At 46.1% G+C, this 280,927-nt stretch overlaps 6 protein-coding genes across 8 annotated transcripts; 1 reads left to right on the forward strand and 5 right to left on the reverse strand.

The window, feature by feature from the left end:
• Positions 1–717: 717 nt before the first annotated feature.
• On the forward strand, positions 718–128,681 carry LOC119401359 (uncharacterized). The gene is made up of 7 exons (XM_037668085.2): positions 718–859; positions 56,051–56,135; positions 110,293–110,372; positions 113,260–113,417; positions 119,790–119,863; positions 124,907–124,990; positions 128,436–128,681. Exons 4-7 carry the CDS (start codon positions 113,290–113,292, stop codon positions 128,561–128,563), a joined length of 414 nt encoding a protein of 137 aa, XP_037524013.1. The 5' UTR covers positions 718–859; positions 56,051–56,135; positions 110,293–110,372; positions 113,260–113,289; the 3' UTR covers positions 128,564–128,681.
• On the reverse strand, positions 5,100–60,130 carry LOC119401358 (uncharacterized). Its single transcript, XM_037668084.1, has 15 exons — positions 60,016–60,130; positions 52,062–52,255; positions 36,230–36,325; positions 36,013–36,145; positions 34,597–34,632; positions 34,435–34,470; positions 32,686–32,813; positions 31,085–31,156; positions 30,896–31,026; positions 20,582–20,631; positions 19,462–19,570; positions 10,663–10,803; positions 10,169–10,319; positions 8,350–8,475; positions 5,100–5,279 (listed from the first exon to the last, which is right to left on the reverse strand). The coding sequence occupies exons 1-15, from the start codon at positions 60,065–60,067 to the stop codon at positions 5,253–5,255; spliced, it is 1,482 nt and encodes a 493-aa protein (XP_037524012.1). The 5' UTR covers positions 60,068–60,130; the 3' UTR covers positions 5,100–5,252.
• Positions 64,770–92,469, reverse strand: LOC119401357 (venom metalloproteinase antarease-like TtrivMP_A). Of its 2 annotated transcripts, XM_037668082.1 has the most exons (14): positions 92,353–92,469; positions 83,212–83,396; positions 82,349–82,444; positions 81,708–81,840; positions 81,509–81,547; positions 81,319–81,443; positions 80,100–80,168; positions 79,761–79,891; positions 79,365–79,417; positions 78,316–78,427; positions 76,135–76,275; positions 73,178–73,334; positions 72,630–72,758; positions 64,770–64,882 (listed from the first exon to the last, which is right to left on the reverse strand). In XM_037668082.1, the coding sequence occupies exons 1-14, from the start codon at positions 92,456–92,458 to the stop codon at positions 64,850–64,852; spliced, it is 1,509 nt and encodes a 502-aa protein (XP_037524010.1). In that variant the 5' UTR covers positions 92,459–92,469; the 3' UTR covers positions 64,770–64,849. The 2 variants fall into 2 exon arrangements, with proteins under 2 accessions (XP_037524010.1, XP_037524011.1); XM_037668083.1 differs by lacking the exons at positions 64,770–64,882; positions 73,178–73,334 and having other exon boundaries at positions 72,641–72,758.
• On the reverse strand, positions 93,105–97,105 carry LOC119402543 (uncharacterized). The gene is made up of 2 exons (XM_037669692.2): positions 96,447–97,105; positions 93,105–93,250 (listed from the first exon to the last, which is right to left on the reverse strand). The coding sequence occupies exons 1-2, from the start codon at positions 97,087–97,089 to the stop codon at positions 93,105–93,107; spliced, it is 789 nt and encodes a 262-aa protein (XP_037525620.1). The 5' UTR covers positions 97,090–97,105.
• Positions 128,682–236,732: 108,051 nt separating the features above from the next.
• Positions 236,733–247,993, reverse strand: LOC119401361 (uncharacterized). Its single transcript, XM_037668088.1, has 6 exons — positions 247,831–247,993; positions 243,976–244,055; positions 243,706–243,863; positions 239,461–239,534; positions 238,865–238,948; positions 236,733–237,898 (listed from the first exon to the last, which is right to left on the reverse strand). The coding sequence occupies exons 3-6, from the start codon at positions 243,831–243,833 to the stop codon at positions 237,762–237,764; spliced, it is 423 nt and encodes a 140-aa protein (XP_037524016.1). The 5' UTR covers positions 243,834–243,863; positions 243,976–244,055; positions 247,831–247,993; the 3' UTR covers positions 236,733–237,761.
• A 1,210-nt stretch (positions 247,994–249,203) lies between these two features.
• Positions 249,204–261,410, reverse strand: LOC119401362 (uncharacterized). 2 transcript variants are annotated; one of them, XM_037668089.2, is made up of 5 exons: positions 261,241–261,410; positions 259,989–260,158; positions 252,844–252,917; positions 251,896–251,976; positions 249,204–249,502 (listed from the first exon to the last, which is right to left on the reverse strand). In XM_037668089.2, the coding sequence occupies exons 1-5, from the start codon at positions 261,370–261,372 to the stop codon at positions 249,327–249,329; spliced, it is 633 nt and encodes a 210-aa protein (XP_037524017.1). In that variant the 5' UTR covers positions 261,373–261,410; the 3' UTR covers positions 249,204–249,326. The 2 variants fall into 2 exon arrangements, with proteins under 2 accessions (XP_037524017.1, XP_037524018.1); XM_037668090.2 differs by lacking the exon at positions 259,989–260,158.
• Positions 261,411–280,927: the final 19,517 nt, after the last annotated feature.

Here is a 280,927-nt window from a genome sequence, read left to right on the forward strand (position 1 = left end):
TGATGAAGCTTAGTTTTCGGGTTGAGCAGACATATTACGCCCGGCTTAAACAACTACGCTGTTAAATAAAAAGCGAAGAAAAAAAAGCGCGGGCAATCACTCGGCTCGGCGCCCGATTCAAGCACTGCTGCAAGTTTATTCTCGGTTAGTGGTGTCATCCCGGCAGTCCGTCGCACATATATCGCGCGTTTTCTTTCTTCCTTTCTGCTTCGCTGCTCCACCCACAGCACATCTGACGGCCAAAAAGGTTGAAGCCGCGGCGATAAACGGAGAAGATGCAAGGCAAGCGCGTCATTGGACCCGTACATGCTCAAATGTGGGCCGTCTCAAACCACGTGTCATCTGTTGTGTCGTCCGTGCACTCCAGAGCGTGGCGCTCCGGCTTCCTAAAACGTATTGAGCTCTGTACCTACACAGGGGACGTCAGCGCCAATGGCGTAGCCAGGGAGTGGCACACCGGGCACGTGCCCATCCCGAAATTTCTTTCTGCAATGGGACACAGAGCACGAAACGACACTCGATCACACTTGCCTATGCGGTACGTCCCCTATTCGGATTAAAGACGTGCCCCCACCGAAATAAATTTCTGCCTACGCCTGGTCAGCGCTAAAAGGTATCTTTATCTTATCTCGCACGCAGCCGACCGACACAGCGTCCCGTGGGCAACGCCGCGCGCATGCGCTGTTCCACAACAGGAACTCGCTTCGCACGCGTCGAGCACGGGCTGCTGCAGTTAGGCGACACCGCTCTCGTTGCAAGTTTCCGTAGCAGACATTTGACGATCTGCAAAACAAATAGCTGGACGAAGACACAAGCTTGGACGGCTTCAGGAAAGTCGGCGCTACTCCATGGTGACGCGGTAAGCAATGCTGCTCTACCCTCTAGAGCCTCGCAGTGAACGCCCTTCTCCCCCACTGTTGAGCCTACGGTGAGCCTTTCAGCGAACAAGGGCTAGCTGTCCTTTAGCTTAGCAGAGACCGCGCAGATTTATTAGTGAATGTGAACTCTGGTACACGAAAGAACGCCACTGAAAAACTGGCTATGCAGTGGTGAAGAGATAACATTAGGAATATTCCAGAAGTGTGGTTCGTCGGGCTAGTTGGTCAAACATTTGTAAATGGGGAAAACAGTGCGAAGGAGAATTAACACAAGCGAATGAACACGCAGGACGAGCGTTGACGAACATATGAAGGAAATTTTGTTGCTTGAGCGCAATATAAAGGAATATAGGCGCGAAAAAACGGCACGTGAAACTTCAAGCCTTCGTCACGACACAATGGGCAGAAGCTACCATTCGAAAAGATTACAGTTGTGTGATTCCAACACGCGAATGCATTAGGCACATGCGGGATAATTTAATTCTTCTTTGCTAATTAGCGTTAAGAATATGGTTCGCTTACGCAGGAGTCGCCCCTTGTTTGATAGCAAAAGCCTCTGCTATCACATGACTGTACACGCTGGTGTATCTGTGACCTTGCATTTTCTGAACTGAGGTGTGCACCCGCGCATGCTGCAGTGGATTGCCAAGCTGCTGCCTTGTTTTAGACGATGATCGTTGTGATGTTCGCCTATATAGTCGCAGATTCGTTCAAACAAACGACCCGTTTGTCCAACGTATGTCTTCTTGCAAGAGAGTGGAACCTCATAAACGACGTTGGCCGTGCATTCTACAAACGGTCCTGCGTGTTTAGTTGTACACAGCGGCTTCTTGGGCCCTTCCCCGTTGACGCGCCTACAAAGTCTTCCCAGGTTATTAGGGGCGCTCAAAAGTACTTCCACTCCAGATTTCTGGGCAATTTTCTTGATTTTGTACGAGATACCGTGAATGTACAGGGTCAACCACATCTAAGCTGAACACCTCATTAATATTCAAACCGGTAAAACTAGAACGTTTCTTATACTTCACGAGTGCAATGCCCGTTATAGAACGTCTAATCATGGTGTCGACAAACACAGTAATGATTTTCCGAATTATGTATTAAACAACAGCTTCAATGAGGTCTTGAATACTAATGAGGTGTTCAGCTTAAATGTGGACGACTCTGTATAGTATGACGCTCTTTCTGGAAGTTGCTTTCTGAGCGATTATTGTTCCTGGTCTCTCCGTGTAGCTGTGAGAGCAGCTTGTACCCCAGGCCATGCAGTAATTCCTCAGGGTAACCAGCTTTACGCAGTGTGGTCACTTGTTCCATGAAGTTGAAGTGCACCTTGCAGTGGCATGACCGGTTGAGGGCGTTCTTCAGAGCTGCGGTGGCAACAGCACGCTTGGCGAGTTTTGAGTGGCCTGATGTGAAAGTCTTTCCTGTGCGGGGTGAATAGCTCCAACAAACGTGGTCGTCAATGAGTGATAGGTTAATGATAAGTGGAGATCGCTGAGTGCTGGTGCCAAGCACGACACCTTTCTTTTACAGGAAAGATTTTTCCTCGAAGGTGACGAACGTTGACTGAAGATAACACATCAGTAGATCAATGAAATTATCGACACTGATGCCAATGGTGCTCTGGAAGGAAATGCTTCCCCTTGCGTCAGCAGCTTCCCTGACGACACCGCAGAACTGTTGGGGGGAAGAGAGTAGCTAGTACAGGTCTTTAAGATCGATTGACAATCTAACAAGGTGTTTCTCGACCTCGTCCTGGGGGAAGACGGACACCTCATTAGGCTTGCGAAGCAAGCAAGGATCATCGACAGTGAGCGTGTTTAGCGCCCTTTTTAGGAAAAGGTTGAGGGAGAGTTGCCAAATACACCCATTCGGAGATACCCTTAGAGGGCAACCTTCCTTGTGTGTTTTCGCGCTGAGTTCGGAAAATGCAAGGTCATAGGAAGATACACCGGCTGGTACAGTCGTCTGATAGCCGAGGCTCTTGTTATCAAACGAAGAGGCGACGCTAATTAGCAAAGAATATTTTAATTATCTCGCATGTGCGTAATGCATTCATGCGTTGGAATCGCACAACCGTAATCTTTTCGAATGATAGCTTCTGCCCATTGTGTCGTGACGAAGGCTTGAAGTTCCCGCCATGGTTGTCTAGTGGTTATGGCGCTCGACTGCTGACCCGAAGGTCGCGGGATCCAATCCCGGCCGCGGCGGCTGCATTTTCGATGGAGGCGAAAATGTTTGAGGCCCGTTTACCTAGATTTAGGTGCAAGTTAAAGAACGCTAGGTAGCCGAAATTTCCGGAGCCCTCGACTACGGCGTCTCTCATAATCATATCGTGGTTTTAGGACGTTAAACCCTAGTTTCACGTGCTGTTGTTTTCCCGCCAATTTTCCTTTATGTTGCGTTGAAGCAATAAGATCCCTCATTTGTTAGTCAGCGCTCGTCCTGTGTGCTCCTTCGCTTGTGTTACGTCTCCTTCGGGCTGTTTTCCTCACTTACAAACGTTAGGAAGTTCACAGGGGCACCTGCACTGAATGCATGGGCATTGGAAGACAAAAAAAATTTTTTTGTTCTTATAACGCTCAATATTTAAAACAAGTACCAGAACTGGGCAAGCTGGTGCGCTGTCTTTTTGCAAACAGCACATGAAATCTCGTGTTCCGTATTCAAACCTAAACAAAGAAGTTCAGGGGAAGATGGACGCTCAGGGAATATCGCTTGGAGCCAACGTTTCGACAAGTGGACTTGTCTACGTCATGGCCTTGACTGCCTGGACGGCAAGGTAGCAATTTCTACACTTGTCAAATCGCGGTGGTCTAGTGGTTATGGCGCTCGACTGCTGACCCGAAGGTCGCGGGATCGAATCCCGGCCGCGGCGGCTGCATTTTCGACGGAGGCGAAAATGTTTGAGGCCCGTGTACTTAGATTTAGGTGCACGTTAAAGAACCCCAAGTGGTCGAAATTTCCGGAGCCCTCCACTACGGCGTCTCTCATAATCATATGGTGGCTTTGGGACGTTAAACCCCAGATATTATTTATTATTACACTTGTCAAAACGTTTTAGATGCGAAGCGGCTTCTGGCGGAGTTCAATCCGGTGGTGTGCGGCGTGACCACCTTTACTGCGCATGCGCAAACACTCTCCCCGCACCTCCTCTCCATTCCCCCTCCTCGTTTAGATAAAATGCTCGCGTTAGGTGGTACACACGCTCAGTCACTGCGCCGGTGTCATGAGCTCCAACGTCAACGTCGGCGCCAGTTGCAGTAATACCAGAGGACACCTATGGTATTACCTTAACGCCTGCCGAGATCGTGGAGCAGCGGAAGGCTCGGCGCGCCGAAGGGCAACGTAAACGTCGGCAAGCGGGCTCCGGGCTATAGGGAAGCCCAGCGCAAACGGCAACGTCGGCGGGAAACTGCTACGGATGAAACGCAAGCTCGACATGCCGAAACGCTGCTTCGAATCGCCTCATGGTCCCCTTTAGCGGGAGATGATGTAATTTTTTTTCTCCATTGATATTTTCCTGTTAAACAATTTTTCATCCCTTTCAAACCTTTCATCTTGCAAAATAAATGCCATCTGCATTCACATGACACCATCGATGCAGTACCTATAGGTACCATCGTGAACGTCAATTCGTGAACACATCGGAATCGGATGTATTATAACTAAAGCTATAGAATACATATATAAACTCTGCCTTAAGTCATTTATATTTCACAAATAGTGACACTAAACTACAGCGTAAATTTCAGTAGGCGATATGTATCAGTCGAATGTGCTGAAAGGGTTCGAATGACTCGGGAAAGAAATATTTGCAGGTATTTCTGCGAAGGGGCGCTCTTTCTGCAGAGTCGAAATGTCTATTCGGAATACCGTACGCGCTGTCTGAATTTTGGCATAGCCGCGGGCATCTTGTCTTCTTGCCTTGCTGTAAACGCGCCCTGCATATATCTGCAGCTACGAAAATCGAGCGAACACTTTCATATGGGTCCATTAAAGAGGAACGGACATGTGCTGAACATTTGGACAATTTCTGGCTGGTACCCTGGAGGCTTAGCGCGCTTTAGCAGTTGACATGTTGATTGAAAACTACGGCACCATTCGACTTTGTGAATGCGGACGACCAGCGATGCTGTCACGCAGCCAGATAAATGCATCGTATTAAAAAAAAAAGCACGTATCCAGAAAGATTAAACACACTTCACTAGCTACTTAAACAAAGAAGCATTTATTGAACATTTTGGAGGTGTCTCGAAGTACGTACATCGCAATATGCTGATTCATAAATGCGGCAGGGTATCGGCGTGCGAAGTAAACGGAAAAGTGCTTCAGCTTGAAGCGCTCGTTCTCCAAGTAAAATCGACCTTGCGGTCATACGCAGATGGTATTTTTGCAGACCTGGTACAAGATAAACAAATATCGTTAAGTTGCTCACGCTTTCTTTCGGGACCAAATAAGCACTGTACATGCAAAAGCAACGTTCACATCATTGTATTTATAGTTTCAGCATGAAGATCACAAATGGCGAATCAGGAATAAATAAAATTCTAAGAGGTCTCATTCAGTATCGTTAAAAAGACTTGAAGGCGAAACCCTCAGCGCCGATCCATCCAAGATTGACAGTACACACATTTCACTTTGTATTTTATTTATGTCTCGTCTTTTGCTCTATACGCATTGCTACACTTTCCATTATCCCGTCACACCATAGGGCCGTCTGCATACGCCGGCGCCACCGCCTCTGGGAATGTTTTCCATGGCGCACACCGCGCCGCTGACTGAGTGTGCCGTGACGACGGACGTCGGATTTTCTGCCTTATGAGCCATAGAAGGCCCAGACGCACAGAGCTCTTCAGAGAGCACGAAATGTCGTTGTACAGCCGGTAATGTCTGGCTCACCAAGCGAAGTATATAGACTATTGCGAATATGCCAGAGTGCTAATTATACTATGCCTATACTTTGCCCACAGGGATGAAATTATTGCACTTACAGAAAGCTTGTGTTTATTTGGTACAGATTGATTTATTGAAATGTTTGTAACTTATTCAAAAATATTCGTATTAACTAAATGCAGCTGTTCCATTCGAAGGCCGAGTAGCCGAATCAAAACGAAACAAATGAATGAATGAGAATGGGAGACTATTCGATTCCATATTAGAATTTTTCGGATATTCACACTCCTCTGCTGAATGGTACGACACGATCCCTCTTTCTTCAAGGCCACAAGTGTACGCCCCGAATTTCATTATTTAAGCTACTAAATTACAAGTAAGCATTGGCAGCGCTGAGAAGCGCTGTGTTACACGGCCGCTGGATGGAAACGCACACTTCCATCCAGTGGGCGTATGCGAAAATGAGCGAGTATGTTCTCGCTGCACTGAAACCCATTCTGCGGACACTTGTATAGTCAATGTTCTCAAGTGTTTGAATTGTAATGGACCTCACGAAGCTTCCTCAAAACAGTGCCCAAAAATGAAAAGAGAAATCGATGTATTGAAACAAATGGCAAGGAACCATACATCGCATCGCGAGGCTGCCGAAACAGTCAGAAAGCGGCGAAATCGGCGCCGACGTGCATCCAAGAAAACCAATGCTTGTGCATCTGCAGCGCCCCTTGAACGCCCTGCTTCACCAACTCCCTTGTCATCCGGACCCTTCGCGGCCGGCACGAAACGAACTGCAGTAAAACGCGCAGTTCCTGGAGATTCCACTTGGCCTCCATTGCCGAAGCCACAGTCACAGAGATCGTCGACGGCCGGTGCAAAGCAGAACAGCAAGGAAGGCATGGACACAACTGATGCAGCTTGGCCTACGTTGCCGAAGTCGCAGCGACATGCAGATTCACACTGCACATCGGCAACAGTGCGCACTGATTCTCCGACTGACCAGTTGCCTGAAGAAGACAAACCAACCATCATCGTGCTTCATTGTTGGACACACTTCGCGTGTTCGTCGGCAAGCTGAAATCCCCCTACGCTCAGACCGTACAACAAGTACTGGATGTTCTGTGTCCAGTACTTGCAAGCCTTCAGTAGGCACCATGACACGACTGTCTAAATCGGAACGTATATGCCTGAGATCCTGAGTCCAGTACCATGGAACGCAGCTGTGTTCTTTAAGCTCGCGTAGATAGTTTTTTTTTTTTGTATGCTCCCTTCTTTCTCTCCCTTAATCCCCTTCCCCCAGCGTAGGATAGCAAACCGGACGCGCGTCTGGTTAATCTTCCTGCCTTTCCTTCCTCTTTCTTCTCCTTCTCTCCATCCAGTGGCCGTGGTTATACTGCGACTCCTTCAAAAAATCTACGCGCCTTAGAAGTAATGGTGGGTAGCTCGCTAAAACAACGGTTATATTTTAGTTCACTTAGCAGCACGTTTGCTTCCGTCACACCATATATTGTTTCATAAATACGTACACGGAACAAGGTCATTACCAATAACGTTGCAAGTCTCTGCATCCACGTCAAAAAGATTACACAATCATCTTTCCTTCACGCGCATCTACGGCAAAACAGACATCTTCAACCCGTCTGCCCTATACCGCGCGTCATCCGCATGTGGAACGACTTTCCCGACAACATGGTAGCTGAACGCAATAGAGAGAAATGTCGACACGACCTCAACACGCATTTCCAGAATTTGTTTGCTTTATTCACATCTAATTTGGTTTTTATGCAACATGTTTCATTTTACTAGTGATTTTTAATACGTCTGAATACTAACTTGCACTTCATTTTCAATGCATAATCTTAAGCAATGTTTTCGGTTTTCATGACTTGTATAACTCTGTGCCTTTTTGATGAAAGAATCCGTAAACAGGGGGCGGGTGCTCGAGCCGACGTTTCGACGAGTGGACTTGTCTTCTTCAAGGCTGGAACTATGCCTTTTTAGAATTTGTATGTACTTTTTGTAGCCTCTTGTTGTGTAGTCATTATCTCGCATGTTTCGTCTTCTGTATTTAGTTTCCATCGTATTTTCGTTATCGTTGTAACTGACCTACATTGTATAATTATCGAGAATTTTTCCTTATTTTATTATTGCTCGTGTAAATTTAATCGTGTATAAGCCATGTGCATAATGTTGCAATGCTATCCTTACGCAAAGCCCTGTTGGGCCTGTATGGTACTTTAAATAAATAAATAAATAAATAAATAAATAAATAAATAAATAAATAAATAAATAAATAAATAAATAAATAAATAAATAAATAAATAAATAAATAAATAAATAAATAAATAAATAAATAAATAAATAAACCTGCACGCACATGGAATGTAGCACTGATAAACCTGGCATGTTTCCATCAATAAGTAGGAAGAATATAATTTTCGCTGCTTGAGTGATAATGATCGTTTCGATACAAGAAACACGAGATGTTCTTTGGGAACTTGTTTCGTGTCACGCAGGGCATTTGATATGAACGACAAGAACGACGGTTTCATATTGAAGAGAAAGTGAAGCGATGTTTTACCTTGCGTCGATCGTGCTGGTCGCAGCGCGTGCCGTCTGGTGCTAGCGTCGTCAGAAACCTCAGCTTATTGGTTTTTTTCTCCACTACCAGACAAGGAATTTTGCACTTCTTGAGGAATGCAAAAAACTGCGGAGAAAAAAAGTCGAAACGAATAAAGATAGAGCCTAGAGGACCTTTTTGCCAATTCTGGAGAGAAACAAAGCTCACGCGGCCCTTCACTCGAAAGGCGAAAACCGTTATCACCATCGTTATAAGCATCAGAAAGGTCACGTCAGTTTTTGTAGCGCACGCCGCGTTTTCAAGGCCAGTGTGCCAGTGTCTTCGTCGCTGTCACTGCTACTGCTGATGAATTACAGTTCAGCTGTTCGTAATGGGTTCAGCTTTCAAACACCCACTCGTTGCACAGTTCACATGGTTTAACGCCTGGTGAAATTCTACGCTCCTGCCACACAATAGAGAGTTTTAGTGCCGGGGCCCCAAAGCGGCATGCGTACGTAAGCCCTTGCGTTCTTTTGTATTCTCCGTGGATGCGGCTGGGAGTGCAAAGGAACGCAAGAGCGTGCGTACGCAGGTGGCTTGGGGTCCCCGGCACAAAACTCTCTATTATTACATCTGTTAACGTATCTCCTTGCCCGGCATGATGGCTGTATCTAGCAAGGGTCTCAAACGCGCGGCCCGCACATGGCTGCCTTCGTCCCATATTTTTCGTGAGTCACCCTATGCAGTCATCACGAGTCGACACACATCCCTGGAACAAGTATTCTATCCTTCGGGATCGGTGTTTAGATTTCAGCCATTCTGGAGATCGCTACCAATGTTTTCTCGAGTCCTGATGCCCAATGCCCATCAGAAATGACCAATAAATGAAATTGGAAATGACCGTCTTATACGACTCCTGGTATATAGGATCTGTTTCCAAAGTGGGTTTCGAGCATTGGCGTGGCTCTTTTGTATACCACTTGACTGCCACGCTGAATACCAGAGCTCGATTCCGATTCGAATCGTGACTTTCGTCTGATTTTCATTAAGGTCACGTGGTTTTTGTTTGTACCGCACGCCAAATTTTCCAAGGCCAATTTCTGTTGAGGCACTTAGGGCTATCGTATTAAAAAGATTAGGCACGACAAATGACATACCTTGAAGTACCCTAAGGAGAGTATATAGGGCTGCAAAAAACGTTTGCCTTCATGGAACTTTTAACTGGCTTGGTGAAAAGCCTGATTGCAATAAAAATAATGACGAATGGTCGAACGCGCAGTAGAAGTGTTGAAGGGAAGGTTTTCTTGCGTTTTGTCGGAACCGTGTTTCTGTTCAGAGACAAACGCAAATCAAACGGCTAAGTTGGACAAGTTTGGGAAAAACCTTCTCGGCGTAAACAATTAAGTCGGGCTCGAAATCATCGTAAGCATCGTGCTCGTAGAAACAAGACTTGAGCCCGCTTACACGCGCTCGTCTGCTTGCACGTTGTTTCCATCGTGAAAACCAGCTCGTTTTGCGCATTTTATATAATTTATCTCGTTTAGTTTATCTGGCTTTCTGAGCTACGTTTCTGCATTATTGAAGAAACTAAGAACGCACGGAAAACACGGACGACAAGAAGACACACATATGCACACACGTAGGCGCTACTTCCAACAAAATTTATTCTTGTGATCCACTGCTACTTATAGCACACAATCAGCCCATATCGATGCATGTGTGTGTCTTTTTATCGTCCGTGTTTTCCGTGTGCTCTTAGTTTTTTCAAGATGGAATACCAACGTGCCCAAACTGCCGCATTTATGCATTACAGTGGAGAGAGGGACATAAGTTTTCTCACCTCAAGAAAGTAAGCAGCTGCAAATCCTGAGTAGAACATTTTGCAATACGCATCGCCGCTCATCGCGTGCCCTGGAAGTTTTAATGCCTTGTTGGGGAAGGACACGATCTGACAGTTCTGTTTGCTTTTCAAGCAGGCAGATGTATTTAATCTGTTGAAACAAGGAAAGACGATGGGAAATTAACCGAGTAAGAACAGAGAGAGTAAGGTTTAGTGATTGAGTAATACCATATATAGGCCTCGGAATCAATGAATATTCTTTTTTTTGCGAGAAATAATGCAGTGTTATTTTGCAGTCATAGATATATCAACTTTGTCAGTACACAAAGATAAACACATCAGCGCTATTGTTTTTCTCTACGTCAGTTGTCTTACGTTCTTAATTTATATAGGCAATGAAGTGCCGACAAGCCCAGGCAGGAGCTTTCGTCAGTACTTTGCCGGTGCAGATGTTTTTGAAGAATGCCATATCTTAATTATGTCAAAGGGCTTACTTCAAGAAATGAGCGATGGCGTTCTTGCTGCAATCTGAAAAAGTAAAGGCACGCTTTCCACGTGCGTATTTGCTCATCAGATATCCCTCCTCCGTTTTGCATTGACCCCAAACGCCTGGGCTGTCGTCAGGGGAACCTAATCTGCAAGAGAAGACACCTCGAGTCAGCTTTTGTCTTCGTAACTATTATAACTGCCCAAAAGACACTCTTTCAATACTTAGTGTATGCTACTGTGCGCTTACGAATTGCAATCATCGTAATTGACATTTTCTTGATGACTCCTGCAAGACATCCACATGTCAAATGTTGACAAATTCTCTCTGTTTCAATGTTAATGCAGTAAATCCGGGGGCTGTCATGTGGGCATCGCCTTCAATAATGGCAGGTAAAACAGAAAGTTAAAGAAAGCTATCTTGTATACGGACAGTATTATACACATTTCAACACGGCGTTTTTCACTTCTGTAGATGGCAGCATATATATATTCTTAAAATCATATTTTCGTGTATCTTATATCTGTGCTCGCCTACAATATAGCCTGCGCTATTCATCCTTCTTGGCATTCAAAATACTCAGTCCGATTCACGTGTTTTCTAAATTATGCGCCAGTAACTGTCACCTTTTATTACGTGCGAAAAACTTGTGACAGAATTTCAACTCTTAAAATATGCGTGAGTACTCCCTTAAGTTGGTCATCTGCATAGATCGGCAAAAAGAATTGGAGCTCACTCAGACTCACTCAAGAAATATATTTTGCTCTGAGGGCTCACTCGGACTCAAACACACCAACATACGTACTGCTCAGCTGGGCTCACTCGGACTCAGGCTCGCTACACTTTTCAACTGGACTCACTCGGACTCAAACACACCAACATACTGCTCAGCCGGACTCACTCAGACTCATCCCTTGAACTGAGTCTGGGTGAGCCTGAGTGAGTCGACTCGTGAGTCCGTTAGCGTAAAATTAGCTCTTTCGATCATGGTGTCAATGCTCTTTGACGCCAATATCTCACATAATCAGGGCTCTACAATACGTTTTTTCATCTTGTACCTTCAAGTACGAGTTATCAGTGCTTTCAATCCAGTGAGAACATTTTTATTGAAAGAGGTGCCTCACACAAGATAGTATTATCAAGAACTTCCCGTGAAAGAGTTTGCGGGGGGAGGTCATGGAACCGCTGCCCCTAACTGACGCATCTGATCAATATATATATTGAGGTGGCGCATGAACGCTAGTGCGTTGGGATATGTGTGAATAGACTTGAGTATAAACGTAAGCCAATATAAGGCTGATAGTAATGTTGAACATGAGTAAATAGGACCATAGGTCGGCAACATAGGGTGAAGCTCATTCAGACTTACTCAAGAAACATATTTGCCGTTCAGGGCTCACTCGGACTCAGACTCACCAATATTTTCCCAATCGGGCTCACTCGGACTCAGAGTCACTAAAATTTTACAGCGAAAGCTGTTATGAGATCATTTCAACGGCCGTTTTTGGTGCCGTAGTTGTCCGCCGCCGCCGCCGCCGCCGCCGGTGTCCGTAACCACTATCGCTCGAAATAAGAAAAAAAAAAACGAAATAAGAAAAAATTTCCAGAATGGAACGGGGTTCGAACCTGGGCCCTCTGCGTGGGAGCCCAGTGTTGCAAAAAAAAAAAAAAAAACACCTCTGAGCCATGCCGGTGCTTGGAAATGCCTTGCAAAAAGACGCTATACAGGCTTCATGTCCAGAAGGAACCACATTAACATATGTAATTTAGTGTGGTAGAAGATTGAAATAACAACCACGCACCACACAACGCGAATTCTGTAACCAGGCGTCACACAATGCGAATTGCGCAACGAGTGGGCTGTTGGATGCCTCCAACCCACTACAAGGGGCTCTGCAATAATTCTTCATTGTCATCAGGCACAACACCAACAAAGTTCGCATAATGCTTTACATGTTTTTAGCGGGTACCATGGACGGCTCTTCGTTGAATGACGAAAAATGGCATAGTGGCTGCTTCCCTACTTCAGAGAAATTATGATTTGTAGCATAGTGGGTTCCTCGCAAGTGCACTTGCATTGGTTGCCAAGGAAGCCCATGAGCCCATCATCCATATCCTCAGGGTCTCAATAAAGTTTTTCCCCCTCTGTCTGTCTCTCTTTCTCAATGTATGTTACATTGCATGGTGGGAGCGACCGGGCGTCACACAATGCGAATTACGTAACTGGTGAGCCGTTTAAAGCTTCCAACCCATTATAAAGGGCTGAGCCACAATTCTTCGTCGTCATCAGTCGTCACGTAAACAAAGTGCACATAATGCCTTACATGTGTGTAGCTGGAACCTCGCTTCTGCGCACAATGACGAATAATGGCGTTGTAGGTGCTTCCCAATTTCACAAATATTGTGATTTATGGCGTAGTGGGTACATTGCTAGTGTGCTTGTATTAGTAGCCCCAAGAGAGTTTACAAAGGGCTCTAGAAATGCCGCTCTTCCGGCTTTCGCTGTGACTGTGCTGCGCTTTCCGCGCAGGCCTGGCATTTTTTTCTTTTTTCTCCGCCGATCTCACTCGGACTCAAACTCACAAAAATTTACTACCCGGAGTCGCTAAGACTCAGACTCACGGCGCGATCTGAGTCTGAGTGAACCTGAGTGACTCAACTCATGAGTGAGTTTCCCCGCCACGGTGGTTTACTGGTTATGGCACTAGACTGCTGACTCGAAGGTCGCGCGATCGAATCCCGGCCGCGGCGGCGGCGGCATTTTCGATCGTGGCGAAAATGTTTGAGGCCCGTGTACTTATATTTAGGTGCACGTTAAAGAACACCAGGTGGTCGAAATTTCCAGAGCCCTCCACTACGGCGTCCCTCATAATCATATCGTGGTTTTGGGACGAACCCCCAGATATTTATTTATTTATTTATTTATTTATTTATTTAAATACTCTCAATGCCATTTGCGGCGTTACAGAAAGGAGTGGTTACAAGTTAGAGATGGCAGTCTTGAATGATGCATGATCAGGGTTGCTGGCGATGGAGGCAGGAAGGTGGTTCCATTCGGATGAAGTCTTCGGCACGTAGGAGTGGAAGTATATGTTGGTATGGCAGAATGGCACATGGACTTTGAAGTTATGGTCGATGCGAGATGAAACGTAAGAAGGTGGCGAGAACAATGTGCGTTTTATTTCAGGATTCATGAAAAAAGTTTTGTGGAAGAGACATAGGCGGGCCTGCTTCCTCCTGTTAGAAAGGGTAGGAAGGTCTAGAGAAGTTTTAATTGATGAGATGCTAGCAGTACGGGAGTAATTAGCGACAATGAAGCGAGCTGAGCGATTTTGGATGGCTTCTAGTGCATTGACAAGTAAACAAGAATGAGGATACCAGATTGATGAGGCGTACTCGAGTTTAGATCTGACTAGTGTTTTGTAAAGGAGAAGTTTTAATGAAACAGGTGCTAATGAAAAGTTAAGGCGCAAGAAGCCGAGAGTGCGGTTAGCATTGTTAATCACATAACTGATATGATTATTCCATGTTAAATTGTTATCTATGTGAACACCTAGATGTTTGTAAGTATTGACAGATGACAACTGAAAATTAGAAATTGAATAAACAGGGCTAGTGCAGTCAGTACTTCCTCGAGAGATCCTCATTATTTTACATTTGTTAATATTGAGTTTCATTGACCAGAGGGAGCACCAAGATGTAATAATAATAATAATAATAATAATAATAATAATAATAATAATAATAATAATAATAATAATAATAATAATAATAATAATAATAATAATAATAATAATAATAATAATAATAATAATAATAATAATAATCAATCAATCAATCATTTATTTAACGTGCCCAGGAACAACCGTGAGGTCTTTGTGCAGGCGCACGCAAAAATAAAATCAATAAAAATAAACAATACAATACAGACAGTCTTCAGAAATAAAAAGAGCAAAAACACGTAGACAAAGAGAAATGAACACTAAAGGCGAGGAGTAAAATAAGACAATATGAGAAATATTGAAGGGGAATAAAAAATTAGATTGCACACATACAACTATGCGGAAAGACGGAGAAGGGAAGACTTTGTACACTGTGCCATACTATGTCAAAACAGTGCAAAGCTCGGATAAAAACAGTGATTGTGGACTATGAAAAACGTCAAGATCAAGAAAATTAATATTATAAAGACTTTGTATTCTGTGAACGGTAGAGTGTTGGAAGAAGCAGGCGGGTACATGAAACGGTCTGTTCTCTCTGGTTAACTTACGCGGAATTCGAAAATTAACACAATTGAGAAGTACAGGGCAGGATATGAAACCGTGGACTAGCTTGTAGAGAAATAAGAGATCAGAACGATTTCGTCGGCAGTGAAGTGATGGCAGTGATAATGACTCAGCAGTATTTGAACGAGATCCAGAGTCATTTTTAGCAAAGCGATGGTTATATATGCTGAGGAATTTTTTCTGGACTCGTTCAATGGTGTTACCGCTGGATTGAGCAATGCCATTCCATATCACGGACGCATACTCAAGTTGCGGAAGACATATTGCCGTGTACAATTTGTGTAGGGCCATGGGAGACCTGAATTCTCGAGATATTCTACAAACACATCCGAGAGAACGAAGGCCCCGCATAGCAGCACGCTTAACGTGAGAAGAAAAGTTTAACGCGCTGTCAACAACAACACCAAGATCACTGATTTCATAAACCTTGCATAACGGCACAGAATTGACAAAGTATTGAAATGACACGCTAGATGTTTTGCGAGTGATAGACATGAATTTTGTCTTTGCGGTATTTAGAGAAAGGTTATTGCCGTTGCACCATTCGGAAAAAGAACACAAATCTGACTGCAACAAGCGACAGTCGTTAACTGAATGAATTTCCTTAAATATCTTGATGTCATCGGCATACAAGAGGAAAGAAGAATTACGAATGGCAAAAGAAACATCATTAACGTAAATTAAAAATAGGAGTGGGCCTAATACCGACCCTTGAGGGACCCCACTAGTCACTTTATACAAAGAAGAGGTTTGGCCATTTACGGCAACATAACAAGATCTATTGAGCAGATAGCTGTGCAAGAGATTCACAATCGACAAGTCAACGTCAAAGTTCGCCAGTTTAACCATAATCAGTGTGTGGCTGACTACGTCAAAAGCCTTGCTCAGGTCACAGTAGATTACGTCAACCTGTCCTCTCTGAGAAATAGGTGTGGAGATCTGCGTCATGAAACTAGCAAGATTTGTGGTAGTTGAGCGGCCAGCAGAAAACCATGTTGATTTGGAATCAGTGAGTTTTTCACACTAAAAGACAATATTTTGTGAAGAGCCAGTTCGAAGATCTTTGATGTGGCACATAGTAGAGAAATCGGGCGATAATTAGAAACATCTGTCTTAGAGCCCGACTTAAATACTGGGAAAACACGAGCAGTTTTCCACATGCTAGGAAATGTGGAAGTGTCCAGGCAGTTATTAAATATCGTAGTCAGTACTGGGACAAATATAGTACCATATGCTTTTAGTATGGCGGAGGGGATGCCATCTGGGCCACATGATAAGGATGGTTTTAAGCGCTTAATGCATTCGCTGATAAGATTTTCATCCAGCGACAAAGCACTGGATGAGCTAACTGCCTTGGGCTGTTGTCTAATATCAGTGCTGGAGTCTGAGGCCTTATAAACGGATGAGAAATGTGTGGCAAAACAGTCAGCGACGGCATGCACTTCTACCCCATTTGAGTCTAGTAGTCTGAAGGACTCTCCGCTTTTGCTAGACCGTTTACGCACATACTTCCAAAACTCAGCCGGCCTGTCAGAGGCGCTTTTTTCTAAGAATTGAATGTACGAACTATGATCCCGTTTATATAGGCGTTTAGAGAGAGTTCGAAAAAAGCTGAACACTTCCTTCCACTCGCTGGATGGAGAACATTTAGATTTCCTGTGTGCGTGATCTTTATGCTTCAGTGCACTGATAAGTTCAGATGAGAACCAGTGGGGATATTTACGTTGTTTAGGTGTATACTGGGGAATAAAATTAAGCATGCTGCTCAGTACAAGCTCCGTAAACCGATCAACCTGGTCATCAACATTAGGTTTGTCAGTAACCTGTGACCACTCAACGGTGGACAAGTGATGATAGAGGCCCGTGTAATCACCTCGCTTGAACGCAAATCTTGGAGATTTGTTTACGTAACTGCTGTAGCTCGTTGTTTCGGCTGATGCAGATAATCTTACGTTAAGTGGTGGGTGGAATTTGTCCGGACGTACAAGAGAGATGTTGGAGCAGGAAACTTCAAGGGGTTGATCGTTTGACACACACAGGTCTAAGACGTTGCCACTGGAATTGACGGCTGAATTATGTTGCACTAGGGAATTAAACGCCAGAAAGTCCAAGAGCAGGCTGCACTTTTTCTCTGTGAAATGATTGTAATGAGAAAAGGTAAGCGTGCTCCAGTCAATTCCAGGTGCATTGAAATCCCCAAGAACAATAATTCTGTGCCCACTATGAGAAGATATCACAAGTTCAATAGAAGACATGACATCGTGAAACGAGGCAGAGGAAATGCTGGGCGGTAAATAGAAGCATCCAATCAACAATTTTTCACGGCGCTCAAGGTTGATTTCTAGCCAGATCGATTCTTCGATAGTTTCTAGGTCTTTCTGTCTAACGGATATCAGTGAATTGTCAATGGCAATCAGCACGCCACCGCCTTTCTGTTTGGTTTCACTGAAATCTCGGTCACGGCGGAAGGTGGTGTAAGTCGGGGGAAAAAAGTCCGATGAGAGAATTTCAGTGCCGAGCCAGGTTTCAGAAATAGCGATAATAGGAAAACAAGACGAAAGAACATTAGAGAAAAACTCCAGTGTCTTGGTACGCAGACCCCGAGCATTTTGGTAGAATATGTCTACGTTACACGGCACTTTCGTTTCCAGTCACTTGCTCAGAGGGATGAAGCATGTCATCCCTCTGTCATATTATTATTATTTTGATTATTACTACTATTATTGTCATGAGTGAGTTTGCTAACCTATGGTCATCTGACGCTGCATCAAATTCGAAGAGGATTGCTTCGCACCCCAGCGTGGCCTCCGCTATTGGCTCCGGCAACGTGCCGCAGCTGATCGCGGGGGTCACGACCCGGCATGCGCTTGTGCACTGGCGTGTGTCTGCTGCACATAACCCGACGAAGTGACAACAGATATGCCACATCTGTCGAGGCATCAATGCATTGAGGCTCGCGAATCGAAAACTTGATAATTTGAGACAAGCTAGCGAGTTTGAGATGATTTGCACAGTGTGTGCAAGATTTAGGGATTCTTGAAGGGTCGGCATAAACACTCCATCCCCAGGATTTGGGGAAATCTGCACGTGGCGCCATCTCTCGGCGGCAGGAAGGGCGTCCTGCCGTAACTGAATGGGAAATAGGCGAAAAAAATCATATCTCTTCAAAAAAGCTAGTTATCAAAAACGACTCGGGATTCTATACAGCAGATACCTACTGGAACATTATGGTAAAATAGCAGTATCGCATTACAAAGCGTGTGGCTTCCCAGGACAATTGAACACCGCCCAAGAAACACATGGGGCCCCATTGTAAAAATTTAAACACTCTGGGAAGTCACGCGGTTTGTAGTGCCACACTGTAATTTTAACAGAATGTTCAAATAAGTCTCTGCTGTATAGAACCGGGTGTCGTTTTTGATAACTAGCTTTTTTCGACAGATATGATTTTTTTAGCCTACTTCCCATTCAGTTGCGGTAGGCCACCGCTCTCGCCGACTAGAGCTGGCGCTACGTGCATGTGTCCCCAACACCTGGTCACGATCACGTTTCATACAGCTTTCCCGAAGCTGGACAATATAGGCGTACGCAGGGGGTGGCGGCGTACCTTACTCAGTCTTTCACGTCATCTTTTAATGCGCAGGGTTATGGCTACGCATGTTATTTTTTTACGATAATGGCGACCTAGGAGCCCTGATATATTGCGTTCAGAAGAACTGTTTACTTCCCACCTTTACCTCCGGGGACCAATGACAGGCTGCTGTGAAAAATACGTCATCGCTTTATTTAGATTTTCGTTTTTGCATCCATTGCGGATCTCGTTTTTTTCTCTGGACTCTCGACCAATGGGGGTCGTGGTTGTGGGGGGGGGGGGGGGAGTTGCGGCAAAACTTGCCCCAGCGTGGCAAGTTTCCTTAATGTTTCCTTTCCTTAATGGAGAACCCTGCGCACGCCTATGCTGAACAATGTTTAAAATATGTTACTTATTTGTACGAACATGTGGAAGAGCATTAAGATATTCTATTTAGTAAAAGTGTTACTGAACAATACTAAGGGTGATATGTAGTAACAATGGCGAGAAGCGCGACCGCGGGGCAAGTGTCGACGATCAAGCACGTTTGTTACGCACACACACATAAGGGTTACTAAGCAGAGCGCTTTTAGCAAATACGCACCACTTCCTGGAGCTTGCTTGAAACTAGATTAAACGTGCAGTGCATTATATTATAGCTGGTCGTTTTGTGCGACTATTAGTCATCTAACGCTGCGATAGTTGTTCCACTTGTACTCTGCATGTGAGCTGAATTGGAGACATGCCGCCACTGACTGTTAGGCGAGCATATCTTTTAGCAGTGGAACAACTACCGCGAAATACAGAAACCCGCAAGTTGCAGCGCAAGCATAAATACAGAGTCTATGGGGCGTTACTCTGAGCTGTTGTCTTGAGAGACATCTTTTTTTTTTCATAAAGGAAACTGGAAAATTTTGACCCTGTCATATAGACCCTTGAGCGCACTCACAGGTGTCCAATTTCGTGAGCGGCAGTGTTCACTCCCGAAAACTTGCCAGGCTTGTCCTCGCCAACTGCTGCCTTGTTATCGGTACACGCTTTAGCGCTGCCTGCCGTTCCTGCAAACAAATCTTCACGTCAACCTCCGCATTTTTTTTTTGCACTCACGAAGCGTCAGATTTAAAAAAAAAAAGGACACAACGATGCGAGTGCCACAGCTGATCAATCTTATTCAGCTGCCGCGTGCTATCACTGTGCCATCTAATATGCTCATATAACCATGATTACAAGGGTTCACCCCAGTGGAGTCATGAAATTCGCTTATAACTCCGTTTTATTGCGAGGGAATCTTCATTAGCGCTTCTATAATCTTACTTACTTTAAAATTCTGCAAAGTATAAGACAAGCGCAATAGAATGTAAAGACTTCCCTAATGGAATAAGACAAGGACAAGTTCACATTTTAAAAAGCCGATTCCAGCGACATACCTTAATCGGCATTTCATCAGTTCGTAATGCAATATTAATCTGATGCTAATAACGTTATCGCATAGCTAGATTCCCTGTCAAGGTTCCCCTAAATCACACTTACGCTAGTTTCACGGGACAAAGAAACCAGAAAAAAAGCGCTTGCTGTAAAATCATCGGATATAATTCATAATAATAAATATAAGTTCCGTAAAATAACAATAAACAGCGAACCAATAAACTTAATTCGTTGATTCGCCAATTTTCTTCGATCTCTAGTGCAAGCAATATCCGTCGGCTTGACCAATCGAGTCCAAGGATTACTACACAGGTAAATAGAAATCTATATTGTATGAAAAAATCAAAGCACCCCGTTTATTGAAAATCGGAATGCCATATGTAGAAAGAAACCCTCATAACTCACATTGCGTGCCGTGAAATAATTAGTTATCAGCCTATTTCGTTAATTAGCAGGTTACTATTTCGATTTCTAGTGCAAATAATATCCGCCGCCTTTAGCAATAGAGTCCAAGGATTGCTAATATGCTATCTCTCACAGGCAAATAAAAATTCTATATTGTCTGGAGAACTAGAAGCCCCCCCCCCCCATATTAAAAATCAAAATCGCCAGATATATATATATAAAACTTGAACTATTCATACCCAGTATGTATGAGCTCTTGCCTCCGGTAATGAGGGTAATCATTTCTCGCCTGAAAGTAATGAGCAAAATTATTGGAACCCGTGAACTTCGAGAAAGTCACATACTCGTATCAATAAATTGAAAAACACGAGAAAGCTATGATGAGCGACGCGTGAAGAAGAGAACCCATACATACGTACACTGCGTGGGCTCCCTTGTGGTGCCCTTTATGAAACAAACCTTAGAGTCTGTTCTTGTGAACATAATTAAATACAGGAATCTGTATTTTTTATAACTAGATAGATAAGGTTTCTACATGGGCAGGTTTTAAAGGGCCGTTTAATTTATTAAACAAGAAGGCGTGCTATAAAGTCGGATGTCCAAAGCAAGCGTGTTGAAGGCTTCACGTAGAAAACAGCGCTACGAGACGGGACAAAGAAAGGGCACAAACACGGCGCTTTGTCCCGTCTCGTAGCGCTGTTTTCTACGTGAAGTCATGCACCAACCAGCCCAAATCCGTACCCTACTGCAGTGTTGAAGGCCTTGACTATTTGAGGAAAGCACATATTTTTCAATAATTATTTTTTGTAAAAATCGCTGTGTGTAAATTATGCGACTTCCAAAAAACTATTTCATTAATAGACTTATATTGTTAGTTTTAGGACGAATTTTCCTAATAGTATATTTTTATACGGACGATATCGAAAGAAAAGGGGGGGGGGGGGGAGGGCGGACCTCTAGTCTCCCCCATAGAGTTTCCCAATATTAGCTAGAGAAAACTATGGCGCTGCGATCGTTCAGCCACCATGGGAATGATGAGTAGTACACGGATTTGCCTAGTCTTCGTACTTGCGGGCTTCGAACGCACTTGTGGCTCTGTTTATTGCTGTGCTTTGGTTTTGTTTCGGGTAAAGTAATGGATCGTTGTGAACTTCGTGACCAGATTTCTTTCTTTCTTTCTTTCTTTATTTGTTTCTTTCTGTGCAAGTACAGAAAATGGAGCGAAGGCAAAAGGCTTAAAAGCCTGACAAAGGGCCTTTGCTCCAGGTGCAGTGAGGCACGCAGGCCGTCATAAGCACTTTGCAGGATACAAATAATAGGAATGAAAGAAAAAATAAAAAAGGTACATGTGCAAAATAATGTAACAAATACAGCAATAATAAAGCATTATTTCTAGTATGGAAATGTATACACTACAATCGTAATGTTCAACATACCAATTTGACATTAGTTGCGAGTGCTCATCGCAATTACATAAAGCATACAGAAACGACAAATAATAAAAAATACGCAGGGATGCTCGGGGAAAAAGTACACAAATATACGATTAGGAATTGTCGTACGGTGTAGTATTTGTACCAGAAAAAAAAACATAAAAACATGAGGTACAATATGGGCAAACAGGAAACAAAAACAGTAGTCAAGAAAATTCAATGTTGTTTTCAATCAGTACTATCCTGATCATTTGCTTAGAAACTGTGCAATTTATATCTAGAAGGCTGTCGATTTTGTTTAAAAAGGTAGGTACCTCGAAAGATGTGTGTTGCCGTCCGTAGATCGTTCGAGTCTTTGGAGTCCTTCTAGCATAAGTACGAAAATCATACAGAGAACCACGAGGATCCTGCGAATGATAGTCTATTGCGTTTTATGTACTGAAATAACTTAAAATAGAAAATCTGGCTGGCTTTGAGCATACTACATTTCGAAAATAGCGGTTCTGTCCGCAAGTCACGTATAGGGCCACGAAAATCCTCAAAGATTCTCAGGACCCTCTTTTGCAAAATAACCAATTTAGAATAGTTCGTTAGTGTTGTAGTCCCCCACACAAGCGCGCAATCAGAAAGTCGTGAGTAGAAGAGAGTGTAATAAAGTGAATTTTTTAGCCACAGTGGTATGAGAGAACTTAACCTGTACTTTTACTAAGTTCTGACATTAACTTCGCTATATGCTCATTCCAAGATAAGTCCTCTTGAAACCAGACACCTAGGAACTTCTGACTCTTAACTTGTTCTAATATATGGCCCTGGTATCTAATAGTCATATTAAAATTTCTTGGCTTATTCACGGGGGCAAACAGCATGTACTTGGTCTTATTTGCGTTTAAGCACAACTTATTGAGTTTCAACCATGACGAGAGCTGGTTCAAAAAAAGGTTCACGTTCCCTTCTAGGTCGACAAGTGAAGAACCCTCAAAAAAGATGTTGGTATCGTCCGCATACATTACTAGTTTGGGGCAATCTGGAATGTGGCAGAGATCATTAATATAAATTATAAATAGGAGGGGACCCAGAATGGATCCCTGCGGCACTCCTTTCTTCACCACGACGTATTCTGATGGCTCGTTATTTATGCTCACAAATTGGTATCGATTTGTTAAATAGCTTTTCAATAGGTCATGTGCAATTCCTCGTATACCACATGAGCTTAATTTATGTAAGAGGACGTCATGACATACGGTATCGAACGCTTTACGCAGATCTATGAATAGCCCAACTGTGTATAACTTTTTCTCGAAATTATCTATTATGTGATCTTTTATTTGAATTAATGCAAGCTCTGCAGACTTGTTTTTTTGGAAGCCAAATTGTGCATCATTTATTTATCAAAGAAATCCTGGAGCCGCTTGTTCATTGCACCTTCATATACTTTCGACAAAACAGGTAGCACTGATATGGGACGATAGTTGGTCATGTGTTTCGGATTGCCGCCTTTAAAGATAGGACATACGCGAGCAATTTTCAGCTTGTCTGGGAAAATGCCCGTGGTAAAAGAAAGGTTGACAATATACGCTAGGGGAGCGGATAACACATCGGCTACGTATTTTATCGGCACAGGTTTTATTTCGTCGTACCCTGCTGCACATTTATTTTTATTTTCCTAATACTTTTTTCAATTTCGGTGCATGTGACAGGGGTTAACAGAATTGTATTGGGAATGTTGCAATTGTTTAACAACAGATGTAGATCCTCACCATCTGTGTCATCTTGGGTGTCACAGCTAGTTATGAAATACTTGTTGAATGCCGTTGCTGCATCAACATTATTAAGGACTCCCGCTTCTGTCTCTATGATGGTTATATTGCTATGAGCTTTGTGGCCCAGCAGGTCTCTGACCTCATCCCAAATTTTCCTTGGGTCATTGCTTATTCTGCTGAAAACATCTGCGTAATAGTTCATTTTGGCGTGTTTCAATTCATAATTAAGTTGATTTCTGTATTTCTTGTATTCCTTTAGCGTATTCATGTCGCGGGACTCGACAAATGCATGGAACATGCGGTGTTTCTTCTTTATTTTTTTATGCAAGGCATTGGAAATCCATGGTTTTCTTATTTTTTTGCTCTGGTGTTTTTTCATAACCTTCGGAAACGCAATATCGTAGCATTTTTTCAGTTTTCCAAATAATATCTCATACGCAACGTTTGGGTCTGCTTCCTGAAGCACACGCTCCCAGTCTTCTTCTATAATTCGTTGACGAAATAACTCCAACGTATGATCGTTGATTTTACGAAATACTGCATTTTCAGTCTTATTAGCTTGATACTGATCACGTGATATAGGAAAGGCTAAAAAAATTGGCAGATGGTCGCTTATTTCTAAAGAAAGTGTTCCAGCGACACACGATAATGTGCATACGTTCGTGATACAGACGTCAAGCAGAGTTGCCGTTTCAGCCGTCAGTCGCGTGGCTTTTGTGATGACGTTTTCACAAGCAAAAGAATTCATAACCTCTGTTAGCTGTCTAGCTGAGGCATCCAATGAAAGCATATCGACGTTGACGTCACCCATAACCGCAAAAGCTAAACCAGAATGACAGGAATAATTCAGTATATTTTCAATCGACTCCAGAAATGCTGGCTTGCTACCTGAGGGTGGCCTGTAGACCACGGTTATAAGCGCCCTAGGCAGGCGTATCATTAGGCATTCAATATTTTCGTTTACACTGGAAAATTGAGGAATAAGTTCATGGTTAAATATTTCCTTGACGTAAATGGCCACACCACCTCCTCGTTCTTCAGTACGCACTACGCCATTATAAGTGTAACCTTGAAAATAAGGAGGATCTTCGCCAGTCGTTAGCCAGGTTTCCGAAAACATAAGTACATCAAAAGCAAAGGAAAGCCGAGAGAAATAGTCAACCAGCTGTTCTTTTTTATTCCGTATGCTGCGTACGTTCACATGAAACAATGTTAATCGCCTATGTGCGTCATGCAGCAGTGAATTGAAAGAGTCAAGCTCATAATAGCACGCTTTTGCCATTTTGGTAGTGTTCCGACAATGTAATAACCACCAATACAACTGTCACTGATCTAGTCAGCCTCTGCGGTCATTTTACTTAGATCACTAGTAGTGGCTATCCTGAGCACCGGCGAACTTTCGTTTCGACGAGCGAATACCTTCCCATTTGCTGTCCAAACGAACTTCCACTGCATCTCCCTTTTGCGTTGTATTGCGGCCCCAAGCAGTTGTTTGCCATTCCTTGTCAAGTGTTCATTAACGTACACTGGGGATGACACTCGACTGCCCAGTACCCCACTGTCAATTTTAGCTTTCTTTGCTTTGCTTAGCAAGGCATTCCGTTTAGTTCTTCGTACAAAGCGAACAACTATGTTGCTTACATCATGCCGAGCAGTGGGCACTCTATGGCATGTGTCAACATCATCCTCAGAAATTTCTTCATGCAGAATGGCTCCAATTTTCTTGACAGCCTCAAATGGTTCTATATCAGTAGGAACGCCCTTGATTTCCAAGTTATTGGAACGCTGGTACTGCTCGACCTCCTCGACCCTGCTCCGCAATTTGGCATTTTCAGCTTTTAGCTCCTCGTTTTCTTTCAGTATTTGACTAAGGCCCTCTTTGAGGTCCTTCACTTCATTCAAACTGTCCTTAATCTCTCGGAGCTCTTTTCTTAGTTCGCGACGCAGGTCATCGATGGCCTTAGCAGTGTCACGCGAGTCCTTCGTCATTATCGGGTGGGAACAAGATACATGCAATGCACTCAGACAGAGCTATAATCAGTAAAAACAAAACAAAGAACTATGTCCGGCAGCAATGCACAAATGTAAGGAAAATAGCGGCCTCAATATTGCCGAGAACGTTTATCTCACCTGCAAAAAGGTGTATCTTTTAGTGTGTGGTTCCAACGTGCACTGCTGCCGGACTGCAGAAGAAGCGATGTTTCCGCAGGCTTTATATATCAGCGGGACACGTTGCCCTCTGGTGACGACAATCTTGCAATCTTGATCACGCAGTGGGCGATAGTTGTCCACCGGGTCGTCGATTTCCTTGCTTGCTGCGATGTCACAGAATAGCGCAGATGCTCGCAAGAAGTGTCTGCAAAAAGGTGTATCTTTTAGTGTGTGGTTCCAACGTGCACTGCTGCCGGACTGCAGAAGAAGCGATGTTTCCGCAGGCTTTATATATCAGCGGGACACGTTGCCCTCTGGTGACGACAATCTTGCAATCTTGATCACGCAGTGGGCGATAGTTGTCCATCGGGTCGTCGATTTCCTTGCTTGCTGCGATGTCACAGAATAGCGCAGATGCTCGCAAGAAGTGTCTGCAAAAAGGTGTATTTTTTAGTGTGTGGTTCCAACGTGCACTGCTGCCGGACTGCATTGGTGAGTTGGTGAGCCTGAAAAGGTGAAAGTGGTGAAGTTGAACTGCTGACTTTTGCTGAATTTCGTCTTGCGATAAAGCGGATGCAGGCGACGCGGAGCCAGACGGAGCCGAAAGAACGAAGTTTAGACAAATCCGTGTACTACCCATCATTCCCATGCTGACTGAAGCGCCATGCGTTGCAGCTCCCATAGACACTAACGCCAAAGTTCCCTCTAGTAAAGTAGAATAACGGAAAGGTGGGCGAGTTGGTTAGGGTTCATAGTGTAATGTATGGGGCAGCGCTAGAACGAATACAAGGACGAGAAAAGACAGGACAGCGCATGTCCTGTCTTTTCTCGTCCTTGTATTCGTTCTAGCGCTGCCCCATACATTACACTATGTTCCCTCTAGTAAATATTGTAGGAAACTCTATGGTCTCCCCCCACTTCCCCACCCCCTGGCTACAAGCCTGTGTGTGGACTCACACACGGGCTTGTCACACAGGCAGGACTTGTCACACACAGGCTTGTCACACAGGCAGGACTCACACACACACAGACTCACAAAATACATATATTTTGACAAAAGACTTCCGTATTTGTATTTAATGATAGAACCTATAGTGTGTAAAGAAAGTTCAGGCGTAAATAAACATGCACAAAAGAAAAACTTTCCAAATCATTCAAACCTCTTTCAGCGCATTCGAAGACCCGCAAGTGGCGTCGGGACCCGAAACCAACGGATAAATGATTTGATTTTAACGTGAACGAAGGAAGCGGAATAGGCCTAGGTTCTAGTTTTTTTGTGTGCATTTATAATGATTTATTTCAGCATAGTCCCAAGTTTAATCAAAGCATGATTGTTGGTTGAAGTGCGCACGCGTAGTTTTCACCTTTTTTCAGAAGGGAGGGAGGGGGGTCCGACTATACTTTACGCATGCTCGTGAATGTGTTTGTGTGTGTGCGTATATATATGCACATGCAAAATTAAAATTCGCGAAGATTCGGGAAGACCCCCCCTCCCTGCCTTCACCTCCCCCGGCTGCGCCAATCATGCACTCAAGAAATATATCTTGTGCTCAGCGCTCGCTCTGACTCATACTCATCAAAAGTTTCCTCAAGCGGACTCACTCGGACTCAGACTCACTCAAAGGTCAGCAAAAAATTGGAGCTCACTCACTCACCCAAAAATATTTCGTTCTTAGGGCTCACTCAGACTCACTCACCAAAGTTTTTCTCATCCGGACTCACTCGGACTTAGACTCACCAAACTTTTTTCTCCACAGGACTCACTCAAACTCATGGCCCGATCTGGCTATGAGTAGTAAAAGCAGCGCAAAAAGACGACGACAGGAGAAGAACGCCCCACCACAGTGGTCTAGTGGTTATGGCACTCGACTGCTGACCCGAAGGTCGCGGGATCGAATCCCGGCCGCGGTGGCTGCATTTTCGATGGAGGCGAAAATGTTTGAGGCCCGTTTACTTAGATTTCGGTGCACGTTAAAGAACCCCAGGTGGTCGAAAATTCCGGATCCCTCCACTACGGCGTCTCTCGTAATCATATCGTGGTTTTGGGACGTTAAACCCCAGATTTTATTATTATTACTGGAAGAAGAACGGCACAAGAAAGGTGCTGAACTAACAACCTGTCGAGTTTATTAAAAAGACGAGAATAAATACACGGAGTACGACTGCGCGCGCACCATCACATTACAGATATCTGTCAGATTTTCTCTAGTAGGCTGAATTCGCAATCGTGAAGATAGATGGATGGGACGGAAATGCAAAGATCATGGTTGTTCTTCATGTGAAACGCTTCCATAATTCCACGTGATCCTTGATCAACGTGCTTAAAGATGACATGCGTGCTATGAAACAAAGGCTTAAAACCACAAGGGCGAGATGACAAATTTTAACTAGGTGGACCCTTTTAATGTGTTGTGCTGGCGTAGTCTCTCGTTAAGGCAGGCACCAGTCTGTCTCCAATATATCTTTTGCCACAATTTAGCGGGATGTTATACATTACACCCCATACACGTGTTACAAAACGAGTGCGATGATTGACAGAGCACACATTTTTTAGTGACTGGTCTCATGGGTTCGAAACAGCGCGTAATGTACGAGGACACAGAAAGAAACAGACAGGATCAGTACTCGTACTTTACGCGCTGTTTCGAACCCATGAAGCCTTACCAACAAGCTCAAGCCCATACCCTTTTATAGTGACGGGTCATTCTTCTTCCTATCCATCGCGGCACACGCTCTTCCAACTTTAGCACGAGCAGGAAAAAACATTTAGGTCACAGCCTTTTGCAATCTTCTTGCGCCCATGTGAAAGCACATGAGGGACAACTGCAACATTCTTAGGTTTGATGGTGGCGTTGGTGCGCTGCCCCGGCCGAGAAGCAGGTGGTTTTAATGATTTACGCCACCTGAGCGAAATGGACGATGAAGTTGACACAGGAAAGCCCGCATTCTTTAGCCGACCTAACTGCTCCCGAAAGCTGACCTCGATCTTATGGTGGCAAGACTTAGTCAGGGCAGAATTTAGGGAATTGTAGTCAATGCCGTTTTTAACTATCGTGGAATGCCCGGAACAATAGCTCAGGGGTGATTTTCTCGAGCGTGGCGAAAAGCACCAGCATAGATGCTCCGGCTCAGCATACAAACACAGATACAAAAACCGAATGTCACCATTGTTAGGCAATTCAGACGTAAACCATAAACCAAGGGCATTATCTTTGAAGATATGCATTACGTCACAAAGTCGGGAAGTGCCAGTGGTACTCTAGGATGATTAGAAAATCATCAACGTAACGAAAAATCTTAGTTACTAATCCCTGCACCTCGTTCTCTGTAGCACGATCAACAGCAGACAAAAAAAAAAAAAAATATTGCTGAGAATAGGTGTCACTTTAGAAGCAATGCATATGCCCAATTTTTGAACATGCGGAACACCTTCCCATGTAACAAAAGTAGCTTTGAGATAGAAGCTAAGAAATTCCAAGAAGGCCTCCGCCGACACACCACACTTGTTTCTAAACGCAAGTTCATCGTTATGTACGGTTATGCAATGTTTTACAGATGGTTGTCGTGAGGCGTAGAGTAAAATAGGTCCTCTACATCAAAACTTGCTACAGAGCAGGGGGCAGGGTTTTGATAGAACAGGTCACATGTTTAGAACTATAGGGATAAGGAAGGGATCTTCTATTCGTCGTGAAAGAAGATGCCTCTGGAGTTAAGTGGAAACAGCTTGTTGCCAGGAATGGCGTTCGGTAACAGTAGAGCAGAAAGGAATGGTTAATTTGTGCGTTCTAGCGCACAATTAAGTTACTGAACGCCATTCCTGCCATTGTGATGTGGTGGCGCACGCAGTGACGCACGCAGTCGGACTACGTGTATTTATTCAACGCAGAAATTTGGGCTAGTTGGTGGGTGTAGAACTTGTGCATCTTGGCAAGCGCAACAGAACAAACGCAGAAGAAAGTTAACCTGTCGTTTGTTCTGCTGCGCTTGCTAAGGTGAACGAGTTCTACGTATATTTATTTTCTTCTTTTTAATAAACTGGACAGTTGTTAGTTCAACGCCTGTCCTGTGTCGTTCTTATTCCCGTGTCGTCGTCTTTTTGCGCTGCTTTTACCGTGAAGATCAACCAACTAGCCCAGTTTTGCACGCTATTGACTATGAGTGAGTCTGAGTGAGTCTCACTCGTGAGGGCGTTAGCGCAAAATTAGCTTTTTAGATCATGGTGTCAATGCTCTCTAACGCCAATATCTCGCATAATCGATGCTGTACGTGGCGCCTTTTGGTATCGTACCTTCGAATACGCGTTATCAGCGGTTGCAATCAAGTAAGGACATTTTTTATGAAAGACGCAGCTCACACCATAGGCGTGCGCAGGGTTCTTCAGGGGGGCGAAGGTTCATCGCCCTCACTCCCCCCCCCTCCCCATTAAGTCAATGTATGGGGCAGACTATGCACCCCTCCCCTCTTCTTAGGTGACTAAGGGGGTGGCTGACCCCCCCCCCCCCCCCCCCCCCCCCCGCGCACGCCTATGACTCACACGATATATTTTTATCAAGACCTTCCCGCGAAAGAGTTGGCGGGGGGAGGTCAAGGCACCACCCTGCTTACTCACGCATCAATAAATATTGAAGTGGCGTACGAACTATAGTGCGTTGAAATGTGTTCGAAGGCGTGAGTATAAACGTGAGTCGAGATTAGGCTGATAGTAATGCTGAAGATGAGTAGGTAGGACCATAGGTCGGCAAAAGAAGTAGTGGAGCTCACTGAGGCTCACTCAAGAAATATATTTTGCGCTTAGGGCTCCCTCGGACTCAGACTCAATATTTTCCTCATCGGGACTTACTTGGACTCAGGCTCAACATTTTTCTCGGCCGGACTCACTCAGACTCACCACAATATTACTCACATGGACTCACCAGACTCACGGCCCGATCTGATTGTGAGTGAGTCGACGCATGCGTGAGTTTGCCGACCCACTAAAATTTTTCTCAACCGGACTTCCTCGGACTGAAACTCACTAAAATTCTGCTCACCTGGGCTCACCCAGACTCGCACTCACGGCTCGATCTGTGCCTCAGTGAGTCTGAGTATGTTGACTCATGAGTAAGTTTGTCGACCTATGCCACGCACCGTTATTTCAGATCAGTAGCTACTCTCGTATACCTAGCTTTTGCGTGATCGCGGATTACAGTGAAGCACTGGCTTTACTTACCCTGTTGCCATGTATACCGCGTCTGCATGCTGGTAGGCTTCGTCATCCCGCACTTCATTGTTCAGTTTCAGAAGCGTCTCGTTGCTGATCAGGTCACCGTTATGCCACAGCCCAACATAGCTTTCGTTAGCCTGCGAAGCCTATCTTGTAACTTGTGACAGAACTAGAATATTTCGATTACAGGCTTACCGTTGACGACATTTGAATGTTTGTTATACCGATGGGAACAGGAGGATTGAGCTGGTCCAAGCGAAGACTGACCTGAGCAATAGGAGATGCGAGACAAACATCGCTTTGTCAATTTGCATGTGCTAAACATTTCCGAAATGGTTGTAAAGAGGAGCAAATGATTACGGTGGATATGCGCATAGGTAAATAACACTAACTTCGGCGTATTCTAGGTGAGAACAAGGGCGAGAGTGAATAACACCGAACGAAGCTAAGAACGCCAGCAAAATGTTTGCTTGAGCTCGTTAGTTGCGCATAGTGAGAAGGATTTCGGGCATAATGATCTGCCGACGACAGAAGGAAGACGCACCGCTAAGCTAGCATATGTATGTGTAATGTTAGTTTTCGCACACTTTATAGCGCCATATAGGAAAGCCATGCAGTGCTCACTTATCATCCGACCATCGGCTATCTGGTGCTATAAAAATGTGTGCAAACATTAAACATAGAGTTGCTTGCGTAACGGCGTGTCGTCAGTCGTCGTCATTGTCAGCGCCTTCTGCTTAAAGACTAAAACTCGTCCACGAAAGCAGTGATCTAAACATTGTCCACAGAGTTGTCAGAAATGAAGCCTGTATTTCCAAGTGCGCTTGTTTTTTTTTTTGTTATGTGATGGGACTTCACCCACAAAAATTGTTACACGCACAGGCCGCGCCGGAACGTGTGGAAAATTTCGCGGTTATTTTATACTGTTCTGATCAAATTTCGCGCATGACGCGAGTTGTTGAGTGTATTCTGCAGTTCCCCCAAGCACCAGCGATAACGCTGAAATTTTCGATTATACATGCATGTAACAGACTACGTCTTTCACCGACGATCAGGTTATCGCCTACCGATTACTGTTACCGACGCTATCGTTGAACTTTGAGTGTTACTTCTTTTTCCGGGCACACTTCGCCCAATAAAGAGTTTCGTCTTTAACTGCTTAGTTTCGCGTTCTTCACCGTCGGTCTGAACAGCTTGAACAGCAATGCAGTCCGTCCGAAGGTTAAACGCGACTGTCGGGAATATTCGCAGTTTTTATTATATTTTCCAACACAGGATGCTTGCTGACAACGAGGCGGGCTCACATATTTCTTGAGGAGGTACATGTTTTCTGCTAAGATTTCCAAAGTCACAACTGATAAAAATGATGGTAGGAGATAAAATCGTCGGTAAAAATCTAATAGACGCATTAATTTGCTGCTACTTTAGTCTAACTTCAAGTACTTCCAAACACACCAATTCCTGTAAAATGTTCACCTTGGAAATCGCGTGCACTACCATTTATAGTGGTAAAAGAGCGCATTCACCATAAATGTCAATACACGGGTTACAGTGTTTGCGTAGATGAACCGCTTGTAGCACGTAACATTTATACGCTACGAGCGGTGCAGTTTAAAATGCCTAGATATGTATAACGCACGCCGTTTTTCAGAGTTGGACTCAATGTAGTCAGTTCATAATAAACTCGCGTTGCGAAATCGTTTTTCGCACGAACTCGGGACAAGTAAGATTTCGTTAAGCTTGTAATTCTTGGCACGTAAAGACGCGCCAAATTGTTCAATGCCGTCGTTGCTCACCGAATGCGCGAACAGCGTCACGTAGTAGACATGAGCTTCCTTTTTCCCATTGAAGTACATGGTGTGGTTGTAGTCACTGATGAAGTGCAACTCGAGACCAAACGGTTGTGGAATGGCGCCTCTCATTTCTGAAAAAAAAAAAAAAAAAAAAAACAAGAAAACGAAATCACGTCAACACGGAAATAAAGGAAATGCTGTAAGTCACACCGGGCTGCATTTAATCGCACTACACTGTGTTCAATGGCTTATTACAGGAAAATCAAAATGAGAAGCTTTAATTTATATTTGTTTGCAGAAACGCTTCGAAGAGGGTTATATGACATGACTGTGGGATGATTCGCAGCTAACGTACAGCGCACAGGGCGACACCGACACATAAACAGGAGCGGGTGACGGACTTCGTGCGCTTGCAATTATTTATTAATTCATTTGTGGCTGGTCACAAATACAGCCACGACCCCGACACACTTGCTAGCAGCTCTGTGTCATGACATGTTAGGAATTTGGTTACTAGCCGAAGAAAGCAACGTCGAGGTGTCAGGAGAATGTCATAGAGATCTGTAGCGTCGACCAAAAGTCTTGCGTGGTTTTGTCCGTGACAAACTCGTGGAGGTGAGGGGTATTCACGACTGAAATCAGTCGGTAATATCTGGGCGCTCCTTGAAGAAAGCTACGCAAACCTATCGAGCATGCCAGACTGACAGATTACCCTCGGCGATGCCGAGGCGGGGAGGGTCATCATCGGTTTCCACAGTGATTGACGTGGTGCTCTGTGGTGGTAATGTAGTGCAGTCACCCGAAACGCGTAACACTGCCGACTGTGGGTGACCGCCGTCCGAATGGCGTTATACATTTTGCACATAGTAAAAGAATACATGCACTACAAAAGCACAGCTCTATGAAAGATGTGTTGGCAGCACAATCCGTACGAAACCAGAAATAAAAAAATTAGGTGACATAAATAGCACGTGCTATCAGATCATGGATCAAGTTATCATCCGGTGTCAAACTATTAAATTAAGAACTTTGGTTTCTTCATCTAAAGCACCAAAGGCCTCTCGCGCATATGTAACGTAACTTCTTGGTCACGAAAAATGAATCTTCTATGAATCTTCAGTTGATAGGGCCATCGCCTGCTGTGCGTTGGTAAACTTGGTAACAGATGGCATCCTTACAGGGTGTCCAGAGTTTCGGCGTGATTACGTTAATTTGGGCAGCACCTTTTCTTTTACCACTGTAGAAAAACTGCGGTGTTAGGAACCTACTGACACCAGGGATTGTTGCTTAGGCAAGCCCAATATAGCTAATATATCTCTCGCAAAAGCTGTATTCGTAAAATAGAAGCCGGAATCCGGTGACCTTTGTAAGTATTTCTTGCTCAAATACGAGACGACGTTGATGAAAAAAATCCGTAAACAGGGGGTGGGTGCTATAGCCGACGTTTCGACAAGTGGACTTGTCTTCTTCAAGGCTGGAACCGTCGACGACGTCAATGGGACTCGACTTCGTCAATCTACGACGTCGAGTAATTTACGACTTGGCAGTGTCTTTGTGGGTGCTGCGGTCTGAAATTGAAGGCATAAAATTTCAGGCCTGGTATTTCTCCAATCTTATGCTGTCACTCTTGCGCGGATAAATTACAAGGCAATTCAAACAGATATGTCAGTGAAGCTGAACTGAGTTTGTTTTTCTGTGCTGTCTCCTGGAAATACGCGAAATATTAAAGAATGAAAGTGGCTCAACACGTACCAACTTCTGGAAGCGATACTCCTCGAGAATCACTTCCTGTGAAAAAAAAAATATCCCGGCAGACGACGTAAATATACAAGTAGCCATTCCAATATTGCGTTTTTTTCGAGTCAGCGTGCAAAACACGTAATTACAAATTTAGTCAGCACATACAGCGCTTACCCATCCTGCCTTCATCCACTTCGTAAAATTGATTATCTGGAATAATGCATGCGAATTTACTGCTGCTGTTGCGCTTGACAGTTCTGCATCATTAATCGACATTTTCATGTGCAGCAGTGACCACCAGGCAGTAAAAATAAGTGGGGAATGACTTAAATTAAGCGGTTTTTTTATGGTAAAGTCGATTGAAGCGCTTATCAAGGAAAGTTAGTTAGGGAAGATTGCTTTTAAAGTGAGGCCTCAAGTGCCTCATTAGATGCTGACCTTGAAAACGCGGCGTGTTGTACAGAAACCCGCGTGACCTCAATAAAAATCAGATAAAAAATTCATGAGCCATTCCACTTGGTGAAGGGGGTTGACCAGCGAAGCTGTGTAGCACACGGATTTTTATTTATTCATTTATCTGTTTATATATTTATTTGTAATTTTTTAATTTACCGTAAGCCCCTTTTAAAGCAACTTCACCTCGATTTTCATGGGCCAGAAGTGCAGCGCGCGGGTTCTTTATTTATGTATTTACTTATTTATTTGTTCATTAATTAATTTATTTCATTTATTCAATTTTATTTTATACGTGTATTTATACATTAATTTATTTACTTTTTGTTTATATTTAGTGGACCAGTGGTGAGTAGCGGTGTTTGCCCAATTTATGTGGCACATACCTGCTAGCGGTTTTCTGATGCGTAACTGTTCGCGGAGTTACGATATGTTCGTAATATTATTACTCTCAGGGCCGCAGTTACGTCAATCTATTCGTCAAATTCGCCAACTGCCGTTTGAACGGAGTCTGGGCGGCCATGGTCGTTTTTTTTTTAATTCGAAGGTAAAGACCATTCATGATGATGATAGTTTTGGGCTCAGTAGGTAATTGTTCGTGGAGTTAAGAATGGCCTAGTTATATACGAATTCGCTGTAAGACAGTTCGAGCCGGAATCGAAACCAGGCATTTTGCGTGGCAGTCAAGCCTTCTACCACAGAACCATGATAGTGCTTCAAGCTGCCTTGGAAAAAAAAAAAAAAAAAACCCACCCTATACCAGCCTCACGTCGGGCGAGGCGTGACTAAACCATGGACTAAACAGACGTAATATTGAGTGGCAGAAGCGTAGAATCCCACCGGGCTTCACACCATGTGAATTGCGTAAAGATTGAGTAGGGTAATTAGCTTCCCACTCACTACAAAGGGCTCAGTAATAATTCGTCATCGTCGTCATCATAGGCGTGCGCAAGGGGTGTCTCACGAACACCGCACTGATAAAATGAACTCACAGCTCGCGCGCCTCGAGCCATGCACGAAATGTCACGTGATATTTTTTGTACCGAATCGTCCTCACGCCGCGACTTTGTTCAAGACGACCTTAGCATGAGACAAGTCTTTCGCGTTAATAAAAATAAATGGAAGTAGAATACTTGCCAATTACTTGGTCATTCTCACACGATCCTCGTATGTTGTGAATTTCCACTATCTTGTGCGCTGCTCTTCTGGTTGAGGACCTTTCACGTAGCTTTGCCGGCTCAATGCGGTGGGTGAAGTTTACAAGGCCTGTCTGTACGATATACAGTGCGTGACAGCATATCACACACACACACGCATCGGGACATTTATGTTTGTATGTAAAAACAACACTTACAATGAAGTAATCGCCGTGTTCTCTAGGCTTCAACAGCAAGGAGGCTTTCTTGTTCGTATCTTCGTACAGGTGTCTTTCGTAGTGAGCGCCGTCAACCTAGGTGAGCTCGGAAGGGGAAGGGTTATGTTCGAGCTTTATTGCAATATACTTCACCTGGCCGCTATTTTTCTTCAGTGTCCAATGTTTTCTTGCGTAGTGGCAATCGTGTCGTAATCATTTCAGAAACTAAACGCGAAATATACTTCGGTATAGAAGGAGGTAATGCACACACTAACACGCATGCAATGCCTCTCTCTCTCTCGCTCTCTCTCTCTCTCTCTCTCTCTCTCTCTCTATATATATATATATATATATATATATATATATATATATATATATATATATATACATGCATATGTTTTCTAAATAAAAAATAACACTTTCTACGGAAGCCAAGAAATTGCTGACAGAAAAAGACGCAAATTGGCACAACAGTTCTCTAAAAAGCTAGACGAAATTACATGATCAACACTTCTTGCGCAAAATTTTCTTAGGCAACGGACGAAGCACACGGACGGGCGCAAACTTCCAACTGAATTTATTATCAACATATGATATATATATATATATATATATATATATATATATATATATATATATATATATATATATATATATCAGGGGCGTAGCCAGAAATTTTTTTCGGGGGGGGGGTTCAACCATACTTTATGTGTGTTCGTGCGTGCGTTTGTATGTGTACATGCCTATATACGCAAGCAAAACTGAAAAATTTCGGGGGGGGTTTGAACCCCCCCAACCCCCCCCTTGGCTACGCCCCTGATATATAGGCAGGCATGGTGGTGGAGTGGCCGTAGCGTTGCAAGTAGTCAAGTAGATCCTCCGTGAGAAGTCACAACGTTGTTTATTTCGACGTTTCAGCCAGAGTCTGGCCTTCATCAGGAATGAGGGTACAGTTCGTTTGTGCTCAGCTTTATACAATTGTATAAAGATTGTATAAAGCTGAGCACCAACGAACTGTACCCTCATTCCTGATGAAGGCCAGACTCTGGCTGAAACGTCGAAATAAACAACGTTGTGACTGCTCACGGAGGATCTACTTGACTACTTGCAACGCTACGGCCACTCCACCACCATGCCTGCCTACTCAAGACCGGCCACAGGCGCACCTCCAGTTGAGCAGCTCTCACGAAAGTTTCCTAAACATCCACCCACCACAGCCATCATCGGAAACTCACAAACAAGGTATTTGCACCGGCATTTCAACCCGCATGACAGAGCAACACCTGCGATCATTACAATCCGCGGAGCCTCCACATTCGACATCGAGAAAGAGCTGGCCGGTATACCACGATCTGTGACCACGCTCGTTTTCCACGTCGGTACCAGCGAGCTGGCGTCGTACGGACTAGACGAATCGCTACGCCGCCTTCGTCGCCTGGTAAACAACACGCTACGAACACGCCAGGAACTTGAAAGACTCGTCGTTTCATGCGTGCTGCCACGTTATACCAACCAACGCCTGGAAAGATCGAACGAACAATTCGTGCACCGCTTCAACCGGGAGGCTCGTCAATTCAACGAGACAGTCAAGGCCTACTGCCGAAGACCCAGCAAGGTGTCATACGTCGACTATCAATTCGAGCAGTTACCACCAAGACGTTTTCTTGCTGCGGATGGGCTTCATCCGAGTTTTATGGGTGTCGCGTTGATTGCCGAAACCCTGAAGAGCGCACTCGGTCGCGGAGACCTCGAAGCTACCACGGGGTGGTCGACTCAACCTGCCGCTCCCGTCAATATCCGTTCATCACAACAAAACACCCATGACACGAACCCTACATATCAACATGTTCCTGGAGCCCCGCACCCACCCAACATCATAGCCGAGTTCCCAACGATCGGCGAAACTATGACACCCGCACGCCCCAAGCACCCCCTCACCATCATCAACAGCGCACCACTACTAGGGGGGAGGTCTGCTGGACAGCCAAGACGCGTCCCTCTATTGCGGACGGCGAGATCAGAAGAACTACACGACAGCACCACTACACCACTCCTCAAAGGGAAACCTGCCGAACTACGAAGCCGCGTCCCTCTATTGCGGACCCCGGGACCGGAACTCCCAACGAACACAAACATCCTGCACTCAACGCTCGCCGGGAGCCCAACGCCGGAATCCTCCCTACAACGACGAAGGCCTGCCGGACATAACTACAATCTGCGGACTTCATCAGTGCCATCCCCGCACCCAAAAGAAGACTGACCTCCAAAATGTAAGTCCAGCTCATCACTTCTCAGTTGCAGTGCCACCTTCCTTAAAGTACGAAAACTCGCTGACAAACGAATCAGGCATGAACTGCATAAATCAACACTGCAAGTGTACCTTGGTGCTAGAATAGCCCCCAAGGGTATGACACTCTCCCTCACACCAGCCGCTACAAACCTCGATGAACACGACCAAATAACATGGAAAAACGTCCTCCTTGAGGCATCTCTTAAATTAACACAAATCGCTCTCAATCACAGTGATAAGCAGATAAAGAAACTGGTCGCTATGACCAACACCATTCTCCGCCATAATAACACTTTATCGAACGATGAAATCACCCTGTTAACAGAATTCGAACAGAATAAATACCAAGCCATCATGACCACTAAAATTCATAAACTCAAAAGAGACCACGTCCCCAACCCCGCGTTTCCTGAGATAATCCCATACCACTACAACACCACCACCCAGGAAACCAATAACGGTACAAACGAGCACCCATCTATGAACACACCCTGTGACACTGTGATTGTAAACCTATCGGATACGAATTTGTCACCTGACGAAGAAAAACTGCTATCCAAAGGACTAAGCTTCTGCCCAACCACGAAACTTTTTGACGAATTTCACTTGCTCCGAGACCTCGACAACTTCGCTAGAAGCTTGAGGTTGCGCGAATATTTCTTGGACAGGCCTTCTAACCACGAAAACATTCACCGTCGTAGAACAAATGATTGGACACCGAACAGTAACCGAGACAGGTGTCTGGACCTTTATATCACCGCAGTACGGAAAGATATAGTACATGAATACCACAGACAGAAAGGAAAGCGAGAAAACTTGACAAAATCTGAAAAAATGAGTATGAGAAATCTGGCATCTAGGACAGACATAACAATAAAACCCGCTGACAAAGGAGGAGCAGTTGTAGTCCTTAATACAACCGACTACTTACAAGAAGCATACCGCCAACTAGACGACTCAAAATTTCACGAACGCCTCCCAGGGGATCCGACAGACGAATACAAACGTATCGTATCAACAGAACTAAAGAAACTGTTGGACGCAGAAAGGATAACCAACACTGACCACAAACTAATGCGAGCGTCATACCCTCGTCCAGGTCGCTTCTACATCCTCCCAAAAATTCATAAGCCCGGTAACCCCGGTCGACCAATCATATCAGGCATAGGTACAATAACTGAACCCATATCTGGGTACGTGGACAAATTAATAAGCCACATTCCATGCACTCTCGCGTCGTACGTAAAGGACACCACACATTTTCTTCGAGACATTGCAGGTCTGTGTGTGCCGAAAAACTCGTACTTGGTTACTCTTGATGTGTCCTCATTGTATACAAACATTCCTCACGATGACGGCATAGCTGCATTACAAAACATGTACACAGACCATAGACAGCCTGACACCCCAGATTTCTCTGCCATCGCAACTTTGACGAGGATGGTCCTAGAATTAAATTCATTTGAATTTAACCAAGAGTATTTTCGACAAATTAGCGGGACCGCTATGGGCACCAAAATGGCACCCAATTATGCCAACATATTTATGGGAAAGCTAGAATCCGAATTTCTTGCACAAAGTTCCTTGAAACCACTCTTATACAGAAGATACATAGACGACATCTTTCTCATTTGGACCCACAGCAAAGATGAACTTCTCAACTTTATCGACACTTACAACGCTGTACATCCAAACGTACACTTCACACACACCTATTCGCAAGCAACCGTAAATTTTCTTGACGTTACCGTAACGATATAAGAAGACAAACTTTCTACAACCCTATACCGCAAACCAACGGATCGACAACAATACCTCCATTACCAAAGCGATCACCCGCGCCACTGTAAAAACAGTATTCCATACAGCCAGGCTCACCGGTTTAAGCGAATCTGCTCAAAAGACGCTGATTTTGACACGAGCTCAATGAGGCTAAAACTTATGCTCGATAAACAAAAATACCCCCCGCATGTAATTGATGACGCCGTTCAAAAAGCTAGAAAACTGAAGCGTGACGACTTACTTATGAAGCGGCCACCGCAACAAGACCCGCAACGGACAAACCTCTGCTTAACTTACAGCACGAACTTCCCCAATGTAAACAAAATCCTTAAACGACATTACAACATTCTGGAACAAAGTGAACGTCTGAAACGCGCATTTCCATCCGCCCCTGGCGTCGTCTACCGACGACCACGCAACCTCAAAGACACACTTGTGCACTCCCAGATCAATACTTCACCCCCTAATAATTCATGCCGACCTTGCTTAAAGTCACGATGTCTTGTATGTAAAGCGATGCGAGAAACAGACAAGGCAACCAGCACACACTCCAAGTTTTCGATTAACATACGAGGAAACCTAACATGTGATTCCTCGAATGCAACGTGTGCAGTATGCAGTACATCGGACAAACAGAAACACCATTTAGGATTCGTTTCAATAATCACAGAGCCCATGCGAAATCAGCCCCAAGTCTACCTCTATCAAAACATCTCAACCTTCCCGACCATGCATTTGACAAACTATCAGTAACACTCTTAGAAACGGGATTTACATCAAACTTAGAACGTGAACAACGAGAGTCATACCTCATCCACCGATTTAACACCCTCGAAAGAGGAATAAATGAGAATCCGGGTACACTTGCAGCAATTAAAGCATTAGAAAACAATAACGGCAATAATGACAATAATAACTGAAGAGTTCACGGCACTGCAGCTGCGACGATCACTGGACAACTGAAAATACTTCCAAGTGTAACTACTCTTTCTAAGTACAGCTGTCGTCTGTTTCGGTTTCTACCTTACTAACCAATCAATTGTGCCAAGCATGATATGTCCCACAGCACCCTTGTGCACAATCAGGAGCCCCCGACTGCGGAATCCAGGAGCGGGCCAAAATTGACATTGCGCCTGCTTGCTAGCCTTTGTGGCAATACACGGTGCCCCCCCTCTCGGGGACGAGACGTCCACGTGGCACTGAGTAGTTAAAGACTTAACTTCTTAAAAAAGCTCCATTTTTCCCCACACCGCACCGGATGGATGGATGCTATGAGCGTCCACTTTGTAACGGGGCGGTGACATATCTGCCACCAGGCTCGAAGAAAAAAAAGAACTTCCTTGTTTTATGTTGGCCTAATACCTTATCTACATTGATTAAATCTATGTTATTATACCAAAAAAATATAAATTCACGGTCTATCTCTCTGCCTCTTAAGGCAGAATGACCTTATTTTTCCCCCATTATTTATTTTTGTTCTTTATCTCTACTTTTCTGCCACCAATACTCTAACCGTCTCTTACTTATTTCTATCGCGGACGTGTTCAGCTTTCCATTGTTGTCCTTAAAACCCAAGGCTTCATGTAGACTCGTGCCCACACGTATACCTGGGTGAATATCGTCACATTCAATCAGTACATGTTCCATCGTTTCCTTAGTTCCCCCGCAGCATGTGCATTGTTCTTCTTCGTTACTGAATCTCGCTTTATAACTACGCGTTCTAAGGCAGCCCGACCTTGCTTCAAACAGTAAAGCGCTTCCCCTTGAATTATCATAAAACCTTTCCCTCCTTATTTCGTTTTTCCCTTTCGGTAGTTACTCAGAGCCGGCTTCTTTTCCATCGCTGCCATCCAATAAGTCCTCTCCGCCTCTCTCACCTTCCGCTTAATGCTCCTTGTTGCCATATCGCCCGCACTGCTAGCCGTATATTTACTGGTGAGCCTCCTAATTCTTTTTCTCCACTGCGTGTCAACGCTTTTTCTATACAAATACCTGAAAACCTTCTCTGCCCATCTACTCTTCTTCATTTTCCTCAGCCTCTCTTCGAATCTCATTTTGCTCTGAGCTTCCCTCACTTCAAAGCCTGTCCATCCCATATCACCCTTTACAGCCTCATTTGTCGTCTTCCCATGAGCGCCCGACGCGAGGCGGCCCACCGTCCTTTGATTTACATCCATTCCTGATTGTACCTCTGACTTCATGCACACCACTGAGTTCCCAAATGTAAGCCCCGGGACCATCACACCCTTCCACAGCCCTCGAAGCACCTCGTACCTATTGTACCCCCATAAAGCTCTGTGCTTCATAATTGCAGCATTCCTCTTTCCCTTTGCTACCGATGCTTTCTCTTGTACCTCCATATATCTATCCCCCTCATTTACCCATACTCCGAGGTACTTGTACTCGCTTACCCTCGGTATTTTTTGGCCCTGTATAAAGACCGCATGGTCTTCGTGGTCATTGAATACCATCAATCCACATTTTGTTGCACTAAATACTAGTCCTAGAGCCTCACATTCCCTTCCGCATATATCTGCCAGTCGCTGTATACCATCTTGACTGTCCGCAAATAAAACAATATCATCAGCATAAAATAGACCTGGAAGCTTCTGCTCAACCATCGTGCCGACCTGTTTGTGTGACAAATTAAATCCAATGTTGCTACCTTCTAGCGCTTTTTCCATCCTCGCCATGTACAGCATGAATAACAGCGGGGACAAAGGACATCCCTGTCTCAGCCCCTTGCTAATTTCAACGCTGTCCTTGCTACTTATTCCTTCCCATTCTATACAAACTGTATTTTCTCGGTATATTTCCCTCAAAAGCTGTGTACAGTCGTCACCTATGCCCACTTCTTTCAGTATATCCCACAAAATTTCCTGATTAACGTTGTCATACGCCCCGGTAATATCTAGATAAGCTACGTATAAGGGCCTGTTTTCTATTTTCGATATTTCTATACACTGGGTAAGAACAAACAGATTATCGTCTAACCGCCTGTCGATTCGATATCCATTCTGAAGTTCTCCCAAAATATCATTTTGTTCTACCCACGCTTCTATTTTTAGTTTTACTGCCTGCATCGCCAACCTGTATAGCACCGATGTAATGGTTAGCGGTCTATACGAGCGAATGTTATCCTTTTATCCCCTGCCTTTATAGATTAAGCTCATTCTACTTTTTCGCCAACTGTCTGGTATTTCCCTCTCCTGTAAGCACTTTTCTACGGCTTTCAGCAGTGCTTCTTTAGTGTTATGTCCGAGTTCGTTAATGAGGCTGACGGGAACCCCATCTAAGCCCGGTGTAGTGCGCTTAGGAATTTTTCCTTCGGCTTTCTTCTAATTGAAATTCTCTAGTACTACATCTTCGTCGGTTGCACTCCTTTGCGTACTTTTACTCACCGGGGGAATCCCCTGGGCGACCTTTTTAAACGAATCGGCTGTTATCTTTCGGATGTAACCTAGCGCTTCATACCTTTCCAATTGATTTCCTCCTTCATCTACTATATGTTGTTGCATTGTGACAGACTTCCTACCCAGCGCTTTTAGGTGGCTCCAAAATATCCTAGGCGCGGCCTTCTTCTTTTCGCGAATCTCTGTCATCCAGCGTTCATTTTCACCTTTAATTTTTGCCTCGACTAATTTCTGCACAATGGATTTTTGCTCTAAATATATTTCCCATATTTGGTTGACTTCGTCCTGTGGCCGCTTCTCCTTTTTTGCTTGTCTGTGCTCCCGTGATGCCTCACGTCGCTTCTCGATCGCCTCCCGGATTTCTTTGTTCCACCAACTTTTTGGCTTTCTCTTTCCTTTCCAACAAATAGTTTTCTTCTCTTTTTCCATTTCTTTTGTGATTATATGTAGCAGCTCACTATACTTCCAGTCTTTACCTGGTAGTTCGTCTACTTTTTCCTCGACTCTTGCGGCTATCTTTGTTATTTGTTTGTCATTTAGATGCAAGCTGCCAAACTTTGATTCTATGTTCTTATTATCAGTTTTATATCCAATTTGTAATATTATGCGTTTATGATCACTACCCAAGCTGCTAATGCCTTCCTCGTCTATTCTCATCTCTCTAAGTTTGTCATATATTCCTTCTCTCATGAGACAATAATCAATGCTCGATTGCCGGTTTCCGACTTCCCACGTGATCTGCCCCTCACACTTAGGCCCCACGTTAACTATCTCAAGACTATGTTGCTCGCAGAGATCTAGCAATAACTTGCCATTGGTGTCTGAATATCCGTCAAGGTCATGAATGTGAGCGTTCATGTCCCCTAGAAGGATTATTTCGGCATCATGACCAAATTCTTTAATATCGGTGCTTATGCATTTCACTATCTCCAGATTCTTTTCTCTGCAGTTATTCCCCGTCCACAAGTAAGCTACACCTAGCCACGTTTTCTTTCCACCTACTGTGCCCGAAACCCACATGTGCTCCGAACACGTTTGTTTCACTCTATCCAATTTTGTTCTGCTATGGATTAGCATTCCAACACCCCCACCTCTCCTTTCTGATGTGATCCTGTTACATCCTTCCCAAATATAATTGTCAATATGTGGTGGCTCTTCCAAGTCTCTAAGGTGTGTTTCTGTAACCGCATAAACACCTATCTGTTCCTTGCTTAACTGTTCCTCAATCTCTCACCATTTTGCCTTTTTTCTGCCACCCTGCATGTTTATGTAACTAATTGCAACCCGCGCCTTCTCCCTTCTTTTACCTTTTCTCTGGTTTTTCGCTATACTGCCTGTCAAAGAGTCCTCCTGGTTGTTTTCCTCATTACAAGCTACCCTGGGCACCGAAGGGCCCGCGTGCCCCCCAAAAAAGCTACTGTGCGTCCTGCCAGTCGCCAGCCCACCTCATGACCAAGCCTCTTATCGAAGTGAATTCTGTCTCTTTGGAAACCGCCCCACCTGTGCACCTCCCTGTTTATATCGACTACCTCGAAGCCCTTCTCTCGACTAATTCTCCATATCTCTTTGTTTGCGTCGACAACCGCTCTTTGCAAGTTGATATTCCTCACTGGCACTTCCGGTATTGTGCATACCACTATCTGCGCCTGAGGGGAGATGGCGCGCATGTCATCGACCCCTTTCGCCAATGTGGTCGCTAGTTCGCCTGATTCTTCATTCAAGACGTCGTTTAGACCTCCCGCGATTATCACGAGGTTACGTCCATTAGCCTTAGTTGCGAGTTTTGCGCTAGCTTGTCTCATCACTGATCCCAGCCTATGTCCCGGGAACTTCCCTATTAAAACTCGTTTGTCGCCTCTCACCCTTTCCTTGACTGCTTCTTCGCATCTAACTAAATTCGAGTCTCCGGCGATTATCACGTGCTCCGACTCTTCTGCTGGACCGTCCCGCACCTGGCCACTTCTTAAGTGGTTCAGAGGAAAGGAAAAAGGCGCCTAATTTCTGCAGCCCAATAGGGAGCACGGCGCAGTGCCTATAGGGGAGGGGGGATGAGGGAAAAACAGAAAAAGAAAAGAGAAAAGAGAAGGGATAGAGTTAGATGTAGCACACACTTTTTTTTGCGCTGAACATGGCGAGTAGCACACACCCGCACGACACGTAAGCGATGCAGTGAAGCCGCAGCAGTCCGATGCTGCAGGCAATGTTTGCGAGAGTTCCAGGCGGGCGTCTCGAAGTAAGGGGGCAGGTAGCCCCTGCTGCACGTCACTTAATCCTTCTTGGGGGCACCGGGCTGCACGCCAGCTGCTTGGAGGCAGACAGCACGCATGGGGTGGCCTTCGGGGAGGTAGTTTCCCACCTCCCGAAGCGCGGCAAGAAGGCTAGTGATGAGGGCATCCCGGGGGTCCTCGGAGGGCTCAGCGGGTGGTGCGGCAGGTGGGCTCGAGATCGGGGAGCTCGCCGGTAGCAGGAGGGATCGGCGCGGCGCAGGAATAGGGCGCTGCAGGCCGGGATCCGTGGTGTCGCTCTCGGGAAGGTTGGTTTTCACCGCAGCAGCATAGGAGCGCACCTCACGGGACTCCTCGCGTACTGCGGCTTTGACCGCCCGTCTCGAGAGCGGCGTAGGAGCGGCGGCCATCAGCGTGGCCACTCTCCTTTCCTCCTGCCAGCGAGGGCAGGTGGGGTTGTCGGCTGCGTGTCTCCCTCTGCAGTTGACGCAGCGAGGACGGCAGACGGCGGTGGCCTGATGATGTTGGCCGCATGTGAGGCAGTTGCCGACACGCTCGCATGCCTCGGTGACGTGCCCGAGGCGCCCGCATTGTCGGCACTGGATGGGACGCGGTCTGGCATGCCGTACTCGAAGCCAGATCCCGCAGAGGGAGACGCGCTCGGGTGGTTGGCTGCCGGCAAACTGCAGCCGCACCGTGCTGCCCTGCCTGGTCGCCGCAACCACCGGGACCGTCGATGTGATGCCCTCGAGCAGCTGCTTGTCCGAGGGCTCGCCGTCAACGCCGTGCACGAAGCCGACGCTCGTGCGCCGATCCGCAGGCACCCTGGCGGTGACGGGAATGCCGTTGAGCTCCTTGATGGTCAGGAGCTCTGACAAACACGGCTGCGTCGATGCGTCTGCAGCCACGATGTTGCGGCGGTGGTTGATGCGCACCGCCACGACATCAGGCCGCATAGCAAGCGCCGCCGCGAGAGTCAGGCGTGGCGATCCCTTGAAGGTACCGCCAGGGGCTGAGGGACGGTACAAAACAGTCCCCGCGACTGCCGGATCAGTCGCAATGGCAGCGGCCGCCAGCGCCTTCGCCCTCCGTTGTGCTGTCTTGGAGACGACCGTCACGAAGTCTTCCTCGGCAGGCGGTGGGTGCGGCGCGGTGACCGTGGTGTTTGCGGGCCTCGGAGCTGCCGGGGCCACTGTTGTTGATGGCTCGAACACGCGCTGCTTCCGCCGGCGCTTGGAGCGTGTTTTCCGCTGTCCTCGGCGCCTTTTCCCGCCGACGATCCTGATGGGGGCCGCAGGGGTAGCAGCCACACTATCGCCGGTGGTCTCAGACGGGAGGGGAGCAGTGGGGGGTGCAGCAACGCACGCCGAGTCGTCCCGCGTCGAGGGGGAACCGTCGGGTGTGTCTCCTGCAGTTGCGTCTTTGGTTGGCTGCTTGCGCGGGCATTCCAAAGGGTCGTCGTCGCGTCCCCGCTTTCGTGAGGCCGCTGTAGTGTCCATCTCCCCAGCTTCCGCAGTCGAGGAGTCGACCGTGCTGGCCGTGGTTGTAGCGGCCGGCTCGGGAAGGTCAGGGGAGGCTGGAGGTGCATCTAGCAGCTGCTGCTGCCGTTGTTGTTGTTCTGCTAGCTGCTGCTGTTGTTGTTGCGCTTGCAGCTGTACTTGGCGCGCTTTCAGCGCGCTCTCGCGCTCCCAATTTAGTCGGGCCTTTGCGCGCTGGTATTCCGACAAGCCTGAGAAGTCGGGTGCGGATTCACCCATCGCAGATTAGCGTAGTGGGTTCTGCGGTAAGCTGAACGGCCGGGTGGCTGTTCACGAGAGTCAGGAGCTCTCGTTCGGGGCGGCCAAGCGGTGGGACATGTCGTGCGCACGTCTGTTCGCCACGGCTGCCCAAACGGAACTCCGTACCCCACCTGGCCACTGCCTCGATTATTAGCGCGTGCCACTGCTGCTTTGTCCCCTCCCATTCCCAAAACTACTTCGCGGAAGCTGGGTCCTGTGACCCTTGCACCTGTCTTTTCCAAACCTGTTTCCCCCTTCGCGTCTACCACTGTGGGGGTCGATGCCCCGCTGTTCCCGCTGTAGCTTGCTTCCTTGTTCACCATGACTACCTTTGCTAACCCCTCCTCGGCTGACTTAAGCCTTTCCCCCATAGCCATCGTTTTTTCCCGCTCTGTCGCCAACGCGTTCTCCAGCTCGGCGATTCTTACCATGAGCTCATTCTGGGCAGCCATCATTATTTCCATTTTCGCCTCTAACTCGCATTGCTTACACTTGGCGTCAGCTCCCTCTGTCTTCTCATCCGTACAAACCTCTATTTTCCATCCCATTCCGCACCCTGAACACTTTACGGTCTTTTTGACCATGGCTAGATCGTTCACACGGCGGATTAGATACACTTAAAGTCAAATGGTATCACAAAACTCCGCTAGTATGCTATACTTCAAAGCATATGTGTGCCTTTCAGACACGTGGTGACCGAACGAAAAAAAAAAAAAAAAAAACCCAGGTGACTGTCACACAGGAAACAGTACAAAATTATAAGCCCTATTATGCTTCAAAGCTTCAATCTAGTGGCTTATGTACTCATATAACTAAAAAAACAAGCTCGAATCATGCAAAAAAAAAAAAAACACTTATCTGACGCTGTCATTCCGGAGCCCACGAAAAACACGTCCGTCCTCTAGCAGAACCGTCGGGATAGAACCGCCGGAGCCACGCGGTGCCGCCTGGTGTTTCGGTGTCTACCTTACTAACCAATCAATTGTGCCAAGCATCACATGTCCCACAGCACCCTTGTGCGCAATCAGGAGCCCCCGACTGCGGAATCCAGGAGCGGACCAAAATTGACATTGCGCCCGCTTGCTAGCCTTTGCGGCAATGCACGGTGCCCCCCCTCTCGGGAACGAGACGTCCACGTGGCACTGAGTAGTTAAAGGCTTATCTTCTTAAAAAAGCTCCTTTTTTCCCCACACCGCACCGCCGGAGCCACGCGGCGCCGCCTGGTCGGGAACAATACGTTAATGGAGGGAAGGATATGCAGGCCGCGGACAGTGGGCGGCCGGAGAAAGGGGGGGGGAGTCTACCTCATGTTTTTTTTTTTCGCGTATCCTCCTTTCTTCAAGATTGTATAAAGCTGAGCACCAACGAACTGTACCCTCATTCCTGATGAAGGCCAGACTCTGGCTGAAACGTCGAAATAAACAATGTTGTGACTTCTCACGGAGGATCTACTTGACTATATATATATATATATATATATATATATATATATATATATATATATATATATATATATATATATATGGTGCTTGATTTTTTTGAACTTTCACTTCCGAGTCCTATGTTAGCACTCCATTGTTTTATATATATATATATATATATATATATATATATATATATATATATATACACACACACACACACACACACACACAGAATTATGTCTACGCCTTCCCAGCATTAGAGATTTGTATCATTGAACTAAATTTCGTTAATCTCTAAAAGCTGCTCATTAATAATTGATTTTTAATATAGGTAGCAATGGCTGCAGCCTATATTTTTTGTAATAAGTACTACACTTTCTTGCACATATTTAGGTTTGCTTATATTGCGTATATTTGGCTTGTTTGTTCCTAGTCGAAATAGTTTTTCTAACGCGTGCTTATTATTACTATTACTATTATATTACTATTATTCTTAAATTGTCAACCGCAAGTATTTTTTAAAAAAATTAAGAATTTGTGGTATTAGAGGAGTAGTGCATTGTTTATACCCACTGTATTTGTATTTGCAACATTGCGCGGAGGGGCCTCTGACATCTCCTAGTAAATACACCAAGGCAAACGATGTAACCAGAAATTTTCTTTGAAAAAAGAAAAATCTAGGTGACCCCGCACTGTTTCCTTCCGCATTCGGCGTTAGCTGTTTATGATTCGTCGAAATTTTCTGCGTCACGCACACAGCAACAGCTGCCTGTAAGGCGATGCAACAAATGGCGCGAAAAGGATCCATCGCGTAATGTTCGCTTATGCACGAGTATGTCAAAAATGAGAGAATAAAAAAAAATTCAGTACGGCATGTTGCTGGTCGTTGCTTCTTAGGCATTCGTCAAAAATGTTCGGTGTGCCATAAGATCGCCTTCTTGTTACGCGACGTTACAAATCTGTGAAACCTCGTGACGCATTCACATACTGAACAATAGCTAAACTTATTATGGAATAGCCGGACAGTGTCTACCTCTGAACGCAATTCGAGAAGGCTGCCCGCCGATCACAATGGCAGCGGCTACTTATGGCAGGTGGCGTGATGGATTCATATGTGTATCAGAAATGTTTTCACTTGTAGTATAACGATGTTGAGCTGTTTGTGCGCGTATGCAAGTCTTTGGACTCATCCTTGCTGAGAAAGAAGGAGAGAGAGAGAAATAAGCAGCGATTAGCTTCCTTATTTGCGGCCCGGGTTTATGTTGCGCTGTAACAGTCAATTCAAGATGAACAGAGAGCAACTATATAGCGCGGCTGTTAATTCAGTCTTCATAGTCCAGAAAACCGTGACCTTTGACCACTTCCCTGGTCCGGTAGATCAAGTTGCGGTGCAAGTTTGAAAGCTGGGCTTCCCAGTGTGCTCGAGCCCACTGCCGTTATAGTCGCCTTGTTGCAAGCCGCCGCGATTGCTGCAAGCTACCATATGATAAACAAGGCTAAGCAGGGTGATGAGAGACTAAAGCTGAAACCTTTTTAGCGCTTCCTGGTCGGTCAAACTAAAACGCTCAACGTTTCTGCACACTCATTGACTCACGGCTGCTTGGACATAGAGCAGCGGTGATGCTATTCCTTTACGCTGAAGGAAAATGAATTTCCTGAAACTAGAGGAGGTTTGATCGCTCCTTAAAACGTTTACTGGTTTCCGTTCGTATTTGCGTCGTCGATTACTTATATTTCAGACCAGACAGAGCAGAATAAAAGCATGATAGAGTTATCTAACGTTATAGAGCCTCTGCGCTGTGGTAGCCTGCTCTGCAGTGCTGGATAAGTATTGCACAGCAGCTTATCCAGCTGCGCAACGCGCGAAAGTGTCGCACAAGCGACCTGCACCGCAGAGAGCCTACAGTGCGGGCTCGTGAGACTAGGACAATCTTCACAGCAGAAGCGTAGGATAAATTTTATTGTATAACTACGTGATTGCTGTGTTGAGCGAAAACTTCACCTCAGTTGTTGCTTTCCCAGCGTACAGACGACAGTCACCACTGTCGAAATTGGGGGGGGGGGGGGGGGGGGGGGGCTCCGCCCCATAAGTTTTCTCAGTGGGGGGTTCTGGCGCCCCCCTTGCACCCCCCCCCCCCGGTGGATACGCCTATGTCTAAATATGCAAGGTACAAGAAAAGTCAGAGATATTACCGAGAACATTGTTTGGTTGACCGCTCTATGGATGCACGGGGAGTGGAAGAAAAGGAAGGGAAAGGAGATGTATAAATCTGTAAAGAAGATGTAGAACATATAGGCGATGAATGTGGGAACGTGCGCAGACAGCGCAATGCAATCAAAGGTGCTCGCAGAAACCGTTTTTTTTTTGAAAAAATAATATATAATCACATGGTGTTTCGCTGTCTGAACAGTTCGTGAGGGAGTGAATGAGAGAGAGAGAGAGAGAGAGAGAGAGAGAGAGAGAGAGAGAGAGAGAGAGAGAGAGAGAGAGAGAGAGAGAGAGAGAGAGAGAGAGAGAGAGAGAGAGGGTGGAGAGGTTAAGAGAAAGAATGAGAGGTTATTCAGGACTGAATCTGGCTGGCTGCCCTCCGCTGGGGAAGGGGCAATGCGATGAAATCATTTAAAGACAAATGCCAATCTTGATGTCGCCGCTGTAGTGACGCTTCTTTGCTCTATACTTCGCCGATGCTGAGTTAATTCCGTATGTAGTCTTTAGAGCAAGAAGAGGTGACGAAGAGACGCTGTTACCTCGACCTCACCTCCTACTCCTCCCGTGAAGTCTATATCGCAGCAGCGATGTTATGGCCTTCTGTAGCTACGTTGTGCGAGACCATGATCCCGAGATCGCTTGGTCTCTGACATCACGTACTACATGCTTTAGCGCCTCTAAAATGTCATTTCAACGTGCACCTTTACTCACATATTGCTCGATGATGCCATCGTTTGTTACATCTCGCAGTAGAAGACGCCTTGCGAGTATGGATGCCTTCTTCAAGTGAAGGCTGTAGCCTTCGTGAACGATGAGCACTTTTTCCGAGCCGTCTTCTCGAGATTCCAGCACTCGAGGGTAAACCGTGATGCTCTTTTCTGTAAGCTCGTTATGGTCGTGAGTAACTGCAAGGAAGAGAGAGTTCGGTTTTGGTCATACGAGGAATGCCGCAATGTACAGAGAAAGCGATTTTTGTGAGTAGTGTCCTATAGATACCGCTAGAACATAGAATAAACGTAGAGGAAAATCTCCTAAAGCGACTGAATGGCTGCTGCCTTCAGTTTCATAGTAAATTGTATCACAGAGGCTTCGAATTCTGGTTGTGACGGAGGAAAGGAATTTGTCGGCAACAACTTGATGACACCACTACGATTATTAGAGAAGTCAAGGATGGAAGGAAGGAAGGGGAGAGAGGAAATGCAGGGATGTTAACCAGTCTAGGGAAACGGGTGTGCTACCCTGCACTGGGGAAGAGGAAGTTTGAAAGTTAGAGGTAGAGCGGAAGAGAAAAACATAGACGTAGAGGGGGAGCGCACATGCACACGCACACGCAAACACACTCCTCACATTCACAATATCGCTATTGGTCTATAACCGCCGATGCAAGTCTGTCTTCAAGAATTTGAGCGAAGCCTTCATCGCCTTTATCCGCGATGACTTCTCAGGACGACATTTCAAAATCGTTATTGCTGTCATTGGTCTGTGGTCAAGTCGAGCATGAGAAAAGCCAGCGTTTACAGATGAAACATAAGTCCACCGGCCGTTATAAAGTATTTGATAGCCCAACTCTGATTGACTTTGACACGTCCAGAGCAACCAATAAAACATTCCGCAAATAAATGAAGTTTGTTCAAATCCATCGGTTCGTCTTCCAGAGCAAGCAGAATGGACGTTTACGTGGCTTTGAGATAGGCACTTAAAATTAGGTAAAAATAACCTCAGCTGCTCGAAATCAAACCGGAGTCCCCCACTACGGTGGGCCTCATGATCATGTCGTGGTTTCACGTGAAACGGCAGCACTTATTGTGCTTTGAGGTAGAACCTGTCGGAAAAATATTTCGTTGAATAGGGCAGTCTAAATTGTTGCATCGACCCAGCGCTCCACAGCTGAGCCTTTAATAAAGCACCATATGACACAGAGAGAGACAGTACAGCTTTACTAGAGTCCAGTGCAGACGCTGAGGTTGCCCCGCGCCACCCGGCTACTCCCACGCTGGGCCCGGCAGGTCCCCATGTGGGAGTAGCCGGGTGGAGTAACCCATTAGGGAGAGTAACCATAATGGCCCTGACAGAAGGCAGTTACAATTTTTAGTATTAGGGGCAAGCATTATTTGTTAGATGATGATACTGAAATAACGAAATGAAAGAATGTCCCCTGAGGAAATGAAATAATGCCGCCTTTACTTTCCTTGGCTCATGGTTTAGTTGGTAAGAAACGTAGATTTACTTCGTTATATTAACGCGATAGCGTTAAAGAGCTCGTTTCGCAGAAATTCCGGGGTCGGCGTCGTCGGTTGTGAGCGAAAAACTAGCGTTGTCCGCGACCGAAAAATCGAGAAAGATGCCAATAAAATAAATAAGAATCTGCGGTTATAGTGAGAATCGAACCCAGGCCTCCTGCGTGGCAAGCAGGTGTTCTACGACTGAGCCACACCATTGCTTGGAACTGCTTGGTAAAAAAAAAAAAAAAAAAAAAAACAAACACTGCCATGTAGTGGGAGGAGTCTCCTTAACGCATGTAATATTGCATGGCGGAACCGAATAATCGCGCCAGGCGTCAAAACATGCGAACTGCGCAACTGGTGGGTGTTTTGAAGGCCCACCCATTAGAAAGCGCACAGACATATTTAATTATCATCATCAGCAAAATCATCAACAAAGTGAGCAGCTGCGTTACGGAGCCGTAGTGGGCCCTTCGCTGATTCGCAAAAGGAAGAATTATGGTGTAGTGGGCACTTCGCAACTGTATACTTGTAGTAGGCATTACAGGGTAGTTTGAAACGGCCGATGTTGCACGCACAGAGGTTCGTTTCATTTGCGGCACGATTGATGCATCCAGCGAGAACCGAAGCGAGGCTAGCTGTTGAGAAGGGGATGCACACGGCAGGGTTGCCAGGTTTGGCTACATTGCGCCAATTTGGCTACTTTTTGGTCCAGTGGCGGCAGAAAAATCGTCGTGGCTTTTTGGCTTCTTTTTGGTTACTTTCTTGTCCCCTCAATTTGAGCAAAATTATCGATATCTGATGGTGCCGCAGCCGCTGGTGTTCGGGTATATGGTGCCAAAACACGGCATGTCACAGCGTGCTTCCAACTTCGAACATTGAATTTGTCAATTTGATTACGTATTTAATGAACTTTAATGAAAGGACGGCGCAGCGGCCGAAGCAGGCGTAAGGGTCAATCGTGGCGATCCTAACATAAATATAAAAAAAACTACACGTTTAAAACCTTTCAGTCAAGCAGACCTCGCGCCCACAAAAACAAGATGCTTTTCGATACCTGGCTGGAACTCAGCGGGAACTGTTACATGGGGCCTCATTTTGCAGATCAGCCACTGCTGAACGCGGCTTTAAACGACAATCGGAAGTGAACAGGAATCGAAAGCGCTCCGCATCCATTGTGCTCTGCACTCATCGACATTAGAGATCGAGTATCCGACATTTCTAGTGAGCACTGAAAAACCTGTACACAAGAAGCAAAAGAGGCAACACAAGCGCTCACTAACAAGAATTGTTAGTGAGCGTTTTTGTTGCCGCCTTTCCTTTTTTGTCCTAGTTTTTTAGTACAGTCTTTAGAATGCCTTACCGACTCGCCCACCAGTCAATCATTCTAGGATATCTGCCGAACTGCTTGTATCACTTCTTAGGCGTAGGTACGGACTGCAAGCTCAGATTTGATATCACGGAACAAGTTGTTCTTAAACTGGCTACAATTTATGCTTCAGTGCCAGTAACTGTGATTTTGAGCGCACTCATCATGCCGTAGACTCATTTTTATTGTCGCAACTTCAAGTCATTTCAAGAAAATTCATGCAAGACGCGTGAAGTGATTGCATTTTTTTGAACAGCGCAAGCACTGCGTCCTCATGCATGAAATGATTGCTAAAGTGAGCGATTTATGCTGGAACCTCAGGAATTATGATTTTGAAGTGTTCGTGCTGCACATGTTTACATTTTCACCGAAAGCATTTTGCACCCAGCCGTTTAAATAAAAATGTGGAAACGGTTTTCACACATGCGTGGCTACTTTCGGCTACCATTGGCTCAAGTTGGCTACTTTTGGCTAGCTACTTTTTGGCTTTTCGACCTGGAAACCCTGGGCCACACGGGGCCCGAATACGCTATCACGTTATACTCTTGAATGCGCATCTCAAGCGTCCGCCAACTTTTTAAACATTTTATTTTATCCACGTTCATTCGATGGTGCTACTAGGTATACTTCGGATGAATTACCCAGAAAGCTCGTTATATTTGCTGTAAGAAGTGTTTGAGAACCACGTGCTCTGAGTGGTACTCGAAGCTTCGGGAACGTGCACAGAGTGGCAAGCCAGGTGATCAACCAGCTGGTAAATATCAGCGCTGAAAGACAGGCGGACGGCAGATGACAGCTGAGTTCTCGTTTCTTAAGCCTCTTTGTATTTGGGCGCTGCAATTTACCCGTGTGTTGTGCCAACAAAGCCACATTACTGATTAACCAGACTGGCACCCTCAGCATATTATAAGAATTTGCATGTCCCCCTCCCTCTCTCTCTGTCTGAGCATCTGCGGTGAACTGCGGTTAACTGCAATTCAGTGGCACGGCCACTCGTAATCATCGTTAGAAGTTTGCTTAACACCCGAACATATATGCAATAAAACTGACAAAGGGCATAAGACGGAAGTAGCGGTGATGACTGACATGTTTTATGTACTTTTATCTAGAAACAACCATAACAGCCATGTCCCGATGCAACAACCACTGCTTCATGTGGACACGTCAGCGCTTGAAGACAAAAGCGCTCTCGTCGTAAGTAACGGCCCGGCCTTTTCCTTCGTTAAAAAGCAGTCTCGTGATCACAGGACCCATTTGTAAGGCCTATCATTGTGTGTTATGAAACGAAGTTTTCTGTCATGTCAAGAATTAGAGAAAAGGTTCTTTCCGGGGTAAATTGGTTACCTTTTGGACAGTCGGCAGATAAAAGCGGTGACAGAATAAAATAATAGACACGGTACGCTCACTGACAAGCCACATCTGACTTTTGCCTACTGAGGACGTTTTCTTCAATGGAAACTTCGCTAACCCGGAAATATGATTGTGAAAACGTGGTTTTAGCAGCTAGCTTATAGGAATTTCACGTTCGCTCTTTCCTATTTGCAGCTGCGCAAACTTGGACTCTTAGTGCAAACTTGCAAAGCTTTCCTTTATCAATCCTAACCCCCCCCCCCCCCCCGAAATTTTCTGAGCGTCCAAATATGCGTACGATAAGCACTGTAACCTGTAAACGTGTAAAATCTTAGTTGCACATCGAAGAAACATTTTCCAACCGCTGCTTCGGCATTGAAGCATTAACCGAATGAATAAGTGTGGTGACATTCCAGGAAGCAGGAAGCGAAACGCAAATGGCAGCGAACTTCAGCAAGGCGAAATGTCGTCTAATACGATTAATGCGAATCATTGATTTCGCTAGAACACCGCTAAATTAATTAATGTCTAAGTGAATTAACATGAACGGAAAATAAAATTAATTATGTTGGCCATTCCTCAGACTGGCTCGGTCTAGATATACTGCTCTACGCTATAAGTGCGAGGAGGTTGGGACTTTGGTAGTTTTTCCCGCTCGGAACAACAAGACTGGGCGGATTGCTCAAAATAAGGAAATACCAAGCTTACAGAAAAGTCAGATTGCCATTAGGCTTTATAAATGTACAGGGTCGACCACATTTAAGGTGAACATATTATTAGTATTCAAGCCGGCAAAACTAGAACATTTATTCTACTTCACGAGGGAAATGTCTGTTTTATGACGTCTAAACGTAGCGTCGATAAACACAGTAATGTTTTTTCCGAATTATGTAATAAACGTCAACTTCTATGAGGGCTTGAATACAAATGAGGTGTTCATCTTATACGTGGTCGACCGTGTGCATCGATTTGTCTCCTTAGTTTAACCTTTATGTCACATTCCTCGCAATTTCACTGCCGCCAGCACGTGGAAATGAAACTTGAAAGAAAGCGGCATATCCGACAGTGATCAACGAACAAAAACGGCCCTCTGCGTGACAGCCGAGCATTCTACCACAGCGCCACGCTGGTTTTTTATTTCTTTATTGCCTATATTGTTTTTTCTTGACTGCTGGGATGCGGTCTTTTTTTTTTGGGGGGGGGGGGACGTTCTTCAACGGACTTTAAAAAAGGATTTGCCCCTTGACGCCTACGGCATCAGATTTCTCCCAGTTGAAAATGAAGAAGTACCGTTCGATCTAGTTATGTTGCTGGGCCTGCACAGTGTGTGGCAGTCTGGAATGGCGGTATGCCATGCTGATATTGATGCGCGTCCTGTTCGACACTACTTCTTTGAATCTATATGTTCATTTGTGGAAACATAAAAGGTCCAACAAGATGTACCTCAATGGCTTCATCAAGTAGAAATCAAGGGCTTATTCGTTCCTTGGGGAGACCATTGTTTACTCTGTAGGAAGTCGGAGACAGAGCCACGCCTTGAAACTCCTTCTCAAAAGGACCTTCTATATTCTTCATGTGGGGGAGGAATCGCGTTAATCTATGTAATATATAACGTGGTAGAAGAGTAAGATAACCAGACGTCACACAATGCGAGTTGCGCAACGAGTGACCGGGTCGTTCATTGCTTCCAACCAATTGCAAAAGTCTCAGCCACAGTTCGTCATCGTCGTCAGTCATCGCATCAACAAAGTGCACATAATGCCTTACAGATGTGTAGTGGGTACCTCGCTTCTCTACAGAATAACGATCGAATAAGGGCGTAGTGGGTACCTTGCAAGTGTACTTGTAGTAGTTGCCCCAAGAGAGTTTACGAAAGGCTCTAGAAAGGCCGCTCTCCGACTGCTACGGATTCCCCCTAAAAGGGGGCGTTACAACGCAGTTCCTCAGGACCTGAATAAAGTTCTCTGTCTGTCTGTCTGTTCCAGTGTTCGCTGGGACTGTGCTGCGTGTTCCGCGCAGGCCTGGCGTTTTTTTCACTCTTTCTCCCCTTTATTTCTATCTATTTCTCTCTTTCTCTGTACTCCTTCTCCCCTCCTCCTCACCTTCACATCTGTCCTTCTCACCCTCACTTCCCTTTCCCACCCTCTTGCTTAATATACTATACAAGGCTATACTAGTGTGCCTGGATTGCCGAATGGTTACGTTGCTCACCTTCAGATCCTGGGGACGCGGGTTCGAGTCTCGCCTCAGCAAGAATTTTGTTTCGTCAAGAATTTCGGCCTTTATCTATCTATCTTTCTCTCTCTTTCTTTCTTTCTTTCTTTCTTTCTTTCTTTCTTTCTTTCTTTCTTTCTTTCTTTCTTTCTTTCTTTCTTTCTTTCTTTCTTTCTTTCTTTCTTTCTTTCTTTCTCTCTCTCTCTCTCTCTCTCTGTACTCGTTTTCTCGCCCATTGGAATTACTGCATCCCACGCCGGACAAATCGGCGCATGGGTTCTGGGCGCAACGAAGAAGAGGAAGGCGATGAAGAAGAGGGCGAAGAGAACGCGTGCCGGTTCATGATGATGATGGTATCATATCTACGACAGACGGCAAACATCGACCATAACAACTCTGCTGTAAAACTACTACGGCGCGTATGTGTCACAGAAATTAGGCATATCCGAATACTCGCCCCACTGGTCCACTAAAAATGAACGAGGGAACACACGGGCGGCAAACACCGATTAAGATTTCTGTACAGACGTAACCAGTAATTGCGGGCGACTTAAACTAACCGTCGGGGTTAAACCAAGACATAAACACCCGATCCACCCGTTTCAACTTCTCTTGTTAACCAGCTGCACAGAGTGCTTGGGCGGTTCATAGTGATGGTAATTGTCTGTCTACGACACACGGCAAACCTGGACCGTAACAGCTAAGCTGTAAAAAATGTTTCTAAAAAAACGCAGATTTCTGTCGGATGGAGCTAGTCATGAGAACGTAGTTGCGTATCACTGAAAGAGTCCGTCATCCTACATCGGACATAAACACACTCATAAAAAGTTCAGGAGCCTCTATCGGGATCAATAAAGTTTTTCCATTGCTCTATCAGGAAAATGTGGGTGAGCGAAGCGTTGTGTGTGCGCATCTACGTATTACTTTTCCTTCTTTCTTTTATTCTTTCGGATTGCGTAATGCTCCCTCCTAACTATATTTCCTTCCTCCATGATGGGAATGTGAGCTTCATCCACGTGGTTATCAGCGCAACACTTCAATTGCTACAGGCAACAACGACGGCCGTTAGTTCATATGCAGGCAACAATGAAATGTGGCAACGTGAAATGACAGGTCAGCTCGATAAAAGATCAGACTGCCATATCAGAAACGGCTGGTCGCCGGCACGCCCCCCCACGGTCGTCAGAGGGAGCACCAATTATGCAAAAACGGCGCGTACGAATACGCGTGTGTGCAGCGCACCCTCGAGGGCCGCACTTCTGCGCAATTGCCGGCAGCGGGTTCTTCTCGTACGACGCCACCACCGAAATCTGTAAATTATAAAAGCTTCGCTTCAAAAAATGCTCCTAAAAGACCGCAGACTACTGTAGGATCGAGTTGTCTATTGACAACGTTATTGTATATCGCTGAAGAGAATCCTGCAGACAACATAAACGTATCGATAAATCTTAACGGTAGCTGTCGTCGCATTTCCGCCTTTGTAGCGTGCAAGAAAGCCTGAATAGCTCACCTGTAGAAGCTGCGACCACCTGGAAGGACAGATATAACGTCAAGGAAGCCATTTTAGAGATCGAATTTTCTGCGAACCAAGTTCCTCGTTTATCTTATTAAAGCTAGCTTCTCCTGTGAAGCGGCATAGGCGGAGTGTTCTTCGTGCGCCCGTGGCACGCCTTCTTGTTTCCGTGTAGCGTACGCGGCCCGGAAATGGATCAAATGCATTAACTGTCACTGCACTTGTCCGTGTACCTTCCGCGAGTGACATTCAGCGGCGATGTCTAGCCAAACAGACCGGCCTGCGCTTCCTGTGGGCACCTCGAATTTCCATTAGGCTGATGACTTCATTGAATGTTGGCATCGAGATGGAGCCTAGCTGTGAATCCGGAGCATTAAAATTCGGCGACGATGTTGTAGACGGGCCGATTATTATAAGCTAATGTACGTATATCCCGAGACCCGAAACAGCAGCGGAATACAGTTTCCGTCTGGTTCTAGAATGTTTCTTAGTTATTTTTTTCTTCTGCCATATTTGTTTCTTGCCAACATATTTTAAGACGAAAGCTGTAGACGTCTCATCAAATGCAAAAATTGACCGTCGCCGTCAACACGAGTGATGCAAGAAATCATCACGTGATGACGTCACCATATGACGTCAACGTGACTTCGCAAATCGCCAATCATGACGTCACATGAAGCGTCATCACACGACATCGTCGCGGTGTCAAAGGTGGGTCAATTACGGAGGCAGTACAAGAACAGGTGAGGTGCGGAAAGCTTGCAATGCCTCCGATCCTGGAGGCAGTGCAAGACCATGTTAGGTGCAGAAGGCTTTCGGAGGGGTAGGATCAATACGTCGACTGATAACAAAAAGAAGGACATGGCTTTCGCCTTCGAGTCGTCTTAGGCGAATGTACGAGGGACCCTTTGAGTTTTTTTCTACTCTCATATTTGTTCTTTATCATTATATTACCTTAATCACTACGATCCGTTGTGTTATTTTTTCCTCTCTCGTTTTCCGTTTTCCTATCGTCTTTTTCTGTGTTTGTACTAATTGTTTCTTCCTGAAAAGTAAGCGGGTGTAATGCGCCTACAACACCGATTCCGAGTAAGAGTTGGCATCGGTACGCACGAGAATATATTAATGAGCGAGAACACGTTAATAGGATGCACCGTTGCGGGATAAACAAATTTAGATTTTAGCTAGATAGTCTTTTTAACCGTTGTATAGAGTGCTTCCAAATGAGCGAAAAACTTGTTTACAAAGAACAGATTCCTTTTTCGTATTTGGTCGCTCCGAGGCGTATTGAACTATGCCACCGAGGGCATTAGCGGACGCCGCTCTTTCAGGTTTATGTTTTATTCAAAGTCCAGCTACAGGCGGTCAGCGAACTACATCATCGCCCCGCTTAGGTCTGTGACCTTCGATAAAGTGTGCGGATTTGCACTGACCTGCTGAGGACAGAGTCGCGGGTTCAATACCCCTCGGGACTGAACGGTGAAACTCCGGCGTGAGAGACGGTATTGACTTTGGTATGATAAGTAGTGCCACTGAACGCGATGTTTATACTTCTAGAAAAATTGAGACTTTATGCGTGGAATGTCGTTGGGGGCGATATTTATACAAGGAGATTTGTTGATGGGAATGAACGTAAGACTACGAAAGGGGCCATGGCACGGTCACCCAACAATTAGCGGTTTTCAGCGAAAAATAGAAGTAGAGGGTCTACTGTGCCTATACATATACGAAAAATGGACCGTAAAATAAGACTTCAGCGAAAAATAAGCCCTAAAGTCGTCAGTTATAAACCCCGCCCACCGACGGCGACCGCCATTTTGCCATGGCGTGTGACGTCATGTGCTGCATGGAGCGGAACCGTCATCTCCTGCCAAAGTTTCAGCCGCTGCAAAACAGCTCGACTCCAGGCGCAGCTGACCACGGAAAGAAATCGTTCGCCGGAATACAGATGCTCGCACAACAAGCAGCTTGTTACGTCACGGCTCCCGTGTGCGCCAGTGTTGCCCGACTCTAAGGCCGTTCGCATGTTTATAAAAACATTCGATTATAGATGAGTGCTCAGCCAAATGCGCTAAAATATCGACGGCTTGTTTGTGAACGCAGAAGGATTAATTCACATAACACTGATTACAATAGGAAATATGGTGTCATGGCCCCTTTAGCGTACTAAGTTAAAGCTCGATATAACGAACTTCAGTGTAACAAAATGTCGATTCACTTTTTACAACTTCCTCTCCATGGAACAGTTATGTATTTTGAGCCTCAATATAACGAAGCGTCTTAACCTTGATTTCAATGTAACGATGTTTTAATGTTGCCCCAGAGGAAGACCGAGGCGATAAATTGAAACAGTGGAGTACGGCTGGCGTCTGCATGTTTTCGGTACCATGAATCTTGTAGTGTACCCATGTTGGGCTCCATGGTGGATGGCCGCCATCGCTGCCGAATCGAATGCCAATGCATCGAGCATTATCTTTAATGGGACCGACAACTGATTTTTCTCGACCCATTCTTTTACGGCGCGACAGAAAGCTCACCCTTCGCACTGTTTGTAGCTGCAGTAGTTAATCCCAAAAGCACGTAGTTATTTTACAAGCAGTATTTTTCTGTCTGAAAGGCTCTAAATACGGACGTACCTTTCCTCCAGCAACGCTGAGAATTGATAGCGATGCCGCCAGCCCTTCTCGAGATTTGTGAAAGCTATCGCTGTTCTGCTTTCGCAGGAGTTGCTGTAACTATGTTTAACCACATTTATTTAGAGCTTCTCCACTATTTTTAAAATAACAACCTGTTACAATGAAGGAGAGAAGATGACTTTTAAGGATGGATCTTTGGCCTTGTTGGTGCGACATATGTATAACGTTAAGCGCAGTACTGAATTGACGAGGACGGGACAGGGAGTGACACACACGCAAGCGCTAACTTTCAACAATCTTTAACGTTATACATATGACTTTTAAGGGTTCGTTTTTCTTTGTTAGACACAATATTAATGAGAACTAACAGACAATTAATAATGCCATTCGTTGGAATTGTTGACTGTTAGTTCTCATTAATAAGCTGTTAAAATGAGATGATGTGGCATTATACACCTTCCCTGCATTTGTACAGCATTGTGTGCGCATGCGTTCAAGGTTGCCTGCGCATGTGTCATGGGTGGCTTGTCCCGGCGTCGTTACTCCCTCGATGCACGAGCCAAGCCAAGCCATCGAAAATGTAACGGTGCATATGCACGGCCGCACCGAGTAGCAGCGCATGTCATTTCTGAGACGAAGTGTAGGTAGCAAAACTATGTCGCTCCAAAATCTTAGCGACCTGGAAACTACGTGCGCGGTTGCATGAGCACGCTGAAAAGTTGTTCAAGACGCGCCAACGAGCATGGCATCATTACATCACGCGAAGGCAGCGTCACTTTAATGCATACTACTAACGCAGGCTTATGTGTACATTTTTATGGAGTAATAATTTTTAATATAAAGAAACGAACAATGTTTACTAACAAACAAATCGTCGACCGCGTACAGCAATCAACGGTCACGTGGCCGGATTCATCGGATCGTTCATGTTTTTGCCGCCAGAGGCGCCGCAGGTCATTTTTCGCGACTTTCGATTAAGAAATAAAAATATCAGTCCACCTCTCACGAAAAAAACAAGGTTGGTTTGAGTCAATGCGACGGACAATACTTCCATCAGTGGAGTCATCTCATTTCGTGTTCTGGGCAGTTGTCGGTCTCTTTATTAAGTGATCGCGCCGCTTCAAAGCGCGTACGCACCGAAGAGCTGACCTTCCTGAGCCGACCAAGAGAAGCATTCCCCCACTGTCATGTTGTACACAGTGAGAAGAGCGACAAACTATATATAGCTAGGACCGTGTCTCCATTTGTAGTTGCCAGATCACTAACAGAGGCCTTATGTGCTGGCTATAAAGTGACTAAAATGGCTAGTAATGTCGTAATAGCGTAATGTCGTCAAACACGCCGCGAGGTGGCGGCTTTAGCCCAAGCCTCGAAAGCCTCGCTCATAGCATCCATCCTTATCGAAATATAGCTCTCGGACGCTCGCCTGGCTGTCGCACCGCGTTCCCAGCTCGCCCTGTGAGAATTAACGACCAGGCTAGAGGGAAGACACGAAGCTCGTAGCGTTTCTCTTCGTGCTTCATGACGCTGTGAAGGAGTGCATATCGAGTATCAGTGTTTACTATGTGCTTGTTGATGCCATCTTTGCACTGGATTCACCATATGCGCTGTCCAGGTATGTCTTCACAACTTCAGCTACCGCAAGGGTTAAATCATGATCATGGGTGTTAGTCGTCGGTACGGAGATGTGCCACTAGGCGTCAACATGAGTGCGTCCACATCTACCTGTGCTACATCTGCCAAACAACAGTAGACATTGCACGAGCTCTCATATACCAAAGAACTATAAAGAATCAACTACTTCTGTGACGACACATTTCACTTTCGTGTTATACCGATTACCATGACGGAGGGATCAGCCATCTTTTTTTTTCTTATTTCGCGCGAGTATTGGTTACCGACACCGGCAGCGGTGGCGGCGGACAAATACGGCGCCAAAAACGGCCCTTGTGACCTCATGACAGCTTTCGCTGTAAAAATTGCCGGTCGCTTTCCGCATTCAGATATACAACTATGGTATATGCATGGCACCAAGATGAGATATGATAGATGAAAGCCATTTACGATGTCGTGTTATACGTCAATAAGCATCATAATCAAATGGGTTACATTTATTAAAAAGTATACCCTTTTTCAGGAACAACCCTCTTCGGTTGGGTATATACATATTGTTCATGTTGGCCAGAATGTTTTTGCTAAGGGTCCACGCAGAGCATGTTCTTGCATATCTGAGACAGAACAGATAAACAAGAAGTTTATTGATTTCCACAGTTAGGAAGCATTCGCTGTAGTTCTGAACCTTAGTTATATAGAACCGTAGGCGTGCGCACGGGGGGGGGGGGGGGGGGCAGAGGGTCGGCGCCCCCCCTATTCACCTAAGAGGGTGGGCGCAATGTCAGCCCCACACATTCACATAATAAGGAGGGGGGGGGCGCTACGACGAACCTCCCCCCCCCCCCCCCGCACAGAAGGGGAACCCTGCGCACGCCTATGCATAGAACCATCATACAGCCAGTGATAACGTCACTGTAGCACGGACGTAGAAGAATAATTATATTGCACTCACAATATCTCATGCCTTCTGCAACTGACCTATTTCACTTCCGCGCCTTGTGATTCATCGCGTCTTATGACGTCTAGCTCACTTCTAGAATATGCTCTTTTGCTGCAGTAATTTATTGTTTAGCACGGCGTGAATGTTCTTTTTATAGGAAGGTAATTTAGGGTGTTGTGTTTGTGGCTGGTTTGTGTTTCACTGCACTCTGCGAACAATCGCAAATGAAGTACACATTACTATTCTAGAATGTGGCGCAGGACGCCACACAATGAGCGAGCGAAATACGACGAAGGCAGTCTGTCCTTCCCCCTGCCCTTGTGTTGTGTCCTGCACTACGCGCTTAAATGGAATACCAACATATACCAATATATTCGAACTTATGTTATTTCAAATTCAATTATTGTTTCAATGTAACAAGAACACGCTGCCAAACGATAAGTGGTTCGATTTTATTTCCTAAACTTGTAAAGGTACTCGCCGTAACGAAGTAGCTACGTCTTAGTGCTCTGTAAGCCAAATTTCAATTACCCACTGGGGAAACGCGGCGAAGGAAAGTTCGTACTTCGTTTTCATTGGCGACGCCGAAAAAAATTTCTTTGTCATTTGCAAGACAGATGTTCATATATTTATATGCCGAGTAAGAACAAGACATCTCTGCACTTTTCCTCTAACGACGTTGCGGTTTCGTTAGCCCCATATGTTGGGGGTGGGTAGTGGAGCGGTACATCAGTTCTGGTTGACGTTGGGTGCAAATTAACCGACATAAAATGTACGCATTCGCAAAACAAAGACGGGAAGGATAAAATTTAATAATGGGAGGTATCGAGAATCTACAGACAAGAGCAGCTCCTGTCCCACGAACGAATGGTATGGCAAGAGAATACATTAGATAGATAAAATATTTTTAATGATGACCCTGGAGATGTTAGCCTGGTTTGTTGCCTGCAACGGCTTGCTGCTGCAGATGTTGGGCGATGACTGTTGTATAAACAGTACCTCCCTCCCCCCCCCCCCCCCCCCACCCCACACACACACGCACGCACGCACACACGCACACACATACACATTGCTACGCGTACTTCTTTTCATCGGGACCGTGTGTCAGTACCTAAAACTGAGAGCTGTCGCTCCGCGCAGGCCAATCCAAATTGTATGGGAGTTTTCAAGAGTCACGACTGTTTTATGTTCTGGCAAGATTGCGCCTCCGATGCGAGTAGTTGAGATTATTCTGAATTTAATGTAGGCCCGAGCGGTAATTCTTCAATCTTCGATCATGCCTGTATAAAAACCGATGCGTTTCACCAACGACCAGATTATCGACGACCGTGCTCGTCGCTCTCATTGTACTGCGAGTGACACTTGTAATGTGAGTGTCGTTTTTGCTGGGCACAAGTTCACCTGATAAATAACCCGATATTTACCAGTTTGACTACTTTATTCTTCACCGGCGCAACCACGTGAAAATATTTGCACAAAGGTGTAATTCATAATGTTTCGTTCAGACGTGTTGTAATTCTTCAATCTTCGATCATGCCTGTATAAAAACCGATGCGTTTCACCAACGACCAGATTATCGACGACCGTGCTCGTCGCTCTCATTGTACTGCGAGTGACGCTTGTAATGTGTGTCGTTTTTGCTGGGCACAAGTTCACCTGATAAATAACCCGATATTTACCAGTTTGACTACTTTATTCTTCACCGGCGCCACCACGTGAAAATATTTGCACAAAGGTGTAATTCATAATGTTTCGTTCAGGCGTGTTGTCCTTAAGGACACAATCAGAGCTTCGGTTTGGCATATCGTATCGCACAGGCGGTACTTTGCGGCATGTGATGAGGCATTAAAACGTATGAGTGTAGCGGAATGGTAACTATGCTGTTGGCATCCAGTTAAGAACGCATGCCAAATACGTTCTTACGTTCTTGCATTCAATGTTAAGTTCACTGTTAGGCCCCTTGTAGGAAGTACATGCATGAGAGCGCTCCAGGTACAGTACGAGAAAGTATGCGTGCACACAAAATGATGAATATGATATCTACGCGCTTGAATCGCCCCTTATCTTGAGGAGCAACAAAACGCCGGTGCCGAGTTCAGTTACCGCTGCCCGCTGGCCTTTGTCCTGGATATGGCCACAGATAGTGTTTGAATTCAGTTACTCAATATTCAGACCACCACTGCCTTCACTGCGCGAACCATGTTCAACCATAATTTCTCCGGTAATTATAACTGTACACATTAAGCGTAGAAGCAAGATGTCACCAAGTGAAGTGCTTTACGAAATTCTCCGCACATACGCAGAGCCGAGAGACGCGTGCGCGCGTGAGCGCTGCAAACCACGTCCTCTTTCGCATTAGGTACATTGCGCCACACTGGTACACTGACCGGTATGGCGTCAAGTGGAAACACGAAAAAGAATGTGCCTTTCGCCGCGATGTCGAAGCAATGAATACGATAGCAAGAAATTGAAAAGTTAGACGAACTAGTAGCTAACCCCTTTAGCATCCGACGTGGCGTAGCTCAACAAAACGCATGGTGTAAGGAAACGCGGCCGCTGCAGCGAACGAAGCGACCTTCGTGCTGCCTATGGCTTCAGCGCACTGAGTAATCAGAACACAGCACGTGCAAAGATATGAGCCGTCTGCTGATCCCTGTCTAGGCGCGTGTAACTGCACCGGCCGCTCAAAATACGCAGTTCCTGCCAGAGACACGCAGCAACCCCCCGCCCCCTCCTCCCCTATTTCTTCTGGGGGCCCCGTGGTCCTTTCTCGCGGCAGAGGACAGCCTGCGCGTTTCCGCTCCGCTTGAGCCGCGATCGCCAGCTACCGCCAGCACGCTTTCATTCGCGCATAGAACATACAAAACGGGGGGCGATGACATCGCCCTTGGACTTCACGACAAGGGATCTCCCGACGGCGGCAACGGCAAAATGCGTCTGGAGTGTACATATAACTGCTATCGCAATTAAAAACAAAATCCCCTTCATAATGAAGAATATCATGCAATATTGAAAAAAAAACAAACACACACACGGTATTGAGTCAAAGTAATGCAGCTGGTCGCAGAAAATCAGTAAGCAGGAACGACTGGCAGATTATCTTGCACTTAGTGCTATAGCAAAAATATATTTCATTTGCGGTGGATCGTAACTTATTTTAGCGCACACTGACACACGGACACAGAAAAGAAGGGTACACCACAAGCGCTACTATCAACTGAAGGTTTTATTCAGAAAAGGAACATATATATATATATCAAAGTAGTCAGCCTCTGCCCATGCGCACCGTCGTAGTTTCAAATCCATGTCATCGTACCGTATCTCATGTGTTCATTATCCGCTTTAGCAGTGACACTTCTTTTTTGAAAATTGTCACTGACGGGTGGCTGATACAGGATGATTGCCTAATGTTGATGTGAAATGCCTCCGCAATCTCTCGTGCTGTGCGATCATGGTGCTTAAACAAAATGATTGTATTTGAAAAGCGCGCCTCGCAACCACACTTTGCACAGTGTAAGGCCAAGTGCGTTAGCGGCCTGCCCTTTAAAGATGACTGGTGCTCCCTTAGGCGAATATTTATGCAGCGACGAGTCTGCCCCACGTACACTCGTCCGCATGTGAGAGGAATACAGTAAACAAGGTTAAATGCACATGGAACAAAACAGACCTTGTGCTTAATCTTGCAAGTTTGTGCGCCTCCTCGTCCAACACCTTCCAGCTTCTTCTTAACCATGGGGCACAGCTTGGCTAGTTTATTCTTGGCCGTGAAAACAACATTTAGCCCATACCTATGGGCGGTCTTTTTAATTCGGTGTGACAGCGCATGCACGTAGGGTATCACCGCTACTCTGCCCCGTTCCTGTTCCTGCTGTTGATCTTGGCTGCCTTTTATGTGCTTAATAAGGCGCCTGCAACTTTCCTGCAAAACAGACTCGGGAAAGCCGGCGTGTTTTAGCCTAATAACTTGCTCCCTGAAACTCTCCTGTGCCAAATGTTGACACGACTTGGTAACAGCGGATTTTAGACAGGATGTGGCCACTCCGTTTTTTATTACCTTGGAATGGAAGGAGTGGTAGCTCAGATGGGGTTTTTGTGATCGGGGAGTGTACTTAAAGCATGTATGGTCGGCTGAAAAATATAGCATAAGGTCTAAAAACTGCAAGGTGTTTTGAACAGGTACCTCGTAGGTGAATTTCAGCCCTCCTCCTTTTGCCTCAAAGGCTACCAGAACATCCTGCACAAACGTATCTAATGGCACATTGCTGCCCAGTACCCAGTAATCATCTACGAAGCGGAATACCGTATTGGCAACCCCCTGTAGAACTGGCAGTAAATCACGGTCCATTCTACTAAAAAAAAAATGTAACTCAGTACGGGTGCAACTTTTGATCAGATACAGACTCCAGATTTTTGAATAAACAGCTTATCCTTGAAGTCAACGAAGGTGTGGTTCAAGTAAAAACTGAGCAGCTCTAGAAAGCTTTCCACTGTAATACCACAGTTGTTCCTAAAAACAATTTCATCGTTATCCTTTACAATGCAGTCTCCAACCGGCGCCATCAAAAGATCATGCGGGAGAGAGTAAAACAAGTCTTCTATATCTATACTTATTCCGTAGCAATTGGTGCAATCAGAATTCGAAAAGTAATCAGTTACTGCAGCTGAGTTACGTACGGAAAACGGGTCAGGGATCTTCAAAGATCCAAGGTGTACCTCGCTCCGAAACAATCGAGCGAAAGGGTATCCCTGGCTTGTGAGTCTTGACGGCAAAAAACAGATTCAATGTGGATCGGGTTTCTTTCCTGACGGAGGCAGTTAGACCTGCCAAATTCCACCGATTGCACATTTCGAGAATGCGTGATTTTGCCTTGGTTGCATTATCACGTACTTCCCTGAAGTTCTTGCGGACGGCTGTTAACGCCTTTTCCGCAAACATGGACTGGTCAAGAACCACAAAGTGGCCTTCCTTGTCCGATTCAAGGAGATGTGCACCTTTTTTTGCCAACGCGGCAGATAACCGTCCCAAAGAGGCTCTTCCTTTCTCTAGCGGACCCGCCCTGATAACGGCATCAACACCCTCGGAAACAAAACGATCCCTGTCCGTATCCGCTACATACCTCGCTGCATTTCGCGTCATGGCCAAACATTCCACGGTACCCATATAAGAGTCTAAACAGAACTTAGGTCCAAGTTTCAGCACATCTCGTTCACGTTCACTAAAGGGTACGTCCCCTAACACCACCGTCTCCTGTATCAGCCGTCTCCTGTATCAGCCACCCGTCAGTGACAATTTTCGAAAAAGAAGTGTCACTGCTAAAGCGGATAATGAACACATCAGATACGGTACGATGACATGGATTTGAAACTACGACGGTGCGCATGGGCAGAGGCTGACTACTTTGATATATATATGTTCCTTTTCTGAATAAAACCTTCAGTTGATAGTAGCGCCAGGGGGATGAAACTTCGCGGTTTTTCTGTCCCGTGACCGCAGCCATCCTAACGTTTGGGGGCTGTACTATACCTACGAGCATAAATCAACGTTCTTGTTCCATTTTATATTTATTATTAGTTTACCTATTAACTCCGGTATTTTTAATACTCAAGTGAACCTAAAGGTTGCAGTTCGGGATTGCGAAAATACGAGCGCCACCTGGAGTGGAAAACGGGAATGGCGCCGTCCTATATCTCACGGCGAAAAAGGGGCGTTTCTTGCCACGCGCCCGTGTATGCTGCGGCCTACGGTGTCCCAAAGGCCGCTTTTACCACCGTAAAGGTTGTTTCAGTGAAAGTGACAAACCCTTGCAAGCTTCAGCGAAAGAGACGCATGAATATATTCGCGCCGTTGTCCCAAACCGTGCTGTGCTGAGATGGTGTCGAAATTTTTCACTCCGCACCGGCATAAAATTCTTTCGGATCCGCGACGGACGAAAGGTACGATCTGCATGCTGCTTGTTTTGTTTTTCTACGCTTGCACGGCATATCAGGATACGGTTGCAGCAGTAGCTGTGTAATTTAATTGAGCATACACGTGCATGATTTATTTATTACATTCTGATGGTCTGCTTTTGTTTTTGTGTTGTGTTTTTACTTTATGAATGGTTCGCTTAGGCAATAAAAGATTCAAACAAGCTATGCTCTTTATTCCTGTCTAATGTATGCGTTCACGCATACAAAACAAACTCTTACTTAGAATAAGTGGTGCAAAAATAGGTGGATGGGCAAACCTTCATGAATCAGAACGCAACGATTGTCGATTTGATCATGTGGCGGGTTGCGCAACAGGAAGACGGTCGCACGCTCGCCATCTGAATACCTTCCACTCGCTCAATTAGGCTTGCTGGTGCATCCCAATTGAATTTGGCGCCAAATCGCTCCCCCCGCCACTCGGATCCTCAGTCCTCATCAAGATGGCGTCCCCCAGTGCGTGTCTGCAATGCTCCGCCATGTTTTAGTACCGCCCCCAAACACCAGGTGTTCGTCTGGCGCTGCGAGCGAATATCGCGTTCCATGGATGGTATAGGAAGTTTCACTCCCCTGGTAGCGCTTGTGGTGTACCCTTCTTTTCTGTGTCCGTGTGTCAGTGCGCGCTAAAATAAGTTACGATGCACTCATACCAACTAGCTCGTCTTTCAGTATTACTTCATTTGCGGTGGATTTGCAAGAGAAAAAAATACCATAGAAAAGGCAGTGAGGTCTTCGTGCCTGTGAATAGTTGTTTATCTAACAATGGTTAGTTCAATGTTGTAGATATGTGTTGGTATCGTCGGCTCTAATGTAGCTTAGCTGGCCATATTTATTCAACGGTAAGCAACAACGACGACGAAAACGAAACTAAGTACCAGACAAACGATCAGTTTTCTGCACTTCGCTGGGAAAAAAGGATAACGCATTGTAAATGAAGGAGAGATAACACGGCGGGCGTATCCAACATCAGGTGCACATAAAAATAAGTGTGCCATTGAGGTAAAATTTAGAGACTGCATCAAAGCACGCATTGCATTCTGAACTCTGTTGAACGCTGACAGACCAAATGCGTTTGTCAACGAGAAGGATTTTGTCTCCCGGTGCGCATAGGCGTGCGCACAGGGGGGGCAGGGGGGGGCGGCCGCCCCCCTAATTGCCTAAGAGGGGGGGGGCGCAAAATCTGCCCAGTACATTGACCCTTCTAGTAACCTAAAAGGGCGGGGGGCGCAAAATCTGCCCCATACATTGGGTTAGTAGGGTGGGGGGGGCGCTGCGATGGGCCTTTGCCCCCCCCTTATGGGCAACCCTGCGCACGCCTATGCCGGTGCGTGTTGCGGAGTAAAAGGCGCTTGTCGTTATAGCGGGGGCAGATGTAGAGGAGATTTTATAGAAACTACTCACCCTCGCAAATAGCACATGAAGGTGCCTGATCTGTCGCATCGAACATTTCTCACCTTTTGGGGCTCAGTTTTTGAGCATGGCGTGCCATCCACTGCAAACGTAATGCGATTTTGCCATTTGTAGGGAGGCTTTGCGTACTGTACCAGACAACGAAAGAAGCACTCGCTTAGTTCCGTGTCGTTCTGCGAAGAAAAAATTCATGTGGAAGAAAAACTGTTACATGCTGGACACGCTTAACGAGGAAAACGTAGGGTTGAGTAGGTCAAGTATTGAAATGAACAAGCTAAATGTCATACGTTAGAGTACAAGAGAAATTTTTGCTTCTTCGCAATGGAAATACGCACAACGTAAAGCGAAACGAAGAGAGATACGACTGTAGTAAAAATGAAAAGAAAACAGCTCTTTCGTGTTTGAACTCGCCCCAGGCACCTGTACAGCAGATGGTTGGCAGCGAACTGCGGGTATATCCAGAGGCATAAAAAATTTATTAACTAAGATAACTTTTCATGGATTGTAACACGTGCTGTTCCTAGTCACATTGGTGGTCGAGTGGGCATGACGGTGGCTTGGCACGTCAATAAGCTTAAGAAATGAGCCGTACCTTGATGTAAGTAGCGCTCAAGTGTTGCGGCTTGGGGTACGTCTTATTGCAGTACGTGTCCGCGTCCATTACATCCCCTGGAAGATTTGCAGCCTTGTTTGGCAGATCAATGACCTGGCATTGTGCGCGCTTCTTCAGGCACGCAGAGCCTGGCTTCCTACGCAGGAATATGTATTCTTGTTTAGAATTACGTCAGAGCTGGGTACGTCACGAAATGTGATAAAGCCTTAAATCGAAAATCTGTCATCTCGTAGATGCCACAAAACCAAACCTATCGGGACACTAGGAAGCGCTATTTGAGGACAGCTATTTGACAGCAGATGGCATGAATATGACGTCATTACGGCATCATAAACCGCACAGCACGGAACTTGCCTTTCACCGACAAAAAGCTTATTATGACAAAGTATTGAGTTCGTGGTGAAAGAATCTGTTTTTAATTTTCACTCTTAAAGTGATATGAATAACCGCTGCTATGTATTTTAACGTAGCATGACGATTCTTCAACTGCAAAAGTTTAATCTGCAGAAGTCCGTATTTGTTTTCTTCTTAACCTCCTTAGTTACGTACTAGCTTTTACTATAAAATTACCCTAAAGGCGTTTGTAATCCCTCAGTTATAATTTTTTCGCCTCTGTCTGGCAGTCGATGCGCCAGAAGGAGGTGGAGCGGGGCTGACGAGCAGCGAGGCTATCGCACAGCAAGCATGGTTCAACTGCGTTCAACCACGGCAGTTTTATCGCCTAGTCACCTACAAAAAAGGGCGTCTTACGTGCGAGTGAAATATTAGGTCATTCGAGAAATAATAAAAATAAATACTAAGGAGTGCCTGTTTTTGGACGCACTCTAATTGGCTTAAGTTTGATGCGCGGATGAGTGGAAATGATCATGAATGAACACATTATAGAGAGCAGTTAAAGTAAGGAGGTATAACTTGTTGCTGCTGTTCTGTCATGACGTTGATATATTTTTCCAGAAGAAGCTAAACTCCATATTTACCATTATTTGTTTTCTTCCCATATAAACTACTGCCTATTAGTCTGTATTAGTCTGGAGTACCAAACCTAAAGTAACATAAGAACAATTCAGCTATTGCCATAAATGAGCCCTTCGGTATATTGTCAACGTTCCGCGCTAGAGTTCTACAGGTACATTGTTGTCTCGTTATAAAATAATTTGTATGAAACGCATATTTAATTTATCGCTTAATATATGCTTGTTTCTTTTCAAAGGAACAGCTCAGAGTGTTTACTAATTCTTTATTTAACACACGCAAGCAATACAGTGACTCAAGCACACGATGCCCCCACGACAGGTGGCTGGTACCTCTCTGGCGCACGACCTATTTGGGCAGTTTGTAAGATTCACACTGTCTCTCTTACTCAATAAATATAAAGAGAAAACCATCGGCTCTGCTGCGTTTACAAAAAAACGAAATTCGCGAATCTTTTCTAGCGCTTGCCTAATGTCTTTTAATAAAATGTTTTGCTGCCACCATTACAATGTTTAATAACTCACTGCATTGCGTTCGTTGTCTTCGTCATTTTACGATATGTGCATTGCGCATTTAAACTAGAATAATGGCATTTCTAGAATGCACACATGTACTAATTTCATTTGTTTTATTTGTACTACTACTTTTTATGCTTACTTCTTGATTAACATTTTTGTTTTTATTACCTTTTTTTATTTCTCTTTTAAACTGATGTTTCTTCCATTACTGTACATTTGTTGCTGCAGATCTATATTTTAAAGCGCTGCCATATACGCGTGCCCTCGGACACTTTCAAGTAGTTTGTAAGCGCTTCTTGCCTGAAGGGCCACCAACTGTCATTGGCAATAAAGATATGATTGTTTGATTGACTGATTCATTGATTAGTGGAGCGTTGAGAGGTTTGGAGGAGTCGAATGCCATATGCGGTCTTCTTTACTATTCGGCAATTGTGTGCATTAAAATTTAAGAAACCGTGAAGTCCCACATTGAAAAATCCATGTTTCTTCAGATGAAAATATTGCGTAACTATTTGCATGCACCAAAATTATGTTAGGCAGCTTTTTTGACCGTGAGCTGAAAATAAACCTCGTTTGGTTTTAGAGTCGGATGAATTACGGAATGTGGGCGCCTTATAGCAACCTGCTCCCCCCCGCCCCCCTTACACGCACACACAATAGAAAAGAGAGAGAGAAAAATAAACTGCTGTTATGTTTTGTCATCTATTGCTAGGGTTGAGCAAACATAAAGAAGCGCAAAGTATAAGAAGTACGATGGTACAAACACCGCGCTCGTCCTATCCTTTCTTCGTCCATGTTTTTAGGCGGAAGATGTCAGTCTGCGCTCTGCGTTTGTGGTGTATTCAGTCAGTCCCCGTACGTTACAAAGCGCGATCGCCCCCAACCAACGAGCCCCTGTAGCTGCTCTTATTTGATGCCTAATCAAACACGAAAAGTGGCCGTCGGCGGCAACACGAGTGATGCAAAAAATGTCATCTTGTGATGACATCACCATGACGTCACAGATCACAAATATTTCTGACGCAACATAACGTGATGTCATATGATGTCGTCATCCCATGGCATCGTCGCTTGGTCAGGTGGGCCGATCGCGGAGGCACGTGTCGTGCAGAAAGCTTGCAATGCCTCCGATCCCGGAGGTAGTGCAAGACTACGCTAGATGCAGACAGCTTTTAGGAGGGAGAGGGATCAGCAAAGTCGACTGATAAGGAAAAGAAAAAGATGGCTTTCGCCTTCGAGACACCTTAGGCGAATTAGACCCTGTGAGTTTTTCTCCTTTATCTGAACTTAACGTACGGCAACAAGTCTAGCTACAAGTATTGCTAAGCATAGCTACCTTTACCCCTAGCTAAGCGTTCGGCTATAAAATGCTAGCGCAGCGGAGGCGAATTCAATACAAGGTGTTTCTCGTAAGAAATAGTACAAGTATATTACGAAGCAGCTTACTTCAAAAACTCTGCGATGATTTCTTTGGTGCAGTTGGAAAACGCACAGAGGGTTTTACCGCGTCTGTAGTGACTCATCAAGTATGGGCTTTTCGGTCCGCAATCTTTAGCTTCGTCTTCGCCGTCATGAGGAGCGCCCAGCCTGCAAATATTGTCGCCTTGGAAACATTCAAAGAAAACACTAAAGGCAGTTTTACTGGGTCACGCTTAGCAGATGTTAAACGGCAGGTTACATATATACTACAGCACTGATAGCTGGTCTTTGTAATAGGAGTGGTTGTTTCTGGCATGTGCTAAGCCATGCCAGAAGCAACCACTCCTTATTGGATAGCTAGTGTACCACAGAAGTGCGAAATATTTAGCATAAATGCAACGGCTGAGCAGGTTGACTTCCAGTTCTTAACAAGAACAGATAAAACCATAAAAACTTCATGCTTAATGTGATAATCCTTATCAAATCAACGCCAGATGAAACGTTGGGCTTTGTCGTTAGTTGGAACCAACTTGGGGCATTGCGCTTTAATGGCTTCCTTTTAGCCAAACAACAGTTCAGAATGCCTTAAATGCATCAATTGAGCATTTTAAGTGAAAATCGCAATGTCCAGGTTATTTTTCCGCTCCTGGTCATCTTGTCGGTATGAGTTCCCAAGCACACATGACGTAGCGAAAATGCGAAATGCGGTATAAACTATGTGCGTACGCTCTTTGATATCACTTGCGCATTTCAGTCAGAAGCTACCCCAGGGAGAGAGCAAAGTCAATGAGCACAACGAACTATCCAGAAAAATTTTGCGCTAACGTTCATGGGCATCTCCGAAAAACTAAATTTTAATCCTATGATTATGGTGTTTGGTGCGGTGTGAGCAAAGGCAGCCGTATATGTACGGAAAAATGGCTAACCGGTCGCCTTATACATGCAGGGTGTTTCAAGTAATGTGTCTGAAAAGCCTCAAAAATAAAGAAATCAACATATTCACGCTGCCTTCATAATTACTTTTCCTGTGGTGGCAGGCATCTTAAGATCAGTAGAGGCATAAATTATTACAGTAATTAAAGACATTAAGTTGATTAACATTTTGATTAGTGGCGACAGGCGGTCAGGTCAAATGGGAAAATTGCAGCCCTTCCTGCGAAGAGCCTGTTGCCTCTTTCAGATTCGCAAAAGCAGCCACTGGCAATTATTAGCGAGTAAGGAAATGCTTTTCAAAGACGTCCAGAATGAGCGAGCATCATTGTACTAACCACCGATCGACTTCGATTCGTGATTACTAGTGAAAAACAGCGCTAAAAGGACGGGACGAGAAAGGACGCGAGACCACGGCGCTGTGGTCGTGCGGAATTCGTTTGCGATTAGAGCACGTAAGGTGCACGTACTTTAACAAATACAGAACTAACACCACTGCAATCGCCGTCGTGAACAGTGACGTCATTTTGGTCGTCTGCTAGTTGCGCTCATCGGAGCTTGTTTTTGCTTTCGCCGGTGAACTTGGTTGAATTTCATTGCTCTGCGATAATTACCAGAGGCCAATTTTTGAAAATCTCGAAGCGGCAATGTCCTGTTCGCAGAAAGGACTGCAATTCTCCCATTTGACCCGAATGCCTGTCTGCGCTGATTAAAAAGTTAAATAATTTTATTTAATTACTACCGCAATTGATGTGTCTAATCATCTTAAGCTGTCTCCCACCATAGAAAAAGTAATTATGAAGGCAGCGAGCAAATATTCCATTTTTAAAATTTTTTATGATTTTCGGACACATTTCTTGAAACACCCTGTACAGCTCTATACACAATGAAAGGTAGCCTGATGTAGCACATGGATTGAGAGGTCAGATAATCCTATTTTAACTCGTTTTTGGGGGCTGCAAGACCGACCTCCTTCTGTCGTTCATATAAGTGCATTTTCTTTGTTTAGTTAGCTTGTGAGTACACAGATGGTTCATCAAATAGCTTCCAAAAAGTGCTCCTTGTATGCTCAGTTGTTATTCGTTGAACTTTTTGCTCCAAAACCAACCGTTTGTTTTAGAGATCTTAAGGGTACAATGCATTAAAGACCGTGAAATTAGATGGATTATATGGCCTTGTCATTAGAAAACCTTAACTGTGAAGAAATGCAAGAAATCTCGATCGGTTGGCATTTCTTAAACTATGCATAATATTTGGTTTCTACGCCGCTGTTCTTACAGATGTGCAATTTCATGAGCAGCACTTTGCACTCCCGAGAAGGTATCAGGATAGTCCAGCCCTATGGCAACTTTCCTATTTCCGCACGCTGACCCTAGGCCACCAGCCAGCCCTGCACGATAAAGCGTCGCCGTGTTATGTAAACAGCAGATAATAAACATGCAATAAACAAAATGGTGATTTCTAGAGCAAGGATTTTTCATAATTATAATTTCGCCGTAATCGATAACTTGGGTATTATAGAAGTGGCGAAAAATTTAGTATGAACGCAACGGTCATATCGCACCATCGCATCACATCGCTTTATTTTCTTAAAGGGACCCTGAAACGGTTTTGACGATTTCGTATCAACGCATTGAGCCGGTAAAGCAAGTCCTAAGAATCATTTGCAGACCGATTTAAGCTGGGAACTTGCATCAGAGGATGCATCAGACTAGCGCCAGAGTGTACAACATTCTTCACTGCAAGCTGGCAAAAGAAAGGAGCGTTTCCTACTGACGGCAAGTTGTGTCTTGTCCGCTTGAACTTCTTTACATTTACGTCAAAGTTACTACATTGCAGTAAAAAAACTACAAATAGTATCCCTTATGTCTTCCTTGGCTTCATTATTTGTGGCTTATCATGTTGTTGGTGTAGAGCAGTTGAAGGAATTCAACCCTCCGCTTCTGTCTTCAAAGCTCGAGCGGTTGGATGCTGTTAATTTTTATATGTTTGGTTGGAGAATCGGATCTTGAAAATGTGTTAAATGCAGATGTGACCGCTTATGCTGAACTCCCTCAAGACTATTGATATTCATTTTTGCGTACGGATCCCGAACTATTACTTTTTACAAGGCTTTTTTTCGCGCTAATATATTGTAACAGAGGTGAGAGGTAGACCGCAGTATTTGCAGGGTAGTCATAAATGACCGGCAAGATGGCTGAAGAGCCAGACGCGCGAGCTATTCACACAGTCGTCGTCTTCATTGCCTCGCAGATCACCGGGTTCACCAATATCCGCGGCGCTCCGTAACAATAGAATACACAAAACGTGTTGGGACTCTGGCTTACCAAGAATGGAACTCGTGAATTTGTTCTGTTGATTAAATTTAGCCAAGCTTAGTCTGAAAGAAAGAAAAGAGCGCGGCGCGTACAGTTGATGTGACAAGAGAATATCGTCACATACATTAATATGCTCTCATATGAGGTTTCAAATGCGCATGTTCAGAGCAAGCAAAATATAGATAAGGGAAATCGTGGTGCTGAATTTTTCAGTTGTGTCAACCCTGAACTCGGGGGACAACGAAGTAATCTCAGGCTTTCGCTTTTCTTTGCAGCAACTGGAGCTTTATTTGGGCGAGTTGGTTCATGCTAATTATCGCAGGTACAGCGTCATCAAAGTGCGCTCGAGTTTTTCTGTGTGCATCAGCTTAGCACAAACTGGTTAGTGGAGATAACTTTTCTTACCTTGATGCCATAAAAACGATGTCAGACATATTCTTTAATTCGTCTTCACGCGCTTCTTTGCATAATTCATCCATGGTGTCATATACTCTTACGTATCCTTCCTCGGACAGCTTTACGTAAGGAGGTGTAGTCTGAAAACGTAATATTGTCATTCGCATAAGAATAACGAATGCCTTGTTCACAAAGAATCTTTGTGAACAAGGCCTTCATAGCGAGGCCGAAAAGTCTTTTTTATTTTAGCGATTGGTGGGCGCTAGTTATTTCCCGCCATGAATTTTCTCGACCACATGGGTTTCCCTAGAACCCTGGATTTCATAAGAATAACGGTGTTCGTCTTACCTGTAATCCCTCGATTACTGTCAGCCCTATCCGGATGGGAGGGTCGAGCTGCTGCAAGCGAAGGCTTACCTGCGAATGTAGGAAACGAATGAGTCTATTGTAAAATCAGGTGAAACTTATCTGCATATACAACGACCGTTATGTAACATATGCCGAAGAAGGCGTGATAGAAAAGCACTTGCATTAATTTGTACATAACTGATAGCAATAAAATTATGTTTGTTTACATTGTCTGCGAAGTTGAACGTGATGTGATGTTTGTTTATTTCGCGCTTACACCGCTACTTTATTTTCGAGAATTATTTCTGTTTATGCAGTGCACATCGTTCAGAATATATGGCGAAATGCAAATGCCAGAGCGGGTGTGCGCAAGGATGCCTGCGCAGCGATTTAAAACAATTTTTGCAAATACCCTCCTCATTAAAAAAATAACAACCTGCGATACTCAGGTGCCAAGGGCAGGCTTATAACCTACTTTATTTTACGTGCGTTTATTAGCCCGTAATCATTTCCTGTCGAGGCAATAATTACAATGACATGGGTATGCAGAAGCACGACGCATGTCTACATACGTTTGCCCCGCAAGGCACAATGAAGATTCATTAGGTCATTTTAATAGCTTTTGTTAACGAGTGACATTTCGCGCTTTAAGTGCACTGTAATAATTTCGTGAATTCGAAATTCGAACACTGTATTTTATATAGCACGCTGAACCATTATGACAAACCCAATTTAGCCATTACAAAGCGATCTTGAAAGTTCTAAAAACAAAAAGTCCAACGAAGCTTGATGTACAGGGCTGACCACATCTAAGGTGAACACGTCATTAGTATTCGAGCCGGTAAAGCTAGAACGTTTACTCTACTTGAATATGAATATGAAAAAAAAAGAAAAATGAGAACGTAAACGGTTGAAATATACAAATTTGAATACACCATAACAACGACTCTAATAACAATAATACAACATTGATTACAAAGAAAATGCAGTCATCCATTGAGTGCACATCAATGTAAATGGCTACGAAATGATGGTAGGTGCAGTGAGAGTGTAGTTGCTCGCGGAACGTATTGTTGTTGCATCTGAAGCTACATCTGAAGCAAATCTTTGTACATGTGTATTCTTTTCACGAGTGTAACTCACTGCCCTAACTAGGTCCTGTAGGGAGTCTCTGATTGAAAGTGTATACATGATGCCGATGTTTTCCCTTAGCACTTACCGCGTTCATAAAGAGCATTGCATAGGCAACGCGATCTTCACTTTCGTTGCCGAAGAAGCCGCTGTGATTGAGGCCGGTGATGAAGTGCACCTCTAACAAGTATTCCTGCTGAGAGTCATCATTTTCTGTTTTGCGAGGAAAGAGAAAAGAGTGACAAGTTACACTTCACGAACAGTACGTGAATGCGTACCGAGTTCCTCAGGCACTGGCTCCTCGTCCGTCTCGGTTTCTGAAAAAAAAAAGAATACAGAAGTTATTTCCTGTGCACGCTAATTGACCCGTGTTTCACTTGTGTTGGGCGTATCACAACCCAAAAGAACCCCACCAAGTGCACAGAATGCACAGTCACCCACCTCTAAATAGACGAGAAAAGGTCCGGATGTACCTACCTGCTCTCTCGACAACCTCGTAAGTCCCAGACATGTCGTCAACTTCGAATATTCGGTGAGGCATTTTCTGCTGCGACGACCGTTCCCAATTTGTAAAAGGAGCAATCCTGTGAGTGAAGTTTATCATCCCTGTCTGGACAAATACAAGTGGTTCTCGTATCCAATGCGAAGCGCTTTATTTTTGACAACATCAGTGTTGGAAATAAAATATCTAGGCAGGTTGGTATGTATTTCTCTTCAAAACTTAAAAAAGAATGCTGGTTCGTTCTCTTATTTATTTAGACAGGTTGCCTTTAGGAGAAGTAACCAGATAACACGGGAACAGATGCTTATAACATCAGAGTAAGATGAGGGACATACATTAACATCCCATCTCTAACTCCTTTGAAAAAGCAGTTCACCATTGTTCGCGGTTAACCGTTAGAACTACTTGTTAAAACTGCCAAACTTACTCTGCGTACCTGTTTAATGCATTGCTATTGATATCAGCGCTACGAAATTGTGACTTTTTAATTTCCCAAAAACTATAACTGTCTTCAGTTATTGGACGAGGTATTATTTCTGCACTTGCTTCGAAATCTTTGAAAAAGAAAGTTTTTGGTTGATTGATATTGTTTAGCATTTGATAAGCGATCACTCACTATGTGATAATCGTCTCCTCCCAAGGGCTTCAGTATCAGTGAAGCTTGTTTGTCCACATCTTCGTACAAGTGCCTTTCGTAATGCGCGCCTTGAACCTGCACAGATGTTGAACACTTGCTGAAGAACCATACTGATCACCAACACGTTGACGACATGTACCCGCGCAAGGGAGCAAATTCACAAGAAACAGTATAATCTGTAACACAAAGTTGGGAGCTTAAGTTGCCAGCAGTCTTTCCCTTCCTCTCCATAAATGAACAAAACCTGCGTAAGCACGTATTCCTGCACTTTGTTCACTGGAACGAAATCTTAGGGCGGTGTGATAAATGTGGACAACACGCTAGGTCGCATGAACGTAAAGAAATCGGATGTTCTGTACTCTGTAAGATTAACATTTTATGTCATATTTCAAGCACGCTGTGCTGTCAACACTGTACAAGTGTACATCGCCATCATAGCGCATGGTGAAGTAGTGCACTTTTGATGATGACAAAGGAAACAAGAAAGACACAACACTCGCTTTCTATACCCTTTGTCCTCGTCAAAATACTTCACCATGCGGTATGATGATCAGTCTCCAACTAGCCCAGCTTTCAGCCCTACTGAACTGTACTTTAGAAGTACAAGTTGCTGGGCTAGTCGGTTCATATTCAAGTGCAAGCCACAAAAGTATGACTGTTTTCGCGCAAGGAAGTAACCAGGGAAGGGGTCAAGGGGGTCTCCTTGACCCCTTCCCTAGTTATTTCCTTGCGCGAAAACAGCCATACTTTTGTGGCTTGCACTTGAACTGTACTACATAGCGCCAATCAGCGCTAACCTGAGTACACGTTATGCAGCAGTTCAGTGAAGCCAGTATACTCACGTATCGCTCAACAGTCCCGTTTTCTGTTACGTCTAAAAGGAGAACTGTGTCAGCAAGAACCGAAGCCTTCTTCAGGTTAAGATTGTAGCCTTCTATGAGAAGGATTTTTTCCGATGTGTCCTGTCGGCTTTCGAGCACCTTAGGATAAACTACGACGCTCTCCCCAGAAGCTTCATTGCAGCTGCCTGTTAAAGAACGCGGCCAGGACCAGGAGAGTTATCAATTTTATTGCAACAGTGCGTGAAAAAAAATAAAATAGTGATAACAAGACCAATAAAGTTTCTGGCGGTGCTTAGCACTCTGCAGCTAGGCATCAAAGGTAAACATTCGGCAGACAGCTGCCTGGTTGGGGGTAAGAGACCTTAAAGGAAAAGGGAAAACTCCAACAAAGAATTATTTTAAAATACCCTACGTTTCGAAAACTGACCGGCTTTTCCAGGGGGAGAAGGCCTGAGATATACAGCGCTTATATACATTTGCTTCTCCTTTTTGCGAGATTTGCAGATATTTGTCGTAAGCCTTGGCAGTAGACGGAGGGCTATGTCCCCATTGTCCGGTCGATTTTTCCCGGCGTCTATTGTATATGTCAAGGTTCTGTATACTAAGTCTGCTGTTGATGCCAACAGACGCCGGGAAACACCAACCGGACAACGGGAACATTGCCCTCCGTCTACTAGCAAGGCTCACGACAAGTATCTGCAAATCTCGCATAAAAGGAGAAGCAAATGTACAGCAAATGTAAAAGGTGAAGCGCTGTACATATAGGGCACGGTGCTAGAATAGGTTGGGTGTACCTATGGAGGTTTACCGACATTCCGCTTCCTCCGCGCAGCCTCCGCGCTGAACACGGGGACGCGCTTCGCGTTTTTTCCGACAGGCTGCGCTGGGTGTATCGAGGCTTCAGGTCAGCCGCTTCAACGGGGGCCGCGTCGCTTACAAAGCTCTATTTGCGACAACTCTTCAACTGCTGGCCGTTCCTTTTTTATCAGGGTAACCGCACATATCAATCTGATTTGAATGTAAACATCAAGAAATTCAGTGGTGGTAACCTACAGATGGAAATACATAGGAAATATAGCTTCTGCGAACAGCGATAATGAGTTTACAGCTGAACACGAATTTCAAAAATATTTTAGCTCATGCACAAATAAGGCCACCGTGGCAAATTGGTTGAGGCCGCCGCGACAAACTGGGTTAATAACAACATCTGGGGTGCTATGCAGGATGGCCCGAGTTTGGCGAAACTCGGTATCTTTCCGAGCTCTGGCGACACCCCCTTTTGAACGAGCTAATAGTACGAAAAGGTCAAATCCATCCCTCAGCGCGCGCTCCGTTCCATTGGTTACGATGGAACGCGGCATCACGTCAAGGGCGGTCGAGAAGGTTGGGTGGTGTCTTCAATCTAGAGGCACCTTCTTTCATTTGTTTGTCGTTCCACGGAGTGCTGAAGTGCACCCATGCAGGAAAAGTGGCAGAAAGTTCTACGGTTCTACTAACTATATTTTTTATGTGTGCGCGGGCCATTTGAATTCATTTTCAAGCGTTTAATGTCTGCAGCAAGTATCCTTTCGAATAAGCAGCACCGTGGCCTCCGAGATTAGTTCCGACGGAGCGCCTTACAACACCGCGGCTAGAGCTAATCGCCGAGGCCACGTGTATAATCACCATGGTCGGCCTGTACATTCTAGCGCGTTGCTCGGCCGTCGCGCGCTCTCGACGTTCTCTTCTTCATCGTCTGCTCGGTTCCAGAGCACGTGCGCCCGGCTGATTAGCTAATTGGCTGGGCGGTATACCTAGCTAAGTCAGGACGTGCTATGACGAAGCTGATTAGGCCAAATCTTGCTAAGGTCGAGCTAACTAAGCCACGTCTTACTAAGACCATGCTAATGAAGCCGTGTAAAGCTAAGAACAAGGTAATTGAGATCATGATAAATAAGATGACGCTAATTAGGATTGTGTAATTAAAGCCAAGGTAATCAAGTCCTTACTCGCCGAGATCGTGTTAATTAGGATCGTTCTAATTACGAATATGCTAATTACCTTTGTATCATTCAGGACCTTGCAAATTAAACCAATGCAATTAATGTCGTGGTAATTATGACATTATTAGTTATTGTTAACTAACACGGCACTAATTATGAACGTGCTAATTAGGATCGTGCTCATTAGGATTGCGCTAATTGCATCCGTACTATTCAGGACCTTGCGAATTAAACCTGAGTAATTAATGGCGCGGTATTTAAACATTATCAATTAATGCTAATTAACACGACGATAATTAAGAGCGTGTAATTAAAACAAAGATAATCAAGACCGTACTCACCGAGGACGTGTTAATTGGCATCGTGCTAATTATTATTATGCTAATTGCCTATGTGTTTAATTAATGTCGTGGTAATTAAAGCATTAACAATTAAGAAAGGACTATTCACTATCATGTTAGTTAAGACCTTCCTAAGCAATAGCACCAATATTGAGACCGAACTGTCGCGGTGATTACACCGAAGCAGACCAAGCAGACTGAGTAGACGAGCCACGTAAAAAAGGTGGAAGAAGCTAGGTGATCACAAGCTCCACCGATGGCCCAAGCCCTGCACAAGCACTGCAAGCTGAACAAATTATTTTATATGCAAAGAAGCTGCTGAGTAGCGTCCACCGCATGAAACACTTGACAGGCACACCGGCACTATGACAGTCACGAGTTGAACTGGGGCCTTTTCAAAATCAACGAGTTTGTGCCCGAGTTCGCGCGTCAATCAATTTGATTGACAGACGCCCGCGGCGAAGAGCGGGTCCGCCCACCGCAGTTCCTCTTACCGAGGAGCAGTGTTCACGGCGCAACGCCAGCGAGCGGCACGATTCATCTATGAGCTTAATCGCACAGACTATGCACACACGCACGAAGAACTAAAGGCTATATCATCACGTTGCTACGGTGCCTCGCATTCAATTTCACCGCTCTCACGACGTACCACTCACAGCTGTGAAGCAAGTGCCGCTGGTGAGATTTGCGGCGAGAAATGTTACTATTACTTGTTTGCGGAGACATTATTGTTTCTACCGATTCGCTAATACAAAAAAATGTTCATACGTGTAATGTAAGTATAGCAGTAGCCTGTCCATTTATTTATCTGTAATATTCCAGAGAAGCGAAACGAGCTGCACCAGAGTGCTGCGTGGTCGCCCTTGTTGCCTTCGAGAGTGGAAATTTCCATGCACTAGGTGGAACGAAAGAATTTTCCGAAAGAGGACAAACGCCCACGAACACGCCCGTGGGAGGCGCGATCATCAGTTGGCGAAAAGATAGCGCGACAATCACGATGACGTCGCTGCACTGTCAAAATGTTGACTGAGTGGCGGCGCTGACGCGTTCGCACACGGTATTCCTTTGAAAACCGCCGCAAATACCGCGCATGCGTTTGTGATGCCATTCTCGTTCTTATCTTAAAGCAAATAGGCGCACTATGGGAACAAGGACAAAAGGGAGGAACCGACGACACAAAGCGCACACTCGCAACTGAAGTTTTATTGAAAGAGTACACATAAACACGTTACAAAAAAAAGGGGGACGTGGTGCAATTTCCCTCGCCGAAACAAAACAAAACGAGATGGGTATCCCCTTAAGCCGTTTTTATCAACGCTTCTATCGCGCGCTCCGCACTGTCTTCCTATCATGACCGTCGTAGGGCGGGCTCGGAGCAAACTCGTGTGCCCGAGAAGCTCGGGCCATCCTGCATAGCACCCCTGGTGTTCTACGTCCCAAAACCACGATATGATTATGAGAGACGCCGTAGTGGAGGGCTCCGGAAATTTCGACCATCTGGTGTTCTTTAACCTGCACTGACATCGCACAGGCGCCTCTCTACCATTTCGCCTCTACCGAAATGCGACCGCCGCGGCCGGAATCGAACCCGCGACAACGGAACACCCTACCCACGACCTTCGGATCAGCAGCCGAGCACCTTAGCCACTGGTCCACCGTGGCGGACCCGAACTGGGTTAGTCAAAAAGAAAAAGGTATTCCCTGAAAAAGAAAGCGGGGGTGAGGGGGGTTGACGTCTCTCTATGTGATGCTTGTAAGAAGAAAGCAACACATTTGACAATGGTAGGTTAGAAATTCCTTTCATGGGTTGTCGTTGTGCATGCACCATATCGCATGGATTCAAGCAGCCGCCCACGGTGTTAGTTGTTCAGCCGCCTTTGCAACGTTTACACGTGCTGGCTGGCGCGTGGTAGTGAAGGTTAACGTCCGTTTACCGACCAATCCATCATGACTCACCATGTGCCATTCTGATTCTGCCTCTCGTTATTCGTCATAGACATGCTGTTTGTTGCAGTAGCAGAAGTAGAACTTTGTGCCCTTCTCTGGGTGCACAAACGTGAAATGGTCGTGCTCGTTTCCTTTTCAGCGTCCTAACCATTTGCTTTCCAGTTTGTTCTTTCGGTGATGACACGAATTGAGAGTGACACCATATTCTGTGACTTCACTGTGTGACCCGTTAAAACTAACACGCCAAACCAGACGAGGCCACATTCGGGTACATACGTTCGCCAGTCGAAACGCCTGCCGCCTAAATGTTAGCCTATTTGAAATAGCTTATCCTTGTTCATCGTGTCCTTATTTACACAACTGATATTGTCCAGATGGGCAAGAAGTGCTCTTTGCCGCGATGCATCTCGGGCTACAAATCGTGCACGGAGAAAATTTGCTTTTTCGCTGCTCCGAAGGATAGTGACCGCTTGAAAATGTGGCCACTGCTATTCCACGGAAAAATCGCGAGTTGCAAACAACAAATTTTGTTTGTGAAAAACATTTTGATGCGCGATTTGTCACCAAATCTCCAAACTTTGCCCCGCCACGGTGGTCTAGTGGTTATGGCGCTCGACTGCTGACCTGAAGGTCGCGGGATCGAATCCCGGCCGCGGCGGCTGCATTTTCGATGGAGGCGAAAATGTTTGAGGCCCGTGTACTTAGATTTAGGCGCACGTTGAAGAACCCCAGGTGGTCGAAACTTCCGGAGCCCTCCACTACGGCGTCTCTCATAATCATATCATGGTTTTGGGACGTTAAACCCCAGATATTATTATTATTATTATTATTATTATTAATCTCCAAACTTTGACACATTCCGTCACATCTTATCAAGCCACTTCACAAACCTCAGCAAATAGATGCCGTATAATAATTCATTGGTCCGTATTGGTCTGTTTTTGTGATTGCCACATTCATGTGCGCGAGGATTATGCCTTGTGGCCGCTGCATGCGCGGGAAATGCAGTTTCGTTCACGGTTACCATGCGTGAATCTTTTGTACATGTTGATGCTTTTTGTTTTGTACATGTTGAACTTTTGTACATGTTGATGCTTGTTGTTTGACTTATTATTTTGGAATTGTTTCTTTTGTATTTTTTTCCAGTTTGAGGTTATATATGTATTGCCCCCCTTAGTCAATTGTTTCTTTTGTATTTTTTTTCCAGTTTGACGTCTATATATGTATTGCCGCGAGTCTTATATTTCATGAGTTGAAGCTTCACCCACAAAGACTGTGGGCAATGCGCTGCGCAGGCCTCGTCGTGATGTGTAGGAAGCTTCGCGATTGTTTTGGAACAATCTGTTAAGATTGCGCGCCGCACGAGAATGTTCCAACTTTGTCGAGAGATAACGCCGCCACCAACGATATTGCTGGAAAGTTCGATAGCGCCTGTATAAAAGCCGACGCGCTTGACTGCTTGTCAGTTGATCGACGGTCGACGCTCTGTTCGCCGCTATCAGCGTATTGCTGTAGTCTGACTTTCAGTTTCCCGGCCACAAGTTCGGCCAAATAAACAGTTTCATCTCGGACGTGCTGACTGCTGTCTTCGTCGACGTCACGACCACGTGAACGTATTGCCCCCCTTAGTCAATTGTTTCTTTTGTATTTTTTTCCAATTTGACGTGTATATATGTATTGCCTCTCCTAGTCAATTGTTTCTTTTGTATTTTTTTCCAATTTGACGTGTATATATGTATTGCCCCTCTTAGTCAATTGTTTCTTTTGCATTTTTTTTCAGTTTGGCGTCTATATATGTATTGGCCCCCTTAGTCAATTGTTTCTTTTGTATTTTTTTCCAGTTTGACGTGTATATATGCATTGCCCCCCTTACTCAATGCCCCCCATGGGGCCTGTAAGGTACTTTGGAATAAAATAACTAAAATAAAATCACGGGAAGCGCTATTTAAAAGGAAACGTTCTTGTGAGGAAACATTCTTTCGTATCCTTTAGCAGCACCATACAATACTCGAGCTAAAGCAGCTTTTTTAGGCAAAAATATGCAAAATTCGTAGATCGTGCCAATACTGTGATAAAATTCTTGGCGCACCATAACGTATGTATCTTGCAGTCCATTTATTTTGAATATGTCAAAGAGCGGCTTCGTAGTCATCGGCCACAAGCTGTCGCCCACTTCATTGCATTCTCTTTCAATCCTGTGTTTTCCGACGTGGGAGCAGCGCGTCACGTGCTAGTGCACGCCCCGAAAGACGTAAATAGAGTTATTTTATTCCATTACATCTAAGCATCCGTCTTCTCGCAAATGTTTACGGAAGTTGCAAATGAGCGGTTCGTGTAAAAGATTCTGAAGGCTCACTTGATCTCATATGCGAAATGCCCCTTAACATGACACCTGCTCTTTATATGATGCTGACCGCAAATACATTAATTAATCTTTCGAGGGCAAATGAAGGGTGAATTCAACACGCGTCACGCAACTGCAGATTTACATTTGTAGACAAATGCGGGCACGATCGCCTAGGCCACGGTGTTGCCGAGGCCGAAGGTGGTGTTTATGAGGTTCACGCCGCATGCCGAAACCGTCATGCATTAAACACTACTAAGCCTTTATATCTAACTTATGTATATGAAATTATAATACCACACAATCCTCACAGGGCCTTGCGATATCGCTAAACACGCTAAAACACCGAGTGTTAGAAGCGTCAGGTTTGCGCTATGCGGCCACCTAGAGTTACTGTATATGCTACCTTTAGGTAGCAGAGTTGCGCATCTGTTTTCCAACGCCGCTAGCAACCATGCATTGCGGAGAAGCCGACGCTCGGGCCAATTTTGTATTTCTCGACACCGCCGCTGCAGCTCACTCAATTAACACTAGTCATCGACAGCCAATGTTTATCGCCGGCCTTCGACACGCCAGACATGTTTATCGGCGACGCGGTAGGCATGTCGCCTGCAAAAATGGAGTGCGACTTCACCGCATAGCTGTGGTTGCTAGCCGGACCTATGCGCTACTCTGCTACCTAAAGGTAGCATATACAGTGACTCTACGGCCACCGTCCCGCGCGCGCCTCCTTTCGGCAAGAAAGGGAAGAGGTCCCCGATTTCTCCTCATTCCAATGCGCCGTCGCTCCACCTAAACTATTCTAACACAACGTCGGGTATTTTAAAATAAATCTTTGTTGGAGCTTTCTCTTTTCCTTTAAATGCAGCTAGGCATGTGTCATATAGCAGGCGTCGTGGCGGAAAGATGCGGATAGGTCTTGACAAACTGGTCAATATTCGACCGAAAACCGTTTCCCCATTTCGTAGCGATCAAAATCCAATAGTCCTGCTGGTGCTAAAACTATTACGTTCGTGATGAATTAACTAGCCTATTATGATAGCGATCTGTCGTAGAGTAAATGATTGCGGTCGCTATGGTAACCATACCAGCACTCTCATTTCTATATTGAAATCATATTTTTGCCCTCATGTAAATCTTATCATTGGTGCTTAGCTAACAGGATGCTTAATGCTTGAAATAATGCTACTGGAGTGTACTAAACGCAGTAAATCCGCGGTTTTGCGTATACTGCACGCTCTGTAACCCCTTTGGATAAGAGAGATCGGTTCGAGGTTAACATTTGTAACGTATTACCATAATAAATAATTTTGTTATTGACATGCTTCAGTTTTTCTGAAGCGCACGCCTTTAAAATATTAAAGGAGGTGAATCATCCGAGCCGATGGTAGTCAAATCATCCTCTAAGTAGATATCGCTCATCGTTTAGGGCTTCGACATGTGTGACCGACATGTATACGTGAGATGGTAATTATTGTGTTTTTTGGAAGACCACTCCGTTTCTGGGGGCGATGATGTGGTGGCTGATTTATCATGAAAAAAAAGTTTTTGGAGCATGCGAATAAATGGCGAGGGACACCTGGGAAGTATTTGCATCGTATCCTTGTGCTGAGAAAAAGGAATTTTCTCTTTTTTGAATCTTTCTCCACGCTGTCCTCGGCTGTCTGCGGATTCATCTCTTCTTTCGTCTTCTGATGTAGCACGGTCTCTTCACACAATGCGCGTTACTGTCGAAGTTGACCGCGCTCTTTGCTGTCTACGTCGAAACCCACATACTCCCCTCAAACTACTCGCCTGGCAAGCACTAATCAGACCTAAACTTTAATGTGCATGCTCTGTTTGGGACCCTCACCAACGTAACACCACTGAAACACAATAACTGGGCAAATCCGTGTAGCAAGATTCATTGCTTCAGGTTACTCATACCAGTCAAGTGTAACCTAACTACAATGTCGTGCTGATCTTACTATACTCCACCCTAATCGTAAGTACTTTTTCTTGGCTAATGCGAACACTACGCATATTAAGAGTTAAAAAGAAACTACCTAGAACATTACGTTTTGCTGAGCAGCGACGTCAGAATTCCCGAAGAAATTTACCAGCACGTTCAAATTTCCGACCTAAAACCAGCGACACAAACGTGTGTCTGTGTGGGGGGAAGGGGGGGGGGGAGTCGACTGTCTGAAACATTCGAGACGTGCTTGACGTTACGAAAAGGAGTAATCGCTATTGGATGGAGCACTTATGCAAATTCTCTGTGGGAGGAACAGTCTTGGGCGGAGTCGGCATTTTTTCTCAGGCTGTAACCGGCTACAGCAATTCTCCACGCCTCCGTGTAGCTCGTCTATTCCTGTTCTTCACGTTCTATCGGGCATCGCCTCGTACTCCCGCCATCAAACCAACCCATCGTCGTCGCGACCGCATCAACTGCCGGAAAGCTGTGTACCCGCCGACTGCTCACACACTACTGCTCACCCTGTATATGCACCGTCACAACTGTAGACCGTCAAACGCTTCGTGTACTTACCGAGGAACGACAAGAAGACGTAAGCGTAAAAGATGCTTGCCAAGAACATATCGAAATGCAGTTGATTCCGTCTGTTGAGATACTCGTTGGTTTGACACTTAAGCATTTTTTCCTCCGGTCATTAGTTTCGTGTTTTGCGATGGCTACGAGACCATGCTAAACGCACGAGTTCTTTTCTTTCTCTATTCACGAAAGCCATAAAGTAATGGCTTCGTTTCTTTCTTCTTTTCTTTTTTTTAACTCACCTTTTGCGCGGGGAGAGCTGTCGTGTTAGGAGAAGTGCATAGGGGTAATGTTCGCTTTCTCCTGCTACGACATTTGGAGCGCCGGAATGAGCGACCGCGGCGAACGGGCGAAGGTCTTCCGCAGTACGTCAGTGAAATGCTTTATGCTCAGACGTGGGGATAAATCTTGCAGAATAAACAGAAATCATCAGTGTTGTAACTCCACACCGGGAGACGTACTCGTGGAACGTCTTTATTCCATCGGTTCCATGGTAACAGTCTGACACACTGATAGCAAAAGCCCCCCTATCAAAGTATACGTGAATGCACATATCCAATCACGAAACAGGCACATACACAGAACAAACACTCAAGTCCACCAATCACATCGCGGCACACACTTGCACGCGCGCATGGTCCGATGCAACGCCGCAGCGCGTTCGGTGCAACGCCACCGTGCGTTGGGCGCAACGCCACAGCGCGTTCGATGCAACGCCGTAAAGCGTTGGATGCAACACTCCTTCCCTCCTATTTATGAGTGGCTATAACCCCAGCGGTCTGGAGGCCGTCGATTTCGGCTGCTGCTTCTAACGGTGATCGGTGGGGAACAGTCAGGGTCGGGTGATCCTTGTGCTTGTTCCGGTGCCAGCTGAGTGTCCGGTGGCTCTGATGAACTGGGCACAAGCACTTCCGCAGCATGCGGCAAATCAATTTCACTAGGCTCACAGTTCCCGTCTGTTTCCAGAAAAGACCTTCGCAAATGATCGGCATGCACGTATCGCACACGGCCTCCGACACGGACCAAATACGTGCACGGCGATTTCACTCGTGTCACTTTTCCTGGCAACCATTTAATAACTTCACCTCGCACTGAGCGCACCAAAACAGCATCACCGACAGAAAAGGACCGCGGTACTCCCCGTCGCTTATCTGCAGACAATTTCACTCTTTCCGCTTTGTCTGACAGTTCACTCCTAACATTTGGTTGAAGCAATGTTAGCCGAGTCCTCAGTTTGCGTCGGAGAAAGAGCTCGGCGGGTGTTTTCCCCGTGAAGGTATGGGGTGTCGTGCGGTAGGAGAACAAAAAGTTGTCGATTCTATGCTGCAGCGATCGGCTTTTTCCTTTCCCTTCATCGTCTAGAAGCTGCTTAAGAAGTGATTTCTTCGTAGTTTGTACTGCTCGTTCGACCGCACCATTTGACTGTGGGTGGTACGGAGGCGTGAGCGTGTGTTTTACACCGTTCGCTTTTAAGAAGGCCTCAAATTCAGCAGCAGTGAACTGAGGGCCGTTATCGGTAACCAGCTCAGTTGGAAGCCCATGCGACGCAAATAGAGAACGTACAGCTTCCACAGTTTTTGTAGCTGTTGTTGAATGCATGATTTTCACTTCAAGCCATTTGGAATATGCATCCACAGCAATCAAGAACATATGCCCTTCCTTAGCTGCAAAATCTAAATGTACTCTTTCCCATGGGACATCGCTTACTCGCCACTGACACAAGGGTGCTGGCTGCGTCGAAGGGAGTACAGATTGGCATGTTTTACATCGGCGTACCACTTGTTCTAGAGCATTATCTATGCCGGGCCACCACACCATTGAACGTGCCACTGCTTTCATTTTGGTGATCCCCAAATGCTGCTCGTGCAAAAGAGCTAGAACCTGGGCTTGCAAACTTTCTGGTACTACGACCCTGTTGGTCCAAACAATGCAGCCATTATCAACTGCAAGATCCAACCGACGAACCCAAAATGGCTGTAGCTCATTTGGAACGCTTTTTGGCCAACCGTGCCAGATCATGTTTCGAACGCTCGTTAGGAGCCTGTCACGGTCTGTTGCGCGTTCAATATCTTTAGCTGTGAGCGGCAACTCAGTGAGAGTGGAAAAGTAAAAAATTTCTTCAGCCAGCTCTTCAGTGTCAGATAGCGGTAGGCGGGACAACGCGTCGGCATTAGCAATGGCTGTCCCCGGTTTATGCACTATTATGTATCGATAGTTAGCCAAGAAGGTCAGCCATCTATGCACTCTCGCGGTAGCCACAGCGCTTCCCTGCCTCTTTGGGTCAAACAGCACTGTCAGGGGCTGATGGTCTGTTACTACCTTAAACGCTCTTCCATAGAGGTATTTATGGAACTTTTTTACCGCAAAGACAATGCTCAGGGCTTCTTTTTCAATGTGCCCGTAATTGCGTTCTGCCGCGGTGAGAGACCTTGAAGCAAACGCTATAGGCTTCTCGACGTCATTCTCCACGTGCGACAGTACCGCTCCAACGCCATAATCCGACGCATCACATGTGATTTGAATGTCTTTGCGAACATCATACAACTGAAGAACACTGTCATCAGTCAACAACGCTTTGCACTTATTGAATGCGTCGTCACAGTGACGTGACCAGTGCCATTTGGTCTCTTTGCGTAGCAACTCATGTAAAGGTTCTAAAACCATTGCCAAATTTGGCAGGAATCTGGAATAAAAATTTACCAAACCCAGAAAGGCTTTCAGTTGTGTCACATTAACTGGCTTGGGTGCGTTCTTTATAGCCATCACCTTATCCCTAGTAGGATGCAGGCCATTTTTATCAATTTGGTGACCCAAATAAGTTACTTTCTCCTGAAAGAACTTGCACTTTCCGGCGTTGACCTTCAAACCGTGCTTACTTAGGCGTCTGAGCACCTGCTCGACTCTCTCGCGGCACTGCTCGTATGTCTCGCCAGCTATGACGACATCGTCCAAGTAGCAGGCGGTTCCCGATAAGCCGCCTAGGATCTGATCCATTACTGCTTGGAATACGGCAGGCGCGCACGCGACACCATAAGGGAGACGCTGAAACCTAAAAAGGCCCAGGTGCGTGTTCACCGTCAGCAATTCTTGTGCCAGCTCATCTAACTCAAGCTGTAGATAAGCCTTAGATAGGTCAATGACCGAGAAGACGGTTCCGCCTTGCAATGTCATGAAAATATCCTCTGGCAGCGGCAGAGGGTAGTGGTCAACTTCTATTGCCGGATTTATAGTGACACGATAGTCACCGCACAGACGCAGCCCTTTATCTTTTTTCGGTACAATGACCAGGGGCGTCGCCCAAGCGCTATGCCTTACTCTGTACACGACTCCTGCTTTTTCCATGTTCGACAGTTCCTGTTCCACTTGCTCACGAAGAGCATATGGCACTGGCCGCGCCTTACAAAAGACCGGCGTAACACCTTCTTTGAGCTTAATACTGGCTTTGAAGCCTTTGATAGCGCCATAGCCTGGTTCAAACACTTCGCTGTACATTTCCGTTACAGGAACTGGATTTCTCACACTCTTCATGCACATGACTTCATGCCATCTAATTTTAATTTTTTGCAGCCAGTTTCGACCAAGCAACGTTGGCATCCTAGCTTTTTCAGCATCCTTTGCTATGACAAGTGGCAGTGAATAGCATTGATCGTAATATCTAACATCAACATCTATCACGCCTTTGATATCGACAGGTGTGCCATTGTAGGCGACTAAGTTCACATTAGCTTCTCTGAAGCTGGCTGAAGGAAAAAGCTTAGCGCACTCAGATTCGGACATAACCGACACAGCAGCACCTGTATCCAACTCCATGCAAACTTCCTTTCCATTTATCTCAAACATAACTGTAATAGCCGGCGTTCCTGAACTTTTATCAGTGTGACACAGCGTAAGTAACTCATTTCCGGCGACATCACAATCCAGCTGCTTAACGAGTTTGGTTTTACACATTTTAGCTATGTGCCCTTTTTTCTGACATTTGTAACAAGTACTGTTAACAAATGGGCAACTTACTGGTGCATGGTGACCCGCACAGCGATGACAAGAAGCTTTAGTCCCATGCTGCGTGGTCTTTTCAGTCTTTGTGAACGCACAATTCTTCGCGTTCTTGCCAGCACTTGCTTGTGGACGCCGTTCTTTTGCTTGTCCTTGCCAGTGCAAGTCGGAGACGCTCGCTGCGATGCCTTCGCTCTTTGTAGAGGCCATCTGCTGAGTGTCTTTCGTAGCTGCTTCCATAGCCACGGCGATGTTGCAGGCGCGTTCCCAAGTCAGCTCAGCGTCTGGCGTGGCTAGCAGTCGGCAGCGCACAGCGTCTGCTTGAAGGCCGGCGATTAGTCGGTCCCGCAGAGCTTCCTCTAGAAATGTGCCAAACGCACACGTCGCCGCCAATTTCTTCAGACCCACGATGAAGTCCGCCACGCTTTCATGCTTCTCTTGTTTTCGTTGGTGGAAGCGATACCTTTCCGTCACCACGGAACTTTTGGGAGCATAGTGCTTTTTAAGTGCATCAACGGCAACCTCGAATGTTACTTTCGTAGGCGTCTTTGGAAGAAGCAAGCTCCTTAGCGTCCCGTAAGCCTTTTCGCCGATCGTAGTCAAGAAGACCTGCAGTTTCTTTTCTTCTGCAATGTCGTTGGCGGCGATGAAGCACTCGAGACGCTCGAGGTAGACCTCGAAGTCCCCGTTGTCCGGGTCGAACTCCGGCAGCTTGCCAAGTGTAGCGCTCGATGAAGCCATCTTCAGGGTATCTTGCCGTATCCCATCCTCGTGGCCAGTTTGTTGTAACTCCACACCGGGAGACGTACTCGTGGAACGTCTTTATTCCATCGGTTCCATGGTAACAGTCTGACACACTGATAGCAAAAGCCCCCCTATCAAAGTATACGTGAATGCACACATCCAATCACGAAACAGGCACATACACAGAACAAACACTCAAGTCCACCAATCACATCGCGGCACACACTTGCACGCGCGCATGGTCCGATGCAACGCCGCAGCGCGTTCGGTGCAACGCCACCGTGCGTTGGGCGCAACGCCACAGCGCGTTCGATGCAACGCCGTAAAGCGTTGGATGCAACAATCAGGAAGCAGATTAGTTGAGAACAAGATACTTTATCAAATCAATGACTGAATCGGATAGGCTGGAGATGTTGCTGGGCGAGTTGGTATGCCTAGACAACAGAAAAAAAAGAGTAACACAAAGAAAAAAGCCGCATTGAATTGCAGGGATAAAGATAATTGGTCCCTTTTTCATAAAACTCATTCGTAACAAGAAATACAAATGTCGCTAAATTGGACGTCACTGCATACAAGTCCATAAATTTGCAGAGTGTCTGCGCATTTAAAAAAAGTAAGGCAGCGGGTACAACGTGCCGTTTTGGAACCTATGTACACGTATATGTATAGCTAAGGCAATCACTGAAAGGGGACCCTACTCATGAAAAATTAAGGCATCTTCACAATACCGGTGCCAAGTCTGAAGGAAGTGCGGAGCTGGGCAGCCATCTTTGTTTCTCTTCGGTTTTCTTTCTTTTTCCGTTTCTTTCTGTCTTTAATTTCTCTCTTTATTTATATTTATTCCTTCCTCTCTCTTTATTTCTTGCTCTTTCTGCTTTTCTTCCTTTTTTTTGATTTCTTTCTCTCTCTGACTATTTCTCGCTTGCTCCCTCTTTTTTTCCTATTTTATACGTGATTTTTCCTGCGTTACGCCAAGCGACGATAGCATGCGAGAGCCCGGGCCCCGAAAGTGCTCCACACTTAAAAGGATGTTCATTGAAGGATAAGCATGGGCTGTAGCACTTACGACAGACACTGCCCGTATACAATATGACGGACAATTTACCGCCGTACCTGAAGCGAAGAGGGCACAATCATTGCATAACACACGGGGTTGAAACCTGGAGGGAATGATACGACATGGTTACTAGCGTAAAAGGAGACGGGGACGAGAAGAACCCGTCTCCTTTTACATTAGTGGCCATGCCGTACTATTCTCCATACCAGCTAGCCCGACTTTTCTGTCCAAGCTTGCAGGACAACAAATAAATTCGAGAAGTACCACGCAACGTGCGATGGAACGAAAAATGATTGACATAACATTAAGGGACAGGAAGAGGGCAGCCAAAGTACACATACTAAAATTGGAAACGATACAGAGAGTGAATAAAAAAAAAAAGAAACAAGGGTAGCAGCGATTCTGGCTCGCATTAAGAAGAAAAAGTGGACCAGGGCAGTACACGTGAGGCGAAGGACAGGTAACCGACGGTCAAGGGAATCACTACCGAAAAATGGTACACATAGATGAAGACGGCATATTGTTAGGTGGAGTGAAGAAATCAAGAAATTCGCTAGCATAAAATGTAACCAACTCACACGAGGCAGCGTAAATCGAGGATCATTGGGATTCATTCGAAAAAGACAGGGCGTGCAAACACGAACACAAGAAAAAGGTCAGGACACCACAAACACCGACTAACAACTGAAGAGACGCACATTGGCGAAAAAAAAAAGGCACGAAAACTTATCTGCGCATGCCCATGCAATAGGCGAACCTATCAATCCGGCACGCGTGGGGGTCTACGTGGAAGATAACTGTTAGGCATTTGATTTCATCTTTATGCAAGTCAATCAACAGTTGGCTCACGCATGCGCTATACCACTATTCTCGGTATGCCATGCTTCAATCATCAGGTGCGTTTCATTTCTGTGCCGGTATGACACTGCGCATTCATCGATGATTGCGCAGTGTTGTACCGGCATAAGATAGTTGCGCAGTGAATGCGCAGTGAACATAAGATAGATGGGTGATGATGACACATACCGAAGCTCCTTCTCGCAATGCTCCAATGCACATGGGGCTACATGTATTCCAGGGCCTATCCGTGCACCCTCTTTCTGAGTGTGATGTCGACGACCACATATGACCGTTCTTAACTGTCTCAGATGCCTTTCTTAGCTATGCCTAAGCGGAAGTTCAACGTAGGCAAGAAGTACAGAGAGGAAGTGGAAACTAGACGGTGAATAAAGCGACGTCTCATGCGGATGCTAAGGAACCAATGCACTTTCTAAGCGAAGCTTTTATAACTCTATGAAGCGTGGAAACTTGGGCAAGTTGGTAGGACATAATTGAATAAACGAACAGCGCTGCGGACAAGGACAGAGGAAGGTAACAACACACAGCGCTGCTATAACTCGCCGATTTCAGTGGCGGCGTCGTACGCGAAAAACCCGGCCCCGGCAGACGTACAGAAATGCGGCCCTCGAAGGCGCGCCGGTCACATGCGCATTCGTATGCGCCGTTTTCGAATAATTGATGCTCCTTCTATATCGGGCTTGTCGGCGATCAGCCCGTTTCTGATACGGCAGTGTGATCTTTTATAGAGGCGGCTTGTCGTTTCACGTAGCCACATTTCATTGATGCCCGGATATGAACACATGACCGTCGTTGTTGCATGTAGCAACTGAAGTGTCGAACTGGAAAGCACGTCGATGGAGGCCCAATTCCCGATATGGTGGAAAGAAAAAGTTAGGAGGGAGCATTGCATAATGCGATCGGAAGAAAGAAGGAAAGAGGGTGCGAGGGAGAGAGAGAAAAGTAGTAGCCACACGCCAAGCTTCGCTTGCCTCCCCCTTTCCGAAAGAGCAACGGCTCCCGAGTTTGCTACTGACGTCAATTCCGTGATGGCAGTGACTTCGGCACGTTCTTCTTGAAGCGTGGCTTTAAAATATTTTCGCGTTAAAACGAAAGGAGAGAAAACGAAGCCAGCCGAAGCACGTGACCTGCCTGGCATCACGGCTAGTTTGCACGATGCTTCAGGAGAATGTGACGAGGAACGAAACGAGACGTACGTCCCTTAGCAAACACGTGACGCACAGTTAACAGAATTTATCTCGAGACCCACGTCTCTCCCGAACATTGAAAGCAGCTTGTCAGTGCGGCTCACAGGCGGCGCAAGTCCACTGTTCAACTGCATGTTGTAGCTGAACTGTTTCGCCCGTTAGGGTGCTCAAATGTACTTCGAAGAGGCTGCGACAGCAGATCACGTGTGCGATGTTGCTTTGTGCATTGCCGCACAGAAAACGTAGTGGAGATGCCACCCGTTTTGCTAGCTTTCCGCTAGAAGTATTTGCAACGTTCAGCCCAATACGGCAAACATATGCGCGATCGCGCTTCTCATGTCTCTAAACGGAAGCATCACTAATGCATGCCTAACTATCACGAAAATTTAAGGCAGCTTCGCATTAGTGGTGCCAAGAAGTACGCCGCTGGGCGGCCTTCCCTGTTTTCTTTCTTTCTTTCTCTCCGTTTTTTCTATCTCTTTTTTATCTCTGCTTATATTTCTTTCTATGTCTCTCTATTTCTTTCTCTTTCTCGCTCTTTCTATTTTTCTTTCCCATTTTCCTTTTCTTTATTTCTCCCTTCCTCTTTGTTTCTCTTTCTGTTTTGCTCTCTCTTTTTTCTATCTCTTTTTTGTGTATTTCTATATCTTTCTCTCTATGTCTGCTTCTTTCTATGTGTTTCTAGTGTGAGCGCTGACTATGTAGTTCATCTTCATCTGTACAGAAACAAGTGTAATCATCATCTTCGTTTGTCACGCGGGCTGCGCCGCTTTGGGCTCGTGCCGTTACTACATTGAAAAAAAAAAATATAACCTTTCGATTACCGTACTGGGCGTCCTGTCATAAGTGGTGGAGGTGCTGTCTTTTTCTGTCTTTCTATCCATCTCTCTCTCTCTCTCTCTCTGCAATCGTTCTCTCGCCCAGCAGAGTTATTGCAGCTCACGCCGGACAAGTACGCGCGCCTCTTCTGGGAGCGAAGCAGAAGATGAAGAAGAGCAGAGGAGCAGGAGATCGCGTGCCGGTTCACGGCGATGGTAACTTTTGTTCGCCACTAACGGGGCTTCTCCGAGCATAAACAGCTCCGATCTTAAAAGAAGCGTCGGACAGCTACCACGATATGCGCGATATTTAGAAATTCAAGTCGTGAACTGTTCACAAGTACAGACTGGGTGGCAGCACATAATACCGCTCACGGTCGCTGTCCTCCTGCATCCGAAATTGAACACTCCAGCGGGGTGTTGTTCTGCCGTAAGGTGGTTAGCGATCTGTACGCTCTTGCTCTTTCGCCGTCCACGTCACTACTCTACACGGAAGAGCGTCGACCGCTGTAGGTTCCGGGTCAATTAAGGGACACGGACGGAGAACATTAACCGGCATTGGTAAAACAGGCTTCTCTATGAGCAGTGTGGGCTCGCTCTTTACTTGAGTTGCGCTTTCTTAATTCGGGAACGTGTGAAACGGCGCATTTTTGGCGCTGCTTTTTTGATGCCCCATATTTCTGACGCTGCCATATGGTCGTGGACGTGCCATACATTTTTATAGATTGATTTATTTTCTCTTTATATATAAACTTTGCCCTCGTTCATGTAAATTTGCGTGCTTTTTCTAAACACAAAGGGACAAGAAAAAATGCGATAGCTTTTTTCACCGATGACTGCCATGTCGACGTATTGGCTTCTTGTTGTAATTTGCGCATAGATAAAAAGGCCGGCACACAGACTTCACTTTTGATTTCGGCTTTATGACAGATATCCCCGATGTAACGCCTTGTCATTTTAATAACCACGCACAATTCTGCTACACAAGAAGCACAGAAATAGAATGAATCGTGATAATAAGCTTGATCTGAAATGTGCAACAAGTGCCCTCACATTTCATCATATTACTTTTTTTTGGAATTAGATATAAAACAACGAAAGCACCAACAGTAGCACCGACAATGCCAAGCAGCAGAAACTGGAAAATAGATCCCTGCAAAAATAAAGCTCACGTTAATTGTGTATGTAGAGACAAAGGCGTGATACAAACACATCCATTCTTTAGAAAAAAAAAAAAAACCCTTTATTCTTGCTTGAATGGGCATCATTTCCGGGGACGCCAGAGCATATGATTGTTGGTGTTGGTCAGCGTTACTTGCTAAGCCTCTACACAGACCGTGTTCTTGCCCAGCTGCGAAAAGAAAACAAGCAAAATCAGAATGAGGATGTGCACTTTAAACAAGCGCAAAGCAACAATCACAGAAGGAAAATACACAGGACAGGTGCTAGACATCAACTGAAAGTTTACTGACGTTAAACGATGGCAACGCACCAGTCTTGGGCAGTAACTAGTTACTAGTAACGCGTTACCGGTAACTAGTTACTTTTTTCAGTAACTTGTAACTGTAACTAGTTACTTTTAAGTTAGAGGAACATGTAACTGTAACACTGTTACTTTTTCGCAGTAACTGTAACGGAAAATACCGTTACAGTTAATTCTGTCTTTATGAAAAATTATCCAACAGCAACACTTTTTTGAACTTTCTTTACCATATATCCTCTCCACCCCTCAACTTTCCAGAATAGGGCTCCCCTCGCAGTTTAGGAGAGGAGGTGACTAAGCGTATTATCTTGCCTGCAGGAGACCGAGGTTGGAGGTCTGTCATTAACGCAACATGTAAATCAATCGGGGTTCAACTGAACAGCCTGCTAAGTTCGCGTCCGTTTTTTTTTTTCAGCATATATATCCTTTTCGTCACTTGAGCATCTAGATATGTTCTTGGTGTACAGGTGGAGGAGCATTAGGATGCATGTTTATAGTCTCCTTCGTCTGAGGCTCCGAGCTAATCGTCTTTGACAGGTGGCTAGAAAACAGCAGAACGCGAAACGGCTAAGGCCAGAAATTCCGTGAACTAGCGAAGTGATATTTTAAAACTTTTTTAAAACTTCTTTGTAAGCGGTTGTAAAATGTTTACTCCGACTTAATGCAACAATTATTAACAAAATGACAGACGTTTTACCCCCAATGCAGGTGGCATTCTAAAAAAGAAAAAAAAAATGAGCCGAGGTCAACCAGTCCACTAGTCACACATGTCCTTGTAAATGTCCAGTGGGGGGGGGGGGGGGGGGCTGTTTTTGCAAGCCGCGGCGAATGAACCACGATTCCAGGAGTTGCTTTTCCCCCACGTTCGTTCACAAACCGGCGTCGTCGCATTGTTTAGGTCAAAGCTATGACCTGTCATCCAGCAGTGCTCAACAAGCTCGGTCTTAGAACGCGTTGCATGGGTTGCTTTAGCGACATTCCGCTTGAGTTCTTTAGGCCTCGTTGATCATTTCCTGCCCGTTTCGCCGATCCCCGCATCGCACTTTTAGATACGGCCGCCATGATCATCCGCAGGTGTGCAGTCTTTAGGATTTCGTGAACACACGTTGTCATGTTCCAAGGTACGGGACTTAAAAACGGTTTGTATGCCCAGCGGACCGGAAGCTCTCCGAACAGAGTCTGACACACCTTAAACATATGGAGCAGACACAATGGACGTCGTAACCACTCGTGATGCACTCCCCGCTGCTCTTCGCATGCGCTTCTGGGTATAGTTAATAAACGTCTTAGGATATATTGCCGTCGTTCCAGTACATCAACCACGTTTTCCACTTCAAGTAAGAAGCGTTCAAAATGATTGCTGGTGTTGGGCCCCCTTTTATGTTTCCTTCGTCTAGGGTTTTACGACGTGCAACCCTTATTAAATAAATTCTCTAATTTGATTTGTGATCTATTATTTTATACAGTAACGGAAAAGTAACGACGTTACTTTTGCACTGTAACTGTAATTGTAACAAGTTACTTTCGGAAAATCTGTAACTGTAACTGTAACAGAGTTACTTTTTTGGCTTAGGTAACTGTAACTGTAACACTGTTACTTTTTAGTGGTAACGTGCCCATGACTGCAACGCACATACATGCGCAGAACCCACAAAGAGGTGCAGACGACGCTGCTAACACAGATACCAGCAATGTCGCTTCGGATAACCTTTCTCCTTAGCATGGAAACCCAGTGAAGGTGTGCTCACTCATTTGCCTGCTTCTAGGCTGGTGCACTAAGGCTCATAGATTTCGCGAGCTTGTTGAGCAGCAAAGCTTCGAGCACCTGTGGCCAAATGTCCACCCTTCGCCTGTGAATTGACAGCTGCGCGATGCTCTCTCAACCTTTTATTAATGCAGCTGGCTGAGGTAGCACTTTCCACGTGTAAGTGGCATCCCGTACACCAAACCTACTTTGCATTCAACGAAATGTGTGACGCACTTTATCGTGCAGCCAGCCTTAGCAGCCCCATTCACACGACTACACATGCGTGAAAACTTGCCATGCGCAAGTATACTCTCAAAAACTATGACATGAACTATGTATGGAAGTAATGTTATATTTGCACAATTGAAACAAACATGTGATATATTCCTGACACCACGTGTGTTACACATTGCCTCTAATCGTGGTGAACCAGAACCGTCGATGTCTATTTTTAAGAAAACTCTTTATTAGTATTCGTAAAACCGAAAGTAAGTGCTCGACCGGAAGTGCTTGGAACAGAAACAAGAGTCACGCGGTGTTTGTGCCACTAATCAATAAATAAATATTTAAGTACACGTGCTTACAGAGAGACGCTGTAAAAACTTCACCGCAGACGATAGTCACGAAGAAAGCCACGTGTGGGAACAGTCGATTCAGTGGCGTGTGTTTAGTAATGTTCTGGCGTCTGGCAGTCAGCAGTTAAATTCGACTTGGAATTGTCGCCAGAAATCTTTAAGGGGCAGCTCTCGCATAGCAGAATGCACAGTACTCTGAATACGCCGTGTTCTCCAACAGAAAAAAATTGAAGCCACTTCCACGCCTGCGCAATCTGAGTAAAGAGCCGAGCTGGCAAGGAAGCCCCACCACTTGGCGAACGAAGATTGAGTTCTTTAATGCTTCTCGATCTTCTTATTTCTTCTGTCTTTCACGTTTCTTCTTTTCTTTATCCTTTTCTACACAGTCTTCGTTTTCCTTCTTTCTTTCCTTATATCTTTCTATGTTCCCTCTCTCCCACTTTGCATCCTCCTAACCCTCGCATTACTCCCCTTCACTTCTCTAGACGCTTTCCCATCCCTTGCCATGCTATACTATACAAGGCTATGCGATGCTTTACCATCTTCCCTCCTTCTTTTCCTCCTCCTCACCCTCACTTTGCTATACTATGCTATCCATGGCTATGCTGGTCACGCGAGTCGGTCGAATAGACGGCGTAAGCAGCTGCGCTGCTGCTGAAACACGCATTTCTCTCTTTCGCGGTCATTGATATATATATATATATATATATATATATATATATATATATATATATATATATATATATATATATATATATATATATTGAAATAAAAAGATTAATGAAGGAGTTGTCACCATCGCTTGGTGACGGCTACGACACTTGTAAAATATTTTTCCTTCTGCATTTTCTACTTTATTGGTAAGAAAATTTCTCAGCCCTGACGTACAGGCGATGGCAGTAAATACCTTATGACGCGCTAGCATTCTTCATGTTAGTAAAGAGCGCCAAGCTCAGGTGGAGACACTTCGGCATTTAGAAAAGATTAATGCGCGGAGGAAGCGGCAAATGCCGACTCTAACTTACTACCGGTATGTACTTTATTTTATCGTGCTTACGTTGTAATTCATCGCCGTGCACAGATATTACCACGAGTGCTCGCAGGGGCCCAGCAGTGACATAAAGTTAGGAAAGTATTTCCTGACGTCATTGAAATCCACTCAAGGTATTTAAAATGAATTAATTCCTAAATCAGTGGAATTTAAAATGTCATTCGCTGTCTCTGGTGTACCGTACGTTTCAGTAGGCATCGCGGTGATTGTTGCACACTTGCTGTCATGGCGCTGGCTAACACTCCCAGGATTACACGCACAGGAATTCCCAATAATGTGGACGAAGGAACGCCCACCGTCGTAGATCAACTGGTAGAGCGTAGGACACGTTATCCAAAGGTTTTAGGTTCGGTACCTACCGACGCCAAGTTGATTAAACAGCAGAGCTGTTAAAGCCGGGCGTAAGGTGTAATCCATAGACAGGAAAAATAAAAAAATTAAGGCAGCTTCGCGCTAGTGGTGCCAAGCCCGAAGAAAGTGCAGAGCTGAGCGGCCGTCTTTGTTTCTCTTCGGTTTTCTCTTTCTTTCCTTCCCTCTTTTTTTCCAGTTTTTTGTCTATTTTTTCTCTCTTTATTTCTATTTTTCTTCCTATTTTTTTCCTTTCTCTCTCTCGCTCGCTTCCTTTTTTTCTGTTTTTATACGTTACTCCAAGCGACGACAGCATACGACAGCCCGGGGCCCCTAAAGTGCTCCGCCTTTGATATCATCATCAAGACTCTCGAAGAACAAGTGGAAAGAGACTTCTCCTTGGCGCGAGCGCATGCTCAGTATGCTGCAGATGGTAATGCTATACATGGCTTTGCCAGCGTTACGCCAAGCTACATGAGACGACGACACACAGGGCTCATAAATACTCCGCACATAAAACCAGTTGGCGGGTATGCGCCTCAGGAATTTGGCAAGCCACACTACAGGATTCCACGCACAGTAATACCCATTCGATCTTGCTCCTCTTTCTCATGAAAGAAAGATAATAAAACGTCAAACAGAGTACAAGCGCTTATGGGAAACATGTGAATGCGTTGCTGGTGGAAAATGGAATTGAGGGTGAGGATCTGTGACATAAATTATGACCATTTATGTCGTAATTACTACACTGCAGTCAAAAACTACAAAAATTATCCCCCATGCTTTCCTTGGCTTCGCTGTCTCTTGGTTTCATTTGGTTGTGTCTAACAAAGACGCGAGTCCCTCGAACTGTTCCCGTTCTAACGTTGCAGCCAAAGATCGCCGGGCATGTGCGCCTCGAGCCAACGACGCTCTTCGACTTTGTCGAGGCCGGCTGGATGAATGAATGAATGAAACAACTTTATTGCGAGGTCCGGAGTTGCTGGTCCGGGCCAGACCACTCAGATGGAAGACCTTGTTACTCTCAAACTTTAGCCTCCGAAACAGATTGCTTCGCGTGGTTCTTTTTTGTTTACTGTACAGCGTTCACGTGGCCGCCGTGTGCAAAACTGGTTTCCTTGTCGGCTTGGAGACGGAAATAAACTTATTGTTGTCAGTAGCCCCAGTGTGGGCGCGCGTTTCTTCTTTTGTTCTTGCGTTCTTTCGCGCTCAACCCCTGAAGGTATGGCAAACCAACAAGGCCGCATCGCTACCATCGCCTCCCACGACTACGGTGTGCTACTGGGTACGCACCTTGTGCGTGGCTAATTCAAGATAGCATTCTTCTACTTATTCGTAGTCCTGGATGGACGTTGGAGTGTAACCTTGTACTACTTTCAACTCTTATATCATCTTTAGCTTCATGACTACGCGTGCTGCCCTTTCTTGGTACTGTGGAATTGATCAATGTGCCCGCAATGTCTTTGTGAATTAGAAAACCCACGTCATGCTCTCCCTCCTCAGGGGTTTCCCGCAGCTGAGGACAGGTCCATTAGTCAACACTGTGCATGCTTCTAAAGTTTGCTAACATCCATAAAGCCAATGATATCCTAGTTTAAACCGATTATTTAAGGAGCTCTTCTAATTTAGCTACGCTAAGAAATTTCGCGCGTTGAACGTTCCCAGATTCAGTATCTAGTGGGAACCAGTTCGGATCGAGTGAATAAAGGGGCCCTGCAACACTTTTTCAGCCCGATCAGAAAACGCTGCCGATCGGTAGTCGAGGCTCCTCAAAACATGTGAGGCAAACATTATAGCGCAGCACGCGGCCTGGCATTTACAATTATCTCTCGAAATCACCTAGAAATCTCTCGCTTTTATTGTGACAAATGATGCCATAAAACCTAATGATCGCGCCGTAAACACAAAGTCCACGGCCATTGGCTGTGGACTATGTGTTTACGCGGTTACTTCGCGGCCGCCGCGGGACGCCGCGACGTAACCGCGTGCTCGCTCGTGATCACACTGAAAGTAAGCCGCGCTTTCGAAGAAAAAAAATAATGTGCTCAAGGTCATCACGCGCGCTGACAAACAGCCGTAGCTTCTTGCCTCTTCTCATCCCCCCCCCCCCCCCACACACACACACACCCCCTTGTAGCTTTTAGCGCGCTCGCTGGTACGAAAGCGCTTGGCGCGTGCGACAAATCTTTGTAACTCCGCTCGTACTTGACGGATTCTAAAAAATATTTGCGGCAATCTATTCGTAAGGCAATAAACTTACAGGACTCCTTATACAATCGCCTAAGACGACGCTATGTCGAAAGCAATCTTCTTTTTCTGCTCATTCGATGTGCTGATCCTCGCCCACCCCTCTTCGAAAGCTTTCTGAACCTAAGATGGTTTTGCACAACCTCCCGGATCGGAGGCATTGAAAGCTTTCTGCACCTCGTATGGTTTTGCACAGCCGCCGTGATCGGCCTGCCTTTGACCAAGCGACGATGGCCTGCGACGAGATCATCATGACATCACAGTGACATCACTATGACGTCGTAAATTTTGGCGATCTGTGACGTCATTGATGAAGTCATGTTGCATTGAGGTCATGTGACTTTTGGTGCGTCGACTGCACATACAGATTCACTATGAGTATCATGTGACTTTTGATCTACTTTTATTACTTAGTTGTTTCTTACATGATTCGATTTGGTCTCGCGATGTATCGTCAGGTCTCGCGAAATCTCGAAGACGCAGACGCCGATGGTCAAGCCATTCGATGATCACTTGGAGAAGTGCTGCAGGGTCCCTTTTACACCCTCGGCTGCGTTGCATGTCCGAACACCGCCGTGGTCAGGTGCGCCGCAGTCGCTGGAGACTTAGGGCCAGGGTTTGATTGTAAGCACCATCTGGGAAGTGGTGGCCAAGTGATGCACCAGGGAGGCCGATTCCTGACCTGGCGAGGCAGTGCCTTATGGGAGTACAGTAAGCCTTCCTATACTCGACGACAACTAATCTTGACATTGGAGCGAAGGCTACGGAGGCGGGGCTTCCGCACATTCGTGTTGCTCCGCAAGTAGTACGGCAGCTTGCGGCTGATTTCGGTTTTGCTCGCTCGCATCGTTAACGCGTTTAGAACGGGAGAAACATTTCGATTGTTCAGTGTACATTTTAGTGTCATATTACGAGTACATTTTTCTTGGAGAACTAAACTGTGCGTTTGCGGCTGCACACTGACCCACTACGTCACGGACGCCATGTTTACTTTGGAATGCGGGCATGCTGAAAAGGTGTTGCTGTCTAAGAAATGGAAAGAAAAGGAAGGCATTCTTGCGAGGTGAACAATAACTCTATTTTACCTACGACTTCCCGCAACTGTTTGAGTCTCATAATAAATAAAGCAGCATTTATTTCAGCAAGAAAAACGAGAAAATTATCAGTAAACGTAAGTACTATTTCTTGGCGCGGTAGCAGGCATGCCCTTCGGTTCTGTAGCTTCCACAGTGCTGCTGTGAACACCGGCATGGAACAATAACACCGAATACGCACGTTAGGATGGCTTGCATCTGGGCTAGTTCGTGGTCTTGAATGTCGAGTGGTTCCAGCAAACATGTACGTTAGTAGGACGGTATTGCGGGCCACTGGTTCATACTTTGACGAAGGTTAATATCTGCGCGGAAAAACAAACAAACAAGGACTGCGCCCCTGGCTCGTTCCATCCGCCTGTCCTCGTTTTTTTTTTCGCGCATTTGTTAACCTTAAAGAACCGAACGTTTGATCCAAAGTCCCGTGCCCGGTGTAAATTCGCACAGCCGAAATCCACAGCTGCACGCCTTTCACTTCCGGCCGTTTTGCTGGATGCTGCCATCGTCCATCGCGGGTTTGTCACGTAAACGATGAGTTGTTTATGCGCCTAGTTTTGCGATACCACTATAAAAGAGGCTTTCTGATTTAACATCATCGAGCATTCTGTGGCAGGCAGGATACGTTTAGTGTGTGAACAAATAAATACCTTACAGCGCTGTGTCCTTTAAGGTGCGATTGTGAAGCCAGCTACCCACCCGCAATGATGCTGCTCGTGTATTCCGTTCATTTACTGGTAGATTTTCAGCTGGCATCATCGCAAAAGTTTGTCTACCCTGAGCTACGGAGCGACCTTCAACATTATCAAGATTTCGGCAGAGTGAGCTTTTCGAAGTATTTCTGATATTTTTTCTTCCTTTACAACTTGACGACAACGTTTTGTTGCTTTAGTACCGATACAGCTAATGACAAGCCTGTAACAAAAAAGTCACAGTTTCGCCGCAACGGCGAAGCAGTGAATGCGATAGCAACAAATTGGAATGTAACGGGAAGAACGGATAGCAGCTCGAAATTTCCAGCGCGTCGCTCAAGCGCAAAGGACGCACGAAAAGAACACACACAGGACGAGCGCGAACTATCATGCGTCACAGCTCGACACTTAAAGCGCGCTGCTCAAACATAGAGAGGCACGCAAAAAGCAGTCGAGAGTGTCCATATAATTGCTATCGAAATAAAAAATGTTTTCGTACATATAATGCCACGTCATCACAGGTGGATGAGGTCTTCATAGTTTTGCTTGGGCAATCGCATTTTTAAAAATAATTTTCCGATATGTTCATCATTTGTTTAGGAATAGGTTTAACGCATGTGCTCTGGTAAGGACAATTAACCTTCATACACTTTTTACTGCATCAAAACTCTTTGCTGTTTGAAAAGTGACAGATTAAGACATTTCGCGAAAGCCTTCGTCTCTGCATCTGCGTCCTTGTCTCTATTTATAGTAGCGTTAAACAGCTGGTTTTGCAGAAATGTCGGTGTCAGTGTCGGCGGTTTTGAGCGAAAGATCAGCGTTGTCCATGACCCAAAAATCGAGAAAGATGGAAATAAAATAAATAATAAAAATCTTCGATTCGAATGAGAATCGAACCCAGGCCTTCTGCGTGGCAAGCTGTTGTTCTACCACACAGCCACGCCAGTCCTTGAAACTCCTTCGAAAAACAAACAAACAAGACATGAATATGAATGTCAGTGTAGTGGGAGGAGTCTCCTTAAAGGGACACTAAAGAGCAAAACGATTTTTCTCATATTAGTAAAGTACTTTTTCACGATACCAGAAACACCACGCTTGCTGCGAGAAGACGCTTAGTAAGCGAGAAAGCGCACCAAAACAAAATGTGGGTGGCCACGCCACCTTGAAATTTCCGGACCATTCGCCGTGACGTCACATCTTTTGACGGCGCCTACTAGGGACTGCGTAGTTCCTAATCGGTAAAAATGAAGTACATTGTCCTTTGAGGGGGCCATAGACTTAACGTACCAAGTTTGGGGTAATTTTATTGAGCCAATGGTGGGCCAAAATACGATAAATACACGTTGAAATCTGTGACGTCACGCGGGGAGACTTCGGCGCGAAATTTAAAAACGAAACTTTGAACTTGGTTTTCTTTTCTATTAATAAACCTATGATGGCGAAATTAACGACATTAGAGTTCTCAGAGCACAATTTAACAATCTAGGCCGATTCATTGTTTCTCTTTAGTGTCCCTTTAACGCATGTAATATTGCGTTGCAGAAGCGTAGAATCGCGCCAGGCGTCAAAACATGCGGATTGAGCAACGAGTGGGTGTTTTAAAAGGCCTGCCCATTACAAAGCGCTCAGACATATCTAACCATCATCATCAGAAAAGCATGCACAAAGCGAGCAGCTGCGTAGGTTCGCGTGTTCCTTACGGACTCGTAGTGGGCCCTTCGATGATTCTTAGAAGAAAGAATTATGGCGTTGTGGGCACTGCGCAACTGTACTTGCAGTAGGAATTCTAGGGTATTTTGAAATGGCCAATGTTACGCGCACAGAAATTCATTTTCATGCGGCACGGTTGAGCCATGCAGCGAGAACCGAAGCTAGGATAGCAGTTGAGAAGGGGATGCACACGCCGCCACACGGGGCACGATTACGCTATCGCGTTCTACTGTTGAATGCGCAGCTCAAGCGTCCTCCAAGTTTTTTTATACTAATGTACTGTAGCAAACTCCAGGACGGCCCTATAATGCAGCTTCTGTATATGTTTAAATATTTCACTCCTGACATCAGGGTGCCTAGAAGTTGTACTTCTCGAAACTTTGACTTACTCCTAGTAAAGAGTGCACGAGGAGGACGTGCAATTTAGTTTATCCAAACTAAACCTCGCAATGGGCTTCAAGTTCGTGTGAAAGAAGCTTCAAATTTTCCATCTTCCATAAAGCGATATTTTGAAAAGAATGTTAGCGCAGTTCGGCTAAAATATGACGTGAATACGGGCAATGTCACAAATAAAGTGTATAAATAATTGCGCGTATTATTAGCAAATTGAAATATCTGCATCGAACGCCTTCTGTGTAGTCTCAGTTTTGCTCACAGGTGTGGTTTTTGCAGTATTTCATATATTGCGAAGGCATTTCGGTTCAATATTTGGAAGTTTTTGAACAAATGTGAGCGCGTTTTTAAGTTTGGGAATATGCGTTGCAATATATATTTACATGCACTAACACAAATTACATGCATTCAGACCGCTATTAGCCGCAGGTTATGGATCTGCCCATATCTGTTGTATTTTTCGTAATGTATGAAGCAAAAATATAGTGAAATAGAAGCTGGCTATACCCACCATTTTGGAACCTGTCGATCTTACGTGGAGGGCGCAAATGCGGCAATCTTAACATTCGTGCACCGAACCTCGGCACTCGTTTCGTGTATAAAATACTGCCTGCACCGCTGAACTCGAGCTGCACATTTTATGCATCGCCGTGAACTGGTTCACAGGAGTGCACTCGAATAGAAGGAACCGGTAACCTCTAACAGGTGTATATGACATCGATTAGGTCAAATTAGTGGTCATGACAATGCAGCTTTGCCACGATGGCCTCCGCGGTATATTCTGCTCACTAATGACTAATGGAGTCAAAGTTTTATTGCAGTTTGCCTTTATTGTACCACGTAGGTAAACTTAGCTTTACATAATTTTTTTTATGTGCGTTGGAACTTGCATCTCTTTAATGTTTCCACGCAGTGCTTCCCCGACGTTGGAAAGTGGTACCTCATGCACAGAAGCTACTACGTGGACCCCGCATTTGGCGGATCGGCTAAGTGTGTGATATTTGAGAGATATGGAGCTTATGAAAACTTTTCGACACCGATTGCATTTCACGTTGGAGAACAAGAAACAATGTAAGCACCTTCGCCTTCCATGTTGCCTGCCATGTCCGGGCAGACGGTCACGTGGAGCTATGATATTGCTGCGAGGGAGGTTGGTCAAATTGGTGAGTATTCATTTTGGTCAAACTGCGCGTTGGGACGGTACACCAAGAAAGAAGTGAGACAAACGAGCGCAAACAAACAAACAAACTGCACTCGTTTGACGCACTTCTTTCTTCGTGTCCCGTCCCACCGTGCAGTGTGACCAAAATGATATTGCTGCCAGTATGCAAAGACTGGGAGAACGAATGAGTGATTGGGCGAGCAGGCCGAGCAGGATGGTTGCAACCACAGAGGCCTTCCTTCGGAAGTATTTGCAGGGACAATAGAGCACCGCCGCCCCTCGCGTCGTCTGTTCCGGGAGAGCGCTACCGTCAGTTGAGTCCAATTTTTCCTTTCATGGGCGCGGCGTGTAGTCTTGTCAAAAAAAAAAAAGAAAAAAAAAAGCCATGGCTGATCCCTCCGTCATAGGAATCCGTATAACACGAAAGTGAAACGTGTCTTCACAGAAGTAGTGCTTATTGTGTAGTGATATATGAGAGCTTGTACAATGTCTATTCGTGTTTGGCAGCTGTAGCACCGTTTGACGTGGATGCACCCATGTTGACGCCTAGTGGCATGTCTCCATCGCGACGATAAACGCCCATGATCATGATTAAACTGCTGTGGTAGCTGAAGTTGTTAACGTATATTTGGACACAGCGAATCGTGAATCCCGCGTAAAGATGACATCAACAAGCTCACAATCAACACTGGCACCCGATATGCACTTGTTCAAAACGTCGTCAGTTAAGGAGAGAAATGGCATGGTGTGCGCTTTCTAGTACTGGGTAACCGACGCCTGTGCTCATGCTCCGGAAGCGTTGTGATACTAGCGTGGTTTCGCACTGCCTCCAAGATAGGAGGCACCTCACCTGGTTTTGTACTGCCTCCGTGATCAGACCACCTTTGACTCAGCTACGATGTCATGTGATGACGGTGTAGGCTTATGCCGCAGGAGTGAACAAACGAGACCGCTGAACCCGAATCGACGCCAGCAGGGAACACAAGTAGTGGATTCACGGGCCATTGCGAAGCGCCGTCTTTATTTTCTTCTCTCGAGGTCGCACTCTCCGGTTTCGTTCGCCGCCCAAAGGAGGGTGCTACAACGGCATTATGTGGCGTTACGTCACATGACGTCATATGGTGACGTCATCACGTGATGATTTTTTGCACCACTCGTCCCCGACGCCGTATATAAGACGCGAGACGCCGCCGACGGTCAAATTCGGGCTTAGGGAGGCATATAAGGCTTTCACCTTAATGAAACCTGTCTCATGACTAAGGCTAGATGTTCGAACGCGATGATGTTACAGCGTACACTCGAAGAAAAAGACGTCTGTGTCAAAGTTAGGAACAAATAACCACTCTTTAAACTAATTAATTTCAGGAAGAACTTCGTTGAATCGGGTTTGGTGCCAAGGTAGTTTCGTTAATTCGGGTTGGTGGCAACATTGAACTCTATTGGTATCTGCCGGGGAAGGGAAATTTCATCGTTAGATTTGGAACTTGGGGAAATCGGGTTTCGTTACATTGAGTTTTGGCTGTAGCCTTTCTTGAGCCCCTCACCTGTTTGCCGGCGCACTTCAAGTTTGCTCAGATATGTACAGATGCAGCGCAAAAAAAGATTAGCACAAGCGACCAATGACGGGAGCGGCAAAATGATGACGCATGGCGCTCTTGTTACCGAACATGCGAATACCAAGCGCCAGGCACAATCCATGTATTATAGTGAAGGTGGCGAGCAGAAAGAAGGCCATCCTAAAGCCAAATGTTGAAAGCTGCTGTTTTATTGCTCCTGTCGTCGGTCACTTGTGATAATCTTTTTTTGAGGGTGGATTATCCGTCTCGGTGGCCTACTGGTAACGATGCTCGGCTGCTGACCCGAAAGTCGCGAGTTCCATCCCGGCTGCGGCGGTCGCATTTCCATGGAGGCGAAATGCATGAGGCCCGTGTACAGTGCTATGTCAGTGCATGCTAAAGAACACCCCATGATAGAAATTTCCGGATCCCTGCACTCGCCACTACGGCCTCCGAATCATATCGTGGTTCTGGCGCGTAAAACCCCAGATATTATTACCATCGTATATTTTAGGGTGGACGTTTACAACCATGAGCAAAGGTATGCGGACCGCGAGAGCACCTGCCAAACTGCCTATCCTGATGTAAGACCGAAAGTCGAGCTAGTTGGTAGAAATTCATCTTGAGTAGCTTTTAGCGCAAAAAAAGGACAGGGACACAGAGGGAGGGAACAAGACCAGCGCTAACTATCAACTGAAGGCTTTATTAGGCCAGACGAAAACATATATACTCGAACTACGTCACCCGCGGCACATGCGCCTCAAACCTTGTATACTGCATTCCATTAAGTTGTGGACGGATGTATGTGGGGCAGACGGGTCGCTGCCTTAACATACGTTTAAGGGAGCACCACTCGTCTTTAAAAGGAAAGCCGCTCACGCACTTAGCAATGCATTCTGCGCAGTGTGGATGCGAAGCACGCTTCTCTGACACGGTCACCTTATTTAAGCGCCGTGATCGCACCACGCGAGAACTGGCAGAGGCTTATCACATACACATCAGGGGATCATCTTGCATCAGTCACCCGTCAGTAACGATTTCTAACAAAGAAGTTTCGCTCCTAAAGGAAAGGGGTTAACGATAGGTATGGAGAGATAGTGCCTTGGTTTGCACCGTTGACCGTGCGCATGTGCCGCGGGTGACGTAGTCCGAGTATATATGTTTTCTTCTGGCCTAATAAAGCCTTCAGTTGATAGTTAGCGCTGGTCTTGTTCCCTCCCTCTGTGTCCCTGTCCTTTTTGCGCTAAAAGCTACTCAAGATAAACTGCCTATCTGCGCAACCTGCCGTCGACGGCCGTGTTTGGCCGGAAGTATGTTTTCCTGTTATTCAATGGCATGTGAATTCCATACGGCCACGCAGCACATTGAGAGTTTGCTTTAACACAAAGCGCTCATCTGCAATAAGTCCGTGGCGCTTCTACCTGGATAACATCACTGCAACGGCTGTGTGTGCAATGAGTAAATATCGGAGTCCTAGGATAGACCAAACCCCTTCTATAAAAGGGCCCCTAAACAACCTCCGAAAATACAAAAGACGAGCGCGTTGTTCTCTCCTGGCGTTTCCCGTCTTATCGGCCATCGTTCTGTTAATGTGATGTCGTGAGGAAATAAGCTCTGGATTGGTCCATATACGAAAAGCATCAGTTGTGAATTGTCCCCTACCCTGCTTTGCTGTGCAGTCGCACGCCCGTTCTGCCTTGTGTCGCATGACTATCGTGCGCGATCAACTGATTTCACTTTGGCTTGTGCGTTTTCGACTGCGCAAGCGGAAATAGCAGCCTGTAGCCGAAAATCGCAAAATTCTAATAGGCTCGACCCTTAGTGATGACATTGTCCACGTGTTTTATGAAGTAAGTGGCGAGGAGGAGATGGCTCCTGTAGGAAGGGTAGTGAAGGCGACAAAGAATCAACTCTGTCGTCTTTAAATTCGGAGTGGTTTAGGAAGGAAGGGATGCGTATTGGGCATAGCGCTGCTCTCCATGGCAAACTGGACCGCAACTGCTGCGAATAGACCGTTAACCCCGGGCTCGCGTGGTATGTATGCACTTTCGCTCGCGGATGTACGTAAACCCACTCTCGCGATCCTGTTGCATGTCCGTGTATCACTACAGATACTTATTAGGTCAGTAGCCTACGTATTTATTAGGCGTTGCACGATGTAGTTGGGTTCAATTGCGTCGAGAGAATGCGGATTTCTTTTTTCTTTTTTTTTTTTTTTTTACAGCGCAAGCTGTTGTGAGCTCATTCCGACAGCCGATTTTGTTGGCGTTGTTGTTCTTCGCAGCAATCGCTCTTACTCAGCAAAAAAAAAAAAAAAAGTCTGAGGTGCCGCCGGAATCGCCCCGCCACGGTGGTCTAGTGGTTATGGCGCTCGACTGCTGACACGAAGGTCGCGGGATCGAGTCCCGGCCGCGGCGGCTGCATTTTCAATGGAGGCGAAAATGTTTGAGGCCCGTGTAGTTAGATTTAGATGCACCACTCCGCCACCGAGTCACGCCAGTGTTTGAAATTGCTACGGATAAGTACCCTATAGAGGCATCCTTTCGGGTGAGGAGTCGCATGCGCAGCTATATGACAACTTAAAATAACAGAGCTGAGCTAGTTGGTAAGTATTCACGTTAAAGAGACAGGGCGCGCAAACACGGACACAAGAGAAAAGTCAAGACACCACAAACGCCGACTAACAACTGAAGAGAAGCACAACGGCGGAAAAGAAAGGCACGAAAACTCATCTGCGCATGTCCAAGGAATATGCGAACCTATCAAACCGGCACGCGTGGTGGTCTACGTGAGAGATAATCATTCAGACACTTGATTTCTTCTTTATGCAGATTAATCGACGGTTGGCTCACGCATGCGCTACCGCTGTTATCGATATGCCAGGCCTCAACCATTAAACGCGTTTCTTCATTCCTGTGCGGTACAAAATCACGCATTCATCAAATTTTGGCGTGCACTTACACCCTCGACAATGTAAAGATAGATTAGAAGGTGAGGCTCCGGTTAGCGATCTCTTGTATTCCATTTATTTTTGGTTAACACAGCGACCCGTTTGCCCTACTTGAAAGCGGCCGCAGCTAAACGAAATCTTATACACCACACACGTACGGCAATCAGTAAATTTGATGGTATGTTTCACAAAGCAAACATCAGTCCGCTTCTTGTCTGTCACCCGCTCATTCTTTCTCTGTACTGCGACACATATCTTGCCTATCGCTTATTGGCAGCCGTAAAAACAACATTAACGCCGTATCTACCCCATACTTTCTTTAGCCTATGAGATACACAATGAATATAAGGAATACCTACGACGCACTTTTTCCTATTGCTTTCTACAACCATGATCGGACTTACAAAGTGGACTTCTTTAAGCGTTCAGCGACAGTGGCCACTGCCACGCGCATTACATCGATTCCCACAGTACGTGGGATCTGTCGGATTTTTTGCAATCTTAGAATGTTTCGACGAGAAATTTAACAGTGGTTTAGAAGATCTAGGAGAATATTGCCAGCAAACGTGGTTTCCCTGAAAGGTTAAGGAAATGTCTAAAAATTGTATTTCATCATTCTCAGGCAAAACGGCTGTTTGGCCTAGTTGGAAATTCTCAGGCAATTCTTTAGTGAAGTTAAGCCCGCCTTCTTTGAATTCGAATTGTTCGCTCACTGACGTAACCACCGATTCAAAGTCATCACCACTACAAAAAATCAAGTAATCGTCCACATACCGAAAGACCTTATAATACTATTACCTAATGCGTTTTATACACGTTTGTCGATCTTGCTAAGGTATAAATCACTAAGAATGAGAGCAACCTTAGAACCGATGCAAATGCCTGATTTCTGCGCATAAATGTCTTCCTTCCAACCTACCAGCGTCGATTTTAAGTACATGGAAAGGATTTCTAGAAAAGCCTCCGTAGACACACCACACTTATCGGTGAAAACCGTTTCCTGCACTTGTTCAGTAATACAATCTTTAACACATTTTAATAACCCTTCATGCGACAAGGAGTAATAAAGATCTTTGATATCGATGCCAAAATCTTTACAACCACCAGGGTTCTCCGTTGAGAGAAACTGTACTAGCGCCTGAGAATTATGCATGCGAAAAGTGTCTGGAAAACTCTGTGAGGTTAAGCAGTTCTGCACGTTATAGTAACAGCGATTTGCCAGGTGCCTTTTTCAGAAACAATAGCTCGAAAAGGAATCTCGTTCTTATGCGTTTTCGCTGAAAAAAAATAACAATTCTAAAATGAGCTGCCTTCTTGACATTACACGCTATTCTCTCAAGATTGTCTAAGAAAAAATCGACGGCACACTGCCTAACTACCGATGGTTTGAGTTTTACCGCCCTAAAATTATTTTTTATGGCTGTTAACGCTTTTCCTGCGAACCTGGCACAATTACGAAATACCTTTCCTTATCTGAAATTACAGGCCTGAGTTTCTTCTCCACACAGTACTGAACCAAAGGCTGGATAGGGTAAAGCTTAAAATAAAGCTTGAAATACCAGAGAGCTAGCTCAGCTCTCTTTGACAGAGAGCGGGATAGGGAACATTTATTAAAGTAATGTGAAATGGGAGGCTGCCTTGAGTACGGCGAATCGAGCATTCTCCCGCGTTTCCAGCAGCCTAGCGGTATACGCTCAGCTCGCTGCATGTTTTCAGTACGCCTCCTATTCATGCTCAAAGCACCTGCCTTGACCCCCATTTTTTCTTTTTTTCAGAAAAGGCCAGGTAACTCTTGACGCTGCCCCCTGCTACACGTGTAGAAACCAAGCAACGTTCGTACCAGAGAACGGTGAGTGTCTTCCAATTATGAGCAGAAAATTGACGACCCGTAATGGAGCCATTGAAATTATCATGTTGTGCAAGCCTCCTGAAGCATTCCACATGCGGTCCTGTATTTAAACGTCTCTTGCGTATTTTACGATGGTGATTCAAAAGAAAACGCTAACACTGAAACAAAAATCAGGTAATTTGTCCCAGTGACATAGCTGTAAAAGATTGTTGAATGTTTGGGCTGAGCTGACAACTGTCGCTTGGCGCTGGGTTGTTGTTACGCGATAAGAGTGTCGAATCAATAAAGACCAAGAATACATGAACAATGCAGCTCATGATGTTTTCTTTTGCGAAAACTCTCAGACCTGGTTGCAAACGCCACCGAGCCATTGGAAAGAACGTACGTTGTCGCCTCCGTAAGGGAAAATGGGCAGCACAAAGACACCCAAGGTCGCGGGCCTGCCATGGACACGGGCCTTGGGTGTCCGAAAATCGCGGGGAAGAAAAATCAGTTTTCCGACAATTATTAGTTTCAACATCCGCAGTGCCAAATGTGTGCTGCATCAAGCACTTTAGTCAAAAACGCAACTATAAGTGCCAGGAAAAAATAATTTTTATCAGCACGAATGGCGACAAAGGAGCAAACACAGCTGTAGTCACGGAGGCCTTTACTTAGGTATCTGGCAGCGGGGCACTCGCACGTTGGCGTTTGTGTGCCCTGGTGTATTTTTTTGTGTTTCTCGCGCTGCCTTAGCTGATCTCAGAGGCCACGAAGAAAGAAGCACGTGGCTGAGGCCTGCCGCGCATGCGCCGCAACCATCCCACCTGTTCACAAGAAAAGCTTCTGCTCTTTCAATGAAATCATTCAATCACTTGTTTTTCATTATTGATCGTGACATTTAATTGGCCCTTACCTTAAGTAAACTTATGATCCAATATCCTATATGTATCCAATATAACTCTTCACTAATTTCAACCAGAAACATCGATTTCGTACCAGTTTTATTTTTTTACAATACTTTTCCCGAATATTGGGAAACCAGCAGCAATTGCTCGACCAGAAGGGCTTAGAAGAGAAGCACGAGCGTCGCTTGTTGCCCATAAACAAGAAAGCCAGGCACACTAACCACGGTGCACTGGCACTGCCAGCGGAATTCTCGCCAGCCTGCCCCGAAAACATTGTCCATGTGATCTTGAGGCTGCGAATCGACGCTCATTAAAAAATAAGTTGAAACGGCTACAAGCGACCGGAAAGCAGAGCGAAAGCACCCTTGCTTTTACGGCGAGGAAGAGGATGCAGTTATCGCAAGGTTCACACGAGCCGGTGATTAGATCGCACGTGAGGCATCGCATCAGGCCGAACGAGTTGCCAACGCATCGCATCGTGCAGCCCCGTACACAGTAAAAAAAGTCACAGCATATCCACGGAGTGAATGATGATGAGTGGGCGAAGCTGCGGAGGTTCATCGGTAAACCGTGAATCTTCCGTGAATTCTGCCCAATACATCATGGAGAGGAGAAAGAGGGAAAGCGTAGGAGAGGAGAGGGCGATACATATCACGTACTGTCGCAGTGCATTGTCTTTAGGGAGCCTTCATGTGTGCACGCCCCCTCCGTTTTTAAGACTGGTTATGGGAGAGGGGAAGGGGAGAGGGGATGTGGAGAGGGGTATGGGAGAGGGTGAGTGGAGAGGGAAAGGGGAGAGGGGTAGATGACATGAGGAATGGTGAGGGGGAGTGGAGAGGAGGTGTGTGGAGAGGGTATGCGCATGCGCAGTAAGGGTGGTCACGCCGCACACCACCACCACCGGACAGATACTGCCGTTTACTGCCGGCTGCCGGGAGATACGCCGGACAACGGAGACGTGACAGGTTAAGAGGAGCTACGCCCCTAAAAAGCGATTTGACTCTTTTTTTGTGAGTTCTGACTTGCCCTGTATATGACTCTCATTAAACAGATTCCTTTAGAGGGACCCAACGAGAGTTAACGTGTTTCTTTTAAGAGGGTCAAATACGTGGAAAATCAGGAATCGCCCAAAAAATATGGCGGCTTCGCACTGCCAAGCCTGAAGGAAGAGCGCCTCTGGGTGGCCTTCCTTGTTTCTCCTCATTTTAGGGACGAAGTACCTTAGGGTCTCGGCTTGTCGGCGGTCACGGAGGAAGAAATCTTCCTCCGTGTCGGCGGTGCATCGTCGTGACCATTTGCTTGCCTGCATCTTCGTGTCCTCTCCATTTGCTTGAGGCGCTATTTTCTGCCTCCCATCGTGGGGGAACGGCTCAGCGCCCACACCGTGAGGCGAGAGAGAGCGAACGGCGCCCGTGGACTATGGGGACGCTCTTTCTGCGATGAACGCTGTGAACTACCGGCTCGCAAGGAACGAGAACGCGCCCTCGCCCGCGAGAGACAACGCCGGCGCAGGCAGCGTCTGCTAGCGAGTTTCTTGAAAAAACCAACTGCTGTCGCAGCACAACCCTTCACCGGCCACCCCATATATAGAGGCACTGAATCTTGACCTGCAATGCAGTGCCACTGGGAGATTTCTCTTGTGCGTAGTTGAACAATAAAGATTCGCAGCGTGCACTTTAACTGGAAGCGGACTGCAGGTCTCTGTGTCTCATCTTTCTTCTGTCTCTCATTGCCCATTAACAGTGACTTTGCTGTGGGAAACACGGGCGCACACTGCATGCTTCGCCCCTCCACAGGTTTCACGTTCGTGGAGCTGAAACACTTCCCTAGATGCTTCGGCCCTCCCCAAATTTTTCTTCTTCTCTTTCTCTCTGTTTCTTGTATCTCTTTTTTGTACCTGTTCCTTTCTCTCTCTCTCTATTTCTTTCTCTTTCTCGCTCTTTCTATCTTTACTTCTTTTTCTTCCCCTTTTCTATCTCTCTCTAATTTTTCTGTTTTTTTTTTTGCATCTATTTTTCGTGTCTGTTTCTTTCTTTCTATATCTTTCCGTCTTTCTATCTTTTTATGTATTTATGCCCTTTATTTTTCGCTTCTTATTTCTTGCTGTCACTTTATCTTTCTCTCTTTCTTTCTCTCTATTTTCTATCTCTTTCTTTCTGTCTCTCTCTCTCTCAAGTGTTCGTTTTCGTTTGACGCTCGCACGTCCTGTACACGGTAGCGGGGCAGGCCCAATTCCTGTGGCGCATAACCACCCGAGGAGTTTTGCACGACGGAACACAAGTTACCGATAGCTTATATCCGTGTCACACGGGTGTTTGGAATGTCTTCCAACCGATAGTCTATTGACTCAACGGTCAAGCAAGAGCTGCTACAGGGGACGTTTCGAAGGCCGTCGAGTTAATAGTCTGTCGAGCCAACGGAGCACCCCACAACTCTATCGAAACTTCGATAGCCATTGAGCAACGGAAGCTGAAACAGCGCGAACATGCCATGTCTCTGGCCGCAACTGAATACTTTGACAGGCCAAGCGCCATCGCGGGCGCCCTATCTTGACAGGAATTGGCAGACGGCCCATAGCCTTGTACGAGCGGCGTTCTTACCACCAAGCTTGCATGGATGCAATAGACTGCACGAACGTCGTTTCTCTCGCTGCAGCGACCGTGTTTGCTTGGGCGAGCGTTTTGTTGAGTTACGCAAGGTGGGATGCTAAAGGAGTAAACAGCTAGCCTTACTAAGTACGACATTTCAATGTGTTGCTATCGCATTCATTGCTTCACCCTCGCCGCAAGGTTGACTTTTACGTAATCTGCCTGGAGGCGAGGCGTAGTTTAAAGGGCCACTTAAGCATTCCGATTTTAAGGACGAGACAGTCGTTTCTTTCTTGCCTTCACTACCCTTTCTAGAGGCGCGATCTCCTCCTCGCCACTTCTTAACACGCAGACAGTGTCGACACCAAGTGTTGAGGCTACCACGATTTAGCGCCTTTCGGCTAAGCTCTGTTATCTCCGCTTGCGCAGTCGAGAACTCAATAAACGCTAGACAAACTTCGCGCGTTCGTCGGCAAGCTGAAATCACCTTACGCTCAATCCTTGTAACAGGTACTGGAAGTTCTATGTCGAGTACTTGCAAGCCTTCAGTATAGGTACCTTGACTCGACTGTCTACAGTGGAACGAGATACATCCGACTCGACTGTCTACAGTGGAACGAGTACTGTGGAACGCAGCAGTGTTTTTAAGCTCACGCGAATTGCTTGTATGCTCACTTCTTTCTATCTCCCTATCTTTTCATCCCTCAATCCCCTTCCCCCAGCGTGGGAGTGCAAACCGGACTCGCGTCTGGTTAACCTTCCTGCCCTTTCTTCCTCCTCCTCCTCCTCCTCCTCCTCTTCAATAAACGAAGTGAAATCAGTTGATCGCGCACGATAGTCACGCGAGACAAGGTAGAAGCGACTGCATGACAAAGCAGAGTAGGAGATAATTCCCAAATAATATCCCTCCTATGTGTACCAATCGAGAGCTCATTGCCTAATGGCGTCACGAATTCTGCGGAAAAGACGGAACACGCCGGAAGATAATAACACGCTCGTACTTTGTATTTCCAGAGGTTGCTTAGGGGCCCTCTAAATATTGAAGCGAGGGTCAGCACGAGCGCTTTCCGCTTCTTGTATCACCAGCGTCGTGACGGCTAGTGCTCGCGGGCTTCGAAAGAACCACGAGGTTAAAGCGTCGTGCTAGAGTAAAATCCTTCGATATCTCTATCAGTGCTGCACTTTTCAAGCCAAACTACACATTTTTTTTAGTGTACTTGGACTGTATGTTTTCCCCGGTAGTATGTTGTTCATTTTCGCGTTTTTGTTCGAAAGCGTATGAACAAGGTTCTTCTGTATATACTTGCGCTAATATACCTACAGTTAGCGTTTGATTAGGCTTTCCAATAGAGTTATTGGATTCGAGCATGCCAGTCCAAGTGAGCAATGAAATGTAACTTCCGTCAGAGTTTGTCTACATATCTATGAAAGGATTGCAGACAGATCAACATTTTCGAAACAGTCATAATCCCTTGTATAGAGTGCCAGAAATGTCTGTTTGCAGTACGTATTGCTCGGAATAGCAAAATAATTACTTTCGGGCTCATGCTTTGTTTTTGTTTTTTCAGATGGCGTTCCTCAAGAAATATTTTACGCCATTTACGTAGACTGTACCACGTGCACCATTCTTCGGCACCATTATGCTGATAACGGTCAGTCTGAAAAAAAAAATACAGCGATTACGACGCAGTGATGATAAACGTGTATAAACAAAGTGATAAACGTTTGTGCGTATGCGAGCTAAGAAAATCCCAAGTTGCCCTCACACTAGAACTCGTTGTTGGGCTAGTTGGTGCATTGCATCAAGGCCGCTTTCCTGTCTAGCCGCTTTCCTGTCTCCTTCACCGTTTCCTGTGTTCGTCTGTTTTCGGCTGAGTATAATTCCTTGATGCCCTCACACCATTTCACTACCCCAGGTGAGATGCACAGAGTAGATTAAAGAAGCAAGAAAAGTTAAGCGGGGCTTCTACCACGAAACAGAGTCATTTTGTCTACATGCTTTCGCGCTTAACAAGTTCGGACTTGGGAGGTGAACCATCCTCTTATTTTGTGATAGTCTGCAAAACATTCAATTGTGCGGATATGGTGATTTCTGTTCATGAGTCTGTGTTGTGTGGGGTCCGCCGTCTACTCCAGAGAATGAACACTCGCCGGTTCACTAAAAAACAATTATTAGTGAAAACTATAACGGTAAGGCGGGAGGGGCAAAACACAATATAGAGCTCAGGACCTAGTTCGACGCGCAACTTCCGCGCCGGTCCCGCTAGCCTTCACTCTAAGAAAAAAATCTAGAATTTGGGGAATATTTCTGCTACACAACAATAATCGTCATCCACCTTGTGTACTTTCCTCGCCTTATCACCGCGGTACCGGCACTTGCTGGTCACGAACGGCGCGCGCGTTATCAGCGTGGCATAGCATTCTTGATAGGAAACTGACGAGAGCCGGGTTTTCAAGAAAGGGAAACGCGAGCAAGCCAGATGACGATTATTGTTGTATAGCAGAAATACTCGCTTTCTTAGAGTGTTGGCTCCGGCGGACTGCACGCCGCACACACACGCGAACCTCACGGCAGTTCGTCGGCAACTCCCCCTTGGCCGCTCGCCGTGATGAAGCATGTCTCAATCCGAGCGCATGCGCAGTGGCCCTCGCTGCTGGGTCTTATTACGTCTGGCGCAGTCATGGGCGAGGGTGGTGATTGGCTGGTTATCAAGGGTTTCCTACAGTGGGTAAAGCCGAACGAGATTTTTTTTTCTAAAGCGTTGTCCCTCCTTCGAAGCATCATGCGCAGTGCGTTATCCTTCTATGTAGAGGTGGCCACACGATGGCGGCTTATTGCCAGATCTAAATTAAACAATATAGAGCTCAGGACCTAGTTCGACGCGCAACTTCCGCGCCGGTCCCGCTAGCCTTCACTCTAAGAAAAAAATCTAGAATTTGGGGAATATTTCTGCTACACAACAATAATCAACCGATTATTTCTCTCTCCTAGTCGTACCGCTGGATTCATGAATTCATATTTGGTCTGTCGCGAAATCGCGACATCAGGGTAAATGAGATCGAGGTTTAGATTTATTCGGCATTCATGTTTGTTTGGAAAGAGGATTGTCCGAAAAAGGTTCGGCAGCTGTCAGACTATTGTAACACAAAAAGGCGGAAGCCTTGCCTTGCCGCACTCATGTAGGGCAAACATTTCACTCAATTGCATCATTAGCCATTGCTTCATCGCCGGACGGAACGAGATTGTCGGACCGTATGCCGTCGTTACGGTTCCTGGACAGTGCTGTCACATTAATGGACGTGATCATTGCATTGTGGTCCTGCAGCATTTCGCAGTATCGGATCTCCTTGTCCTCGGCATCGCGTTTTTACAGGCGCAAAAGCACGACCAACGACACGCGCTTCTTCCTCAGTGACATACTTGCGCAGGCGTTCCCCGCGATCAGTAAAGGCATGCGCGCTCTATCCCTCGCCTCCTTGCCGCCGACTAGCGCCGCCGGCAACAGCCAACGCCGCAGCGCCGCAGCGGTGTCGAGTGGTTAGCGGGTCCACCTCCGATCAGGGAGGTACCGGGTTCAATTCCCAGTGCTGCCGGGCACCCACCGGTTTTTCTAATAGGGAGCGAATGCACTGGGGCCTCTTATTCGGTGTTTTGGGCACTCACTTCTCGAAGAAGTTGGCCTGTCCTTTCTTCTTTCACGACCTTTCTCTTTCCCACGACGGCGCTTAGCCGTGCTCTCTTAGGAGTTGCAGAAATATGCGTCTGTATTATCGCAAAACCACTACTACGCCGCAGTATGCAGAGTATGCATACTGTTAGTATGCAGAGTAAAGCCGGGAGGATTGGTCGGCTGCGCGCGCACGCGTTTTGAGGCGAAGGTTGCTATGAGTTATATATTTCGGTGGCGGCGTTGTCGTACGCGAAAAAACCTTGAGCGTACAGAATTGGGGCCGTCGACGGTGCGCCGGTCACATGCGTACTTGTTGAAGTTGAAGTTTATTTCACCACAGTGTTACACATTTTACATTTTTGCAGACATTCATGAAACAAAGATACAATGTGCGGTGTGGAATGTGGGAAAAAAGCTGCGATACAAACGCAGCTTGACTAGCCCCACATCCCAGCAATACAAGGCAGAAAAAGTGACAGCCACCTCAACGAGTAAACGGACACAAATACGTAGTTTAATGTGGCACAATAAGAAATATAATTACATACAAGAAATTTAAAGAAATGTAGACAGGATTGCACTCGATGAAGAAATACGAAAAATAGAAATAAGCAAAACATAAAAAAAATCTTCGGAGCAGCCAAAATTTGTGCCATATATTTATTCCTTTGTTTTCTTTGCGTCTTGTACGTAAAGAAAGATTGGACATATCGTTTAACGGCGTCGTTGAACGATAATTGGTGCTCTCCCAATGGTGGTCTTGTCGCGATCAGCCGTTTCTGATGTGACAATCTGATCTTTTATCGAGGTCGCTTTTCATTTCACATTGCCACGTTTCATTATGGTCTAGACATGAACGCATGACCTCACGCTGCGGCGCCGGCGCCGGAACGTCAGTCATTAGGCACGATGCCAACCGCGTAGGCGCGCGGCCTCCCGTCCAAGCAGAATAATTTCGCTTGCTGCGTGGATAGTAAGACAGAGATAAATATGATAGAAAGAAGGACAGGAATGTAGTTGGCCAGGCGCCCATACGCCAAGCCTCGTTTACCCTCTTTTTCCCGATTGGAGAAGGGCTCCTGTCTCTTTTTCACTCGCTCACAGCTGTTTCCGCACTCATTTGCGGAGGATTGTTTTCTCATCAAGGCATGGGGACACGCACACACACATGCCCACATCAACACATTACTATGTTATGTAAAGCGAGAGTCCTTCTGTATCAGGACTCTTGTTCTTGTCTTGTATGCGTATACTGACGCCTGATTCATAAAAGGCAGACATTGTTTTGAATAAAACCACGCATGGCAGTGGGCGTTTGTGCTGTGGTGAGTATTATCGGCGTGCATTGTGCGCTATTTGTGCTTACGTTAAATGTTAGCCAGCGTTCCCTCAACAAGGTGCTCTTAATGCGTCGTTCTATCCGCAGGGTACGGCTGTTCCTTCTGGCGTCGCGCAGACACCATGCACGAACCAGCAGACTACTGCGACTTCATCTACGACGAGAACTGCGGCACGGCACCCAAATACGAGATATACGATGCGTCCTGCATTTAAACGACCTCCTCTCCAATCGTCGTTATGGTTGTGGGCTATAACGTTACACTCGTGGATTCCGATGGTCTTTGAAAGGGCGGTAACTCCGTGCAGTTGGTTATGCGTGATCCTCTAGAACAGCGTGGAAACAAGGAGCACACCTCTGTGTCTCTTCACATCTGTTCGCCTCCTTTCATTATTGAAAGATGTACAGGAGAGGCTGGTACCTTTGGGGCGGCCCCGGCAACTACTTCTCGCTTAGCAAACGAAACATAAGATACAAAAACATTCACTGCATATCCAGGGGTGAATGCTGAAGAGCTTGGGCGAAGCTCCTGAAGCAATCATGGTTACACCGTGAAATCTTCAGTGGTTTCGCCCAGCAGTAATCAAAGCGATAGCCCAGTACATCATCAAAGACGTGACAAACACTGTATATACTTATACAAGAAATTTTATTAATCGTAAGTGGTAGCTAGACGTGGCCTCCATTTCCCCTTCATTATAACGTCTTTATGGTCGGTGAAGTGATGGATCGGTGATGGGTCGTAGTGGGATGTTTGCAAAGACGAAATAGTGGGCAGTTTGCAAAGGTGGCTTCCATTCCCCCTTCATTACAGTAAAACCTCCGTGATACGAATCTCGTGGGGTTACCCAAAATATTCGTATCATCCGAAGTTCGTATCACCAGAAAACATGGAAAATTAGTATGCGACCAAACAAAGTTGGCATACGTTTTGATAATGTTTCTCAGGGCTGCAGCGACGTCATAAACAGCTCTGAAGGTTTGCCAGTAAAGTTTTTAGACGTCAACGATCATACTTGTACTCGTAAATATACGGTGCATGCGCGTGTGTGTAATTAATGAACCAGATGTGTTGTACCCCGTGACCGCTGGTAGGCCCTTCCTAATCTTTCTACGCTTTTCTGCATGACAATAAAGTACGGCGGCGAAAGTGACTTAAGAAGCGCTTTGCACACGATAGAGGCCAAGCTCCTTCGCCAAGACCGTCCGCTTCGTCTCTTGGGGTCTTCCTCCACGTTCCATGGGACTTCATGACGGACCCGCAGCCCGAATTTCAGTCTTGCTTCATAGAACGTCTCATTGCGGGGACGTGGCTTGCATCGACGTGGCAGGCACATGTTAACACAGCACAAAGACGCTGCTGCCTCGAGCACAGGAGCACGCGTCAACACGTCAAAAAAAAAAAAAAAAAGCGCGACGTGAACGTCATCTGTTACAAAACGCGAAGGCGCATAAAGGCCTCCAAGATTCGCACGCACTAATCTCGGAGGCAATGACGCACCGTTGATGGTCGCGCAGCCCGCATGCCCGCGCCCGCGCATGACTGCTGCGTCTTCCGCGACAGCGCGGGCAACACCTGTTCGTACCTGTGCGCTAGCGTATGTTCGTATCAAACGTCGCGGAGTGCAAATCCGTTCGCAACAGCCGTACTCCAATACATTGCAGGCTAATGGGTCATGGCCGGGACCACAGAAAAATTCGTATCACCCCAAAATTCGTACGAGCCGTGACCGTATCACAGAGGTTTTACTGTATAACGGCTTTATGGTCGGTGAAGTAATGGATCGGTGATGGATCATAGTGGGATGTTTGCAAAGGCGATGTAGTGGGCAGTTTGCAAAGGATCGGTGATGGGAGATACTGTTCGGGAGATACTGCTGGTTACGCCTTACGCCGGACGCGTGACAAGGTTAGACTAAGAGGAGCTTCGCCCCTAAAAAGAGAGAAAAAAAATGACCCAATATAAGCCATACAGTACAACACGAGATGTACAAACATAGAATAATCCAGCAGCACATGAGTCACAAGTACACAAGCATGGGTTGACGTAAGTAAAATGAGTTCACATGTACACTTATAAAGCCAGATGGCTTGTACAGCTTGTCATGCAAAGCAAAATGCAGGCGACAAATAAATGCGCATAACGTAAGGCACGCGATCACAACATTACACAGGTTTGAAGAAATAGCAACATTTATGTCACTCATTTGGCTTTTACAGGATAAAGTAAAGTTTGACAGTTCCGCAAAATATTTGTTTCTCCGAAAAACTTTTTCAAAGGGACAAGCCCTCTTTTTTGAAAGCCCGCGGTTGGCAATGGACCAATTATTTTCTTCAGAGTGAATCCATCCAAGACTACAACAAATTTTCCCCCCATATATTTTGTGCTGAGTCGCATTTCGCGCACTCGAGGATGAGATGATGCACATCTTCGCCTAGGTGGCCACAAGAACACTGTGGACTATAGGATCACGTTTTATGCTGCGTAGGAAGTGTCGCGATATGCCGTCCCTTGTTTATGCGCTGTTATAGTGGATCATGTTGATGAATATGTTATTGTGGTGCTATTTTATTTCGAGGTCCTGCAGAAATCGCTAAAAGGGACTAATAATGATTGTTGGTGTTACGTTGCGGGGTTTGTGCGGCGTTCCTTGGGAAGAACCACACCGCTAGGCTGCAGGGTACAAACTGCTTTATTTTTGCAAAAGCGGCGCCTGTTCACGAAGGCGCGGTCCGTTCGCTACGTCCTTCCTGAAGGGGAAAAGTAACCCAATAGGAATTTTTAGCTTGTACGCATACTTTTTAACGGTACCGTGTTGCCAGAATACTGGATTGCGTTTACCGTGTTACCGGAACGCATGTTTGAAAAAAGTTTTAGCTCGCCATACGTAAACGTTTACGTGCGTACGTAAACGTATACCTTTACGTTTGCTCAAGCCACTAAATGGTGATGATAACTGCAGTTAAACTACATTTAATTTAGATAATATTGAATTACCATTGGGGCAAAATCATGAGAGGTTTTTAGCGTGTGCAGTATCCCGGTATACGCAAAGGGGTGTAGCAGTACCGGGTTACCGGACGATGGTGTCGACATCTTGTGACGCTTCGTACAACCGCAGTCATGGACACGTTTGTTTTCGCTTAGTGTTTTTGAGAGAAAAAATGATTAAAAAGGAAACTCAATTGTAATTATGCCGCTGCAAGGCATTTACAATGGAAGTAGAATGCACGATGTTTCTGCAATAACAATTTTGTGCTTGCCTGGTTCATCTTGGCCCTGCTAGATGGCGCCACCTATCCAGCCTGTCAGGGGCTTTAGGCTTGTCACGTCTGCGGCTTCGGTCCTCTAGGTCATTCTAGCTTCGGTAATCTGGCTGAAACAAGGTGATCGCAATTGGTGCTCGCACATCGGCCTATTTTGACTGGTCGGCTGGAGTCTCCGCAAAGCGGATGTCGCGATTAGCCACGAACAAAGGTATATTTGAGAAATAGGGCCGTAAACGCAAAACCTATGCGGCGAGTAGTACCCGAGAAGTCTACGTCCCGTAAAGGCCCACGCATGCTTAGAGTCCTTCAGGTACCCGGTAACACGGTAACGTAAATAAGCATACGTACAAGCTAAACGTCCCTAACGACACGCTCGCTCTTTGTATTTCCAGAGGTTGTTTAGGGGCCCTTTAAAATTTAGTGTTATTTCTTGCTGTGCATTTTGTACTGCCTGTGTTGATGTTAGGTGCTATTGTATAATTGCGAATAATGCTGTTATGTTCAACCTTCGCCGTTTTTTCAATAAAGCTTGCATTGCGTTGGCGTGATATTGCTATTTCTCTGAACTCGTTGCCTTTGTATTTAGGCCTGCGTGTGAAAAAAGATTTTCCGCCTTAAATTTTCGACCTGCGGAGCTTTTTGCTGATAATTTTTTATAAAAATACGCCAGTTATGTTGCTCTCCAAGAAAACTATATCAAGTGGCCATTCTGAAGTCGATGTTACGTTGGAGCTGCCTTCTGAATCCGGTTCCATGAGTTTTCGTTGCGAAGGAGGCCGAGGTATATAAATATTCCGCTATTGCTTCACGCACCATAAACGTACTGTTCTTTAGAACCATCGAGGTAATCTTCAGTCGTAGCTTCTCCGGGCGTTCAGGACGAACAGCCGAAGTTGCTTCAGCTTGTATGTAATTAAAACGGTGTCAAATACACGCACGAAAACGTCGTGTGACTGTTTCCTGTATCAAAACGTAACCAGCGATCGCAGTAATGCAGGTGACAGACGTCGCAAGGCAAGAATGGATGGCAATTTACTCGTTGAAATGAAACGTTGAAAGGGATAATAATTTCTTAGTCGTAAAAAAAGACATGAACTTCAGTAGAAATACATTTCTACAGGTTACGATCACATATCTTTCTGGTGGGGCCTTCGAAACTCAGTGCAATGTTTCGACTTCCGGTGCGAATGCTTACGTTTGTACTGTAGAAGACGGATCATGAAAACAATCGCGATATCCTGCTTTTTATTTTTGGTCCAACAACAAGGTTGATAGGCAAACGTATGATAAAAGCTTTATCAGTGCTGGCTGCTGTATAGTACTCTCATCAATCTAGGACATCTCGGAGAGTCTTTCCATCACCATATATATATATATATATATATATATATATATATATATATATATATATATATATATATATATATATATATATATATATATATATATAGGAATGAAGAAAGAAACTACGACTTTCGTTGGTGTGGCACTGTATATTTTCACTAACGTTTCGTCTGGTGGACCAGACTTTGTCAATATATATATATATATATATATATATATATATATATATATATATATATATATATATATATATATGTGTGTGTGTGTGTGTGTGTGTATGTGTGTGTGTGTATGTGTATCCACTTGGCGCGCGTGACGGTGCAAGTCGTAGCGAGCGCGGGCTAAGCAAGCACCGCCAACTTATCGACTTACCGCTGCAACGGAGACGGCGAGTCGCGGCCTCAGCTAATTTCGTTCGCTCAAACCACGGCTGAGAGCAGCATGATCGCGGCGCGTGAATGCGCTAGTCACGTGTTTTTTTTGTATTTAGCGGGCTTTCTTTGCAGCTTAAGAAAATGGTACACGTGAGACTTTCTTTATCGCAAATAATGCAATGGGAGTTTGTGAAGGCGCTCTCGAACACTGCAAATCCAATTTCTTGCCGAAATTCAAAATTTAGCAATTCGTTAAGTAATCGTAATTAACCATTTAATTAACTACAAAACAAAAAAAAGATGTCTGTAGTGCGCAAGGTGGCTGTCACTAATGTGCGACCGATTTCACTCGCCTCCTTCTAGTACCGCATTTCTAACCCTTGGCACAAGTTAGCTGGGACACCCGGTATTAATACCAGGCCCGTAACTAGGGGGGGGGTTGAGGGGGTTCTGACCCCCCCCGAAATTTTTTTGATGCTTTAACTTTTCGGGTGATACTAAAATATTTACACGCCTTCACAGCGACCCCCAGCTGCCAAAGTTACACTGCAACTTTCCTGGCATTGCTTCCCTCTTCTTCCTTTCTTCAAACCTACCAGAACACCTCAGCGCTCCCTCCCCCGCACGCGCACCTGCCCTATTTGTACAGCTTTGCACTTCGCCCTCGCGTTCCTTCGAGTCTTTTCTTTTTCGTCTTTCACCCCGTAGCAGCTCCTTTATTGATTCCAGATGCTTTCCTTGTGCATTGCCGCTGGAGAAGTTATCCGTCTGTGCGGACCGCACGTGTCGGCTTTGGGTTTCTACGAAAAGCGCCCAGGTGAAAATATTGCAACTGGAAACAACTGGCCCCAACTGGGACCAGTTCAACTGGTTTATGGTCAAATTCCCAGTTGGGACCCACTGGGGCCGATTTCCCAACTGGGACCCACTGGCAACTGGTCCCAACTGGGAATTTGACCATAAACCACTTGACCTGGTCCCAGTTGGCACCCACTGACAACTGGTCCCCACTGGGAATCCTGCCATAAACCACTTGATCTGGTCCCAGTTATTTCCAGTTGGCAGTGGGTCGCAGCGGGGGCCAGTGGCTCTTACTGAGATCTCAATAAGAGCCAGTTGCTCGTTGCAAATGGTGTCCCATTAGGAACTACTGTCTGAAGCTGCTCCCATTAAAAATTAAACCTGATGTGGCTATTTAATTCCTGGGGCTCCAGTGCAAGATAAAAAAAAAACAGCCTTGGATACTCCATCAAATGTTTATTTTACAAACATTACACAGCACTCAATTTTTTTAGTGTTTGGCGGCAATCCTGAATTTTTTCCGTGAGATTCACGTACCCGTGACCAATGGGAGAGCGTTGCTGCAAAATAAGAGGCAACATATGTTACATGCATGTCTCAGAATAGCCATATCAATTTATTATACACAGCAGACCAGACTTCTAAAAATTCACACTACGAACACTATTCCCGAGATCATGCCGGATTTAATCCGTTTTTTTTTAAGTCGCTTACCTCAGCGCCAAAAACATAAGAACTACGGGCAGTAAGGGGATCGAAAGCATCTTTGTTTCTACTCGAATGTATGTATCTACAGATGCAACAGGTTCGGGAATATCCATTTGCAGTGCAAAATACGGGCCTCTTTTTGCGCTTTCTTTAAAAGTCGCGGACGGAGCTACAAATTTGCACGAGTATACTTTATAGTTATTTAGCATGCCGTTCAAAATACAAGTATTGCACGGCACTCGTTTTCTGTGATGCTCCAAAACAAATGGCAGAAAATTAGCAAGCACTCCGCACAAACCCCTAAACAAACATATTACAGAGCAGTGCCGAAAGAACTTGTTTACAATGCGGTGTTCCATCGTCTGAACACTCAAAACACTTTGCATTGCATTATATCAAGATGTTCCCTAGGATATTGAATAACTAGCACTCGAAGCATAAGTGCATGATATATAGTTACCTTCAAACGGCTGCATCGCCGACAAGGCGCAGGCTTGCACAGCATTCCGCACACAATGGATACACATATCTGTGTTGTCACAGGAAAAAACACTTGTCCGGCGTTCACCCATAAAGACTTCTAGAGATGAAACTGTCGGACACTAATTCGACAAAATCTAAATTACGCACACCATCTGCACGTTCCTTTTGAAAAACAGCACAACTAAGCACCGCTTGCACGGACCACCACCACAGAACACATCCACCACTCGGGTCGGCAGCTAGCCCTCGTACACATGTGGTGTACGAAACTAGTATCGCTGTGTTTCTAAATTTTCTGCCTTTATTATCGAGCTTCTTTCTTCCAATAAATAGTGCGGAATTGGCATGAAATAATTCTTTTCAGTTTATTTTATGTGTAATCTTTATGTTTCATTACTTTACTGCTTCATTTGTTTGAGCGTATGAGATACGAAACTGATGTGACGGCTGTCGAGGTAGTCGAGGCAGTTGGGGAGAGAGCAGAGAGAGTGTGTGTCGGCAGAATAGCCAGCATAGCCGCATAGCAGCATCGTAGACGTAGAAGCATGTCGGCGGCAGTCTCGCAAGTGGTAGCTCTCGGCTCTGCTCGATTTTTTTTTTGTCGTACGTACGGAAGCAATCGCTGTGCTGCACACAAGCCAATCGAGCAGGCATGCTCTCAGTCAGACAACGGCAGCATAAACACCCCGACGTCAATCGGGCCCGCTTCGCCTGCGGGTATCCGCGATGGACGTAAAAAGATTGACAAACAGCTGATGACAGCAGTACTGATGCTAAAGAAAGCGTACGTTTGAGTGCACTGTGTTGCGCATTTGCTCAACGGAATAATCGACGATAATACACGATTTTAAAAAATACATATCAGGTCAGGTAAGACTGTTTATATTATTGTAATGGGGTACAACGCGAAGAGGAGGATGACGTCTAAACAAGAAAAGATAATTCATTCGCAAACCATGAAACGCTATTTTCTTATTCTCTCATCGTCCTATCATCTGTGTTCATAACGGCCCCTTACAATACGAGGCCAGTGATCAGGTACCCTTCTGTGAGTATGACACAAAAAACTCTTGGATAAAACCCATTCGCTCAAGTCCAGCAATGCTACGTCGTATACATTCGAGTTCAATTTTTTTTTTTCGTTCACTGTGAAGAATCGTACAACCAGAGTAACTGGTCGCACTTCGAGTTAGCGTACAATTGGGACCATTTGCTTCCAAAACTGGATATAGTTTCCAACTGGGACCAGCTGCCTCCAGTTCAACTGGTCATGGTTCCCGTTGGTGGCCAGTTGAGTTGTAACTGGGACCAGCTGCTAACTGGAACCAGTTGCAATTGGAACCAACTGAAACCAGTTGAGTTGTAACTGGGACCAGCTGCTAACTGGAACCAGTTGCAACTGGAATCAACTGGGACCAGTTGGTTTCCAACTGGGGCCAGTTGGCCCGCAACTGGGACCATTTGATCCCAGTTAACACCAGTTGAAACCAGTTGGATTCCCACTTACGCATTTTCACCTGGGCGCGTCTCCTTCTGTGAAAGTAAACAGTTCGACAGCAACGGCAACACCAACACGACGTGCGCAAATTTGCCAGGGAACGAAACCCCTAAGCGGAAAAACTCAGCGGCGCATTCCGAGGACGCAGGCTGCAGGGTAAACTTTTCTCAAACTGTAGTCTTCGCCACCGAAACGAATCATCGAAGATGACATCTACTGAAAGACTGGCATATCCGAGCAACTTCGAACAACCTTAACCACACGCAAGGAAATCTACCTCTTCTGTACACACAAGGTATATGCGCCTCCCTACAAAGCACACAAAGCGAGGATACAGCCGGCACACAATCCGGCACCAGCGGTCAACTTTCACAGGAGAGAAAAAACGCCGCCAAGCTGGGCTGCGCGCGGGAGTACAGAGGCTGACGTCACAGCCTACAAAGTGCATTTTTGGGGGGTCACGGCTATTTAATTAGCGCAGCCCAGAGAGAATTATGCAGGCGCCCAGGGAGCCGTCTGTGAAAAGGTGACTTTTTCACAGGAACGGAGCAACACCTGCTTTCTGGACTGTACCACGGGAGTGCAAATGTCTCGGCAGTGCATTCTTGGGGGGTTCACGTATATTAAGGGGAGTATGGAGTGCCCATGGAGTCTTCTGTGAAAAGGTCTTTAAGTAGCGTTAATCCAGTTTGCTGCAGCGGGAGTACAATAATGGTCCTGCATGCACACCAGCTGTAGCGGCGTTCAGAAAACACATGCGCCACGCGGGAGCCGGCGCGTTCATCACACTTCTACATTCTAGCCACTGTAAAGTGGATAAGAGAGGAAGAAAACATCGCCCGCCGTTCACGCCAGGCAGTCGAAGCAGTCGCAAACGTCTTTTTGGAGCCACTGGCCACTTCTGTGTGCGTGCACAGGATTGCGGCAGCAAAATGAAAAGACACTCTGCAACAACGAAGCAAAGGAGTCTTGCGTCTTACTTCAAGAAAGTTCGAACCGATGAAGCGGACGGAGAAGAACCGCCTCCTTCGAAGGATAAAACTTCGCCCTCCTCAGCACTGGTGGAAAGCCAAGCGCGTCGGAACTTCTGTAGCGACTCAGGAGAATGCACCGGTTTATGTGAATCACCTGAGAACGAACACAAGCAGGACACCCATGCGCCGCCGGAAAATGATGGTGGCCGCAGTGCAACTCCAAGTGACCTTTGTTCTACAGTCAACGCTGGGCAAAGTGACGCCTTTACCACTGGGCAATGCCCAAGGAAGGTGAGTGGCATGGCACCTACACATTCTGGTTCGCCTCCCCTCTGTGCGATGAGTGCGAATATTTTGGACTTGGGACTGTTTGTCTCGAAAAGCAATAATGTAAATGATCCAGAGACGACGGAGAAGCTGCTGCTCAATCCGTGGACCCCTCCGGCTAACTATGATTATCCAGCCACAGGGAAAAGGAATCTGAAGTTCCAACCTCACTGGGTAGATCGTTACCCATGGCTTGTTTATTCAGAGAAGCTTCAAGGAGCATTATGCAAATATTGCGTAGTCTTCGCAAGCGAGTGTGCAGGAAAAGGGGAGCACCAGCGCTTGGGCTGTTTTGTAACTAAGGAGTTCACCAATTACAAGAAAGCCATGGACGCCTTTAAGAGCCACGCATCCAGCAGTTATCACGCCATGTCAACAACGCTATCGGAGAACTTTTTAGCAGTCCGGTCCCGCTCACAGCATGACATCTTAACACAACTTGACCACGGTCTTAAAAAGCAGGCGGAAGAAAACCGCAAGAACTTGCTGCCAATAATAGAAACAATCCTTTTCTGTGGCAGGCAAGAAGTACCGCTTCGCGGCACAGACGACTCTGGTCCGATAAATATGTCTGAAGTGCTGCCATTGAAAAATGATGGAAATTTCCGCGCACTGCTTAGGATGAGAGCAAAATGTGGAGATGCCGCCTTGAGAGCTCACATGGAAACATCTCCGGCGAATGCGCTGTACACGAGCCCAAAAATTCAAAATGAGTTGATCACCCTCTGTGGTAAAATCATACAAAGAAAGATAGTTGAAAACGTCAACTCAGGTTCGTGTTTTTCAGTTCTAGCTGACGAGGCCACTGATATATCTCGCACCGCCCACATTTCCCTATGTGTAAGGTACGTTGGACACGACACGTCGGGAGTGCCCATACTTAAAGAAGATTTTGTAGATTTCGTTCCCGTGTACGATCTCGCTGGCAAGGCGCTGGCGAGCACAATCCTGAACAGCCTTAGAGGTCATGGCTTTGACCTGAACCTACTTTGCGGGCAAGGATACGACGGCGCGGCATCAATGAGCGGCCACCTTAACGGTGTTCAAGCCTTCATTCGTCAAACAGCGCCCAAAGCGTTGTACGTGCATTGTAGCGCCCACTCGTTGAACCTTGCTCTGCTTCACGCATGCAAACTCCCCAGCATCCGCAACTGTTTGGGAACTGTATCCTCAACCTGTACGTTTGTGAGAGCTTCGCCACAGAGGACGAACCAACTGCGAGACAAAGTAGAAGATTTAACACAAGAAAAAAGAAAATCAGTTCTCTCCTTTTGCCAAACAAGGTGGGTAGAGAGTCACGATGCACTTCAGCGTTTCCTTGAACTGTACGTGCCTATTGTACAATTCCTCGAATATTTGGAAGAAGAGGCCGCGTCATCTGATACTTCATCAAAAGCTTCTCAACTGCTCAATGCCATTACGAAGCCCGAGTTTGTCGTTTCGCTTCAGATCTGTAGCGACCTCTTCTCTTTGACACTGCCACTTTGCAAGTTTCTTCAAAAAATTGACTGTGACTTGGCTCAAGCGTGCGATCACGTAAAGAATGTTATAGACGTTCTTTCCACAAAAAGGGCTAGTGCGGAAACGGAATTTAATAAGATTTTTCTGAAGTCGCTCTCTTTGCTGAAGATCACAAATGTTGAGATGGCCCTACCACGCATCACTGGAAGGCAGATGCAAAGAAGCAACGTACCTTCTGCTACTCCCGAAGAGTACTACCGGAGGAATGTGTATTTGCCTTTGCTGGCTGACTTCGAAAATCAATTAAGAGACCGGTTCGATGCCCATAAGAAGGTCGTGGTTGGCCTTAACATGCTGCTGCCGAAATTCTGCGCATCGGCTAGCCTTTCTGATATTGATGATGCAGTGCAGTTTTACCTTGGCGACATTCCTTCCGCTAATGTCATCGAAGCAGAGTTCACACTGTGGGTGAACAAATGCTGCCAGATCGAAGAAAAGAATCGCCCAGCTTGTGCTTTACAGGCCTTAGAGATGTGCAACCGCGACTTTTTTCCGAACATCCACAGCCTACTTTCTATCCTGGCGACTTTACCCGTGTCGACGTCGACCCCGGAACGGACTTTTTCCACACTGAGAAGGCTGAACAGCTACCTTCGAAATCATATGAACAACGACAGATTGACCGGACTAGCACTGCTCAGCATCCATCGAGAACTTCAAGTGACCCCAGAACAAGTCCTCACAGAATTTTGCAAGTTGCCGAGAAGGAAAAACTTCCTCGTTTAAACTTCCCTCTATGTTTCAAGAGTCGATTAAAAGCTAAACCCAGCTAGCCCAAGCTTCAACCCTTCTATTCTTTCGCAATTACGAGGAAACTATCCAGCAAGCAGAATGTGCGAACGGTAACAAGAAGATCGGAATGTCGGGCGACTTGTTTGTTTGCTTGCATACATACTGTCACGGACTGCCATTTTTGCGACCCGGCGTAACGGCAAATTAACGGGCGCCGCACTCCCCCGCTGACCGGTGGAACCGTTCGCTCATGAAAAGACTGGTCTTTAGTGCAGGGAAGTACTGAATGGGGTGTTCTTCTTCAAACGTTAGTCGCCGATGTTTGATCCTTTGTACCTACGGCGGCGTCGGCAGGGTCGTCAAAGGCCGCGATGCACCCCGAACCAGCTGTAGACTGCAAGACGCACCGGCTGAAACCAAGGAAACTGACCATTCCCACGGGCAAAACTGCTTGTGGACAAGCCGTATGAGAGAACCCCAACAGGTTGTCACTCTCGCTCAGTTGAGGACCCTCTCCTAATTAAAAAGGGACGCGGTCAATATATTTTTAGGGTGGAGTTTCTAACAATGAAACGTGCATGATTGGACCCATGTAGAGGTCTCTTTTCCCCCAGGACGAGAATGAGGGGACACGGAGGTCGATTTAAGCGCAGGATTTCGCCTTGCTAAGCAGTCTAGTTGCTGACCAACATGGTGTAGAAGGAGATCAAGAAGTATCCCTTAAGTGGTTGTGGCTCCGTATCGGCTGGCCACCTAAACTTAGCCATTCGTCTAGTTGTGACGCGAAATTAACGTCTGTAACGTAGGCATCGGTACTTGAATCTCGAGTAAGTTCAACCTGCCCGAGATCGGCTTCAAGCACTAGCCTACCGGAAACACCAGCGCTGCAACACCGCCGACATCGCAGTTGTGCCAGAACTCTCTCTGACTTCTTGCATCCGATCGTCGTGGACTCGAAGCTGCCGGTCATCACAGGTATCCCTTCACCTGCTTATACCTTCGGACTTTCTCATCTGTAGTTTTATTGTTGGTTAGTTTTGTGTAGTTTGTAATACTTCTCTCTTGTAAGCTGATTTATTGATTTTATATGTATTTTGTTAGTTGGTATTAAGTGTTGTACTAGATTCCTCGTGCTGCAATATCACTAGAGTTTTGTTTTTCCCCACACACGTCTCTGATCTCTTCACTGTCTCTGCTTACGTACGGAACGACCTAACCTGCTGCCATTCCCGTCGCCGACTTCGCGCTGGCGACGCTAGAGTGGCAGCTTGTAACACATACATACCGTTTTTGTACCGTGGTTACATTGTGTTACTTCATCAGGAGCCGTTGGTCGCGGTGTCCCCGGCTTTGGTGGTGCTATTGTCCAAACTTATTTCTTGCTTTAACCAGAATTTGAGGTTGACATACCAATTTCTTTATTTGGGTACAAATAATTGAAAAGTACCATCGAATTATTACAAGTAAGCGATGTACTTGATTTATTCACAAAAATAAGCCAGTATAAATCTTAAAAAATGGCAGCCGTTCTACACGCAAACCCCCCCCGAAAAAAATTCCTGGGTACGGCCCTGATTAATACAAGTATATATACGCGTTCTGGGGATCCGTTTCATGCGAAGCAGTCAGCGAGTACTTCTATGCTGTATTTTATCGCTTTGAGCAAAGCGTTAGAAGGCGGATCGACATGTTTTTGTGAGTGTAGTAGCTGTGTGCACATCGTGGGCTTACCAGGCACATCGACAACACTGGCGTTTAAAGGGTAACTTATGGTGCGACGTAACTTCAGCCCCCACGTTAGAGTACGTACGTCAGTATTATTGAAATTAAGTGCACTTTATGGTGCAATCATGTGAATATCATACGTAACTTTCGTTAATGTATTTCTCCGGTGTCGAGCAATGCTTCAGTATAGCTTGCTGAATTGTAGGAATAAAAATGCAATGTTTATTACACTGCTTTAAAAGCGGAGCCAACACTGGAACCATAGACGTTAATCTGATATGAAGCCTGTATCCATAGGCGTGCGCAGGGTTCCCCTTCAAGGAGAGGGGGCGAAGGCGGGGAAGGTTCATCGCAGCGGCCACACTCACTATTAAGTTCGATGTTTGGGCAGACTTTGCGCCCCCCCCCCCTTTTATGTGACTAGGGGGAACGGCCGTTTCCCTGCCCCCCCCCCCCTCCCCCTCTTCTGCGCACACTCATGCCTGTATCGTAGGATTACATAAGTATTGTTTATTGCTTTCTTCTAAAATTAGATAGCCAGCACCACAACCGCAATTAACGTTGCATCGACAGTACGCCTGCATAGGCTGTTTTTCCACACCAGTTTATAGATCTGGAGTAGCTCTGTGGTATACAATGCCTGGCTGCCAAGCAAAATGCTTGGGTTCGATTCCTGCTGGGATCCTAATATTTATTATTTCCACTCGTCGGGTCAACGCTGGCGATGTGAGTTTTTCTTAACGCTGTCGCATTTAAATTACCAGTGTTTGCTCTCGCCGTTCCTGGGAAGATATAAACTGTCAATCTCCTGTGGCGCGTACTCGGTTACCGTATACGGGTACGTGCTACACGTGACTGGAAGAGAAGGTTTGACGACGTACGCGACAGGATTTTTCACGTTATTCGTTACATGACCCGACAGTCCCTCGGCAAATCCTCTTACCCTCCATGCCGATTTTGGTCTACACCAAGTTAAGGAGCCGATCAAGAGAGCACCCAGATGTAGGCGGCTAGATAGATAGATAGATAGATAGATAGATAGATAGATAGATAGATAGATAGATAGATAGATAGATAGATAGATAGATAGATAGATAGATAGATAGATAGATAGATAGATAGATAGATAGATAGATAGATAGAAGCGCTCAAAGTGCCATAGGTTCGCTAAGAAATGCTTCGCATTAAAAAGAGGTTTACCGCAAATGAATGAAACCAACGGCACATATGGTTTGCCATAATGTGACACTCGTTAGGGTATTCTTATACTGCGCTTAATTAGTTAAATAACTGAGATCAATAATGTATTCTGTTTGATATTCAGTTTAGGGCCAAGTGTGTTGCGTTTCGTTGTACAGGAAATCCCCAAAACGAACAATCCAATTTTTTGTAGCCTCTACATGCTGCGTGGTCATTTTTTCTGGCGTTTAAAAGCACGGTAAATACGAACTAAAGCCACATGACCGGGCGCGTGCGCTACCGTATTGCAGCGCTCTCAAACGTGGTTCGAGCGAAACAACCGGCGCGCGGACCGTGGGGAAACGAGCGCCCGCAGATCTAGGCATCGGCTTCCCGGTGCGTCAGTATTTATGACGACCACCCACGGTAAGGAAGCGCTGTCGTCCGTGATAAGCGATATGTTGACGCTGTGACTGTGCGACAAATTACGGTAGCAATTTCCTTCACATTCTGCACTCGAAAACAATGTGACGTTCAGGTGGACCCGCTCTGAAACCGCATTCCTGTGCTTCACGCATTCTCGTTTGGGTTCGCTCAAAGGGTTAATATTTCAGTTGACTTCCCGTGTCTATGACACCCATAACTCTGCGCAAAATGGAAAAGCTGGATTGATCGTAAACGAAGTGTGGCTCCGCCTCGCATCCGCAAACTTTCGCGTCTAATAGAAAAGCCGCAAAACATTCATATTATTCGCCGAGGCGGCCTAAGTATGGACAGCACGCGGCCAAAAATCCTTCTCGCGGCTCTCGCCTTCTTAGCGCTGGAAGGGCAAGTGCTTAGCAAGGACATCATTTACCCCGAAGTTCGAAGCGACCTGCAAAAGTACCAGGATGCCAGCAAGGTAAATTCATCAGCGTCGTAGCGTGGAAGAAAGACAATATTTCTCATTCATTTCAGATTGAACCATGTGATCAATATATATAGTCTTACAAAGAGTTGACCTGACCTGACGATATTAACGAATGAGGGGGGTCGCAGTTGCAGTCTTTTTTCAGATATAGCGATATGCCTACCATTCCTTTATATTTTTCTATTTAATCATCGTCTTGTGACGATCAAATACGCCAGACAGCTCCGGAACAGGCAATGTCTTTTGCGGAACAGCGCGCCGTTCTTATAGACGACTGTCATGCGTAGAAGGTACGATCACGTGCCGAATGTCGGAAAGTGGCGGTGTTGTGCGAGGCATGGAAAATTCCTCGATTGTATGCACCGCTGCCACGTCCACGCACGTGATTGGTCGGATGAAGGCTCGCGGCACGCGACCCGAGCCGTGGTGAAGAACCCAGGAAGAGAGAACGGGGATCGTTGGTTGGGGCAGCGTTCGAAGCAGCACGAAGAAGCCAGCGTCGCATGGGTGAAGAGAGCGGCGGGTGTTGGGTCCGGAGGTGCAGCCCCACGTGTCTATGTCGACCTCGGCGATGACCAAGAAAGGTTACCATAGACTTGCAGCATCCTCGTTACACCGGGTTCCGGAGCGCCTGCAACGCTCCCCCTACGTGGATGAACGGCTCGGACCCACAAGACAGTCCCTGGGATGCCACGTCGTCACTTAAGCCGCAGACTCACGTGGAACAAGGGGCCGAGGAGGCAGCTAGGCCTAACCCGTCCGCTTCCACTGATGGCCACGACGACGACCGGGAAGCCGGCGACATGTGGTTCGCCGAGTTGCTGCTGAGCATCGACGACCGCGGGACGAGCAAGAGCATCGGCGGTGAGCGCGACGCAACACGGACGACGGAGGAGTCGACTTTGACGCTGCGCCGACCGTCGTACCAGTAAGGAAGCTCCATCTTTAACGCGATAACGTTACAGAGCTCGTTTCGCAGAAATTCGGATGTCGGCGTCGGTGACGGCGTCGCTTGTGAGCGAAAAATCGTCCGTGAGCGAAGAATCGAGAAAAATGCAAATAATTCGATCCCATTGAGGATCGAACCCCGGCCGTTTGCGTGGCAAGCAGGTGTTCTACCACAAAGCCACGATGTTACAAGAAAATTCGACGACGCAAACCACCGAGAAGGCAAAAGGAAAGAGTGTCAACTCGCAAATAATTTTATTCTTGCAAATACACCGCAATATATACACCATGCCACACATGCGCAATAACACACCATGCGTCTCAAACAACAATCGCCCGCTCTCAATGCACGTGCTAGTTCAGAAACCTGTCAAAAAAATCAAATTCAGCTGAACGCAGTACCACGGACGTATCGCTAATACAAATATCTTTTTTCTTTCGGATGAGGTATGCCTCCAGCATCTCTCGCTCAATCACCTCCTTGCTTCTACCTAAAATAGTGATATTGGCAAATCTTGCCTCACATGCACACGCGTTGCAGTGCATAGGCAAATGTGCCAAAAGATTATTCTTTATCGAAAGAACATGCTCCCTCGCTGTTACTTGCAACTTGCCACGATGTTACTTGCAACTGCTTCGGGAAAAAACACTACGTAAATGCCATGCGGTGGAAGGAGTCTCCTTAACGCATTTTGTTCGGCAGGTGTTACGACGAAAATGAGCCCATTCGGCGATTTGAAGGCGCATTGGCGAGGCCATCAAACTACGTTTTTTGCGCGACGCCATGCATCGAAAAAAAGCCGGGATAGTGCACCCATCGCCGCTAAAAACACACACAAACTTGCACACAGCTCCAAAATTGGACAACTATTTCCATCTAGTGGAAAACATATCAAGCAAACATTAGATAATGTGCTGCCATCTGTGAGGAATCGTGAGAAACATGTCTCGACTCTAGCACAGGGAAGTGCTTTATTTAGATCGAAAACCTGTACCATTACTACAGATACATCGCGCGCGCGCGCGCGCGTGTGTGTCTGTGTGCGTGTGCGTGTGCGTGTGTGTGTAACGACACACATTAATAAGTATGCACTTAGCGGTTGAAGTGCGCACTAGGGGCCGGATTTCGCTATCGCGTTCAACTCTTAAAGGCGAAGGTTTAGGGTCCCCCAATTTTTGGACGCTACCGAGAGACCAGTTTAGCCAGACTGTTAGGGGAGCTGAAGACTCGGTTTAGTCTAAGAATTACTTTGATCAATTTCTTGTGATATGTATTTTTTGATTGTGTGAAATTTGAGTGTTCCTTCATTTTTTGCTGTGTTGTGTGAGATAATCTGTTTGCCGTGCACCCACGCCCGTATCTCTCTCCCAACTCCATCCTACATTGCAAGCGCTCTCGAGTTAACGTGACAACGATTTTATGGATGGGTTTCTGTGCCGCCATATTGGGCCTTGCCGTTTTGTATCTAATAACTCGATGATCAGTGCTACGGTAGACGCATACGCATGAAAATGGAAAATGGTTGAGTTGGTGCTTTCGATGTTCATGACCTCAGTGATTCGCGTCGTAGTATACCAAAATAAGAAAACATTCGTTTAGCAGGCCAAGGCGGCGTCGCCCATGTGCCTTACGTAAAATCGTGTATACATGCTGGCGGTTGCTTATCCGCTTCTCATAACAAAATACAGAACAAAGCCTCTCGGCGCTATCACACTAACATTGTTCCTGCAGCTATATAGCCACAGCATGCTGAAAACTTGAAAACTACTCGCTTTTAGACGGCGTCAAAGTTGTACACCAACCACTGCTGGAGACGACGCAAAGCTTTTTTCTTCAAATTTTGGTCGTTATTACTTTTGTTGTGAGAGCACTAGACACTTGCGTGAACTCCTTATCTGCAAGGACAGCGGTGCATGTTTTAGGCAGATAATATCTGCAAGCAAGCAAGCAAGCTCGAAAATTGCGTCGTAGGTTGTAATGCAGATGTCGTGTAATGAGGCAAAAAAACCTTAAGTAGGAAATTACTTTTGTTGGTATTGTTCAAGCCTACTTTACATAACTCACGGGTAAACCAAGTGCATATGTTTAAAAAGCTATACCTTCACGAATTTCTAATTCACTGCTGCGGTTATAATTGTTAAAGAAGAGCCAACACGTGCGGTAAGTACAGTAAAGAAGATTTAGGCTTGCATGTTACACGGACTGTCTCGTTTAGTTACGCACTGCTGTGTCGCTGATTACTCCTGCAGATACCATGAACGTATCTGAGATTTATCTGTTACAGGTTCTTTAAGGGAACCAAGAGGTTTCCCAGTGGATTAGTATAACGGATGCACTGGACATGCAAAGCGCGCCGATCTGAGGAACTCTATTGTGTTTGATGTTGTTTTGGTGATTTGAGACGTGCAACTCTGTAATATGTGTCAAAGATGGAATTGCTTAATTGCTTCAATGAACCGACACAGCACGACTTCGCCAAAGTGTAGCACTATTTCATAAGCAACAGCGGGTGTGCATTGGAAGTGGTGTAATTTTTTCCTCCATTACATTCGACTCCTTGTGCCCAGTGCTACCCGGATATCGGAGAATGGATCTGCGTGTACAGAAACTATTACGACGATCCCGATTTCGGGGGGCATGCCAAGTGCCTCAGTTTCAAGAGATATGGCGTCTACGAAAATTTCACGACGAACGTCGTCTTTACCTTTGGAGAACACGGAAACGCAAACACGTGAGCATCTCTGCTGTCCTCTTTGTGAAAATATAATGAGAATAGAACAAGGTTGGCCCAATGGGAAGTTGACGGTTCAGGGGCCAAGGCTCAGATATGAAAAGTTGTTTTTGCCAGGATGCTTTTCTCGAAAGCGTGTATGTAGTTCCCCGCTCGCACCCCATAAAACAGTGGCAGAGAATGAGCGGGTGCGTATAGGGCGAGACAACACTGATTGAAAGGGGTTGTGAGGGCGAGAGGAGACGTGCGTATTAAGTTGTGAGAGCGGGAAAACATGGAACAACATTGGGCTATTGGCACTCATTCAGGTAAACAGGAGGAGAAAACACAGTGTAACGTAATCATTAGGCCTAAACAGACACAATTCCTTCATGATGAATCTGCACATCGGCTACACACGAAGACAAGACCTCGGTTTTTGTCCAGCTTTTGCGTCGATTGATCATGAGAGTATTCCAATGCGCCCAGTTTGGTTAGTTTCGTTTCCCTCGAAAGGAAGAGAGAAAAAAAAAAGAAACGTTTAAGTTTGGACGGCTCGAGAGCCTTCTGAAATTCGTGTCCTGGCTTGTATAACTTTGTAGCGATGTTCTCAAAATTAGGGGTATAGTTTTACAACTGTTGCATAATAGATCTCGGTCTGTCTTAAGAGCACTCATGAACATTTAAACGCGGGGCGAGAAGTTGACTATAGAAAATTTTTCCGTTTGTCTGGTTGTCAATTTTACAATAAGCCATAAATTTGCGTCTTTTGATGTGTTACAGGACCGGAAAATTTCTGCTGACCTCAACGCCTTGTTATGTAGGAAAGAACATGCACATCTTCACTCCCGACAGTCGTAAGTTTTATAAAGAAATTCTAAGCCAGAACATTTCAAATCGCTGTACGTACTACAGAAGCCCTAGACATTGAAACTTACGGACTAAGAAATAACTTACGAATGCACGCGTTGGCACATGTTGCCATTGTCTGAACGCTCCGTTTCTGTCTGTCTGAACGCTACAGTTACTGGGACAAAAGAAGTTAGGGAGGACACGCGTTACGAAGTGGACACGAAGTGGATACGATGTGGAACAGGGCGGCATCAAATATGAACCCAACCCGCTTGACTTACGTCTTGAGGAGTTCCATAGGCAGCCTCAAAAGAGAAAGTTTATACGAAGCCAAGTCACTGCCACTATGTCTTCTGACCTCCCAGCCTCTCTTGACCCACCTTCTGCGGCTGAGTGAGTCCTGCACTTGGTCAAGCCAGGCCAACCTGCGTTTGAATTGGAAACAATGAAGCAACAGTTAATGGAAGGGCGTACCGAGAGAGAAAGCTGAAGGAAGGAAAACGAGAGGCTGAAGGCTAAATGCAGTGAAAATGAATCGGTCATTGTCGAACTGCAGAGGCAGATTGTGAACAACACTCGCGCAGACCGAATGTCGAAATAAAGGGACTCGTCGAGATGCAAAATGAAAACATTACAGATCTTGTAGGCAAGATTGGTGATGACGTAGGTGAAGCAATTTCTGCTGGCGATATGGAAGTGTGTCATCGCGTACCGACTCGTGAGCAGGGCAAAACGAACGTTGTTGTTCAGTTCAAAAAGCAAGCAGAAACGGGACCTTGTCGTCGAGAAATATCGCAAAAATCGCATTAAAAATCGTAACGTAGAAATCTCCAGCGAAGCACTAATCCTCGTGAATGAGCATCTCTGTCCGACACTGAAGCGGCTGCTTGCACAGGCACTGGAAAAGAGAAATGGAAAAGAGAGAGAGAAATGTTTTAATGGAAGGATTCTCGCATGCAAAACGCAGTCAAGTGGCGCGCATTGAAACCGATTCTGACCTAAGCAAGATTGCCTAGGGTGCCTGTGGTCACACTGTCTTCTACGTTTTCTTGTGCACGCGATGCTATATCAACAGTTTTGTCTGCCATCTGAACTTAAACTCCCGGCGCAGTCGCAGGGCATGTTCACTGCTATTAATTTCAATGTACGTTCAGCCTCTCCTAAGCCAGATGAGTTAAGCGCATTTTTTACCGGATTCAACTTCCTGTATGATGTGATCATGCTGACTCAGACATGGTATCATGAAGGAAGCGAAATGTTGAATCCGATTAACTACAATCACTATTTCATCACTCGAAGTTCACGCCGAGGTGGCGGAGTGGAAATGCACGTAAAAAAAAAAAACACATTTTCTGCGACATAATTCCTGAATTTACGCGTATTACACCTGCTTATGAAGTGCTTTGCATAAAGAATAAGAACTCGTACGTGCTGTTTTACCGCCCACCGTCTGGTGATATCAGCGTATTTCTGGAATTTTTTGAGGAAATATTAGAATATACAACACTTAATCGGTATGACATTTTAATAGGCGGTGATTTTAACATAAACCTTATGAAAGATAACTTGACCTCCCAGAAATTCGTTAACAAACTGTCCGCTTATGGCTATAATAACGTCGTCACTACAACGACACAAGTAACGACAACTTGCCAGGCAATACTAGACATATTTATTGTCAGCCTAGACACTGATGTTCGCGCAGCTGGTACGGTATGCGCGGGGTTAAGTGAGCACTGCCCTATCTTCATTGCATTTCCAGACTACCGCACAGGAAATAACCTGTCACGACAACATTAAGCACAGATGCATGTGTGGAAAAAATATGAATTCATTCAGGATGCTCATTCAGAGGGAAGATTGGTCTTCTGTTTATGTGCCCCGCCACGGTGGTCTAGTGGTTATGGCGCTAGACTGCTGACCCGAAGGTCGCGGGATCGAATCCCGGCTGCGGCGGCTGCAATTTCGATGGAGGCGAAAATGTTCGAGGCCCGTGTAGTTAGATTTAGGTGCACGTTAAAGAACCCCAGGTGGCCAAAATTTCCGAAGCCCTCCAATACGGCGTCTCTCATAATCATATCGCGGTTTTGGGACGTTAAACCCCAGATATTATTACATCTTCTGTTTATGTTGAGCCAGACCCAAACGAGAGTTATCGTGAATTCTTGTCTATATTTAGTAGTCATTACAACACGTGCTTTCCTTCGTAAGCACGAAGCGTAACCGAAAAATAAGAAAACCTTGGGTAGGACGAGAGCACATCAAAATGATCAAGAAAAAAAGTCGACTGATTAAGAAACTTCTTGCGCACAAGAGATATTGCAGACTTTGAAGCCTTTAAAGATTATAGAAACAAACTAACTGGCGCATTCAAAAAGTCAAAGGCCTTCTACTACGAACGCATGTTTTCTAACATCTATCGACAGCGCCCGAACCAAATCTGAAGGGCCCTGAATAGCAAAGACCGTCAGAATGCTTTAAATGAAATAGCCGTTAGCGGGAGCAATCTGTCCGGTGTACTTTTGGGTGAGCATTTCAGTGAGCACTTTGCCAATGCGGTGCAACCACTGGGAAGCACTGCTCATACGCGGATTCCTTACCACAATGTTTCTCGCACCCACAGATGAAGCAGAAATAGTGCGCACATTTTTATCTTTAACAAACAGCAAAGCTGTCGATGTTTACGGATTTCAGGTTGAAGCTATTAAGCACGTAATTGACCTTCTTGCTCATTGTCTAGCCTACGTGTTTAATCTAGTTTTTCAGTCTGGCTGTTTCCCAAACCTCATGAAATTGTCGAAAGCTTCTGTCATACATAAAAGTGGAGATGTTAATGATGCCAATAATTACCGACCCATTTCAATAATACGTGTATTCTCGAAGGAATTAGAGAAAATAATTTTCTTCCGCCTAAACAGTTTTCCTAACAAACACAACCTACTTTAAGAAAATCAGCACGGTTTTCAGCGTGGCAGATCTACACAGACCGCGTTGTTAACCCAAAAGGAATTGATAATTAAAAACATCGAAGAAAAGAAGCTTACGCTTGGGGTTTTCATTGATTATAGCGCAGCCTTCGATACCCTAAATCATCACATTTTGCTTGGGAAGTTGGACGCTTACGGGGTACGCGGTGTAGCCAATTCACTATTCTGTTCATATTTGTTCGAGAGGAAACAGTGCGTTTTCTTCTTCAAAAACCATTTCTTGTGGCGTGCTTCAAGGAGGCATCTTGGGGACAGGGCTCTTCAATATCTACATAAACGATAGTGTTAACATAAACAACGACGCCGCATTTCTACTGTATGCGGATGACACTAGTATTCTTGTTTCAAGAGAAAACCCATCTGAAGTTATTACAAAAGCCCAAAGCATACTATCAGATGTGCTGCGGTGGTCTATCGCAAATGACCTGCGTATAAATGCGAAAAAACAAAACAAAACAAAAGCTGTCTTTTTCAGATCCAGAGGCGCGGAAGTTAATCTTCACCAGTCATTAACGCTCGAGGGAATTCTTGTGGAGATAGCGCGGACAAACATGAAGTTCTGGGCGTGACATTTTCCGCCCATATGACATATTCCTGTCATGTTGAATCAATGACTAAATCATTATCGCGTGCTGCTGGTGTTCTGTCACGATGCAGGTACTTTCTTCCAGAAAAAGTTAAAGTGCAGATCTACCATGCCCTGTTTTCCTCCCATATAAATTACTGCTTACTTGTGTGGGGCACCACAACCTGAAGTAACATAAGAACAATTCACTTATTGCAAAAAACGCCAGGCCTTCGCGGAAAGCGCAGCACAGTCACAGCGAAAGCTGGAAGAGCGGCATTTCTATAGCCCGTTGTAAGCTCTTTTGTGACTAATAATACAGGTACATTAGCAACGCATCCACTACGGCACGAATCATAATTTTTGTGAAGTTGGGAAGCACCCACCCCGGCATTATTCGTCATTCTGCGGAGAAGTGAGGTACGAGATGAAGAATTATGGCTGAAACCTTTGTAATGGGTTGGAATGTTTAGACGACCCACTAGTTATGTAATTCGCATTGTGTGACGCCCGGTTGTTATTTAACTCTCCCACCACGCTTTATAACATACGTTAACGTGAGAAAGAGAGAGAGAGAGAGAGAGAGAGAGAGAGAGAGAGAGAGAGAGAGAGAGAGAGAGAGAGGGAAATAACATTATTGAGACCCTGAGGAAATGGATCATGGGATCCTTATGGGCTTCCATGGTAATCAATAGAAGTGCACTTGCGAGGAACCCACTACGCTATAAATCATCATAATTTTTGTGAAGTAAGGAAGCAGCCACTATGCAATTTTTCGTAATACTGCGGAGAACCGTGGTACTCGCGAACACCTGTAAGGCATTATGTGCACTTTGTTGATGCTGTGGCTGATGACGATGAAGAATTATCGCAGAGGCATTTGTAATGGGTTGGAAGCATTCAACAACCCACTCATTGGGCAATTCGCATTGTGTGACGCCCGGTTACAGAATTCGCGTTTGTGTAACGCCTGGTTGTTATTTTACTCTTCTACCACACTACATTACATATGTTAATGTGGTTCCTTCCCGACATGAAACCTGTATAGGGTCTTTTTGCAAAGCAGCTTCAAGCACCGGCATGGCTCGGATGTAGAACACTGGGCTCCCACGCAGAGGGCCCAGCTTCGAACCTCGTTCCATCCTGGCAATTTTTTCTTATTTCGCGCGATAGTGATTACGGACACCGGCGGCGGCGGCGGCGGACAACAACGGCGCCAAAAACGGCCCTTGTGGTGATCTGATAACAGCTTTCGCTGTAAAAAGGGCACTGCGATGTATTGCAAATGTCCCACGCAATACTTCTACAGGTGCACTATTCCCCCACTATAAAATAATCAGAATGAAACACATGTTTCATTTTCGACTACTTTATAACTATTTCTTTGCAAAGGAACAATGCCGAACGTTTACTCAAGATTTATCCAACATAAGCATGCAACACACTGATTCACGAACCCGAAGCGCCGACAGGTGGCTCGTTCCTCATTTACGCACGACCTACAGTCCCCCAGATAAACACTTCCGCACCTACTCAATAAATACGTAGATAATGACCCTGACTTTTCTATGTTTACAGTACGAGAAATGCGTGAATATTTTTTCACTCCTGTCTAAATGTCTTTTTTATAACATGCTGTATACGCACCACTAGAATGAAACCACTAGTTTTTAGCGTATCGTGTTCTTTGTTTTTATCACGCTTATTTTTTATTATTGGTCGTTGTATTTATGAGTGTATATAGATAGTTCATTTGTTCTTTGTCTATTTGTTCTATTCATATTTCTACAACACCCTCCCTATTTTCCTTCCATGTACTTTTTTTTTCTTTTTTTGTCTTTTCTTTCCCTCCCTGCTATTACTGTACTTTATTTCTCAAAAGACCGATTTGAAACTGCTGCCATGTACGTGGGCCCTCAGGTGCTTTCAAGTGGTTTTTTAACCGCTTTTCGCCTGAGGGACCCACAACTCCAGTTGGAAATAAAGATTTCATTTGATTTGATTTGAAAAGTCACTATGGCCACTCTTTTCTGTGGTCGCTCGGCCGGCTCGGAGCGCACTACACGACGTATCATACGAGAACGATCCCGCAGTTTGAACTAACAGCGGTGTTCCCAATATATTAGATCCTATGGGTGCTATGCCTGCACAGGCGGAAAACGACGTGCCATCCGGGAAAACGCAGCAGTGAGGAACGTAACAGCGGGGTTCTATTTATTTTGTAGACGCTGTCTCGACGGGTTCTTTGTTTTTACTTGCCTTCTTTTTTCATTTTCTTGCAGCTGATGTTCCTCGGGAAGATTTCTATATGATTTACGTGGATTGCGTAAGTTGCGTTGTCATTCGTCACCGCTACGCTGATAACGGTGAGTATAGATGATATGTGATAGTCCACGCAGAACTTTCAAAATGTCATAAAAATGGTAAAGGCAGTTACAGGCATGACTTGGTGGGCTGGTTGGTACAGCATCTTAAAAGGGTTTACAGCGCCCGCAGAGGTAGACAGAGTGAAGAACAAACAGTACGCGGAAAAGGAAGGGACAGGAAGGAAGAAAAAATGCAGACGATGCAAAATATTTAATTCTGGGGTTTCATGCGCCAAAACTTGGACGCTATTATGAGGTACGCCGAAGAAGGGGACTACAAGTTGGTCTTGGCCACCTGGCCGCGGTTTCTTAACGTTCTCCTAAACCTAAGTACACCAGCATTTTGTAATTCGCGTCCAAATGCGGCCGCTGTGGCCGGAGCCGCGCAACACTATAGGCTACCTCGGCATGTATTGCGAAGCGTACCACTCCATCCGGGTCACAAGGGGCTGGAGCGGATAGGGTAGCTCGAGGGTATACGAGCCGAGCACCCTCCAAACCCGCCTCTCGGGAACCCGTTCCGGTCCCGTGCGGCTACTCGGCAGTATTAAACCATTATAGAGGGCTTAGGGGAACTTATTCCCTACCCCACCGAACATTGCGGTTTGAGCGCCTGTGGTTTGTGGTTCTGTGTGTCCGTTTTGTCTTTTCGCGCTACATGATGATTATTAGAATAGGAATCGGTCAGCTGGAGACGAATTGCAACCGGTACTTTTCCGAATTTGCGCACCCTCGGTAAGATGCATCCTTCGGCATACCCTCCTCGCCCGTGGTGCCGGTTAAAGCTATCCAGTACCACATCCCGTGGGCATGTCAGGCCGTTACAGCCTTACCCCCAATACAACATCCTACAGCGGAGTGATGGTTAGAGCCGCTGACCAGCGAGAAAATGGAAGATCATCTGATTCTGATTGACCGGGCCCGCAGAGCGGCAGCCGCGACTGGAGCCCTGGACTGAAGACCCCCCCCCCCCCCACCCAATCTCAAGCCAAGAAACCTCCGAATACCCGGAGCTTCTCCGAAGCAAGTACGTTTTCACCACCACTACCACCACCACCACTGTATCAACCACAGGCCTGATGCATGTAAGGACATTTGGGATCTTTCTCGTGAGAGGAAGCAGTGGCACTACGTCAGTTGCAAACCGACACTTTTGCTAATCTTGTCTCCCTGAACAAATTCTGGCCACACTGTTATGCCGACAATTGTCCAGGCTGCGGCAGGTGACCCTCCATCTTCCACGTCACTATCGAGTGCACGGCAAACCTTTTCCTTCCATTACCACCCCGCCTCTGCCCGCTACGCAAAAAAAGAGCTGTGGGACGACGCCCTCCGCGACGGACCTCCCGGGGTCCTGCGAGCCATCATACAACGGGCTCGACACGTCGCCGGAGTCGTCCTAGGGACCCCGGACTAGGGGTTCCTCCCATGCTTTTTGTTCTACTTACACAGTAAAGATGTTCTCTCTCTCTCTCTCTCTCTCTCTCTGGGAAGTCATTGAAGGAAGTACCGTAGCGGCAGAAGCTGACTTTGTGTTGCAAGAGAAATTGACCTTTAGAGAAAGTACCAGTGAAAAAGTGGTGATACTTGCTTTGAGAGCGTGCTACTGTCGTAGCAGACGTGCCAAGAACAGCACGGACGGGATGGACAGATAAGGAGCGATCTCTCTTCATTAAAATGCAGACAATGATAAGGCTCCATCATTTCGCTTGAGGGACGACTGTAATGAGCTCGTTTTTAAAAGACTGTACCTGTTCGCACGGGAGAGAACGCCACCAGATTAGAAATAATCCAGGAAGGGAAAGGAAGGAAACGGGGAGGAAGAAGGCAGAGAGGTGAACCAGAAGAGCGTCCGGTTGGCTACCCTACACTGGGGTACTGATGCAGTAAAGAGACGTAAAGAGCTAGTTCATCTAAACTTATAAAACGATGATAAGGCTGCGAGTACATCTGGTAAACAATTACACATATCTTAAGACGACAGCCTTGATGCCTCACCAAACGCGAAAATTGGCCGTCAGCGTCGGCGGTGTCAACACGAGTGATACAAAAAATCAGCATTATGTGATGACTTACCCATATGACGTCATCATAATGCCACAGATTGCCAAAATTTGTGACATCATCATATCGCCACTATGACGTCAGCGTGGCATCACCTAACGTGACGTAACATGATGACGTCATCACGTGACATCTTATCTTGGTCGAAGGTGGGCCGATCACGGCTACGTGGCCACTTCAAGCGACACCTCACTTGGCTCTGATCAGCCAAGTGAGGTGCAGAAAGCTTTCAATGCCTCCGATCCTGGAGGCAGTGCAAAACCACGTTAGGTCCGGAAAGCTTTCGGAGATGGGCGTGAGAGGATCAATACTTCGTCTGAGAAGAAGAAGAAGAAGAAGAAGATGGCGTTCGCGTTCGAGTCGTCTTAGGCGAATGCATAAGGAACCCTGTAAGTTTTTATTTTAATTGATAAGCTCTTCGTTCTGTAATCACTCCAAGATCACACGATAACTACTACTACTCCGAATACGCATGGCTGCTTACTAGCCCAAACACTTCACTAAAATATATCATTGTGCCTTTTGTGAGATGCAGTCCAGTAATCCTAAAGTGATACGCAGAGCTTGTATACTCTGCATAATAAAACTTCCTGTTGGGAGAGTTGGTGTTGCATCACATACGACATTTTTTTAGCGCAAAAGTAGGAATGAACGAAATCTCGAGAAGAGAAGAACACAGCGCACAGGGCGGGCGCTAAACGTCAGCTGAGTTTATTTCGATCTGACTGCACTGACTGCATTAACGGCCGTGCGTCCCGGGAACAGGAGTGGTCCTTGAAAAATAAATGTAATGCACACCTACCCGTCCATTGCGTAGCTTGCACATGTCCACCCCGGCTTCGCGAGATTAAGATCCTAGGCAAAAGTGCTGACACCTTGGGAAGAGAGTTCCTGGAAGCCTATCATGTTAAGAGCAAGGGCATGGAGTGTATTAGCGATACTTTTATCTGTTTGTTCCATAGCGAGTATACCGTTTTTTATTCGATGCTTGATTAGCGACGCAGCGGCGGCACGCATGCGCTTAAGGGGTCTGCTTTCCGTGGTTTTTTTCCTAAATAAAGTCATTTGTTGTTTAGCACTCGCCCTGTGCACTGTGTTCTTCTTCTCTTACCAAGATTTCTTAGCTTTCCACTTTTGCGCTAAAAATGTCGTATGTCATACTTTGCATAGTTTCGATTTTGCTCACTTACTTTTTTTTTTTTTTCGAAATTTGCAGGCCGCGGATGTTCCTTGTGGCGACGCAAGGACACTCTCAGTGAGCCCAACGATTACTGCGAGTTCATCTACGACGAGAACTGCGGCTCAACGCCGAAGTACTCGGTATACCAGCAGTCGTGCGATTTCTAGCTCGCGACCCAGTGGCCTTCAACTATCAGTAACCAAACGCTATCGTACGAAGAACGAAGAAAGGAAGGTATAGATGAAAGGCAGGGAGATCAGCCAGTTATTAGACCGGCTCGCTAGCATGTGCTAGGGCAAACTAGAGGGAATAAAAAGATAATTGGAAGCACTAACAAAGAAAGAAATACAAAAAGAAAAAAAAAGACCTTAGAGTTCTGTCCCTAAGGCCATTTGTCACTAAGGAGCGTGACAACGCATCCAACGGCTTTTTGCTCTGAGAATAGCCTCGGCCAGAGACCGAAGATCCTCTCTTTTTCTTACAGCTCGGTTCAAAGCAGTTTAAAGTTCTATTCCGGAGAAATAAAGTTGCGTGAACGCTAGCAGAGGACACGCCAACGTACGTTCCACGTTAATTCTCACATTCTTTTTGTACGTATATATTGAAGCTGCAGTCACCGATAATAAAAGTTAAGATTCAACAATGTTTATTTTGTACGGACAAGTTAAACTACACTGTAGCGGCACGCCCTCGCTCCCGCTTACAGCGACACGAACTCCGAGCGGTGCGCTCAGTGCGCACCCGCTTACAGCGCCTGCACCGCGTGGCGCAATACGCGCGAAATAAAGATCATGTTCTCTCTCCAGCGTTCACGTTGTGCTGACGTACATTCCACTGCTCGCCTATGCACGTCTGTCTATAGGCAACATATATCGCATTCTCTATAGCTTGGTGACCCGGACGTGACGACTACTAACACGAGCACGACAGCGGACAATGGGACACGACCAAAGCCACCACAGTCAACGGTGGGAAATGAGAATCAAACTTTGCGAAAATTAAGCGCAATGGACGGGACAAAAGAAAGAGCACACAATACGAAGTGCTTCTTTCGCCCGTCCATTGCGCTTAATTTTCACCAAGTATGCTCCATCACCAACTGGCCTTCACCTCGAATCTGCTAAAGAGAATCAAACCCTCGCCGCGGACGTGGAAGCCGATTCCAATGTGCAGGTGCGGCTGCCGCCGTTTTGGCTGAAGAACCCAGCAGTATGGTTCACTCAAGAAGAAGCTTTATTCGACTTGTGCCGCATCACTTGACAACGCGTGAAGTACAGCCGCGGTCACGTCTGTGTAGAGCGCTCGAGCAGCCGGTTTTTGTACTTTAGGTTTTTGCTCTGCGGGGCGACACCCTGAGTCAGTTTCGGGCTCTGACGTGGTGTGCCAGGAGCATGCGCGGCCTAGTAGCCGTAATTCTTCGTAATCAGCCGCAGCCTCAACAAAGTGCCAGAATGCTTTACTGATAGTAGCGGGTACCTCGCTTCTCCGCAGAATGACGAATAATGGCGTAGTGGGTACTTCCCAACTTCACAAAACTTATGATTTATGGCGCAGTGGGTACCTTGCAAGTGTAGTTGTATTAGTAGCCGCAAGAGAGTTTACAACGGCCTGTAGAAATGCCGCTCTTGGAGGTTTCGCTGTGACTGTGCGGCGCTTTCTGCGCAGGCTTGGCGTTTTTTAAATGCAAAGCATTCCTTTGCGAACCTCAGGTACTTTGGGCGTTTCTGTCTACGTATCTATCTATCGATCTAGCCGACTACGTCTGGGTGCTCTCCTGTTCGTCCCCATAGGTTGTAATATACCAAAATTCGCATACCAGAGCATCAGTGCATGAAAAACACGATTCACTGGTCATGTCATGAATAACGCAAAATATCTGTCGCGTACGTCATGAAACCCTTTCTGTCAATCACGTGTGGCACGTACCGCATACCAGAGTTCATGTTATGCGGGTATGTGCCACAGGTGATACAGAGTGTCAATCAACACAGTAACCGTGAACAAGGTCACGCGAGGAAAGTGATAATAATAAGAATTGTTGGGATTTTACATCCCAAAACGAAGATTCATTATGAGAGGCGCCATATTGGAGGGCTCCGGGAATTTTCGCCATTGTTCCAGTGCTCTTTAGCCAGTGTTGTTGAACGTGAACTGACACCGCACAGTAGACAGGCCTTTATCATTTCACCTCCATCGAAATGCAACCGCCGCGGCCGGGATTGAACCCGCGACCTTCGGCTCAGCAGCCGAGCACCGTAACCGCTATATCACCGAGGCTGACGCAAGGAAAGTGACGGAGCTGAAGACAGAACACACAAAAACTGGGGTCAATCCTTCCTACAATAACTCTGCCGATGGGACCATACCCTCATCATTACGGGTGACTTCAACATTGATTTATCAAAACCCAACAACGCCTGCTTCTTACACTGCATGAAAGACAGCTTGGATGTGAACAGGGCATTACAAGACCTCGCTGCCAGGCCCCAGACAGGGGGAATCATAGATAATTCATCGTAAGAGGCATCCACAATTTCTACCAGCTGTTCTTATACCTTGCACTTCACTACACTCAGACCCCTCGTAGTCGCGATCACGAACGGATTCGATAACAAGTCCTGTCCAGCTGCTGGTGCTCACTGATCACGGTGATGATGACCTTGTTCAAGAACTGTCAAGAACCCCTTCTACCCATGCACAAGAGTTCGTGAAACGTGAGTGCGTTGTGCGTCATAACGGACAAGTACAAGGATAACTGTAACAACTGCAACTGTGACTGTAATGTACGTGCAGTGCGCCTGCGCCTGCCACTCGGCTGTGTATATATCTAGAGAAAGTTTTCTGAATAAAGCTTAGTTTGGAGAAGCGCCTGTCCTGTGCATCTGTGTTCCTTCTTTGTCCCGTTCGAATTCGTACTATCCAGTATTGAAGAAGAGAAACGCTACATATCAGCTTACCGCGTCTGGTGTTGATAACACCCATGTTGATGTTGGCATCGTTGCGCAACTGTAAACAACTGGTTATGCAACACATGTGAGGCTCTGCAGCATATGTGTGCGTATATCGTTTTGCACATTTTTCTCGCGTCATTCCGTCATGTTTCGCTCAATGTGAAAAATTACGCCACAGTCACTTTCCCGCCTATGCTTCGCATAACATCGATTCCCACGGTACGTGGGATCTGCCAAACTTTTTTTTCTTGCACGCTTCTTTGCGGTGATACTGATACGGTTGTTGCTGCGCATGCGCACTTACGTGTGTCGCAGTGGTCACGCAACTTCATTGACATCTTTCAGTGCCTTACTTTTCTTTTTAAAAGGCCCCTAAACCACTCCGAGCACATGTAAAGGCGGGAGTGGTTTCTTTCTCGCCTTCACTGCCCTTCCTACAGGCGCTATCTCCTCCTCACCGCTTCTTTGTTCATAAAACACGTGGACAATGTCAGCACTAAGCGTCAAGCCTATCACGACTTCACGCTTTTACAGCGAAAGCTGTTATGAGATCATTTCACCGGCCGTTTTTGGTGCCGTAGTTGTCCGCCGCCGCCGCCGCCGCCGGTGTCCGTAACCAGTATTGCTCGAAATAAAAAAAAAAAAACGAAATAAGAAAAAATTCCAGGATGGAACGAGGTTCGAACCTGGGCCCTCTGCGTGGGAGCCCAGTATTCAACCTCTGAGCCATGCCGGTGCTTGAAACTGCTTTGCAAAAAGGTCCTATACAGGCTTCATGCCGGGAAGAAACCACATTAGCATAAGCAGTATAGCGTGGTAGAAGAGTAAAATAAGCACAAAGCGTCGCACAACGCGAATTCTGTAACCAGGCGTCACACAATGGGAATTGCGCAACGAGTAGGTTGTTGAATGCTTCCAACCCATTACAAAGGGCTCTGCCATAATTCTTCATCGTCATCAGGCACAGCATCAACAAAGTGCGCATAATGCTTTACATGCGTTTAGCAGGTACCAATGCTCCCCGTAGAATGACGAAAAATGGCACAGTGCCTGCTGCCCTACTTCTCAAAAATTACAATGACTTATAGCGTAGTGGGTTCCTCGCAAGTGCACTTGTATTGGTTGCCAAGGAAGCCCATAAGCGCATGATCCATTTCCTCGGGGTCTCAGTAAAATTACAATGATTTATAGCGTAGTGGATTCCTCGCAAATGCTTTTGTATTGGTTGCCAAGGAAGCCCATAAGCGCATGATCCATTTCCTCGGGGTCTCAGTAAAGTTCTTCGCCCCCCTCCCCCGGTGTCTCTCTCCCACGTCAACGTATGTTATACAGCATGACGGGAGAGGGAAATAGCAACCGGGCGTCACCCAATGCAAATTACATAACTGGTGGGCTGTTTAAAGCTTCCAACCCATTACAAAGGGCTGAGCCATAATTCTTCATCGTCATCAGTCGTCGCGTCAACAAAGTGCACATAATGCCTTACAAACGTGTAGCTGGTGCCTCGCTTCTCCGCAGAATGACGAATAATGGCTTAGTAGGTGCTTCCCAACTTCACAAAAATTGTGATTTATGGCGTAGTGGGTACCTTTCTAGTGTACTTGTAATATAGTAGCCCCAAGAGAGCTTACAACGGCTCTAGAAACGCCGCTCTTCCAGCTTTCGCTGTGACTGTGCTGCGGTTTCAGCGCAGGCCTGGCGTTTTTCTTTTTTTTTTTTGACTACACACTGTTATCTGCACTTGCACATTCGAAACCGCACAAAATGACGTGAACTCAGTTGATAGCGCTGGACAGCCATGCGAGACAAGGCAGGACGAGCACAAAACTGCATGGCAAAGGAGGGTAGGAGACAATTCAAACCGATATCTCTCGGATATGGACCAATCGAGAGCTTATTTCCTCATGATGTCACGTGAACAGACTGCTGTTGTCACGAATTGAAGAGAAAAGACAGGAAACTCCAGGAGAGAATAACGCGATCGTTCTTTGCGTTTCCTGAGGTTGTTTAGGGGCCCTTCAAAATTTAGTACATTTTGTACTGCCTGTGTTGATGTTAGGTGCTATTGGGTTATACGAATAATGCTGTTATGTTCAACCTACGCCGTTTTTTAAAAATAAAGATTGCATTGCGTTATCGTGATTGCTATTCCCCTTCACTCGATGCCTTTTTAAAGGCCTGCGTGTCAAAAATATAATCTTGCGGCTTATATATTCGACTTGCGGAGCTTTTTACTGATAATTTTTTATAAGAATACGCCAGTTATGTTGCCCACCAAGAAAACTATACCAAATGGCCATTCTGAAGTCAATGTTACGTTGGAGCTGCCTTCCGAATCCGGTTCCATGAGTTTTCGTTGCGAAGGAGGCCGCGGTGTATAAATATTCCGCTATTGCTTCACGCACCACAAACGTGCTGCTCTTTAGAATCATCGAGGTAATCTTCAGTCGTAGCTTCTCCGGGCGTTCAGGTTAAACAGCCGAAGTTGCTTCAGCCTGTATATATTTAAACGGTGTCAAATACACGCGAAAAAGGGTCGTGTGGCAGCTTCCTGTCTCAAAACGTATTCACTGATCGCAGTAATGCAAGGTGACAGGCGTAGTAAGGCAAGAGCGGATGTCAATGTACTCGTTGAAATGGGTAATAATTTCTTAGTCGTAAAAAAAAGACACGAACTTGAGCAGAATTTCTACAGGTTATGGTCAGAGACCATTACAGTGTGGCCTTTGAAACTCTGTGCAATGTTTCGACGTTCGGTGCGAATGCTTGCGTTTGTACTGTAGAAGAGGGATCATGAAAACAATGGCGATATCCTGTTTTTTATTGTTGGTTAAACAGCAAGGTTGATAGGCAAACGTATAGACTATATTACGGACGGGTTTCGGTGCCGCCATGCTGGGCTGTTAACCCTGCCGTATTTTATCTTGAACAACTAAGAGAACATCTTACGGTGGGCGTATACACATGAAAACTGTTTGGTTGGTGCATTCGGCCGTTTCATGACTTTATCAGTTCGCGTCAGATATACAAAAATAAGAGAACATTCGTTTAACAGCCCATGATGGCGGCGCCCATATGCCTTACGTAACGTAGTCTTCAATAAAAGCTTTATCAATGCCGGCTGTAAGTATTCGCTGTCCATAGTGCACTCATACATCTAGGACATCTCGGAGAGTCTTTCCATCACCACTGTGACGTGCACCAAGACCTCTGATATTATATCGTATACCGGACGTCCCAGCTCTCATTAGTCAAGGGTTAAAAAACAATATTAGAGGCAGGCGATTGAAATCATTTGCATGTTGCTGACAGTCCCCTTGCGCGCTTGCCCTGGCTAGTTGCGTAGGGAAAACCATGGAATGGATGATACTTCTGCGCCTAGAATGGAATCTCGAGCGCAATAATGCGTACCCAGACCGCATGACGGGCTTTCGGCGAGACAGGTCATCCGTTGACAACGTAAGTGACCTCACAACCTTCGTCCAGCAGCAAAAGTGCCTCAAGGTCATACCATTGGCGCTATTTCTCGATGTGAAAGAGGCGTACGACAACACATGACGCGATCCTCGAGTCGCTGGAGGCTGTCGGAATTGGTGGTTGGGTGTTTCAGTGGATCCACGATTATTTGACGAGAAGGTCCTTCTTTGTGCAGACAGAAGATGATCCCACTGCCAACCACTATACTTCCCGTGGCGTATATAGAGCACCATTTCTGGGATTTTTACGTTACAGCTTGCCGATGCTGACCAATACATGCAAGACGAACATCCCCAACCTTGAAAGTTTGCAAGGCCAGGCACTACGCACATGCTTAGGATTACCACACTGCACCTCAACTCGCGGGACAATTACGATTGCAAGAGGGCATCCGATTCCAACATACATCACTACTGACAATTTAAGAGCTCACACTAGACATCTCTGCCGAATTCCCGGTCACCATATTGCTGCGTTGCCACTTCAGAGACCGCAAGCCATGTTTTCAAAGATTGTTTCGACTCATAGAGAATGCCTTCCGTAGGGCTTTACTCCAGCAGCAAGACCAGCGTCGCCTCCGTGGTGCCTGCAACAACCACAGGTACGCCTCACGATTCCGGGAATAACGAAGAAGAGCCGTCATTCGACAGTGGCTCTACGACAGGCGACATTGTCGCTACTCAACGAGGAGTATGGCCAAAGGACGCACATTTACACCGACGGATCGGTCTTAGCCGAGAGCTCCACAGGTGCTGTTGTCATTCCGGCCTGCCAAGTGACTCTCAAGTTCAGGGTGTCCCACAGGACGACATCAACAGCAGCGGAGCTCGCCGCCTTACGTGCTGCTGTCCTTTATATCGCGGAAGCCCAGCCTCAAAAGTGGGCTGTCTTTTGCGACTCTAGAGCATCCATTCAGAGTCTGCAATCAGCATTACGAGGAAGGGTGCACGAGCAGTTCGTAAATGAAATGAGAGAAGCTTTTCACAAAGCTTTATCTAAGGGACATGACGTTGTGTTCCAATGGCTGCCGGAACATTGTGGTGTAGTGGGTAACAACCTCGCTGATGATGCTGCCCGGTCCGCCCACGAGGATCCCCGGACAGCCCCAATACCGTTGTCGAGAACAGACGCTGCAAGGGGTCTTCGCTCGTCTGCTGACACAATGTCGCAAACTTGGCTGAGTGACCCCAGTGTCTGGAACCATCGCCTGCATGAACTAGACCCATCGAGGAAGCTCCAAGTTCCATTGCACCTCTCCCGCCGTGATGCAACTTTACTCTGCAGCCTGTGGTTAGGAGTAGCTTTCACGAAGGCGTACTCTTCTTGCATAGGAATGGCAGACACCTCCAGATGCGACTCGTGCAATAGCGACGAAACGATACAACATCTACTTGTTTCTGTGAACGTTTTATGAACGAACGAAACGTTCTGCGCAATGCGCTGAACAACCTGGACGACGACTGACCGTTTTCCGAAACGAAGATCTTCGGATCGTGGCCCTACGCATCGCAGGCCAGCAAAGCGACGTGAGCATTGCTACTGTTTTTAAAATCGACCGGTTTAAGCGACCGCTTGTAGGTATTCAATGAACAGGCGCATATGTACGCTGACAGTGCCTTCTTCCCTCTTCTTTCTTTCTTTTAATCCCTTCATCCCTTCCCCCCAGCGTAGGGTAGCAAACCGGACGCGCGTCTGGTTAACCTCCCTGCCTTTCACTCATTTCTTTTCTCCTCCTCCTCCTTTAATTTGTAATTAATTAATTTGTTAATTCGGATTATTTAACTAAATTGCTAAATATTGACTTTAGGCAAGAAAAAAAGTGGTTTACCGCGACTGAATGAAACCAATGACATATATGGTCTGCCATATGTGGCGCTTATTAGGGTATTGTAAATTTCTTATATTGCGCTTATTTAGTCAATTAAATTAGATCAATAATGCATTTCCTTTAATATTCACTTTAGGGCCAAGTGTGTTTCTTCACGTTGTAGAGGAAATCCCACAAAAGACCGATCTAATTTTGTGTAGCATCCTAGATGCTGCGCGACGATTTTTGCCGGCGTTTAAAGGAAGCCCGCGGAATACGAACTAAAACCACATATCCGCTCTCTCAAACGTGCTTCGAGCGAAACAACCGGCGCACGGACAGTGGAGAAATGAGCGGCCGAGGCATCGGCTACCCGGTGCGTCAGTATTTTTGACGACCGCACACGGCAAGGAAGCCCATGTCGTCCATGATAATCGGTATGTCGACGCTGCGATTGTCGTGTAAAATACTGTAGCCGTTTCTTTCACATCCTGGGCTCGAAAACGATGTTGCGTTCACATGGCTCCGCTCTGGAATGCCACTTCCAGTTCTTCGGGCACTTTCGTTTAATTGCGCTCAAAGGGTTTATAGTCCACCTGACTTCCCGTGTCTATGACACCCATAACCCTGCGCAAAATGGAGAAGCTTGGTTTGTCGTAAAGGAAGCGTAGCTCCGCGTCGCATGCGCGTACTTTCGCGTTTAATAGAAAAGCCGCGAAGCATTCATACCATTCGCCGAGGTGGCCTTAAGCATGGACGGCACGCGGCCAAAAATCTTTCTCGCGGCTCTCGCCTTCTTAGCGCGGGAAGGGCAAGTGCTTGGCAAGGACATCACTTACCCCGAAACTCGAAGCGACCTACAAAAGTACCAGGATGTCAGCAAGGTAAATTTATTGGCGACGTATCATCGAAGAAATACAATATTTATCATACATGCCAGATTGAACCATGTGATCTATATATGTAGTCTTACAAGGAGCCTCTTTTCACCTGACGATATTAACGAACGAGGGGAGTTGCAGTGTTTGAAGGCAGTTGCAGTTGCAGTCTTTTTTTAGATATAGCGATATGCTTCCCATTCCTTGATTTTTTTAAAGGGGGATGCGGGACTAAAAACAGGATTTCCCAAAAAATATGCATTTTCAAATATGAGTTGTTTTGGATAGATAGTTCATTAAAGAACATGCTCACCAACTTTGGTTGTCATCTGTACAGCAGAAACGAATAAAAAAATTCTTTTTATGAGAGGGTGGCGCGAATTCGCTTGGGCGAGCGTCTCTGAAACGCCCCTTTGAAGACGCGACTGCACAGCGGGCAAGAAGCCGAACGCGGAGGGAATGCCCATGTTAGATTGTTTGTTTTTTGCGCTTTTTTTGTCACAGAATACCTTCTGTCGAGAGTACAATGGGTGACAAAGAAATAGATTAAAAAGGCACATTTTGAGCCACGCGCCGAAAGCAGAGTCGCTGGAAAACTGGAACTGAAGCTCAAATTGGCGGATACGTATCACGTGACCATCTGCCGCTGCTTTCACGCCAATTCTCAGTTTTACTCCTGCTGTGTTTGTGTGACACTCGGCTTATATGTCCGTTTTCCTGGTAGTTCGTTGCGATCAGCGCGTGGTCCGTATTGTGAACAACACGTGTTGTGGGCAACGTTCACAGCTCGAAAGCTGCGAAAAATGGAACACAACTGCACGAAATTGTCACAGAACAATGCCATGTTGGTGAGGAAGGCCGTATTTATGCAGGAAGTCATTTGAATATTTTTTTGGACCATCGAAATAAATATTATGTTGTGAAATTTTTAAACTCATTTTTCTCAGTTCGCATTTTTCGGGGGAATGAGCCTCTTAGGAAAACTGTCATTTCTAAACTGCTTCGCGAAAAGCTGCTTTCAAGGCTGTTTCTAGACCGAAGTTTTGTGAGGAGCAAAACGAGGTACTTCTCTGATCCCCAAGTAGTTTTTAACACACAAGAAAATTCAATAGCCTGACATGCAGTGACAAGGAAAAAACTAATATTCGCTTTTAGAGCGATGGCATTTTTACAGAAGCGTCAGAAAAAATACGTGACTGGCCTTATCCTGCAGTACAAATCTTCTAGAAGACTTAAAGTCATAAAAAAATTGGGCAGATCCCACTTACCAAAAGAATCGATATTATGCGAAGCATGCGCGGGATGGTGACTGTGGCATAATTTTTCACATTGAGCGAAACGTTACGGAATGACGCTAGAGAAATGTGGAAGTGCTATAGGCGCACTCATATGTTGAAGAGTCGCATATGTATTGTATAACCAGTTGTTTACAGTTGCGTAACGATGCCAACAGCAACATAGGTGTTACCAACACCAGACGCAGTGAGCTGATATGTAGTGCTTAAGTTCTTCGATACTGTATAGCGTGAATCCGAACAGGACAAAGAAGAAACACAGATGCGCAGGATAGGCGTTACTCGCAACTAAGCTTCATTAAGGAAAGTTTCCCTAGATATATGGTACGTAGCCGAGTAGCACGCGCAGGCGCACTGCACGCATGTTGCAGTCACAGTTGCCGTTGTTACAGTTGCGTTACAGTTGTTATGCTTATACTTGTCGGTTATGACGGAGAACGCACGCACTTTTCACGAACCTGTGACAATGTTTAGAAGGGCTTCTTGGCAGTTCTTGAACAACGTCATCATCACCGTGATCAGTGAGCACCAGCTGCTCGATCGGACTTGTTGTCGGATCCGTTCGTGATCGCGGCTACGAGGGGTCTAAGTATAGCGAAGTGCGAGGTATAGTGCAGCTGGTGGAAATCCTGGATGCCTTTTACGATGAAATGATCTATGATGCCTCCTGCCCTGGACGTGGAAGCGAGGTCTTTTGGTGCTCTGTCCACATTCAAGCCGTCTTTCACCCTGTATAAGGACCAGGCGTTGTTGGGTGTTGATAAGTCAGTGTTGAAGTCAACGGTAATGATGAGAGGCCTGGTTCTCTCGGCAGATTTATTGTAGGGAAGCAGTGACCACGTTTTTTTTGTAGTCCACGTGGTCCACGTTGCGGACCACGTGGACGAGTGGATGGTATTCGAGCGTCTTCCAGGGGTGTTCTGTCTTCAGCTCCCTCACTGTCCTTGTGGTTGCCGCGGTGGTGCAGTGGCTACGGCGCTCTGCTGCTGACCCAGAGGTCACGGGTTCGATGCCGGCCGCGGTGGTCGCATTTCGATGGAGTCAAAATGCTAGATGCCCGTGCTATGTGCGATTTCGGTGCACGTTAAAGAATGCCAGATGGTGAAAATTTCCGGAGCCCTTCGCTATGGCGTCTAATATAATCATATCGTGGTTTTGGGACATAAAACGCCAACAATTCTTATTATTATCCCTTTGTTTGCGTGTCAATGTGCGTGTTCGCCGTGACTGTGTTGGTTGAGATTCTGTATCACCTGTGGCACATACCCGCATAACATGAACTCTGGTATGCAGGTATGTGCCACACGTGACTGAGAGAAAGGGTTTCATGACGTACACGACAGGTATTTTGCGTTATTCATGTCATGGCCAGTGAATCGTGTTCGTCATAGACTCATCCCCTCCTATGCCAATTTTGGTATATTACAAGTTATAGAGACGACCAGGAGAGCCCCCAGACGTAGGCGGCTATATAGATAGATAGATAGATAGATAGATAGATAGATAGATAGATAAGTAGATAGAAACGGCCAAAATGCCTGAACTTCGCTAAGAAATGCTTCGCTTTTAAAAACCTTATGTAGGTAATGACTTTTGTTGGTATTGTTCAAGCCTATTGTACATGAAAACCCATCGGGTAAACCAAGTGCGTATGTTTAAAAAAGCTATACTTTCACCAATTTCTAATTCACTGTTGCGGTTATAAATGTTATAGAAAAGCCAACATGCACGGTAAATATAGTAAAGAATATTAGGCTGGCATATTACACGGGTCATCGTGTAGCTACGTACCATTGAGTCGCTGATTACTCCTGCTGACACCATGAACATACATGAGATGTATCAATTACAAGTTCTTTGAGGTCACGAAGAGGTTTCCCCGTGGATTAGTCTAGCAATTCTAGTTGGACATGCAAAACATGCCGATGTGAAGAACTATGTTGTGTTTGCACTTGTTATAATGATTTGACACATGCAACTCTGGAATATGGGCCAAAGATGTAATTGCTTAAGGAAGGAAGGAAACAGGAAAAGGAGAAGGCAGGGAGGTTAACCAGAAACACTTCCGGTTGGCTACCCTACACTGGGGGATAGGGGAAGGGGAATAGAAAGACGAAAAATAGAGAGGAGGGAAGAGAGAGAAGAGATGCAGTGCATTCACTAGAGCGTGCGGGATTGCACCACAAGTCAGAGGCGTTCGCACAAGCCCGTCGTTCTCAAAAAACACAAGAGTGCTTTCACTGCCTTGTGGGCCGTCGAGAGATATGGACGGTGCTGTAGTAGCGCCTGCACGGAAATTGGCCGATCATCCAGTCGCCGCAGTGCGTTGGACAGTACTTGTCTCTCCGAGGAAAAACGAGGGCAGTGGCACAGCAAGTGTTCGATGTTTTCTTCGGCGCCGCAGACATCACATGCCGCGCTGTCAGTCATTGCGATTAGCGTTGTATATGCCTTCGTAAAAGCAACTCCCAACCAAAGGCGATAGAGAAGCGAAGCTTCGCGTCGATGAAGGCCGGATGGAGGTTGGAGTTGCAGTGAAGGGTTCAGTTGATGTAGTCTGGTATGTCTTATGCTTGGTGCGTTCCACTCCGTCAGTGTGAGGCTGCGGGCCAGTTGTCGAATTTGCCTTGCAGCGTCTGTCCTTGAAAGCGGAATTGGGACGATGTTTGCTTCCTGATGTGATGCGCGAGCAGCGTGATCGGCGGAATCATTTCCACTGATGCCACAGTGGCCAGGTAACCACTGGAAGTCAATATCGTGGCCTTTTTGAACTACGTGGTGGTGAAGTTTCACGGTTTCTTATGTCGACTGTTCGTGGCATCCTCGTCGGAGAACTGACCGCAGGCACTGTAACGCCGATTTTGAGTCAGAAAACACAGCCCATTTACTTGGGCTTTCAGTATCAATAAATTCTAGTGCGCTGCGCAGAGCCGCGAGTTCTGCCGCCGTAGACGTCGTCGCATGTGAAGTTTTAATACACAGAGTTATCCCTTGTGATGGTATAGCCACCGCACCACCAGAACTGGATGATGTAGTCGAGCCATTTGTGTAGATGTGGACGTGGTTACTGTAGTTTTCGTACAGAAGGAGTAGGCTCAATTGTTTCAGGGCATGTGTCGGTAGGTCTGACTTCTTCCGCACACCCGGAACCGTTAAGTGAACTCGTGGGCGGCTCAAGCACCACGGAGGGAACACTGGTTTTGACGCAGGTGCGTACCCCGCTGTAAATGATGAGCGATATTTGCCGATAGTGGCACGATATGTCATGCGGGGCCTTTCAGCAGCGAGGCTCGCCAGATGGTGGGAAGGGGTCCTGGCATAATGCCTGAGGTACGTACGCATTGTCTCGGTGATAATGTGTGTCGTGATTGAGTAGTCTTGCGCGATGGCAATGGTTTCAGCCGTTGACGCGCTGCGGGGTAACCCAAGGCATATCTTAAGAGCTTGGGCTTGAATGATCTGAATCGTGCGCAGGTTAGTCTTGCCGGTGTTCGATATTGCAGGTAAGCTGTTGCAGGAATCCAATAAACAGAACCCTGTACAGTTGTAGCATAGATTGTATCGGCACTCCCCATTTCTTTCCTGCAAGGAATCTGAACATGTGACATATAGCAGTCAGCCGCTTCTTCACGTAGTTCACGTGTGGAGTCCAAGACAGGTTTCTGTCAATTATCACTCCCAAGAACCTGTGGCTTCTGCCGAATGATATAAGGTCTCCGTTAATTGATATACCATAGGCAGACATTGGCTTCCTTGTGAATGCTACCACTGCACATTTCCCGCAAGACACTTCGAGGCCTTGTTTACGAAGGTAGCAGGACGTCATTGTGGCTGCCTACTGAAGGCGGGCGCGAAGCTGAAGCCGTGTCACACCTGAAGTCCAAATGCAGATGTCGTCAGCGTAGATGGAAAGAGCTTTACGGTGCTTGGTAGGCTTTCGACCAGTCCAATGAGGGTTATATTGAAAAGCGTAGGGCTTAGAACTCCTCCTTGAGGGACTCCTCGGCTACTGTAATACTCAGTTGTCGGGCCATTCTCCCTTGTAATTGCTTAATTGCTCCAATGAACCGATAGAGCACGGCTTCGCCAAATAGTACCACTATTTCATAAGCAACAGCGGGCGTGCATTAGAAGGGGTGTAATTTTTTCCTCTAATGCATTCGACTCCTTGTGCCCAGTGCTACCCGGATATCGGAGAATGGATCTGCGTGTACAGAAACTATTACGACGATCCCGATTTCGGGGGGCATGCCAAGTGCCTCAGCTTCAAGAGGTATGGCCTCTACGAAAACTTCACGATGAACGTCGTCTTTACCTTTGGAGAACACGGGACAGGAAACACGTGAGCATCTCCTTGTTCTCCAGTAGTACTCGCTGTTGGGCTAGTTGGTGCATGTCTGAATTCAATAGTCAAATCGCAACCACATTGAAATACGAAGAAACACATAGACAAGACCTGTCTATGCGTTTCTTAGTTGTGTGAGTACCAGGGTCGTAGCCAGAAATTTTTTTCGGGGGGGGGGGGGGGGTCGTGCGTGTGTTTGTATGTGTGTGTGTATATATACGCAAGCAAAACTGAAAAATTTCGAGGGGGGGGGGGCGAACCCCCCCCCCCCCCTTGGCTACGCCCCTGGCACTGAGTACGCATCTCGCGCCTGGCTTTTGTCGTTGTAAACGCTTGTTCGAGCCGAGCAGGAGCCCCCGCGTGATGCGTCGTGGTGGACTGCAAATGAAACATGAAAATGCCAAAACAAAGAGATGCCAAGCGGTCCAGCACAACTTATGAAAACCGCATGATGGGTTTTTTTTATATCTGAGACAATAATCATCTTCATTTATTACTCAACCTAAAAATTCACCGACGATAACAATACTGCCTAGTGCCAATTCTGAGCGCAGCTGTTTAGGTGTTCTGATTTTGCGATAAGTTGAGAAAACAATTTGAGAGCGACATGTACGTATATACAGTTGCATACCGCTATTCAATCGCATTGAGCATCTTCACACCCACATGTCTCAGTGCCTGCATGTTCTCCATGTCGCCCTTCTCTTTGACAATTTCTTGCACTGCCTGGTTCAGATTGGACATACAGAGGTTGGCCATATTTACGTATTCCACCACGTAAGCGGCACATGCGTACATGTCAAGCATTATTTGAATATCCATGTTTAAATCTAGGATGGACGTCACCCATCGGTTAAAGTAATTCACCTACCCTTGCTGCACGGCGCGGGTAGCATGAAGGTGGGACGAGGAGTACCCGCTCGGAGAACCCAAATGTACTCTGCCTTGTCCACGAAGCCGTGATGTTCCCAGAACTGCGTGATTGAATCATAGTTAGTCGTTTCCAGGGCCTGGTGCATGGCTTGGTACTTGTTTCGGAGGCTTTCGTTGTGTTTCTTCTGCACAGCGACAACGAAAGAGCGCCTTCGACCAACGCACGTCTCCTTCTTTGCTTGCCAAATTCCTTGTTTGTTTGTATCCTCAAGAGGATTGGCCAAGAAAACCTATTGTAACCTTACGATGAGAACTACAATGGCGCTTATTATTAAATACCTGTGGCATATACTTAGTTTTCGTTGGACACGGTGGTGGGTAGGGATGGTCGATTAAAATTTTTAATCGATTAATCGTTAATTGTTAATCGATTTAGCCTTTAATCGATTAATTGTTTTCGGTGGAATCTTTTAATCGATTAATCGATTAATCGACATTTTTAATGGGTGCTTTGAAACCGATATCTCTTTGTTTGAGAGGCATAGTTCGTCTTTAATATGGGACCAAATCTTTTCATTAGACGCGCTGACGATCCGAAATTCCCACTTTCGAAAGTGTCGACGACGGGCCCCTTGTGTCCAATGTGCGAAAATTCACACTTTCGTACACTGGACACAAGGGGCCCGTCGTCGTTGGTTGATGTCGCGGATTCAAGCATCTGTGGCTATCATCCCTGGACTATTCGGCAGCAGGTCGCATTTTCTCGAAGCCTGCCTGCTCGAGCTCATCGAAACTGGAGGCGCGTTCGGGGACCACACTGGATGGAAAGTCGCAGCTGAAACATGCAGAGTGGCGGAGGGTGAGCAAATCCCGAGAAAGGTAAAAGAGAGACGAGGAGAAATTAAATAAGACGCGCGCTCTAGTAAGAAAGTCATCTTTTCTCGGTTTGTCGGTTAGATATTGTGGAAGCCCTACATAACACTATAATTTCGGACTGACGCGATCTTTTTCTTGAGGTCACCTATGCAGAGATTACACAGAAATATACTGGCCTCAAACAGACCATCCGTACAGGCAACTGCGGGAAATAGAAGGAAAGAAGATGACATTTAGGAGCTCGTTTTTCTTTGTTAGACACAATATTAATTAGAACTAACAGACAATATTGCCAAGAAAAGTATAGGGGTGTTATTTGTGATAATTGGGATAGAAATCTGAAGAAAGTAAAGTGGACGGAAAGATAACTTGTCGCCGGAAGGGACCGAACCTGCGACCTTCTAATTACTTTTAGGGGCTCGTTTTTCCTTGTTAGACAGAATATTAATTAGAACTAACAAACAACAATGCGAAGGAAAGTATAGGGGAGGTTAAGAGTGTATGACAAAGAAAAACGAACCCTTAAAAGTCACCTTTTTCCCCCATTCATAGCGAGGGTCTCGTTCTGGCAGACTTGGTGCCTACTATGCGAGGGATTCTTGGTCAGCTGCAGGCTCGTAAAAAAAGGTCACTTGCTACGTGACGCCAAAAGGCAAAAAAATAGTGTTCCACACTCGCCGCCATGGCTGTGATCGGCGCTGACTAACACTCCTTGGTTTAAATGCACATGTGTACCCTATGAAGTGGACGGGGAATGACCGCCGCCGTAGCTTAGTGGTAGAGCATCGGACGCGTTATTCGAAGGTCGCAAGTTCGGTCCCTGCCGGCGGCAAGTTATCTTTTCGTCCACTTTACTTTCTTCACATTGATATCCCAATTATTGCAAATAACATCCTCTATACTTTCCTTGGCATTATTGCCTGTTAGTTCAAATTAATAATGCGGGAAATAAAGTGACATGAGTTGCTGCCTCCCGGCTAGAAAAAACAGCAGCTGCGCCAGTATACTCCGCAGGTTTCACCTGATCTTTGCCGTAACACGGCGCCACTCACACCTTTTCAATCGTGCGTACATCCTGAACTGTGAGAGCTATCTAGTGTACCAGACATTACAACATAAATTTCGCGACTGCCCTTCTTTCTTGTCACAGCAGAAGACGGGGGCCTCTAGCTGAAAGCTGTATTTCTCCCTAAATATGCGACCATACAGTATTACTAAGTGCTACAAGGTCACTTCTTCAATATTAATGCACTGGATGCTAGACGTTCGGTAAACCGACGCGTAAAGTTACATAAATTACATAAATGGTCTATAAGGGCCTTTTCACAATTTGCGAGTGCGCATTCCTGCACTACACTTTCTCTCAACTAATGGCAGCAACTTTCGTGCTTCAAGAGAAGACGAGGTCGTAGTTGCACGTGCTGGCGTTTGTCTATTACACGTGTTCGTGTCAAGAGAGCCGAGTCTACATTTTCCGCGTCCCAGCGCAAGCAAACCGCGCTTGAACACTCTGTTTGAAGAAGTCACTAGCTGCCATTAATTGGGCTAACTGCATCGCAAGAAAGATAGCTGAACAATTATGAAAACGGTATATATACCCCATAAGACGGACAGTTGGGCTAGTTGGTATACAGCATAATAAAAGATGGTTACTAGCGTCGTTGTCCCCTTTACGCTAGCAAACGTATCTTATTATGTATATACGGATTACCTAATCATCTCCCCATTAACGTACTTCATCACTCTTTTTGCCCCGTTGCGTTTTCCCCGGTGCAGAGTACGAGGCAGGGGCGTACTAGCTCAGGCCACCCTCTCTGCCTTATAATACATTTTCTCTCTCTCTTTCATTGGCAAACAATATTTTATTTGCTAAAGAGTAAACCAGAACAGCACTGAGAACCAGTGAGTAAATAAGCAGCGCATATTACAATGCGGCACTTACACAAGAAACGAGTAAAATCTGAGGGTTGAATAAAATACAAAGAAAGTTGCGATTGACACTACAGGTGACGAAAACTACTAGTTTATCAAATGTCAGCAGACATGCGTTTATGCGGCAACACGATGAAACAGCGCGGCAAAAAACAAACACGAACAAAATAAGTTACAAGACGATGCGCTGGCACGTATGAAATTTACAGAAAAGAATAAACTTCTCTTTTGAAAGTTGGCGAATGCACGTGCTGCTTACTTTCTCAACAGTCCCCTTTTGTTTTGTTTCATGGGGTGGTTGCTGCTCCGAACCACATGCATTTTTCTGCTGAGCGAAGAAATGTCAGTTGCCCGAGATGCTCGGGCGACAATCGACACCTCCTTTGAGTCGCCACACATCCAGCATGCGAAAAAAGGCGCTCGGATGCTACTGACGTTGCAGGAATTGGCAAATACTCCATTGCAACGTCAAACACATGATGTAGGCCAGTTCGCATGCTGTGCCAAGTCTCAAGTGAATTCGGATTGGTGCGGCGATCGACTACAGGGTTACTATAGTATGTCTTGAACTGAGAAGTCATTTAGTTCATCGGATCGTACTCCAGTGCAACGCAATTGCGTAGAAGTGCGCGATCGACAGCATCCCAAATAGAATCAGAAAAAGTAGTTGTATTCGGCTTTGCAACTTCCTGCGTCTCACGATAGCGCGCCTCGCAGTCATGCGCTCCGGCCAAGGGGCGAGGTTGGGGGCGGGAGTGGGGGATGCCGTAATCGATTAATCGAACAGTAATAATCGATCAATTCGATTAATCGAAAGGCACAAATCGATTATGATTAATCGATTAATTGTGGACCTTTAATCGATTAATCGATTAATCGTTCATCGATTTTACCATCCCTAGTGGTGGGGCTTGCCCAATTCCCGTGGCACGTACTCGTTCGCGCGGTTACGCCACCGACGGCGACGGCACTCAATGTAGGGACGGGCGCCTAAGAGCTGCGCTCTAAAATGAAAAGGAATCATCTTAAGGGTGGTAAAATCATTGGATTATTTCTTAGTGCGAATGCATCTACGGCAAGAAATCTCGCTATCCTCCAGCGCGTTGCACCGGATGTATGAAACGGAGTACAGAAAATAGGAAGAAATGGCCACGTTTTGGAGAGCTGAAGAGTTTTCTGAAACGTTTTTCCTAGCTTGAGTAACTTTGCAGACATATGCTCAAAATCAGGGGTATTGTTTTTAAAATTATGTATATAGAGCTCGGTCTGTCTTAAGTGCAGTCTTGAACATTTAAACATGGAGCGAGAAGTTAACTATAGAAAATGTTGACCGTTCCTCTGGTTGTTAATTTTACAATACGCCATAAATATACGTCTTTTCATGTGTTACAGGACCGGAAAGCTTCTGCTGAACTCTCGACAGTCGTAAGCTTTATAATGAAAATATTAAGACGTAACATTTCCAACGCTGTATATACTACAGAAGCCTTAGACGTCGACGGTTGCGGGCTAAGAAATGACTTACCAATGTACGCGTTGGCATATGTTGTCATTGTCTGAACACTATGTTTCTGTACCGTCTGATGATGATGAAGACAAAGATTGTTAGGATAGTTTGAATATTCCTGACGCTATAGCTTTTGGAACAGGGAAATATGGACCCCACCTGCTGAGTAACGTATTTAGGAGTTCCATAGGCAACCTCAAATAAGAAAGATTTATACGAAGCCAAGTCACTGCCACTACGTCTTCTGACCTCCCAACCTCTCTTGACCCAACTGCTGCGGCTGAATGAGTCAAGGAAAGCCCTCACCGGAATAATCAGCGCTAGGCCCATCTCTCACCTTCGTGCCGAGCTCAGTACTTCACGGATCCAGGCTCTTGTGAGCCCCAAACAAGGGAACCAAAGTAACCACCTTTGCATGATCGAGGACGTTACTTTTGAGCTTTGTATTCTTGGGCTGTAATTTAAGAGATCACCTGGAGTGCTTTGCTTGGTGCTCGAGCATTTGCGTGCGAAGTATTCCACCTATGTACACGTATACACGAACGTCAGTGTGGACACTAAATTCTGTGCTGCCGCGTATTGAATCCCATCAATTGGTGCTGAATGGTCTGGCCGTTCGGACCACCTAGTCTCTTCGAGAGTTGCAGAGAGCGCTGCCATAGCTGCCGCTCATTCTCACGCGTGGTGGACCCGTCCCACAAGCCAACATTGCCTCGGCCCTAAGTGGGCAAGCGAACAGCTCTCTTGAGGCTGCTGCAAATAAGTTCTGCTGGCAGTCATTAGCATAGCTGAAAAAAGCCGTCAAAAAAGGAATGGCAATAAAATTCTAGTGGGTACTTTCGCACGTTGGTGTAAGCGGTGGAGAAATAGCAAATGCCCTAGCCAACAAAGCTTTCTTCAAGAGAACCGACAGTAAGAACTCCTGTGAATGAGCTCTTTATGGAATTCACCACATTAACCTTGTCGCAAGAGGACTTAACCACACCGACTCAATCCTGTTGCATATAGTAAGAAGAGGATTGGTGTGCACTCCCGCATGGTCGCTCAATCTTTTGAAGGACAATACAAGATCAAAAGAGGTGCTGTTTCTCCATTGTGCAAAGAGTGCAATGAAGGGGGCGACATTGACCAATATATCCGCTTGCCCTTAAAGGAGGAACCTCATGAACAACATAAAAAGAATGTTTTCCCCTGTGTGCACTGATGAAATTGTGTCTCCGGAAGGTGCCCGGATGGTTCGCAAGAAGATGTCTCGTGTTCTTTGGACTTTACTGCAAAAGTCAGGTTTAAGTGGCACATCCTGCCAGCCGGGTCTGCCAGGATAAACCCGCCTGTAGCAACAACGTCATCACCATGTTCCTCAGTGGACCAAGGGCCAGGATTCATTAGCCGGGGACGTTAAGATAATTATTAGGGGTGTGCGAATATTCGAAAGTTTCGAATATTCGTCGAATATTACATTCGAAATATTCGTATTCGATTCGAAAATTGTGTATTCGAAAAGTTTCGAATATTCGATAAATTCGAATATTCAAAAAATGCGAATATGCGATTCGATTATCATGCATAAAATAACTCGTCTTCCACATTTCTGCTGCGTTCGTATAGCTAAAAACGTTGCCGAGAGGAACGATAAACATCGTAAGTACACGGAGGCACGATATCTGCCTGCGACGAGCGCACAAATACGTATGATTTATTGCTGGTGCATCTCCGACGTGCAGCGCTGTTGGCGATCATGTAACCATACATCTTCAATATTATGCGGCCGTAACGTGCCGCACTACCACTCGTTCACTATGCGGGACCACTTCTGAAGAAAGACAGTGACCCATGGGACTGGTGGCGGACTGTAGGCACCTTCAGATACCCCAGTCTGGCAAAGCTTTGCCCCATGTACCTCCCTATACCAGCCACTTCTGTTCCAAGCGAGCGCGCCTTTTCAGTGGCAGGGGGGGGAGGGGGGGGGTTGTCTCTGTTGGAAGGAAGCGCCTGCTGCCTGATCATGTGGAGCAACTCATATTTCTTCATGATAACATCTAGTCATTACTTTCATTGTGCCGTGATATTTGCTTGTGTTGTGATGTGCATTGTGCTAGCCTGGACATTGTGTTCTGGAGATAGCAGTGTATGTTGTGTTGCCAGTCAGGCTGGTAATGTTTTTTTTTTTCAAATAGCTACATGTTAAATAAAATATTGTTACTGTGGATGCATTTTGCCTTTGATATTCGATATTCGATTCGATATTCGAAGGTGGATATTCGTATTCGATTCGTATTCGAAAAATTTGATACTCGCACACCCCTAATAATTATTGAAATGATTCTATATGCTTCAAAAATAACTTATTCCAGGTAAACGGGTGTTCAAACGGGGGAGAAGCGGGGATTGCGTATCACGTGACAGCGACGTCATGGGTTAGCGAGCGGGCGTGGCCTCCCCGCGCCTCAGAGGAGACGGGGACCCTTTGACCGAGGAGACAAACGATTCCCGCGCGGTTGCGGGAGAAAGGGGATTTTCTGGCTTGTGTTTGGCTGTCGCAGTTGCTCCTACTGCAGCAGCCGTTTTGCAATCGCTTCGTATACGTGTGTAGGCCGCAGCCACGGTGGTCGCAATGGCGAAACTGAGCGATGCCACAATTTTTTTGTCAATCGTGTAATAATATGCGTGCTTGTGGAACACGTCCGAGGCCTACACTAAGCTGAAATTGAAGAATGCTGTGTGAGAGGTGATTTTCAAGCAGATGATAGAGCGCTACCATCACTATGGCCCATAATACGAGTCACTGACACTAGCTTTCTTCTTTTCGAATGTGGTGGTTTTGATAAGCATTATGGCATTTCCCCTTTTCTTGAGCCCGTCTAAGGCCGACGTCGCCAATTTTCTTGAAATAACGACATAAAAAATACATAACGCAAGTTTTGTAGTATATTGATCATTAAGAGCAATAAACAATACGTTCGAACGAGGTTTCTAGATATCTGATAGAGCGTCGCTTGCTCTCGCTCAGTACACAGTTCTCATGCAGAAGGCTCCGACTATGATACGCAATTGGAGCACTATTTTTGGTAGCAACTTTATTGATAGTCCTGCAGAGCTATCGCCTACTGGGCCTTAGGTCTCCCACGTGGGTATAACGAGGAAGACCTTCTGAAGTTAAAGTGAGCAAGATTATTGGCATTGAACACAAACTTACGTGCATACCTTAGTGTCGAGTCATGCAAGCTGTAAAGGCCCGAACACACGTACGCGCTGCAACGAGTACGTGTGTTCGGGCCTTAAGAGGCTCCCACATTATGCACATACTTTTAAAATATTGTTTAGTCAGGTCGCCGAAAGCACAATTGATGCCTCCATTATCACTATACGATCGAGAAACGAGGATTTCATTTTTAGGAGCTGGCTCGCCTGGTTCTTAGGCTGGGCAAAGTTCCGCGCCGTAAGCGTAACCTTAGTTCCAGAGGCGACCGCTACAGGCGCAGCTCGCGCGAAAGAGAAGTCATCTGCCTGTTGTTCTTCGAGCGCCTTCATGATGATATTAACGCAGGCAAAACCACATATGGTTCGATCGCGTCTTATACCTGTCTGAACGATCGCTCACTCCTCAACGTTAGGAAAAGCTTAATGATCCGCTTAAGTGATCACTCGACCATTATTTCTTGAAAGAAAAAGACAAAACATAAGGATACTAATAACATGAACGAAGAAGGCAAGGCGGCAGAGCGGAGGGCTCGCCAGCTCCTCAATCATCATTCACTTCGTGGATATGGCGTGATTTTTTTTCTCTACATTCATGACTCTGCTTTGAGAAGACAGGAGCGATCTATAGAATTTCGTTTCACTCCAAAATTTTAATTTAACGCAAAGCTTCAAGAGGCCACATTCCTTTCGTTTTTGCAAAAAAAAAAAAAAAATAAAGCTATGATAACTCCACTTTTTCATCAGCGCGTGGAAAAGGAATATCGAAAGATACTTCATTTGAATCTCTATTACTTCACTAATCCACCAAAGCCTCACTAATTGGAACCCTAGTTGACAGATGCAAAATGCTGTGCACAGTTTGTTCAGCAGAGAAAAAAAAAAAAGCCGCCATCAACAACCTCGCAAAGAATGGCACTTTTGTTCAGTCCGGATTTGCCACAACAAAAGCACGTGAAATACTGCTGGCGACCCAATCAAATGGCATAGCAGTGTCAGTATTTTCTTCGTAAAAGATGTGAACGAGACTGACGCGCATTGTGCGAAAGACATGTCAAAAAAGCCTCATCTCACGCTTGGTCGTTCCTTCCCGCACTCATGAAGCACGCTTGTATTATCGTCGTCAGCTACTGGTAAAACGTGTAGTGGTTCAAGCCACCAGAGTATTCTGGTAACACTGACCTCCCTCTCCTTTTGCCTCGTCCGTGTAAGCGGGGGACATTTGAGGGGAATTCTTCCCGTAGGCTGACGTCACGAGGCTCCGCCTTCATCCCCCGCGGAATTCTTCCCCGTGTGAATACCGCTTAACACGTGTGCATCGCTATGACCAAGGAATGTAAGATTTACTATATAAAACGTGATAGGCAGTAGAACCCCGCTGATACCTTTTTGATGGGATCCTAGAAAAATAGTCACAGTTTCGCCGCAAGGGCGAAGCAATGAATGCGATAGCAAGAAACTAATGCTATACGAAGTGAGGCTCGCCAATGGATACTCTCAGTTTGAACAGCGCTCCTGTTGCAAAGGCGGCCGAAGCAGAGAAGGAAACTAGCGTGCTTCAAGTGTCGAGCTCTGACACTTGATAGTTAGCGTTCATCTTCTGTTTGTTCGTTTAGCGGCGTCTCTTGAGCTCGAGTGACTTTCGTACGCTCCGTAACATGAGCGCGGACATCACGGTGCAATCTTGAAACATCCCACTTCCCCTCACGGCGGAGGGGAAGAGGAGACCGCGGAAGGGCAAGGTTCTCCCTGCGCAAATATAAGAAGCGAGCGAGCTCGCCGACGACATTTAAATGCGCCCGTCGCGCTCCTAGCGCCATCTCGCTGGTAATGAAGAAACGCTTATAAGCGCCGGCCGTCTCTGAGTCCGTTCAGCGGTAAAGGGTGTGTATATAACGCTCGCCGTTAGCTACGTGGAGGATCTGCGTTTCGTGGCGCAGTGGTTAGCGCCACTCGCTGCGGAGCAAGAGGTCCCTGGTTCGATTCCGCGCTTCGGAAGCATTCTTCTGAATTAATTTTCTTTGGGGCATATATATATATATATATATATATATATATATGCTTATACATATACGGTGCATGACGGCGACGGCAAGATCCAGCCGAGACTGTCCATATAATTGCTATCGCAATAATAAACGTAAGAGCCGGGAAACACAACGGCACAACGGCAGAGAAACAGGAATACCGAAAATATATGATAGAGTCTAAAACCATTTACGTCATAGACGCCATCGTTGAAATACGAATCTCGAAGGCTATGTTTCTGTTCGCGGCCACCGAAAGTGCGTTATGCTTGTTCTTTGAATCATGCGGCTAATATTATGGTCAAGCAAGGCCAACCTGCGTGAAAAGTCCTCTTTCGTGGTTTCTCGGCCGGCTCGGAGCGCACTTTGCGACGTGTCATACGGGAACGGTCCCGCAGTTCGAAGTAACAGCGGGGTTCCCAATACATTGGATCCTATGGGTGCTATGCCGGGACCGACGGAAAACGACGTAACGACCGGGAAAACGCAGCAGTGAGGAACGTAACAGCGGGGTTCTACTGTATTTTGTAGACGCTATCTTGACGGGTTCTTTGTTTTTACTTGTCTTTTTTTTTCTTGCAGCTGAGCTTCCTCTGGAAGATCTCTATGTAATTTACGTGGATTGCGCAAGTTGCGCTGTCTTTCGCCACCGCTACGCTGATAACGGTGAGTATAGATTGTATGTGATAGTCCACGTAGAACTTTTATATAGCCATAAAAGTGGTAAAGGCAGTTACAGGGATGACTTGATGGGCTGGTTGGTACAGCATCTTAAAAGTGTTTACAGCACCCGCAGAGTACACAGAGTGAAGAACAAACAGTGCACGGAAATTGAAGGAAAAATAAGGAAGAAAAAAATGCAGAATATACAACATCTTTAATTCTGGGGTTTCATGTGCCAAAATCTCGACGTTACTATGAGGTACGCCGAAGAAAGGGTTTACAAGTTGGTTGTGACCACCTGGCCGGGGTTCCTTAACGTTCTCCTAAACCTAAGTACACCGGCATTTTCGTAATTCGTCCTCAAATGCGGCCGCTGTGGCCGGAGCCGCGGAACCCCATAGGCTACCCGGCATGTATTGCTAGGCGTATGAGCTAACCACTCCACCTCATTCGGCATCGCATCATATGGACCCTTGGTCACAGGGGCTGGAGGGAAACCAGGCAGCGGATAGCGTAGGTCGAGGGTATACGAGCGGAACACCCTCCAAACCCGCCTCGTAGGAACCCATTCCCGTCCCGTGCGACTGCTCGGCAATGTTAAACCATTATAGAGGACTTAGGCGAACTTATTCTCTATCCTAACGAACACCATATGAATTGGAATTGGTCAGCTGGAGACAAATTCCAACCGGCACGTTTCCGAACTTGCGCCCTATCAGTAAGATGCGTCCTTCGGCATACCCTCATCGCCCGTAGTACCAGCTAATGCTGCTCTGTATCACATCCCATGGGTATGTCAGGTCATTAAAGCCTTACCGCCAATACAACAGCGAGGGGCAGAGCTGCTGGCCAGCGAGAAAAATGAAAGATCAGCATATTCTGATTGACCGGGCCCGCAGAGCAGCAGCCGCTAGCCCAGCAGCCGGAGCAGCAGCCGGAGCCCTGGTCCGAAGCCCCCCCCCCCCTCCCCCCCCCCCCCCCCCCCGATCTCAGGCCAAAAACCTCCGACCACCTGGAGCTTTTCCGCAGCAATAGTATTGCAAATAAATATGCTTTCACCACCCCCACCACAACAACCACTGTGTGCGAGCCACAGGCCTGGTGTATGTAATGACATTTGGGAAGTCACGGAAGGAAGTACCGTAGTGGCAGAAGCTGACTATGTGTTGCGAGAGAAATTGATCTTGAGAGAAAGTACCAGTGAAAAAGTCGTGGTACTCGCTCTGAGAGCGTGCTACTGTTGTAGTAGACGTGCCAATACAGCACGGACAGGATGGACAGATAAGGAGCGATCACTCCTCATTAACTCTGACAGTTGTGCGGCTCCATCATTTCACTTTAGGCACGACTATAACGAGCCATTTAAAGAAGACTATAGCTGTTCACACTGGAGAGAACGCCACCACATTTCCAATAATCCAGGAAGGGGGAAGGAAGAGAACGGATAGGAAGAAGGCAGGAAGGTGAACCAGAAGAGTGTCCGGTTGGCTACACTACACTGGGAGACTGTGAAAAAGGACATAGAAATAATACCGCAGTAACGACGCCTAAAGTTGATCAAAACGTACGAAATGATGGAAAGTCTGCGAGTACATCTGGTAAACAATTACACATATTTTAAGACGAAAGCCTTTGATGCCTCACCAAACACGAAAATTGATCGTCGGCGTCGGCGGGGTGAACACGAGTGATACAAAAAATCAGCATTACGTGATGACGTCATCATAACGCCCCAGATTGCCAAACATGACATCACCTAACGTGACGTAACATGATGACGTCATCAGGTGACATTTTTCACTTGGTCGAAGGCGGGCCGATCACGGCCAAGCGGTCACTTCAAAAGGTGCAGAAAGCTTTCGGAGGTGGGCGTGAGAGGATCAATACATCGACTGAGAAGGAAAAGATGACGTTCGAATCGAGCTAGGCGAATGCTTAAGGGACCCTGTAAGAAGGAGGAGGAAAAGAAAAACGGAAGAACAGGGAGGTTAGCCAGCTCTCAGACCGGCTGGCTACCCTGTGCTGGGGTAAGGGGTAAAGGGAATGGAAAATGACAGAAGAGAAATGTTAGAAAAAAAGAAGAGAGAGTCTATCTACGACTTTCTGACAGTTCTTTTCTTGTTGGACTGAAGCGAGGACACTCACAGAGAAGATGGGCGATTGTCTCCTCGCAGCTACGGTTATCACATGTCGGGCTGCTTGCCATTCCGATTCGAAATGAGTAGGCCTTCGTGAAGGCCACCCCAAGCCACAGGCGGCACAGGAGCGTCTCCTCAGCTCTAGTTATTCCCCATGGGAGACGGAGGAGTAGATTCGGGTCCAAGTTGTGAAGACGGGCGTTGATAAATTCCGTCGAGTTCCACTGTGCCAGTGTCAGTTCACGTGTATGGGAACGAAGCCTTGTTGCGGCGTCCGTTCATGACAGCGGTATAGCTGCACAATGGAGAGCAGCATGGGCAGATCGGGCGGCTTCATCAGTACGGTCATTTCCATAGATGCCGCAATGGCCCGCTATCCACTGATAGGTTATGCTGTGCTGTTTCTCTACAGCGCTGTGATGAAGCAGTCTTATGTCAGCGACTAACAGTTAATCTGGTCCATGACGAAGTTTTTTATCATAAATGATAAGCTCTTTGTTCTGTAATCACTCCAAGATGTCACATGATGAATGCTCTTACTGTGAATACGCATGACTGATCACTAGGGCAAACACTTCACGAAAATGTATCATTGTGCCGTTTGTGAGATGCAGCTCAGTAATCCTAAAATGATACGCAAAGCTTGCATACTGTGCATATTTCAAATTTTGCTCACTTGTTTTTTCCCCCGAAATTTCCAGGCCGCGGATGTTCCTTGTGGCGACGCAAGGGCACTCTAAGTGAGCCCAACGATTACTGCGACTTCATCTACGACGAGAACTGCGGCTCAACGACGAAGTACTCGGTATACGAGCAGTCGTGTGATTTCTAGCTCACGACCCAGTGACCTTCAACTATCAGTAACCAAACAGTATCTTACAAATGAATGAAGAAAGAAAGGAATATATGGAAAGGCAGGGAGATCAGCCAGTTATTAGACCGGCACGCTACCATGTGCTACGGGAAAGCCAAAGAGAAAAAAAAGCAATTGGAGGCACCATCAAAAAAAGACAAAAAAAGGACCTTACAGTCTGTCCCTACGACCATTCGTCACTAAGAAGCGCAACAACGCATACAGCAGCTTTTGCTCAGGATGGTCTCGGCCAGGGACCAAAGATCCTCTCTTTTTCTTACAGCCGATTGTCAACTCGGGTGAAAGAAGTTTAAAGCTTTTTTTCGGGTGAATAAAACTGCGTGAAAGGCAAAGGACACGACAACATACATTCTACGTTGATTCTCACACTCATTTTGTACGCATATTACAGCTTTAGGGAAACGTTAAGATTCAACAATGTTTTCTTTTTTTTTTTGTACGGGCAAGTAAAACCACACAATCACGCAGCCGCAGCTCAGGTGCATAAAGAACGTCCGTATTTCGCTTAGTTTACAAGAAAAAGCATTTTATGCTTACCTTGTCACTCTTTCTCAAATTTCGCACAAGCATCGCATTTTTATCTTGTGGGCTTCGGTTACTGGAGCCAATAATGCGGCGGCAAAGGTCAACTATATCTTGAATGTAACTGTTGAAGTTTTTGACCTTTTATCAAGTGTGGCTGCGCAGCAGTTGGTCAGGCCGAATGCTTTCGCACGGCAGAGCGACCGAATACGTCTTGGAACTTAGCTGGAAATGACGTCCAGGCGGATAGGGAGATTCATGGTTTCGAAACCGGAGACTGGCGATTCCAAAAAAATCCACGCATGTCCACGAAGTGAATGATGCTGAGTGGGCGAAGCACTGGAGATCGTTCGGTAACCGTTATTCTCCCATGACATTGCCCATTCGCGCATCTAAATTAGTGACGACGCGTGTGTACAGTTATATACAATGTGTTTTTTGGTCATAACTCGTATGTGGTGTTGAGTTGTGGGTTCCATTTTGCCTTCATTATTACTGCTTTGTGGTCCGTGAATTGTAGAGCCAATGGTTCTTCGACCGGATCTAGCCTGAAGTTGGCAAGGACGAAGTCCTGCGGCGCCGTGTACGGTCTATTTTGGGGCCATGTGCACGCTACGCGCGCTCTGTCGACGGTTTTGCGCATGTTGTCACCTGTTAATCGATGCGCTTGTTTTTATTTTATTTTAATGATACTGTAAGCCTCAACAGGCTGTTACAGGAGTGAAAACAAAAAGGATACAGATTGACATCTACACATTAGACCAATGAACAAAAAATAATAATAATACCAAATAAAAATGAAAAAAAAGAACAGTACAGACTACTCTAAACAATTACAGATTGCAAATATACATTTGGTCGAAGAACCAAGAAATAAAAGAGAATAAAAACACCACAGGCTAACAGGAAAGAGTACACATAGACACAGATCTGAGAATTGAAACATCGAGTGGCACACGAATCAAAAACGTACATTCTGTGAAAAGTTGTGCCGGTTTTCCACAACGCTGCAACTTACTAATCCAAAAACTTTTCAAGATTGGCAGGGAATGAGTCGAGAGACTCTGAGGACACCATGTCACGTGGCAGGTTATTCTATATTTCTATGACTGACGGAAAGTAGGTGTCACTTGTCCCGTTAATCGGGAGGCAATCGCCGGGAAGATTCCAAGGGCTGACGTATCGGCCCCCCGAAACGCACCACGATAGCGCGGACAATTTAGAGTTGGTCCTTTTAGTGCGCCAGCAAACGCCGGTTGTGGTGCAAAGACCGAGTCAGAGCCAAGAGTTGATAACACAAACGAAATATATTCTTAGTTAAGGCAGCGCAAGCGTCATACAACATGCACACTCGGCTGGTATCAACTATACAACTCACAATATAACTCAGATGGTGTTGACACAACGGAACAAAAGAAACAGATCACGCGCTACCAATGCAATACCATGCATTACAAACTATTCAAGAACAGTTAAAATCCAGAATATTCAACAACGTATCCAGTCCACAATTCTTGGGCGTAACTTGAATGCTTCTCTTCCAGGAAACACTCCCTCAAACTTCAGCGCTGATCGTTTTTGTTCCCTTCCGTCATCAGTCCCGAATGTTTCTCTTCCAGGAAACACTCACGTAACCTGTCACTGCTCACACGGCGTCATCATCTGATTCTTCCAGATCGACGACTGACTGACCGCACTGCATCATAAAAATTTGCAGTGGCTTAGCTCGGCTATGCCAGGATATACGTAACGTTAGCAAAGGTTCAGCCGAATATTCTGAGCTTTCCAGATTGTCTAGGATTAGTTTGATTGTCATGCTTACTGCTGCTCCAATTACACACACACGGTATACGTATTATGAGGCACATGCATATTTATTTTTGGTCAACGTCAGGTTGCTTTTTCATTCTTCGTACGCTGAACCGCTAATTGCCAGGCAACTACTTCGGGATCCGATAACATAAGCTTCTCGGTTCCTCTGCGCCGTTGAGCAGCATGTGCGCTCTCCTTCTCGATGGCGTTACCCACCTGCAAACGCCAGTCAGAGGCGCTATCAAGCGGCACCAGCGCATTGTCAGACGGCGACTGCGCAGCGAAGGAGAATAGCTGCGCGCTCCATGGCTACGACGTCACCCTTCTCGAATGCGCAGAGCAGCAGCGGCGAGCCGTGCGCGGCGGTGGCGGTGAGCGCGTGAGATGCCGGCTCCGCACTGATCCTCGCGCATGCGCAGCACGGCTCATGACGATCCACGCGAAATCGGCTCCGGCTAGGCAAGTGTGGCTAACGCTACAAAAACGTCTTCTTTGGCCGACGGAACCACACTCAACATAACTTCACCATCTCCGGACCGACTGACTGCTCAGTGGTCAAGCCCCCCCCCCCCCCCCCAAAAAAAAAGCCCCCCCCCGAATATTTTCACTTTTGCTTGCGTATATACACACGCACACATACAGACGCACGCATGAACATAAAGTATGGTTGAACCCCCCGAAAAAAATTTCTGGCTACGCCCCTGGTACAGCATGCTTGCTTACGAATTTACAGTAACCCAGAAAGTCAATCAGTCCTACCACTGGTTCCTGTGGGCCTCACTGCCCGCCATATTTGCGTACAAAAACAGCTTGTATTCGGCGTGACCTGTGGTGCACCCTAGCTGGCGCCATGCGGGCCCTCGTTTTGCGATGTCGTTGACTTGAGGGGCACTAAAACCATTTACGCAGGTCATGCACGCGTGTTGCTGGTCGTGCCTAGAGGGGGGACGAACTCTGCTCCATAAATTAGCTTTCGCACAAGCACTTCGACGGTTTTACTGCTGACACATAAGGACTGTGTTTTTTTTTTCATCACATGTGCTGCCTCCTCACCCACGACCATTCGAGAAAGAAGGTCGAAGACGTCTTTAATGTATAGCACAGAACACTTCTTGTAGTGCTGTTGAGTTACAGGGATGGTGTCTTTTACTGCAACGATGTAATATTGTGTTTTTTTGTTTTTTTTATTGTGTTAAAAATATGTTTTGTGGGTTACCATTTGTTGATGAATTTGGACACTATTGTATTGAGCAGCACTGGATAATGAAATGGATATATTGTATTCCATTCGCTTACGGCGTAAAGGTACAAAGCAAGTACTTACGGATTTCTGTGGAATAAAGCTTGCTGGCTGGCAAAAAAGGAAAAAAAAAGGCCAGCTCCGGAATTTAGGCGTAATGGTTTTAAAGGTGATTGAGTGGTTTGCTAAAAAGTAAGAACTAGCAGTTGTTCCGTGTACGAATACAACCGATGAGCGAAGGAGAGGAGGACAGGTGGGAGAGGGGTGCGAGCGGTGATGCGACGGGGAGCATCGACGGCGGCGACAGAACGCCGCGCGCAGCGTTTCGTTGTCTTTTTGCGCCGGCGCCGGGTGGGGTGAGCGTCTGCTGCTACCTTCGACAAAGCGTCCGTAGTGCGCTGAATGATGGTTGTCATTTCACAATCCACGATAAAGGTGGTGAAAGTGAAGACGACCATTATAACCAGGTTGCGCAGTGCTTATTTCTCTTGACCTCGAACTTCTAGTGGGCTGGAACCGAACCGCTCAAGGCCTAAACATTTCCTCTTAAATCACCGGCCACTGCAACCTAAAGCGATGCTTAAGAGAAGGGAGCTTCGACGGCGAAGGCGGAGTGCGGCCCTAAGCAACGCCGCGGTGGCCTAAGGAGCTTCGCTCCTAAAAAAAAAGAACCTATGTCGGCGTTACGTTTTTGTGTTTAGTGAGCTTCTTTCTCAGAGCTACTAACCAGGAAAGGGAGACTTTAAGAAAACAATTGAAGTGTACACGTACTACAACTGTATAACTCTCTCATGAGAATTCTGCTCTTGAACGATAGTCTTTCTTAAGTGATAATCACATTTAGCTTCCTAGAATAACTAACGTTCACCTAAAGTCAATATCAATTACTCAAGACGGCTTTCGAAAATTACCTACACACTATGTCACTTCATTTATTCTCAAGCAAGTTTACATGTGTTCACAAATACGGCGTTTATTCACCTGGCTAGAGAGCCTCCAGAACGAAACTTGGCATGAGTAGTCTACAGCATTCAAAGTGCGTCTCTTCTATTTCATCCGAATGGGACAAAATTCAGCTTTAGTAGCACTACAGGAAATACGAAATCACCGTAAGTCCGCACCGCAACTTTAGCTTCAAAGGGACACTGAAGGAACTTTTGGAAAAAGAAAGGAGGTTTTGGTGTCAGGTTGTAGTATTTCATGCGGCCTGCTCGAAAATCCCGTCGGAAATACTCCTCCCTACAACGATGCTTAGTCGTGCTCTCTTATGTGTTGCAGAAATATGCGTCTGTCTTATGTTAAGATCACTACTACGCCGCAGAAAATGCGACTATAGTCAACTTAAATGCGCAGTGCGCCCACTTCTACGCGTAACAACGCCTGTTACTCTGCAGAGTAAAGCCGCGAGGATTCTCCGGCTGCGCGTGCATACGTTTTCAGGCGAAGTTTGCTATGAGTTACATAGTTCGGTGGCGGCGTTGTCGTACGCGAAAAACCTTGAGCCTTGAGTGTACAGAAATGCGGCCGTCGACGGTGCGCCGGTCGCATGAACAATAATTGATATTCTCCCAATCGTAGTCTTGTCGGCGATCAGCCGTTCCTGATATGACAATCTGATATTTCATCGAGGTCACTTTTCCTTTCACGTTGCCCCATTTCATTATGGTCTGAATATCAACGCATGACCTCACGTTCCGGCGCCGGAACGTGAGATCCCCGGAACGTCAGTCATTAGGCACGATGGAACTGTGTAGGCGCGCCCTCATGCCATGTCCGCATCCAATCAGAGCCTTTTTGCTTCCTCCGGGGATAAAAAAGGCAGAAGAAAAAAATGATGAAAAGAAAGACAGCAAAGTAGGAGGTGAGGCGCGCACACGCCAAGCTTCGTTTGTCCACATTTTCCCGATTGGAGAAGGGCTCCTTATATTTAATACGAAAGTGTTTTTTATGCTGGGGTCCACCACGGCTCCACTGACGTATTTCCGTCACGGATATGACGGTGCAAAATATCCACTATCAGATGGCAAAGGAAAAACTAGAAGAAAAGGTACCATTGCCAGGAGTCGAACCTACGACCCCGCTCCGCAGAGCGCGGCGCGAAATCACTCGGCCACATAGCGCACGTTCTTCAGCTTACTAACGGCGAGCTATTTAGATAGAGCATTTAAATTTGGCGGTACTCAGAGCTCGGTGGCTTCAGCTTGTATGTGGTGTCATTATTGAGATGATGCCAAGTGCGTGGAGGGCGCGCTTTAAAGGTTGTCACCCCGCGCGTTGCGATGCGAGCGCACCTGTGCAGGGGGTGTCTCTCGTGCGCGCGGGCTTATTTCGTGATGGCGGCGGTTTGTACGTCTCGTGCTTTCACCGCGAGTTTCCGTTGAAGTTACAGAGAGCACGAAGGTCACTTCGCTCGTTTCCGAAAGGAGCACGCTGCTCACACACAAAGAAGTAACAATTGTGACAGTTCTGAGTTCGCGCTCTTCTTGTGTATGTTCTTTTCGTGCGTCCTTTCAGCTGTTGAGCGTGCTGAAAGTTTCGAGCTGCTTGCTGTTCTTCGCGTGACATTACAATTTGTTGCTGTAGCATTAATTCCTTGGCCCTTGTGGCGAAACAATGCACAATAAGCACTCAACTACCCCTGTGAAGACATGTTTCACTTTCGTGTTATACAGGTTTCAAAGAAAGGGAGATCAGCGATGTTTTTTTTTTCACTCGCTTGCAGCTACTTCGGCACGCATGCGCGGAGGTTTTTTTTATCAAGGCGTGTGATCCCCTCAGATAGGTCATCGGCTCTCTGAGGGGACGGCCAACATTGACACCTAAGGCTCTCGCCTTAATAAATTATTTTTGGCGTGTATTTTCTCTGGCAGGCATTGGAACCCGATGGTTTGGGCTTTAAAGGCCGTAGATAGGTACGCGGCAATTCGGTATAGTTGGTTATGCGTGATCCTCTAGAACAGCGTGCAAACAAGGAAGACACCTCGAAGTCTCTCTGTTCGACCCTTTTTCAGTATTGATATGATGTACAGGAGAGGCTGGTGCCTTTGTGGCGGCCCCGGCTACCACTGCTCGCTTAGCAAACGAAACACAAAATACAAAAAAGAGAGAAAAAAAAAAGACCCAATATATGTCATACAGTACAGCACCAGGTGTACAAACATAGAATAATCCAGCAGCACATGAGTCGCAAATACACGAGCATGGGTATACAGGTAACAAAAATGAGTTCACATGCACACGTCTAAAGTCAGATGTGTTGTACAGCTTGTCATGCAAAGCAAAATGCAGGCGACAAATGCGCATAACGTAAGACACACGATCACAACACTACACAGATTTGAAGACATGACAACATTTATGTCATTCATTTGGCTTTTACAGGATAAAGTATAATATTTCCACAAAATATTTCTTTCTCCGAAAAGCTTTTTCAGAGGGACAAGCACTATTTTCTGAAGGCGCGCGGTTGGCAATGGACCAAATATTTTCTTCAGAATGAATCTATCCAAGCCCCAAAACCACGATATGATTGCGAAGGACGCCGAAGTGGAGGGCTCCGGAAATCTAGACAACCTGGGGTTCCTTAACGTGCAGCGAAATTTAAGTACACGGGCCTCCAGCATTTTCGGCTCCATCGAAAATGCGGCCGCCGCTGCAGGGATTCGATTGAAAGGGACTAGTGAGACAGTAAATCAGTTTATACCCATAAATTATTCGTTGAGAACTATATCGTTAATTTTTTCATCGTATATACAGATACAATATTAGAAGATAAAAGGGGAATTGTTTTAATTATTGAATTCCGCTCCGAAAGTTCGGCATAATATTAGTTAGCGTGCATCATCGACAAGGACAATCTTCATCGAAAATGCACGCTACCTACTCCGATTGATACGTACCAACTAGCCCGATCAAATTGTCTGTCAAGAAACATCGTCACTTGAATGCTGCTGTGACGTCACGGATTTGTCTTCTGTTGTATTTTGGTTACATTGGCTGAATGAAGCTTTCTGAAAGTCGCCTTGTTAAGCCTCCCGTACCCTTTTAACTCAATGCAATGTATTTTCGACGATGAAGAGCCCTATCAGACCCCGTCAGAATGTATGACGTCACGGCCAGTCTGTGCGGGAACCTCGAGGTTGCGTCGCCACCTGCACTTCTTTTTCGCGCATCTTCTCGCTTACCGAGCCTCTTCTGCATGGCAATGGCTGTGTGCAACGCCGCATAATTGCCTAGATATTCATGCTTTGTTTTAACGCGACAGCGTTAAAGAATTCGTTTCACAGAAAGTCTGGCGTCGGCGTCGTTGATTGTGAGCAAAAAATCGAAATAGATGCAAATAAATCATAAAGAAACCTTCGATTCGAGTGGGAATCGAACCCAGGCCCTCTGCGTGGCAAGCAGTTGTTTACCACAGAGCGACGACCATGCTCGAAATCGTTTAGGAAAAAAAAAACACTACATGAATGTTAAGTAGTGCGAGCAGTGTCATTAACACATGTCATATTGCGTGACAGAACCGTAATTATAATAATGTCAGGGGCTTTACGTCCCAAAACCACGATATGTTTATGAAGGCCACCGTAGTGGAGGGCTGCGGAAATGTCGACCATCTGATGTTCCTTAACGTGCACTGACATCGCACAGCACACGGGCCTCTGCCATTCCGCCTCCACTGAAAATGCGGCCGGTATCGAACCCGCGACTTTCGGGTCAGCAACCGAGCGCCGTAACCACTGATCCACCGCGACGCACATGTGGAAGAAGAGTAGAATTTCACCAGGCGTCAAAACAAATGAGTTGTGTAACAAGTGGGTGTTTTAAAGTCCTACCCATGACAAGACGCTTTGGCATAATTTGTCACCATCATCAGCGACAGCATCAACAAAGTGACCAGCTGCACAGGTGTACGTGTGCGTACGTGTGCGTACGTGTACGTGTGCGTTACGGAAGCGTAGTGGGTACTTTGCCAACCGGCGAAAGGAAGAATTATGGCGTAGTGGGGCAATTCGCAAATGTAGGATAAGGCGGGGCAAAATGCGACAAAAATTTGAAAATATGAATATTTTTCTTTATTATTGCGATAGCAATTATATGGACAGTCTCGGCTGGAAAATGTCCGTCCCCGTCGCCGTCATTCACCGTATATGTATAAGTATGTATATATATAGAAAGGCCACAAAGAAAAATAATTAAGAAATTCTTTCCGACGCGCGGAACCGAACGGGCGACCTCTCGCTTTGCAGTCCGGCGCGTTAGACGTTAGGCCACGACAGCACCGTCTCTCAGCCTGCTAACGGCGAGCTATTTATATATACCATGTAATTCAACATGCTTTCTTAGTGGCCACATAGATGGCGCGACGTGCGTGCGTGTTGCACGCTTTAAAGATCGTCGCCCCGCCCTTGCGAACGCCGTTGCTGTTCGCTCTACAGGGCGTCGTCGCTTTCGTGCGCTTATCTCAAGGAAAGAAGGGGCGGCCGGTGAGGTGCTTCGCTTCGCTCGCTGCAGTGGCCGCGTTTGCGAAAAGAGCGCGCTTTTCAAACAGAAATAAGTAACAACTCTGACAATTAGTTCGCGCTCGTCTTGTGTGTGCCTGTTCGTTTGTTTCGTGCGTCCTGCTTTATGTTTGAGCAGTGCGCTTCAAGTGTCGAGCTGTGACGCATTAGTTCGCGCTCGTCCTGTGTGCGTTCTTTTCGTGCGTCCTTTGGGCTCGACCGACGAGCTGGCAATTTCGAGCTGCTTTCCGTTCTTCGCGTTACATTACAATTTATTGCTATCGCATTCATTGCTTCGCCGTTGCGGCGAAACTGTGACTTTTTTCACTCGTTACCATAAAATATCAACACAGGAACTTTCGTTTGCGTTCAAGGTATGTGATACATAAATATGGCCATGCTGCGACTGTTCAAAATATTATTTTAAAAAGAAACAAGAAATGCACCACATTTTTCATTTTGCCCCAACCTGCGGGGCAAAACGAGACAGCGTGAAAAAATTTTATCCTTTCAGTTCTTGCAGTAGAAGCACTTCAAATTCACTCCGTGGGCCGCCACGCAGTCTTCATGCGCCCAGTCTTTGCACTCCACGCATTGAATCCAGACAGAACCCAGCGCTGTGTTTGCTGCTCCGAAACTCCTGAAAAGCATTCAGTGCTTATTTCATGTCTTTTTCCTGCCAGGAAACTCTAGATGATATTCTCTTGAACGTCCACACCATGCTTAACAAGAAAGGCAATTCAAGGCCTTTTTGTCGCGTTTTTCCCCTCTCACATGCCCGAATTTAAAGAAGTTTGCCCTTTGGCCCACGGCACCAAATGAACTGAACTTTTCGTGGCATGTAGCTATAGTAGTATAAAGTAACAACATAAATAATTACATTGTCGTACTGATGCCGGAGTAGCTTCATGCACGGATCCGAAAATTTGGCCGAGCAGAATTTCGCCCCTTTCTGGCGTGTCATGAACACACTGACATCAGCCGCACAATTTTTCCAGCGCAAACGCTGTGAGCAATCATTAACATTTACACATAGAATGTCGAAAACTACCGGTACCTATCGCTGAAATAGAGAAACAAAGAAAAGGTACTTTTTTATTAGCTAAAGAGGGCGGCAAAGTCAAAATGTCGCGTTTTGTCCTGCGTCTCATTTTGCCCCGCCTTACCCTACTTGCAGTAGGCATTCTAGGATTGTTTTAAAGGGCCTATATTACCTGCTTAGCTGGGGAAAAACAGCGCAATAAAGGACGAGGACGCAGGAACACAGTAGACTGGACGAGCGCTCAACTTACAGCTGACATCTTTATTGCACCTACCAGTCGTTTTTACAGCGCATCAAACCGAGCACGTCATTCCAATCAAACCGCCAATCAAAAGCATCAGGTATGCAAACTACATATTCACTGAAAGCTAACACGTGTACATGAATTACACCGTGCGCACGCATCTTCCACACTCATATAAAATGAACAAAAGTGACAAACCGATAAAAACAGCTCCTAACAAGGAAGAACAAGCAACAGAAAAAAACGACAAAAAGAACAACAAACAATCAACAATCCATTTTCGAGGCGCAGGCTCACCTACCGCGATAACAGTGATTGAGAGTGAGTCGATGGAAAGTTAGAGGATGCCCAACAAAAAACACGGTAAAGGAAATGATCTATATGAAACCTTTAAGATTTCGATCAGCGGCGCAGTGCTCACCTCGGTCAAGTGAGAGACATAACTTTATTTGTGTCCTTGCTGGGGTCAAGGGAGGCGGGAGACTAGCCCTACCGGAGCCCCCCTTCCTCAGCCGGCAGCCAGACCTTGGGTCTTGGCGGCGTCTTCGGCCAGCCGGACTGCCCAGAGTTGGTCATCCGGGCACGCGCTGAGCAGCAGAGCCTCCCACTGCTCGGGCGTCGTTATCTTAAGTTTAGGGTTCTTGCTGTGTTTGATGGTGTGTGTCGCCGCGGGACATGCCCAGATAATGTGGTCGAGGTTGGCGCGAGCCACCCCGCAAGCTTTGCACTGTGGTGTGTAAACGTCCGGGTATATGCGGCTGTACAGCGTGGGTGCAGGGACTGTTCGCGTCTGTAATAATCGCCATGTTGTCGACTGTTGCTTATTTAGCGACTTGTTAGGGGGTGGGTACTTCAATCTTGCCCTACGGTAATGCATGACAATTTCACCATACGTGACCATTCTGTCTTTCGCGTGGCCGCACCAGGACTCGACTTCTTCGTCCTCAGCCTGCTGGGCTCGTCGGGAGGGTAGATGCTCTGATGACGGGTGACGCGCCCGGTGGACGATTTCTCGGGCAGCGTCGTGAGCGGCTTCGTTCCCGGCAAGGCCCGAATGGCCCGGAGCCCAGATTAAATGAACTTGGCGGCGACGAGATGGGGATGTGCTTGCAAGTATGTGGTTCGCTTGCGGTGAAATCAGGCCCTTGATGAAGTTGCGGATAGCTGTCTTGCTGTCACTAACAATGCAAGAGGCGGTAGTCGTCGCGTAGGCTAAAGCGATGGCAGCTTCTTCGCCCTCTTCGGGTTGTGTGGTGAGTAGGGAGCTGGTGGTGGTAGTTACAAGATTCTGTCCCGTGACGACTGCGAGCGCCATGGAAGGTTGTTGCGGGTACTCTGCTGCGTCGACGTAAGCTACATGCGCGGCCCCCTTGTAACTCTTGGTGAGATGTTTAGCACGGTCGGCGCGCCGTTCTGCGTTGTAGACGGGGTGCATATTGCGAGGGATGGGGGGAATCAGGAACGTTTCTCGGATGTCCTTGGACAATGGGACCTTGGGTCCGGTCTGCATAACGTATTCAATGTCAAGGGTACGGAGAATGTGCCGCTCGGTCTGTGTTTGCGAGAGTCGCTCGTAGTGTGAAATGCGCTGAGCCTCAATTAACTCCTCAATTGTGCTATGTAGGCCTAATTCCATGAGCTTTTGATTCTCCGTAGATTGAGGGACGTGCAGGGCTTGCTTGTTTGCTTTCTTGATAATTATGTTAATCTTGTGTTTCTCGGCGTTATACAAAGGACGAAGCTCGAGTCGAGGCTTGTTTGAGAATACGGGGGTCAGCGTCAGTGAGCAAAATAGATGGCTTGCTGATGCAACTGTCTCCTGCATCCCTGATAAAAATGCTTCCACGATTTCACGTTCTGTTTTGCCGTTTGCCTACTTTAAAAATTGCGTGTTCTCAAAAGTGGGCGCACATCCGCACTGTTTGCAATGTTCTGCCAGAAAGCTTCCCGTTTTGTTACACACATTCAGATTGTGTTCCTTCGCTCTCTCATTAAAACGCCTTCCGGTCTGCCCTATATACTGGCGTCCACAAGTAACGGGTATCTTGTAAACCACGTTGCAAACGCATCGTGTGTAGCGCGATGCAACGTGGCTTACAACGATGCGTTATATGAGTGTGGAAGATGCGTGCGCACGGTGTAATTCATGTACACGTGTTAGCTTTCAGTGAAAATGTAGTTTGCATACCTGATGCTTTTGATTGGCGGTTTCATTGAAATGGCGTGCTCGGTTTGATGCGCTGTAAAAACGAGCGGTAGGCGCAATAAAGATGTCAGTTGTAAGTTGAGCGCTCGTCCAGTACTGTGTTCCTGCGTCCTCGTCCTTTATTGCGCTGTTTTTCCCCAGCTAAGCACGTACCAACTCACCCAAATCAAAGTGTTGCCCTATATTACGTTCCTTTCCTTGCGGCACGGCTGAGGCGTGCACCGAGAACCGAAGCCAGGCTAGCAGTTGAGAAGACAATGCGCACGGGGCCCGATTACACGCCATCATGTTCTACTCTTGAAGGCGAAGCTCAAGAGTCCTCCATAGGTTTGTTTGTGTTCACATTATAAGTAGTTTTACATTGTATAGCGCAATGTAATATGTGCACATACTATCACTGGATTAGTCATATAAGATAGTGCACGCCTTTATAATTCCCCGAAAGCAATGTTCACGATAAATAAGTGAATACGTAAAGAAATAAGTGACGTACTCGGTATTATTTTGCCAAACCGGAAAGCACAGCTGCGTGCGTTTGTGGCAGTTTTTATTGACTGCTACGATGTTTTAGTGCGGGTTTCTTGTATCACAAAGGAGCACGTTCCGACCTGTACTTTTTGCGAACGCTATATAACTGACGCTGCCAGCTTCCATCACATTTATTCGGCGGCAGAGGGGTTCCAATACGTGCACGATTGAGTAAAGAACCTTCAGAATTACGTTACTGTAGGTGCGGTAGTGAATCTGCCTTCCTTAAAACATGCTGTTCGAGTTTGTTTGCGTCTTACTGGTAGATTTTCAGCTTGTATTAACGAAAGATTTTGTCTGCCCCGAGCTGAAGAGTGATCTACAAGAATATCAAGACTTCAGCAGAGTAAGTGCTAGCGACATCTCTTCTTTCTTGCCACTTGACGACGAGCTTTTCTTGCTGTCTTGCCTCCGCCATTGACAAGTACAGAAGAACAACAACATATAAAAATATAATGCTGTGCAATCACAGATGCGCTATTCAGAGTTTAGTGCTGTGTAAACATCTTTTTCGCAAGTTTGATATAGAATACGAAGAATTGTTATAGTAGGAGCCTCACATGTGCACTTGTGAAGAGAACCAGCCCTAGTATAAAATTGTTTTCACTGCACCGGCATATTTATTTATTTATTTATTTATTTATTTATTTATTTATTTATTTATTCAAAATGCCTTACAGGCCCATTAAAGGGCATTGAGTAAGGGGGGCATCAGCATATACATTGCAAAAAAATACAAACAAAAAGTAAAAAACAAAGAAAAAAAGCAAAAAAGAAAAAATACAAATGATAAACAGCAAGGTGCAACAAAGTTATACAATAGAAAAACGCAACGAAATCAGGTTATCACGAAAAGTTTCACGATTAGAGATGGGTACAATGTGATCTGGAAGGCCGTTCCAATGTGCTATGACTCGAGATAATGGTGATGAGTTAAATGCCTGTGTGTGACCATGAATGCGCGTGAAACTACGTGCGTTGTGAATGCGTCTGAGATGTGCGCAGAGAAAGATGAAGCGGCAAACAGTGGAATTTGTTACTGTAGATGTACCTACGAAATGAACATGAAAGGGCAATGACGCGTCGTTGATCCAGTGACATGAATGGCGGGGACGCCAGCCAGCCCGAACACGCGATTTGGCGGGAAGCGCCGAAGCAGAAGGAACGTCCGCACTCAACGAGTGCTCTTCACACACTCTTTTATTTACACGTCGCCTGAGTAAAATAGGAATGCCAGAGCGGCACCCCATGGCATTCATACAGTGCAATGCGGAACCGAAACCGAAACACAACAATGAGCTCGTGCAGAGGGCACGGAGGAAGACAAGTTTCAGCGCAGTCGCATTTTCAGCGCAGCTTAAGAAACTAGGGTATCTAGAATTACGTATCTATGTATTTTCTATTAAAGGAACACAGCACCTAATAGTTACCTAGTGATGTTGCGCTTTAGATATGCGTAATGTTTGCTTTTTGATCAACAATGTACAAAAGTATGAACCTAGTCATTCGTTCAAGGTGGCTGGCTCTTGGGCAAGTGGTTCAACTTTGGCCGGGTGGCTGAATCGAGGGACGTACCGACAAACAGAAAGACAGACCAAAGTTTAGGCGTTTTAAGTTCCCCAAGAAAGACTATCGTCTTTGAAAGGAAAACTGTACGAATGTCACGTAGTGCGAGTAGTCTCCTTAACGCACGTAATAGTGCGTGGCAGAAGTGTAAAATCGCACCAAGCTTCGAAACATGTGAATTGATAAACGAGTGGTTGGTTTGAAGGCCCACCAATTGCAAAGCGCACAGGCATAATTAAACATCGTTATGAGCAACAGCATCGTCAAAAGTGTGCAGCTGCGGGGGTGCGCGTGTTGCCTTACGTACGTGGAGCGGGTACTTGGCCAATTCGCAAAAGGGAGTATTATGGTGTAGTGGCCACTTCGCAGCTGTACGCCTGTCTCGCACCCAGGCTGCTGGCGAGCTGAGCGGATACTCTCGCACCCAGACGCCGGGCTGACCGGGCTGCCGAGGCGCGCGCGGGCTGCACCAAGTAAACAGGGCAAGCTGCATTTCTGAGGCTTTAAAGTGCGAAAAAGTACCCGTTCACGCCGCTTCAGCGTATAAGAGCTCGTCTAGGCACTACTGCGTCGTCTTTGGATGCCAAAACAAGCCGCGCAACAAGAGGATATTAGCGTTGTCTGCGACGATTACGACGTGCCACGGAAATGGTGCTGGTGCGGTGTTTTCAGCTTCGCCGCGAGTGGATAACTGTGATTCAAGCAGAAAAACTAGGAGCCGAGTGAAAATGCGCGAGTAAGTACACTAACAGCGTGTATTCTGCAGTGTGATGCCCACCTAGCTATTTCATTTTGCGAACCTAATTTGCGTGACACGCAGCTGGGTTGAAGGCAGGCGCGAGCTTTGTGTGGGGGTGCACTTCATACCTTTGAGCGTTTCCTTTGACGAAAATCTAGTGCAAGTTAGTGCTTTCAAGCACAAGCAAAGAGCTTGCTTTGCCACTTTCAACGTAGTATTAAGCTTTAGTGCTTTTGATGGCATCCACGCCTTCGAGATTTCGTCTTCAAAAGGTAATAAATGGCACGGTGCTCCTCAACAGCTGGCCAGAATTTCGTGCTTTCATTTCAGTGTTTGATGTCCCCAAATTTATTTGGGCACGAGACATCCAGCTGCACATAATACATGTATTGGCACGTAAGTAAACAGTACACGCGCCAGTGTCCTTTACGTCGCAGGCGTAGCTAACTGGCTTAACTAAGAGTAGCACAGTTTCGCTTGTAAAGCACCATCGTTACAATAATAAAATCGCGCAGGTAGCTTCCAAAAGAGATCGCTGAACGATACTGCAGGTTATACTATCTGATAGTGCGCTTTTGTGAGCAAGACGCATTATTGTAAGAGCACTCGTGAAACAAAAATTACGCTCCGCGAAACTACCCGTAAAGCGTACTCTAATTATTACGCGATGCATGCTGAAATGATGAAACATCGTTTCACTCTTTCGCGAGCTGCACTGCAATTACGATTCACGCGTACTACAGCGAGAACGTTTTTTTTTTTTTTTTACAAATGTAACAGCGTACGTATCTGACGAGGTTGGTTCCGTAGGCCGCTCAGCACGTACTGTATACATTGTGGACTTGCATGAGCAAGATGTTCTTGATGTTCCAATAAAATCAGCGAAAATGCCCAGGCTAGAAAAGACGCGAAACACGCTCTCCGACGGGCTGAGTTTCGGGAGTTTCACGTTTGCTCTGTGTAGCGTCTGCTGGCGCGGCAGCCCGCGCATGTTGTTTCGTCGCGTGTGCGATAGATGGCGCGACGCGCGATGGAAATATGGCGATGCGCATGGAATCCGCTGTGTTCTGGTCTATAAGATAGTTTGAAATGTTACGCGCACCGACGTTCGTTTTCTTGAAGCAAGGTTGAGGCATGCACCGAGAACGGAAGCCAGGCTGCGAACGGGGCCCGATTACGCTATCGCGTTCGACTCTTGAAAGCAAAGCTCAAGCGTCCTCCAAGTTTTTTAGAGGCTTCTCAGGGGCGTAGCCAGAAATTTTTTTTGGGGGGGGTTCAACCATACTTTATGTATGTTCGTGCGTGCGTTTGTATGTGTGCGTGCCTATATACGCAAGCAAAATTGAAAAATTTCGGGGGGGGGGGGGTTGAACCCCCCCAACCCCCCCCCCTTGGCTACGCCCCTGAGGCTTCTGATAACAAATTGTCCAACTGTAGCCCTACAGCTTTGCCAATAGGGCTTCTGTGGTACATACGATTAATTTATAACCAAGTGAACAGCTTCACTAAGCCTTGCTTTAGATAGATTCTAACATGTGCGGTCGATGTCTTTAATCTTTTTATGCAGTGCTTTCCCGACTCCGGAAAGTGGCACCTCATGTACGGAAACTACTTTTTAGAGCCGGATCTTGGTGGTGGGGCGAAATGCGTCACGTACGAGAGCTACGGATCTTACCAAAATTTTTCGACACCGGGCGTCTTTTCTTTTCAAGATGGCTCCACGTAAGAACCTCCATTATAGAAACAAACCGACTTTACGATATCTCTAGAGGGTTGAGGGGGGGTGGGGCAAACTTATGCAAATAAAAGCATGGGTGACATTTTTTGCGCTGTGTTAGAAATGAGGCGGGTCTGTTGCAAGCTGTTACTGCAGAAAGGGCCCGGTGTGTTAAGGGAAAGGGCGTTAAAGGAATGATAAAGAGAGAAACATTTTTCTCATATTAGTAAATTACACTTACACATGCAATTCCAATATCGCGACGCTTGCCACGGCAGGACGCTCGGTGAGAGAGTACGCGCAAAAAGAAATTGCGGGTGGCGACGCCTCCGTGAAATTCCCGCAGCAAACGCCGTGGCGTCATAGATTTTGACGGCATTTCTAGGTCCTACGTAGTTCCCAATCGGTAAAAATGGAGTACATTGCGCTCAGAGGCGGCCATAGGCTCAACATACGAAGTTTCAGGTAACTTCTTTGAGCTAATGTCGCCAAAATACGAAAAATACTCTTTGAAATCTGCGACGTTGCGCGCGGTGGTTTCGGCGCGAAATTTAAAAATGAAACTTTGACCTTGATTTTCTTCCTATCTTGATAAACCTATGGTGGTGAAATTAGCGAGTGCTCGGAGCACAATTCATCAATCCGAACCGATTCATTGTTTGACATTGGTATCCCTTTAAGCTGTTGGTTCTTTCCCTAGACACATGGACGCAGCTTAATAATAGCATATGTCTCATTTTGCTTCACCTGCCTTTACAGAATTCGAGGCCGCAGTGGCGGCACCTGACTGCGAGATGAGCATTCTTGTACTTCGGTTCAGCTACCCGTTAAAGTAGTTAAGGTGGTCGAGAATAACCTGAATCCATCCCATTGACGGGTGTCCCGTCAGTAAATCTTAGTTATGGCACGCAAAACGTCTGAATTTAATTTGAAAATTTTTGTTTAACAATTCGCGTCAGCACAAGGGCGACCAACTGGTCAATAGCCTACGCTGATGTTTTATAGGTACCGTCGTGAGCACCTCGAATGGAAAGACAGAACTCAAACCATAACAAAGCCATCGGATAGAATTGGGGGGTGGAATGCTGCAGGGTAGCACCCGCCAATATGGCTTGTGCAGCCCCGTAGCATTGTAGTGTAGACTCGCAAATGAGCTCGCTTATTGTTTCCATTGTGACTCTATTCCTCTTTAAATTTCCTGCATTGCATTTTTTTTTTCTTCAGAAGGGGCCAATTGACTTTTGACTACGCGCCCTCATTCACCTACAGGAACAGAGCAACCTTCGTGCCGTACAATGGTAGGTGACTGATAATTAAAAGGAGAAAATGACGTCACGTTATGAAGCCATTAAAATGTCTGTAGGTTGCACCAGCACCACGCTGGCGCATTCTATATGAGGTGGGATATTTCTACTCGATTCGCGTGTGATTCAGTGCGTTATTCACTGAAATGAAATCCCCGATTTAACGAAATAATTCGAGCATCGTCATCACTTCGTTAAATCGAGTGTCAACTGTATTTCAAAAAAGTTTTTTTTTTACAGTGTACGTAACCAATATAATGCACTCCCAATATGTTATTTCGCGTATGTATTGTGGCGGATGCGATTATTTCCACGTTCATTCGTGCTTTGTCGTTTCAGATAGCGCGCCTCGAGAAGCATTCTACGCCATTTACGCGGACTGTACAAATTGCGCTATCAGTCAACATTATTATGGTGATAACGGTAAGCCTTAAGAAATACAGCAATGACTAGTATTAGGTGGCCTTTTGTTGGAACAACACAGTCACAACAAAAGTCACTGATTTTTCGAGAGATTCAGAGATGAAGTGGTGCGACACAGCATTACTTCTTATGCGTGTGCGTGTTGTTTTAAATCAACTTTGAATTAGGCGCTATATATAATTATATAATTTTGCAAGGATTGCGTGCATAAGCCATTTTTAAGTGTACATTGTTTTGCAGCATAAACTGTTATGAGCTCATAAGAGCATGTTTTGCTTACGGGTGAGAAACAGCGCTAAAAAGACGGGACAAGAAAGGACACGAGACGACGGCGCTGACTAACAACCAAATGTGCTTTATTCCTTCAGTCAGCATAAATATACTTCACCACTAACGTAATGAAAATACAGAAAACTCAGCCTGCGCAGAGGCAGTAGGGCGATCAACGAGACATGAATTCTATCTCCTTCGGAAGGAGGGAAATCGAGGGGAAGCTTACACATGCCTCGCCGCTATTGTAGATGTGATAAGCTTCTGAAATGAGGCGCGCGCGCTCGTCATGGTATTTTGACAAGAAAGTGGTATCGTTAAAATATGGATGGCAACCGCAACTGTTACAGTGAAGAGATAACCGACTATCTGTAGCTTGTTTTTGAACCTTGTTCAAATGCTCGCGCATGCGGTCATTAGCGCACCGCCCCGTTTGCCCGACATAGTAACGCCCGCAAGAAAGTGGAATCTTGTATACAACTTCTTGACAACATTCAACAAACTTCTGCCTGTGCTTCTTAGTGCATCTTCTTTTCTTCTCTTCTTCTCGGTTGACTTGCTGGCACAGGCTACCAAGCTTATTTTGGGCAGAAAACAACAGCCTAACGCCTGCCCTGCTGACAACTTTCTTGGGATTGTGCGCGACTTTGTGCACGTACGGAATAACCGCAACAGTTTGCTTCGAGTTTTTCTCGGATTGCACAGCAGCTGAGCGCTTGTTTTTAAAGCCTGCTACGAGGCTTTCGGCAATGTTAGTCAAAAGCGTTGCTGGAACGGGGCGGTGCGCTAATGACCGCATGCGCGAGCATTTGAACAAGGTTCAAAAACAAGCTACAGATAGTCAGTTATCTCTTCACTGTAACAGTTGCGGTTGCCATCCATCTTTTAACGATACCACTTTCTTGTCAAAATACCATGACGAGCGCGCGCGCCTCATTTCAGAAGCTTATCACATCTACAATAGCGGCGAGGCATGTGTAAGCTTCCCCTCGATTTCCCTCCTTCCGAAGGAGATAGAATTCATGTCTCGTTGATCGCCCTACTGCCTCTGCGCAGGCTGAGTTTTCTGTATTTTCATTACGTTAGTGGTGAAGTATATTTATGCTGACTGAAGGAATAAAGCACATTTGGTTGTTAGTCAGCGCCGTCGTCTCGTGTCCTTTCTTGTCCCGTCTTTTTAGCGCTGTTTCTCACCCGTAATCATGAACCAACCAGCCCAAATGCGTACCCTTCTACATGTTTTGCTTGAGCTTACAACAGGCGCGCTGCCGCTACACTACCGGTGTCCGTCGCAGCTGTAGCTCGCAATGAAAAAAAAAAAAAAAACATTGTTCGAGTCAGAACCAAACCATGGCATTCAGAGTAGCAGTTAGGCGTTCTACCACAAAGCCACACCAGTGCTTTAAACGTTTGCGGAAAAAGGACCTATATAGGCGTCATGTCGGGCGAGGAAGCTAACGTAAGTTTTCGTGATATAGTAGATCGTATCAGGCGTCGCACCCCGTGGACGGCACAGCGAGTGGGTGGTTCAAAGCTTCCCACCCATTACAAAGGGCTCAGCCATAATTCTTCGTCATCATCATCATCAGACACAGCAACGAAGTGTGAAACTACTTAGGTTCGTGCATTATCTCACAGACGCGTAGTGCGCAGCTTGGAAGAATAGTGAATTACAGCGTAGTGGGTGCCTCGCAACTGTGCTTACAGCAAGCGCCCCAAGAGAGTTTGCAACTGCAGGCTCTATGAAGGACGCTTCTCCTGCAAATGCTGTAACTGTGCTGCGTGTTCCGCGCAGGCCTCGCATTTCTTCTTTTTTTCCAGAGGCGTTAACAACAGATTAATCGGTCATCAGTGCAATGTGCATACGAAAACGGCGACACTTAGAAAAACAAAAAGAATTACGAGAGAAGTTACCTCACGACCACGGTGTCACGAATCCCGCTCCCTGAAAAAACTCTGCTTCGGCAGCTGGAATCGCTACTACGTCATCAGCCGTGCAATGTCATAGCAAGTCGGAACCGTGCTGAGCGCAGGCGACGGGGAAGGAAATTTATGCTTCGCTCGTGAGCGAACAATGCACTGCTCCTTCAGTACAGACTTAATCAGGTCCTGGTTAAGTGCTGGCTATATCCAGGAAACCAGGCGAAAAAGGTCCGGTTACCTGGCTATATCTAGCACTTTAAGCGGGACCCAATTAAGAGTGGACTATAAAGTTGAGGACAGGAAGCTGCACTGAATGCGTCTTCCGTTAGCAGCAACACAGTCGACTGAAGAAATGAAAGAAAGGACAGGAAAGAACGAATTACGAACATGTCCGTTTGTCTATCTTTGTGCAGCACCTACTGCACCAACTGCGTTTTCTTTCTTTGTTGTGATACGTCTATTTTATGTACAACTCTCCAAGCTTTAGTTCTGGTTGCTTTCGCTTAGAAAGAACCTCCGGAATCAACCTCCCTTATGACCGAGTGATAAAACAGCTTATACGTAGCGATAATCACATGAGCGTACTCTCAGTGGGCGTGGGCTTTGAACATCACAATAGCCTGAGATAAGTACAAAGCCTATCTTGTAAAAGGGAGATAACAATAAACTCTGCAAATAACGAATGTATAAAACCCTACAAGTGAAAATCAGTGCGAACCTTAGTGCGAACATGAGATTACTTTCTCTGCGATAACTATTTATCTTGCATTTTATCATTTTTTCAGAAAAGACTGCTAAACATTTGAATGAAGCGCACTTAACTATGAGTCCTTGTTATGTGGTTAGTTATGCTGCCACTCTTTGCCTCTGCGCCGCTTCAGCTGGTGTTGATGATTGACCAGTGACCACCTATCGCCAGGATGCTGTTACTGCGTTCTTTCAACCGCAGGGCACGGCTGTACCTATTGGCGCCACGCAGACAACATGGACAAACCAGCAAAGTGCTGCGACCGGATCTTCAACAGGTACTGCGGCACGGTGCCCAAACACCAGATGTACGATGCATCCTGCGAATCCAACGATTAGGCGAACTTACGTTGACTCATCGGGATCTGGAGGATTATTCATTTCGGTCACGAATTATGATAGACCGTCGATAAGTTTTCTAAGCTGTTACATTTTTTCCTCCGAGGGGCTTGACAGATTCTTGTAAGGTGGTGGGGTTATGGTTTGCGCATATTTTAGTTAATGCTTACGTTTACATGCAGCAGTTCTGGAGCTTGGTTTTCGAGTAATCTTTAGCTTATCGTATACGTCAGGGCTCAATTATTGCCTATCATGCTTTTTTGCACGCTTCTTTGCGGCGATAATGATACGGTTCTCGCTGCGCATGAGCACTTACATGTTGTGCAGGGACGTTCACTGATCTCTCAGTGCCGAATTTTTCATGTGTTTAGTGTTATTCCCTATCATGCATTTCGTACTGCCTCTGTTCATGTTAGGGGCTATTTTGTTGTGCGCATAATGTGGCTACGTTCAAGCTATCTCGTTTTTCTGAATAAAGCTTACATTGTACTGGCTAGGATATATATATATATATATATATATATATATATATATATATATATATATATATATATATATATATATATATATATTGTTTAACGCTCGATAGACGCACTGCTCTTCGTAACCACCGAGCTAAATCATGTTCATTGGTGGCTTTTCCCGAGCACTTAGAATAAACAGTCATAGTTGCTTCAGTTTCTATATAATTTAAACAGTGCCAGATACATGCAAAAAGTGACGTATGACAGTTTCCTACCGCAAAGAGTATTCACTGTTCGCAGTAAGGCATGGTGAGAGGCATCGCAAGGCAAGAATGGATGCCAATGTACCTGTTCAAGTTGAACGGTTTAATGGATAACAATTTCTCAGTTATAAAAGAAAACATGAACTGCAGCTTGTAGAGAGGACAGACATTTTTCTGCAGGTTAATGTCAGAGACCCTTGTGGCAGGGCCATTGAAGCGCGGTACAATGCTTCGATTTCCTGTGCGAATCCTGGCGTCCGCACTGTAGCAGAGGGATCATGGAAACGATCATGATATCCTGCTTTTTATTTTTGGCCGAACAACGAGTTTGATAGGTACGCGAATAATGAAAGCTTTCCGAGTACTGGCTTTGTTTTTTTCGCAGTTCGAAGTGCACTCGTAAATGTTAGAGATCTCGGAGCAATTTTCCGTCAACGACGTGTACCGCGACCTTAAATGTATATTGTCACCTCGTCATGACGGGGTAGAACGCGATCTTAAGCAGGTACAGATGAAACACTTTATTGGGAGAACTCGTGTCCTGAAAAAAAAGTGGCACACTCAGTGCGGCGAAAGCGTCGAGCACAATCGTCGGATGTCAATGATCTGATCGTCCGCAAAACGCGTCGGTTTTTATACAAGCCTGATCAAACCTTCCAGAGTTATCGCTGGTTCTCATGTTAGATTCATAACCAACTCGGCTACTCGCGACATGCGCGTAATCTTAACAGAACAGCCTGAAGCAATCGCGAAGTTTCCCAAGCATTGCGGGGCGGCTTGCGCCAAGCGGTGGTGGTATATATATATATATATATATATCAATCGATGTATTGACGCTGCCCCGCCACTCTTCGAAAGCTTTCTGCACCTAACGTGGTTTTGCACTGCCTCTAAGATCGGAGGCCCCTCATCTGGTTCTGCATTGCCTCCGTGATCCTTCGACCAAGCTACGATGTCATGCGATGGCGTCATCGTGTGACGTTACGTCACGTGACGCCACAATGACGTCACAAACTATATCGATCTGTGACGTCATCGCGACGTCATATGGTGACATCATCACGCGGTGATTTCTTGCATAACTCATCCCCGACGCCGACGGTCAAATTTCGCGTTTGATGAGGCACTTAAAGGGGTCATGAAGCACCCCTTGGGCTTGTTGAAAAAACACAAGCTGCGGAAAGCTGACGCGGCTATGAACTGCTCTGCCAAATATTACAGTCGTGCGCGCCGCGTAAAGGCCACAAGCGGAGCGCGAAGTTGCCTTTTCCTCAGGCGCCCTCTTTTCAAACCGAGGCCGGTTCTCACTCTCGTCGGTGGGCGGGGCGTCTGCACGTTGACGTCGCGGATCTGCCAGTTTACGTCGCAAGAGACATAGCATGCTTATTGGCCGATAGCCGACGTAAATCGAGAGCGGCGTTCGGATCAGATGCGCTTCTTGTCGCGGGGTGCCGCCACTTGCCGGCGCCGCACTTCTAAGTACACGGTAGCCGCACTCGCGCAAGCGAATCACAGCGGGAGAGCGATCGCGTTCCATGACGCGCGCTGGCGTAACTTCTTTCCCCCGTGCCATCCCTCCCTATGTAGCTTCCAGTGCGCTCGTCGGCACGAGAAAAGAGAGAACGCGCTGAGAGCGTGCGCAAAACCCCCGTAACTCAGCTGATTCTTGACGGATTCGAGAACTTTTTGCGGCAATCGATTCGGGAGGCAGTAAACTTCGATACTGAGGTCATTAGATCAGTACTTGGCAAAGTGGTTCATGACCCCTTTAAGGCTTTTTCTTCTCTCTCTCTCTCTCTCTCTCTCTCTCTCTATATATATATATATATATATATATATATATATATATATATATATATATATATATATATATATATATATATATATATCGAGTTTTTTGAACTTCATTCACGCTGAACCTGATGTGACAGATGCAAGGAAGGGACGACAAAACTTCATTGTAAGCTTCTTTACTGAAGATTATCAGCTGGCGGACCAGGCTTTGTCAGATTACTCATGAAGGCTGGTCCACCAGCTGACAACGTTCAGTAAATACGCTTTCTAGAAACTTCGTCGTCCCATCTTTGCATACACACACATATATATAAGCTGCCCATATCCATATGCATCTGTTTCGACTGGTGGTGGGCCAGCCTTCGTCAAGGTTTGCCAGAAATAACTCTTCGTAAACGCCATGACCATCAGTTATTAGCGAGAGAAGGAAGCGTGTAATAAGACAATCCTGCCAAACGGAAGAAGCCGTGGCAATAACTGACTTCGTGGGTGCTTTTTGCTTCACAGTAAGCTTGCTTAGCATATGTTCAAAACGGCAATATACCACATATAATACACTACATATACTTGTACTGCATGTCCTAGTATACGAAGCTCACAAATTACTTTTTATATTGTGCATTTTTTGGAGGGGACCTAGCGCTTGACCACACGGGCAACGAAGACGAACTGTTGAAGCGCGAAGTTTCAACTCCGTGTTTATTTCCGGAAAGCATAATATGTATGAACACGCACACTAAAGACCCAGTCATCATACGTAAAATCGAGCGGCGTCCAGAAAAGCGAATTCACTTGCAATAAGGGCAACAGAAGGGCAGCTAGTGCAGCTATCATCTGCCTTCACTATCAGAGCTGCTTCGACAATATCTCTTGTATCTTTATCTACACTTTGAAGCAGTCGAGCACCATAACCATTAGACCACAGTACGAAACCCCTGTACAAAACCAAACATTCTTTAAACAGAAGCGCACAGTCACTGCAGGGAACAGAAACCAGTACTTCCCGCTAACGGTCCCGTTTTTATTACGCTTTTTTAATCTTATTTAAGCATCTGCCATTCTGTCAGACGTAAACCTTATCGAATAAAAACGGGAAGCGATACCCGACATCATTTGACGTGACACAAAAGAAATCTAATGCTTCCGCCCCAACATCACATCTACAAAAAATAGCATATCTACTGTTGCCTTTCGACCAACTCTATTTAAAGCATGTGGTGCCTAATGCGCACGCGACACAACAACCTTTTTCCTGTCATTACAAATGTTTGCGAACGCGTCATTCTGCTTACTTGTCTCATCGGAGGCACTTTCCGCAACTGAGACAAGCACATGGTTAGGGTATCCTGCTTCCAATAGGCGCCGTTTTCTTTTGTTAAAGCTCATACACATATTATAGGTATCATTTACGAAGTGCGTTGTCTAGACACATATTAGTGATAACTCACTTAACAAGCTATTGTGATGAATGATGCGGAAGCAGCATCTTATTGTCTCTCGTTTTCATCCGTGATGAGCTTTTGCGTGCGTGTTCATAAATTTGTGCTTTCGGATGGAAGTCAGCGCTCGTATCGTTTGTCTGCCTTGTCCGTATTGTCAAGCGCTACAGCCCATCCGAACGTATCTAGCGAACCATCCCAGAAAGCCGTAATGTCATATTGTGGCCTAAACTACGGAGTGCCTCATAATCATATCATGGTCTTGGTGCGTAGAACCCTAGAAACTAACCAACCTACAACCACTGAGTCGTGCTACCTACACGGGTTGCAGAAGCAGTGCCATTCCTGTCCTTGTTCGTATGTCTTATCTACTCTTCATACTGTTCTTTTGTTGCACGGCCACCTACCCTGCACGCCGTGCTCTCTTATACGCAGCAGAAGTTGCCGCCCTTTCGTTTTTTCCCCCTCTTCCCCTCCCCCAATATTGCTACACTGCACGAGCGAAATATTTCAGGCGCAATCGAGGGTCTGTGCCATTGAACTTCAGAGAACTTGCGTGAGCTCAACACTGAGGTCGGTAGCTTTCACAAGTGCGCTTTTGTCTCTCCAATCCGGAAGTTAATGCATGATTGGTTCTGTAAAATACTGTAGCAATTTCCTTCACATCCTGTGCTCGGAGCCGCTCCGGAATGGCACTTCCGGTCCTTTGGGTACGTTTGTTTATACCAGCTCATTTAGATTCGCATGCTTTTGACACCCATAACTTCCAGCGACATGGAAAAGCTTGATTTATCGCAAAGGAAGCAGAGCTATTCGCCGCATTCCCAAATTTTCACATCAAAAAGAATAAAAAGAAACACCGCCAAGCCTGCGCGCAAGCAGCAGCGCAGTCACAGTGAAAGGTGGAATACTACACTTTGATCATTTCTAGAGCCTATTGTAAACTCTTTTGAGGCTACTAATACAAGTACGCTAGCAAGGTACCCACTACGCCATAAATAATAAATTTTGTGAAGTAGGGATGCACCTACTACGCCATTATTCGTCATTCTGCGGAGAAGCGAGGTACCAGCTACACATCTGTAAGGCATTATGTGCACCTTGTCGATGCGATGACTGATGACGATGAAGAATTATGGCTTAGCCCTTTGTAATGGGTTGGAAGCTTTAAACGACTCACTCAATTCCCACTGTGTGACGCCCAGTCGCTATTTCACTCTCCGACCACGCTATATAACATACGTTAACGTGAGAAAGAGAGAGAGAGGGGGAAATAACTTTGTTGAGGCCCTGAGGAAATGGATTATGGGAGCCTTACGAGCTTCCTTCGCAACCAATACAAGTGCACTTGCGAGGAACCCGCTACGCTACAAATCATCATAAATTTTGTGAAGTAGGGAAGCAGCTACAATGACATTTTTCGTAATTCTGCGAAGAACCGTGATACCCGCTAAACACCTCTAGGGCATTATGTGCACTTTGTTGATGATGTGCCTGATGACGATGAAGAATTATGGCAGAGCCCTTTGTAATGGGTTGGAAGAATTCAACAACTCATTCGTTGCGCAATTCGCATTGTGTGACCCATAGAGAAACTCTGTGGTGTGACCCCTGGTTACAGAATTCGTGTCGTGTGACGCCTGTTTGTTATTTTACTCTTCGACCACGCTATATGGCATATGTTAATGTGGTTCCGTCCCGACATCAAGCCTCTAAAGGGTCTTTTTGCAAAGGAGTTTCAAGCACCGGCATGGCTCTGAGGTAGAATACTGGGCTCCCACGCAGAGGGCCGAGGTTCAAACGTGCTGGATATTTTTTCTTACTTCGTTTTTTTATTACTTCGCGCGATAGCGCTTACGGACACCGGCGGCGGCGGCGGAAACCTACGGCGCCAAAAACGGCCGTTGAAATGATCTCATAACAGTTTTCGCTGTAAAAATGAATTTCCGTACCTCGTATATGGATCATTTCTGAAGGGGATTTGGCGTCAGGATTCGAGAAGCATATCGACACTGATCCCCAGAATGACTCAAATCTGGTCGCTGACTCTGAAATATACAGAATTTGTTCCGCGGTTACGTTTCGACACATGCTGACGCCATGCGGTGCCTCACAAAAAAAAAAAAAAAAAAGCTCGAGACCAGTTTCGTCTCTAGCTTACCCCAACGAAGCGTTATTGATCGTAACAGGCGAGAAAATAATGCGAGTACCATAATTCCTTGTGAAGCAGCGGGCCGCTAGGATAACGGCCGCATGCCGCGTGTCTGAGACCCCTGGCATAAATAGAGGGTCGTCATGAGATATATAATAAAAAAAAAAAAACAGAGAGAGAGAGAGAGATGTGGCACGAGCACCAATGGATGAGCGTAATTCACTTCGCAATATGCTGCGAAGCTGTCCGTATGCAAACTTTATTTTTTAGCGTGTCTTTGATCTGTCTTTAACTCTAGCGCATGTCTGTCTTTAATTTGTCTTCAATTTCAGCGCATGTTTATTGGAAGCGAGTGTAAGCGCTGTTTTTCTTCTTTGTGTTGTAGATTTTTCTGTTTTTTTAAATTGATCCTCATTTCTTGGTGTTATTGTTACTAATTTTCTGCGTTCAATTGTACTTATTATAAGTCAGTTGCTTTATATTTATCTGTGATGTGTTTTATTATATTGCTGTAGTCTTGATCAAACTTTTGAAGCGAACATTTGACTTGTAAATAAAGAGGAGCCTATCCAGTGTAAGGACGCCATCTTGGTTTCGTCGCAGTTTTCGTTTTTCTTTACGCAAGAAGCAGAATGTTTTGCAGCACACTTCGGCCGTATTTTTCAGAAACACTTCACGGACGACCTGATTTTCCGAAATTCTGACGGACGATCTTCTGACGGGCGATCTGATTTTCCGGATGCGTCTAGTAAGGAGAAACACTACGCCTTCCGGAAAAAAAAAACCCGGCAGCAGTGACGATTTCCTAGTGTTGCGTTTAACATGTTCTACCTCTTGTCTTCCTGGTGTGAGCGACGCATCCCACACTTATGAACTCAGTTACAGTGCGCAAATGCTAGGTTTTTCGCGTTGTCAAACGGGCCCCAAATCCAGAAAACTGTTCGCGCGTAAGATGCCGCAATGTTATTTGCTTTATATGCTAGCATTGGCGTGCGATTTGTTCCCCACAAAACACAAGATGACAGCTAACGTACCGACCAACCACAAACCATTTTTACTAGACATCTTACGTACGCACACATTTGTGAATCTGCGCCCAGAATTGTCGCGTTTCAAGCAAAGGCGTCGACGCACCGCATGCAAGCCGCGCGCCTCGCTGAATAATGGAGGCCGAGAGTGACGGGTGAGGAGGAAATCGCGCTGAGAGGAGGAGTTTCCGCTACCTTTGTAAAATACAGGGACATTAGTTTGGCATGCGCTTGCATGGTCCATAAACTTTTGTGGTTGACTATACACAGACACTTCCAGTTTGCAACAACAATTCGAGACGCGCGTCAAGTACTCCCTGCTTATTGAAATGGTCCAACTCCACTCTCGAAAATACACACATCCGTATCTAACACCAGCACAGCGCTGCCACCGCTGGACAGTGATTTTATGGCCAGAAATAGTAAGGCAGTATTTTCAGTGCGGTTTTGATCAACGCACCAGTTCCCATGCAATGACCTAGAAATGGCCTCTCATACATCCGTCGCGGTGAAGTGCCTGTGATAAAATTACTAAATGACGCAGGTGCCGAATTCTGACGTCATAGATGGATCCAGATAAAGCGAGCACTCAAGGGTCGAAATAGTGCAAAGCTGCCCAATTAAATCCGAAATCCATCGTTTACACAAAAACGAAAAAAAGAAACCGCCCTTTTGCTCTGAAGCAAATTAATAATAGAGATGTCACCCAAATCGTCCAATTGCTCGTTATGTTAAGCGATGTCAAAGTATTGGAGAACTAAACATACGAGGTTTGTTGTTGTATAGCGGGACCTCCAACATAGGGTGTGCTGGAAGACTATGCTCACAAATGCAGCATCCCGGTCGGGTCACTCTTGCATGCTTTCTGTCGCACTGGCAGCAGGTGGCGGTGGTGTCTTCCACCGAGGGAAAATACAGCTCCACCTTATCTCCTCTCTCTAAACTACGTCAAGACCTCCAATCGATGAACGCTAGAATTGACGCCCCACTCGGATCATCACAGCGACGGCGAGTGCGAGTTTCGACACAAATTCTGTCACAACGAGAATAAACTATGCAGGATACTGTAGTTACATATTCTTGCAGGCAAGACCTGTAGTCGAGCACAGGTCCTGCCTACAAAGATGCGGGAGCCTGCTTTGTTCTCGCTATTATAGTTACGGTACAGTTGAAACTTTAGTAAGACGCAAACGTTTAGTAACACGCTGAGCTGGATACAGCTACAGTGCGGCGAAAATATTCCTACAGCGTCTGAATTCTTCTCTTGGTCGATTGAGGTCAATGACGTGCGGACGCCGGCTCGGCATGCTGGTCCAAAACTACAGCTAAGTCGTACTCCTTACGCGTGCTGCAGAAGTAGGGTCAGTCCACATTCACATGCCTCTCGTCTGTGTAGACTTTATCTTATTGCTGCGAAGCTGCCTTACTCTGCCTGTGCCGTCATCGTCGTCGTTGTAGTAGTAGTAGTAGTAGTAGTAGTAGTAGTAGTAGCAGTAGTAGTAGTAGTAGTAGTAGTAGTAGTAGTAGTAGTAGTAGTAGTAGTAGTAGTAGTTACATCGAGCCCAATACTCGGTAACAGGGAGCGCACACTTGCAAGGATTCCGGCTGCGCCGGCAGAAAATCAGGTGACCCGAGGCATTCGCTGAAACGCCATTGTCTGAGCTGGCAGGTCACGGGATCTCGCTTTGACCAATCGGGTGTAAGCGCGCGCATTTCAAAACTAGCGGTGGATTTACGACACCACGTGATCTCGCTGGCCAATCACATACACTTACGCGCTTGCAGCTTCGCTGGGCGATGGTTTTCACAGAGTGGAACTGGCCGAATGTTTTATTATTTATTCCACCACTCCCTTTTCTCTAGCGCTGATCCGTGATCTCTTACGAGCAGCGTATGATGTGGCCGTTTCTTTTTTCTCCCAATAACCACGATTTCCCCATCACCCCGATATTGCACTCAGAGGCTTATCGAGCATTTCGATTGTTTTTTTAGGGGGTGGTGTTACCAGAAACAGAGGGGGGGGGGGGGGTGAATGAATGCCTGCCTGTAATTTGAGAGGAGAGTAGTGGGTCGGTCTGGAATGATACGGACAAACGAGCGCTATGGGACGGGGACATAGACAAGAGACACACAGGACAGGCGCTGTCTCCAATACCGTCGCGGTCGCGGTCTTCTATACCGGACGTTTTCTAACGGCTTTGAGCGGTAGGAACTTGATTCGGCGTGGTGCGTGGCCATGACGCGGTTTTGTGGTGAGGTCTTGGCACTTTTGTTATCGGGTGGATGATTCACAAATGTTATCGCCCTTGCTGGTTGCTTGTATAAATTTTACATGTCTGCTCAATAAAACTCAGTTGAAAGTTGAGCGCCTGTCCTGTGTGCCTCTTGTCTATGTCCCCGTCCCATAGCGCTCGTTTGTCCGTATCAAGTATGAACCAACTTGCCCAAACACAAGTCTTGCGGTCTGGAATGATTTTTTGGGGGTGTCCGGATCCTCCTAGGGAAGGGGGGCTGTAAGAACCCCTAGTTACAGCGCTAGAGCGAAACATTTCAGGCGCAACTGAGTGTCTGCCCCCATTGCACTTTAGAAAACTTGCGTGATATTGCCACACACGCTCCTTTCTTTTAATGTTTTCTTTTACCGGCCCATTGCACGTGTAACTGCTGCTGCCTTGCGCAAAGCGCGCCAGAATGTCTGGCAAGATTCCAGATTGTAGTAGATCATTTTGTTAAGATTGCGCACATAACGCGAAGAGTCAAGATTATTCCAGAGCTTGCGCGACCACCAGTGATAAGGCTGGAACGTTTTTCGATGCGTGATTTATAAAAGACGGTGCATCCCAGCGATGTTCAGTTTTATCGACGGCCGGCGCTTTGTTCACCGCTATCCGTGTACAGTGTACAGTGTGTATTGCTGTAGTTTGACTTTCTGTTTCCCGGCCACATGTTCGGCCAAATAAAGAGTTCCATCTTCGACACGCCGATTGCTGCCTTTGTCGACGTGACGACCCCGTGATAATATCAAAAGTGAGGTCGCTAACACCGACGTGCGCTTTTTTTTTTTTGCTTCCTTCGGGATGTGACTGCGTGATTGTCGTATAAAATACTGTAGCAATTTCTTTCACATCCTGGGCTTGAAAACGAGTTGCGTTCATATGGTCCCGCTCTCGAATGGCACTTCCGGTTCTTCGAGTATTTTCGTTTAATTTCGCTCAAAGAGTTTATAGTCCATTTGACTTCCCGTGTCTATGACACCCATAACTCTGCGCGAAATGGAAAAGCTGGATTTGTCGTAAAGGAAGCGAAGCTCCGCGTCGCATCCGCAAACGTTTGCGTTTAGTAGAAAAGGCGCAAAGTCTTCATACCGTTCCGCGTTCTCCGAGGCATCCGAAACATGGACAGCACCCTGCCGAAAATCCTGCTCGCGGTTCTCGCCTTCTTAGCGCAGGAAGGGCAGGTACTTAGCAAGGACATCACTTACCCCGAAGTTCGAAGCGACCTGCAAAAGTACCAGGATGTCAGCAAGGTAAATTCATCGGCGTCATCCTCAATTATTGGGGAGAAAAGCAATATTTATTTATTTATTTATTTATTTATTTTCGCAGTCATGCTGGGGCTATTGAAGGAATGGGTATCATAAAATTAGGTTTAGAAGAACAGATTCTTGGGCGAGTTTGGAAGGATCCGTGATGGCACGTGGAAGCCCAATAGACGCGAGATACACAATAAAGGAAAACTTCAACGCTCGTCTTGTCTAGTTCTCCTTTCTTGTGTATCTTGCGCATCTTGCGCTTCCGAGTAGAATTTCGGGAATCTGACATCACACATCAAGTGCAGACAAAAGGTCACAACACAGCAATTCACGAACACCTCCTGGTAAAGCATTCCAGTGTACAATTGTTGAGGCAAAATAAATTTCACCGACAATTACGATGCTGCCTAATGCGAATTCTGAGCGCAGCTTTCGTGTTGGGGCAACGCCAACTGTGTTTGAAGTTTTGGCTATCCGCAGTTGTAGCAATGTAACATTCGTAACATATTGCCCCAGAAACTACTAGCGCTCGAGTACTATGCACACCACTCTGCGCATTGCAGGCGTCGCGAACCAAGCAAAACGTTGACAGCCCCGTTACGACAAACGAAGCCAGCCGCAGTGCACGTGGCAGCCCTCCATTCGCACGAGCTCCGACCTAGGGCCAGCGCGCGTGACGGAGTCCAGTGGCTCGCGATATCGACAGACTCCGCCTTCGCTCTCTTTCGTCCTCGTTCACTCTCATCTCGTTCGCTCTATCGTTTACGCCGCCTACGCCAACGGCGACGCCGCTCAACGCAGGAACGGGCGCCATAGAGCTGCGCTCTAAAACTGCATTGGAACATACCAGTTCTAATTTTAGTTTGCGAGAGCTACGAGTACAGGAACAGCGTCATACTTGCCAGATTACACCACGACATCATTATACAGCGTCTTGCATAAAATTGCGTTTGTCTTTAACGTATTATCAAATAAAAGAGCTGCATTGCGTACAAGTTTTTATATATATCAATATGCCTCCTATTCCTTAATTTTTCTCTCTATGTGGTCATCGTCTTTAACACACAAAAGTGAAAACTGCGCTACCTGACACACACGTGCAAACCAGAAACACACACAGGCGCAGGCGCGATAACACATGTAAGAAGAATAATCGGTTTGTGAACAAGCGCTCATCAGTAATATTAAATGCTGGAAAATTAAGGCAACATTCAGTAAAGGTATAGGAGTTGCTAGAAAAATCAAAATTTGTTATTAGAATTGAGTGGTAACTTTTAACAAGACGTTCATAATGTCTCCGCAGGTGTTCATATGACTGCGGTGTATTGCTATTATGTTTGATAAATGTTTTTTTCTCACCAATTATGGCACTGGGTTCATTTATAATAGATGAGAGTGCTCTTAATAGTGGTCGAGAATTAGGAAAAGATAACAAAACTAAAGGTATGCGTCTTACTGTGCGTATACTAATTGGTTAGATGTTAACCATTGTCAACATGCTTATAGTGTTTGCCATTCGCCTACACACCTTTGTTGCCTAGAAGAATAAAAAAGCGCTTGTTTTCAGGAAAAAGGAAATATAAGTAACATATTGTAAGATGGGTCTGTAACCTCCAGTGTGCAAAAACGCTCATGCCTTATGGTATATTTGCTAACAACAATATGCCTGCAGTTAGTAAACGCTCCAATATTGAATATGTGTTCATTACTTGCTTTACGACTGCGTTAACATTTCACACAAATAACTTGAGGACAAATGTTGTGAAAGCACTAGAAATTTGCGTGCACCACTTTGCCAGGACAGCGATTGAAGGTTTGATATGGAAAGCTGTGCAAAAGGCAAGCAAATAAGTCAGCAAGCTCGATAATCGTATCCAGGATTGTAACGTAGCTTTAGTGTAATACTAAAAATACCTAAAGTAATTACTGCGGACGTGATTGTTCAAGCCTAATGTATATGAAAATAACTGTAAAATAACTTGTTGCGGGGTAGTTGGTAAACCACTTCGTCTGTTGGTGACTGAATCTGTGGGTGTGTGAATGTGCCGTGTGTTTGCGCTCAATTAAATTGGAATGTATATGAAAACTCACGCGATATCCAGTGGACTTGTTCAAAAAGGCTGTAGCCTCGAGAATTTCTAATTCACTGCTGTAGTTGTAAAAGTGCCAAAAAAAAAGCAAACATGCATGGTAAAATAGTAATCATTTAGGCTTGCATATCATATCAATGCCAGTGAGATCTACCTATTCCAATTCCTTTAAGCTCAGTGAGATGTTTAACAGTGTCTCGTTGTAATGGATGCATTACACATCTACAGCAAGCCGATTTGATTAACTCTGTTGTACTTTTACTCATTCTGGAAATCATACTAAACATGTAATTGCTTAAAGGGACCGACAACTAATTTTTATGGCACCCGTTTTCTATAGCGCCACGGAAAGCTCGCCGATCAGTGTGTCTGACCAGGAAATGGTAACGCGGAAAACTCCGTGAAATATATATAACGATCATTTTCGGTCTGCGGCGACTATGAAGTCGTATACACACAAAACATGCTGAAAACAGTGGGAGGTGAGCGGTAGAGTACTCCGTGTTTGTGCGCGGTGGTCTGCTGCACATGCGTGCACTCCGCGCACAGGCGTCGCGGCTCGACATGTTTCCCTAGTTGCCGCGAAGGCAGCTCCGCTTCTGAGCGTGCATCATTTTTTGCCTCGAAGGCGTACAGAATAGAACGGGCACGGACAATAATGCACATACCGTAATTATGAGCACTAATTGCGGTGCGCATGAAAGCATTAGACTACGTGCAGCAAAACGAGCGACTCCATAATCCAGCTCCAAGGCTCGTCCGCTAGCCTGCATGATATACCGGTTTTCGTGTGACTTTTAAAGGCGATTTAAAAATGCAAATCCTACTCGGATTGCGAAACGGATGCTTGAATCTGTCACTATAATTCACGGTCTTTTCATTTTCACCAGAATCTAATCGCACGTTCTGCCAGTTGTCGGTCCCTTTAATCATGTCAATCAACCGAAGGAGGACGGCTTTGAAAAATTGCATCACGATTACGTAAACAATACCATATAACCAATGTTATACGTAAACAATGTAACATAAACCTAAATATGACATTGTAATTTCCACTGCTGTAATAGCCGTATAACAAGGCTGACAGTATGAATGAATGAATGAATGAATGAATTGATTAGAAGGGATATTACCTTGTTCCTCCAACTGATGCTTTCGCTTCCTTGTGCCCAGTGCTACCCGGATGTCGGAGAATGGATCTGCATGTTCAGGAACTATTATGAAGACGCCGATTTTGGAGGGCATGCCAAGTGCCTCAGTTTCAAGAGATTTGGCGCTTACGAGAATTTCACCACAAACGTCGTCTTTACTTTTGGGGAGCACGGAAAAGGCAACACGTGAGCATCTCCTTGTTCATCCTCTTTGTGAAACGAGAACGATAGAACGGCGTTGATCCAGTGAGAAATGGAATCATCCCAGAAATTAATTGCATTGATTTTAACAGCGGAGCTCCTTAAGCTTGGCGAAACTCCGGGTGACGTCACGCAAAAAAGTGGGCGGGTATGCGCCAAGCGGCTCCCAGCATGCCATGTCCATGCATTGTATAGTATAACAAAGAGGTGGGAAAGGAAAATGAGGATGGGGAGAAGAGGTATGAGAGTGAGGAGCAAGGAAAGGTGGGTAGAGGGTAAAACATTACATAGTATCGCCCAGCTTCACCTAGATATGACATCACTGCGCCCTTACCTAGTTGTTTAAGCTCGGCGAAACTCCGGTGGCGTTACGTACAAAACTGGTCGGTACGCGCCACAGCAAGCGAGAATAGGCCAAGCAGGTCCCCGCATAGCATAGCCACGCACAGTATAGTATAGGAAGGGGGTGAGAAAGGGAAGCGAGGGTACGGCCCGAGTTAAGCCATGTCAAACTCGGATCGCCCAACCGCGCTGTTTCCCCAGCCTTTTCACAGCTAGAGACAAGCTGCCCTAATTTTTCTCGGAGGTGTGCTCAAAACTAGTGCTAGCGTTTAAAAGAGTTTTATGGCGATAGCAAGTACATGGACACTTTAGGCATATATTTCTTGCACACACACACACACACACACACACACACACACACACACACACACACACACACACACACACACACACACACACACACAATATATATAAGCCACTAATAAAATCAATTCAGAAGAAAAACTTTCCGAAGCGCTACCGGGGATTCGAACCTGCGACCCCCGCTCCGCAGCGCTCTGCGTTAGACAATTCCGCTACGCAGTACACATCCTCCAGCATACTAATGGCGAGCTATTTATATACACCATTTACCGCTGGCGGTACGCAGAGCTTGGAGGTGCTTCAGCGTATTAACTCTCACCAGCGAGATGGCTCGAAGTGCGCTCTTTAAAGGCCGTCGCCCCGCTAGTAGTAGCGTTGTGTAGGCTGCTCTTGTGTTCTGAGGAGCAGCAGCATTTGAGAGTTGGATCAAATGAAGGCGGCGTTGGGTCAAACGCACGGGACGCCACACTTGGCGAAATTAAAATAATGCGAGACGCGGGCCATGCTGCGTCGTTGCCCGCGCTGCGTTTGCGTCGTCTCGCTGGCGACCCACGCTAGTTTTCGATGTTTGGGTGTTGGGACAACGCGAGCGCAAGGGCCCAAGTGTGGCTTGGGTTCTGCGCATGCGCCCTGACAGCTCGCAAATTTCTTGGATCTCCTAGCTCCTTGGGTCCCCAATTCTAAAACTCTTCAGTGTTTCGCCGTATTTGCTATGTGCGCCTCTGACTTGTTGTTCGACATACTTGTCGTGGTCGCCCGTGCTCGCGCGCTTATCTCTTGAGGGGGGAGGTTTGTACGTCTTGTGGTTTCACCGCAAAGTTTGCGTTAACGTTATCGACCACACGAAGGTCACTTCGCTCGCTGCAGCGGTCGCGTTTGCGAAAGGAGTGAGCTGCTACGTAGAAGAGCCAAAGGAGGGGCTAGTTTAAGTAACAACTGTGACAGTTGTTATTTCGTGCTCTTCCTGTGTATACGTGTGCGTTCTTTTCATGCGTTCTGTTTTGTGTTTGAGCAGCGTGCTGCAAGTGTCGAGCTGTGACAGTTGTTAGTTCACGCTCGCCCTGCGCATGTTCTTTTCGTGCGTCCTTTGTGCTTGAGCCGCGCGCAGAAAGTTTCGTGCAGCTTGCCGTTCTTCATGTGAAATTCCAATTTATTGCTATCGCATGCATTGCTTCGCCCTTGCTGCGAAACTGCGGCTTTTTATAATAGAGCTTGATGCGACTTGAGTGCACTTCTAAACGTTTGGACGTTGGCCGAAAAGTTAACCCTAAAAAATGTTGACCGTTCCTCTGGTTACTGATTCTACGAGACGCCATTAATTTGCGACTATTGATGCGTTACAGTACCGGCAAATTCGTGCTAACCTCGTCGCCATGTTACGAAGGAAGGGACATACACAGTTTCACTCCCGACAGCCGTAAGTATTACCGAGAAATACCAGGATATAACATTATAATATGTTGTACTTACCACTCAAGCCGTGGACATTGAAAGTTGAGGACTTAGCTTTCCAATGCACGAGTTTTCATGTGTTGACATTGTCTGAACGCTCTGTTTCTGTACCGTCTGATGATTATGAAGACAAAGATTGTTAGGATGTAGTGAATATTTCTGACGCTATTTCTTTTGGAACAGAGCGGCATCAAACATGGGCCCAACCCGCTTGAGCTGGTTAGGTTTTGCTATATATGCTGGCGTCTAACACTCTTAACTATCTTACTTTGAGCTTTTTTTCCTTCATTGTAACCTCGTTACTGAGTTACCCATGAATGTGATAATCTCGCCAGTACTTCGAACGCCCCTTGCTCGTATCGACTCGTATTGCTCGTATCTTTATAAGCTAACCATGCAGCGTGCGCTCCTTACATTTATGAATTTCATTGTAGGAGCGGAGCTCCTTATAGCATCACCTTTTCGGTCGTCGCTCCATCCGGCGTGCCCCGCCGTCGCGTCTCCCGTATCATTCAACAGATGACGCGGTCCCATAGAGATGCATGCAAACTGCAGTTGGGTGACGATATACTAGATGGCGCTGTCCCATAGAGATAGGAAAAAATTAAAAGAATAATAAAAAATAAAAAAATAAATAAATAATAAAACAATAAAAAATGAAAGAATAAGAAATAAAAACAAAAAAAACAAAAAATGAAAAAGCAGAAAAAAAGGAAAAATGAATAATCAAAGCGGCGTATTGCTTTGATTACTGCTGGGCGAAACCACTGAACATTCCACGGTGTAACCATGAATGCTTCAGGAGCTTCGCCCAAGCTCTTCATCATTTAATTTTTTTAATCATTGTTCGCGGCATGCCCCACCTGATAATAAATATTCCACACAAAGTAAATATCTCACTCAGCAACACCGCCGGTTTTCAATATTCATTTCTCCCCCAAGCGAGCAAAGATTGAATTAACCTACCCGCATAAATTACAAGCGTAACCAAAACCAATAACTTCAATACCGCAATTCAGACTTTCATTTAGAAGTAACGTGATTCACAATTTTTTGTGTAACGCCTGTTTTATTGCCTTAGTTTCAAGTTATGCCTTCACTTATCCTTTGTTATCCTTTTTTTCCATTTTATTTTTCCAGCAAGGCTCATAAGTTATGTCATGAATATTTCTGTTATGCTTATCCCGTTTTCATTTTAAGAGTTTTTACATTTTTGAGTATTACGTTTATCTTATGTCTACGTTCGCAGTGCATTTAACGAGATAATTTTGTAACACTTCCGGGACAATTAACACTTTTGATTGCATTAATTATTCCCTTAACGTGTTTTGGCATTTGCCGTAGCGAGTGAAGTTTGTTAAATGTGTTATTGTATTACTCTGTATTTGTTAATTTTGTATCTGTAACCAAGTTTTTAATATATGAGTCAACTTCTTACACCTCCCTTCTTCCATGTACGTTTGTACCCTGAGGGTATGTTAAATATATAAAATAAACAAGTGCATTCGCAGTAGATATCTTAGCACACGACTTAATGTCTTAACACAGTCTAGGCAGGTAGGTAAACAACTTCATTGATTCATGAAAGAATCATGTCAGGAGGGGGGGGGGGAGAAGTGGAAGACAAGGGTGGGCTCTCGGGCCACTCTACGTGGCCGGACGTTTCTGTGCTTCGGCGACCCCTCCGGCCCAGCCCACTGTCCGGAGCTGTAACTCCGGTTGCGAGACTCAAACACAGTGTAACTGTCTTGGCACACACGACAAAACTTAGCCCACAGCAGATGTACAAGTGGTTCCTAAAGGAATAATGGGCCACGACTTGTTGCTGAACCGATGGCACAGGGGGGCGTACATTACACGGTGATGTTAACTGATATGGTTATTGAAAGAAATCTGTGCTTCAAAAATAACACGTCCCATAGAGGCAATACGTGTGCCTCGTTATGACCATCGGGCTAGAATTTCTTACGCCTAACAGGGCAGTGTTTCGTAGACGCTTTCTTGACGGTTCTTTTGTTCTTTCGATATTTTGCAGCTGATGTCCCCCTGGAAGATTTCTACGTAATTTATGTGGACTGCGCAAGTTGTGTTGTAATTCGTCATCGCTACGCTAATAACGGTATGTATGCCTTATATTTGATGGTCTACGTAGAATCTTTAAAATATTATAAAAAAGGAAATGTAATGAAATAAATGAAATAAAAATGCAGAAGGTCCAAAGAATTTTATTCCGATGTTTTACGTGAACTAACCGCGATATCGCCATGAGGCATGCAGTCGTAATGGGACGCCTAGTTGCCTTCGACCACCTGGGTTTCTTTAGCGTGCACTGACATTGCACAGCACACGATCCTCTAGCATTTCGCCTCCATCGAAATGCGACTGCCGTGGCTGGGATCGAACCGCGTCTTTTGGGTAGGCAGACGAGCACCATAATCAATAGGTTTCCGCATGGGCTTTCTGTTGAAATATAGGGAACTTGCGGCTGGCTCCGGCAATTTTGTTTGAGGAATGATTGTCATTGGCTGAATTTTTGTAGCGTTAGCTACGCTTGCCTAGCCGGAGCCGATTTCGCGTGGATCGTCATGAGCCGTGCTGCGCATGCGCGAGGATCAGTGATGTCACACAGCTGGCTCACCGAAGCCGGCATCTCACGCTCTCTCCGCCACCGCCGCGCGCGGCTCGCCGCTGCTTCTCTGCGCGTTCGGGAGGAGTGGCGTCGTAGCCGCGGCAGACAAACTGGCGCCGGCGCGCGCGCAGACTCCGCCACCGCCGCACGCGACTCGCCGCCGTCGGTCTGCGTTTTCCAGAGGAGTGACGTCGTAGCCTTGGTAGACGTATTGGCGCCAGCGCGCGTGCAGCTATTCGCCTTCGCTGTGCAATCGCTGTCTGACACTGTGCTGGAGCCGCTTGATAGCGCCTCTGACTGGCGTTTGCAGGTGGGTAACGCCATGGAGGAGAGCGCGAATGCTGCTCAACGGCGCAGAAGAGCCGAGAAGCTTATCTCATCGGATCCCGAAGTAGTTGCCTGGCAATTAGCAGTTCAGGGTACGAAGAATGAGTAGAAGAAGGCTAATAATCCTAGACAATCTGGAAAGCTAAGAATAATCAGCTGAACCTTTGCTAACGCTACGTATATCCTGGCATAGCCGAGCTAAGCCACTGCAAATTTTTTAAACTGTTCGCACTTTAAAGAACGCCTCTACATCGAAAATGATCTAGAAAGTACTTCTGAAGGATCGATATAAATGTACGACATGATGATGAGGCTACGTGTACCTCAGGTAGAAAATTACCTTAAATGATAAGTTCTTTATTCGGTATATACTGAGCACTCCAAGATGTCACAGGGTAAATTACTAGCACTATTTATAAGTATGGTTGCTGACTCGAGCGAACACTTTATGAAAAAATTTCAATGTGCCTCTTGTGAGATGCAGATCCGTAATCCAAAAATGATACAAAATTCTTGTATACTGTGCATAGTTTCAATTTTGCTCGCTCGTTATTCTTTTCGAACTTTCCAGGCTTTGGTTGTTCCTTGTGGCGACGCAAGGGCACTCTCAGTGAGCCCAACGATTGCTGCGAGTTCATCTACGACGAGAACTGCGGCTCAACGCCAAAGTATCCCGTGTACGAGCAGGCGTGCGACTTCTAGCTGGTCACGCAGTGGCCTTCGACTATCAGTCACCAAACGCTATGTGGCAAATGAATGAGCGAAGCAAGGAACAGATGGAAACACTGGGAGGTTAGCCACTTATTAGAGCGCGTGGGAAGGGGTGTAACGGGAATAAAATATATTAGGACGCACTAACAAATCAAGAAAAAAAGAAGAAAAGAGAAAACGACACCTTTTGAATTTCGTGACTAGATCAGTGAAGAGAAGCAACACCCCTCAACGTTATCGGCGCTGAGGATGGCCTCGGCCCCGCCAGTGTCTGAGGTTTTCTTTTTTTTCTGTCAATGGGTGATTGCAAAGTTTGTTCGAAGCCGTTGGAAGTTCTTTTCTTGGCGAATACAGCTGCCTGAAAGCAAGCAGGAGGCTCACCAATATGTCTCCTACGTTTATTCTCGGCATTTATATGCCCATATTACCCTTCAGTCATAGATATTAAAGGATAATATTAGGAAATTTTATTCTTCAACTGCACACGCACACTACACAAACGCGCGGTCTAACACACGGGCGTAAGGAACGTGCGAATTTCGCTTAAATTTCAATATACTATATTTGGCACGCACTTTCGCGCTCTTCTTGCTCAAATTTCACACAGAGATCGCATTCTGTTGTTCTGAACGTTCAGTGTAACACTTGGAGCTATTCCTTGTTTAAGTTGATTGTGACTGCAGGAAACCTAGCCGTCTCCAAGACGGCGTTAGCATAAGCGTGTTTCGCAATCGGCCGGTAGCTGTTGATGGCATACATATTTTCAACCGCTTACTGATTTTCTACCACGTAATAATACTAAACTATTTACTGATAAACACAATTACAAATACGTAATACTACTAATACAACCACGTAATGATAGTTGATCATCATCATAAATTATTGTTCCTTAAGGTCGCATACAGGACAAGAGCACCAGTAGCACGAAGGATGGCTTGGTGGGCTAGTTGGCGCTGCATCATGAAAGGTTAGAGCGCACGTAGACGGGGGCAAAGATACGGGGCACATAGACGGGTCAGCGTTATCTGTTCTTCCTTCGTCCCCGTCTATGTGCCCTTTCCTCATTAATAGAAATATGGTCATTATTGTGCCATGGTAAAAAAGATACAGTATACATGTTTGAAGTCGAAAAGCGAAACGTAAAGGCAGTGTTACTGGTACAGTGCTACTGGTAATGCTACTGGTAAAGGCAGTGTTCCTGGTATTTGTACAAAAGCAAACAACAAAAGCAGTACAACTGGTATACTTAAAATAACAGTGCTGTGGTGACGGATTAAAGGTTAAAAAAACATGAAAGTAGGTGGCTTAATTTATTGGAATTATGTTAGTTTACTATATCTGCAGGTAGCGCGTTCCACAATTCAATAGCAGTCCACAAGAAACATTTATTGCAGGCTTTAGAGGTGCCGTGCAAGCTTTGTACACTGAGGTCGTTAAAAAGACGGTGTGAAGTGCGGTTGGGTGTAAGAAAAATAGTGTTTCTGAGGTGTGGGAACTTATATTGCAGTTAACGGAAAACGGAAAGTTGTGAAATGTTAGGACAAAGTGTTAGACTGGGTATGTTGGGGGATGATTTAATGTAAGCTATGTTTTTGCGCCAGTCATAGTTTGAAGGGATAAAACGTGCCGTGCGATTCTGCAGTGAGTCAATAAGTCTGAGGCATACTCAAGTTTTGTCCGAATGAACGTTTCGCAGCTGAGCTTACCTACGGGGATAGGAGACCGAAAAAGCGATCGTTTGAGGAAGCCAAGTGATTTAGAGCGTTCTTTTAGAATATTTGTCACGTGCGCAGACCTAGTGAGGTGATTTGTGATCGTAACTCCGAGGTAACGGACGGAGTCAACTTGGGTGAGGGCGGTAGTATTAAGAGGGCGCTGGTGGTTAAAAACTACACGCTTGCGAACTACACACGTGTACTTGTATATAGAAACGTTGAGGGCTATTAGCCAAAGAGAGCACCAATTTACAATTTCGTTTAAGTCTTCCTGGTGTATCTGGTGGTAATGGTGGTTTAAGTCTTCCTGGTTATTGTGGGAGGATGTGCGCCGATACAGGACGCAGTCATAAGCGAATAACCGGAGTGATGAAGAAATGTTGTTAGGCATGTGATTTACAAAAATGAAAAAGAAAAGAAACACAAGAGGTCCAAGCCCAGAGCCTTGTGATACAGCTGACAAGAGAGAACTACTTCATGACTGAGTGTTGTCGATGACAATGTGCTGTGAGCAGTTTTTCAGAAATCATTCAATCCAGGATAATACAAGGTTATCAAGATTAAGGCAGACGAGTTTAGTAGTTAGACGACGATGGGCAACGATAGACGACAATCTCATATATACCTTCGACCACCTACTAATTGTAACCTTAGAGTTAGTCAAGTGGACCGCAACGGGGTTCTAGCGGTTACGGTGTTCGGCTGCGGATCCGAAGGTCGTGGGATCGGATCCCGGCCGCCGCGGCCGCATTTCGATGGAGGTGAAATGCTAGAGGCCCGTGTACGTAAATTTAAGTGCAGGTTAAAGGACACGAGATGGTCGAAATATCCGCAGCCCTCCACTGCGGCGTTCCTCATAATATCGTGGTTTTGGGGCCTAAAGCCCGAATAATTATTATTATTATTAGAACTATTCAAGTGCGTTCTGCCTTGATTTTCTCGAAATGACGTACGATTTGCCTTGAGTTCTTTTTTTTTTTTTGCTGACGTACACGAACAGCCAAATTTCACTATTTGAAAGTTCAATACACTTCGCTTGAGAAATTGTGAGCTGGCTTCTGCTACAAATTTAAATACATCGTATTTTTATGCATTTATAACCATATTAATTTAAAACAAACAGAAGTCTAACAATGCTAGGGTATGAATTATGTATGGAATCATACTTTATAAGCGCCGGGTAATTAGGCTTAGAAAAAAAAATGGCGAAGCTTGCACTAAGTCGCACAAGGCTTCAAAGCTAAGCTGGACGATTCTGAAATCTAATCCGGTTGCTTCTAGGCTGTTGCTAGGCTTTAGCTAGGTGACACTAGGTTGTTTCTAGGTTGCTTCTCAGTGCAGAGAGGTTCGAGTTAAACCACAGACAGTCACAGACACGACACAGATTTCCAATCTCCGGAGAAAGGAACTCGCGCTGAAACAGCGCGTTCGCAGCTCCCATAGATCTACGGGCAGGTTGTCGTTGGCGTAGGGCTTCGATCGCTTCGTGGTCTTCTCGCAGCCGCCGTGGCCTTTTCCGTTGCCTAGTATTCTCTCATTGTACTTACCACTGAAGCACTCCGTACAGATGCTTCAGCGAAGCTGAAACGCGCGGCCGCGGTGTTTATCACTGGGTTAATCCCGATGGTTTATTTAAGTTTTTCTCTGTTACTGGTTACGTCTGTCTAGAAATCTTAATTGGTGTTTGCCGCCCGTCCGTTGCCTTCTTCATTTTTTAGTGGACCAGCGGTGAGTAGTGAGATTTGCCCAACTTCTGTGGCACATATCCGCTCATGATAATGATAGTTTTTGCACAGATTTGTGCACATCAGAATTTTTACGGCTGGTTTTAACAGCTTGGCAGTTAAAACCATGTTAAAGCAGCGACTCTTTGAAAAAGCAAATTCGAGCAGTGTGATTACTAAGGTGAAGTTTAAAATTAGGAGAGCCAGTAATATTTATGTGATGACAATTCTACTGCTTTAGATATTACTCCTGGAAAGTTTTCGAAATATATGTCTCGTGAGAAACGTGGTGATAGCGTCGCTTCATGTCCAAGAACCTGAGTTTTGTTCAATTTCCCACAGATACCGTTCGCCTCTACCCCTTTCAGTGAAAATGTGCAGTTTGTGGAGTGGTGTTTGAGCAGTTGGAATTATTTTCCATTTACACCGGAAATAAAAAAAAAGTAAAACAGAGTTTTTAAGGCCCGTACGTCATCAGCAAAGTTCTCTGAACAAGCGGACATATTCTTTTATGGGCAAAGCGGATTTTATGGGCTTTTGGCAACGGAAAAATTCTTGTTGATTACAATGGAAAACTTAAATGGGTACTTTTACCTTGCATCGATGGCACTGCCAGCTGTCGTTCTACAATCGCTCAATACTGGGTGTTTCAGTTAACTTCTCCAAGTATGTTTTAAATTCGAAGCATTTCATAGTGGATCCAAGACACTTTGAGCGTTTCTATCTGCGTATCTATCTATCTATCTATCTATCTATCTATCTATCTATCTATCTATCTATCTATCTATCTATCTATCTATCTATCTATCTATCTATCTATCCGCCTACATCTGGGTACTCTTGTGATCGCCTCCTTAACTTGGTGTAGACCGAATGTGGCATGGGAGCGCAAGAGGATTTGACGAATATGACTGTCTGGTTGTGGCATGAATAACATGAAAATCCTGTCACGTACGTCGTCAATCCCTTTCCTCCAGTCACGTGTGGCACATACCCGTTTACCACGGGCCGCCGTGTACGGGTATGCGCTACAGGTGACTGACAGTTTATATCTGCCCAGGAACGGCGAGAACATACATTAGTAATTCAAACGCCAGAGCGCTAAGAAAAACCGACATCGGCAGCGTTGACCCGACGAATGCTAAGAATAAAAATTAGGATCCCAGCAGGAATCGAAGCCAAGCATTCTGAGTGGCAGTCAGGTGTTCTACCACAGAGCCACGCCAGGTCTAGGAAGTGCTTTGGAATAACACCCCATGCCGGCGTAATGTTGGTGCAACGTCAAGTGTGGTTGCGGTGCTGCCTATCTATTTTTATAGCAAAGCAATAAACACTATGTACTCCTACGATACAGGCGTCGTATTGCCACGCCCACTTCTTGTCTTATTTTGATGTATTGGGATTTGACCGGCAGGGACGGTTATCAACGCTCGACGCTGTCCGCGAAGTAGTGTTCTAGAAGCGTCGCGATTGTAGTAGATTGGTTTGTTAAGATTGCGCCCCGCACGCGAATGTTCCAGTTTTGTCTAGAGATAACGCCGCCACCAGCGATATTGCTGGAAAGTTCGATAGCGCCTGTATAAAAGCCGACGCGCTTGATCGCTTGTCAGTTGATCGACGGACGACGCCCTGTTCGCCGCTATCATTGTACAGCGTGCATTGCTGTAGTTCTAGTTCTCATTTTCCGGCCACAAGTTCGGCCAAATAAACAGTTTCATCCTACAAACGCCGACTGCTGTGTTCGTCGACGTCACGACCACGTGACATCTGGTGGAGGTGCTGCTTCTTCCATGATCCGGACGCCCCCGCGAAGCGCTGACCCAAGCCCAAGCCTCGAGGAGGACGACGGCAAAGAAAACCCGGATCGTCGAACAAGCCGCAGGCAGAAGGGACTGCAGCCAGAGTACGGGCTCCTTCCCGAAAACACCAGGCAGCCCCAGGTCCCAACACCGACCGCAGCGACGATGACCGACCCCGTGCAGCCTGCGCCGATACTTCTCCGGCAGCCCAAGGAGCCGCCAACTTTCCGCGGGTCGTCATTCGAAGACCCGGAAACCTGGCTCGAGACCTTCGAAAGGGTCTCAGCGTTCAAAACTGGAACATTCGCGTGCGGGGCGCAATCTTAACAAACCGATCTACTACAATCGCGACGCTTCTAGAACACTACTTCGCGGACAGCGTCGAGCGTTGATAACCGTCCCTGCCGGTCAAACCCCAATACATCAAAACAAGACAAGAAGTGGGCGTGGCAGTATCATACTAACGGCTGTGGTTCCAGTGTTGGCTCCGCTTTTATTGCGATAACAATTATATGGACAGTCTCGATGGGTTTTTGCTGACGCCGTCGCCGTCATGCCCCTCCCGTATGAAGTCCAAAGTGATAAGATCCCCCGCGCATCGTATGTTCTACCGCGGGTAAAAGCGCGCGAGCGGGGGCGACGAACGCGGCCGAAGCAGAGATCAAACGGGCCGGCCCATTTCCGTCGCTCGGAGGGTGCATGCGATAACATCACCCCGCTTGGGAGGCCTGCCGTCAAAGCAGACAGGAAACGCCCCGCCCGTCTTTAACGAGCATGAAAAAACGCATGCACCATCCGTAGCTCGGAGGGGTGAGGGGGTGGGGAGGGTTGTCGCGCGGGCTGCAACTTTGAACTTTGAATCTAAGGGCGCGGTCGCGATCGCTGGCGCGTGCGCTATCTCGACAGCCATCACAGTGGGCGGCTCGTATACCCTTCTGCGTGCTGCGCTCTCAAGGCGAAGTGACCTCGGAGACCATCTTTCCCTAGAGCGGCCGTATTCTCTTAGACGAGCGTTTTGTAGTTACGCGAGATCGGATACAGAACAGTTAGCTGCCAGCCTCACTTAGTATAACACCGTAGGCGTGCGCACAGGGGGGCAGGGGGGGGGGGCGACCGCCCCCCCTAATCACCTAAGAGGGGGGCGCAAAATCCGTCCCGTACATCGACCCTTCTAGTCACCTAAGAGGGGGGGGGGGCGCAAAATCTGCCACATACATTGACTTAGTAGGGTGGGGGGGGCGCTGCGATGAACCTTTGCCACCCCCTGATGGGTAACCCTGCGTACGCCTGTGTATAACACTCCAATTTGTTGCAATCGCATTCATTGCTTCGCTCTTGCGGTGAAACTGACTTTTTATAGCAGTCTAATAAATATTACATTTGCATTACTATGATTCAGCAAGCTATATTCAGGCGTTGCTCGACCACGGAGGAATACGCTAACGAAAGTTATGTATGGTATTCACATAATCGCACAGTAAAGTGCACTTCGTTTCTATAATGCTGACGTATGTGCTCTAACGTGAGTGCTGACGTTACGTCAGACCATAAGTTACCTTTTAAACGCCAGTGTTGTCGACGTGCCTGGTAAGCCCACGATATGCACCACATCTACTACACTTACAAAAACACTTACACTTACACTTACAAAAACACGTCGATTCACCTCGTAACGCTTGGCTCAAAGCCAAGAAATGCAGCATAGACTCGCTGACTGCTTCGCATGAAACCGATTCCCACAAGGCGTGGATTCTGCCAAATTTTAAAATTTCTAGCGTTGCAAAGAAAAGCTTGGAAAGAATTAAACTGGGCAGTTATCTTAGCATAGATGACATAATCTGACGTTGCTGAACAAGCCTTATAACTTTTCTGTCGAAGACTTCTCGTTAGAGTTGCTATTCTAAAGCTCCGTTAAGCAGTCTTTGTGAATTTTTCAGCTTGGCGGATTGGCCGTTGTCTTAACATATATGAAATATTCCGTCGTTTCAGAACAAGGGCTACAACATAAAGTTAATAAACATTATGTTTTATTAGCCAGCTTGGCGGAATGGAAAAAGAATGCGACCTGCTGCACACGGTTCAGAACAATACTGGGCCAGTTCGACTCGCGTAGCGTATATGTTTGTTTTTTCATTAGTAGGCTTAAGTGAGCTGAGACTGGAAATTATGTGGCACTATGTGGGCATTGTGACGCCGTTATATGCGCTCCATAAATAAACGCACGGAGCTTCGGTATACTGTGACGAACGTTCAGGAGGATCCTACAGTAACTGTGGTTTAGCTAGGCGGGCATGAACGACAGTACGAACTGAAGTCATTGGAAGCACGCACAAATATTTCTACATTCCGGATCATCCGCAGCTGAAAGTCACGAGGCGAAACTCGCGAAATACTTATGCATCATAATGTCTTGCGCCTGGCCCATGAATGAACTTGTTTTTGGCGAGCTCCATCAAACAGTGCCGAGTTGCTGGCATGTTCGTAAGTACAATCGCCAGCAAAAAGCTCCACAACTCGTAAAGGAATGCAGAACCAACATGGAGAGTTTGACGTAAAACTCGAGGACAAATGCGGACATTCTCACTTAGAATTTACAGCGTGCTTGCGGCGCGGCACTTTGGGTTCTCATGAGAAAATCTGCCCGCACAATCCCGCCTAATTTATAAATTTTACCCCTCAGGATTAGTTGTATTAGTTTCGTTGTGAAGACCTTACGTAGACCATCACCCGAAGGTGGTTTATCAAAGGAAAATACCACTTACGCTAACGTAACTTTATTGAAAACATCAGGAAAAAGTTCAGGATAAGAAGTGAGTTATCGACACAACGTTAATGTCCATAACATCTTTAGAGATACTATTACTAGATGTGCAAACAAAAGTGGAAACAAATAATGAAAATGGGACGCACGTAAAGCTATATTGGTGAATATTAGACAATTATATCTGCTCTACGAGGTTGGCGTCGAGCGCATGCCACTTTAACGATATTAATAGGTAATTAACTTGAAAGGAAAGTTAGAAAATAGGAAAGTAAGAAAACGTCAGAGGTAAATCTGAGATATATACGGCAAGCAAAGGATTACTTCTAAAGGAACCTCCACAAATACTCTAGGACCATAAGACGTCAAAAGGATATGCGTTAAGCGCCATCCCATGACCCGGCCACAAAAAAATTCGCGGTTTTCAGCGAGAAGTTGAAGTAGAGGGTCTATTGTACGTATACATATATAAAAAATACACTGTAGAAGAACATTTTAGTATAAAATAAGTCCTAGAAGTCACCGGCTATAAACCACGCCCACCGCCGGCGACCGCCATTTTGCCATGGCGTGCGTGCTGCATGGAGGAGATCAGTCATCTTCTACTAAAGTTCCATCCGCTGCAAATCCTTAATTTCAATGCCAAGCTGAAGAAAACCGAAATGGCTCCATTGCACGCGCAGCTGACCGCGGAACAAGATCGTTCGCCGAAATGCAGACGTTCGCACAGCAAGCAGCTTGTTATGCCACGGCTCGCGAGCGTGCCAGTGTTGCCCGACTTTCACGCTGTTCGCCTGTTTATGAAATATTTAATTGTAAATGAAATTCTCGACCAAATGCGCTAAAATTTCGCCAGCTTGTTTGCGAACACAAAAGGTTTAATACACATAACACAGGTTATCACGAAAATTGCGTGTCATGGTCCCTTTAACCTTCTTGGTATAATACCTCCAGCACCTTGAACTTTCACACTTTCATTGACAGTCGATTACAGCTTATGAGTTTAAGGAAATACTCCACAACCGCAACGATGACTTAATAGCACTAGCTCGACTAAACGTTAGATCCGCAGGATGCATCGTATATCTGGTACTTGGGTGTTGTGCCGCAGTTTTCGTCGTAGATGAAGTCGCAGCAGTCTGCCGGTTCGTTCATGGTGTCTTCGCGACGCCAGTAGGTGCAACCGTACCCTGCGGTAGGAACGAAACGGTAACAGCGTCTTGACAAGATGTCACACAACCTTACCGTTACCCATTGTTCGCCACCCATGGCAAGTTGTTTTTCGTAAACATTCATTTTCAGTTTACCTCGTAATTACTACGCATCAAATAAAAACTGCAAATAGCTCGCGTGGTTTTCTTAGCTATAAAGCTACAAAAGAAATTACACAGAAAGAAAGATTCCCAGTTTACGAAATCTTCCCCCGGTCAAGGCTTCGCAGGAAGGACGTATAGAAGAATGCGTACAATAATTTTTATCGGGTATAGCATCTTTGTGACATTTTGGATTTCCTCCAAAACTGCGTTAATGCGCGCAGCAATGTTTTTAAAAGCTTTCTGTTGGCCATGGGCCCAACATGTTTGCTAATGATAGTGGTCGTTTACCTAACCTACGTAGTTTATTCTAAAATTTTCTGTTACAGGAGTCATCGTTTTGCTTTTGGTAAATATAAGCACTCCGCGTGCGGAGAGTTTCGTTCTGGTTTATGTTATCAACGTGAGGGGCGATGTTATGACAACATTTTCCCCTGCCTCACACAAGGGGCCTACTAATCAGACCTTCAAAAATTATACCTAAGAAAGAACGCGAAAGAAGTTTAAAAATTTTCGGCGGAAAATCCTACGTTTAGAGACCGGCTAGCCTCGATATGATAAGGCGCCTCACGGTGTATCCATTGCATACAATACATTCAACTGTTGGAAACTGACCTCGAAAAGTACGGAAATGGTAAAAAACAGTAGTATATGTCGACGCAACGTCGAGAAACAATATTTTAGATTATTCTCCTTCCAAAGACCATCAACGAAATACATAATTAAGTTCGCGGTGTACTTGAAAACATGTTAATGACGCTGACATAAAGAAGCATTGAGTAAATATTGTTGACCATAAGAGGACACCACTTTCCAACTATAACAATGTTCTTTCAGGCTCACCGTTCTCAGCGTAGGGATGTCGCATTATGGTGCACTTTTGACATTCTATGTAGATGAGATAAAAGGTTTCTTGGGGTGAACTGTCTAAAAACAAAAAGAAAGTACGAATAACCTTAAAATTGCTGTGCTATTGCTCCGATAACATAGCGAAAAATGAATATTTCGGACGCTGTAATATTGTATTACGAGTATTTTGAAAACTTCCTTTGCAGTCTATCAAAGCGGCGAAAATAATCAATAAATGTTTGATAAATAATTGATCAAGTACGATGAATTACTGCATTGTTAGTTTTGTTGCGCTGAATTTTGTCGTTGTTATTATTAACTTGCACTGTTGGGTTGTTCCTTATAAGTTAGCGTGAGATTTCTTCGTAACCCCACTTACTCGATGCCTTCGGGCCTGCAAGGTATTTTTCAATAAAAATAAATAAATAAATAAATTACGTATAAAAAAGTACCCCCCCCCCCGCCTTCGTTTCCAATAGATCTACATTTCTCCTTTTTCTGTTAGCCATTTTAGTAAAGATGTTACTACTACTATTTTCGTGGCTGCAATTGCAGTCGTTGTTCTTGTGTCACAATTGCGAGATACTCACCGTCGAACGGTTCGAAGTTTGCTTTATTTCGAGACGTGTAGCAGGGGGCGGGGTCGAAAGTGACTTGGCCTTTTCTGTGAGAAAAAGGTTGAGGAGAGTAGTTTAATGCGCCCCTCACCGGGTACGATTGCTAGTTTTGCTTACGCATCGGGTAAACTAAGGTACCGTCTAGGAAATATTTTAATAAAAACGCATTTTGAATCGGTTCATTATTGCAGCAGTTAGGAGAAATTGAACTGTCGTGTTACCTTGCCGCTGCAGGAGGCTGTAGCTTCAATCAATGATGGTGCTATACCCCTTCATCTCGGCAAAATACCATAAGCTGAGTCAATTACCCTCGTTATTCCATGTACCACAGCCGCTCGACCACGTGATGTGTTACGTTTGATCACGTGACTAGCACCGCCTCCTTTTAATACGTGAGCATTCCTGGGCAACTTACTCATGCCTCCGTCCGCCTGGCCGATCATCGATGGCCTAATGCTTTACGTATTACAATACAAAAATGATAATTAACACAATAATTATTAGGATTTTGCGTTCTAAAACCACGATAAGATTATGAGGGACGGCGTAGTGGAGGGCTACGAAAATTTCGACCACCCGGGGTTCCTTACTGTGCACGTGAATTTACGCACACAGGCCTCTAGCATTTTACCTCCATGTATATGCGGCTGCCGTGGGTGGGATTCGATCCCGCGACCTTCGGGTCAGCAGTCAAGCACCACTGCCACTAAAACACCGCGGTGGGTTACGCATTACAATAGGTGGGCCCATCTTGTGGATAGTGCACAGCGGTTAACGGTGACTGGTGTCCTGGCCAAAGCCGTGGTTACTCGAATACTTTCAGCAGTGGATAAAGTCAGTTAATTTTGACTAAATGCCGGCTGGCTAGTGACCATTGTATGAGGCTAATGCCAGGCAGTATTGGGTAATTGCGGCTAAAAATGGATAAAATTGGCTAAAATATGGCTAATGTCGGCTAATGTTGGCTCATGGTGGTTAAATGGTGGCATCTGATCAATGCGTTTGAATACCATGACGGTATTTTCTAAACGGCAGTACTTGCAAATTTGCACCTAGTGAAAATGTAATCGTTGGTGTACTGTCACATCGCCACCGACAAGGCGTCGTGGTTGCCGTGCCTTCACCATGACGCTGTCGTCACACACACGAATTCCAGTCTTAGATGCGGAGGTGTCGCCACATGGTGTCGATTTGCGAAGCTCTAAAAAATATAATGTTAGCCGCCAAACACCGACAACCATCTCGCAGCAGCAGTGTGGTAGGCGTTACCGAAAAAAAGTAACTAAATACGTTACTCGTTACCTTAACAAAAAAGGAACGCGCTACCGCCCTACTTTACCTCTTAAAAAAGGTAACGCGTTACCGTTAAATTTACCTAAGAACGTAACAGACGTTACTTCTGCGGTTACTCTATGGTCAAATTTTATTCACCGCATCTCCACTGTAGGAACCCCAAATAGCAGTTTTACAAAGCTGATATTTATAATTCACACGAAACTTCTATCACAAACGACAATTCTTGCGCGAAGTACAGATTTAACGAGAATAGGTTGCAAAAATGTGAAAATGTGTCGTACCATGGCAACAGTAGCGTAGCGAGAAATTTCTTTCGGGGGTGGGGCGGGGGGCGTTAAGCCATACTTTATGTGTGGTTTCTATGCGTGCCTGTACATATACAAATGAAAGATTGAAAGATTACGGGGGGAGGGAGGTTGAACCCCCGCAACCTCCCCCCTCCCCCGGCCGCTCCAGTGCTTGGCAATAGTGGAGTGACCTAAGGTCGCCTGTACAGTTACATGTGATGGCTGCTAACTCTGTGCCACATGGTAAATCCATTTTCACAGTGTGACGTTAAACACAAAATTAGATTTTATCATCAACGCTCTCTTATCAGCAACACCACAACTCTCAACAAATTTACAGTAATTCTGATGGTGCACTTCTACTAACAAGACAGATGTTCAAAGAGTCATTAAGAAATGCTTGAACAGCTTACTTTTAGGGAAAAAAGATTTGCACACATATGTAATTTCCCCTTTAAAAATCTGTACACTTGCCTGAATAATTGGGACCGTTTATGTGAAGGTATTCAAGGTCAGCCTCGTCCGCTGAAAAATTGGGTAACTATAGAAACGTGTACCCGCAGTTGCCGATAGAAAGAAGAAAATTTCATATTGAAAACAAAGTTAATAACTGTCGCTAGATTATTGCAAGGTGGATTTTCTAATAACTCAGCTTGTAGAAATAAAGCAACAGCTGCATTTCTAAGGTGTCATCGGACAGATTTCCTCTCTTCCTATTGATTACGTCCGCACCTACACTAAATACGCACTCGAAGGACGCATTGGATGGTACTCTTAACGCCTGATGAATGAAAATGGCGCGAAAAAACGTAGGACGAGGCGAAGAAGACTACAGCACAAACGCATGTGCTGTAGCCTTCTTCGCCTTGTCCTACGTTTTTCCGCGCTATTTTCATTCATCATGAATTACCAACTCGCCCAACAGTCTATTCTTAACACCTGGCGGGCCGGCATGAGTACGCCGCTGCGACAATAGAACGTGGGGGCGAGCTCTGCCATAGTGGCGCCTATGAGACGAAGGAATTTTGTGTAAAACTTCCGGGATAAAAAAAAAAGTAACGAGTAACGTGAGACCTCACGTTACCGAAAAATGTTAACGTAAGTACGTTATCCATTACAGTTCCTAAATAGTAACGAGTGCATTACTAAGTTACCTTGAAAAGTAACGAGAATTAACGGACAATAATGCCAATGAGAGTATAGGGGGTGTTATTTGTAGCAATTAGGATATAAGTGTGAAGAAAGTAAAGTGGACGAAAAGATAACTTGCCGCCGGCAGGGACCGATTCATAGCGATTCATAGCGAGGGTCTCGTTCTGGTAGACTTGATGCCTTCAGGTAGTATGCGAGAGATTATTGGTCAGCTGCCGGCTCGTAAAAATATCACGTGCTACGTGAGGCCAACAGGCAGAAAAATAGTGTTCCACACTCACCGCCATGGATGCGATCGGAGCTGACTAACACACCTAGGTTTAGCCCATATATACCCTATAAAGTGGACGAGAGCATGACCGCCGCCGTAGCCCAGTGGTAGAGCATCGGACGCGTTCTTCGGAGGTCGCAAGTTCCGTCGCTACCGGCGGCAAGCTATCTTTTCGTCCACTTTACTGTCTTCACATTTATATCCTAATTGCTACAAATAACAGCCCCTATACTCTCATTGGCATTATTGTCTGTTAATTCTCATTAATATTGTGTCTAACAAAGAAAAACGACCCCTTAAAAGTCATTTTCTTTCCTTCGAAAAGAAGTAACTTGTAACACCGTTACTTGTAACGTGTTACCGCCAACACTGCGCAGCAGTGATTTTTCAGAATTCCTTAGATGTGCAGATTGGATTTTAACACGAAAGTGTTTTATGCCGGGGTCCACCACGGCTCCACTGACGCATTTCCATCACGGATATGACGTTGTAAAATATAACGACTAACATAAGGCAAACAGAAAACAAGAAAAAGTTTCGTCACCGGGAGTCGAACTTACGACCTCTCGATCGCCAGCGCGCAGTGCGAAACGACTCCGCCACAGACGGCATGTTCTCTGCTATGCTAACGGCGAGCTATTTATGTACACCATTTGCCGGTGGCGGTACTCAGAGATCGGCGGTACAGCGCGTTTTCGTTGTCACTAGCGAGATGGCGCGAAGGGCTCGAAGAGCGCGCTTTAAAAGTCGTCCACCACGCGGATTAGCGCGCGCCTCGACAGGGCGTGGTCGCTCGTGCGGGCGCTTATTTCGTGATCTCGGTGGTTTGTACGTCTTGCACTCTGCCTGAAAGTTTCCGTTGAGAGCACGAAGGTCACCTCGCTCACTGCAGCGGCCGCTTTTGCGAAAGGAGCGCGCTGCTTACACAGAAATAAGTTACAACTGTGACAGTTCGCGCTCATCCTGTGTATGTTTGTTCCGCGCGTCCTTTCTGCTTGAGCAGCGCATTGCAAATTTCGAGCGCCTTGCCGTTCTTCGCGTAAGATTACAATTTGATGCTGTAGCATTCATTCCTTCGCGCTTGGGGCGAAAAAATGCGCAACAAACGCTCAACAACGTCTGTGAAGACACGTTTCCCTTTGTGTTATACCGATTCCTATGACAGAGGGATCAACCATGTTTTTTTTTTTTTGGTATCCTGAATGTTCTTACGTCGAGCCTTGTCCTCCGAAAGAGTAGACAGCCGGCGTTGAAAAGTTTTCATAAGATCCATATCTCTCGAAGGTCACGCACTTTGCCGCTCCGCCAAAATTTGGGTCTGAATAGTAGTTTCTGTGCATGAGGTACCATTTTCCGACATCGGGGTAGCACTGGTAAAAAAATGCAAAAATTATTTAAAAAGCATATCGTTCATAGTAGCGACGACAAAGCAACACACTTGTCGTCAAGATACAACAAAAAAGAAATGTCCTGAGCACTCACTCTGCTGAAATCTTGATATCCCTGAAGGTCGCTTCGTAGTTCAGGATAGAAGAACTTTTGCGATGACGCCGGCCGAAGATCTACCAGTAACAAGACAAATAATTGGAAGAACATCTCTAATGAGAAGCGGTCACGCTCGCACCTTTACGAAGTCAACACTGTGGGGTCCTTTCTCGATCTCACAGAATATACGATCTCGTTGTCACAGGCAACTTAAAATAATGAAAAATTACAGTATGAACTACTCTTCACGAAAAAAAAAAAACGAGGCGGAAATCGCTTATCGCTAATGGCCAATGAAAAGAGCGGATATTCGCAGCTAACTTTGATGGCCTGCAGGAAGTGCGTTAGAAACATGAGCCCACGTGGTTTTCGGCTTGGATAATGAAGACCTAGTATATGATTTTAACGGGCACTTAAAATATCAACTTCATTTCCTCAATTACATACCCAGCAGAAGCGATGACTCAGAAGCCAGGGCAGACCATTCTACTACCAGATTCCGATGGCGCCGGCTTGATTCTAGCGCACAGCCATCGATTTTGCGTGAAAAAGAATGGAATGCGCTTTAAAAGCGTGGACGAAAGATAGGGCGTGGTCGCGCGCACCATCTCTTCACAGGGATTGGCAGAGCGATCACCTGACCTTGGCCCGTGCTTTGTTTTCCCAGCTGCTTGCGTTGAAGTGATACACAACACGAAGGCTGTTTGGTTCGCTGCAGTGGCTGCGTTTCCTTACGCCAGGGTTCTTTCTTTTTCAGTTATGCTACATCAGATGCTAAAAGAGTAAGTTGCTAGCCTTATTTCTTCAAAAGCAACCAAATGTTCAGCTACGAGGGAAAACGTCACAGTTTCGCTGCAACGGCGAAGCAGTAAATGCGATAGCAATAAATTGGAATGCAACGCGAAGAACGGAAAGCAGCTCTAAATTTCCAGCGCGTCGCTCAAGTGCAAAGGACGCACGAAAAGAACACACACAGGATGAGCGCTGAAGAGCGGTGAAGTTAAGTACTGCGTCATGACGCTAATGAGCGCCGATAGGGAGTGACTTGGTGAAGACGCAGTTAGAGTGTCTCGATGCCAGCGAGGAACCTGGCTGCGCTGGCTGCGCTAGCCCTGGATTAGCGGACCCACCCACCTTCGCCCTAATTCTCTTCAGTTCAATAAAGTTTGTACTACTACTACTACTGGCTGCGCTAGCATCGAGTAGTCACCCTAGACACAGTTACGTTCCTAGCCTTTCGCTTGGCGTTAGCGTGTGACGCAGGGGCGTAGCCAAGGGGGGGGGGGGGTTCGGGGGGTTGAAACCCCCCCCCCCCCGAAATTTTTCAGTTTTGCTTGCGTATATATACACGCACACATACAAACGCACGCACGAACATACATAAAGTATGGTTGAACCCCCCCCCCCCCCCCCGAAAAAAATTTCTGGCTACGCCCCTGGTGTGACGCCTCGTCGGAATAGTGCAGCTTCCACATGCACCAGTGGTGTTTGTCCGTCGCCTACTGCTTCGAGTGAGATAGCACCGACAAATAAAACTGCTGCAATAAGCGACACAGAAAGACAACGATGTCGATGGGTGAATTTCGTGCCTTCGTGGAGCGTCTTAATGCCTGCCTCTAATTTGAGAGGAGAGGAGTGGGTTGGTCTGGAATAATTTTTTGAGGTGTCAAGATCCTCCTGGGGGGGGGGGGGGATGTTAGTGGCGTGTAAGAACCCCTATTACACCCTATTGGAAAACCCAGTGGCACTGTCCCAGTGCCATACCTGTTTATTGGACCAGTGTGGCGCTGGGTACTGGGACGCTGGCATACTGCACGAGGCACACTGGACGCTGGCGCACTGCACACTGGGCCACCCGTTATGGGCCGAAATCTGGCTTTTATATTGTTTTTTTTTTAAACTGTGATCATATCCAGATCATTATTAGGGCTGAAACGCGAGCACTGCGACACAAAAAAAAAACCTAAAAAAACAAGCGAGTGGGAGTCGAACCCACCACCTCCACGCACCGTGCATCGCAGAATAAAAGCTCAAAGAATAAAGTTTCCTGGTAAAACCAACGCGAATTGCACGAATGTATACACTTAACACCGCTGTTTAGTCACGGGTCGATATTAGTTTAGCTAGCGTTGGCTTCAAGCGCATTCGCGAAGGGATTGCCGGCTCGCGGTAGCGCGAGTCCCTAGCGATCAGGGGCCTAAGAAAAATATTTTGAGGTCAAATTTCGCGCTAGTGCCAACAAAATGACGTCACTTTTTTACCGGATATTGCGTCACATCCGCTTTATTATTTGTTCCGCCGGAAGTGTTCCCTCCTCACACAGATGGCGCTAAGCCCCACGAGCAGCTGATGAGCAGCCATTTTCTGAACGTATGGGCTTCTATGGAAGCTTCGCTCCAGAGCGCTCTGGTGACGCGCGTCCTATTCGACTTGTCTAAATCGTGCGCTTTGACTGGATGCATTCGATTGGTTTTTTCCGAGCCCTATGCTCCAGCTTAGAGCTCTGAGGCACTCTCAACTCCGACCTAGGAGAGCGATCGAGGTATGACTGCTCCAGCTTTCGTTCTGGCATGACGTCAGCCGCGGCTGCATGCGCGGTGCGCCTTCGCGGCTCGTTCACTTGCAAAGGGAAGCGCAGTGACGTGCACACACTTCCGGCCTCTGCTTGCTCTGGTGTGCGGCTGCATGGTCGGCTCGGACACGCGTTCTCTGGCTCGGATCAAGAGCGGGCTCCGCACTGTTGTTCGATAGCGGGTCAGCGCCCAGCCGAATGTACCATTAATTAGAAAAGTGAACGTACGCTGCAAAATAAGCTTTCGAAGTTTCTAATAGTTTATTATAATTAGTCATACAAACGCAAAGACACAAATAAAGAGAGATAAAGAAGAAGGCCAGCAACTACGCCCCATTTCACAACTCGAGGGTCTAATAAATATTGCTAGACTTGAAACGCACAGGTCAATATGCTGTTTTATATAATTGCAGAATATCCCGATGGAAAACAAATGCAAAAAACTGGTGTGTTCATGGAAATCCACCCGCTTTTATATTAGGTTACAATTGAACATTCGCGGATATTAATTTCTGCAAAAAGAATGGATAATAGGCGAATGCCCGTCAGGGGTGATACGTGAATCAGTGGCACGTCTGTTTTGATCAGAGAACATATTTCGATTCGATATATAAACTTCCTCGAAGGTATTTACTAAACGCTTAGCTTATGTCTCTCAACCTCGGAGAAAGTTTCTTTTGACACGCTGTTTCCAACTGGCAACACTTGTAAGCGAGCACTTCTACTTTGGGCTCCTTCGTTCTTGTAAGCTTTTGTGCTAGATCCAACATTCTGAATTTTACACTGTACACTCTGTATAGTCATGTACACTCTTTCCACACGAGCTTTGCAAATATTAGAACGAACTACTACCATAAGATGTGCTTCAATCTAAGGAAGTTACGAAATAGCTCTTTTCTATTTTAAGCAAACATAATTTCTTCTTAAGCAATGCTGCGTATGTATAGATTTAGCGCGATATTCTGCCAGGGCAGTCTTTTCTGTGTAGCGTTTGCCTGCCTTTTCCATTCCATGGTCATTTTTGCGCCTGGTTTACATAGCCGCTAATCGTTCCGCCTCAGCGCCTGATATGCGTTGTTAGCAGACGCCTGTCAGCAGGAGTTGATCAACGCCGTTCGAAGCCAGGCATTCCGTGGTCGTCGAACACCTTTCTAGACCACCGCGAGAATTTGCATGCTAACCAGAAAATTTCTGTCTCTCCTGGCGGGGCCAACGAATTAGTCCGTGGTAGGCTTAAATAGAAGAAAAAAAAAGAACAAAATAGCGAAGTGGGCGCTTACCCTGTGGGGATCGTGATACGTTTCAAGGTCCTTTCGCAATTCAGGATAATATACTCCCCCTGCGAAGCTTATCCCGCATTGAAAACTGAATATGGCAATAACTGCGAATGTCATTTTAGTATGTTGATTCATAGCGCTATTTAGGTTGAACGCACTGATGTGAAAACGTTCCTGAAAACATTGTCTTCAAATACATATGAATACACTTATATAGAAAGCGCCGCAAAAACAAAGGAAAAAAGAAAGGCTGATACAAAAAGTATTGTGTAACATACAGCGAATTATTTTTTGCGATCGGGAGACCGAGTGATTGGATAACAATGGCCGTTTTCAGTTGTATCCGTATAGAAGACGTATAGAGACAAAAGACAATTTTGAACATGCGCGCCTACCTCAGTCTAACTTTAAGTCCTTAACCCGGTTCAAACAAAAAACTGCGCGGAGACAATGAAAAGCCCTTGGCCTGACGAAACGGTAAATTCTGCAATGCGACAAAAAAAAGGCAATAAGATGGGCAGGCTTTCAAGCAGAGTGGGCCTGCAAGGCTGTCCATGCTACTTGCGAATTCACTTGAGAATCAAGTCGCAAGTTTTCCAAGCTGAGAGCCTCTTGTCTGCCTTTCTCCAAGAGAGGGAAATATTGACAACCGCCTGATTGTAGCACGAAGCCACAAAAAAATCCATACGGATTTCTCAGAAAGAAAGCTTCTTCGTTGCCGAAAAACTCGTCCAGGTCACGAAACCGAATCGAGGTCAGTGACATTGCAGAATTGAGATACGATGTTTAAAAAACGTAAATAACGAAGGCCACACACAAAGACGCGGAACCACCGCTGTTTCGCCTTCTTTTCCGTCCTCTGTGTCCTTAAGTGAGCGCTTTAACTATTTTGCTGCAAAAGTGCATTGGTATGGAAAAAGGATAGGTAGAATGGGTTACCTACCATTCTGGTAAAGCTGTCAAAATTCATGAAGGCCATACTGTTTCAGGACCTACGACCTAGACCACATACCATTTTAAGAGCAAAAGATTCTTGGTTCATGGCCCTACGTTTCTCAAGACAGAGATAGAAATAACTTTTAATTCGATAACCGGCAGATTTGGGGGGGGGGGGACCCCGCCTAGATGACGGCTAGAAACCCTTGGGCTCTGGCGGCATCTTTGGCCTGTTTGACGTCAAGAGATAACGCACAGTGCCGATGCTGAGGAAAATGGTTTCCCACTGCTCCCCATCCTGATTTTCTCGGCCCTGTCGGGGCGCGACGCATATATTTTTCGAATACCTCGTCAAGACGCCTATATTGATGGAAGAGTGTTGCTACGAACTCGTTCTTACGTTGAAGATGCTCAAATGAGGCAAACGAATCATACTTTGTGTTTACTGTACGCCAGTTGTATGCAGGAAAAAGTGCGAGATAACATGGCGACTTTATTTCGGAGCATAGTCGGATTATTACGAATTTCAAGTATGGCGACAGCAGTTGATCCGTTGTCCCGAGTCACTCTTCCCATGGCGCCTTGTTGGTGACAGCCGTATCCGGCGCTCTCTCGCATGCCGGGCCATAGATGTAGTACTTCGAAGACGAACCGCAGACAGCGTCGAAGATGAAATCGCAGTAGTCGGTGCGGTTCTGAGAAGCTATTGAAGCCGCACGCCACAAAGTGCAGCCGTATCCTGTCAAGACAGAATGAGCGGTAAAGTTAATGCCTGGTTCAGTATACTATACTACAGTAATTTCTTACAATGCCATTTAGTACAATGTTACACCTGAAGTTTTGGTGCTAAGCGTTCTTTACCCTTTACTTATCAGCTAAAGGGACTATGAGTACAGTGAGTGTGCATTTAACATAGGAGCATGAGGAAATTAACGAACCATTGCTTACTAACATGCATGCAGGAAAGTGGAAACGAATTCAGCACTAAATTGAACTGCCTATTGATGTACAACACACTCGTTCGAAATTCCCGTTCATTCCGTACCCGAGTTAAAAAAATTGGCCGCGTATCTGCGTGCTTCGCTGCAAATGTCGTGTAAAGACGATAGAAGAGGCGCTGTGTGAGATATGGACGCCATCTGGCAATACGTCGGGAAACATGAGTGCTGTGTTGCGTGCTGGTAGTCCCGGCGCAGCAGCAGGCGAAGACCGGCGGTGACCAACGCGACCGGCGGGGACGCCAGCCAGCCCGAAAACGCGGTTTGGCGCGAAGCGCTGAAGCAGAGAAACGTCCGCACTCAACGAGTACTCTCCACACACTCTTTTATTTACACGTCGCCTGGGTAAAACAGGAACGCCAGAGCGGCGCCCACAACCGGCAGCCTGAAGGCCGCCCACAACGCTGCTTTTTCATTTTTTAAATATTTTTTTTCACCTTCTTGGCCTTCTCAAAACTAAAGTTTTTCAACACCAACCCATGGCATTCGTACAGTGCAATACAGAACCGAAACCGAAACACAACAATGAGCTCGTGCGAAGGGCACGGAGGAAGGCAAATTTCAGCGCAGTCGCATTTTCAGCTTTGTTGAAACAGCGCTCACTAGACGACGACGAAGTAAAAGAAGGCACGGGACAGGCAGCGCCTGTCCTGTGCCTTCTTTTACTTCGTCGTCGTCTAGTGAGCGCTGTTTCAACAAAGATGAACGCATACCAACTCGCTCAAGCTTCCATTCTTATGCATTTTCAGCGCAGCTTAAGAAACTAGGGTCCTTAAAATTACGTATGTATGCATTTTCTATTAAAGGAACACGCCACCTAAAAGCTGGAAGAGCGGCCTTTCTAGAGCACTTTGTAAGCTCTCTTGGGGCAACTATTACAAGCCCACTTCCAGGATAACCACTACGCCATAAATCACCATAACTTTTGTCAAGTAGGGAAGCACCCACTATGCCTTCACTGGTTATTCTGCGGAAAAGCGCGGTACCCGCTACACATCCGTAAGGCATTATGTGCACTTCGTTGATGCTAAGGCTGATGACAATGAAGAATTATGGCTGAGCCCTTTGCAATGGGTGGAAACCTTTAAACGACCCACTCCTTGCGCAATTCGCATTGTGTGACGCCTGGTTGGTATTTTAGTCTTCTACCACGCTATATTACATCACTTAACGTGATTCCTTGCCCGACATGAAGCCTGTATATGGTGTTTTTGCGATGGAGTTCAAAGCACCGGCGCGGATCTGTGGTTAATATTTGACTGCCACACAGAGGGCCGAGTTTCAATTCCCATCCGATCCTGAATATTTTCTTTCGTTTCGCGCGATAACGGTTACGGACACCAGCGGCGGTGGTGGCGGACAACTGTTCTGATCTCAGAAAAGCTTTCGCTGTAAAACGATCGTGCTGTGCATAGATGAAATAGGCGGAGTAAATAAAGGAACACCGAAAAATCTTTCTTCGTAACAATTCAAGGTACATGTCATCAAAACATCTGAGCGGTAGTAGTTTTGTTAAGGACACAAAATTTATTATTCTAACAGCTAGTGAACTGTACGCGTGCGCTGTTGCGCATGACGTAAGCTTCACCGGCTGGCTTTTAGTATGCGGGATATTACTTAGCCTTGCTTCTCTGCAGTACATGTTGAATGCGCATAGAAGGAGACGTGAAGTTTACAGATTTCGCATAAGGAAATTACCCCTAGGATATCTAGCAGTCTTCATTTACACGTGTTACTCGGGTGCGTTTAAGGAAATATGTGAACGATTTGATTGATCAGCTGAATGAAACCAGAAGCAGGCTACTCGTGTACAGTTACGCTTCGCATGTATCGCGTGCCTTGGTTAGCTGAATGTCCTGGCTTTGAACAGAAGCACTTAGTGTTCGTTCTTTTGAGAAAGAAACTTAGTGTTCGTTCTTCCGGGGAGCAGCTAAAGCTTTAGTGGTTGGCACATTAGCACGACAATTCTACATATATTAAGTTATATTGATATGTTTGTACTATATTCAAATCAACGCCAGCGATGTCATTATGGGAGTAATGAGACGTTGGAAATTTCTGAACCTTCGAAAGTCAGTGCACGCAGTTAATCCAGCGACGAGCGGTTTGTCAGGAAGTAAAGACGTGAACTTACCGTTACGAGCGTAATGATGACGTCCGATGTAACAAGTAGTGCAGTCTATATAGATAGTGTGATGGTTCCACGTCGCAGGCTCTGGAATGGCACCAGAAAAGGATATATGTCTCATCTGCTAGAGGCCTAGCGACGTGACTCTTAACGTCGCCTTTAGTCTCTTGCACCATGGCAATCGCGTATCGTCAAGGAAATAAATACATTTAAAAGAAAGCAATCCCGCGAAACGTATTTCGTGCTTTGTGGATTTAGTGCTGCCAGAGGTCCACAGAGAAGCTTTCAAGCCCAGAATGCGAAGTCTCCACCCGCTAGCTCGAAGCTAGCGCAGTGTTGACGAACCCATTTATGCTTTTCAGATGACATTAAGACGAAAGCCTTGTACATGCCTTAGCGAACGGGAATTCAAAAAATAAAAAAAAGGCAACGAATGGTACCAAACATCAGATGATGTGATACGGGACTCTGAGATGAGTCTTACGAAATCTGAACATGTGACGTCAGAATGATGTCGCAGGTCGCCAAAATTCGTGACGTCAGGAAAAATGATGACGTAATCACGACATCGCCGCTTGGTCAAACGTATGTCGATGCCGGATGGAGTGCAACATCACTTGCGTTTCAGAATCGATGGGGATCAGAGCCATTCTAATCGCCTTAGGCGAATGCACGAAAGACTCCGTGAGTGTTTTGGGACATGATTGTCACTTTGGCACTTGCCCAGAAAGGATAAAGTCAGAAGAGGTGGTGCAGCCTGTTTAGAGCTACGAGCGCTACCATGATTGTAAAAAAAATCACGCTAAAAATCGAACCATATAAAACTTCTCTGTAAGAACGAGAAGACTGGTCAGGAAATTTGAAGGTATGTCGCGACTGCTCAAAGGATCATAACCACGGCTTACGACAATTAGTGCGGTAGCATAGAAAGTTTACTTTGGAGACTTCGCTCACCATGATGAGAAGTATAGGTGTGCAGATTTCTGGCAGTGTATCCCGGTGTTGACGTGAGCGTGTCGTGGCCGTGCCTGCGAAGTTGGAAATATCACCCACAAACTTGATAAAACATTTGTTCAAAAGTAAAACTTGTTTCGTGCCGTCTCTATCTTTAATTATATGCTGTTGAGATGCAAGCGCTTTTATATGGTGCCGGCTACTCCTTTTCACAAATAATAGAATTCGTGAAAATCACATCAATGAAAGAAAGTCACATAAATCATCACCTTCTCGTACGCCAGTATATCATGCCGTGGTGCATGACCGAAATTATATTGTCGAGTAGAGCGAAGCTTCTAGCATAATTGTTTAGCTTCGGCGCATGTTTTATGCGATAGGCATGAATGATATCATAAACTCACACTAAATTTGCACAAGAAACGTGTTGCGGTTGGTAGGCTTTACTCGTGTAAACCTATGCAATTCACATTTTCGTAGGTAAAAAGAAAAACAAGGTTAGCGCAGCTTGTACCAAGTCGTACAAGGCTGGGTCGCAGCAGAGCTGCTGGGCACATTTCAGATACTCTTGTTAAACATCCGTACAGAATGCATGTGCAGTGATTGAGCGCGCGCCGGATCACGGTGATTATATTTTTTTATGTGGGACACACGGCAAACCTCGACCATGACAGCTCTGCTGCAAAAAAAAAAAAAAAAAGAGAGAATCATCGATGCTCTGCTACGTAATCGGCGCAGCCACCGTGCAATGTCTCGACAGAGCATCGGTGAAGTGCGACCGAAGTCAGGCGACATATTGTGTCTTATTACAGGATATGGACAACCACCCGTTTGTAGCACGAAGCCACAAGGAAATCCATACGGATTTCTCAGAAAATAAAGCCTCTTAGTTGCCGAAAAATTCGTCCTGGTCCGGGGATCGAAACCGGGACCAACGCCTATCCGGGCGGTCGCTCTACCAATTGAGCTAACCAGGAAGCTAGCAATTGGCAGCGCGAGGGCGAATCCATCGACAACTCGAAGCAACTGGACACATATTGCAAATCAGTTCTGCGGAAACCCGCAAGGTGGCGGAAGGGTTAAGAAAGGGAAATGGACAACCACCCGTTTGTAGCACGAAGCCACAAGGAAATCCATACGGATTTCTCAGAAAATAAAGCCTCTTAGTTGCCGAAAAATTCGTCCTGGTCCGGGGATCGAACCCGGGACCAACGCCTATCCGGGGCGGTCGCTCTACCAATTGAGCTAACCAGGAAGCTAGCAATTGGCAGCGCGAGGGCGAATCCATCGACAACTCGAAGCAACTGGACACATATTGCAAACAGTTCTGCGGAAACCCGCAAGGTGGCGGAAGGGTTAAGAAAGGGAAAATGGACAACCACCCGTTTGTAGCACGAAGCCACAAGGAAATCCATACGGATTTCTCAGAAAATAAAGCCTCTTAGTTGCCGAAAAATTCGTCCTGGTCCGGGGATCGAACCCGGGACCAACGCCTATCCGGGGCGGTCGCTCTACCAATTGAGCTAACCAGGAAGCTAGCAATTGGCAGCGCGAGGGCGAATCCATCGACAACTCGAAGCAACTGGACACATATTGCAAATCAGTTCTGCGGTTGTCGATGGATTCGCCCTCGCGCTGCCAATTGCTAGCTTCCTGGTTAGCTCAATTGGTAGAGCGACCGCCCCGGATAGGCGTTGGTCCCGGGTTCGATCCCGGACCAGGACGAATTTTTCGGCAACTAAGAGGCTTTATTTTCTGAGAAATCCGTATGGATTTCCTTGTGGCTTCGTGCTACAAACGGGTGGTTGTCCATTTTCCCTTTCTTAACCCTTCCGCCACCTTGCGGGTTTCCGCAGAACTGATTTGCAATATGTGTCCAGTTGCTTCGAGTTGTCGATGGATTCGCCCTCGCGCTGCCAATTGCTAGCTTCCTGGTTAGCTCAATTGGTAGAGCGACCGCCCCGGATAGGCGTTGGTCCCGGGTTCGATCCCCGGACCAGGACGAATTTTCGGCAACTAAGAGGCTTTATTTTCTGAGAAATCCGTATGGATTTCCTTGTGGCTTCGTGCTACAAACGGGTGGTTGTCCATTTTCCCTTCTTAACCCTTCCGCCACCTTGCGGGTTCCGCAGAACTGATTTGCAATATGTGTCCAGTTGCTTCGAGTTGTCGATGGATTCGCCCTCGCGCTGCCAATTGCTAGCTTCCTGGTTAGCTCAATTGGTAGAGCGACCGCCCCGGATAGGCGTTGGTCCCGGGTTCGATCCCCGGACCAGGACGAATTTTTCGGCAACTAAGAGGCTTTATTTCTGAGAAATCCGTATGGATTTCCTTGTGGCTTCGTGCTACAAACGGGTGGTTGTCCATTTCCTTTCTTAACCCTTCCGCCACCTTGCGGGTTTCCGCAGAACTGATTTGCAATATGTGTCCAGTTGCTTCGAGTTGTCGATGGATTCGCCCTCGCGCTGCCAATTGCTAGCTTCCTGGTTAGCTCAATTGGTAGAGCGACCGCCCCGGATAGGCGTTGGTCCCGGGTTCGATCCCCGGACCAGGACGAATTTTTCGGCAACTAAGAGGCTTTATTTCTGAGAAATCCGTATGGTTTCCTTGTGGCTTCGTGCTACAAACGGGTGGTTGTCCATTTTCCCTTTCTTAACCCTTCCGCCACTTGCGGGTTTCCGCAGAACTGATTTGCAATATGTGTCCAGTTGCTTCGAGTTGGCGATGGATTCGCCCTCGCGCTGCCAATTGCTAGCTTCCTGGTTAGCTCAATTGGTAGAGCGACCGCCCCGGATAGGCGTTGGTCCCGGGTTCGATCCCCGGACCAGGACGAATTTTTCGGCAACTAAGAGGCTTTATTTTCTGAGAAATCCGTATGGATTTCCTTGTGGCTTCGTGCTACAAACGGGTGGTTGTCCATTTTCCCTTTCAGAATCTATTTTTGTATGTTGAGCTTTGAAACCGCGCTTGCGCTACTGCAAATGTTCTGGAGAGTTGTCCTGTTTATTAATTCCGAAATTTTTGCGTTTCACTACCAGCTACGTACTTTGAAAAACTGCAAAAGTCTTCAAAGTTCGTGATATTTTCTTGAACTAAGTCGAACTCTCCCTAACCAACCTTAATATTAGTGCGCTTTTCAAGAAAGCTTATTATAGTACAAAGATGTTTAGGGGTGAAATAAACTTAAAATCTTCCCGAAAAAATGGCCAAATTAGAGAAAATATACGATTTGTGCCGTGTTTCGCCGTATTTTTCATACTGATGCAGTCCAAGTAAAAATCCTCGTCATGCGGCGTTTGATAGACGACTTCATTGCTAAGTAAATAAGGAAGTCTTATAAAAATAATTTTATTGCGATAGCAATTATATGGACAGTCTCGGCTGATTTTTGCCGTCGCCGTCGCCGCCGTCATGCTGCGTATATGTATAAGTATTGTAATGCAGAGAAACGAGAGACATAGACACAACGCCTGTTCAATAGGCCGGCTGTTCTATTCTCCTCCTCGTCTTTCTCGTCTTCGCACATCCTGCTCTCCCGCCAGAGCCCCGGTGTCGCTCTTCGTCATTACACTCGGCCACGACTGCGAGCGGCCGCAGCTGCCGACAGTGTCTCTGGTGGGCGGCACTGGCTGCATCGAGGTGGCCGATCTCGGCCACGCAGTGACTTGGTTTGATGAGGTGCCAAACGTAGTTCAGGCGGGCGGCATTGACTGCACCTCGGTGGTCTGTCCCGACCACGCTGCGATTTCGTTTGGGGATCTGACAGGCGGGTATCTGGAGGACGAGACTGGCTACATCGTTGTGGTCGGTCTAGGCCACTCAGGGACTTTTCGTGTACAGCTGCCATAGATAAATCTGGCGGCGGGCTTCGGCTGGGTCGTGGAGAAAGCGGCAGACGCGGCACGGCCAAAGAAGCTTGCCGGAACAGCATCTGAGAAGACACGCCGGGTGCCTTGGCTGGGGGTTCTACAGCAGGCTTATTCGGGATAGAAGATATTATTTCAATGGGCTCTGGGGTTATCGACAGGGCAACATTCTTGCGCTTGTCCCGGAGAACCTTGTCAGTGAACATGTGGTGACTGGGTGCGCATTCGGTCAAGGAATGCTCTCCAAGCAGTAGAAGCGGCTCCGGCGGGTCTGAGAGCACAGTGGCGTCACTGGTGTGTGTCATGGGCTCTTCCGGTACCTTCGCGAAAGGTAGGCAAGACATGAGAGGTGCTGGCACCTGCGCGAAGGTGGTCGTGGTCTCTGGCAACGTCGCGGAATTCGAGATACTCGGCGGAAAACTCTGCTCGCGGCCGGTGTCTGCCCCGCGGCTTTCTGCGTTGATCTCGCTCGAGAGGCTGCTGCGAGTGTCTTCAGCGCCGAGGTTGTGTCCCTCATGAAATTCGTCATCTAGAACAGGGATGAATACCTTGGCCTCTCCGGCGCCTGTACTGTAGGCGTGTCAAGCACGACAGGAGCTGGTGTCTGTATGTGTCCCAGCGAAGGCGAATCTGGGGCCGGCTCCTCCAACTGTGTTGGACGAGGAGTGATCTCGCCCTCTCTCAGTGATGTTGAGATGTCGTGTACCGGCGCAGAGGCGGAGACCTGCAACGGAGTGTAGGACCGGCGTCCGCCGTCAGTTTCAGGACAGCCCGAGAGGGTTTCTGCCGTGGGGCTCGAGGGCACCGATGCCCCATCGAGCTGGTGCCCCACATGAGCTCGATGCCCGAGAAAGGGCACGTTGGTGAAGGGCACAGCTGTACCATAGAAGCGCTGTGCCTCGCGAGCTTGATCTCGGGTGGCGGGCAGGTTTGTGCACGTCCGAGCCGCGCCGTCGAGGTGGTGTGCCTCACAGCCCCCATGCACGGTCGAGAGTGGGTCTGGGGAGATAGGGTACACACGCATGTGAAAGAGGACGAAAAAGATTTGTGATTTTTGCACACCATGCCGACCAGGATGGCTGCCTGACGCCCTCGTAGGCATGCCATGCCTTAGCGGCATCGCGAAGGCTGTCGATGGCAATCATACATTTTTGATGGTCCGTTTAGGCGTGGCGGATGCCGAGCGAGTTGATGGTGTCAATCCACAGGAAAACGTCGTCCTGGAAGCCGCGGAATTCCGGTAGTTCGCAGGCAGCCGGTGATGGTGCTACGGTAGGCGAAACTCCAGGGCATGACGACGCCAACCAGTCGAGTTGGTATGAGGGCTGCGTGAGGGCATACCGCAGCTCTCTGCGGCTCTCGGGTGAGCTCTCTTCATGGTCTTGCGAGGCGGCGGCGGCCAACGCGGCACTGAGCGAGTGCAGTGCTGGCAAGGCGGCAGGACACAGCACGGAGATTGACGCTGCCAAGGCGTTCACCGTGACTCGGAGTCGCGCGATGGTGGCGGAAAGCTCGGCGGCGCTCTCGGGCGATCCGCGCGTGGTGCCTGTGGTGACGTCCGAGGAGTATGACACGATCGGCGTACTCACAGAGGAGGAACCCTTGTCCGAGGGAGCTTGGACAGCACCCCTAAGCGGCTCGGGTGCCGATGGAGTACTGAGTAAGCCGTTGTCGCTGCGGGAAGCGTGGACGGCATCTCCGGGGTCCTTGCCGTTGGAAGCGTCAACCGCGTTCCGAGGTAACCGGTACCCGTGCGATGGCTTGTCGTGAACTGGTACTGCGGTGTCGATGACGGAGGCTTGAGCCGCCGAGGAGGCCTGGACGCCGTCCGCTGGTGGTGGGATGGATGCTTGCCGCGGTGGTATACTTGCCTGAGTGGCCGAGACCGACCACAACGATGTAGCCAGTCTCGTCCTCCAGATAACCCGCCTGTCAGATCCCCAAACGAAATCGCAGCGTGGTCGGGACAGACCATCGAGGTGCAGTCAATGCCGCCTACCAGAAGCGTCATCGGCAAACTCCAAGCCAAGTTCCAGGATTGTAGTGAACGAACACAGTGACACAGCCAGCATCTGCCACCAGAGACATCATCTGTGGCTTTGCTCTTTGGCAGTCATGGCCGAGTGTCATGACGATGAGCAGCGGCCTAGCTTGGGCCCTCGTGCTTGACCAGCACGAGGAAGAGAAAGACGAGGCAGAATAGAACAGCCGGCCTATTGAACAGGCGTTGTATCTATGTCTCTCGTTTCTCTGCATTACAGTATGTATATATACACCAATATCCCAAAGAAAAATAAATCAGAAAAATGCTTCCGAAGCGCGGAATCGAGCCAGCGACCTCTGAATTCGCAGCGCGGTGCGCTAAGCACTACTCCACAAAGCGCACATCCCTCTGGCAGCTAACGGCGAGCGTTATATACACACCCTTTACCGTTTGCAGTCCTCCGAGACGGAGGCGCTTATAAGCGTTTCTTCATTATTAGCGAGATGGCGCTAGGAGCGCGCGGGCGCACTTAAAGGCGTCGGCCAGCTCTCTCGCTTCTTTAGCGAGAACCTTGCCCTTCCGCTGTCTGCTCGCGCGGGCGCTCGAACAAACTACCGCAGTTTTCATGATTCTCAGCAGATCGAGCTACGTGGTAGCTCTCACCGCGCGTCGCGTGCGTGTAGCTAAAAGCGTTTCAGATGTCGTGCACGTAACGTACGTGTACTTTTCACGTTTGCGTATGAGAAGTCCCTACGTACGTGAAATTAAAACTGTCTAATAGTAGCCGCCGGGTAGTGATGGACGCACGGTAGTCGCAGCGCGTCCATCTAGGTGGCTTTGGTCCATCACGGGCGGCTTTTCTTGCTATCGCATTCGTTGCTTCGCCCTTGCGGCGAAACTGACTTTTTTGTTTTAAGGAAGAAAATGATTTTTGAATTTGGCCCTCCGAACGCGCCCTGCATTTCTTTTTTTGCCACTTCACCGCAAAGCAAGTTGTTGCTCTTGCAGCTGACACTCGTCACAGGCGGCGGCAATATGCGAGATGTGTGTCGGTGGCTCGTGAGTGCTCGAAAGCCTTGTCGCGTTGATGTCAGGGCTGTTCGTGACAACACTGTGCCTTATAGGTATTTGCTGGGGAACAGAAATTTCTTCGTTAGATAGGAAACTTCCTAAAATAGGGTTCCGTTAGATCGAGTTGCAACCATATGAATATGTTGCATGTGTGTGTGTGTGTGTGTGTGAACACCGAAAAAGATTTTTTTTTTCGTTTTAATGAATGTCTTGAACGATCTCACATGTATTGGCGTCCAGATCCGGATGTGGCCCAGGAGACCTTGGTGAGCGCATGAATGTCTATGTAGCGTTGAATTTTATGAAACTTGACACATTTGGAAGTTCCGCCGTAGTTTGAATCGTAGGGGTAGTTTCTGTACACGAGGTAGTAGTCTTCAGGCATAGGTCCACACTTTGTATGAAAGCAAGAGATCACATAAAATTTAAATTAATCAGCCGCACTCTGTCGCTTATAAGCTTATATAAGCTTATAAGCTACGAGCTTATACCCATAAAGAAGAATGAAAGGCAGCAATGAAATGTAGCAACGTAAAAGGACAAGCGACCTTGATGAAAGGTCGGACTGCCATACCAGAAACGGCTGATCGCCAACAACCGGCGATCGAGGGAGCCCCAGTTATCTGAAAACAGCGCACACGTATACGCATGTGACCGGCGTACCTGTGACCGGCGCCAAGGTTTAGATGCATCTATGAGCGAGCTTGATCCGGCGGCGTCCGCGCTCCACTGCGCATGCACCTACTGTCTCTCCCACTCTACTCCTTTACGCAGGTGTTCGGTCGCGTTCTCTCCTCTCCTCCCCCACGCTGCAGCTGCGGCGCAGCCTCTCCTCCCACGTGATGCAGCCGCGCCGCAGTCAAATACAGCCTGTAACCCACTCTCTCCCCTCCCTCTCCCATTTCATGTGTATATAAGCGGGTGCGCTCGGTCGGCTTCCGTCATTCTCGCTTCGCGCCCGTTCAGATGAGTTGTAACGTCAACGTCAGCGCCAGTTGCAGCAGCACTCCAACCTCTGCCGAGATCGAGATCGTCATGGAGTAGCAGCAGCGCAGGGCTCGCTACGTAATGATAACAGAAACACTAAATACAAACCGCACACACTAACGCAAACGCCGAGTGAACGTAAATAGAAACTTGGTGTGCACCCGCAATGCTCCTTCACATCCCCTCATGGTTCCCTTTAGAGTGAGATGGCGTAACTTTTTCGCGAACTATGCCGCCGTAGCCACCGAAATCTGTATAACTCATAGAAGCTGCACCTAATAAAATATTTGGGGCACTCTGCGGCCACTTGTCTTGCCGGCATGTTCGCTAGGTTAACGAGGTTCAGGATATCCGGCTGGTGCAAGAAATAAAAAGCACCTTCTCAGCCGTCTGACTGAAACAGCAGTATATACAAGTTGTTGTATTCAAGGATCTGCCTAAAACCATTTATAAAATTTCTAAGTGAGGACCATAAATGCAAACACTCACCCTATGGACATCTTGATATTTCTGAACGTAAGGTTTCAGTTCCGGGTAAAATAATGCCCTAGCGAAGTTGACGACAAGTTGGATGGCGAATATGGCAGTAGTTGATAGCGAGAGATTCTTACGCGCAACCATTATGGGCTGCAGATACGGTGGAACGAAGACGACGATGCAGTAGAACTCTTCTTTTTAAATGTACACCGAGCAAAAAAAAAAAAAAAAGAAGAAGAGGGGAGGAGCAAGCCTGCCAGCCAATGGCGTAGGTTCCTCCTCTGTACCAGACGCAATAATGCATGATTGCTTAACACGGCCAGCACTGTCGCAGTTCTACGCCTGCAAATGTGACGTGAAGCGATTTTAATTTATTCATTACGTATGTATGGACGCTCCTCTACATCGAAGTATAATCGCAGGCAGGCGTTGTGCCCCTTTAGCTGGCAGTTGTCAGCCTGTTCCCTCCCTATTTCCTCTGTGTCTTCGTGTTTTCTATGTATTCAAACCAAATAAATAAATAAATAAATAAATAAATAAGTAAATAAATAAATAAATAAATAAATAAATAAATAAATAAATAAATAAATAAATAAATAAATAAATAATCGAATCAATACTGCCCAATAGATTTCTGTCGTTCGTGCAGCAAGCTGGGGTGATCGGTTGTTGTTCTTTAGGGCTCACACGCTATGCATTGAAATATGCCTCTGTTGTAACAGATATAAGCCTGAGGTACTGCATCGATCTCGTTGAATACAAAGGGCTGTTCTTTGTGGGCAATATGGATTTTTATAGAAGCATTTTGAAAAATAAGGCACGTGTAGTATTCGTACACACTACAACTTCCGTATATCAGCGACTGCCCTCAAGTTGTTAAGAATTAAAAAGTTATTGTTAATTAATAATATGAACGCTACTTTAGCTGAGGCAAGATATTTCCGCCTCGACGTTGGATGAAGGCAACAGGTGCCTGACTATCATAGCCTTTTTAATAAAAATGTCTCTATTATCTATAAAAAAACTTCGAGGACGTTTGAGCTTCGCCCTCAAGAGTAGAACGCGATAGCGTAGTCGAACCCCGTAAGCATCGCCTTCTCAAGTGCTGGCCTCGCTTCGTTTCTCGGTGCATGCCTCAACCGTGCCGTAAGGAAACGAACGACTGTGCGAGTAACATTGGCGGTTTCAAGCTATCCTACAATGCCTACTGCAAGTACAATTGCGCCGTGCCCACTACGCCATAATTCTTCCTTTTGCAAGTCATCGAAGGGCCCACTACGCGTGCGTAAGGCAACATGCGAACCTACGCAAGTGCTCAGTTTGTTGATGCTTTTGCAGCTGATGATTATTAATTATATCTGAGGGCTTTGTAATGGATGGGTATTTAAAACACCTACTCGTTGCACAGTTCACATGTTTTGACTCCTGGCGCTATTCTACGCTTCTGCCACGCAATATTACATGCCTTAAAGGGACTCCTTCCAATACATGACGTTCATAAAGTGTTTTTTCGGAAGCAATTTCAAGTAATATCATCGCTCTGTAGTAGAACACCTGCTAGCCACACAGACGGCCTGGGTTTGATTCTCACTCGGACCAAAAGTTTTAGTATTTACTTTATTTGCATCTTTCTGGACTTTTCGGTCACGGACAAGATGATTGTTCGCTTACAACCAACGACATCGACGCCGACACCGGAATTTCAGCGAAACGAGCTCTTTAACGCCATCGCGTTAAAAACACCCTCTATTTTTCTAGATTGCACCAGTATCTGCTAGGAAATGAAATTCAGGGGCTCTAAATAGCAGCGCAAGGACGTCTTGTAAAATTATGAAAACATAGCTCGTATATTGTACCATGTCGAGGCATCCCCAAGGACGTACCCGTACTCGTTAGTACAGATAAACACGAACTCTAAATATTACTACGTGTCACAAAGGAAACAGTTTCGTCTCGTCGAATGGTAACGTAAGAAATGAAGGCATTGTTCTCCCTGTTGATTTGAAGAAATGCGTACGAATCCTTGGATGAGTACACGCGGCACCTCACTGCTCTTGCTTCTTGCGAACGCAGCGTCCAATGACGCATGCCTTCGTAGTGACAAGGTTTAATACGCCATCGTGACTTTCATTCAGAGCATAAAAAGAAACAATTAATTGTTTACGCACATTTATCAAGTTTGAAGCAGCCTTTATGTCATTGTTGAGGAGGTGGTCTCCGACTGTTTACAAGCACGAAATTGTTTCAGACATACTTTCACTTTCAGTGAGCAACATCAGCCTCGTCACAGGAACGTTGTGCTTGTTGCCATACCGCTGTACTGTTTTGTAACAATGCCTATTGGTTAGATTGTGTGGAATATATGACTTTATTTTAAAAGCGGAGCTGTTTGAAGTTGAGGTTAATCCCTGCGTAGCGTAACGCAACTCCCAGCGGGCATGTACCACAGAAATTGGGCAAGCCCCACTACTCACCTCCGCTGCACTATGAAGAAGCTGTCCATATCGAGCCTAGCGAGTATGTGCCAAGCAGCTCCTAGTGGGTATGTGCCACAGAAAATGGCGAAGCCCTACTTTTCACCTCTGGCCCACACACACAAAAAAACGAAGAAACTCTATGTGCCACATAAATTGGGCTAGCCCCACTACTCTTTTCCGGTCCACTAAACGTATAATGAAAAAAGTTTGGCACATCCCACATAATGTGGGAATCGATCTCATGCGAAACAGTCAGCTAGTAGCTGCCTATGCTGCCTAACTTTTATTATTATTACTTTTTTGCTTTGACCCAAGCGTTACAAGGAAGGTTTACGTTTTTGTGCAAATTGAGTAGTTGTGTTCAGATTGCGGGCTTACCGGGCATGCCGACTAAGCTGGCGCCTACAGGGTAGCTTATGGTACGACGTAACGTCAGCACTCACGTTATAGCGCTTACGTTAGTTTTGTCGAAACGAAGCGCACGCTGAGTTGCGGTGATGCGCATGTCATAACTAGCGAGCATTGGTGTATGCCTCCAGGTTCGGGCAACGCTTCACTATAGTTTGCCGAGTCATATGAGTACATGCGTAGTGTTTATTACATTGTTATGAAAGCGGATAGTCAACATTGCAACCGCAGTTGACTTTGCCACGATATGACGCCTGCGTAGGGCGTCTACACTAAAATTATTCAAGTTTTGGCGTGACTCTGTGGTAGAATACGTGAATGCCATGCAGAATGCCTGGGTTAGATTCCGGCTTGAATCGTGGTTTTTGTTTTTTGCGTCCATCGAAATTTTTCGCTCACTGAAAACACGAGCGATGCCGGCACCGGATTTTCATGGACACAGGCACCTAATGCTATCGCGCTGAAATTTCCAATGTCTAACCTTGCCGTCCCTGGGTTGACAGAAAGTAGATTGACAGAAGAATCGCCTGTGGCGCATACTCATATTTCCCAGGTCGTGGTTTGCGGGTATGCGCCTCACATGACTGTGGGAAATCGTTTCTTGACCTACGGGACAGGCATATGTCATATCATTCATGTCATATGACCTGTTAGTCGGTGGTGGTGGTGGTGGTGATGATGATGTTGCCACAGGCGGGGGTACCCTGGCAGACTTGACCGGTAATTGCTCCACCTGAACGACTCTCTCCATGTAGTACGACTCTCTATATATCGCTTAAACCTGTCTCTCCTAGAAGACGTAAACGTATAGTAGCCACTTCCTTGTGCAGGAACCGCACGCCTGCCGAAAACACAATGTGTTCGCAGCATCCATGTGGCAACCCTCTTTTCTTCATACTGTCCATTTGTCTCTCTCTTTCAGAGCAAAAACTCTTGCATGGCTAGATGTAGCGATGTGTATCCGCAACTTATTGCATTCAATCCACAGCAAGCACTCTTTACTTTAAATAACCATGCAGGAGTGTGGGCCGATCGTGTTTCTATTCTGTACAGCAGGGTTGACTCGGCGCGACTAAGGCCTCTTGTGACACAGGGCTGATGGGGCGAATTTCATAAAGAGCGCAAATGGCTTCGAACTCTCTTTTTGTAGTTGATCTCTGACTGTCGGTTGTCTTGAAAGTGCATCATTGGCAAGGGCATCTGCTCTTTCGTTGCCACTGACAACAGCCTGTGAAGGTATCCACTGTAGAGTTATCTTGATGCCTTCTTTGGTAGCGTCTTTCAGTGATGCTAGCGATTGGCGGCAGAATTTCTTTGTGGGAGTCCCTCGACAAAGCTGTTGCATTGCCGACTTACAGTCCGAGAGAATTACAGCTTGTTGTACGGGCCCATTCTTCAGTTTGCGAAGAGCAGCAGCAATAGCAGCGCTCTCTGCAACTTTCGAAGAGACTTGGGGGTCCAAGCGGCCGGACCATGCAGCTCCAATAGATGGAGTCCAATATGCCGCAACACAGCTCTTATTGTCTATACTGATGGAACCATCCGTGTATACGTGAATATAGTCGGAATACTTCACCTTCAAATGCTCGAGCACCAGGCAGCGCGCTCCAGTAGAAGGCGTCAATCACTTCGGTTGCAGCCCAGGTATACTGAGGTCGCAAATAACGTCCTCAAGCATCTAAGGTGGATCATTTTGTTGCCTTCTTTTGGGGCTTTTAATACCCAGGATATCTAAGGTATTTAAAGCCGCAGAGAAATGAGATCTATGCCTAGTTCAGAGTCTTCTGATGAGGGCGTTTCCACTGACGGACTCAATGATACCCTCCTATTCCAATTTTGGTATACACCAAGTAAAGGAGGTGACCATGAGAGCACACAGACGTAGGAGGCTAGATAGATAGATAGATAGATAGATAGATAGATAGATAGATAGATAGATAGATAGATAGATAGATAGATAGATAGATAGATAGATAGATAGATAGAAAGAAAGAAAGAAAGAAAGAAAGAAAGAAAGAAAGAAAGAAAGAAAGAAAGAAAGAAAGAAAGAAAGAAAGAAAGAAACGGTCAAAGTGCGTTTGGTTCGCTAAGAAACGCTACGCATTTGAAAGCAGTATGATGCCACCAGCTCCGCTGTGTAAACAGTTTTCGCGACGTCAAATCAGGGAAGCTGCTTCAATTTTTTGAAGTGTGAGTGAAGCCACACAACGAATTGTCATTACACCATTTAACGAACATGGTATCAACTGAAGAAAGTTGTTGAGCTGGGCTTCTGTATGCACTTCAACTTTGAATGAACTACGCTAGGAGGAGTCAGAAAAGTTGTTTGTTACCTTTCTTGTTTCAACCCAGCGCAGTTCAACCAAACCATACTGTGTTCGGCCATGCAGACAATGTAGTGTGCAGTACTGTTAAACGCTTACCTGCGAGTTGAGGTGTCATACGTCTCCGGTAGTCAATAATAAGACGAATAATGCACAGGGGAGCTTAAAATGGATTAGGCTAATGTTGTACGCTGGTGATGGCGTAGGAAAATGTTACTATTATTGTTTCCCGAGGCATTCAAGAAAAATAATGAATCAAGCCCTCATATCGTGGTTTTGGGACGTTAAACCCCAGATATTATTAATGGATCAATCGTTATTTGATGGAGCGTAATGAATGCTTTGACAGGTGCGTTGTTGTCAAACGGGCAAGAAATCGTCTACCAGTGGTCCTCTGCATGTGTGGTGTGCTCTTTGAACGCGTCCGCTGCTCACTAGGCCATGCGGGCTGATGACGCGAAAATGTGTGTGCCTCACATCAGAACAGTACCGCAATAGCCGTTAACTGTTACCGCAATAGCCGTTAACTGTTACTGCTGTAGCCGTTAAATGATCATGCCGTTAAATGTTAAATGCTGTAGCGGCTAGTTATCATATGGTATTCTACTTGCCAGAGCAGGATGTGGACAAGAGAGCTTCATTTGTTCCCGACATCATTTTTAATGAAAAACCAACAGGTAATGAGGCCAAGGAAGGTATAGGAGACGTTAATTTCACTTTTTTAACTGTGTTGTAGTGATTATGACATAAATGTGAAGAAAGTGAAGTGGACGAAAAGACAACTTGCCGCCGACAAGGACCGAACCTGCAACCTTGGGATAACACGCCCGATGCTCTACCAACTGAACTACGGAGGAGGTCGTCCCTCCGTCCACTTTATCGAGTGCTTATGTGCATGCAAACATGGGAGTGTTAGTCAGCGCCACTCGCAGCCATGACGGCGAGTGCGGGGCACCCTCTTTTTGCCAGCTGACGTCACGTTCCACGTGATCTTTTTCAATGAGCGGACAGCTGGCAAATAAGCCCTCGCATACTGCCTGAAGGCATCAAGTCTGTCGGAACGAGACCCTCGCTATGAATGAAGGAAAGAAGTGTTAATTTTAAGGGATCGTTTCTTGCCAGATGGCGTATTGCCAGATGGCGTCCATATCTCACGCAGCGCTCCTCTATCGTCTTTCGACGACATTTGCAGGCGAAGCACGCAGATACGCGGCCAAGTTTTTCTTTGTGTGCCGTATTATCGCGCCCCTCGGCTTATCATGCCTATATCAAGCCTAGCGGGTATGTGCCAAGCAGCTACTAGTGGGTATGTGTCACAGAAAATGGTCAAGCCCTACTATTCTTGAAAGAACGTGAGCTTGGGCATGTTGGTATTCCATCTTAACACCCACAGCGCACAGAAGGGACAAGGACACAGAGGTAACGACGCTGTGTCCTTGTCCCTTCTGTGCGCTATAGCTTGTCTCTACTATTGACCTCCGGTCCTCTAAAAAATGAAGAAGCTGCATATAACTTGCCTACAGGGCTTGTGCCACATAAATTGGGCTAGCCCCACTATTCGCCTCCTGTTCTCTAAAAAAATAGAGGCTGTCTATAACAAGCCCAGCGAGTTTGTGCCAAACAGCTCCTAGCGGGTATGGCCACAGGTATCGGGCAAGAGCCGCTACATTCCTCAGGTCCACTAAATGTACAATGTAAAATAAAAAAAATCGCCAGATCCCACATACTGTGGAAATCGATCTCATGTGAAACAGTATGAGTACATGCATAGTGTTCTTTACATTGTTATAAAAGCAGATAGCCAACATGCAACCGCAGTTGACTCTGCCAGTATATGACGCCTGTATAGGGTGTCTTTCCTAAAACGTTTCAAGTGCGGGCGTGACTGTGGTAGAATACTTGGCTGTCATGCACAATGCCTGGGTTCAACTGCGACTTGAATCGTGATGTTTTTTCTTTTGCGTCAGCGCTCACGTTAGAGCACGTACCTCAGTTTTGTCGAACAGAAGTGCAAGCTAAATTGCGATGATGTGCATGTCATAACCAGCGAGCGTTGGTGTATGCCTCTAGGTTCGAGCAACGCCTGACTATAGCTTGCGGAGTCATGTGAGTACATGCATAGTATTTATTGCATTGTTATGAAAGCGGATAGCCAAGATTGCAACCACAGTTGACATTGCCATGATATGACGCCTGCCCAGGGTGCTTTTAGTAAAATGCTTCAAGTGCTGGCGTGGCTCTGTGGTAGAATACTTGACTGTCATGCAGAATGCCTAGGTTAGATTCCAGCTTGAATTGTTGTTTTTGTTCTTCCCATCCATCCGGATTTCTTGTTCACCAAAAACATCAGCGACGCCAGGACCGGATTTTCATGGACACCGGCTCTTAATGCAACCGCACTCCGATTTTCAGTGTCTAATCTTGCTGTTCCTGGGTTGACAGAAAGTGGACTGACAGAAGAATCGCCTCCGGCGCATACTCATGTTCCACAGGTCGTGGTTTGCGGGAATGCGCTTCACGCGACAGTGGGATGTTTCCTGACGTACGTGACAGGCATGTCATGTTATTGATGTCATGACCTGTTAGTCGGGTTCGTCATACACTGATACCTTCCTATGTCGATTTTGGTATACGCCAAGTCACGGAAGAGACCATGAGAGCACACAGACGTAGATAGATAGATAGATAGATAGATAGATAGATAGATAGATAGATAGATAGATAGATAGATAGATAGATAGATAGATAGATAGATAGATAGATAGATAGATAGATAGATAGATAGATAGATAGATAGATAGAAATCGTCAAAGGGCGTTTGGTTTGCTAAGAATTGCTTCGCATTTAATAGCAGTATGATGCCACCAGTTCCGCTGTTTAAACAGTCAGTGAAGCTGCTTTAATTTTTGAAAGTGGGAGCGAAATCACTGAACAAAGCATCATTACACCACCTTCCCAACGTGGAATCAACTGAAGAAGGGTTTTCAGCTGGGCTTCTGTATGCACTTAAACTTTGGATGAACTACGCCTTGACGGGTCAGGAAAGGTGTTTATTACCTTTCTTGTTCCATCCTAGCCCAGTTCAACCAAAGCATAGTGTGTTTGGCCAGTCAGACAATGTAGTGCGCCGTACTGTTAAAAGCTTACCTGCGAGCTGATGTATCATACGTCTCCAGTAGCCAATGACAGGAAGAATAACAGGGAGTTTTCGAATAAGGGCCCCAAACGTTTTGGGGCCCCAAAGAAATAGCGTCGAGGCCACTGCGCATGCGCGAGATCCAAAGAGCGTTTGTTTTTAGGGGCGTAGCTCCTCTTAGTCTAACCTTGTCACGTCTCCGTTGTCCGGCGTAAACGGATCTCCCGTATGATGCAATAGATGGCGCTGTCTCATAGAAGTACATACAAACTGAAGTTCAGGGACGATATTCTAGATGGCGCTGTACAACATCTGTGTCGTCATCAGGGGCGTAGCCAGAAATTTTTTTCGGGGGGGGGTTCAACCATACTTTATGTATGTACGTGCGTGCGTTTGTATGTGTACGTGTATATATACGCAAGCAAAACTGAAAAATTTCGGGGGGGGGGGTTTGAACCCCCCCAACCCCCCCCCTTGGCTACGCCCCTGGTCGTCATCACCATTTCTCGTCTCATTTCCTAGATGGCGTTGGTCCAATAGAATTGTGTGCATATGGCGCTTGTGTGAATCGACACTACATAGCGCTGGAAGTGCCACTGCTCTCCGACTGGCTGCTGCGCGGGCTGCGCGGGGATGCGCGGGGAGCGAGCGCCTCTCTCATTCTTCTGGATCGTCGCCGTACGTGTCGGATCGTTGGCGGAGCATGGACGATGCGCAGCGGCGGGCGCTCGCTCGGCGGCAGCCGGGCGGCTCCCGTGACGGTGCGCGCCAACGACGCCGCTGCGAAACGGGCTCAACGAGAAGCGAATCCCGAGACCATGATTGCTTCAGGAGCTTCGCCCAAGCTTTTCATCAATCACCCGTGGATATGCTGTAATTTTTTACGTTGGGGGACGCTATTTTCGAATTCAGTGGGTGCCCCAAAGCCAGGCCCAAAATCTCTGCGTCAAACAGACATGGCGACACCCACTCAAGTGACGGCTATGAGCGTGCACTAAATTGGAATCGAAACGTGGTAACGCATGAAATTCGCAAGCTAGCAGAGTGATTGCGGTACTGCAGATACTATAGTTACTGCAGACTGCAGATAGAAACGGTCAAAGTGCCTTTGGTTTGCTAAGAAATGCTTCGCTTTTAATAAAATATTTGCGGTGCTCCTTGTCTTGTCAGGACTTTAGCAAGATTGTCGATGTTGAAAATATCCAGCTGGCGCAAGAAATAAGAAGCGTCTTGTCAGAAGTTTATGGAACAGCAATACAACGAAGTCGTACGCAGAGACCTGCCTAAAACCGTTTATAAAATTTTATAAGTGAGGCTTATACATGCGACCACTTCTTGTTATTTCTGAGCGTAGGGTTTCCGTTCCGGGTAAAAATATGCCCCAGTGAAGTTGACGATAATTCGGAAGGCCAAGACAACAATATAGTTGCTAGTGGTAGATCCCTTCGTGCACTCATTATGAGGTGCAGATACAGTGGAACGAAGGCAGAGATGCCGTAGAACTCTTGCTTTTATACGCACACTGATAATTCAAAAGATAAAAACAATAACACGTGAAAGAACAAGAAAAGAGAAGAAAAGGAAACCTGTCAGCCAATGTGTAGCGTAGTTTGGGGCAGTGGACGCAATATTGCATGATTGTGTAACACGTCCAGCACTGTCGCAGTCTGTAAATGTAACTTCAAATGATAATAATTGATTTCTTTGAATATTTACAGAGGCTATTTCTCATCGAGGTTTAATTCAATTAAGGTTTCTGTTGCTTGTGCAGTCAACTGGGGTGATATGCTTATTGTTTTTTAAGGCTGATGTGTTATGTTTTGAAATATGCCTGTATTGCAAAAGACGGAAGTCAGTGGTATTGTATGCATCTTGTTGATTTAGGGCGTCCTTTCTGAACAATACACATTTTTATGAAAGCGTTTTGACAACAAGGCCTTGTTTGCACACGTACTCTACGTCACGGTGGAATTACTTTGTCATTGCTAAGGTTACAGTTAGAAGCGTAGGTAAAGAAAACTTGTTCAGTTCCTTATTATCAGTATAGGTGCACTTGTCAATAAGTCGCAGGGTGCCACAATTTACAGCTAGCCCATTTTATAGAAAATAACAAAAACTGCACATAGTTTGAGGCATTTATAATCGAATTTCAACGGCATTCGCAAAACTGAGCTCACTGGGCGCGCAGAAAAGACTGCTGCTCTAAAAGCTCATTCACCCCTGCGACTAGCACCGGTCACGTGATCAAGCTGGTCGCAAAGTGACTGCCTTTACTCAGTCGCTCAATGCTCGATTTTTCAGTCGCGCGACTGCAGTCGCGAAGGCACGTTGCCGGGCTAGTTGGTTGGTATTCATAATTCGTATGGCGTAGCGCACCACGGCAGGGACAGAGAAGAGGGACGCACACACACAGTGTTCTGTCCCTGTCGTGGTGCGCTACGCCATACGAATTGCAGTTGAAAACCTCCGAACCAATCAGATGCGCTGGAACAGAAAGTCAGCCTACTTATGGGGCAATGGCAATTCGAACAGACGTGAATTATGTGTGGCGACGGGTATAAGTCGCACGCATGCAGGTGTGAACATCGGTGGCCTTGAATCGTCTTTTTGTCACCGATCGCAAATGGTCGCGGGTGTGAATGAGCGTTAATAATAATAACTGTGAAGGTTTTACGTCCCAAAAGCTCGATGTGATCGTGAGAGATGCCGTAGTGGAGGGCTGCGGAAATTCCGACCACCTGGGGTTTTTCAACCTGCACACGGGCCTCTAGTCATTTGCCTCCACCGCGGCCGCCGCAACCGGGATTTGATCCCGCGACTTTCGGGTCAGCAGTCGAGCACCATAACCACTAGACCACTACGGCGGGTAAGAGGGCTGCTCTGTTTTGTCAGGCCGAAACTTTCCGTGACGTGCGCGTTCCTTTTATTTAGAAAAAAATGGTTATGCCATGTGTTAGGGCACCCTTCAGCTTTTCCATATGATCAAGTGCCCACAAGGTGTTAATTAGGAAATAGCAAGTTATCGTTAATTAGTGATTTCAATGCTACTTTAGTAGAACCAACATATTTCCGCATCGACGTCGGGTGAGGATGACATGTACCTGACTCTCCTAGCCTTCTTATAAAAATATCTGAAAATATCTGTATTGTCTATAAAACCAACCTCTATTTATATTTCTAGCCTGGCGTAGTGCTTTCTAGGAAGTGACATTGACGGGCTCTGCATAGCAATGCAAGGACGTCTTATAAATTGATGAAAACATAGCTCGTACACTGTACCACGGCAAGGCTTACACAAGGGCGTACGTGTACTCGCTAACATAGAAAAAAGTGAACTTGAAATATTACTATAGGTGTCACAAAGGAGACAGTTTTGCCTTGCCGTATGGTAACGTCACAAATGGAGGCATTGTTCTCTGAGGCGATTTGAAGAACGGCATACAAAGCGCTGGAAAAATAGACGCTGCACGTCACTCTCCTTTTTCCTTGCGTACGCAGCATCCAAGAGTGCATGCCTTTGCAGTGACCACGCTTAATACGTCATCGTGAGATTAATGCAGAATATAATACACAGCAGTTTATTGTTTACCTGTTTTTAATAAAATTTGAAACGGTTTTTCTGTCATTGTTGAGGAGGCTGTCTCCGGCTATCTCCACCTTCGGCGAGCGGCAATGGTCTCCTCAGAGAAATGCTGTGCGTGTCGCCATCCCTCTCGGCGCTGAGAAGCAACCCGGAAGCAAGCTAGCATCAGCTAGCTAAAGCCTAGCAACAACCTAGAAGCAACCAGATTAGACTTCAGAATCGTCCACCTTTGCTGTTTCAAGCCTCGGGTGACTTCATGCAAGCTTCACAATTTTTTTAAAAGGGAGAGTGAAATCTCTTAACGAAGTGTACAGCACCTCCGAACAAGCGCGGTATAAACTAGAAGGTCGTTAAGCTACGGATGCACTTGAACTCTGGGTGAACTACGCTAGGATGGGATTAGGAAGGTGTTTGTTACCTTCATCGTCCCATTTTAGCTCACTACAACCGAGGCATGGTGTGATCGGCTAGTGAGACGGCGTAGTAATTGTTAGGGCCTTCCGTTCAAAAACTATGATATCATGATGAGAGACGGCGTAATGGAGGGCTCCGGAAATTTCGACCACCTGGGGTTCTTTAACACGCACCTATGTCTAAGCACAGGGGCCTTTGGCGGTTCATCTCCATCGAAATGCAGTTGCCGCGGCTGGGATTCGACGCCGCTACGATGTCAGCAGTCGAGCACCATAACCACTGCACCATCGTGGCAGGTAGTTAGACGATGTACTGTAGATCACAGTTGGACGTTTATCTGCGAGTTGATGTATCATACGTCTCCAGCAGACCTCAATAAGACGAATTATGAGATCAATGCACAGGCGAGTTTAATGGGGGTTAGGCTAATGCCGTACGCTGGTGACGGTATAGGAAAGTGTAACTATTGCTACATGCCGAGCCATTCAAGGCAAATGATGAATCAAACTTTATTTGAGGGAGTATAATTCGTCCTCGTCAACTGGTGCTCTCCATCTGTGGTGTGTCCTTCGGACGCGTTCCCTGCTCACTAGTCTATATATATATAAGTGCAAAGAGATATGTTTTAAAAGTGCATAAAATGTTGTTTAATGCACACTGTACGTCTGTTGTCAGAGGATGATTAAAAACAATGGCAGTTTCGAGTCGTAGCCTGCGCCAAGAGGGAGTAAAACAAAGGGCAATTCTTTAGATACATGATCAGTTGGGCTGAATTCTATGTGCGGCCTTCAGTTTCCCCATTCAAACCCTGGGAAGAGAACGAAATATCCTTGACCTGACGGAACATGAAGCGATGTAGAGCGGTGCAGAAAAAAAAAAAAGGTATTCCGCAGGCAGGCGTGCAAGGTCGTTGCCGACCGCAACCAGCCTTACTGTGGTTAAATCAGTCAAGCTGATTTTCTGCGCCATTTGTTTCGGTTGCACGGTTTTGTAGAGCGTGGGGCCGTTAGGGATCGACCAAGAGTCGATTCGGCAGCGGTACAAACGCCGTGGTCTGGTACTGTTCGAGCTAAAAATGTATCTCAGGTTCGTTTCCTCGATCGGTCAGCAACCGGTAAGGACAGACGCGGGAGGTGTTTAGCAGCAGCACCAGCTACGGTAAGAAATACACGGAAGGGTTGACAAAGAGAGCGTCGCTTTAAAATATATGAGAGTGGATTGACAGGGTAGGAATTATGAGACGTAGCGCTTCAGTTTTTTAAAAATGCACACTTGCGAGCCAAAACTTTGAGATTAACGGCGGAAGTAGGAAATGTAATTTGTTCTAGCGCAGCTTGGCCTGATAGACTAAGTTTTACACTGAAAATTCTTTCAGCACGCCTTAGGGAAGAGGCAGCTGCTTGGCTGAAACTGTAACCTCCTCCTAGCAGTGCTGCCAAGTAATTTTCGGAAAATACCCTGCGTCATGGTCGAAATTTCGCCAGTTTATCCAGTGCAATTTTTTTATTGCGCTACATTTTGCTCTGCGCATAAAATAGCGCAGTCTAATAATGGTGCGGTACAGACTGTCCGTCCGTTTTTCTTAGCACTCTCGCATACATATATCTTACCAATGTCTGTTCTCGCCGTTCCTGGGTAGTATAAACTGTCAATCACCAGCTGTGGCGCATACCCGCATATCGTGGCCCGTGGTTACGGGTATGAGCCGCACGTGTCTGGAGGAAAAGGTTTGACGACGTACGCGACAGGATTTGCACGTTATTCATGTCATAACCCGGCAGTCATATTCGTCAAATCCTCTTACCCTCCCATGCCAGTTTTGATCTACACCAAGTTAAAGAGGCAATCATGATATCACCCAGACGTAGGTGGATAGATAGATAGATAGATAGATAGATAGATAGATAGATAGATAGATAGATAGATAGATAGATAGATAGATAGATAGATAGATAGATAGATAGATAGATAGATAGATAGATAGATAGATAGATAGATAGATAGATTGAAACTCTCAAAGTGCCAAAGGTTCGCTTAGAAATGCTTAGCATTTAATGTGGAGGAAGGCATTTTATGATAAGAAGAAGGAAAACGTACATGCTGTGGGGAAACGAAAGAGCATGTTCTGATTGAATGTGGAACTATGCAGCCGGGTGTATGTTCGGGCGCTAGCTTACATGAAGCCTTGTGTTTTAGGGACAACATTGGAAAGGTAAACAAGTCGGCCATAGAAATAAGTAAATTACGAGTGGTGGATTGGTGGCGGGAAAGTAGGCAGAAAGCAAGAAAATAGCACGAAAACTAAGGTTAATCTGCGGTAAGGTGCGGAAAGTTGGGCTGTGAATTTGTAAGGTTTTTTAATAGGAAGAAAGCCTTAATGCACCACACACAAGATTAGGCCGACGTGTAATAATAATAATAATAATAATAATAATAATAATAATAATAATAATAATAATAATAATAATAATAATAATAATAATAATAATAATAATAATAATAATAAAATCTTGAGTTTGGTGTAGCGCAGGTCACCGCCCCGTTATAAAGGGGACGCTCTTAGCATCCGTCCAACCACTGTCATCGAAAAAATTCGCATGGTGCCTCATGCATTCGCCTAAGTTGACTCAAAGGCGGAAGCTATCTTATTTTTCATTTCAGTCGATTGTATTGATCCCCCCTCCCTCGAAAGATTTCTGCAGCTAGTGGGGTTTTCCACTGCCTCCGAGATCGGAGGCATAGCAAGCTTTTTGCACCTCACGCTCCTCCGGGATCGACTCATCTGTGACCATGTGAAGATGCCATGTGATGACGTCATCATTTGAGTGCACATTATGCGGTGTCTCAGTGACGACACTGTGACTTCACGCTGACGTCACAAATTATAACAATCTGTGACGTCACGATGTCGTCATGAGGTGACGAATGATGATTTTCTTTTAATCACTCGCGCTGACGCCGACAGTCACTTACCGTACTTGACGAGGCATCTGAGGCTTTCGCCTTAAAAACTGGAACCGACCACCGTCGCAAAATTTAAAAGCCCCTCCACGCAACGAACAAATGGGAGACAACGGAGGGGGGAGAAGCCATCCATGAAAAAGAAAAAACAACGCTAGCCCAGGGATGTGTGACGCATTATCTTTAGTCTCTGCCCTATTCTGGTGATATGTGAATTGAAACAGTCCCAATTTTATTCAAAGAAAGGCTTAGTTTACGGATATATTTAGGGATGTCATCCTCGCCGATGTCGCGTCGATCGTCTTCATTTTTCGCTGATCGATGACGATAGAAAAGTGGAAAGTATCTTACGTCTGATAAGAAAGTCGTATTATTAGCCTCCTACCCCAGTTGCCCGAAAAATTTCGAAAGTACCCTACAAGTAGGGTAATTATCATACGGTTGGCAACACTTGCTCCCAGCTGAAGCCCCTTGCTAGGTTCCATCCCGAAATGCATGCATCCCGCTGCTCCACGAAGTGTCCGTGACATCGTGAAGATACGCCTCGTACTACCAGGTCACCTTGCTATATTACTCTCAGCCTTCCACAAATAGCAGTTGAATTGACCTCAGCCACTCTAAGTGGATCGTTTCAACGCATGCAGACCACTGTTACTCAGATCACAAAAACTCTCAACAGAAGGGGCTGTTGTTAGGAACTAAGTGGTGAACTAAAGCAAATGTATTGCTTCTTGACCTTTGTTAACCTTAACTGCAAAAGAAATTGAATACTTATTTTTTAGCGCGAAAATGCTTTATGCCGGGGTCCACCATGACCTCCATGACGTATTTCCGTCACGGAAATACGTCAAAATGAACGCCATCAGATAGCAAAGAAAAAAAAACTGTAAGAAAATGTTCGCGTTGACAGGAGTCGAACTCACAACCTCCCGGTCCGCGACGATAGCTGGCGGGTGTTTAGCCCACTGCGCTACAGCCAAACACGAACAATCATTTTATCTTTCACACTTTCCTCTCACAGTGCTCTTGGTTCGTGGGTGGTGTCGCCGTCTGGACGTGGTAAAGAGAAGTAATGCACGGCCGTCGCAATTAGCTCTAGCAAGGCGCCGTTGCTACGACCAAGGAGGCTTACCTCCTTGGCTACGATCGTCCCATGATCGGCGTGTTTCCAATATGAGAAATAATTTTGTCAGCGCTTTAACACACCACGAGGTGACGGCTTTAGCCCAAGCCTCGCTCATAGCATCCTTCCATATTGAAAAATAGCTCTCCGACGCTCGCCTGTCTGTCGCACCGCGTTTCCCGCTCGCCCTGTGAGAACTGACGGCCAGGCTAGAGGGAAGAAACGACGCGCGTCCCGTTTCCCTTCGCGTTTCACGACGCTTTGAAGGGGTTCATATCGAGTATCAGTGTTTACTATGTGCTTAGTGAAGCCATCTTTGCTCGGTATTTACCATATGCGGTGTCCAGGTATATGTTAACAATTTGAGCTATCGCAAGCGTTAAATCATGGTCATGGGCGTTAGTCGTCGGGACGGAGATGTGCCACCATGGCGTCAACGTGGGTGCATTCACATCAAGCGGCGCTATCTCTGCCGAACAACAATAGACAGGCTCTCACACAGCAATGCACAATACACAATCAACTATACTCCTGCGAAGACAGGGGCAGCTTTCGCGTTATACCGATTCCTATGACGGAGAAATCAGTGGTCGTTTTAATTATTTTGGTTATGGCACTCGACGGCTTACCCGAAGGTCGCGAGATCGAATCCCGCCGCGGGGGCCGCATTTCCATGAAGACAATCTGCTAGAGGCCCTTGAGCATAGATTTAGGTGCACATTAGAGAACTCCAGGTGGTAGAAATTTTCCTGAGCCCTCCACTATGGCATCTTTTATAATCCTATTATTGTTTTGGGACGTGAAACCCCGACTATTATTGTATTATTGTTGTTTTTAACATTTCAGTGTCGAGACATTTATTATTCGGAAACCTAGGTATGGCTCTTATGTTACAGAAAGAGTGTCCCTGTGAAGGGTTCTGTTTTGAAGATGCTTAATTAAATGAGGCAAATGAAGGGCAGATCAGATTAAAGAAGTTTGCGGGGATAACGCGGCCGCAGCAAGCACAGGGGTTTGATCTGCAAAACATGGGAGAGGCACTTGCCCTGCAGCCGACATTGTCAGATTGATGATGGTGATGATAAAATGAAGCTAGCGGATTATGATTTATATTCACTTGATGACGGTTATATGCACTGTTAAATTTCGAAGTAACATGACAACTTTATTTCAGGTTAACGGATTACTATGCATTTCAAGAATGGCGGCGGCGGTGATCCGTCGCCATGAGTCACTCTTCCCATGGCGCCGTGTCTACAATCGTCGGTGGCACTCGTTCGCATGCCGGGTAATAGATGTAGTACTTTGGAGAGGAGCCGCAGAGAGCGTCGAAGATAAAATCGCAGTAGTCGACGCGGTTTCGAGAAATTACCGATGCAGGGCGCCAAAGCGTGCAGCCGTATCCTGTCAAGAAAGAAGGAACAATAAGTTCGATGCCTGGTAGAGCTGCACTATCACATTCTCTGACATGGGCTAGAGAGAAGCCTGGCCAGCGCCCCACGTGTATCGCGGGAGGTATTTGCAATCGTTTTTAACAGCCACGCTGTTCTTGATCGAGCCTTTTATGTCCGGGATCCCCGGTAACGTTTGTGGGCATCATAAACGGGTATGCGCCACAGACATTTGGTAAATACCACTACTCACCACTGGGCCACTAAAAATGAAGGCAAATGTTAACCCAACAAACGGGTATGTGACCCATAAATCTGCGCGGTCAATCAGAAAAGTATCGCCATCATAAACGCGTATGTGCCATAGAAATTGGGTAAATCGCACCACACACAACTTCCACTAAAAACGAAGAAGACAACAGTTAGCCCACCACGCCACGTTGGTCTAGTGTTTATGGCGCTCGACTGCTGAAAGGCCGCGGGATCGAATCCCGGTTGTGGCGGCTGCATGGTCGATGGAGGCGAAAATGTTTGAGGAGTGTGTACTTAGATTTAGGCGCACGTAAAGAACCCCAGGTGGGCGAAATTTCCGGAACCCTCCACTGTGGCGTTTCTTATCATTATATCGTGGTTTTGGGACGCTATACCCCAGACATTACTATTAGTAGCGATAGTTAGCCCAACAAATGGCGTGGGCGTTACCACAGTCACACCACTGTCACGTGATGCATAGTGGTTTTAAAGGGTGTTTAGTAAAGAGCAAGTGATACAATATACCTGAAAGACTTGTAAAACATAGAAATGCGTAGGTCTGACAAAGGGAACCCCACCCGCTTCGCTGTTTCATCGGTGTCCGCGAAGCGGAGTTGGCTGAATTTTTTTACAACGCCGCTTGATCCAGAGTTTCGCACTAGCTGATACTAAGTGAGAGGCGCTGCCTCAGCGCCTGTGGTTGTCTCAGCCTCTTAAAGGGGTACTGACACAAAATTTCGCGGCCGAGATAGCCCGCTGGATCGATTCCCGTGTACGTGCGTGTACCATCTGCAAAATATCGGCAGCGAATAAAGCTTGGAAGGTATTTTATATGAATTTTGAAGTTCGCGAGCGCGATCCAGCATTATAGGCCGCACCTAGTGCATTGACACCCTCGGAGGTGACCCGAGGTGACCCCCCTACTTCCCCTACGTAACCGTTGCAGCCGGTACAAGTTACGATGACGTCGTAGCCGCCATTTCTGTTTTGACGCGCTTCCCGACGAATCGCTCCTCGCCAGCGGGTCAAACATGAAGTGATTCGCTACGTCGAAAATTCCTTCGATCCCCGCCGCAAGAAAATCGTCGCCATCAGACGACGATGAGCCCGACGACGACAGACCGCGCGGAAATGCGTCACTGTTCTGTGTGCTCACGTGACCGAGCGTTCCACTCGCTAGGTGGTGATAGTTGCACCCGGCGGCTTGCCGTTTTTGGAGCTCTGTCAAACCGAAACTGAGGCTGTGTCGGTAATGAGGAGCTTGTAATTAATTATCTGTCGCGCGCTGCAGCAAACGATGTACCGTATTATGACTAACAGGCCCCCAGCAACACATTGCAGCAAAAAAACGCGGGGCGAACATTTTTGTGTCAGGACTCCTTTAAGAATTTCAGAGCGATCAGTTGGCTTCTGCCGGTATAAGCCCAGAACACGCTCCCCTGGATGAGGCTGACCTTCAAGCTCATCGAAAGCCAACGCCGGTGAAAAGCTAGAGCAAAACATTACTGCGGCACATTGCAAAACCATTATTACGGCACGTTGCGCATCGCGTGTCGTTGCAATGCTTGCCAAAGAGGCTGTCTAGCCATAGAGAAAGGGGAAAATACAACAGGGTACAGACAGTGATAAA

Source organism: Rhipicephalus sanguineus, chromosome 8 (genome assembly GCF_013339695.2).
Source record: "Rhipicephalus sanguineus isolate Rsan-2018 chromosome 8, BIME_Rsan_1.4, whole genome shotgun sequence".
NCBI lineage: Eukaryota > Metazoa > Arthropoda > Arachnida > Ixodida > Ixodidae > Rhipicephalus > Rhipicephalus sanguineus.

Bases quoted from the DNA above. Each gene is read 5' to 3' on its own strand.
- LOC119401358 (XM_037668084.1), bottom strand. From the start codon at position 60,067: ATGGCTTCCTTGACGTTATATCTGTCCTTCCAGGTGGTCGCAGCTTCT. The intron at 31,027-31,084 runs GTAAGCCTGTAA...TAGGCTTCGCAG, and splicing joins ACATTCAAATGTCGTCAACG to GCTAACGAAAGCTATGTTGG. The intron at 8,476-10,168 runs GTGAGAAAACTT...TTTTCTCCGCAG, and splicing joins CAGCTGCTTACTTTCTTGAG to TTTTTTGCATTCCTCAAGAA.
- LOC119401357 (XM_037668082.1), bottom strand. From the start codon at position 92,458: ATGCTTAAGTGTCAAACCAACGAGTATCTCAACAGACGGAATCAACTG. The intron at 76,276-78,315 runs GTAAGAACAGCG...CAATATTTGCAG, and splicing joins GCTCATGAAATTGCACATCT to GCTGGGCGCTCCTCATGACG. The intron at 64,883-72,629 runs GTGAGAAATGTT...GTTCTGTCTCAG, and splicing joins CAAAAACTGAGCCCCAAAAG to ATATGCAAGAACATGCTCTG.
- LOC119402543 (XM_037669692.2), bottom strand. From the start codon at position 97,089: ATGGCTTCATCGAGCGCTACACTTGGCAAGCTGCCGGAGTTCGACCCG. The intron at 93,251-96,446 runs GTGCGTTCACAA...GCTTGTGCCCAG, and splicing joins TGGCAAGAACGCGAAGAATT to TTCATCAGAGCCACCGGACA.
- LOC119401359 (XM_037668085.2), top strand. From the start codon at position 113,290: ATGCACAGAAGCTACTACGTGGACCCCGCATTTGGCGGATCGGCTAAG. The intron at 113,418-119,789 runs GTAAGCACCTTC...TCTTTTTTTCAG, and splicing joins GTTGGAGAACAAGAAACAAT to AAAAGGCCAGGTAACTCTTG. The intron at 119,864-124,906 runs GTGAGTGTCTTC...TTGTTTTTTCAG, and splicing joins AACGTTCGTACCAGAGAACG to ATGGCGTTCCTCAAGAAATA.
- LOC119401361 (XM_037668088.1), bottom strand. From the start codon at position 243,833: ATGCACAGAAACTACTATTCAGACCCAAATTTTGGCGGAGCGGCAAAG. The intron at 239,535-243,705 runs GTAAGAACATTC...TTTTTCTCACAG, and splicing joins TTCGGAGGACAAGGCTCGAC to AAAAGGCCAAGTCACTTTCG. The intron at 238,949-239,460 runs GTGAGTATCTCG...TTTTGTTTTTAG, and splicing joins AAACTTCGAACCGTTCGACG to ACAGTTCACCCCAAGAAACC.
- LOC119401362 (XM_037668089.2), bottom strand. From the start codon at position 261,372: ATGGTTGCGCGTAAGAATCTCTCGCTATCAACTACTGCCATATTCGCC. The intron at 260,159-261,240 runs GTGAGTGTTTGC...TTTCATACAAAG, and splicing joins AATATCAAGATGTCCATAGG to TGTGGACCTATGCCTGAAGA. The intron at 251,977-252,843 runs GTGAGCGAAGTC...GTGCCATTCCAG, and splicing joins CACCTATACTTCTCATCATG to AGCCTGCGACGTGGAACCAT.